The sequence below is a fragment of the Pelodiscus sinensis genome, chromosome 14 (genome assembly GCF_049634645.1).
Source record: "Pelodiscus sinensis isolate JC-2024 chromosome 14, ASM4963464v1, whole genome shotgun sequence".
Taxonomy (NCBI): domain Eukaryota; kingdom Metazoa; phylum Chordata; order Testudines; family Trionychidae; genus Pelodiscus; species Pelodiscus sinensis.
Window position 1 is genome coordinate 35,393,486 of NC_134724.1, and position 279,755 is coordinate 35,673,240.

Sequence of the window (279,755 nt, forward strand, 5' to 3'; positions counted from 1 at the left end):
GGTTGTTCAGCTCTGTCTTGTGTGAACAGAGGGTAAGTTTGGAAGACCTAAGCAGCACAGGGATGTGATAACCTTCATGGTTTAAATGTGTGCAAGCCCCTCCACACCCCCTCTTCTGCTGCCTCCTTGTCCCAGGGGCAGGTGGGAGCCGAAACATGCAAGGAACCTGCTTCTGAGCTACCTTCCCGCCCGCCTTGGATATGCGGCTGGCGAGAGGGAGTTAGTGCTCATAGTGAGACAGCAGTGTGGGGAGAGCCAGCCCCCCTGCAGTTACAGCTTTACCAAAAAACTGCGTTTTAACATCCTTAAGAAAAAAAATACAAAGTGCTTCTTAAGATAATTCCTGCTTTCCCCTTCTGATACAGCTGGGAGGGCCTCAAAGTGGTGTTTTTAAAAAATTTAAGTGGTCAGTGGTCCTGTTGCCATGGACACTGGATGCAGCAGAGGAAAGGATGGGATTTTAATTAAGTGCATAGGCCCTGACAGTCTAGCATAACACCTCAAGTGCAATAAGGTGCTTGGGTAACATGTTCATATGTTAATTCTCCCTTCTAGAGAACAGGGGTACGGGCACTTGCTTTTCTTCTGACAAGCAGAGTTGTATTCTTGCCAGAGGAATGAAATCACTGGCCTTCTAGACCAGCTGCAGCTGGCTGCACACCCATGTGATTCTTGCCTCTGTCACAGCTACTGTAGGCATGTATGCCTTATGCTGGGGGCAGCAGAAAGGAACACAGCCTCCCCTGCCCGATTTGTCAGAGTGCTTCATTAAGATGGGAACATTTCCCCCAGCATGCAAGGACTCTGTAGCAAATACACAGGAGCTGACTGTCTAGGCCCAGGAAAAGCAGATGCTCAACTTTCACTGCTCAGCAGTAATCTCACAAGCCTCATTCCCTCACAGTTTGGCCTAAGGAAACAGGCCCCTTCTTTTTCAGAGGCAGTGTAAAGACAACTGCACCACAACTGTGTCATCAAGTCACTGCTTCAATCACAGACACAGTGTTTGTAATGATTTTATGCAGCCGCTGGGGCAATTCCAGCCTGAAATAAAGTGCAACTCTTCATGTGCCTTAAGTGAGTTATGTATATGGGGCGTACATTGTACTAGTTACTCTCCTGGGTATAACAGGTATGGTGCGGCAGACTCCACCCAGGAACAATACATGCACCTTCGATTGTTCTGGAAAGGTATTTACATTTCCCTGGCAATTATTTAACCACACTAGCACACCACAAACACTATCAGCCCACAGCCAGACTTGAAGATTTACAGGGCAGTACCTCTCCCCTCCCAGCTGCTGCACACTAGCGAATGGGGAAGAGAAAGCAAAGTTAGTCCAGTCCATGCTTAGAAACAAAAGATTGCCTGAGCCAGAAAAGCTGTAACATCTCACTCAGAATGATGCAGTTTTGTGGAGAAATATAAAACCACTCTTTATTATTTAACAGAAAAATCTGGCAGGGTGGGAGGAAAAAAAGGAATAGCTGGACACATTTATACAAGTAAATTATCAAACAATAAGAAACACTTTATTTTAACTTTACAACATATAAATATGAGACATCTGTGCTTTCCATGTAGCTTTCTCCTCCCCCCGCCCCTCCTCCCATGCCCAGGGTCCATATCACATTGCACCAGTACCTCTGAACTCCATGCTACAGGAGGGCTGCTTGGAGCCGCTACAGCAGAGGTCAGACTGATCCAGGAGTATGTTCAAATGCAGCAGGCATCCCCACACCCACCCCTCTGTCATCTGCTCAGGTCACGGTTCGAGACTCTACTACACAGCAGCCTTTCCTCAGGAGACAGGCCACTAAAGAATGGATGCAGCAGAGCGTCGGAGAATGTGATCCTCCTGGCAGGGTCAAAATCTAACATCCTTCTCATCAGGTCGAACAGCTGCATGTGCTCTGGTGAATCGTACAGCATGTAGCTCTGAAACAGACCGGTACAGAGGCAGTTTTAGAATAATGCAGGCAAATGTCTGGGGAAAGCTAGATACGCCCCTCCTCACCCAATAGTGTGGGCTGTTTAAAAAAAAAGTTTCCACAGTTGCCCCTTTTCTTCCTCAAAGCAAACCTAGATCTCCTCCCCTGGCTACAGCAACAGCTCAGGGAATATTGAGGGAAGTCTCTAACGGTTCCACGATTTTTTTTTTTAAAAGGAGGGATGGAAAGGTAAGCACCCCCCTTCCCGGTTAACAAGGGCCCAGCTAGACTCGAACAGCCTCCCTGCCTGGCTCACTGTGCCACAGGCGGGGTGTTGCTCCAGCAGCCCCTGGCCCGCACCACAACAGAAGGTATTTAAACACGTAGTGTAACCGGTTTAACATTTTAAATGAGATTTTACATGGTCCCCTAAAGGGACCAGAGACTCATGATTGTGTTGGCCAAACTTCAGGCCCTTAGTGAGAGCCACATCGAGCTTGATGTTTCTAATCCTGAAGCCTCTGCCACATCCTCGTCTATCAGACCAATTCGTACCCAGTGGAGCACCAGACTAATCTGACTGCCTCCCCGGGGTGAGAAGTCACACAACGCTCACTACTTGCCAGGGAGAATCCCTTGGGAGTGGTGGCTCTCTGGAAGGGATGCGCAAGACTTATCACCAGAGCATCTCAGTCTGTACTGTATTCATCACCCCACCCCCTGGAAGGAAGGGCAGAGCAGTAATAGGGGCACAGTGAGGCTAAGTGACTTGCCTAAGGCCATGGGAAGTAGGTAACTGTGCAGGGAAAAGAATCCAGGGATCCTGTGTTCCCAGTCTCTCTCCCTGACGACAGGACCAATTTTTGTCTCTAACACAGGGCTTCTCTGCCCAAGCTGGACCCCAACCTTCCAGCAGAGAAAGCCAAGGCTGCCAGGCCCAGAAGGGTTTGGAGGATCAGATTCCCTGTAAACCGGTGGCGCTCTCCCTGTCCTTTCAGTCCTCAGCAGCACAGAAAGGTTCCCTCTCCTGCCTCAGAAGGGTAAAGCTACAGACACAAGCCCTCAGCTTCCTTTAGGATTAAAGGTGGAGGAAGAGTAACCAGTGCATCTTTCCACAGACGAGCTGGGAACCCTTTTTCTGTCAGGGCTACTGGCCCACAGAAAAATCAGTGAGGACCCCACACAAGCAAAGAGAAGAAAAAATCCTCAACTCCCCTGAAGTCAGGGTCTCAATAACTGTTCTGGGAGGTCCAGGGCTATTTGATTTTGTGGGGCCCACTAAGCTCCAGGGTGGGGCCAAAAAGAGGGGTTCAGAGTGTGGGAGGGATTGACGGCTCTGACTGGGGGTGTGGGTTTTGGGGTGCAGGAGGGGACGTGCGGGTTCTGGGTGGGAGTCAATGCTGGAGTGGGCTCAGGCCTGTCGTGCGGGCTGTAGGAGAGAGAGACTTAGGATGCAGGAGGGGGCTCAGGACTAGGACAAAGCTGGGGTGTTGTGCGCTTACCTGGGGCCCCTCCCCTTTGGTAGTGGGGTGTGGGGGAAGCAGATGGATAAGTGAGCTGCAGCTGCACAGCCCTACACTCATCTGCAGGCTCCTGCATACGTGGAACCAAGCTACCACGCTACCAATCCCCCATGTCATTTAGAAACTGACAGCAGCACCCGCATTTCCAGCCAGTGCCATCTGCGTCTGTCACTCCACGAGCGTGCCAGGGGACGCTGGATCGGAGCGAGGGTAGGAATCCCAGCGCTGCGGCAGAGCTGCCCCAGAGCTCCACGTAAATCCGATACCTGCAGCGGCTTGCAGTTCTCCTGGACGTATCTTCCATCTGACGTGTTCTCATCCCACACCAGGCCCCCCTTGTGGAAGTACTTCTGTTTCCTGTACAACACAAGGGAGTGGTCAAGAGTCTCATCTGGAATTTGGAGGCGCACACCGATGGGGTGTGCGTAGCCTCACTGCAAGACAAGGCACCGGCACCAAGACTCAAAGCCAGCCCGAGCGATCAGACAACACCCCAGAAAACGACATGCTGGGAATTCAACCAGCCCAACCCACAATCAAGGTGCTATTTAGAAGCTGAGCCTTGGTAAAGCCCAGAGAGATGATTTCTAGCAGCTAATAACGGGCTTGGACAAACCTCACACACAGCACTTGTCCCCCATGGATTTCAAAGCATTTTACAAAGACAGGGAAGTCTCATTTGCATCTCCGATGGGAAACACGGGTACAAAGAAGGGAAGTGGCTTGCATTAGGGTCAATGGCAGAAGGAGGAACAGAACCCAGGTCACCTGACTGGCCCGCCAGCTCGTTAGCTGCTGGACCATGCTGCCAGAAAACAATACGTTTCAGATGTTGATGCTGTTTGCTTTGTATTCAACATCCTTTCATTTCAAGTCTTCTCCTGACCCTACGGGCAACAGCCCGAGTGTTAGGGCTCTGAGGTGTGGCCCTCTACATAAGAGAGGGCACCCTGCTGCTACTACCGTCCCCAGAACAATGCAACAGCCGCTCGGCGCTCAGAAGCTGGTTCTCACCGGGTTTTGTGGATCATGTGAGATGGAATCGGCCCAAGGATTTTTTCCATCATTACAAGGTGCTCACGATTCTCATGAGTCTGCAGAGGAAAAGCCACTGGGTTATTCTCTTCGCCTTGAAACTCACACAGCGAACGGGGGGGGGGGGGGGGGGGGGGGGACAACAGCCTCATGAGAACGGCCACACTGGGTTACACCAAACGTCCATCCAGCCCAGCGTTCTGTCTGCCCACCGTGGCCAATGCCAGATGCCCCAGAGGAAGGGATCACAACAGGGAATCCTCACATGATCCCTCCCATCACCCACCTCCAGAGAAACAGAGGCTAGGGACACCATTCCTACCCATCCTGGCTAACAGCCATTGATGGACTTAACTTCCATGAATCTATCTAGCTCTTTTTTGAACCCTGTTAAAGTCCTGGTCTTCACAACATCCTCTGGCAAGGAGTTCCACAGGTTGACTGCGTGCTGAGTGAAGAAAAACTTCCGTTTGTTTGTTTTAAATCCGCAGCCTATTAATTTTTTTTTGGTGACCCCTAGTTCTTATATTGTGGGAATAAGTAAATAACTCCTCATGGTACCCAGGAAAATATAGGCCCAAATCCACAATGGTACTTGGGCTCCTAATCTCTACTGGATGGAAATGAGGAGCAAAAATACCATTGTTGACTTGGGCATCACAGTGTGACAGGAAAGGATAAAGCTTAGAGCGCTCAGGCAAAGTCACAAAGGCCTTATGAAAGTATACCTGAAAGAGTGTGAAGCCACGGTAATACTCAAACAGAATGCAGCCGATACTCCAGACATCACAGGGCTGTGCCCAGCCCAGCTCTGCAACGAAGAGGGAGAGAAATGACAGCTTCCAGGGACAAACGCCAAGCTCGAACACACACCTTAGCAGCGGCTTCTACTTTCCTTTTGAAACTACAGACCTAAAAGTCAGGTACACGCCCAGTGGATTTCTCTGGCGAGAGGACTGTACAGTCCTCTAGGGGTCAACAGTCCCCAAACGGAAAGAAGCCCCCTTTCCAGTCTGTGTGCTCAAGTGCATATTCGGTGATGAACTCAACTGGGGGGCCTCCCAGGAGCTTCTGCGTATTTACAGACAATATTTTGCATCTACGGAAGCATCATTTGTGTTTTGCACGGGATGCAGACCAGGTACGCTGGCTGAGCAGTGCCAATGCCCGTCTGGGGCCACGCCCAAACCTCTGTTCCCAAGAAACCCGGGACAACTGCAAGTTACACAGTTATTCTCAACCTTTTTTCATAAAGTACCCCCTTTCAAAAAAATTAAGTACCCCCCGTACCTAGTTTTCAGACACAAAAATTGTTTCTACCATTGCAACACATTTGTTTAAACAACTTAATCGTGGTCTGGAGGGCAATGAAATTTTTGGGTGTAAAAAGAACAAAAATAAAGCGCTGTAAAACTGAACACAAAAAATTCAGTTCTCCCCAAATGTCAGTTGTGCTGACGTACCCCCCAGACTTCTCTCAAGTACCCCTAAGAGTACTGGTACCACTGGTTGAGAAACTCTAGTCTGAATGACAGTGTGGAGACTGTTCCCTTTCTCCACTCCAGAATCAGGGAGTTTCCAGTCAGTTCTCTCGCAAAGCCTAACCCGTACCCTAATAAAGCCCTTGACCCAATTGTTTTGTTCCCCGCACCCCAGAAAAGTCACTCCACTCACCCAGAATCACCTCCGGTGGGCGGTAATGCCGAGTAGCAACAATAGTAGTGTGATGCTCATGGTCAAAAGTGGCACTTCCAAAGTCTGCCACGCGGATGTGTGTGTTCCTAATAGATTTCTCCTCACAGCTCTGCAACAGAAGGAATAGCCGTCAGGAGCCTGGGAGAGGCGGTTTCAGAGCAGGAATGAACTCCAGTATGACGCCTCTAGCCCAACAAAGTTCCGCACCCATGTCACCCGCAGTAAAAAGGGCTATCCAATACAGAAACGTCGCCTTCCTTCAGAGATCCTGAAACTAACTCAGGTAGCCATGTATACTGCCTTTTACAGACTAGACTGTCAGGAACAGACTGTCTCCCATGTCCAAGCCATCTGCGATATTGGCCCCCGTGCTCAACCAGGGGATGGAGAAAAGAAAACACTTGGCTTGCCGAAAGGGGGGCCAGATTTTCAATCATTTCACCCTCTTGCCCAGAGACCCAACCTACCTTGGTCTCATTGTATAAGGTGTCGAAATCGGAATTCACAAACAGGATGTTTTCGGGTTTGAGGTCAGTGTGAGTCAGCTGGTTGTCGTGTAAAACTGCAAAGAGGGATGGGGACAGAAGGAAGGAGAGTTTAAGATTCAAGCACTAAAGCTTCCACACAGCTAGGTCTGTTACACAGGCCTCAGGAACACAAGACCCTCTGCCCAAGAGCAGTACTTTGAATCAGAATGCCGTGCGATGCATCGGGGCCCATGTCAGCTGTGTACCAAACAGCTTCATTGAGCGACACCAAATTCTCTTATTGCTCACTGTTTCACAACATGGTAACTGTTAAATACACATTTCAGGTATCCCATCATGTCTGCCCCATCCAGGCTACTGCAAGTCAGCTCTGTGTGAAGCTTCCAAGGTTTCAGGTGGGAATGGAGATGAATCCAGAAGCCATGTCCTCAAATCCACCTCCCCCTCTCTCCTGCAAAAACTTCTGACTCGCTCACCTGATTTTAAATTCCTCAGCGCGCGGAAAGTGAGACTAGCCAAAACGTTCAGCACTCTTAACAGGCATGTAAAAACAAACAGACACTTCGAAAAGCATACACTAGCTGGCGAGTACAACTCACCTCATGGCTGCAGACAACCGTGGCAAAGGAACCTGGGTAACTTACATCTCAAGGCATGGCAGAGCTGATACGCCATGTGCCGGATCTGGGGGAGGGGATATGGCTGAAAGTTATTCTCCTTCAGGAATTCAAAAGTGTTCTTGCCCAGAAGCTCAAAGGCGATGCACATGTGGCCATGGAAGTTGAACCAGTCGGACATCAGGACACACAAGCTGGGCCGAACGGAGAAGAACGTTAAGGATTCCCGTCCCTCCCGCTCGCCAAGGGACGAGCACACAAGCATTCAGTTAGCAGCACAGCCGTGTTTCTCCCTAAGCACCCTGGGATTCACCTTCTCAATCACCAGACACAGCAAGGACGTAGGTATCCCATTGTAAGCAGCACAATTCGTAGGGGATGAAGGTGGAAGCGGGCTAATATTTCACTATATAGAACATAAGAAAGGCCACATTGGGTCAGGCCAGCGGTGTGCCCAGTCTTCTGACCGTGGCCAATGCCAGGTGCCCCAAAGGGAGTGAACAGAACAGGGAAACATCCAGCAATTCCCTCCCCTCCCCGGCCCATTCCCAGCTTCTGCCAAACAGAGGCCAGGTTGCTCGGGACGCCAGCCCTGCCCATTCAGGCAAACAGCCACTGATGAACTTATCCTCCACGAATGGATCTAGCTCTTTAAAGAACTGGGTTTCGTTAACATGGAAGGATAAATCAACCCAATTCCCAGATATTTAAATGGTCGATAATTACATAATCAGGGACCTAGGAATAAGAGTCACAATTCACCCTAAAAAGCCCCAAACCCCAAGGCTGGGCAAGGGGGAACACGACACCATTTTCTAGGTAGACAGACAATAGGTAAAGTTTCCATGCTCTTATCTCACGGTGTCCCCCCCACGACTCTGCACAGATCCTCCCCCCAAGTTGTGCTCAAGAGACGAGATGGGGAATCCCAGCGTATCTAAGCAGCAGCAAGTTCTGTGCAAGAGACCAAACTTACTATTTGTTGTCCTTGTCTCTCTCTCGGATTTTCTTTAGGACGTTAATTTCCAGTCTGGCTGCTTCGCGGTATTTCCCCACATTTCTAATAATTTTCAGCGCCACCTGGGCTTTGCCTCTGCAGAGGGGAAGAGGACACAGGACTGGGTCAGAGGTGGAGTGGCTCCGACCACCTCGGCAAAGAACTGTCAGTATTGGGTCTAGAGAAAAACCAGTTGCCAGTTTCTCGGAGTGTCTTAGTCAGTTCTTTCTGGGATAGGGAACAAGAAAATGTCTCTCCAATAAATCCTGGGGTGAGGGAGGAGATGGCAGCCCCTTTTCATTCCCTCCCCAAATCGGTTCTCACTCAGGACCACTCAGTGGGGCAAACCGCAGCTGCCCATCACTGTACTAGTAAGTTATGCCCTGCAATTGACTGCTGCCTGTCACTGGGAAATGCAGCTTGGGAAAAATCAGGGTCCAGGAGAATCCACCACCACTGGTTCACCTGCATTTCCTTCCACCAGAGGCAACTAAAACCCGGTTCCCAGTCACCGGCCCAAGACTCGCACTGTCCAAGTGACGCCTTATTCCACAGGCATGGGGAGCCCCTCAAATATCCACCAGACAGGAGAGGGGGAAAATGATCCCCTGGGACTGCTGGCCTCACCCCTTTGCCTTCCTCATCCTCCTCCCTGGCATATATGGGACTCTCTGCGGTGCAGCTCCAAAGGACTGAGTAGTGGGATTTCACAGGGCGCGAGAGAGGGACTCCACTCGTGCGAGCTCAGGAAGGGGAAGGGTGCTTTCCTCCCAGTCCTGTTCGTGACTAAGTTCTTTGGGACAGGGACTGTCCTTTCTGGTGTGTGCAAACAGTCCCTAGACAATGAGGTCCTGGGCCGAGCGCACTTCAGGAACATACAGATCAGTGGCCCAGTAAAGGGAGGGTGAAGCTTGCACATTTTGCAATAAGCTGCATACAAATCACCCCCAAAGCCTTAACTCTGCCCCAAGAGGAAAAAGCCAGAAGTCCATACTTTGGGGGAAGGGATGATCAGATATTTCATTACACTAAATGGTCGTCCGGAAGTGGTTGTACATAAAACTCCATTGGTCCGGCACTCCTGATGGTCCGGCACCATCAGGAACCCGGAAGTGCTCCGGGCAGCCGGACAATTTGAGCTGCTCTGCGCACGGCTTCTGCGATTCAGCGCTGTTGAAACTGACCAGCAGCTGAATCGGGGAAGCCGGGGGCAGAGCAACTGGGGTTCTGATTCCAGGAAAACTGGGGCAGAGCAGTTCTGCCCCGGGCTTCCTGGAGTCAGCCGCTGATCAGTTTCAGTAGCGGCTGACTTGGGGACGCCTGGGGCAGAGCAGCTGGGGTGCTGCCAGGTTGGTCCCGTAGCACCGCCCCTCAGCGCTGCGGAACCAACCTGGCAGCACCCCAGCTGCTCTGCCCCAGGTGTCCCCAAGAGTAGCTGGGGTGCTGCCGGGTTGGTCTCACAGCGCCGAGGGGAGGCGCTACCTGACCAACCCGGCAGCACCCCAGCTGCTCTGCCGCAGGCATCCCCGATTCAGCCGCTGCTGAAACTGACCAGCAGCGGCTGAATCGGGGATGCCTGAGGTAGAGCCGGACTATCAGAAGGGGGGGCTATGAGGGGTCTGGGGTGGCATAATCTGGCACCCCCTGGATCCTAAAGGTGCCGGATTATCGGAAGTTTACTGTAATTCTGCAGTCGTAACTGGGCTGTAACAACCCTCCCCAGCTGGGATATATACACAGCTTGTTTCCACTGGTCAAGCCACACCCTGCTACATGTGCAGTGGACAGCAGGGAGGTTAGAGTTCAGTATCAGCTAACTGGTTAAACTGACAGCTCCTGGGGTAGGGGGTTCGCTGGGGCAGCAAAGGCTCCCCAGCAGTGGGGCCGACGGCGTCGCTGGGGGCTCTGCAGTATAAAGCTCACATACGGTTACGCTTTACCCTGCGGAGCCCACAGTCCGTGTGACTGCTAAGATTTTCAGTGGTTACCGTTTTAACCGACTTTTCCCATCCCTAGCTCAGAGTGGTTTCGAAGTAAAGAGGTGGCAGTCACATTGGGAGGAAGGACGGTAGCCCGTTGGCAAACCAGGGAGGGGCACCTAATGGAGCAGAAAGGAAAATCAACCAAACAACAGCTAAAGGGGAATTTGCTGATCTGCCCAGTCTGCAAGAGAGGGTGAGGAGTGGAATCCCACGGGAGGTAAACTAATGCTGAACAACCACTTCTGATGGAGCTGCAGAAAGCCACAGACCAAGATGTTCTCCTGTTGTAATCAATCAAGTCCCTCAAGTGACTCCCTCCCCACCCACTTTGCTAGGGACTTCTTTTTGAAGGGACAGGAGGAGCTTGTGGCATCTACCCTACACAGACCCCCAGGTTCAGTGCCGCCAAATGCTGAATGTGGAGGAGCTAGGGAGAGAAAAGGAAGATCACTTAAGGACAGGAGAAATCCACCCCCCTCGGCGAGGTCTGACTGGTACGTGATCGAGAAGGGACTTGGGGATAGCATACCTGGCATGGTCCACGCACTCCACAACTTTGCCAAAAGTGCCTTCGCCTAAGCTGCCGACAATCTCATCTAGGAGAGAAAACAAGAGCGGATGTGAGCTTCAAGAACCACACTGGCACGAGGTCCTGCAACTTCACAGCATTCACATCTCAACAATGCATCTCACTGCTACACTCTTTAAAACAGAAGTGTCTATTGTCTGCCTCAGGCAATTACTGGTCAGCCCATTTATAAGCAATAAACACTAGAGACCCCTCCAGGACAATAAGAGAGATCTTGTCTAACATGGGGATAGAAAGTAGAGAGGTAAAGTTTTACGAAAGGTGGCTGTACATCGCTCTTGGAGCCAATCGCCGATTCTGCACACCAGGTGACCTTCCTTGTCATCTTCCACGCTCCTGCTGCGTTTACTGCTCTGTTGGCTTCTCTGCACACACCGCCCCCCGAAACGGCATCCGACCAATCGCACACAGCGGGCAGTTCCGATTGGCAGATTGAGTTGTCATTCAAAGATGGAGATGACGAAGCGTCGGTGGTTGGATTTTCCAGATCCCCGCATTTCATAAGGCACACAGCATATATAACGATAGGGATATTGCAAGGGACACGTCAAGACACAAACTGACTTCAAAACAGAAAAGTAAAAAACAGCTACAGGTATGTAAAGAACTGTCTCATTAGCTACAGTGTCTGATGCAGTTGCGTCTTAGCGGGAAGTGCCACCCTCTTCTCTGGAAGGGAGCAGCAGCTGGGTTGCTCCAGTCACTGGATTCATACAAGCATTCCCCCGTTTGGCCACAGAGGAGCAGCTTCCTCTATGGAAATAGAGGACACTGCCAGCGGCGCAAGAAGAGCGAGTGCTTGCCAGTCACGTCAGTTTCTCCAGTGGCAGGCTGCCGATGGGTAGAGTACACAAGTCAGGTTGGTCAGGCTGTCCAGAAGAAGCCAGACTAGCACTCCCTTTGTGAAGTTGGTCCTGCTTTCTTTTGTAGGTCTATTAACATCTCCAGCTAGCCCAGGGATTTGCCTCACCCCTGACCTGATCCTATCCAGCCCTTCCCATCCCGATGGAAGCAACTACAGAAATGATCCTACAGCTGCATGCCTGAATGGACCCATATAGGCCAGCGTCATCTTCCTTCCTCTGCAAGAGATTTAAAGCTTGGAAGAATTCTAGCAGCAGGGTAGCTAAGTCCCTGGAGAGCCTTAGAGCTCATAGTTCCTAGCCTGCTACAGATAAGAGCTCACAATCAAGCCCATCGCTACTAGCTTCTACTGGAAAACCAGCCGAACATTTCCGGAGGTTCCTTCCCACTAGCAGAAACATCCCCACCAAAGCCAACAACTCTTCTCTCGAGTCACTGAACTTTTCTATTGAGTCCCTCAAAAAAGAGTGTAAAATTAGTTACATTCTATATAGCGAGATACGGTAACAGGGCTCTAAACGTCCACATCTAAACTTCCTAATATGTGCTTTGCCATACTCCTTCCCCCCACAAGTCAAGAAGAATGAACTATAGACAAAGTTTAAGAGATCATCTGAAATGGAGAAAAAGTTTCAGAGAGTACGTGAGATAGCTGAGAGACTTCACAACAGAGAGCAGAGATCCGGAACCTGCACACTCCCGCCACAAACACGCAGTTGTTATCGGAGCATATCAATTGTTTAACCTGGGCATTAAAACTCAATCAAATCAGCTGGAAAAAAGGAGGAAAGTGATGGGCCTTTAAGCGTTCCACACCATGCAAGTATCCAGTTTAGCACAGGGGTTAGAAATCACTTTGTTTAAACTATATAAAAGAAACACACCTGAGTACTGTAAATAGTAACGTGGTGCTTACTAGAGTATGATAGAGGCGGTAAAGTTAAAACATTTGGATGAGTACCTCCCAACACTTGCAAGTCACTCCATTGTCTTGGGATAACCCGCCCCCCCCCCTTGCCACAAGTTGATTGTTAACCATCACGTAACTAGGAGAGGGAGGTTGTAGTTCTTTTCAGTCAGAGAAAGACATTAACAGTGATACTCTCAAATACAACTCCAGTCCAAGGGAACTTGTGACAACAGTCAAACAGGGTTGCCCTCTCAGGCAGGGGATTTTCTCCCCAATATTGTTGGGAAGAGGTTGATAACCGGAGTGCTAACAGTGCTGAAGAAAGGGTTCGACACAGCTGACTCGTCCTAAGGGGCACGAGATTCTGTCACAATTAAATAAACACATCTGCACTGGAGCACCTTCTGCTGTCAAAATGTATCGAGATCGACTCCGGCAGACATTTCAGTGTGCAGCAGAAGTGGAACCTTCAAGCGAATACAAGAGGACGACACACAACCATGGTGGATGCTGCAACAGTGCAGGCCTGCATCCACGAATTCCCCTTGTAACTGTGCAGGCAAGCGCTCCATCTGGTTTTGCTGCACTTCCCCCGCCCACCCGCACCTTGGGAATCTAGGCTTTAGTCCAGATGCTAGGAATGGCCTGTCAAAATGAACAGCTATTAATGCTTCCAGTTTAAAGACACAGTGAAGTGGAACATAATCAAGAACAAACCCGAAGAGGGATTAGAGGTACTCACCCAGTGTATTCAGAGCTACAGAAGGGAAAAAAGTTAAAACCTGAACAATCCTGAACTCATCTGGATGCTACTCACCGAGGAGGCACTGCTACAAGACCTGGTCCTGCGCTTCCGGCAGCGATGCTGGTGCTTCCTTGTTCGGTGGTGCTCTCTGTCCCGTGATCTCCGGCAGTGGTGCGAGCGGGTAGAGTAATAATCCTCTCGGAAAGAAGGGCTTCGGTCTTCAAACCTGTAGTTCTCGCTCTCCCGTCTGTCTCTGTACCTCCTTTGGTAAGGCATCCTCTCATGGCTGCATTACAAACAAGAGCCCACTTACAAACCTGGGAAGGCAGACCACACCGCACAAAAGGCTAGGCCTGCTCTTGTTCCTCACTACCCCGCAGAAAGCACAAGGGTAGCAGACAGGGATGTAAAAGCCCATTCAAATAGTTAACTGATTAAAATTATATTGTTGCATCCATGGCAGCAAATCTAGTTCTGAACTGAATCTTGATCTGGGAGTTTGCACCAAATCGCGGGACTTTTTGGTCATCAAGCCAGTCAGATGGAAGGGATGTCAGACGCCAACTGGCGTTCTCTCCTTTATTGGAAAGAAGGCACAATATGCCCATTTAGAATATAGTCCTTACCAGTTCTATCTGCATAGTCCTATGCGCCTCATCACCAGAGCGAGAAAAAAATCCTCAACATCTCCGCAGAGGGAAGAGGTTTTTTGTTCTGTTTTTAAACAGATGGGGAATCCCAAAAAGACTAACTGATTTGCACAGGCGGTTAGATAATCCCAGTGTAGCACAATGGGAATTTAACCCCACGATTGCCGCCACCTTCATACCATCCTTCCTTTCACTGACAGTTTGAGAGACTAGGGGCCTTCGTTCAGTGATAAAGCAGGTGCTGCGTGCTCAGCACAAGCACTTCCCATAACCCTGCACATCGTGACCAGAAAGGGATTACCGCTGTGGGCCAACAGGACTTTTCAGTCTCTAGAGTCTAGTCAGTCCCTGGTCTCTGATGACTGACCAATAATGCTAGTTATACCTAAAGATTTCAATGTGGCTCAAAAGCTTGTCCCTTTCCAACAGAAGTTGGTCCAACAAGAGAAATACTTCACCTACCTTGTCTCTCCAGTATGCTGGGACTGGCACAGCGACAACACGGCATAAAGATGCAGCATGTTTAGAGTAAACTTTAGGCTAATTTAGTAACATAAGTAGACATTTATACTAATTGCAAAAGGATGCTAGATCTTCCACCTTTATTAGCTACAAACTTCTTCTCTTCCACAATTTATAAACTGAAGCCTCAACCTCAGTACAAAGTGTTTCCATTTTTAAACAGAACAATAAAATAACGTTACTATGTTTTTAAAAAGGGGTTGCACAAACCTGGTTGAGCATCTCCTGCTAGACCAGACTGCTGTGATCCAAACAGTGAACCCCACTGTGACACATGGGCAGAAATGATAAAGCAATGTGCAGGCTAACTGACTCAGATTTAACCTTTAGAGACACACTCAGAGATAACATTCGTATTTGTGTGTTTGCATATATATTGCTCGAATATAATCAAACAGCTCCTGTCACTGTAGTCTGTTAATTCAGTGACATCGCTATATTTCCTGTTCAATTAAATATTCGTATCGCTGTCTTGATTTCTCTTTGAAGTACACAGCAAGTCACCTGCAAATAGTGGGAGCTCGGTAATAGCTACATGATTAACGTAAGGCGATTGCCTGTGAGAAAATAGGTTACCTCAAAAGTCTATTGTTCAACCAAGAACTGATGCTGTCAAGAGGCTGCAAAATAGCTCTATAAAAACTCTTGGGACCTGAGCTTTTCATCTCAGATCTGCATAAGCTTCATTCAGAAAAGTTTGAGATGCAAGACTGAGGCCTCCAGTCCCACCTGGACTGCCCTGATGTTGAATACTTGGCACCGAACTATAACCTGATGAACTGATTCTGGAAAAGACCCTTTGCAGCTCTGAAGCTCACCATCGCTACTATAAAACTGACCTAAAAACTCTATTCATACCAGTATAGATTAACCACTACTCTCTCTAATACATTTACATTTAGTTAATAAGAACTGGTTGTAAGCAATCTGAAATATACAGTAAACTGGGAGGTAATAGGGCTAATCCTTTGGGACTGGCAGACCTTTTATATGAAGATGATTTTCAGTAATCCCCATCATAATTTTACTTGGCTGTCTGGGTAGGAGCCCAAGGCTGGGTTGCTTTAAGGGAACTGTGTTTGGCTTCTGGGTAACCAATAAGATATCAGGGAAAGTTATTTTGTTGCTGACTTGCTAAATCTAAGCATTAGAATAACCAACAGTTTTGGGAATTGCCCCATTTTTTACAGTTTGAGCACTCTCAATGTGCACACTCCCCCCCCTCTCCCCGAGACAGTGGTGACATCCATCTTCCCTTAGCTTGCCAGGGCTGGGCAAAATTTAGGCACTGTCTCAGGCTCTAGGCATATACTCCAGATGGGGGACCTCTGTGTCTCTTGGCACAGGAAATGCCATGGTTCAATGCCTGCTGCCCCCTACGGCCACTACACAAGCAAGCCCATCTCTTCCCCTTTCCAGTCCTGGTGTCTGAGTCCTGAGTGAATGTTCCCTCCCAACACCAGGAGTCTTTGTTCTGCTGGTGATGGTTTTGCACCCTCCACTTTATCAGCCCCGAAAGAGAATTTTGGCCAAACTGCTGAGGCAACCTCCCTCGCGCACCCAGTGTCGGATTAGAGCACCGTCATGAACGTTTAACAACTCTACTGATCAGGTCTCAGAAAAAGACATGCTATAGTCCTGTCAACAAATGTTTGCTTCCATAGGCACACAGAGGCATTTCAGGGTAGAACCATTTCATATCAACCAGAATTCAGAAGTCGCACATACAGATTCCCCAGAAGGTCATGGTGTATGTTACCGGGTGAGAATTCAGTGGTTAGGTAGGAAAGCTTGAAGTCCATAAAGACAAAGGTCAGTTTATTGCCCTTTCACATCCACATTCAGCGTGTCTCATATTTTTAAAGATTGTTCACGGCATTTTTGATGTGTAGTCAACCACAATTTGTTGCCATTGAATACGTCCATAAAAGCATCATAATTTGGGTGGCCAACAATATTCTAGTTTGTCAAATCTCAGTTTTCTTCATTTTTCCCCCTTTGCCAACAAAGGGGCCAATTGTTGCCAAGTAGGATGGTGATTTCACTTAATTCATTAGAAGCTGGACCAAGACCAACTCATTTAACACAGGCTGCCAAATACATGGCAGCAACTGTAAATCACTACTGACCCTGCTTGAAACTGAACTAAATCTCAGGCTCCTGGAATTGAATGCAAGAAGGGACCCTCACACTCATCTAGTCTGCCCTCCTGTACATTGCAGGCCACAGAAACTCATCCACCCCCTCCTCTAGGAGGACCTCTGGGACATCCTCAAATCTTGGTATCAAGACTTCAAGAACAACAAAAAATAAAACTCAAAGGAAAGGTTAAAGAATTTAAGGATCAGCTTCTGAGTAGCCTTTGCACTAGCAAACTGTAGTTTGGGGCCAGGCAGACTGCACCTGTGCAGGCCACTATGTTTATTATGCTAGCTATCTTATTTCAGATGCATATTGTATACCTAGCACATCAGCACACAGCATTATCTGCATAGGTCAGTTCCAAGTCCCACAGTTCCCTGAACAGATGCTTAGCGGCTATGGTACATATATTTACATCTATGCATTATATTTGGTTTGTTCCAATGAATGCTTTGAACAAGGCTGGAGTTGAAGCAGGGCCAGATTAGGAAGTCACATTTGTAGCTGAATTAAAACAGCTCTATTTTTAAAATCCCTGTGATGGACATTTTAAGGTAACACTTTCACTCTACTTCAATAATTACATCTGGACAATTGCAGAATACAGCATGGTTTGACAGACGTAATTCACTCCTTGATATCAATACCGAGAAACACTGATTTCAGGGCAGAGAATTCTCCTTCATCGGTACTTAAAGAATCTCAGGCTACATCTACGCTACCACAATAAGCCGACCTAACATAGCTAGAGTCTATGTACCACGTAGGGTTGATAGGAAACTCTCTCCCATGATTTCTCTTACTTTTCTCATCCAGGGTAGAGTATCAGGGCTGACCAGAGAGTGGACTGTGATCCATTTGATAGATCTTCATTAAACCCACCAAACTGGCTGCAGATACATCACTCTCTGTTCCATTGATCCTGACTGTAGTGTAGATGTAGCCTCTGTATTTTAACAAGGTCTCTTAGAGTCAAAGATTTAACAAGAGGCTCAGACTCAAGTAAACCCATTTACTGCTATATCAAGAATGGACAATTTTGAACTATTAGCAGTGATCAGGAAATGAATGTTGTATCACCACCCAATTCTATTTCTGAAATCTGATTAGAATCTAAGAAACACATTAGAGAATATACTTAAAACAACAACAAATGGTCTGGTAGCACTTTACAGACTAACAAAACATGTAGATGGTATCATGAGCTTTCGTGGGCACAGCCCACTTCTTTAGATGACCGGATCACGAAAGTTGTTGTTCTAATCAGATTTCAGAAATAGAATTGGGTGGTGAAACAATATTCATTTCCTGATTTGTTGTTTTTCAAGTTTATCCTGTACAGACTAACTCAGCTACCGCCTGAAGCATTAGAGAATATGTCACCCACCCCTATATACCCACCCATTTTGGAGCAATGGCTCAGAGGAGAATCCCAGCCTCCGATTAAGCCAGTTCTCACCTTCTAGACCGCGATCTCCTTGGAAGATCCCTTTGAGGCTGATATCGCAGTCTTCCTTCATATTCTCTGCTGGGAGACCTTCTCCTTTTCCATTTGTGACTCATGTAAGTCTCTTGCTCAGGAGACTGATATCTATTACAGTGATGCATCTAGGAACATAAGAAAGGCACTTTACATAAAAAAAAATCATGTCCTCTGTCTATGGGCAAACATGTCTAGCTTCCTACACCCCGGTCTCCACCAACTTCCACACAGAGTTCAGGAGCTCCAGCCTTCCCTAGAACTAACTGTTCGCATTTTACCCTCATACAGTTTACTGCATACTAAGCGAGAAGTGTGAAAACAGAAACCATGCCCGAAGTGTTGGAGGACAGTGTTATAAAAAGTCATCACCAGCAATATTTAGAATTATAAGTTATAACTAAACAAAAAAGCTTCACAACACAAGCAGTGCAGGTAACCAAACACAAAACACATTACGGTAGCACCATCAACATAAAAATCACATTTTTCTAAAAACTTGTATACACTCTTTTGTTGAAATACTTCAAATGACTATAATGGAAAGAGGTTAGGAAAAACTTTTCCTTGTATTTTTTCCAGTTTGTTTGTTTTACAAGAAACTCTGTAATTTGTTTCATTATTTCCCCTGGATACCAGTTAGTTTACCCAGTTTCATGTGGTCTTTCACAAAAGCAAAAGGGCTGAGAATAAACAGGAAATGTGATTGTAAAATTACAGAAATTGGCAGGAAGACTCAGGAGTAGCTGAGGACCTGATGTTATTTTAAACTTTTTAAAACCCGACTAACTTAAAGTGTCCCTTTAATACAAGAGCACTGCTGCTCTGCTCAGAAAGGATAAATGATACCTAAATAATCAGACAAAGAAGGAACTTGGATGGCTTAGAGCATCTGTGACTAGATAAAGAACCTTTCACTTCTTGATCATAGTTAGAATCCTGTCTCTGTTAATATGGTGTGAAAAAAATCACTCCCTAAGAGCTCTTCACTGACATGCAAAACGTTGCACTTAGCCCAGTGTCTAGTGAACTGGGATTTCTACTTAGGGAATCTTCAACATATGTATTAGAAAGACAAAGTGAGATTTAAGATGTAGTGGCCAGAACAGAGGGATTGTCCAGTGTCTTCTCTCTGTCTCAGTGACACAAAGAGCAGCCATAAATCCTGGTTTACATATCATTATCTCATAGACACTAACCTGCCCCACTCTGTTCTGTAATCTAATTTGTCAGTTTTATGTGTGTTCACTTTTTTTGATTGTATCCCTTTGGTATATATGGTCATGTCAATTTTCTTCCACAATTTGATCTGAGGAAGTGGGTCTGGCCCACAAAAGCTCATCACCTAATAAACCATCCTGTTAGTCTTTATAAAGTGCTGCATAGTCCTGTCTTTTGTCACTAGCATAAGGAAATCCTCTAGTGGCATAAAGCAGTCATAGCAGCTCTTACATCCCTTGTTCAGATAGATGTCAGAGGAACCTGCACAATGACACCCACGTGCTCAAAAATATTAGTTGGCATTTCATAGTTTGGATAACTCTGGGTGCCTGCCAGCCCCAGGATCTAGGAATAGTGAGGGCAGCTTGGCTAGTTTACAGAAAATGGACCCAATCTTCTTTTAAGTGAACAATGAAATTAACTATCACTGTTACATTGGGAACTGAAACAAACTACAAACCTCTTAAGAGGCCACCATCAGATCAATTTAGGGCCAAAGTTTTATGATCAAACATTTAAATTTTGTATTTTATTTTTTTAAGAAAAATTCCAGTGAAACAATTCATTTGGATTTAAACCCTACAAGTAGATTGATTTAACCAAAGTGATTTAAGTCATCACAATTAATCTTGTTTTGCATTTTTTAGTTACTTTCCTTTAAAAAAAAAAAAAAGAGGTTTATTTATATCAACTGGTATAATTGTGAAAACAAGATGATTTGCAACCACATATGAAATTTAGTGTAAAGGCAATACTACTTTTTGCTAACCAGAGGGGATATGCTATACCTATTCACATTTATTTAGGCAATTATATAGCTTAACATATCATATTCTCAATTAATATGCTTTCCCCTAGAGTCTGTATATAATTAAAAATAGCGCCATTTAATTAACATGCGCGCTCGTGGCAACATTTTGGGTTAATTTACATGATTTTAATGAATAAAAAAATTAAGCTTTACCATGGGTAATAATGTCTTAATTAATTTTAAACATTTTTAAAAGAAAATGTATTTTAAATAAAATCTGATTTAATTATAAACAATTTTTAAAAAATTAAAAATAATTGATTTTTTTCTATCCTGTAGCTCTGTAACCATAACTCAAACACTGTAGAATTGGACTAATTCAATTAGAGCTGGAAAAGAAAATTAAATCTACTTTCTTTGGTAGAGAACTGCAGAAGGTATATAGTATAAATGTGGAAAGATGCCAGATTTTAAAAGCCCTCTAGTCTAGTTAAATAAATCAAGTTTTTATAAAAACTTATCTTCAGGGTGGACTGAACAAATCAAAGCAATTTAAATAATTTATTTAAATCACACTCAAAAATTGATTTAAATCAAGTTTCCCACTGATAGTACTTCATGTATTTATTCAAAAAATGGTGCAACACCTGATCACTAAAAACATGCAGTATGTTAATTTACAGCTCACCACAGCATTTAACTATATCTAAGAGGATATACTTTGTGTAGTATTTTTAGATACCTTGATTTTTATTAATTTAAGAAATAGTACATAATACTTATTACCTGTGTCAAGCTGCAGATGCAGCAGCAGTATATTAGGCATGGTAAGAGCTAAATCACACACACACCAACATGCACTTATTTTATTAAACTAAATCTTAAATGTTTGCAACTGCAGCAGTCTTCTGAGTTGCCAGCTGACGGCTGTCCTTAAAACTTTTTTATTTCAAAATGTATTAACTCTAACAGACAAGTCCTCAGAACTTCAACTACACAGTGTCCTTAAAACTTCTACAACTAGATCTCGTCTTCCCCACTGCCACCCTCATTTTGACGCAAATCTGATTCCAAGTTACCAAAAGGTTAAGACTGGCTGTGTTTAGAGTGCACTTAATTTTGGAATGAGTAGTCCTGCAGTACCTTAGAGACTAACAAGAATATATAGAATCATGAGTTTTCGTGGTAAAACCCACTTCACCAGAGACAGACTAACATGGCTGCCCCTCTGAGACTTAATTTTGGCATGAGCCCAACTGAAAACAAGTATAGGATAGAGTTTCTTTAGGAAAGCTGAGTTATGCTGAAGTAAAATAGGGAACAACTTATGGCATCGCCATTATGGTCTGTGACCATGACGTTCCAAAATAAGAGACATGCATTATGTAATATAAAATAAGAAAATGACACTCAGTGGCAATTGGCAACTCTAGATTTCTCTTGCTGCATTTTTCTGTACTTTAACTAAATAAACAAGCCACACGGATTAGCTAAGCTAAACCTTTTTCTTTCTAGCAATATCTAACATAGCAAACAACTTGGGAAATAACTTGTCAAATCACACTTATACTAAAAGGCATCGAGAGAGTCTCTTGGGGAATGATGCATTGCAAAGTTGATCCACATTGTTCTTCAGACATATCCACATCATTTTCTACCAATAAGCAGTTTTCCTTATGTTTCATTCTTGCAGCTAGGCCGTGCATCATCTAGCACTACATACACTTGACACGATTTCCTTGTTTACCCAGGAAACAAATTTCTTTAAAACATTTCCCGATAGGGTCTCTAGACACTCAGAAGTCATGACTGTTTTTCTGTAGCAAAAGTGTAGGGAAATATAGGAAGCTGTGTGTGCGTGCTGAATAATGTCTTCCCTTTTCCCTTCTGTACTGCCTCTGTCCTTTCCTATATATTGTGTGTCTGTCTTTAGACAATGTCTTCACTAACTCTGCATGCTTGGCCCAGGTCCACCACAGGGATGAAAGCGAGTAGTAGGTTAATCGGGTAGTCGAGAACTCAATCTGCCACACCCCCCTGATGCCTCAATGAGAGGCAGTTGGGGTGGAGGAGGGAGGGAGAACAGGAGCCGGTGCTGGGGGGAGCCAGCTTAAAAGCCAGTTCCCCACAGCACCATCTTCCCAGAGATGCCAGCTCCTCCCCTTCCCGCACTGCTGCTTCTATCAAAGGCAGCAGCTGGGAGGGAGGGTGTATGGGAGGTTGCCACAAAGCAGTGTCTGCTTGTGGTGGGCCAAGACTTGCTGCAGGCAGAGGCTGCTCCGGCAGCAGCCTGGGCCGCCATGAAAAAGGGCTGCTGGACCCGCTGCAAGCCAGGACTGAAGTCCTGGCTCATGCCAGTCCAGGACTGCTGCACCTCTGCATTTTAAATGTAGTAAGAGCCAAGTGGCAGCCCAGGCTCAGGCTCCTACTACATTTAAAATGTAGAGCTGCAGCAGTCCCTGCTCTGTCTCAGTTTGTGCCAATCCGGGACCTACCCCCGCTGTGTCTATGCAGTTTAAATGTAGTAGGAACCGGGCTACCTGCGCACCTGGCTCCTACTACATTTAAACTGCAGAGCTGCAGCGGGGGTAGATCCTTGACCTGCACGAGCCAGGACAGAGCGCCTTCTCTTATCAACTACATGGTTAGTTAGTTACCCATCTCAACATCCACATAAGCACAGAACAAAAACAATCCTATCCAGTCTGTGTCTGTCTTTGCACATAGCTGAGAAACAGAAATTGAAAGCCCAGAACTTTTCAAGAAGAGCTGGTTGCTAGGCTGGACAGACTAAAGTCATTAATTCATGTTTATGAGTCTATAAGTGTAGCATCTTTACAATAAGATTTAATTGTAACTTATTTTTAAATGAAAACATTAGTAGTGTTAATTTTTTACAATAATCAAAAATCCAAATTATTTGATGTGTTTAAAAAATAATTGATTTTTATCCACCCTGCTTATCTTTAACTAATGTCCCTGTAAAGAACAAAGCAGTCATATCTGGTTTCTTCCTCCCCTTGTACAGCTTTTCTAGATCTATTCTGCTGCATTATTTCTGCCTTATTTCGATCTTACGATTGAGGCACCATAAATCCCACTCTTTTGAGGTGAAAAGCCTTAACCAGGGATAGCAGTGTCTTCTACCATCTTATCATGGTGACCTCACATCTACCAGAAGAGATCTAGATAAACTTTCACTGGATCCATTAGCTCTGTTCTTTCTGATAGTAAAAATGGTGGCTAGAGAACAACACAACTTCGCAGAGGTTGAGTGTCAACCTTGTGATTGAGTGACTGAAGTAAAGACAAAAAACTGTTCAGCCTCCAAGACCACAGATGAACATTTTCCCTCCTTTCATCCACTAAATTCCCCATCCCCATCTCCAGTCTGCCAATCCTGCTAGACACAGAAACATCTCCCAAACAAGGAATATTCCATATTTCAGGAAACAGAGTGTTCCTCATTGCAATATGTTACAAAAAGGTGCAGTTGGTCATGATTTGAAAGCTGCAAAAAAGGATTTTGGTCTGTTTGCATCCCTCACAGGACTACAGCAATGAAGAGTTTTAGAGACACATAACTGACCATCCAAAATCAAAAGGAAAAACTATGTAGCACTTTAAAGACTAACAAGATGATTTAATAGGCGGTGAGTTTTCGTGGGCCAGACCCACGAAAGAAAGCTCATCACGTATTAAACCATCTTGCTGGACTTTAAAGTGCTACAAAGTTTTTCCTTTTGGTTTAGCAAGATTGGACTAACACGGTTACAGCTCTATTACCATCCAAAATCAAAGCCTTCCTGTCCCTCTCACCACAGTTATATTATTTCTACATATTCATCAGCAGACTGCCCCAAACCAGGGCACAGCTGTGAAACACAATGTAAATATCAAACCCTTTCACATCTCAAAGGAGCCAGCAGAGGAACTGGCGTCACCCTACAACGTACACAAAGCCTGGGGAGCGCCCCAGAGGCGGGGAGAGGCTAGGGGGCGCCCCAGAAGTGGGGGCCCAGCGCCAGAGGCGGGGAGAGGCAAGGGGGCGCCCCAGAAGTGGGGGCCCAGCGCCAGAGGCGGGGAGAGGCAAGGGGGCGCCCCAGAAGTGGGGGCCCAGCGCCAGAGGCGGGGAGAGGCAAGGGGGCGCCCCAGAAGTGGGGGCCCAGCGCCAGAGGCGGGGAGAGGCAAGGGGGCGCCCCAGAAGTGGGGGCCCAGCGCCAGAGGCGGGGAGAGGCAAGGGGCCGCCCCAGAAGTGGGGGCCCAGCGCCAAAGGCGGGGAGAGGCAAGGGGGCGCCCCAGAAGTGGCCCCTCGGAGCTGCTGGGGGGACACTCCAGAGGCGGGCTAAGGGGCGCCAGGGCCCCTCGCGGCGGTGGAGGCGGCGGAGGGACGCGCTCAGACCTGGGGCGGGAGAAGCGCGACTCGGCCCCCAGGCCCGTCCCGTGCCCCATCCGGGTCTCTCCCCTCCCCCACTCCGAGTTCCCGGATGTTGTGGGCCCCGCTCGCCCTTGCCGCCCCAGGGGGCGGCCGCGGCCGGACGCCCCGCACTCACCGTCCCTCGCCCCCTCAGAGCTGCGCTCGGCGGGGCCGCTCAGGCCCTGCGCCGCCGCCGCTGCTTCCGCTTCCGGCTAGAACCGCAGCGCGAGCGGGCACTCCGCAGCCGACTCCGCCAACCACGACAGAAGTTGCGCGCGCAGCGCCTCCCTGCTGACAACCCGTCACACCGGAAAGAGCGGCTCTTCCAGCCGCTACCTATGGCCCCGTTGCTCTAGCCACCCGCTCTATGCCCTTGGAGGACTCCTGTGCTGTCCCACCTTGTCCCTTGGGCACGTGGCCGCAGGCTGGGGCCTGGCTGCAGCAGGGCGGGTCTGCAGCGTGCCCACGTGGAGAGCCAGCCCTGGGGTGCTGCATTTGGGTGCGTGGGCTCACAGGTGCCACTAGTGACTTGCAGTATTACGTGCAGGCTGCCGGGGCACAGATTGCTTGCCATGCTGCCCTCCTTCTGGAGCTCTACCCTGGCCTGGAGCGAGCCACAGCCCAGCAGGCCTCCACTGCACCCTCTGGCCCTGCCTGTCCCGGGAGTGGCACCTCTGCGGGAGAAACCCGCTGCACTTCGGCCCTTTGGTCTCACCTGCAGGGAGCCGGGAACAGGAGCTGGCTCAGCTCTCTGTGGTATTTTTCAGACACCCAGAAGTGTGCAACAGGGCAGAATTTTCTTTTAAACGCCGTATTGTGTTTTAAAATTCCATGTAAATGCTCTAATCTATACAAACGGGTTTCTTTTAGGCCCCGATTTGGCCTATATTGGACAAAATACAAGAAATGTCAGTTGCTACACTAGATCTTGAGTACCCTTGCCAATATTTAGCCTAGAATTCTACTCCCAAGGGATTCAAAGAGAAGGATTTACTCGCCTTGTACTGTCAAGTGGGGTGGGGGTATCATCCCCCTCCTATGTAGGCAAGGATGGTGGGACCCTCAGGCTTCCATGCATCTGCAGGAAGCGTTGACAACTGCTATACCCCCCGCCTCGGCTCTCACCAAGATCACCTCCTAGCAATTGTCCCCCTGAACGCCCCCGTCCAGCAAAGCCCTGCACAAATACAAAGTTTGTATCCTCATTAGCAGCTGTATCTGCAAAAATGAGCTGCGGCTATCCACATTGACATCCATGGATTCCAATACCTGAGGATATAAAGCAAATATCCACAGATTTGCAAGGTTCTAGATATCCACATCCATATCCTCAAAAATTAGCTGTATCTGGATGCAGATACCTACAGATATAAAGCAGATATCTGTGGATTTCCAGTACTCTACTGATTTGGGTATGTCCGCCATTGGGGTTTTAACCACCCACCATTTAATACCATCTGATTATGCATTCCAGGAAGAGCAATGTCATTTTGAGTCTGTACATTGCTATTTGCACACTTGTGCACATGTTCATAACAATTCACTCATGTTAACCATTTAAAATGGTTTCAAAAGTAGGTTTAGTTCAAACTGTGTTAATTTATCTAGATCCTATTTCTTAAGGGCTCTTCTAGAGAAACAGAGCCAGAATTTGAGTGTGCGGCTAGAAAAGAGACAAGAACTCTTTCGTTAATTTGGATTCCAATTCGGCCCCAACTCATTGTGTGACTTTGGGCAAGTCACTTAAGCTCAGTGTCTGAATTGGTAATATAGAGCTCATAGACCAAACTAATCCCTGGTGTAATTCTGCTGAAAGTTAGTGGCTCTCAACCAATGTTCCCTCTATTTTTTCCATCATGTGCAGATTAAATGTTGTTATGTGCACCAAGGCATGTGTGGATGTGCACCATCAGTAGAAACACATGCTGCCAGCTGTGGGCACTGTGGCTGCTCTGCTAATCAGCGGGGTGGCATTTGAATCTCCTGGGTGGCTGCCTAAGCACTCAGCTTACAGGACATGTATTCTGAATCTTTCCAGACTCCTGTGTCCCTTTCAGGAGTGTGATTTGTCTTGTGTACCCCCCAACTTTCACCTCACTTAAAAAATGACTTGCTTACAAAATTAGACATAAAAATGCAAAAAGTCCCAAGCAAACTGTAACCAAAAAGTTGCTTCCTTTCTCTTTTTTACCATAGAATCATAAATAAATCAGTTGGAATATAAATATTGTACTCACATTTCAGGGTATAGCACACAGAGCAGTAAATCATTGCATTGCGTTTTAGTGTCTATTGACTTTGTTAGTGCATTTTACGCAGCCTATTGTAAAATTAGGCAAATATCTAGATGAACTGATGAAGCCCCTGAAGGACCTGTCAGTACCCCCTGCATACCCCTGGTTGAGAACCACCGAGTTTAATTACATTAGGGATGAATTTGGCCCTCTAATACTCACCTCACAGGGCTGTTGCATGAATTAATGTTTGCAAAATGCTTTGAAAAAAAAATGTAGATGTTATATAAGGGACAAGTGGGGGCGGTCGGATTTGAAACAAAATAGGAAGGGGAAGATCCCCATGGACTCTAGTCAAAAGAGGAAGAGTCAACAACAGCAAACAAGAGCCACCAGTTTCACGGCCATGGATGTGTGTATGTGTGCGCGCGTGCAGCACACACACGTACACGTGTGAGTGGCCACTGAGCTAGATTCATCCCTGGTCCAGGAAAGAGAAGGGGATAGTGTATCCTCTATTCAAGACCTACTGAGGGCAGGTTTGGCTTCTGGTGCAGACTGAATTAGCTCTAAGCAGCTCTCACTTGTCTGCTGCTCGGTTACAGAATCATTGGGGTGCAGCATTCCCTCCCACCTGCCCTGAAATGCTTCAGCACACTCCCCTCCCCAGCCTCCAGTGCCCCCTTTGCTGGGACCCGCTGCTGTGTGTGTAGCAAACCACCCGCTTCCCCTGCTCTGAAATGCCCCCAGCCATCACTGCCCTTAAAATGCATCCTACGCTGGGGCTTCCTTCAGTGTGCGGGGAAGAGGGGGCGAAGGAGCCAGCCTGCGGCTCTGCCAGAGAGCCCCCTGTGCCATGGATATGCCATGGTGGGGGCTGACAGCATCTGGCTTGCTTACCTCGTTTAAGGGATCATGCCAACCCTCGTGATCTGATCATGAGTCTCACTGTATTTGTTGTTTTTCTTAAAGTCCCAGCTCCTGGAGTCATGTGAGCCTGAGACACACCTGCCTTTCATTTTTATTTAAAAGAAGCTTCTCACGCTCAAGGTTGTGAGAAAAGCTTGAAAAGTCTCAAAGAACAGAAGAAAAATGAAAAGAACCCAACATGGATATTTTAAAAAAAGTCTCATAATTTTGCAGCCTGCCTCAATGTTCCCTCTAATCTTGTCCATCCATGTGCAGATTTTTTCCATTCATGTGTGGAACAACTGTATGTGCACCGAGGCAGGTGTAAATGTGCACCACCAACAGAAACACAGAATCTAGCTGTGGGCGCTCTGTTAATCAGCTGTGTGGCATTGGAATCTCTCCTGAACTGCCGCACAAGCACCCAGTTTACCAGGAACTTTGGCCTGCCTCTTTGATTTTTGAACGTGGAGAGGTGGTAGCTTTTATTCCTGCATCTGGCAATCCCTGACATGGCTAGTTTGCCAGCATTCAGAGCAGGGCTGGATTTCCAGCCTTCTTTCTCCCTTTTGAGTGCAAACATGAGTGTCAAGGAAAAGCTAATGAAAGGATCGGTAGTTGCCGCTATTAATAGCCAGTGAGTCACGAATAGCATGTAAAAGAGCCTTGATGGAAGTGTTGGAAGCTAATTGTTATCAGAAGACTCGTGCGGGTGGTGGGGAATGTGGAGCGCGAAGTAAATGGTGTCTGTGAAGGGATGTATAGCGTAAGCAGCGGGTGGAAAGGCATCATACGTGTGGCTGCAAATAAAACGAGGTGATTGAAAGAAAACGGCCATGCCCCCAACATGATTTTCTACCGGTCGCATCTCATCCTAGAAAAGAGTCAGTTACTCCAGGGAGATTGTAAGCCACTTACATAGAATCTTTCAGAGAATTATAAATCAAAGAAGAAGTTGCCGTCTTTCCCTCCGCCACTGTCCTGTCGTGTGACCTTGGGCAAGTCACTTTCTGTGTCTGTGCCTCTGTTTGCCCTCTGGATCGCTAGTTAGAGTGGAAGCTCTTTGGGGCAGTATCTTACCTATCTCATCTTTGCCAGTCAAGCGTTCGAGGTTACGTCCGTGTCTTTCTGTCTTCCCCCCCGAAGGTGGCTGGATTTCTGTGTTTTAACAAGACAGTTACTGCAGGAAGGCTGACCTAGAGGCATAAGATTTCGCTGTGAAGGAGGGGGTTGGCTGGGAGAGCTGGCTAGCTGCAAATTCCCTGGTTCTGACGACCCTCCTCTCCTGCTGCTGCTGTGGATGGAGGACCCGAATAGCCCAGTTCCCTCATGTAGGCTCAACTGTGCCACCCCGAGTCCATGCTCCTGGGGGCCCAGGAAATGGTGGGGCAGGATTGGGGTAGTTTTCCTTGCCTTGCCAGGGAGGTGCTGAGCATAGGAGTGGCAGGCGAGGGGCCCCAGGAGAGGGGGCGTAGGGCCTGCTGTGGCGGGTGAGTATCTCTGCTGGGCGCCCTTGCCGCTCTCCCAGCTGACAGCCGCCTACGCTTCACAATCAGAGCCGGTTTATCGGGAGAGGGGGAACAGGCACTTGGAAGCTTGTTGCCATCGCCGTTGCCGTGGCAGCAGCAGTCCTGTGTTTCCTGACACGGGGAGAGGTGGGGAGTACAGCAGCTGAGCCGAACGAGGAGGCACCCAGGAGAGTCGATCCAGCGGGGTCCCCGGGGCCTGCAGGGAGGCTCGCGGACGGGTAAGTGGCTTCCCCGCGCTCGGCGCGCACCCTCGCCGGCGCCCGCCTTTCTCCTGGCCAGAGCTGGGAGCAGAGGGCGCAGCCGCTTCATGGCTGGCTCTTTTCCCGGTGCCCACGCTGCGCTGGGGGAGCCAGGGCCTTGGGAATAGCGACGGGGTCCCCTTTGGAGCTGGAGGGCCAGGGGCAAAGGTTCCTCCTTCTGCCTCTCCCCATGCTGACGTTGCCAAGGAACCACCACCGGGCTTCATCTGCCCGCTCCTGTTCCACTTGCAGGTCTGTGGACAGAGCTTCCCTCCGTGGCGTTGGCGCCTGGGTCGCTCCCCCTCCCCTGGGGGACTGCCGGGGGGGGCGCTCGAGCTGCGTGGCTGGTAGGGTAGAGGGGCCTTCAGCCTCGCGAGGTGGGACACGGGCGTTCCTCCGCCAGCCATCTGTCTGTGGGCTGCTGTGCTCATCGCCGTGACGTCTGAGAGGAGCCTCTACGCTCCGGCCTCTCAGGGCTCTTCAGCTCCACGGGGGCCCCGGCCAGGGACGATGCTGCCGCAAGCCCCTTCCTCTCCCCTCTCTCCGGTGTCCTGCCCCATAGCTCAGTGCCTGGCAAAGGCAGCCGAGGGTCCTGGGATGTGCCTGGAGGTGGCCCAAGAGGGTGAGGGATCCCGTTCAAATTCCCCCCTTGGGTAGCCCGATTCTTCCTTTTGCTGCCCTTGGCAACAGGCCTCTGGCGCTCCACGCCACGGCGGGATCGTGCCTCCCCCGGGGGCCCAGATCTGCACCTGAGAGAGGCCGCAGGGCAAGTGCCATATGTGAAGCAAACGTCCGTACCTGAGACTCAGCTGCCCTGCTGACCCTTCATGGGAGGGCGTCCCCCTCCCTCGTACCGTAAATGGCCCACCAGAAGCGGAGCAGCTTTCCTGGGCTGCCGTCCCGGTACAGCGGGGATGGTTGCTTCCAGCATAGCCCGGGGGCCTCAGGCTGGGCTGGCCAGGATCCTGAGAGCTATAGAAGTTGTCCCCGGGCAGCTCGGCCCTGTTCCATGTCGGAGCTGGAGAGGAGCGACACAAACAGCTTGTCAGGAGAGGTAACAGGGCCAGTGATCTGACCAGACACCTCCCTCTGGGGCTTCACAGGATCCCTGCTACAGGGTCATGTTCCACCCCGGCCTTCTGCTTAGCATGCCGTATAGCCCTCCGATAAAGCAGGGGAATGTGCTGCTGACGGTGTGTCTGGGACCGGGTTCCTTGGCACACTCCAGTTGCTCCGAGGGCAATATGACAGCACCGCTGTGATCCCACTGCTACCACCAAAGCCACCTCTGCCATGCCCCAGATTCTCTCCTCCTCACACAGCTGCTTTGCCCTTGTCCTGCATTGCCACGACTGTGGGGAGGCTGGGGCTTGTTAGTGGCTGCTCTCACAAGTCACTGTCTTTGTTCAAGCAACATGCCTGACATTGCCAGGGAGCGATTCCAGTGTGGGACGGGTGGGGAGAAAAAGGGAGTGTGAGTGTGTGAATCAACGTGAAGTGGTACACCCCTCTTCTCAGCCTCAGTCTTCTCTTCCTCGCCTCATTCAGAACCCTCTGAACGGGACATCAGGACCCTGGGAGCCTAGCCACCCAAACAGCGCATGGAGAGAGTGCAGCAGGGGCCCCAGGCACATGGAAAGAGCCAGGTCCATGAGCCCTTTGCGAGGGATCCACTCCGTAGATAGTGGGATGTAAGTTCAGTTTTGAAAAGAGCTTCGGATGGGAGGGATCTCGTGGGAATTGAGTGGACATGTCTGTGGTTGAGGGGTGGGGAAAAATGCTGGTTGGGAAGATTTGCAAGGAATTTTTCTTGTATAAAGCTTAGATGGATGGATGGCAGGAAAGAAAGAAACACAGAGCAGGTCAGATCCTTTTCTTGAGCAGTAAGTACAACTGGAACTCCCTGCTGCTGTGTTATTGGATCAAGTTGCTTCATACATTTCAAACTGGATCGGACACGGGACAAATAGCCCCTGCAGTCACACTAGGTGAGATAAAACAAGAGTCATTCAGCCTCATGCTTCAGATCAGAAGCTGATCACCACATACAGCCAGGTAGAAATTTCCCTGCCGGGTCTAGCCCTGCATAGCTAGGGGCCTGAAGAGTTTTTGTCCTTCCTCGAAAGCATCTGGCATGCAGGGGACTGGGTTAGTTTCATCACTGGTGCATTTCAGGCAGGCAATTTATATGTTCTTGCATCACACCTCGGGGTTACTGGGCAGTGGTACTTTGTGTGCGGTGAGTTGTTCCAATGACACGAGTTGAAATTGCACCAGCTGGGGGATATTGCAGCATAAGTCATACTCTGGAGTGACTGGCTTTGGTTAATTTCTTTTTAAAATAGGAAATGTGTCCTTCCCCTGAGAACTTTCTCAGGAAAAATGTCCAAGATTGACTGCTTGATCTGTTTATCCCCCTACATACCCATCTATCCAGTCATCCCAACTGGGAGGATGGGTTAACGAGCATTCCTATGACTCCGGTTTTCTCAAACAAAGCCCGGAGCAAAAAGCAGAGGTGACGGACAGTCCAGGCATTTCCATTTCCACTTGCCCTACGTAAGGGGTGGGAGGTTTTATTAGCAGGATCTCAGTGTAATTCAATGGACAAGACAAGGTCAGGTGTCAGGACTGCAAGTGGCTCTATGGTAGCCAGGAGTGGCCCTAGACGAGCTGCCAGCAACTGGCACCCTAGGCGAAACGCATGATCGGCGCCCCCGCCTCCAAACCCCTCAACGGCCATTTATCTTGGCACCCTAGGCGACCGCCTAGTTTGCCTGCATTGACGGGCCGCCACTGATGATAGTGGTTTCCAACCAGCAGTCTGCAGCCCACTGCCGGGCCGCTGCGGCTCTGGGGGCCGGGGCTGGGGTACCCCACTCCCGCTGCGGCTGTTGGGAGAGGCAAGTCCTGCCCCGCCTCTCAGCCAACAAGTGCTGGGCAGGGGCGGGGTCTCTCCCCAGCCACAGAAGAGCGCTTTGCTGCGCTGATCACCATATTTGGGGTCGGGAAGAAATTTTCCTCCTGGGTTGATTGGCAGAGGCCAGGAGGTTTTTCGCCTTCCTCTGTAGCATGGGGCATGGGTCACTAGCAGGATTCTCTGCATCTTGGGGTCTTTGAACCATCATTTCAAGGACTTCAATATCTGAGGTATAGGTGAGAGGTTTATTCTAGGAGGAGGTGGGTGAGATTCTGTGGCCTGCATTGTGCAGGGGGTCAGACTAGATGATCAAAATGGTCCCTTCTGACCTTAAAGTCTATGGCTGCATCTAGACTGGCATGATTTTCCGCAAATGCTTTTAATGGAAAAGTTTTTCCGTTAAAAGCATTTGTGGAAAAGAGCGTCTAGATTGGCATGGACGCTTTTGTGGAAAAGCACCTTTTGCGGAAAAGCGTCCATGCCAATCTAGACGCGGTTTTGCGCAAGAAAGCCCCGATCGCCATTTTCGCCATCGGGGCTTTTTTACGCAAAACAGTTTTTACCTGTCTACACTGGCCCTCTTGCGCAAAAGCATTTGCACAAGAGGGCTTTTCCCGAGTGGGAGCATCATAGTATTTGCGCAAGAACACTGACAATCTTACATGAGATCGTCAGTGTTCTTGCGCAAATTCAAACTGCCAGTGTAAACCGCTGGCATGTTTTTCCGCAAAAGTGGCTGCTTTTGCGGAAAAACTTGCCAGTCTAGATGCAGCCCTCAAGTCTATGAGTCCATCACAGCTGTCTTAGAGGAGCCATGACCAGGCAACAGTGTTCAGCTGGAGACTGGGAGGCAGCGCAGGGCTAGATGAGGGGGGCGAGGCAGACACTGGAGGCTCTGAAAGCGGGGCTAGTGCTGTGGGGCTCTGGGAGTGGAGGGCTCTAAGAGGCAGGGGGCTGACACTAAGGGGCACTGGGGCATCTGGAGTGGGGGGCTGGCAGTGGGGCTGAGACTAGTAGTGCCGGGGGGCTATGGGAGCAGGGCTAGCACTGGGGGGCTATGGGGACTGGGAGCTGGCATGGGGAAGGGCTCAGAGCAGTTGGGTGCAATGGGGCTCTAAGGGGTAGGGGTCTGGCACTGAGGCATTTGGGATGGGGGCTGGCACTGGGGGGCTCGGAGGGCAGGAGGCTGGCACTGGGGGGATTGGGTGCTGGGGACTTTGGGGTCTGCGGTTGGCACTGAGGGTAGTGGAGGGGTGCGAGGCTCTGGGGGTTAGGGCTGGCACTGGGGGGCATCTGGGGATGGGGAGCTAGCACGGGGAAGGGCTCGGAGAGGTTGGGTGCAGTGGGGCTCTAAGGGGTAGGGGGGCTGGCACTGGAGGGATTGGGTGCTGGGGACTTTGGGGTCAGTGGTTGGCACTGAGGGGTAGTGGAGGGGTGCAGGGCTCGGGGGGTTAGGGTTGGCCCTGGGGGGATCTGGAGGCCAGGGCTTTTGGCAGACGGTACCATTTTATTTGCATGTTGCATATTCATTATTTGCATAATGAACATGCAAATAACGTCACCAGCCTGCCAAAAGTTTGGGAGTGGGTTTGCCGGGCCGCGGTGTAAAACAGCTTGGGACCCGCTGGCCCGCGGCACCGCATCTCTGGAGTCACTGGACTAGCACAAGGGCCGTAACGATCGCTCAGCGACACTTTTGTCTCCTGCTGCTCCCCCCTGGGGGGCCGGATCCGGAAATGTGCTAAGCACCAGCAATTCCCACTCACATCAAAGGGAAGGGAAGGGAAGGTGCTCGGGCCCGCTCAGAAGCAGTGTGAGCTGCGAGGTGTGTGCCTGAGCTAGCCCTGCTCACTCCCAGCAGAAAGGGAGGCTGTGGTTTTGCTCAGCTACGTGTAGTGGTGGCCTTTGGCTCTCAGATTCCCCCCCCGGCCGGCCATGTCTCCTTTAAAGCAATGCTGCATCTAGCACAGTAGTTTTTAGGACACACTTGGGAACAAAAATCTGGTCCTCTCTGCATTTGCTGGAGGTCTCCCAGGAGGTATCAAATGTTCACTGTGAGCTCTCTCAGCCATCCACTGAAGGATTGGGGAGGGGAGGTGCTGACTAACAAAAAGAGGTTTTCTTGCAACTGTTTTTAGGGCATTTGAGTTAAATAGGAGTTTTTAAAAACAAACAGAAACCAAAGGATTTTACGATGTGAATAAAAAGTCCTTCCCCCTTTCAGCCAATTGGGTTCCATTAACCTTTGACCTGAGCTGACGTCATCCTACCAGCTCTCCCGTTGTCCATAGAGTCTCCTAGGAAAAAGGGGTTGGATAGATATTTTTCCTAAATGTGCCCCATAATCCATTGCACCAGATGACCTTTAAGGGAGAGAGGTATGATAAGTCTGAACAATGGTTCAGGGATCATCTTTGTCACTGTTGGGGGTCGCTTGTTGACTCTGCCTTCCCCAGCCTTCCAGACAGTCGTTAAAATAAAAAGGGCGGATCTCTTTCTTGGCAGAGTTTTAACCAATGGCACGGACCATGCCAGGAAGCACGCCAGCCCACCAATCAGGAGGAGACATTCTTTGTCTCGTCTCCCCGACGGGGGCGCAGAAGAATATGGTCCCATGTGGCCACTGGCTCGAAGGGTGTGGAGTGGATCGGTGCTGGACCTGCGGGCATCCTTTCTGGAGAATGGGAAGAGGGGAGCAGAGCCGGGGGCCTTTCTGCAGGACCCGCCTGGGGTGGCGGAGGGGCAGACAGAAGAGCTGGAGCTCAACAGGGTGAAGTTTGAGCTGTTTTCCCTTAAGCAGAAGGTAAACTGGAGTCTCTCCAAAGCCTGGGGGAGTCGAGGAGGACCTGTCCGATTGGGGCAAGGAGCAGCTGCGGATTCTATGTCCTCCGGACTTGGGGCTGGCCCAGAGAGGTGCTAAGCACCTGCATCCTTCACTGGTTTCAATAGGAGCTACAGGGGCTCGGGATCGGGTCGGACCAGTGAGTCAAAGCGACTCCAAGCTGCTCCAGTGCAGCGCCGTGGTCTGGGCAGGCGGCTCCATCGGGATGTCGGGAGCATGGGTGGGCCCATCCTTCCGCAGGGGGATGCGGACCGGAGGAATGGAGTGGGCGCTGGGCATGCCGGGGTGCTCAGTGCTCGCGGAGGCTAACGGAAGGCCTCTCGCTGACGTAGACGGGCTTTGCACTAGCGATGCTGAGTCCCGTGGCAAGCGCTCTCCTGTAGGGAGCTAGGATGATCCTGGAGGTGAGGGGTACACGCCAGAGGGGGCTGCCGCAGCATCTGACTTATCTCCGTTGGGAACGGTCCGGCCTCTGTCACAGAGAGGGTGGCCTTCCCTTGGCACTGTCCTCTCCAAGAGCAGGTATAAAACCACGCTGTGTGTCTTTGAGTTCTCTCCTGACCTCGCCTTGCCCACAGCAGATGGAGAGCTCCCTCGCCAACCTTGAGAGGGAAAAGAGCTGGCTGCAGCTGTCCCGCTACGAAGACCAGAAACAGAGAGGCGACCTGCAAGAGAAGTAAGCGTGTGGCTGGGGTGCCAGGAATGGGGAGGCGTTGGGCTGAGAAGTCAGCAAGGAGAACGTCGACTGTAGGCAGCTGGGATCAGGGCCAGAGGTGACGTACACAGAGAGATGAGGACGCAGAAACAACCAGGAGCCCTGGGGCACCGTAAAGACTCTCAGATTTATTCGGGCACAAGCAGGAGCTCCCCAATAACTCTCCCACAGAAACACTAACCCAGGAACCAGTCCCTGCAACAAGCCTCATTGCCAACTCGGTCCATATATCAACCCACATGGCGCCATCATAGGACCTAATCACATCAGCCAGGCCATCAGGGGCTCGTTCACCTGCACACTTGCTAATGCAGTGTTTCTTAAACTGTGTTCTGTGACACACCAGTGTGCCGCGGAGAACAACAGAATTCAAAATGGCCACCCTTAAAGGGACAAGCGACTTTTTTTTTTCTCAATAACTTCCCCCCAACCTTTTTTTTTTTCTGAAAAAAAAATTCTTGGTGTTCCTTGGTCTTAAAAAGTTTAAGAAACACTGTGCTAACGTGATCGATGCCAGTGTGTGCCGGCAGTGCCCCTCAGCCATGGGCATTGGACAGACCCAACAATCCATGCCCCAAAGAATAAATGGACGCAAATCAGACAGCGAGAGCAGGAACACACAAACACCAGTCAGAGAGCACGTCCACCTCCCTGGCCACCCAGGGGCAGATTTCAAAGCAGCCGCCCCCCAACAACCGCCACCACAAAGAGTGAAAACCAGACGGCAGAGAGGAGCCACAGAGCAGCAATTCATTTGCAGACGTGACATTATTCATCTGGATTTGAGAAGCCACTAGGAATGGCTGACTCACTAGCCAAGCCGTTTTCCCCCTCGCTCTCTCCACCTCCTCATCAACTGTTGGGCGTGGGAGCCTCATTAGCACTGGGCCCCCACTTGATGAGAGAACTCCCTTCTTTTCATGTGCTAGTGTAGCGAGGCCTGCCCCTGCAATTTCCACTCCATGCATCAGATGAAGGGGGGGTTGTCCGTGCTAGCTGTGCCCAAATAAATCTGTTAGTTTTAAGGTGCCCCGGGACTCCTTGTTGTTTTTGCGGGTGCAGACTAACACGACCTCCCCCTGGATAGGATGCAGCGCAGGTCCTTGAAGAGGGCAGCTTAAGGAGCATGTTTAGCATGGGAAATCATTGCGCTAGAGTGGGGGGTTCAGAGGAACCTTGAGGAGTTAGGCTGCCAGAAGTTGTGTTATGATCATAAGAAGCACACGGGATCTTCACACACACACACCCCGCAGATGATCTTATAGTTACACACGCATGCACACAGACACACACCCACACACCACACCCCCTGCAGACGATCTTATAGTTACTAGTCTGTCATGATGCATGTACACACACGCACGCACACCCCCTGCAGACACGCATACACACATGCATGCACACAGACACACACACACACACACACACACTCTCCCCGCAGACGATCTTATCGTTACTAGTCTGTCATGGTGCACGCATGCACACAGACACAGACACACACCCCCTGCAGACGACCTTATAGTTACTAGTCTGCCGTGGCTCAGGGCGATCTAGTGGCCAGTTAGATCGAACGGGAGCAAGGAGCTGGGCTCTGTCAGTCATGATCCGATGCTCTGCCAGACTGAACCCCGTTTTTACAGTTGGACGTTCTCATTGGGGTCTGTAGGTTTTGCAGTGGCACGTCGCAACCCTTGATCCTTCAGGGTGTTAATCTCTGAGTTTTCCTTTGATGGTGACTCTCAGGGTCACCACCTGTCCTTATCACGTTTGTCCTCTCACTCTTGTGGGCATCTGCCGGTCTCCAAAGCTCGTCAGTTCTGCTCATTTGTTTCTAGCATCCAGCACGATGGATGCTTCCTGGTTGTCTTCAAGGCTCTCACTCGTGCGTGACCGTCTGGGCACTGGTGGTGGCTTAGTGCACGTTTAGTGCACATCCTCCACTCCCGCCAAACCTTTTCCAGAGAATTTCCCGCCAAAGGGTCTTCCAGGGAGTGCCTTGGGGATTTCACTTTCGAAAGGGTTGTATAGTTACTACAGAAATAACACGTCATGTATAAACAACGAAGAGTCCTGTGGCACCTTATAGACGAACAGATTTATTGGAGTGTAATCTTTCGTGGGCAAAAACCCACTTCCTCACATGCATCTGACAAAGTGGGTCTTTGCCCACGAAAGCTTATGCTCCAATAAATCTGTTCGTCTATACGGTGCCACAGGCCTTCTCTTTGTTTATGCAGATTCAGACTAACACGGCTCCCCCTCTGATACTTGTCACGTCATGTAGTTTGCAGTGCAGACGAGAGGCACAGCTTAATTTGTAACGCTAACAAGAAGCCAGGGCGGCTGTCCAGAGAAGTACACAGGACTTGTACCAAATCATTTTATAGGACGTACTGCCATTGTTATACTTCTGTTCTTATACCAATGCTAAGATACCACATTTTGGACACAACCTCCTTAGGCACCCCGGAAATCTCAGCCTAAATTTGTAGGGGGGCACCATGCTGCCCTCCCTCCGTGGCCTGCATTCTCCGTGGGGCAGACGTTCCCACCTGGAGGCTGGGTGGCTCAGACCTGGAGGGGGAAACACCCCTAGGCATCCACGTCAGCTGCAGCCCGGGCCGGTGGGGAGTGAAGGAAAGTTCTTCTCGCCTGCGGGGCATTTATTGGCTTGTGTGGGATGGGTTGCTCTGTGTAAGGTCTCAGCCCAGTTCCTGCTGGACCAGCATCCACACCACAAGCACAGCTCCTGGGTTTGGCAGCAGCTGTCTCCCTGGCTGGCGTGCTCAGCAGCAAGGCCAGGGTTTGAATGAACTCCCCTCAGGTCAGGCTTGGCGAGGTCCCTGCTCTATCCCTCGTACCTGCCAGCAAAGGGCCAGTCCATGAGTCAGCCTGGCACATTTTGCCAGCCCTGAGCTCACCTGCTCTTCCCCTCCAGGTGCGGGGTACGGTGCAGATGGGGGACAGCGGCTGGCTGAGAGGCGGGGAGTGAACATGGGGGTTGGGAAAACCAGGTAGTTCAGGTTGGGGCTGTGACAGACCAGGCCGGGTCTGGGCTCTGCTGAGGGCGTCTGCTCAGGGCGAATTGCTCAAAATCAGGGCTCCTTACAGCCTCTGACTGGCGACCGTTCCCAAACAGGCCACAAACCAGTCACCGAGCGCTTCAGCTGCCTGTCCGGCCAGCAGGAAGCCTCACAAACAAAACCCCTCTGACACTCCAGCTCTCCTTGTGCCACAATCAGCCCTGGGCCTAACGCAGGTGAGGGGTTATTGAACCTACCCCGAATGGGTTCTCCCGGTCGCAAAAGACCAGCCACAGTTCCCAGTCAATTTACACTCTGGATCTTACTCACAAGACCACGCTGGGCCAATCCTTTAGAATCTACAATCTGAAGGTTTATTAATAAAAGAAAGAAAAGATGGAGAGGGAGGCCGTTACATGCACCAATCACTCAGTTCTTGATGCAGGCTCTCAGCAGAGATGTTACAAACTGCCAGCTTAGAAGTATCTGGTGTACGTCCTATGTCAGGACGGGTCAGCGGTCCTTCCCGGCTCGCTGTCCCTTGCGAGGCTGCATCTGGGATCAGTGGCAGAATTGAAGACTAGATGGATCTCCCTCATGGCACTTTCTATCCATTCCTGGTACCTTCCAAGCTGGAGCGGGTCACATGGCCAAGTGACCTCTCTCTGTGCCCCATGCCAGCAGCTAGTAGATGCTGACTGGTTTGCAGGTTCCCAGACGCATTCCTCAGGTGTGTATTGGGCACCGTGTGAGCCATTGTCCTTGGAGCTCTGCTAGTTAGCATAGTCTTTCATTGGACATTCCTTCTTCAGGCCAGGCTCATCTCTGTCTCAGGCAGAGAACATTTCAACACCAGCACAGAGCCCATATTCAGAACTCCACATACAGACATCAGACAGTTATATGAGTAGAACACATGGAATCAGTAGAACACAAGCTTTCATGTGACACCTCACATGGCCCCCTTTGTACAGACTTTGGGGCAACTACACCCCCCAGGGGTGCAGCAGTGATCAGGCTGCTCCCCTTAAAATCCAGTAACGCAACAGGGGCATCTCTCCAAGGGGCACGGGGAGCAGCTGTCAGGTGGTGCCCAACTAAGGGACATGGTGGCTGGGGGGGGGGATCTGTTGGGAAAGGGACAGATTGGGATGTGTGGAAGGGAAGGGGGTGGAGCTGCTGTCTCTGTCTTTTAGGATCCTTAATTTGGAGATGGAAGTGGTCAAAGCCAAATCCTGCTTGAGCAGAATGAACCACCGCCCGGTCTCCCCAAGCCCCAGCCAGAGGCTATCTGCGGTAAGGAAGGGTGGGCAAACCCTCCTGGTGGTTGTCACAGAGACCCCCTTTGGGACGGTCACCTGGCGTGCTGATCATGCCATCGAGCCTGCCCACCTGCCAGCCTGTCCCATGGGGCCAGAAGCAGCAGCGCGGGGTGGCAGCAGCCCCTGTCTGGGAGGGGGTCCGAGCTCCACATGGACAGAGGCTGCTGTGGGGGGGAAGGGGCAAGGGAGGCTGCCACAAAGCAGCCTCTGTCCACGGCGGCCTAGGCTAGCCATGGACAAAGGGTGGTCCGGCAGCAGCCCTTGTCCGTGGGGGAGGTCCAAGCAGCAGAAGTGGGGGGAGGCATATCTGGTGCTCCTGGAGAGCCTGCTTAAAGCCAGCTCCTCACAGGCTCTGGCTCCGGGGGGGCGTGCGTGGAGTCGATAAGATTAATCGATAAGCCAAGGCTGATCAGTTAATCGTGTAGCAGGCTACACGCTGGCATCCTTAAATCCAGCACCAGGGTGCATGGTCACATGGCTTTGTCAGACCAACCGCAGTTTGAACGTACAGGAAAAACAACCCCTTTAAAGGTCATTGAGACCTGGGCCGTTACTTTTCTGCAAGTACCGTGAACGGCTTCCACTCGAAGACTTGGATCGTTCTAAGAGGTTGACACGTCTCTTTCTAACTGCGCGCACGAGGACGAGACAGGCACACAAACAGGATTGGCACACCCTGCCGATCGCAGCTTTAAAATAGGCCACGTGCCGCATTTTGCACTCCAGTTATGCGTATTCACAAGGCAATTTTCAGAAGCACGGGGGGACCGCGGGGGCTGTCACCTGGCGTTGGGCCAGACACTTCCGAGGCAGCACTGCATGCAGCAGGAAGCAGAGCCCCGGGCAGGGGCATATTCAACGGCCCACAGTAACGAGCGCTGTGCTGGAACACCGGCGATCGCATGCGCTGGGATGCGGCCTGGGAGCAGGGCGGCAGTTCTTGGGGTTGCACAGCAGCGGTGACATCATTTTGGGGCGGTGGGAAGGTCACAGGGTTACTATTACGTGTCTGATTCCTAGAATCTCTGCAGGCTTTTTCAGGCCTGGAGCTTCATTCTCCCCCGTCCCCCGGGGTAAATGTTTGGGGTGCTCGGTGTTGGGGCCTGGGCGTTGCTACGTGACTCTCCCAGCTTATGCCAGAAACGGTCAATTCCCAAGCAGCAACCCCCCCAAGGTCAGAAATCATTAGCAGAAGCAGGCACTAAATATAGCACAGGGCGGGGCAGGGGGAGCTGTGACCTCCGGGCTCTCTGCTGTTGGTGGCTGGGGATCTGGGCAGACTTTGGAAAGCCACAAGGTGAGGGACCAGCACGGCGATCAGAGCCTCGAGCTTAGGCCAGGCCGATCGTGGGTCTCCCACAGGCAGGCCGACAGATCTGTTTGCCCTTTGCTTCCCTGCCAGGCCCGCTCTGCACACAGGCTAGGTCCAGTCCTAGTCTCTGAGCTCAGGGCAGAGCGGGGACTAGGGAGCAATCGCCTTGAAAGGGGCTGAGGGGACGGCCCCCTGCTATCTGTCTGGGCTGGCTCCTGCAAGGGACACACTTTGCAGAGGTGGCGCTGAGTCATGTGAACCCCCCTCCTGGATATAGCCCAAGGCTTGTGCTCCTCCCGCCCCTCCCCTCCGCAAGCCGAGCGCAGCTCCGCTCCATTCCAGGGCCAGGCAGGGAGTACTTGGCAGTCTGTCTCTTAAAGTGGCAGGCGTACAAGTCGTATTTCCAGCAGACAGACACACTCGCTCTTTCGGACTCGGGCACAGTAGCCATTCGAGGCAGGAGTTGTTAGGCACAGAGCCCCAGTTTGGTGAGCAGATCTCCGCAGGGCCAACGCCCCGGGATCCAAAATCACGAGACCGACTTCACATTCACGAGCTTTTCAAAGCGAACCCACCACCACCTGGGTTCTTTACCTTCTGGTGTCAGCGTCTGTGAGTGACACCCGGGTCAGATATTCCAGCCTTGCCCTGCAACCAGGAGTGGCAGGAACGGGTTTGTACAGAAGGTCAGACGAGATTATCATAATGGTCAAAAATCTCTGTCTACGTGGCCGCAGCGACCCAAACCAGGCAGCTTTTAGCCCCTAAATCTCCACGGATCCCGCAGTTACTGTTCCCCCAGCTCTGAGCAGGCCGCAGGGTTCTCCGGTGGTGCCTCCCCGGAGCTGACGGGTGTAGCCGTTGTGTTGATTGTAGGGGAAGGAGGAACTGAACCGAGAAATGACAGCGCTTCAGGAAACCCTGAGCGATTACAAGGAACACATGAAGGCTTTGGAGGCAGAACGGGATGAAATGGCCCAGCAGCTGAACTCAGCCAAAGAGGTTAGTCTGTGGGTCCATGGTGCTTGGTTCCCCCATCGCTATCTGCACCGCAAGAAAAACCCACAGGTGCAACACCGGGCCACAGAGTCAGCTGATTCACAAGGCTCAGATGTAGACATTTGGGCCCGTGCCGGAACCTGGACACTGAGACGCTCCCCCCTTGTGGGTTTCAGGGCCCGGGTTTCAACCCAAGCCCAAAGGACTACAAGCCCCACACACCCGGATCACCAGCCCTGAGCCAGCCATGGCTGGGCAGCAGAATCATAGAGCTGGAAGAGACCTCAGGAGCCATCAAGTCCAGCCCCCTGCCCAAAGCAGGACCAATCCCAAGCAGGTCTCTTGTTGAGGGGTAGATGTACCTGAGAGCTGGAAGAGAATTCATTGCACTATTAGGCACCCATCTGTACTGAATCCATAAACTACAAAAACCAGACACAGTTAGCAATAGAGTGGGGCAGGACCTCGCACTCCGGCTCCAAAAACACATGAAGGCTTGAGTCCTGCTACTGCCTGGACTCGAAGCGATCACCTTTCAGTTGTGCCCGGCCCGGGTGTCCCTTCTTCCAGCTGCTCTCCGGAGGAGAGAGGAGCTTCGCTACCCCAGACGCTCAGCGGTTTGGGTTCAGGCCACATTCCTACTTCAGAGGTTTCCTCCTCCTTTTGCCTGCCAGGGGCAACTGCTGGCTTTCAGCCAGACCACCAAGGCCAACGAGAGAGTGACAGATTCACTCCAGGCGACAAAAGCACTGCACGAGGAACTGGGCAGACTCCAGGCGGCTTACAGCAGCACGAGCCAGGTACGGATGGGCAGGAAATGAGAGGGTCTGTGCAGTGAAACAAGGTCTCCCCTTGACGTAATGGCTGATGCAGCACAAGTACCAGAAGGACAAACTGTTCTGTGTGTGCGTGCACCTGTCCTGGTGCACACTGGAGTGCGAGGACGGGCAGAATGGGTAGCTGTGTCCGATGGGGCTGTGGTGAGAGGAAGTGACTCAGGTTATGTCTACACTCCACGGCTATTTCGGTATACCTCTGCGTCCAAGGAACGCGCCTGGCATTTCGGAATAATTTTCGAAATAACGGACGTGCTATTTTGCCATCCCAGTAAATCTCGTTGCACGAGGGAGAAGGGATGGCTTGAAATAGCGCTTTATTTGGAAATTTGGTACTGTGTAGACGTGCCGAATTTCGAAAGAACCTATTTCAAACTAAAACCAAAAGACGAGATGCGATTTGCGTAGCGCAATTGGCGTATCTTATTTCGAGTTTAGAGTGCAGTGTAGACGCATCCTTAGTGTGCACCTGCACTGGGGATCCTTATTGGCTGGGAAGTCCGACAGGGTTAAATACGTGGGGGCTTTCTTGTGGCTGACCCAAGAAGAGCTAATCTGTCTAGTGCTCCAGGAGTACACGTGTGGGGGTGAAGGCCCGGATCTGTTCTACGCAGGTTTGTATCCAGTGCTCATCACAGTTGTGTCTGATCACCTCCCAGTAATACAATGTTACTACCTCTCAGGCACATACTGTTTACTCAGTCTCCTCCCCAGAGGGTGGAATGGAGGGCCCTGTTTTGGTAGGGTTTTTATTTGTTTGTGGGTCTCTGGGGATTATATTAGAGAAGATAAAGAAATGCGCCCCACGCCTGGAGTGGGAAGCGGTGAAGTTTGGGATGGTCCGTAGTTCTTGGGGGAGCTCATTGCTCCATCTTGAATCACCCCCAATAACAAGGCCATCCCAAGGCCTACGTGGCTGCAGACGCCTCAAAATTCTCTCTTCTGCCCCCCAACCTCACTTTGGTTTGTCTGGCTCAGCATCAGCCAGCTGTTCCTCATCCGCGAGAGGATCTCGCCGAGCACTGGGCCCTCTTGGTGGTCATGTGTAGTGAAGGACGGATAGACCTAGGTGTCATCTGCATACGGCTAGCCCTGAAGTCCATGTCATCGGGTCTGTTCGCCTACCGGCTGCTGTAGATATGGACAAGGACCAGGAGAGAATCGATCCTTGTGGAGGCGGATGCAGTTTTCTATCACTGCTCTGTGGGTGCCTCTCTCCAGGAACGGCTCAAATCATGTTAGTGCATTGCCCTGGACTCGTGCCGACTGTCAGGGTAGCCAGCAGCAGCTCATGGTCAGCAGGGTCAGGCACGGCGCAGGTCTGGGAGAATGAGAATGTATGTCCAGCCATTCACTGGATCCTGCCACTAAGCAATTTCAGTTCTGTGTCCTGGCCTAAATCCAGATTGTGCCCGGGCTAGAACATTAGCTTCATAAGAACCTAAGAACGGCCAGAGCAAAGGTCCATCCAGCCCGGTATCCTGTCTGCCCACAGTGGCCAATGGAGGTGCCCCAGAGGGAGGGATCACAACAGAGAATCATCATGTGACACCTCTCCTGTCACCCATTTCCTGACAAATGCTGGCCAATCGCCATTGATGGACCTAACCTAACCAAACAGTAAAAAGATCTCCTAGCATTAGAAAAGGTTCAGAAAAGGGCAACTAAAATGATGAGGGGTTTGGAACGGGTCCCATTGGAGGAGAGATTAAAGAGACTGGAAAAGAGGAGACTTGGAAAAGAGGAGACTGAGGTTTCAGCTTGGAAAAGAGGAGACTGAGGGGGATGTGATCGAGGTCTATAAAATCATGAGTGATGTGGAAAAAATGAATAAGGAAAAGTTATGTACTTGTTCCCATAATATAAGAACTAGGGGTCGCCAAATGAAATTAATGGGCAGCAGGTTTAAAACTAATAAAAGGAAGTTATTCTTCACACAGCACATAGTCAACCTGTGGAACTCCTTGCCTGAGGAAGTTGTGAAGGCTAGGAATATAACAGGGTTTAAAAGAGAACTAGATAAATTCATGGAGGTTAAGTCCATAAATGGCTATTAGCCAGGATGGGAAAGGAACAGTGTCTCCAGCCTCTGTTTGTCAGAGGGTGGAGATGGATGGCAGGAGAGAGATCGCTTGACTATTACCTGTTCAATTTACTCCCCCTGGGGCACCTGGTGCTGGCCACTGTCGGTAGACAGGATACTGGGCTGGATGGACCTTTGATCTGACCCAGTATGGCCGTTCTTATGTTCTTAACCTCCATGAATCTATGTAGCTCTTTTTTGAACCCTGCTGAAGTCCTGATCTTCACAGTATCCTCTGGCAAGGTGTTCCATAGATTGACTGTGCGCTGCATGAAGAAAAACTTCCTTTTGTTTGTTTTAAACTGCTCCCCATTCAGTTAGATGAGCTTGCAGCTGGGCTTTGCTAGCTTCTCTATGCGCATCCTCAGGAAAGGGGAATGCGACGTGGGAGTGGTTGGGTAGAGGTGAAGGATCTCGAGTAGGCAGATTAGACTAGTGAGTGGTAGACCAAAAGATTCCTTCCCTGAACGAGGCCGTGGCTCTGTGGCTCAGGCTATTTCCCTGGTTGTTCGTGACTTTCTCTCTCATGCCCAGAAGGGCTCCCAGATCCGCGACTGTCTCTGATTGGTGTTTTCTCACCCCGATGTGCCATGTTCCTGGACAGGAGAAGGAACTGCTGACTTCCAAGGTGGCCAAGCTGGAGGAGAAAGTATCTGAGCTGACCCTGAAGCTGAAGCCTGCCCTGTCTGACAGGGAGAGGTTCCTGAAGGTACTGAGTGGGCGTAGGCACATGAGAGGGGGCAGGGCCGGCAGTGATGGGGAGGATGGGGAGTGACTGGCAGAAGAGGAGGAAGTGGGGGGGAAGGAGAGGAGGGAACTTAGATACCCGGGTGATAAGCTCAGCCCGGACAGCGCAGAGAGGGAGGAGGAACGGAGCGAGCTCCCTCTCTCTGGCTAGGCAGGGAATTCCAGGCCGGGGAGCTCAGGGAAAGGTGCAACAGGGAAAGGTGACGGCCCTGCTTGGTCCGCAGGAGAAGGAGGTGCTGCATCAGCAGGTGCAGGATCTCACCCTGCAGCTGGAGCGGGCGCAGCGGAGCCGCGAGGGAGTCAGCAGCCAAGTGTCCGACCTTCACGTGGAACTGGCGAATGCCAAGGCCCAGGCCAACCGCCAGGACCAGGAGACAGTCCTGATGAAGGAGGAGCTGGTGACCCTCAGACAGGTGACTCCTTGGGTGACAAGGGGGCCCTGCAGGAGTGTCACCCGCCAGCCCCACTCTGTGAGCTCTGCTTCCAAACCCCAACCTCCTCGGTGACATGAGACCCCAGAGCCACAGTCCCATATGAGCCAGGAATAAGCTCAGGGACGGTGTTGGCTTGTGTGGGTGTCCCCTACCACTACCTGTTGGAGGACCAGAGAGTGTTTCTCCAACAGTCCCCTCTGCAACTGAGGCAGCAGTGACAGTGCCTGGAACCAGATGCCCTCAGCGTCTGCCTCGTTGTCTTGTCATTCACCCATGGCCGCGTGGTGCCCAGGCGGGGTTTCCCAGGGAGCTGGTGTGAAGCCCAGTGAGCTCCTAGAAAAGATCCAGCACGTGTAACCCGAACAGAGCCTCTGCCTGACCTCCTCACATCTAGGAGCTGAGCTGTAGGTCGTTGGGTGTCAGCCGAATCTCATGGACTAGACTCCGAGACCCTTGCCAGCTCATCATACACAGCTTCTAGATGTCCTGGGCACGGACATCCAGGGGGTGAATGAGGCCAGGTCTCAGCGATACCCATGGGTTCCCCCTGCAGGTGAATGAGAAGCTGTCCTCTGAGCTGGGTCAGAGTCATCAGAGCCTGGAGACAGCCCTGGGGCAGCTCGACCACCTGGAGGTGGAGAAGAAGATCCTGACCAGCGGGCTCCAGGCCCTGGAGGCGGAGCGCGTGCAGCTGCTGGGAGAGCAGGAGGCGCTGACGTTGGAGCTGCAGAGAGAGGCGGGAGGCCCGGGGCATGAGGTGGCCGCTCTTCAGACGGCCTGTGAAGGGCTCAGGTATCCAATTATGGGGAGCAGGGATCGTGGGAGACAGGGACAGAGAGGCCCCAGCCCTTCACGCGGCTTCTCTGCTCCCGTCCCTGGAGCGGGACCATCTGGGGGACGGCGTCCCAGGTGCTGTACGGCTCATCCTGGCTGTTAAATAATCCACGATCCAATGAACGGGCTTCCCTTGGCTGCGGCTGGGGGCTGCCGGGCGCCTTTCCCGCAGCCTGAATCCCAAAGGGCGATTCCTGGCGACAGCACGTGGTACTTCTGGGGAGAGGAGTTGGGCCAGGGCACGGAGGGAGGGGTAGTGGAGAGGTGAGGGGAGTTCCTGCTGGGATTCGGTGAGGGAGGCGGCTCCAGGCGGCAGCGGCTGCAGAGGAGAAGGCTCTCTCGCCAGCCGGGCTGAGCTGCCACGGAGGGTCAAGGCTGCTGAGGCGGGTGGAGTGAGGAGAACGGGGAGTGGGCAGAAGGCTGGGCAGCAGCGTCCCAGGGGGCCGGCGAGCCAGGCCTGGCGCTGTGCAGCACTCGCCCTGTTTTGCAGAGCTTCGCAGTTCCAGCTGCAGGTGGAGAAGGGGGCCCTGCAGGCTCGCTGCCTGGAGCTGGAGGCTGCCCTGCGGCACAAGCAGGAGGAGCTGTGGGGCCAACTCACTGAGCAGCAGCAGGTCTCCCAGCACTGGAAGGAGAGGTGGCACCAGGCGGCCATGGCCCTGAAAACCAAGGAGGAGGAGCTGGACCGAGCCCACGCCGCACACAGGAGCCTGTCTGCCAAGGTGGGACATGGCCAGCAAGCCCCCCGCCAGCTGCTGCCTCCCAGCCCCCCCCCCCCCCCCCCCGGCAGCTTGGCGACTGCACCGTGCGGTCCCTGCCTCGGCAGTGCCGTCAGCCACTCGCGACTCTCTTCATGTTCTCTCCTCCCTGCCGCAGCGCGAGAGTCACTGACCTGCGGAGCTGGGAGCCGCGAGATCCTTGGTTCTAATCTCACGGCTGCCCCCAAGTCAGTGTGAGACTGTGGGCAAGTCGCTGCGCGCTGCCTCAGTTTCCCCATCGGCCCCGGACACCCTCAGAGGGGTGTGGGCGGGTTCTCTATAGATCCAGGTCCCCGTTACACCAGTGTGTCTGTTCTGATTTGAGTCTGACCTAGCTAAATCGCCGTGGGCTGGCTAGTCTAGGCAAGACCCTCGAGGCAAGAGGCTCAGAACCCCATGATCAATACCCCACCCAGCTCAGCATGGAGACACATTGCTCTGTATGTCAGCTTCCTCCCGAGAGGCCCTGCAATGGAGCTAGCAAGGTGGCCACCTCCTGGATCCCCAGGCGAGACGCCCCTAGAACCGGCTGGAAACGGAACCCCAAAATCACTGGGCTTTCTTTTTCTGGTTGCCAAAATGTTCTGACCAGCTCTAGCGATCCCGGGATGGGCAGAGGAAGGGGTGGTGATGTGCGAACGCTGTGTCTGCGGCAGTGGATTTCAAGGCTTGCTCCTTCCCGGGGGATCCAGGCCTCCTGTGGCAGGCGTGGCCAACCCGCAGCTCTTCCCCCTATCCCCATCAGTGCGGCTCGGAAAGCCACCCCCGCACCCCTGAACACGGCCCACACCTTCTGGCTCCCCTGTGCCCACTGGGACAGGGGGAGCTGTCCGGATCAAAATGGCAGATCCCATATGGCGGCTGCTGACAGGCGGCTGCTGAGGCCAAAAAGCCTCAAAAAGCCTTCTTAAAGGGACAGTCTCCCCCCCCCCCCAACTTTTTGCCCCAGCTCTTCGTGCTGGATGCAGCTGGATCTTGGCTCTTCGTCTGGAATGGGTTGGCCACCCCTGTCCCATGGCATCGCCAGCCACTGCATAGCCAGACCTAACGGTACTTCCGGTGTGTTTTTCAGCACGCCGAGCTCCTGGAGGACTGCGAGTTGCTCCAGGTGGATGTGGAGGAGCTGGCTGAGCTTAGAGGTGCCCTGCGCAGGTGAGGGGTGACCGCTCTTGCTCCCCGGCTGAAATGCTTTCTGCCTTGCCACATTGATCCCTGCATGTATCTCCTTTGCTCTGCCGACAGGCGGCCTTTCGGTGTGGTTTCCTCTCTCTCAGCAGCAGAAAGCTGGTTTTCCATTGTCCCCTTTGGTGTTTTTCAGACGCACCGTTCCTGGGTGCTTGGGCATGGGGCAGCTGTCTTAAAAATGAACCGGCGGCTGAGTTGCATGCTTCCCTCGCCTGCGAGCTGCAGCTTCCTCTGGGCTCCAAGGGCAGGCACAGAGAGCTGCAGGCGGTGGGCAGAGAACTGCTGGGCTCCCTGGGGCCAAGGCAGAGCAAGCGGGCACCGGTGGCCGGCGTAAATGGAGTTGGGCCTCTTCTGTGACATGGCATCTGCATGTGGTCCATCGAGTTCTCTCCCTGACGGGGCAACAGTACAGACCTGGGGCAGGATTGTGCTCCCGTGGGCTTCAACAGCAGGAGACCCGTAACCGGGGGGGTCCTCCCCGGCCTGCGCTAGTCTGCCGGGTGAATGGCAGAGTCTTCTGCCCGCACGACTCTCCCTGCGGAGGGAAGCAGAGAAGCAGTCACGCCAGTCCAGGGATGGAGCCGCGGACGCCGGGCAGGCTGGCTCACTGTCCCCACACTCCTCCCCAGGGTTCTGCCTCGGACGTGGGTGCCCAGGTCTGGGAGGAGGGGCTCAGAAAATGGGCAGGGGTGTCTGTGCCAGCCAGAGTCCCCAGAGGGCAACTTATGGGTGGAGGGGAGATTGGAAAAGCAGTGCAGAGCTCGCTGGGTACCAGCTCAGCTGCCCACGCTGCCCAGGGCTCCTCCTGTTCCAGTCGGGGGGGGGGGAGGAAGCAGGGTCCCTACCCCCGGGGCCGCAGTGGGGGTGTGCAGCCCCATTCCGACCGGGCCGGGTTTGACCCGGTTAGCGCTCCCTTTGCACAGGTGTGAACGACTCTCCCAGGCTCGGGACCGTGGAGATTTGGGCCCCTGCCAGCTAGTCCAGGCTCCAAGGGCAGATCCCCTCGGTGGGGCTTTCCAAAGTGACTTAGGAGCGCACCTCTCAGGGAAAGTCGGTGGAATCTGGGCTCCTGAGTCACAACCGTGTTTTGAAAATCTCACCCTGGTGTAAATTGACACCCCCTCTTATCCCCCAGCCTGAGGGAAGAAAACGGAGACTTAACGAGACAGCTGAGGGAGCAGCAACAAGCCACCCAGCTGCTGCAGCTCCAGCGAGAAGCGGCCACAAACGCAGTAAGCTCCGTGTGCACCTGTCCCGCCTCCGGGCAGGGCTCGATGCAGCCATTCAAAGGCTACAACGGCTCATTCTGATCATCCAGTCCGACGCGCTGGCACGACTCTGCTCTGCTCCTCGCTCCTTCCCCGAACGCAGGATCGGGGGTAGATCTGGGGGCTGCGGAGGCGCCGAGCACGCCCCTGCCTCCCTTTCAGTTTCATCTCTGGGATGCGCTCTGCCCAGTGTCGTGTCTCACTGCTTGATCCAGGGGCCGTGGTCGGAACAGGCTGCTTCGAGGGGGCGGCATTCTAGCTGTCCCATGTTCTCCCCCTTTCCCACCGCAAGCCAGGTTCACGGCTGCTCGGGGCAGCTCTGTAATGCAGGGCTCAGCCTGCGCCATGGCAGGAGATGAGCGAGGCCTTTGACTGGTTGATAACAGACACGGAACCAAGCAAAGGACGTGACTCCCTGTGTAGATCCTAGCTCTGCTCCTGCCAGCCTCCCCCAAGTCACGCACAAGGGCAACTGCTGTGGGGGTATACTCAAAAAACAACAAATGGTCTGGTAGCACTTTATAGACTAACAAAGCATGGAGATGGCATCATGAGCTTTCGTGGGCACAGCCCACTTCTGCAGATGTTCAGGGGAGCAAGGTGCCAGCTCGGGGCTAAGGGAAGCCAACACCTTGAGTTCCCTGCCAAACCAGTGATGCTTCTTCCTTCCAGTCTGTACAGGGATCCGGCTCGGAGACGGCGTCAGAACACGAGGCCCTTTACAAGGAGATCCAGGAAACCCAGTGAGTTCTTGCTTTTCCTGTGATGCTGTGATTGTTCAGCGGGGAAGCTGTTGGCAGGAGCTGGGAGGGAGATTTCTAGCGGGGTAGACTGGAGGGCACAGCAGTTCTTGTTCGCTGAGTGGTGCATCTGCTCCCATTGGAGGCGGTCACAACCCGGGCCTTCGCTGTGGTATAAAACCAGAACAATGAGAGAACTTGCAACCTTCCTCATTCAGTACTACCCACCCGCCCAGCGGTGCAGGGTGATGGACCCTAGCCAGCGCACCCCCCCCCCCCCGCCTCCCTCTCTAGAGTCCTGCAACCCTAGTTCATTCTCTCCGTAGCTGTTTTTCGGGGGGTTGGTGATTTCGGATCCTGATGCTCATGAAATTGACCAGGATTTCTTTTAAGGCTCCTGGGCCATGGTTTGAGGATGGCCATGGTTTGAAGAACTGTGCCCACAAGTAGCGATCAAGCCCCGGCTGGCTCTTGGGAGGGGCCTGATCCTGAGCCACTGAATTCAGTAGTAAAATTCCATCAGCCAAACCGGCTGGAGCTAAGACCCTGTCTGTGTCACTGAAGATTGACTGGTTTCCTTCTTGGTTCCGTCCACCCCTTTTTCAGACTGGTTTCCAGGGAGCCAGGCCCCGGGGTGGAGAGATCCAGCTTCTCTGGAAAGTAACTGGGTTTCCCTGCATTTGTGTCTCGCTAGCGACAGGATAAGGAAGCTGGAGGAGGAGAAAGCCGAGATGAAGTCTGAGATCAGGAAGCTGAAGGTAGGAATGGCTTTTTCTTAGCTTCATGTGCCCCGTTGGCGACAGAGGATGCCACGGGGCTGGGTGGTACACAAACCCAGAACCACACAATGGTCCTGCCCCAAAGAGCATATGACCTAAAGAATCAGGATTGAATTGTATTTGTAAACGCCTGGACATTAATTCTGCTCCTCAGCCCTCGGAGCGCATGGGCAGCGGGACATGCAGCAGCCACAAAAGGGTCAATTCCTCCGTGGGCTCCGGTCCCCCGCCTGTTCTTTCCCAGCCTTGAGATCTGCCTGGTGTGGTGTAACAAATGCCTGTTAGCCACGCCGCTGCGATCCGGGGCCCCACCGAGCCTGGCTTTCCAACACACCACGCTTGCTTCCCTCTCCGGCAGCGGGACGGGGCTTCCGTCCTACGGATCGAACTGGATGCCTGTAGGCAGGAGCTGGATCTGGAAAAAAGCCGCAGCCAGGCTCTGAATGGCAAAGTGCAGCTGCAGCAGTCCAGAAGCTGGGACAACGCTACTCCGCCCCACGAGGTCAGTGCCATTCTGCAGGGCGCTGGCCCGCGGCTGGGGTCCCCACCGAGCTGGTTTCTATTGCTTGGTTCTGCAAGCCCCCTCATGCTTGAGCTGCAGCAAGGGGGTTCCAAAGCCATTTCCTCGTCCATGTAAATACCCTGCCTGTTAATGGTGCTCCTCGGCCCTTAGAGCCCCCAGCCCGCATGGGGCTGGCCCGGCCGTGGCTCTGAACCGGCGTGGAACCTTGGTGTCTCGTGCTTTTCCACCTCTTCGATTCCCTGCTTGCCTGGGAGCAGTGCGGAGCGTGTGCACATCTGTGCTGTGAATCTCCACTGGACCCTGCAGAGCTCTTGGCTCAGCAACCCGCCAGTATCCGAGTTCAAACGCAGCCCTTCCTGCTCGAACTGCAGAAGCCTCTGTCTGTTGGGCTACAGCGACGCCACTGGTAGAAAGGACGGGCACAGACCTGCCAACCCGCCCTTCCCCGGGAAAGGGCATTGGTACATATGCTAGTATACTGACCCCAGTCCTGACATGAGTCCCCTAAGTCACACACCTCCATGCCCCTGCAGACGGCACAGCCCGTGGGAGCAGATCCTGGTGCAAGATCAGGGCTGTAACCACTTCCTGGGAGCAATCGGACTTGGAAATGTCATGGGAATTGGTCTTGTCAGTGCTCCTGTCCAGTCTGGCTCTGGGTGTAAACTGCAGAGACCTTCAGAATGAAGAATTAACAGACACTTAGGCTATGTCTACACAACGAGTTTTCGCCGCAAATATGCCAATGAGGGGATCATTTGCATGAGTCGCAATCTCATGTGCATATTTTCTGCCCATCCGTTTTTGCGCAAAAACAAGCAGTGTGGACGTTTTCTTTTTGCGCCATAACCCCTTTTTCTGTAAGATCAGTATAAGATCAGTAAACCTCCTTTTTTGGGGCATAAGGATCTTGCAGGAAAAGGGGTTTTTGCACAAAATGTCCACACTGCTTGTTTTTGCGCAAAAACCCCTAGCGCAAAAACGGAGTGGTGCATCATGAGATCACAACTCATGCAAACGAGTCCCTCATTTGTATATTTTTTTGCCGAGAAAACTCGTAGCGTAGACGTAGCCTTAGCGATAGCAGCAAAGACGCCTGGTCTTGTGGCTACACCCAGCCCAACAGTGAGGGCAGCTGGGTCCTGCTCCTGGCTCAGCTGCTGACTCGCTCTGTGACGAGGGGCAAATTGTGGCCCCTTTTGGTGCCTCAGTTTTCTTTTTGGTAAAGAGGGGTTTATGATGCTGACCTGTCCCACTGGGGGGAGGGCAGTGGGGCTTCGGGGTCACTGGCTGGGAGGGGATGTCACCGTGCTTCTGCTGCAGGGGGAGTCCAGATTCAGCTGCCTCTTTGCAGAGGAGCTGTGGGCCGGGGAGGAACAGGTGAGCGTCTGTTGCCTCGCTGACCTCTCTGGGTGTATTTTCCATCAGCTCAAGTTGCCAGCAACCTCCAATTCCAGAGCAACATCTGGCTCAGAGAGGGATTGTCCTGTGTCCTCTCCAGGAAGGTGGGAGCCACAGCATGGTTTGTGAGTCCGTCTGTCTCCTGAAAGTCCATCAGTCCCACCCTGCCTGCTGCCCTGACCCGCTTGTACCCACTGTGCCACGCATCCAGCAGCCTGCTTGATCATCTCTGTGCTACTCCCCCCATCTGCAGACTCTGTCCCCCCCATGGCCAGCCTGCAGCTTGAAAAGGGAGACCCTGGAGCAAGATTACCATGGATCAGACCTTCTCTGTCTGCGTGCGGGCTCTTCAGCCCCGGGGGAGTTGGAGGATACCCTAGACCGGGGAGGGTAATAATTTTCGACAGGGGGCCACTCCAAGAATTTGGAAAGTGGTCAAGGGCCGCGCTTTTCCATGATATTAATGGAGGAGGTGGGGGGTCTAGGATGGAGGTTGGGTGCAGAAGGGAGGAGTTTAGGTGAGGAGGCACTGTTGGATTGTGACCTAGGCCAGGGAATTGGGGTACAGGAGGGGGTGCAGGGATATGGGTTGTGAGCTAGGGCAAGAGGAGACTGTGATCTGGGGCAGGGGATTGGGGTGCCGGTTCTGGAGGGGATATGGGTACAGGAGGAGGGCAGAGGGTTTGGGTATGTGGAGGAGGGCGCAGAAGTGAAGGGCTGGGGTGCCAGAGGCAGGCTCTGGCCAGGAGACTTACCAGCCAGCAGCTGTTCCTGAATCAGCCTCCCTTGCACAGGCTGCAGCATGTGCTCTGGAGCCCCTTGTGCTTCATGGCTGCCTGTTATTGAAACAGGAAGCTCCCATTGGTCAGTTTCTGGCCAGAAACCGGCCAATGGGATTGTGCTGGGGATGGGAACAGCTCCTAAAGCTTTCCCTCCGGCCTCACAGTTTTTAAATAAGAACTGCCCTGTAGCCGCCTTTCTGAGCGGCGTGCGAGTGGGGCGAGGCAAGCAGGGAGTCTGCCTGGGGCTCTCTGCAGCGTCCGCAGGCCGGATCTGGTCTGCAGGCCGTATTTTGCCTAGGCCTGCCCTAGACTGTGCTGTAGAACAGAGTGAAGGTCCTTCCAGGGACTGTACTGAAACCAGGAGCATGCCCACGGATGGTGAACAGCATCTGCTTTGTATCTCAGCTCTCAGATTTCCAGTCCTCGTGGAGAGCCCCCGGCCGTGGAGAGCCCCCCGAGCTTGGTGCTCTCAAGGGGCCTGCCTGAAGCGGAGAGCCTGAAGCAGAGGCTCCAGAAGGAGATTGCGTCCCGGCAGGAACAGGAGGAGCTGATCTGGTCTCTGAGAGAGGTGCAGCCTGGACGTGTACTGTACAGATGCTGGGTGTAGACACACAGGAGGTGATGGAGGTGGGAGGGTCGGCATTCCAGGGTGCCCTGCAGATGACAGGATGGGTGTCATGGAGTGGGATGCCTTCTCTTTGGTCCCTTCTGACTGATGGGCGCCTCCTAGGGAAGAGTCTGTGGGCTAGATTCTACAGCCACATGGCGGGGAATCCCCCGGCAGTGGGGCTGCACTAGGCTGATCCTGGCTAGTGGCGAGCACACACTGTTCCCACGCGGCTAGCAAGCATCTCCTAGCTGCGGGGCGAAGAGGGTTCTGCAGAGCCCAACGACAGACACACAAAGGAAATACAGAGATCCCCACACGGTGGGGACCAGGCGCAGCAGGGTCGTCCTTCCCCAGACTCAGAGCACGCAGTAGCTCTGAAAATTTGGGGCACCGCTGGGTCTTAATGTCCACCCATCCCCCTCTTCCTAGCCCTGTTCTGCGGCTTCCAGGATCTAGTTCACTTAAAGGAACTTGGAACCTGTGACAGAGCCATTCAAGGGGTAATGAAGCCATTGAACAGGTATTTGCCAGTGCCAGGCACGTACAGTCAGTTTCTGAATTGGCTGTGGGAGTCGACCTTCGCTTAAAGTTTGCTTTACAAATATTGCAGTAGTGGAATATTGCAAACTCAGCTCTCTAGAAACCCCTCCCTTTCCCGGGGCTGCCATCAGGCAGAGGGCACCAGTTTAATAGCCCTGTGTAGGGCCCCATAAGTGTGAAGGACATCCCTGAGGATGAACAGGGGCGTTCCTGTGGGGCATGCCAAGAGAGGAGGCCACATGGACACCAGCCACCCGCCTGCCAGGAGAAGACAGTCCCCACAGGCAGGCCTGGGAACAGCGTGAGGAAGAGGGGAGAGACGCTCAAACCTCCTTTCTTTTACTGCTAGGAACTAGAGGAACTAAAACAGAAGCAGCCAGGAGACATCAAGGTGAGAGGATCCACTGGGGCGTCTTAGCCTGTGAGCATGACATGGTACAAGGTCCAGCTGCCGCTGGGGTCCAGTAACCCACCTGGGCAGGCCTGGCCTGTAGGCTCTCACAGCAGCCGGTTCTGGGGGCCTGAAGCCCCAGCTGAGCAACGCTGAAGCCAGTGGAGTGGGGATCTGGCCCTGGAGCCCTTTGTCCTTGGTCTGTTCTTTTCCTTGGCCAGAAATAAGTAAGTCCAGCGAGTCGGGCAGCAAGGGGGCGCCCCGCTTGCGAGTCTTGTCTGCTCCTCAGCACCATGGTCTCGGAGCACCTCACCATCTTTACCCCACTGCTCTTCCCAGCCCCCCACGTGCTCCGCCCTCGCCGTACCCTGGGGCAGAGAGGCCGAGTGATGTGGCCAGGGTCACGCCAGAAGTCCTATGCTAGAACAAGGACTTGAGCCTACCCCCTGGGCCACCCTTCCTCTGCAATGGAGAAGGACGGACGGTGTTGAAATAAATGGAAAACACTATTCAATGAATTTAGTCTTAACCCAAGAGCCTGGTGGCACTGGCCAGAATCGTACACCCGCCCCGACTGTCCCAAACAAGCCAGGAACCATGGCCTCGAAAGCAGGACGTGGTCCTGTAACAAGCTGTTCCCGCTCCCCTCTGTCAGGAATCGGCTGCACTTCAAGGCTCTGAGTGTTTCCCGCCTGGCGCACAGCTTCCTGCCCACACGCAACCCACATCTCAGCCACCGTTTGGCTAGGCTCTGACCTGCCACGAGGGCAGCAGGCAAGCCCAGATCTCCTGGGACCTTTGTGGTTCATTGGGGCAGGTCTCAGGCCCGGCCGTGGGAACTTGGAGAGAATTCTAGGCAGGCCAAAGGTTCTGCTTGGCCATGAGTTCCAGGGCCGGTCCACGCCCCATGCAGGGAGCACTGTTGAGAACTGGGGCAGCCTTGTCAAACTGGCGCGTGGCCGTGGGTTAGCCTCCGCAAGGCAGTGGGTTTGACGCTGCTCCTGAGGGGCATGCTGGATGTGGCTAGGCTATCCCCTCCAGTACGCTGTGTCTCTCAGCCGGGGCTGCTGACCTGCTGTGTGGACATGCAGGCTGCTTGCCCTGGGTAGAACAGCCTGTCTCCGGAGATCGGGCAATGTGGCTGGGTTCGCATCCCATCTGTCTGTACAGTGCCCCCCACAGTCACAGCTGAAAGTGCTTACGGGAACGTGTGTGAAAACAGAACCCCTCCCCCCATGGCCTCTGACTCGCTGCTCCTCCTGGGCAGCTTAAATTTGTCTCTCTCGTGCTTCAGGCCTCCCTGGAGGAAGTGGACACTGAGTTAGTCCTGGTCCGAGGAGAGCTGCAAAAGGTTTGGGACATGCTGAAAACGCGGGATATGGCGCTGGAAGAACAGTACCTGGCATTAGAATCGGCCAGGAGCCAGGTACCGACCTTGCCCTGAACATCCTGCCGGATTACTGTACGAGTGTGCGTGTCCCAGGAGCACCGAGGGGTCCCAGCTGAGCTCACGGCCCTGCCAAACGGCACAGCTACCCTGCAGTCAGGAGGAGTGAATGCAGCATTCCCGAGCTAGCTCGGACGGTGCCCCGGCACTACTATAGCAGCACAGCCGCGGCAGTCTGGGTGACGGCGCAGTCCGGCTTAACCACTAGGGGCTGTGCACAGCTGCAGTGACACCTTCCCGCTGCAGTGTAGACATAGGCCCGGGGGAGCCTTCCCCTGATCTAAAGAGCATCCGTCAAACTAGAGAAGCCAGACGATGGATGAGAAGGGAAGTGACTTTCACATGGTCACTGCCTCCACCAGCCAGGCCTCCCAAGGCCAGGGCTGGTGGGGAATGGGGGGGGGGGACTCAGGACAGAAAGGTAGGGGGGTCAGGAGCCAGGGCAAGGGGTTGGAAGTGGGGGGGTCCTCAGGGCAGGGGGTCAGAGGTGCAGGGGTCAGGGTAGGGGGTTGGGAACGGGGGGGGAGGCTTAGGGCAGGGGGTCAGAGGTGCAGGAGTCAGGGTAGGGGGTTGGGAACGGGGGGGGAGGCTTAGGGCAGAGGGTCAGAGGTGCAGGAGTCAGGGTAGGGGGTTGGGAACGGGGGGGAGGCTCAGGGCAGGGGGTCAGAGGTGCAGGAGTCAGTGTAGGGGGTTGGGAACGGGGGGGAGGCTCAGGGCAGGGGGTCAGAGGTGCAGGAGTCAGGGTAGGGTGTTGGGAATGGGGGGGAGGCTCAGGGCAGGGGGTCAGAGGTGCAGGAGCCAGGGCAGGTGGTTGGGTGTGTGGGGGTCTCAGGGCAGGGGATTAGGGTGCGGGGGGGACTCAGGGCTGGGAGTGTGGCCACCATGCTGCCCAGCTGTGGGTTCCCCGGGGCGGCCGGAATGGTTCTGTCTATGCTTTGGGGTGGAGCCTGGGGGGCCTGTGGGTGCTGGCTTGGGCCCACTGGGGCGGGGGCCTTGCCTTCCCCCCAGCTGTCTGGCGCTGGGGCCGAGCGCCGCAGGGGGTGCCCCGTGGCAGATGCTTATCTCGCTGCTGAGGCAACGTCCGTGTGTAACGCGAACCCACCTCTCTCCGTTCCCAGTATGCTGAATGCAGCTCAGAGAAGCTGAGACTGGAACAGCTCGTCGCCGCCCTGGAGCACCAGCTGGCAGACAGGTCTGGGACTAGCCGGGGTCCAGCCCTGGGGCAATACTGAGCCGGGGGTGCCCCGTACGCAGGCCTTGCCCAGGGGAGGCGGTGCTGTCTCCACAGCCTGGCCTACCTCCCCTTGTGGGTAACTAAAAGGTAGGGGCCAGATGCAGCCCCGGGGTAACTACACAGACTCCAGTGGGGTTGCTCCAGGGACGAGCCTGGCCCGCTGCGTCTGACTGGCCCGTCCATGGCAGGCTCCCAGCGAGACCTGCAAGGAGATGACGAGGAGCCTGCAAAGCCAGCCACCCTGTACCCTCAGACGTGGCTCTTGGTAGGCCGAAGCTCTGCTCCACTGGTGGGGGCACAGGGCTCACCCGCCTCCCCAGCCCTGCTGTCTGGGCCCAGGCGGAGCTACAGCGAGAACCACTGGAGCCCCACGTAGCTGGAGCCTCTCGGGACTGGCGGATGCCCAGGCTCCTGGTCGCAGCGGGCGGGTGGGGAGCGGAGGCTCCGGGAAACAGGCCGGTTCCCTAAGGCAGGAACTTGTGTCCACAGAGAACAGGCCTTGAGGCACCTCCGACAAGCCAGCGAGATGGAAAAAACCGAGCTGGAGATCAAAGCCTCCTCCTTAGAGCTGAAGGTAAGGCCTGAGGAAGGCCCGTGAGTCCCTCCATCCAGGGGCAGGCACGTGTGACCTGTGCGTGCCGGACACAAGGGTCCTCCCGGGAAAGGCTGACGCCATGGCCTGCGGGGCTGTCGCCACATTCCCATGCTGATGGTCACCTGCCAGAGCCGGATCTTCCTTCCCAGCGCCGGCTCCCCGACCCCGCGCTACACATGGGCGCTGACCGCGAAGCCAGGCGTGGAAAGGCCCTGTCCTTGCCATCTCTGTCCCCCAAGGGAATCCCTGCTGCTGAAGAGCGAGGGTCCGGGCATGGGATAGGACCTTTGGAGCTCACCTAGAGCCGTCCCTGCCCTCACGGCCGGATGGTGTGGGGTGTTATCGCGAGGGGCGGTGGCTCAGAAGACCAGCGGGTTGACCTGTCACATCCAGCCCATCTCCGTGGGCACTTAAAGCTGGTGGGGGGCTGGCAGCCCCCAGGAAAGGAGATTAGGGGACTGGCCTAGCTCCTAGGGGATGGAGGCAGCCGAGGGGGGATCCGAGCTGGCAGTCTCAGCCCTAGAGACTGAACTCCTCACTTCTCCTGGGGGCTCCCGCTAGCCAAGACAGCAGCCCATTCGCAGGCGGGATGAGGAAGCTGGCACGGGGTGTGGCAGGGGCGTGGCAGGGGGCGTTGCTCTCCCAATACGCTAAGCTATTCCTTAGGCCAGCGGCCCTGTCCCGCTGGGCATCCTGGCGGATCGTGGCAGTCCCGGCGATGGGCCCACGTGCAGGTCACCCCTCGAAAGGCCTGGCTGACCTCCCTTTGCATCCGGACTAGCTGGCAGAAGTGGAGGTCCTGAGAGACAGCTCCTCCCGACGCGACCCAGTGTCCAGCCCCCCGGAGGCACAGAGCTGGGGCCCGGGGCAGAGCCGCTCCCAGGGGAAGTGCTCCCGGTGCGATGCCTTTCTGGGCCAGCTGAACAAGATGATTCAAAGTAAGGGCTTCTTCCTGGCCGCAAAAGCTGCTCTGATCCCGGGGGTAGGAGGCTCAGTCGTCAGTGTGCGCGGAGGGCTTGGAGATCCCCGAGGGATAGGGTTGCTGGATGGTTTAACAAATAATATCGAGTCCGTCCCCCCCGTTCCTCCCCCCCCAAAAAAAACCACCATTGGGAAAAGATTCTGTTGAGAAAAAAAGGGGAGACCAAAGTTGTTAAGAAAAAAAAGGGCTCTGTGCCTTTAAATGGCCCCACACGCCTCACTCCCCTACCCCCGTCAGACGCAGCAGGGGAAAATTGTCCCTGCTGGGCTTCCATCCGAGGGAAACAGCTGGGTTTTTTTTTTGTTTTTTTTACAAGATGGGGAACCCATATAACAGACAGTCCAGGTGAAAACCGGACACCTGGCAACCCTACCAAGGGGGCAGGTGGTGGAGAATCCCTACCAAGCCTCTGTGTCCCTTCCTGTGGAAGTCTGGGGACCCTCACCTACCAGTCCAACCTTGCCGCCCCCCCCCCCAGTCACCCCGGGATGCTAACGTCCCCTGCTGGTGCCTGGCACGCCGAAATGGCTCTTGGCTGCTCTCGCCAAGGGCACTGGTGGCACCTTGGCCCAACAGTTTAGTTTCCAGGGGACGGAATCACTTTGAGGGGTGTCTTTGGGCAGCAGGCCAGATCAGATGGTCCGATGGCCCTTCCTGGCTGCTCGCTCGGCCAGCACCCTGGGTCCGTGCATGCTAGTTAACAGCAAGGCTCTTTTTGGGGGGACAAGGCGCTTGCTGGCTGGGGAAAGTCGGGTTGACTGTTTGCAGCAGTTACTTTAACCCTTTCTTCCCCCTCTCCTCGGCTGTGCGCGTTGGCTGCAGGCTGTACAGAGAAAGGGGCTGCCCGGCAGAAGGAACAGGCCCTGGCCTACCTGTGTGAGCTGCAGGGACTCCTCCAGGTGAGTGATCGCGGGAGCAGCACAGCTGGTGCGGGGGTCTGGGCACCCCGGAAAGGGCTGCAGCCTCTTTCTGTTCTGTTCTGCCAAGGGGCTGCCCCGGTCGTGCCATGTTCGCAGCAGGGATGGGCGTGTGGCGATGGGGACAGCAAGCTGGAGAGCTGCTGGGTGCCGGCCCAGTTGTGATTTGCAACTCGTGCCGTGTGGCTCCCTGAAGCAGCGTAATGGGGGGCAGCTGGGTGTCAGCAACCCCAGGGCCCACTAGTGGCACCCTCTGGCGCGGTGGCCTCAGACACAGCCCTGTATCCAGGCTCTTAGCTGCTGCAGTATGTTCTTCTGCGGTTCCTAGCACAGGCCCAGCCCGCCTCAAACACGCTCTCCAGCCTGTCATGCTGTCCCAAATTCATCCCCTCCGCATTCCTTCCACACGCACGCCGCTGTCTTGCCACCTCCCGGCTCTCCTCGGCGCAGTATTTTCTGCTACATGCATCGTCTTTGCTTCCATCTCTGTAAGACTCGCCACTTCCAGCTCAGAGCAGCCAGGGACACACGCAACGTCATGGGCTGTGGGAGTCGGAGGCAAGGCCGTCTGCCCTTCACCGCCAGTCTTCCTGCTGCTTCCTGCGCTGCGGGCGGCCGGCTCTTCGACCACTGGCCTCTCCACGCTCTGAAGGGCCGGGCCGTGCTGCCCAGCTGCCTGGCACCCCAGGGGGAGTACGAGCCTGGGGCAGGGACTAGTGGCCACAGATGGGGCAGAGCTGGGATAGCTAGCTCCCCCAAGCCAGCGTACACACTTCCGTCCAGTTAGTTCCTTCCTTGCGGGTCCCGCAGTTCTCCTGCCCCCGTGTCACGGCGGCCCGGGCACACGGCTCTAATTCTCCAGCCCCCGCCGACGCCGGTCCTGGAAGCGTGGGAATGGTTCCACTGTTGTGGGGCACTTTCCTGGCTTGCACACGACCCTGGTGACAGGCTGGCGAAAGGATCCGAGTCCCCGCTCGGGGGCTCCCCTTCCATGCTCCTGGGTGGCAGAAGCCTTGTGATCCCGACGAGGCTGGGCCAGGATTCCTGGGGAGGCTCAACCCCCAACCTTGTTGTGGGTAGGGATGTCAAATCCCATTTAATTGGTTAACCAATTAAAAGGGGGAGGGCTGGAGTGCCCCTCCCCCCCCACTGCCTGCCCCTGGGCTGGAGCACACACTCCTCCCCCACCGCAGGCAAGAGCTGTTCTGACCAGGCCACCCAGGCCTGCGGCTGCTCCCGCCCCCACTGGTTCACCTTATCCGGGCTTACCACGGAACCATTCACACCCCTAGGCATGGGCTGGGCAATCATTTGTGATGTGGGAGCCACTCCAAGATTTTGGTAAGTGCTCAAGGACCACACTCTCCTAAGGAGCGGTGCAGGGTCTGAGAGGGAGATTGGGTGCAGACGGAAGCGTGGAGTAGGGCCTGGGGTGCAGCGGAGGTGTGGGGTCTGAGAGGGTGTTCGGGTGAAGAAGGGGGTTGTGATCTGGGGAAAGGGCTTGGAGAGGGTCCAGGAGCGGGTGTGGGGGCAGGAGAGGATTCTGGCTTGGGAGAGGGTTGTGGAAGGGGGGCAGGATCTGGGAGGGAGTTGTGACCTGGGGGACAGGAAGTTTGGGGTGACCTGGAGCATGGAGTTGGGGGGAGGGAGGGGCTGGGGTGCCAGAGGCAGGCTCTGGCCAGACAGCACTTACCTAGGTGGCCCCCGGCCAGCAGCCCTGCAGATCCCTGAGGCAGGATCGCTGCCTGCCACAGCCCCAGACCACTCAGAATGGCTAGCTGCTCCCTGTGGCTTTTTGCTCCGGGCGCTGGGAGGTGGGGGAGGCTTCATGTTCTGTCCCCAGCCCCAGCAAAACCGCCCAGCTCCCATTGGCTGGTCTGGCCAAAGAGGGCTGAGAGATTTTGCTGGGGGGCAAGGGCAGTGTGTGAAACCTCCCTCTGCCCCCGCAGAGCAGAGCCGCAGGGAGCAGCCAGCCACTTAATGTGTCCTGGGGCTACTCTGAAGCGGCTGGCTGCTCTGTACCTGAGGATCCTTGTGGGGCAGCCCGCAGCCCAGATCAGGCAGCCCGTGGGCCGGATCCAGCTGGCTGGTGGGCCGGATGTGGCCCGCCCCTGGGCTAGGGTGTCCCCACTCCAGGGTGCTCCCTCCGCACTGGGTGTTTCCCTGACCCCCTGCTCACTACAGACACTTCAAAGCAAACACAATTGACTAGGCAACAATCTTAAATTGGAAAGCCAATAAGGAAAGAACGAGGCAGGCAAAAGCAACTTGTCGCTCCACCCTGTGCCACGGGGGCATCGCAACCAGCTGTCGCAGGAACGGGAGGGGCAGGTCGCAGCCTGCTGCTCCCGTGTCCCAGGCTGCTGCCCAGGCCCTGGCCATGCTGCTTGGATGCTGCAGGTCAGACTCTTGCTCTGTTGGGGGGGCGGGTGAGCCCTTTCCCCCAGCATCCCACCAGCTCAGACTTACAACCCCCTCCCCGTCTGGCCTGCAAGGCGACTTGGCCGGTGGCCGCTCCCTGCCCTGGGTCTTTGCCAGGTCCCTAGAGCCCTGCCTGGATACAGAATTTGCACCTGCATCTGCATCCACAGAAATGCTCTCACACTAGAAAGCGGGCAGCAGAGGACTTGCAGGGCTCTCCAGATCCCCCCACTGTTTCCCACTTTCTTACCGCACCCAGCTCCGAGCTGCTCTAGCTCCTGCCTTAGTTTTGCCTCTGGCGCAGCTCCCAGGTTCCTCTTCTGGCCCTTCAGGCTCCTCCCGTCTCCTTAGCTCAGTCCCTCTGAGGCAGCTCCAGCTCGCACGGAGAACGGGACCCCTGACCTCGTGCCACCCTCCTTGGCTGCGTGCCTTGTCAATCAGACTGACCGAAAGCATTGGGGTCATAAATAGGAGCTGCTAAGGAGAGTCTGACTTACCTGAAAGTGAGGAAAGGGATAAGCAACTGGAGATTGAGGGAGGGGGCTCGGGCATTCAGCCAATGAAATGCAGACAGGAATTTCAAACCCCGAGGGGTTTTCTTCTTCTCTTCTTTGTTTGAGATCAGAGCAGTTTCTTCCAGGTATGGAGGGAGATGGGCTTTCCCAGGAATGGACTTCTTGAAATGTGTAAGTAGGGAAAAGTTTAGATAGTCCGTCAGGTTTTATCATTTTTCTTGTTAGGGAGTTTGGAAATCATGTCTGAGCTGGTTGTTTTTCTCTTTGTAACCTAGGATTTGTGGGATTTCCCGAGTCTATTTCACTCAATGGCTTTTTAACACCCAGTCATTTACTCTGCTTGCAACAGTAGTTTGGATGATACAAGTGTTTTCCTTTTTGTTTTGATTGGTTAATTGTTCTGTCTTTAAGCCTACCTGCCTAAATCATCCAGGAGGAGCAGAGCTCATTGTTCTTTGTGGATTGCCTGTTTGTTTTCCCAACTCCAAGCAAAATGGAGGTTGGGGTAGGGGGGAGAGCTTTGCCTTAGGGAAGGGATTTCCAAATGATCTCTTCCCTGGAAAAGGGTTTATTTCATATTTTCTTTTAGTCACCTGGGTGATAGCAGCAAGCAAACCAGTCTTTGACTTTTTGGATCTCACGGTATTTTACAGAGTTTATTCTGCTAGCCGGGTCCCCATCTCTGCACTTGGTGTATCAGGTTGGGGAACTGAGCTGTGACATGGTGGTAGTGGTGGGATCATTTTGAGAACCCAGAATTTTAAAAAGCACACAGGTTTTTCTTTTGACTGGTTGCAAGCATAGTAAATGACTGGTTGTTAAAAAGCCATGGAGATGGGGCACCTGCTGCAAATTAGCCTCTACATCACCTTGAGTTGGTCCAAAACAAGCCAACATTTTACTGGCACTGGTCCGGAAACAAGAGAAGCAGGGAGCGAAGCAGAGGCTGGATCCTCTAGTGGTTAGAGCACCAGCCTGGGGCTTGGGACACATGGGTACAGTTCTGCCCTCTGCCTCAGTCACCCTGCGGGACCGTGGTCAAGTCATCTAGGGCCAGATTTCCAGAAGTTTCCAGAGGCCTGATGCCACCAAGTGCCTGTTGAGATAATCAGCATTGTTGTGCACCTAAATACCTCCCTTTTGTTTCTCTGGGCCAGCTCTCCAAAGGGAGTTAGGTGCCTAAATACCTTGGAGGGGCTGGGCCATTTGGCCTTGGCGCCCCATCCGCACTGTCCCAAGGGGTGTGAGGCTAACACAGGAACACGCAGGAGGCTTTGGGCATGTGCCTAAGACCGCCAGACAGAACAGAGAGACATCATGGGCTGCATCAGTCGGCCAGCCCTGCACGAGATAACAAAGCTGCGGTGCACATCCCCTTATCAGTGTTGTACAAATAGCAAAGCTGCACCTTCTTTGGGACACCTGCTCCCCAGCCCGGGGCAGCCCAGCCCAGGAGACGCTGAGACGTGGCGCAACCTGCCTTTCTGGGCCTCAGTTCCCCGTCGGGACAACGTAGCTAAGAAAACCGTCGGTTACATCTTTGGCCAGGGCCAGGCTCTAGCACCGTGCCCGCCCAGTGGGGCCCTGAATGCACCTGGGGCCTCTCGGCACAACCAGAATACAACAGTAGCTAAGCCAGTGCCCAGACCACCTTGCAGATCTAGAAAACCTTCCCTTTCTGGTGAGACACGGGACAGCCCCCAACGGGCTCAGAGCTCAGCTCTGACCAGTCAATGGTTTTGCTTCCTTGAAGAGTCCCCAAGATGTCTTGTGGGCCCCCTCCGTCCCCTGGGGCAAGGAGTCACGCACGAGAGGGAACCGAGAGAGCCAAGTCTATTCATCCGCTCTGCCCTGCCCCCTGGGGCTGTTTCTCCACAGGGGCTGAGTCAATGCGGGGCCGGCCAACTCCTGAGGAGCCCTCAGGGAAAGAGCCAAACCCTGGAAGAGCAGCATCAGCTGGTGACCGAGCAGGTAACAAACCAGACACATGGCTCTGTGTCTGACTTTCTGACTCATCGTAGCCTTTACGCTTCTCTGGAGAAGGCAGGTGGCCCAGGGCCATCACGGGCGGGCTCCTGCTATCAGCGCAGCTGCACGAACCTGCGGGCGTGGGGGAGGTCGCCGAAAGTCCTGACTGAAGTTGCATGGGGTGGAGCAAGGCACACGAAGGCAGGGTGGTTACATGCACCTTGGAGAGGCGGTATCCCCAGGACCCTGAAGGGCTGGAGATCAGCTGAGTTAGCCCAATGCCAGCGAGGGCGGGTAGAGCCCCTGAAATTCACTCTCTGCTGCTCCAACAGCTCAAGGGCTTGTTCAGACAGAGGCAGCAGCTGGAGTCAGGGCCCAGGAAGCTGCCAAGAGAGCAGAAGGACGAGTGCTCGGTGCAGCAGTGGGCGAAGAAATCGCCAGTGGTAAGAACTGCCTGCCTCAGCCCCGCGTTAGTCCAGCTGCATCTCCCCGCCCAGGAGGAAAGGCCGGGGGCGGTTTGGGGATGTGGGGCACAGGCAGCTGCGGGGTTGACTCCGAGGGTACAAGCCGCAAACCCAACAGGAGCTGGGTCCCGTTATCCGCCATGCGCCCACAACCATCTTCGGTCTCGTGTGCTTTCTGCAGAACGCCAGAGGAACTGCCGAGCCGCATGAGAAACCTCCGCCGGAGCCACGGGCAAAGCGGCCGCCTGTGCCGGGGGACCGGGGCTTCTCCACCAGCACCGAAGACGCCCGGAGCCTCAGGCTGCAACTGCAAGAGAAAACAGAAATGGTACGGCCCTGCGCAGCCTAGGGAACGAACCACCCCAAGCCCGTGGGGAGCTGTAAATCCAGCCCCCCCCCCCCCTCCCCGGGGCAGGATTCAGGTGGCCAGAGGCTGGGAATCAGTTTGAGCATCAGTACAAACTCCTCCCCTGCACCTGGATCCCCTTGCCTCGGATTCTCTGGCAGCCGCCGAAGGATTCTGCCGTTTTCGTGGCCTCCCGGTAAAGCCTGGCCACGTGCCAGAGGCCACCTGGGCAGAGTGCCGGCCGCGGGGTTTCTAATGGCCCCTCTGTGTTCTTCTCAGATCTCTGCCATGGCCGCTGAGATCCAGGGGCTGCAGCAAAAGAACGAGCACCTGATGAAAGGTAGGGTGGCGGTGTTGCCACGGTGCTGGCTGTTCTTACTGGCCCCTAGCTGCTGCTCCCAGCTGTACGGCTGGGCAGGGGGCACTGGGCTGGTGGAGACAGAACCAGGCTGCGCATTTCCAAATAGCCAGTGAAAAATGAAAGCCTGGGGCCTTTCTGCAGACTAGGGACTGATCCTGGGAGGTGCCAAGCGCTCTCGGTCTCCCCCTGCTTTAATGGGGATTGAGGACGCTCAGAACCAGCTCCTCAAGAGTTAGGAGCCTAAATAGCTTTGAGGATCTGAGCCCCAACACCCCCAAGAAGAGAGACTGTGTCTCTCTCAGGGTCTGACACCCCAGAAACTAGATGGAGAGGACATCGAGGCAGGGCCCTAGACACATAGGCACAACAGCCTCCAGGGTGCACCACATACACGCAATACCAGGCCATGACAGGATGACATTAGCTGGGGTGTTAATAACCTTTGATAGTCTCACCGTCACTTATACCGCTGCAATTTTATAGACTAGATTTCAACTGCCCCCAGCTCTTTGCTTTAGTCACATCCTGCAGCAGTGAGTTCCGCAGCAGAACACGTACGCTGCAATTGCAACCAGGGCCTGTTCGCTTTCTAGTTCCATCGGGTTCTCTGCTCCCTCTCCTGCTCTTGCGTTGGAGAAGGCAACGGGGGGGAGGGAGGCTCCGCTTGGCCATTCATGGGGTCCCACAGCGTGAGCTCCGTCCATCCTTGCAAGAACCCCAATAGCTGCAGGGGGGCTGCAGCTGGAGTTAGTCCCGTGGTCTAGCACCCTTGCCCAGCCTTGAAAGGAACTGCCACCTAGAGTGTTGCAGTGGAATTGATCTTCTGATGCCGGGTGACAATCTCCTTGCTCTTCTCCTCCCAGCGAAACTGCAGTTTCAGCAGCAAATCCAGGATATCCGCAGCCTCCAGCAGCAGCAACTGGAAAGGAGCGACTCAGACCGGGTGGTTTCTAGGCCCTCCAGCTGGCAGGAGTGGGATGGCTCTGCATATCCAGCTGGGGGCAACCCCTTTGCTTCCTCCTTCTGCCCCTTGCCCAGCAGAGAGGCCCCGTACCTCGCCAGGCAGGCAGGGCTGCCCATGGCAGGAGAGGAGCAACGTTGCTTCAGTTCTGAAAGCATCAGCAGCCTGTTCCGCAGGCCCCTGGCAGGGCCAGAACCCCCAGCTCCACTCAGCAAGCTCCCTGCCGCTCCCGTGACCGGGAAGCCGTCTCCCCCTTCCTCGCTGCCCCTCCCAGCTTCCTCCACAGCATCGGGGAAAGCCTCCCCCGAGGCCAGATCCTCCCCTGTGAGCCCCCGGAGTCAGCCGATCAGCCAGGCCCAGGAGTCCTCGTACACTCCCAAGGGGGCAGTGCTGCTCTCGCCGAGACCCTTCCGGGCGCAGCGATCCACCTCGCCCTTTAAATTCAGAGTGAGCCCGGAGCCCCCGGGGGAGAGCTGCGGCAGCTGAAGCGCCCTGCCCGGGGAGGTCAGACGAGATGATCGCAACGGCCCCCTGCTGGCCTTGGAACCCATGAATCCTGCATGGCTGGGTCCACGTGGCTTTGAATGCTCCGCTCCGTGCCCTCTCCTCGTCCTCTGAGCTGTTTGCCGCAGAGCCTGGCTGGCAGGAATTGGAGCGAACGTGGCGTGTGCGCTTGGAAAGGGCCATTCCCCCCCCGGCCGTGGATTCCTGGGGAGGGGCTGTTCTTGCACTCGCCAGGCCCAGCGTGAGTTCAGCAGTTCTCACCCGTGTGGTCTGTGAGCAGCAAATGATTCGACGGGCGCGCCCAGTTCTTGCCTCGCCCTCGCAGCTGAGCGCCTGCCGCTCGTGCAGCAAGGGATGCGACTTCCCTTCGCCCTGCCTGCCTCCTGCTTTCGCTCGTCTCCTCCCGGGGGTGGACCATGTTGGCAGACGTCCCCCCCCCCCGTGTTTCCGCTAGGGCTGATCGCAGGGGTGCGCCTGGCACCAGAGCACGAGGTAGAGGATGGTCCTGGGGGTCAGCCCGGTCTGGGGCTGGTCCCGACACAGCTCTGTCTCCTGCACAATGCAGCTGTTCCCAGAGGGTAGGAAGTACCTCAGTGTCGGAGGAGCAGAGCCCAACCAGGCCTCTTCTGTTCCCCTGGCGACGGGGACCTCGGGTCTCCTTCCCTGGGCAGCTTGGCCTCCTGGGGGAGAGGAGGCTGGCGACAGAGAACCCTCAACACCAGCTGAGCAAGCCTGCTTAGCTCCCTGCCCCCATTCCCTTGTCCCTAGCCGCCCTGGCCTGCAGAGCCATCCTGCAACCCCCGCTGGGGGGCGGCACCTTTTGAATGGTCAGCCAGATCTCCCTTACCGCTCACAGCTGTGCCCCCAGCCCTTCCAAAGAGCCAGAAGAGTCGGGGGGGGGGGGGGCGACTGGCCGTGATTGAGTCCCCCAGGGAAGGATTTTTGGCATCGCCACAGATGACTTTGACTTTTGGGAAGGCGTGGTGCCCCCTGGAGCGGTGCTTGCCCCTCTCCCCCAGCCCTCCACGCCGCCCTGCGCTTGCTGTGAAATCCCCGTGGCATCGGGCTCTGGTCGCTGTCCCTGCAACCGATTTCTGCGGGGAGCCACTCCTGGCGCTCGCTGTTCTGCTTCCTGTGTGGATACTGTGTCTGTCTTCCATAAAGGACTGGCATGTGCGCTGCTGCCTCGGACTCTTCTTCCGCTGCGGCCCGAGGGCCGAATAGCCAGGAGGCCTTTTCGTGCTCTGAGCGGGACCTGAGGTCGAGAGCCAGGGTGGCCCCACCAGCTTCTGGGCCAGCCCATTGCGGTGCTAAGGGGGAGGCAGGCTCCCCAGTGTTTGGCATATGGGGGGGGGGTCCTTTTTCAGACCAACATCACTCCGCACCCTGCGATTCGCTCGCTCTTAGGAGTTTCTCCTGCCACCGCCGCAGCGTGTAAAATCAACAGCCCCCGCCAAGGTCCTTGTGGCCTCGGTTGTGAAACACCCAGTGGCTCCCCAGCTCCACTCTCTCCCATATTCCACCTCTCTCATGCAGGCCAGAGCTGGAACAAGCTAAAGGAGGCTCGCCATATAGGGCCTATGACACACAGGTGAGCAGTCCTAAAGGTGAGAGCAGTGCTGCACTGACACAACAGCTACTGCTCCGTGTGTACATACACACAGAGAGCCCCTGCATGCGTCTGTCCCCCCAACACCACCAGCAGGCTGGATTCTTTGGCGCCACTTGGAAGTTCAAGCATAAAAGACCAAAGAAACCCGGTTACTATTGCTCTGACCTCAAAACATGGCAGGAAATGACATCACAGAGGCAGCAAACACGTTCTGAACAAATTCCTTTTATTTGTTTGGAGGGGACAAAGTAGAAGGGAAACACGAAGGTCTAAGCCAGCAGCCAGATGGGGGGCTGCAGGCCTGGGCCCTGCGCTACACTGACGTCTCCCCAAGGCCTTCCCAATGATGTCACTTCCTGTCTGGCATCTTGGGAGTGTGTCTCGCCTCCAGGGAAAGCTGCCGTGTTTTACACGTAACTCTCCAGGCTAATACCCATCTCCCGAGGGTGGGGGAGTGTTTTTCATTGACTGGGATCTGGGGGAAGCGCCTGATCACTAGGGTTGCAGCTTGCTTCGATAAGAGGACATGAAGGAAGAGATGTTGGCCTGATGGGCTGGCCTTTGACAACCTGCGGTGCTGGAGGAAGCATAAGACAACACAGCAATTGGTAGCAACAGCCCAGGCAGCTGGCAATGCCAGCGTTTCCCCGGGCTTGTGCCCGAATGGGGCCACGGCTTAAATTCCCTCTGAAGATTCAGTGACATCAGCACAATCGAAGGAAGCTGGCCTTGCCTGGACTCCGCCAGAGGTCATTCTGTGTGCTGCCGGGCCTCAGCTTACCCAGAGATCTAGGACTCACCGCTGACAAATCATGACTGATGTGGAGAAAGTGAATAAGGAAAAGTTAGTTACTTATTCCCACAATAGAAGACCTAGGGGTCACCAAATGAAATGAATAGGCAGCAGGTTTAAAACAAACCAAAGGAAGTTTTTCATCACTCAGCGCACAGTCAACCTGTGGAACTCCTTGCCAGAGGAGGTTGTGAAGGCTAGGACTATAACAGGGTTCAAAAAAGAGCTAGATAGGTTCATGGAGGTTAGATCCATCAATGGCTGTTAGCCAGGATGGGCGGGAACGGTGTCCCTAGCCTCTGTCTGGAAATGGGTGATGGGAGGGATCACATGAGGATTCCCTGTTGTGTTCCCTCCCTCTGGGGCATCTGACATTGGCTGCTGTTGGCAGACGGGATACTGGGCTGGATGGACCGTTGGTCTGACCCAGTGTGGCCGTTCCGATGTTCTTAGGACATTTCATGCCTGATGGGTCTGGCCGCCGTTCCCTACGGGTGGGCGGGAACACACGGGAGGCTGTTGCGATGGCCACGCTGATCGGACCTGCCACACGGAGCAGCAGTAACACAAGTGCAGCAGGGGCCACACCCAGCCGAAAGCAGGTAAAATGTTCCTGACGTCACCAGAGCAGCAGGCTTGGGGCACGTGGCCATAACTACAGCTGGGCCTGCTTCTCCCCGGGCTGGAAGCGTGTCTGGGCCCCCCCGGCTGTCTGGTATTTGATCCCTTGCTCTGGGGAGCGGGGACAACCCGCCTGGACTCCTTCTGAGCAAGCCTGGACCGTCAGCCTCAGCACGCGAGACACTTGAAGCTGGCTCCTTCCATCGATCTGGGCTCTTTCCTCTGCTCCTCACGCGCCAGCCCCCGTCTGCTCCTTTGCGCATCCATGCGCCTGTTTCCGTATCCTGCCCTCCTGCTGCCAGGGCGTCTCCACCCTGGCCAAGGCCCCAGGATGGGAGGGTGGGGCTCTCTCTCGTGAATTTCAGACACTTGCTCGCATGCTGTCCAAGTCACTTAGCCGGGCAGTCTCTGGCTTTGCTTCTCGTTCCTTGATGCTCCCTCTCCTGGGGGTCTCCGGGCAGCAGAGCGGATTGGCTGCGCCTCCGGGTCGAGACAGGACTTGGCACACGACTGCAGTTCCTCAACCCAACTGGGCTGACAGCCGAAGTCCCGGACGCAGGCAGGCAGCAGAGACATCTCCGGCCTCCCGCTCCCGCGGCTGAGCTCCAGTCGGTCCCCTGCCGCCTGGCCAGAGCGCATCAGGGGGAGGGACTGAGCGCGGTCGGCTGGATCACATGCCACCGCGCAGATTCCACGGGCCCTCGGCTGCACATCTCCTGCCAGTGCAGCAGCCCAGCCTGCGGGGCGTGGGGCCCAATCAGCACTCGGCCCAGGGCACAGCTGCGCAGATAGAGGCGCGCCTGTGGGGCGGGAGGAGAAGGGCAGCATGAGGCAGGGGTTGGCGTCGGCAGCGGGAAAGGAGCAGCCCCCAGGCCTGGCAAACAGCCCCCCCAGAAGTACCAGCCCATTCCGACAGCCCCCCACACAAGCCCCAGCGTCTCCTCTGCCAATCCCACCCATGTGCCACATCTCTCATGACCCCTTCTGAACGCCACCATGGCCAGCCCCCTGCTAGTGCCTGCTGGCCTCAACAAGCCCCTCAACAGCCCACTGAGCTGCCAACCCCCACGTGGCCCCGAGTGCCTATGGGCACCAGTGCCCTGAAAATGCCCCAAGCACGAACCCACCTTGACAGCCCCCCCAGCTCCAACAAACCTCCCTGCAAGCACCACCGCCCCTCTCGCCGCGCCCCTGCAAATGCCCCATGGTCACCTGCCTGCTCTGGGGCTGGTGCCTCCCAGATAAATCCCCCCCCCCCGCAAATGCCCTCCCACCACCATCTGATGCACATGGGCCCCCTTGCCCCCTGTTCTGCCCATCCCACCTGCATGACGGTGAACTCCAGGCACAGCTGCTGGTCCTGGATGTCTCCTGCCGGGATGCTGAAGAGGAAAGGCGCGTTCCACACGGGGCTGGAGCCAGCTATGGACTTGGTCTCCTTGCTGTCGATGACCCGCCCGTCACAGTACAGCTGGATGACAACGTAGTGGTCTGGGGAGGGAATTGGAGAATGGGGGGAGGGGAACTCAGCGAGCGGGTTCCCTTGTGATCAACCCCTAGGCAGACAGGTTTGCTGATCGGGGAGGAGGGACACAGCCCAGACGTAGAGATTCATTAGGAGCACGTTGGGGGTGGCTGACTACGTGTGCCTCTGTGCACTTTTGAGGCCAGGGCCTTTGAACGTCATAAAAAGACACCAGAAGTCCTCTGAGCCTAGCTACTCTCTTCACTAGCTGCCTGCAGCATTGGTCTGGCAGGGTTCACAGCCCTTCTCCCGCCTGGTCCCAGGAAGGCAGCAGGATCTGCCACTGCTGGGCTTGGGGCAGCGGGAGGCAAAGAAGGGTTAGAAAGAACAAGGAGGAACTTGAAAATCCCAGAGCTGTGATCCTTTAGCCACATCTCCCCTGTACTGAAAATACCTTCATTCTAACCCAGCTCCAAAGGGGGCAGCGACGGCCATGCTCATCACAGGCTCTAGTGCAGTGTTTCTTAAATTGTGTTCCACACAACGTCGCTATGCCGTGGAGAACAACGGAATTGAAAATGGCCGCCCTTAAAGGGACAGGTGACTCCCGCCCCTCTTCTCAATAACTTCCCCCCTGACCCTTTTTTTTTTTTTTGCTCAACAAAAATCCTTGGTGTTTCTCATAAAAAAAAATTGTTTGGCATTCCTCGGTCTTAAAAAGTTTAGGAAACACTGCTGTAGTGGGTGCCACACAGGACGGTGGGTGGCAGGCCGACGGGGCCTATTGCCGGGATGCCCAGACCCCATGCTCCAAGGGTTCTGTACCCGAGAGGGGCACCTCCCACAGCAGACCCTGTGACCTTTGAAGTGATACAACTGGATGTTCGATGACAGTTACCACCAGTGTTCCCTGTAAGCTGAGTGCTTGGGCAGCCGCCCAGGAGCAATTCAGATGCTGGCCAGCTGTTTAGCAGCACACCACCGCTTACACAGCTGGCAGCATGTTTCCACGGATGGTGCACATCCACACATGCTGGGGTGTACATACATTTTATTCTGCACATTGGTGGAAAAAATTTGAGGGAACATTGGTCACCACCCTGATACTACTACTGATCCTTCCCAAGCACTACTGCCAAGGCCTATTGAAACCTGGTCTGCTCATCAGCCTTGTTGGAGGAGTCCCGCGGCACCACCCTACCTGGTGCCCCTGGCACACGGGTGAGCCGTCCCAGGTTCTCTGCCTTGCGGACCAGCACCTTGATGCGATTGGCCAGAGCCTGGTACTGGAGGAGAAGGAAGAGCTGGCCCAGAGTGGTGGACTGGGAGCACGCCGCGCCGTAGCTCACGTCAAGGGAGCTGAGACACTGAAACAATACAGACAGCAGGAGACAATGAAAACACACGCCACGCCCCCCCCTCCCCCACCAACCGGCAGCCATAACGGGCAGGCCCGTCAGGAGAGGAAAGTCCTTCATATTCTTAACCCAGCCAAAGGATTCCCACCCACTTACTCCTCCCCCCCCCCCGATTCCCTCCTGCTCAGCTGCTCCCCGTCCAGCTAAGGTGGCCTTGGCTGCACCCGGAGCTAAAGGAGGATCTCTTTGGATCTGCGGCCCCGACAGGATGCAGGACCAGACGCGAGCTTGTCTGGTATCCCACCTAGCAGGCCGATGGGGCCTGGAGCAAAGCTGCCCAGACCCCATGGTTCTGTAAGAGAGGGGCACCTCCCACAGGGGTCCGGTGAGGGGGAAAGCCCTCCCCCTGCTTCCATATGGATGGACTTCCACATCTCTGGGGGCCTGGAGGCATCAGCCTGAATGACCCGCCCTCCCCGGGTGCTGTTCATTCAGCGGCACCGTCCTGACCTTTTTGAGTTTGGTTTTGGTGGTCGACAGCTCCCGGGTGTAGCTGGAGGCCGCCTCGGGGCACCATGTGGCCTGGGCGCAGGGGAACATCACTTCCCCGATGAAGGAGTCCCGGAGGCTGCGGAAGTCCTTCGCGTAGACGGCGAAGCGCAGGGTGAAGCCCCTCAGCTCCTCCAGGCGGTAGTGGCCAAACTGGAACTGCTCGCGGAACTCGGGGTGCAAGCTCTTCCTGCGCACGGCCGTGCGCTGGGGCTCGACGAACTTGGGGAGCAGGTACACCTTGACGTAGGAGTCCCGGCTGCTTCCCAAGCCCTTGGGCAGGTGGGACACGCCCAGCACCGTCACGGTGAGCGTGGCCTCGGGCTGGGAGTAGAACAGGATGAAGCGGAGCTGGGGCCGCGGTTTGGGGCTGGGGAGGCTCCTCGGCATGGTGGGCGACGGGGGCAGGCGGGCTCCCAGAACGGGCCGAGGCAGCAGGCTGCTCCTGTCAGACGCCCCGCAGAGGGTGGCCCGGCGCTGCCAGCTCTGCTGGCTCTGAGAGAACAGGCCACGCTTCTGGGAGCAAGGGATGCTGGGTAAAGAGGCCCTGCTGTGCAACATGTCCTGGGGCAGGCCGCCAGCCCCCGGAGCAGCCCGCGTGTCGCTCCCTGCGTCCGGCGTCTCCCCCTCCAGCTCCACACACTGTTGCTGGACGGGCACGGCGGTGGTCGAGGAAGGCAGAGCAGGCCCCAGCTCCACCCGAGTGCACGGCACCGCCGGCGGTTTCCTGTCGCTTTGGCGGCGCCTCTGGTGTCGACGCCAGCACACGGCGCAGCCCAGGAGAAGGCAGAAGCACAGGAGAGCCAGCCCCGCGGCGAGGAGCACCTGCGAATGCACTGAACGGAGCGGAGCGGCGTTACCAGCCGAGTCCGGGGAGGGGCTCCCGGCGGAAGAGCGGGGGGCATTTGGCCGACGGTGCCTGGCCAGGGGGTGGGACATGTAAGTGATCTGCACCTGGCAATTGCCACCGCTAGACTGATGGGCAGATACGTCCTTCTGGGCCTCCGAATCCAGCAGCTCCCACCACTACTCCAGGGGTGGGCCCTTGCCCTAGTATCACCTGGCCCTTCCCAAAGGAGGCCAGTAGTGTGATCCCCATTATACAGACTGGTAAACTGAGGCCCAGGGTGGTGACAAGCCCCACGTCAGCCAGCAGGCCGGTGTCAGAGCTGGGGCCCAATCCCATCTCTACGATCTTAGGATCTGTGAACCAACAGGCTGGCGGCGATGGACTCTTGGCAACCGCCAGACGCTGCACAGCAGAGCCGGGGCAGTGTGTGCAGTCGGTTCCCACACAGCCACGGGCTTTAGAACTGGCCCAGCTCCAGGTTAGAGGAGCCTGGCCCCAGCAACTCCCTGGCTGATGCGCCCGCAAGGCTGTTCCTCACCCGTGCCCGGCCCTGAACAGTGCTCCGCGCAGCCCCTCCCTGCCAATCCGGCCGGTGCCGAGCTGAGCCCATCGGGGCCAGTGGGATGGGCAGGGCGTGGCGAGCTGCCCAGCCCGCGGGGCTCTCTGTCCCCCGACACACAGAGCCTGGCATCCCAAGTGGGCTTCCGAGGGGGACAGCTGCTCGCAGCAGGCCTGGATCGCCCGGCAACTCGCTGGAAACGAGCCGGGCTGCCTGAACAGCCCCGGGGAGGGCCAGGCTGTAGCTGAACTGAACCTCGCTCCTGCCTGCTGGGGCACTGGGTGGGGGGGAGACGCTGCCCAGAGAGCGCAGAGCTCGCCTGGCAGCGCCTGGGCTCGCGTCCCCGCCGAGGCTCGGACAGCACTGTCCCCAGGCCAAAGGGGGTCCTGCAAATAGTCACGCCAGCCCAATCCAGGTCTCCTAATCCCCGCCCCCCCCCCAGCTTCGGGACAGAGCCAGTTGCCGGATTCCGTGCAGTTACTGAACCAAAGCTGTGGGCCCATCTCTCCGCTCAGCACGTGCCTGGAACGGTTCGTGGGGGTGGACGGAGCAAGGTCAGAGCGCCGAGCCGGGGCGTCCGCATCCGCAGCGCCCCCTTCCGCCCCAGCCCCATTCCCGAGCGGAGCTGGAATTCTCGCCCCAGAGCCGCACGTCTGTGGCACCGCTGAAAGGAACCCGGCCTCGCCCTGCGCGAGATAACGGCCATGGAAAAAATCTCTTATCAGCCCTGCAGCCGAGCTGACGCACGGTTCAGGCGAGACACGTGACTGACGCCCGGTCAAACACAGAACCCTCTGTTCAGCCTCCTTCCCAAGCCAGGCCCTCCGGGGCTTCACTGACAGCTGTGGGGTGCCCCCCATCGGTGCTAAAGGAAGGGCCAAGGGCCTGGACGTAAGGGTGCCCTGCCCCAGACAGCAGCTGGCTCGGGGGGGAGTAGCATGTGGCCCTGCTAACAGCGCATGGCAGGGTCATGGTGGTCGTCACAGCTTCTGACCCTCCCAGGACAGCCCCGGATCCTACCCCACCTCCCCCATGTCCGGCTGCCTAGGCTGGTCCAGTGCTCGGGTGGCCAGCCCTTCCCAAGGCTCGATCTCAGTGGCTACTGGAGCCCAAAGGGGAGATTTTAGGCCACTAAAAGTCCAGTGGCGCAGCAGGGCTGAGACAGGCTCCCTCCTGCCTTGCCCTGCCTCACTCCCAGACGGGGGTGGCACATCCCTGCTGGGGGTCTCCATGCTCTGTCCCCCCAGCACCGGCTGCATAGCTCCCAGGGAACAGCACCTGCGGCCCACGACAGCTGCTGGAGCACAGAGCCACCTCCCCACCCCCACGCACACCGTAGGGGCAAGAGGGATGGGCAGGGCCAGGGCAGGCAGGGAGCTGCCTTGGTCTTTCTATGCTGCCCACCAGGAACCACCCAAGCTAAGTGCCACCCAGCTGGAGCCTGCATCCCTCATCCTCTCCTGCACCCTAGCCCCTTGCCCCAGCCTGCACCCAAACTCCCTCGCCGAGCCCCCCAGCCCCATCCCAGCCTGCACCCAAACTTCCTCGCTGAGCCCCCCCAGCACCCCAACCCCGTCCCAGCCTGCACCCAAACTCCCTCGCCGAGCCCCCCCAGCACCCCAGCCCCGTCCCAGCCTGCACCCAAACTCCCTCGCCGAGCCCCCCCAGCACCCCAACCCCGTCCCAGCCTGCACCCAAACTCCCTCGCCGAGCCCCCCCAGCACCCCAGCCCTGTCCCAGCCTGCACCCAAACTCCCTCGCCGAGCCCCCCCAGCACCCCAGCCCCGTCCCAGCCTGCACCCAAACTCCCTCGCCGAGCCCCCCCAGCACCCCAACCCCGTCCCAGCCTGCACCCAAACTCCCTCACCAAGCCCCCAGCACCCCAGCCCTTGCCCCCAGCCTGCACCCAAACTCCCTCGCAGAGCCCCCCCCTCCAAACCCTGCACCCCAGCCCGGTGAAAGTGACTGAGTGTGTGTGTGTGTGGGGGGGGGGAAACAGGTACGGGTGGGGTGCAGTAATCAGGGTGTGGCCTTGGGAAGGGGCGGGGCAAGGTGCTTGGGTTTGATTGGTTGGCTGGCAGCCCTGCCATTCACACCTGTCACCACTGCAGGTCGGCGGGTGGAACTGCCACGTGAGAAACCTTCTCCCACCCCCCACCCGGAACTGAGCAGGATGGTCCCAGCCCCACCCACTGGCTGCAGCTTAGAGTGACGGGACACGCTAGCCCCTCATCCCGGCCTGGGAAGCAGGTTGTGGGGCCGCTTGAGTGCCAGAGCCGATCCACCTGAGCTGCCCTGGTGGATCTGGATCAGTAGGTTCAGTGGGTCCCGTCGGGGTCCAAACTCCAAGCTTTGGAGTGACCAGGGCAGGGGCCCATCGGCCTGAAATATTTCAGGTGGGTCCCATGCTACTGGCTTCCAGCCAGCTTCCGAACAGAGATGGAAACTTTTAGCTTTAGTGCTTCTACCTTTAGCCTCATGACATTAAACGATTCGGGGGGGAGCCAAGTGAGTCTGTAACAGGAAAAACTCAAACAACAAACAGTCTAGTAGCACCTTAAAGACTAACAAAACCTGTCGATGGGACTGTGAGCTTTCGTGGGCACAACCCACCTCTTCACGACATTAAACGAGCCTGGAATTTGGACGCTGAGAACGTAACCAACACCAGGCCGGATGTACTGAGCTGGAGGATCTCCTGGGCGCACAGCTGGAGCAATGGAAGATTCGGGAGAAAGCAGAAGGCAAAGCAAAAGGTGCCTGGCCCTCCCGGTCTGAAGAGGTGGGGTGTCCGTACAGGCCTTGGGAAGGAGATGGAGCTAGTCCAGCCAGCCAGAGGGAAGAGCTAGAGAGAGTCTGATTCTGGAGGGTGCACTGGTAGAGGTGAGGCCTGGTTGAAGAGCGATACAGGAGATGGAATGTCAGCAGGGGGGGAAGCAGCGGCCGACACTGTGGGACTGTGCTGCGGCGGGGTCTGAACATGCAGGTCTCGTCTGCCCTGAGTGATCTGTAGCTCCTTTGTTATTTGGGAGGCGGCCAAGCAGCTTTTACTGCCTGGCTGCACAGGGACAGGCCTGGGAGAAGGCGGCAGAGGTGGGGTGGGCGACATGCAAGGGATTACGTTGCAGTGCAGAGTGCAGAAGCTAATACTGGGGGCTTTGCCGCTCTGGGAAGGCGAGGCAGACAGGCCGGTCTGCCTGGCGCGGCTCCTCTTGCTGGTGCGTAGCAGTGCCGAGCCCTATGTTTGGGGAGCTAATGGGACAGGTAGGTGCATCAGTGGCAGAGGGCTTAGACTCTCTCCCATTCAAACAGCTTTCCAATTGGTAACCACTGACACCACCTCTCCATGTGCTGTGCGGCTAGTGGAGAGAGTCTCTAGGGGTTGAGTGCACTGAGGATAAGTAGGTGCAGTTCTTTCCAGGGCTGATTTTGGTCCTGGAAGATAGTATAACGGGGGGGACCTAAGACCTGGATGCAGCCCCCAGCTTCCCTGGATCCAGCCCCCAAGGCTCAGAGCTCCCCCCCAATATTGGGGAGCCTATGCCAACATTCCAGCCCCGACACTCCACTGTGGGCTCAAGCACCCAAAATCTACTAGCCTGGGTGTCCCTAGGCTCTGGTGTGTGAGGGGCCCGTGGGGAGTGTCTGTCTCCTTCTCAGGTCGGGGGCCACCTCAATGAGGGGTTGTTTGATATTTTTGCTTCTCACTTGTGTGCGGCCCCCGACTGATTTTTCTATGGGTCGGCGACCCAACCCACAGAAGGTTCCCCGGCCCTGTACTATAAGTGGCTGGCTCCCTGGGGAAATTGACCGGAATCACTTCTGCCATTCAGTTAACCCAACAGAGCTATTCGGGAATAGCAACCTGGCTAGACAAGCCCTCCAAGGGGCACTGCCCAAAGCCAACAAGATGAAGAGAAAGAGGAACTGAACACATCACACAACAGGGCAAACACAAGGTTGCCTAGATCACATCCACATCGCACACTGCAACCCCACAGGTGCATGGAGCAACGGGGCAGAAAGTGGCACCGCGCACCGAGAGCCATGGAATGGAGTGTCTGGGAGGCGCTAAAACTGGTCCCAACATCGAATCAAAGGCTGGGTTCCGCGTGAGAAACAAGCAGAGGAAACACCCAGCCGGGCTGCTGAGGGACGGGCCAGAGAGCCCAAATTCCAGGGCGAAGGGGTTTTTTTTTTAAAAGATGCAGACGAATGAGGGCAGAGAGCTTAGGAAAAAGGACTTTTTTGCACATCTACACCCTCGGGGATTGGGGAGGAGAGGAGGTTAAGAGGTGTGGTGCTACCCTGAGAAATGACTATACAAATGGGCCCTTATTACTTAGCAAATTGCTCTCTCTGGGTAATGGGAAAATAATCACCAACTCCTTATAGCCCTGCAGAGCCAGGAAGCCTATAAAGAAAGGAATTGGAGTCTATCCTGCCCTCTTATGCCACCAATAGATTTTCTAAGCAAGAGCCAGTTGCAGAACTGATGTGTGAGGCAGAAAGCAACCCAACTTAGATGCAGAGCTTTCTCTGAAGAGACCATTCTTATCATCCAGTCTGGCCCCCTGCCTGGCACAGGCCAGAGTCCAGTAGTCACTGGAACTTGGGTGCTTGTGTGGCCACTTAGGAGAGATTTTGATGCCGCCCCGCTGATTAGCAGAGCGCCCACAGCTAGGTTTTGTGTTTCTGTTGGTGATGCACATTCACACATGCCTCAGGGCACATAACATTTATTCCACACACAGATGGAAAAGCTCAGAGGGAACACTGCCAGAGTCGCTCACCCAGTCAAGAATGCACCAGGCACTCAATACTTAGAGCCCCCTTTGCTAGAAAATCTGTTTACTGACAAACCAAGCCCCGTTGAGCTGAAATTAACAAGACACTAAACACAGAGCCCATGATTAAATATTTAGTCCCCTCCCCCCCGAACAGAACCCCCCCTTCTAAAGAAGCCTGAACAAATGAATTTTCAAACACAGCAGCTGTTTCAAACCCCTGTGACAGGCCAGGTGGCACAAGGGTGACACTAGCCATTGTTATGCCCGCAGTGGTTTCTTCATTGTCCTTACTATGGACTCCAAGATAGGGTTTTGCTCAGCTAAGGAGGCCAGGGACCGGCAGAAGCAGGTCAGCCCCTCCTCTCCCTCATCCCCTCCCCCATGTTGATGTTTGGCCATGCTGCTGCAGGGACTAGACAGGAGGGCACCAGACCCATGTTCTAGTTTCAGCTCTGACACTGACTCGCTTTGGGCCCTCAGGCAAGTCACTTAGGATTTGGGATTTTCAAAGGCACCTAAGGGAGCTGGGCGTCTAATTCCCCTTTGAAATCTCAGCTCTATCCCCTTGCTGCCTCAATATCCTCATCTGTAAAGCAGGGAGAGCGACCCACAGCCCGGCTTGTACCAGGCATTGAGTTCTATGGCGGAAAAGCAGCTAAGCTCTGTTATTGATGGATTTGTTAAACAACACGGACTTTTGTTCCACCTCCAGCTCCCCATCCTAGCCCTGGCATCCTGAGTTCCTGTAACACTCCCTCCTTTCTCTCGTAACCTTGAAGGTGTTGATTTGGATTAAAGATCTGCCAGATCCGAGCTGGCACGCTGTCAGCACTTAGACAGGGCTAGATTGCCGTCCTGTTCCCTCTGCCACTTTGGCTCCGCAGAGGAGCTAAACCAAGCCGTCTCCTCCTTGGACTGCTTTGCTTTTCTAGGCATGTATCTTACACAGGAGGGGCCCCATCACAAAGCATTCCACAGGCAGCACCCTCGCACTGGACACCTCGCACACAAACCAGCGACCTCCCACGAGCATGCCTGCGACGGCAAAGCCAAGCGCTCCCAAGTCCATAAAAACAGAATTCAGGTTGCCTGTGACACCTTATTTTGCCCACTCTTTGTGCATTATAATCTTCACTACTCAAGGTCACATGCTAGTTTTTCCAGCCTTTTCCAGGACCCAGAAGGGACGAGGCTCACTGAATGAGCAGTTTCCCGATATTTTGTTTTATGCTGTGTCCTTACGGCACCAGGCCTTCGTTACGGCACACACAGTGTTGAACATTGCTCCGGAGGCAGAATTGCTCATCTCCTCGTGGGCTTTTCTATGGCACTCTCTGCTCTAGCAGGGTGCTCCACAAACATAGTTCACATCCCGGGAGTGAGGGGTGGTAGTTACGGGGAAGGAAGACCCAGGAGATTCAAGTCAGAACTTTCTACTAATTTTGGATGCTCGATTCAGGACCCCGGGGGCCCTGATTTTCAGAGTACTTGAGACGTTCCCCCACAGCTCACTGACTTCAGTTGTGGCCAGCTGTGCTCGGCACTTCTGCGAATCAGAGCCCAGGGTAGCAAGTCAGGCTGCCAGATGAGAACCACCCAAGGAGTGACCACCTGTGACGTCTCATTTAAATGACTTGGCCAAGAATCCCACAGGAACTCTGTGGCAGACGCAGAGACAGAATCCAGTTTCTAAAGGCAGCATTTGATTCGACTCCTCCCTCTCTCTTCCTGCGCCCCCCTGACGCCTTCCGAAACAAGCAAGACAGGTTCCTGTAGTCAACAGCCTCCTTTGTGACACAACCCTAGAACAGGTCCCCATTCTGTGCACAGAAAGAGGCCCGTGAAAAGAACAGTCTGTGGTCATGCAATTAAAGACTGTAGAATAATGCATGCACACAAGGGGGCTGAATTAGGACTGCACAGACAACCTTAATTTTGCCAGTTGCTAACTTGTCAGCGATGTACTTTGCAGCCTCAAGAGTATTTTTATAACATAGGAAATTACACCCTTGCAAAAACCCTACTGTTGCGGGGGGAGCGAAACAACTAATTTCCTCCCAAGCCTCGCCCTTGGAAGTGACTGATCCAATTTCTCTGAAATTTCCCAAAGAAAATCAGCCAGAAACCCAGCATGGAAAATGCCAGCCCAAGTGGTAAACCTTTAGCAACATCATAAGCAACTGAAAACGGGGGTTTATAATGGAAAATGTCAGGCATCCTTCATACCAGGCAGCAGCCCCATCTATCATCTTTGAAGACAACAGAACAGTACAAAATCCTAGTTCTTTAATCCTGTCGGCCTCCGATTTTGCTTTCGAGGCAGCTATCCACACCCCTTCTACCACTGTTTGCAACCAGGCCTCTTCTAAGATCCCAGGACGCCTCTACATGGGTCCCAATGGGCGCCCCTCTGAGCCCTGCAGCTGTGTCAACGCGCCGGCTCCTACTTCAGATTCAGCACAGGCGTTTGCCTCAGCGCGTGTGCGGAGGCTGCAGCCGGCCCCACATCAGCCCTGTGCGCGGGAGGGCAGTTGTTCATTGTGCTTCCCGAGTTCGCCTTACCTGCTTCATCGTTCTGGCTTCTGAGCTGCGCGGGGAGGACCGATGCGTCCCGAGGCGACCCCAGGGGGGCTGACATGGGGACGTCTGTGTGCAGTGTTGCCTTCACTTGTCGGCCCAGATACTGGAGAGAGGAGGGGGCGGAGGCGGCGTCAGCCAGGGAGCGAGACAAAGCTTGCAACGTTTGAAAGGAACGGAATGAAGCCACCAAAGGACACTCCTGTGCGGGGCAGGAAGGGGGGAGCCAGGAGGACTCTGCTCTCAGTGGCTCATTGCCTGGAGAGGCTGGGATGGCAGGGAACAGGCGAGGCTGGCAGCGGCACAGGACTCTGGCAATCGGTGCTTGTCGGCTATCCAGAGGCCAGGAACCGCTCCAGGCTTGCAGAGCTGAGCAAACAGATGGAAAATTCCACCTGTTTACTCCCCTGCGATCCCGGGGAGGACAGGCTGCCCGGGCCCAAGGGCAGAAGAGCTATGCAGGGATAGCCTCTGGCACAGGAGAGTGTGGCCAGAAACACTTTATTAACTTAAGTCTGAACTCTGCCAGGATCTTTGCTGCGAGGGGAGGGCGAAGCTGGCTGGGGCAAAGCCAGGAGAGCCATTCTGGGCTGGGGTAGAATAGAGCATCCACCAACATCTACAGCTCCTGCTAAAACAGGTCCTGGTAGAACCAAGAGCCCATCTCCCCAACAATCTCTATCCTGTTAGTAGTTACCATGCTGAAAATGCTTCCCCAGCCTCACCTAAGGGCAGGCCCAAGTCCTTCAGCCATCAGGTGGGCTCTACAGGTTTCCTGCATGACCTCCGGCAAGTCACTTAGTATCTCTGTGCCATAGTTCCCCGGGCATAAAATGTGGGCAAACACTACAGACTTTGACAGAGGCATTTGGGTTGGACAGTCACTACAATGGAATGGTCCTGGGGTAGAAACCTGCAGATCATTTTAGCTCAAGGATGCAAAGTTTGAGCTGCATGAACACCTGCCTTCCTGGCTCCTGAGACAGAGACAATGGTCTTGAGTATTATAAGGGGAACGTGGGGACAGAGGGACCAGCTCTCTCCGAGCTTGCGGAAGTTGGATCTGCTAGTCCAGTGTTTGTCAACCAGCGGTATGAGTACCCCTAGGGGTACTCGAAAGAAGTCTGGGGGATACGTCAACACAACTGAAATGTGGAGAAAACTGAATTTTGGTTTTAAGTTTTACAGCGCTTTATTATTTTTGTACTTTTTATACCCACAAATTTCATCACCTGCCCAGCTACGATTAAGTTGTTTGAACAAATGTGTTGCAAGGATAGATTTTTTTTAAAGGGCACTTTATAAAAAAAGGTTGAGTAACACTGCGCTAGTCTGAAGATGTTGGTAACTTGATGTAAGAAAACTGCTTAGGCAAAGACTGCAACTTGCTAACATGTTACTACAAAGCATGTTTTGTTCTGTCTGTAATCAGACCTGCCTCTTACTCTTGCTTATTATCCTTTCAGTCTCTGTTCTTTGTTCATAAAAAAATCCTTTTTTCTTAATTTTGCTACAAACCATCTCCCTACTGCTATACTGAAGTGAAGCCTACCTCTCCCCCTGGCATGTGCACTGTCTTTTTGGAGGCAGCGCTCGTCACAATTTCTGCAAGAGCCCACTCGGGAGCTTGGGGAGGTTCAGGCTGGAAGCTTTTGCAGGCTGACAGGTGTAGCCAGACAGACCAACCCCCCATATCATCCATCTTATTTGCCTCTCTGAAGCATACAGGGCAGAGAAGGAGCAGTAAAATCAGCATAGTCTATGCTGGCTCATCTGATCCTGAGAGAGCGATTAAGGCAATAAGCTGGCCTCGAGGCTGCGAGAACTGCCCCGGCTGGCACCCATGTTGATTCGAACACACACACAGTCCCTGGGAGAGGAATTTCCCACTGAGAAAAGAATCCCCAGTAATTCCAATTTAGTTATCTCTCTTACAAGTGTAAATTAAGTTCACAACTCCCTTGTACGAACTGGTCTCACAAAAAACAGACCAGCCCCATTTGGCATGACAGATAAGAAAGAGAAATACGTGACCCCATGAGTATAAAAGATGGGTCCAGCACACACTCACTTTGAGTGTCATTCTACCCTCTACCTGCTGGTCGGGTTAGGTGTTTGACCTCCCGAGGTTCTATGGGGATGTCCACCTCGTATTTTCGTCTTTCCTAGGAATTGAGGGACCGGCCCTGGCCTGACATGCTGGAGTCGAGAGGCACAGAAGGGGGTAAAAATTGTACCTGGATGTGGTCCTCTGTCTTAAGTGTACACAGAGAAAGAGTAAGCTGTTACTTGGTACCATTATTTCTATTTTTCTATCTTTATCTTCTTTGTAACCATTTTTAAGATCTATATTTTGCTAGCAGTTAAGAAATAGAACAATAGCCATTGCAACCATATGATTTATAAGCTTCCTCAATAAACCTGTAACTGTTTAAGCTTTAACCTGACTCCTTCAGTTGCTGTAACAGAACCAAGAACAATTTAAAAGAACTTCAGCCGGTCTTAAGGGACAGATATAGGGAGCCCTGACCGTCGGCTGACAGAACAGGCCAGAGAACTGACACCTACAAAGCGCTCTCTTTTGCTAAGGCAGAGGGGTCCACAATGGCTTGCAGCTGTGAGCATCCTACCCAAGATGTCTCACTCTCCTTATGTTCCATGATAACACTTGGCCAATTCAGAATCACAGGAAGGCCCATCTTTCAACATCAAGTTGCTGAGATTGCATCCATCTAGTGGTAACACTCGGGAACTGAAAGCAACTGGAACTTCTGCTCAGCCCAGAGGCATACAAGTCTGGAGGGAGAGCAAGGTGTCAGGAAGTGTTCTGGGGCATGCCCGCTCGGTATCTAAAGTTCCCAAGGAAGGGAAGCGAGCTGCAAAGTGGCTGAAGGGAGCCATAACTCTGAGTAATGAGAGAAAACCAAGTAAGGGCTTCGAAGGGAAACAGGAACGCAGCACTCAGATGTTTAAAAGTAGTCTAGAAAAAGCACGCAGGACAGGGCTTCCTCCAGCAGTGTTCTTTGTGCCCTAAACTCCCATGGGCTTAAAGGCAAACAGCTCTTCGCTTTGCAGGACTGGGCTGCTTGTGAAAGCAACAGGCCTGCATTGAGCCAGAGAGCGAGAATAGGACTGCTACAATAGCACCCAAGAGGTATTTTTCCTTCTCTGGTTTCTATTATGGAAGTTATGTATCTGCACCAAGTGCCAGAATGAGCCAACTTCAAGAGCAAGGCCTTCACCGGTGACAGGTAAACTCTGATGTGAAGGGATTGGAACCAGTTTCCATCCAACAGCCAAACGGGTTCAACAACTGGAAGAACAACTCCAAAGTCTCTGGTGTAACTAGAAAATAGTTGGAAGGATTCACAGGTCTTATAACCACTGAATGAGCAGCACAGCCGGAGGGATTTGGAAAGCAGTTCCTGCTGCCCACATCTAGTTCGATGTGTGTCACAAATTGACACTTTTCTGGTTCACTGCCACCCAGGAGACACAAAGGCTGAGGTAAGAACGCTTTGCAGATCATCCAAAGATGCTCAAACACATGACAAAGCTAAAGCACCCCATGCTGCCGTGAATCTCTGCCCAGAAATTGCAGAATTCTGCAGCCACACCCAACACCCAGTTGTGAAAGAGGTAACATCAAGTGCTGTGGTCCAGTAACATGCCATGTAAATTATCTTGTAAAATTCCGCTCAAAAATGAATGAGCAAAACACATGTAAAGTTACCGCAATAATGTAAGAAATAAAATACATTTTTGTTCATTACTATATTGGGATAATTGTGTGTTAATTTTTAACAAACTATGGTAGTTTAAAATATTGTTCCATTCATCTTAAAATGCCTTATCACCACATCGGCTGGGTTACGTCTCTTCTCAATCTGCATACTCCATCAACGGGGGGACCAAAACCAGACCCATCTTATCTGGTAAGACTGTGAGGTAGAGACACGAAGACCATCGCAAAGAGGGATTCCCAAAGGAATGTATATATGACAGGCTCCGGCCTTGAACTGGAACCAAATGTAAGAACCCAACAGAGAATCTAGGGAACATCACACAAAAGATGAAATAGAGCTTGGAAGATTTGTTCAGGGATCAGCCTAGTTACTGACAGATCCGTATGTGCAGTCAGGTATTGCTTGTAGTTTACTTCCATTTTAGAAGTGGGGGGCATTTCCCCCCCACGGTAACAGGTGCAGAGGAATATTATATTTTCCTCAGAGCAAAACTAAGACCTGGAATCCACACAGGATTAAAATCCTACCAATTTTGTGTCTCAACATTCCAAACTCATTTTAAGTTCTCTGACTAGTATTCTTTAAACTGGATAGAAAAAGGTATCTAAGAACCCAGGTATTTTAAACACCTTTGGCACATATGGCTGGAGGTAGTCAGAGGCGGGCGGGTGGGTGCCTATGTCTGCCTTTCTCTCTCAGAAGAAGCCAGCTCATACTGGGATGGAATGTGTCTGCTGGTAAACGCTGGGAAGCAAGTGGCAGGACTCAAACTTGGATTCCTGGCTTTACCCCTGATGTACGTGTGGCTTATGGCATGTCACCTTGTCTGCTCGTATCTGTTTAGCCTTCTTAAAAATGATACTCACCTGGTTGATCGGGCGGCTCCAAGGTTTAATGTCTGCCACGTGCTTGGCAATGATCTGATGAAAAGCATTACAGAAGTGCAAACGGTTCCTGGTGGTACTGAGACTATGTGATCACTCGACGATTGCCTGTTCTGTTCATTCCCTCTGAAGCACCTGGCACTGGCCACTATCAGGAGACAGGCTAGATGGACCATTGGTCTGAGCCAGCAAGGCCATTCTTATGTCTCTGGCCCCTTACCCTGTGCAGATCTGTAAGGGAAACGATCAGCCGCAATGCCATACACACGGCAGCCCTTAAAACGACTGCACCTTCCCTTTGTGTTTAAAGAGCCAGCTCGAGTCCAGAGCCCTGGGGTGGTACGTCTGTTTCCAGCCTAGGCAATGGAGCAAAACACACGGGCAGGGCCATCATATGAAGAGGTAGAAGTTTATTGGAATATAAACATTCAGATAACATGTAAGATAGAAAAACCCAACAACAACATATACAGACACTTGTTGGAAGCAGACGTCTGAGGTATTTATCCACTGCCTAGGCTATCACATTTTTTTTTAAATAGGTAACAAAACTAGTAGCAAGGCTGCTGCTATGCAGTTAAAATGTCTTCTGGTCTGAATCCATTTGGAGATCATACGCAGCAGCCCAAGGACCGTGTGACACATTCACATTTGCGAGGAGCTGACTGCTAACAGCTCCGCCCATGCAGTGTAAGAGGCTTGTTTCGGAGCTGGACTCCGTCCTGTCAAACCTCGCGCGTTACCGGAACGCTCCGGCATCGAATGTAAGAGGACAGGAGGCGGTGCTCGGTGCGAACCTGGCTTGGAAGCCAGACAGCACGTCTGCACCCACTTCGTTCGGAAAGCAGAGCGCTAGGCTGCTGCTGGTCCACTGGGCCTTTGCCTCCAGTTGAGAAACCCAAGTTGTTTTGGCGTTTCACGGTGGTCGGACACACTGCAAAATGGAACACGCCATGCCAGGAACAGTCCTCCCTGCAATATCAAAACCCCTGAGTGCCATACAATCGTCAACATTCTGAGTTCAATGGATTGGAGCGGAGGAGACACGGCTCCCCTCCCAGCCCTCCACCCTGTATCTGCTGCTGGTTTCGATACCCCTGTCCCTAAAACCTAGCAGCTCAGCAGGAATATCGGGATCTAAGGAAAATGTGCATCAAGCCAAGTGCTAGTATCAAGCTCAGGCTAGGGAAAGGGTTAGTTTTCACAGTCTGAGTGGCTGATCCTTGTAGCCAGCTAATGAAAGAGAAGTTTATTGTTGCAGCTTATTTTACTGAGGTATCCGTTTCACATCCAAACTTTAGTCTTTCCCTGAATTTGATAAAAACCAATCTGTTAGTCCCTGCCTATTTCCAGACTAGCTGTGTAAAGCTTATAAACATTAATACTCTAGTAGTGTCAAAGCGTTTTATCAGTTCAGTGATTCGAGTGGCTTTCTGTGCAAGAAAACACAACGGGAGCATGTGATATGCAAGCAAAACACCCATTCTTAACCTCTGCTCCCCAGGACGAGAGAAGAAAGCATACAGAAAAGCAGGAATCCCACAGCCCTATTCTTGGGGAATAATCCCCAACTCCACCCCCAAACAAGGAACAGGACAACTACAAAGATCCCCTGACTGTACAAAATCTCAAGCCTTTGAGACAATGAAATGCCCTGGAAGGCTGCAAGATTCATAATGCACTGGGGCCGAAGTCTTGTCCCCACAAGTGTGCGGGTGCGTACAGCTTCCACTGAAGGCAATAGGAGAGAGGAAGCCCCAAGGCAGAAACTGCCTCAGGGCAGGCGCATTCTAAATCATTTGACTGTTAAAAAGAAGTCACAGTGTCTGCTACTGAGACCAGCTAAGCCGTATAATATAACACCTGGGCAGGGGAGTGTCCTACAGCTGGGCCTCCCGAGGCCTGAAACACCACCCCTCTCGCTGGAGCGCCAGGCTGAGAAGAAAGGGCTTTCCGGCTGATGAACTCAACCACTAAGCGATTTCTGTTCGCCATCAGAGGCGATTCCAGCTCTGACTGAGCACGAGGGATGGGCCAACTCAGTTTCACACTGAAAGTGCTCACAGCACGTGTGTTAAATTTATGTATGCAAATCAGATCCGGTCCCTGGGCGTCTAACAGGTCTCCAGCCCTACCCCTGCTCTATGGTACATGCTCCTTCCATGAGAGGTAATGGATGAGATCACAAAGCAGCAGAGCATTCTGGGATCAAGGGGATGTGCCGGTGTCCACAGAGGAGCTGCTGCTGGTTCGGAGGGACAGCTATAATGTTACACAGCAGATGCAAGATGGAGCATTGTTGTTCTCTTTGAATATTGCAGGAGGGGAGACCTCCCCCCCCAGCCATTAGGAGGCGCCCACGGTGATTGTTGCAATGGGGTGATTTGTAGCCTCCCGATCAGTCGGGAAAATGCTCCTCAAATTCCCTGTTGGATCCAGTGGGCTTTGACTTAGGCTCAGGTGCACTCCCCACTGTGAGCTTGTGTGAACTTAGAAGGTGTTTTGTTCACAGCTCGGAGCTTGCGCCAGCAGCCTGGCCCCAGCTCCCAAAGCGGCACCTTATTTCAGTACAGAGAACCTCGGCCTTACGTAAAAGCACTTGAGGACTAAGGGAAGGAGTCCAAGACACTTGTGGGCTCGAGAAGGAGGAAATGTGCAATGACTTAATGCTCAGCTGTGCAGGCAAGCAGACTTGAGGCAAGTTACCCCACAGGATGGTCCATTAGACCTCTTCATGCACAGCTTGCTCTTGCCTCTGGTGCTGGGTTCTAACAACATCACTAAGCTGTCCAGTAGACCTTCGGCTGGATTCTCATCTCAAACTAGTTTTACAACTAGAACTGGCTTCAGTTGACTTAGCTCCTGATTTACACCCACATAAGAGAGAGGAGAGCCAGGTCCCTTGCCTCAGAGAGCTGGAATACCAACCGGAGAAGATGGTTCTGTCCACCTGCACGGGGAAGAGCCGAGTGAGGGGTAACACTGTTAGGTCATCCCCCAACCCTGACTGCTTTGCTGTGGAGAGCAGAGAAGCCCTTAGACTCTGCAGACACGGGGCAAAGAATTGGGCTAGCTGTGACCATGCGATGCGTGGCTGTTGCTAACCTTCGAACGATGCCTGAAAAGTGTCCAGCAGATTGCTGAGGGGGATCAGTCTCTAAACAACCACTGTGCCGGGACCCTGCGAGCAATAATCTTCCCAGCCATGGTGGGCGCTGCCCCAGGCATGGACAGATCTGAAGGGGCACGGGCACCCTGAGAGTTTCAGTGGGGAACGCCACAGACCATGCTAGAACTAGCTCATTTCTAGAGAGCTGATCTTGCCGTGGGGAGACTGACAATGTGGGTTAGACTCATGTTACTGAACTGTACAACCCTGAAGCATGGGGATGGGGGCAGAGTTTGGTAACGCAGGCCTTTCCAAAACGGGTGAAAGCAGAACCAACACCGGCCAGCATCTAGGTCCTGTCTGAGCCAAGAAAAGCTCCCACAATTAGTCCTGGAGGGAATTCTGCACCTGCTGCGTTTGGAGCCCTAGTAGATCTGCATATTCCTCCAGGACTGCACAATGCACCACTTGGTTGCAATAGGGCAGTACACAATGGTTTGAGCTCCTCACACAAACAGGAGAATCAGACCAGTCAAATCCAAAGCTGCGGCACACTTCAGGTGTTAGGTCCTGCCCACGCTAGAAGAGTGCACTGTACTTTAACCTGTCGGGAACTGCTGTGCTGCAAGAGGTCTAGCTAAATCTGTAGTGTAGACAGAATTAACGCCTTCAAGCTGCTCTAATCAATCTTGCTAAGGATAAGCCCAGTACTAGATCACAGAGTTCTGTAACACACATTGGGACCACTTGTCCCTCACTGGGGACACCCCACTGTCCACACTAAGGAGAAATCCTGAAACTCAAGCCAGCCTGAGAAATAAATCTGTCCTCTTACTCCTTCTTCCACCTGCATCTGTCCTCCTCTATCGCCCCATCCTGCATGCCCAGCTCCTGGGTCAATGCTGCTGGAACTGCCTCCAGGCTATGCTAAGGACAGGGAAGCCACCTGTTCCTTCACTCAGCTTTGTTCTCTTTGGTGCTACAATAAAAAATAAAAATTAAAAACAAAGTCAGCAAAACACATATAAAAACAAGCTTTAAGATATGCCAATACTTCCTGAAGAGGTAACACAATAACAAGTTCATATCTGAGGTATTTTATCTGCTCAATAGAACCTGACTCAGGCCTGCACGATGGAGGAGACATCACCAGGGCGGGAGCAGGAGAAGTTGGAGCCACAGGCTGAGAGAGACATGGCCAGGGCAGGAAGGGACCAGTCTTACGTGCTGCAGGAGGGGAGAAGACAGCGCGGGGAAAACAGCGGCAAGGAGCTAGATCTATGGAAGGGCACCAAGGGACTAGCTTGGCTGACACACAAGCAGTGATGGCCTAAAACAGCCGTCGCTTCCTGTATTGAGACTTTACTGGGCAATAGGGGAGATTTTCTTCAGCCTCTCTGCTACCAAAGGCCCGTGGCCTCATTCAACTGGGATGCACCATGTGGAGCGGTCCCCGCTCCGGCTCTCCTGTCCCTTTGACCCAGGTGAGCCTTGTGAATGCTGGCTGTGATTGGGGCTGTGCTGTAAGGTATCTGGTAGGAGCCCAACTGAGAGACATGAGCGTCACATGGACACACACACAGAGCTCGGCAGAGGGCAAGCATCACCTCTTGTCTCCTTTAGGCAACAGTGGCCTGTAGCCGGATGAGTCTGTGTGGGGACAGGTGGGAGAGGCTAATGAAACACACTGAAGAGGGAGCGTGGTGGGAAATTTCCATTGCAAAGCCCGTCCTGTCGAGGGCCACAGGAGCAAAGGGAGGACATGAAGCAAAAGTAAAGGAAGGGGGACCCTCAGGATAAAGGCTGCGTAGCCAGTCCAATGCTCCCCCAACAGAAACAGTGCAAGGGCCATTAATTGGGGCATTTAAAACTAGCCCTGGGAACACACAGTGGGTCCAGGCTTGCACTAGCCACGGGAGAGGAGTAGCTGGACTAAGAGACTGTCTCCGTCGCTATGTAGCAGACGCCGAGGTGGGAGAGTCCCCTGCGCGCTGCCAGGACCCAAGGGAGGTGGATGCCAAAGGGGAGAAAGGGGGAGGAAGAATCATGCAAGTCTTCTGTGAATCAGCGTTGTGCCCGCTTGCCCTTTGGCCCTCGGGAGCCAGTCCCAGGAGACTGAGTGGGCGAGCAGATGAGACATGCCTGCTGTCAGCCTGCAGTGACTGCAAGAGGGAACAAACATAAGGGGCAAAGCGACCGAAGTCCCTCTGGGTGTAGGATTGTCAATACACTGTGTTACACTAGGGAATTCCACCCAGCTGTTGACTGGAGAACAGGAACCCTTCCCCCACCCCAATGACTACCTCCCTGCTCCTTCCACCTGCCATGATGATGTCTCCCCCCTCTGCACACCCGCAGCCCCTAGAGACAATCCCTGATTGAAAAATGCTGCACATCCCTTTCCCCTCGCCCCCCGCCCCCCGCAGGAACAGTCACACCTGGAAAAACAACAAAAAAGGCTGGACAGACAGGCCTTGCCAACTCGCCAGCCAGAAGGTTTCATCATCTGGCCACTGACCAACCCCAAAGCAGGTTTCTTGAGATGAGGTAATCTGTGCGACTCCTTCCTGGCTTGCTCTCTGCCTTGGACGGAGAGGGCAGAGCTGCCGGAGGCCAATGAGAGAGAGAGCCCGCTCCCTCGTCCGTCAGAGAGACCAGCTGGTCGAAGGCTCGGCGCTGGGGGTGCCCCTGGACGAGGTCGGGCTGGGAGAGCAGTGGGAGCTGCTGCTGCTACTGCAGGTGCTTTGGGTGCTGGATCCTGCAATGAGATGGACGACGGGCTTCTGGGCAAACAGGACTCCTGCAGGACAGAGAGGGGTTTGGAACCAGGTTACTGGAACACCAGACCAACACAGTGCTCGGAGAAGGCCACCTGGCTAGCCCAGACCAAAGTATGCGGCAGGAGAAGAGAGGCCACCTGCCAAGGGACTCTACCAGGGAGAGTTAGCCCAACCCCGTTGAGCAGGGTCAGGAAGCTGCAGCCAGCATGGAACCGGCAGGAATAGAGCAGAACTTGCCCAAAACAAAGGCCGATCGAGTGAAACCCCTTGGCAGCTTCAGAGCCGTTTCCAATGCACTTTTGCTCTGCTGGAGCAGAGCGCCGCTGGGAACGCAGCCCTCTGCCCTCACCATGGGGATCACCAGCCAACTGCGCAGGGCTGGGGATGTAAATGGAACGGACACGCCTCGGCTGGGGGGAGGGGAAGAAAAGCTCGGCTTGTTAAAGCGGCTCCTCAACAGGAGAAGGCTATTTCCAAAGTTCCCTGCGCCCAGGTGCGGGGTATCTCCTATAGCAGCAAAGGATGAAAAGCAGCCCTGGTACCACACACCAGGCGAGGAGGGATCTCTTGCCAGACAGTCCTTTCTTCTCTGCTACAGGGAAATGCAGCTCGCACAGAAGCTCTGCATTCAACGCCGCCTCACTACAAGGGGAGTACACTGCAATCGGGAGAGGTGCTTGCAGGTTGCATAGCTCGGATCTAGCTCTCTCGAACAATGATATAGTGAAAGCTCGGCAACATGGGCTGCAGCCTGGGCTAGCAGCCCCTGCCCGAAGCCCACGTGTGCACTTGGCTATCACGGCTTCAGTGCCATCCTAACTGCAGCTCGTTTGACCTTGCTAGACCACAGCTAGCTCGGGTGCCCATGCGGAGCTCGCATCTCCGGATGGAAGTGCAGACGCAGCCTCTGCCAGAGATCCTCTCAGAAACCTGGGCGCAGCGATCAGCCCCTCTCTTTATACAACCACACAGATGGCAGTGCCAAGACACGGTGCTGAGAAGGGTCTTGGCTATTAAAAGGCTCATGGCAGAGGACGGGGCCACTTTGACGGAGTGGTGCAGTGCAGGCTTGTGGAAAAGCAGCGACTGTGTCGACTCCAAGGTCTCTCAAAGTAACGGAAGTTTCGTTTTCACGGTTGGCAAATGTATTTCTATTAAGAGTATCCTGCTTCCAAATAAGATGGGGCAGGGAACATCCGGCCCCCAACTCGCCTGGATCCAGTCCCCAAGGCTCAGAGCACCCCCCCCCAGCATTGGGGAGCCCGCACTGGCGCTCCAGCTCTCCACCCGCCCCATCAACCCCTGCCTGGGCCCCCTGGGCTTGGGCATGCGAGTGGAATGCAGGGAGCGTCGTTCTCCTCCTCCGTCAGGGGCCACGTCAGTGAGGGGCCTTATGGGGGGTTTTTTGGCTTCTCAATTGTGTGCGGCCCACGACTGATATTTTTGGGGGTCAGTGACCCAGAAAAGGTCCCCACCCCTGAAATAAGAGCTGCTTTCCCCGCTGCACCCTCAGCTTGGAGTTCTGCACCCTGCCGGGCAGCCATTGCTTCCTCACCAGCATAGATTGTGCCGTTAATCTCCACAGACATGTTAATGCTCCCAATGCCGCTGGGTGACAAATTCAGTGCTGCTGCCGTTGCCGTCATGTCTGGTTTCTCTTCTGTGGGGGAAAGGACAGCTGGGAGTTAGGTTGTGATCATCCTCTCCCTGCTAGGTCGCCACTGCACCACTCGGGGACAGACTAACGCCTAGAGGGTCCCACTTTTGTCCCCCCTTTGAAGTGAACACTCAGCCTAGCCCCCCGCCCCCCCACAGCAGTTTCATTGCTCACACTCCTGAGCTGGTGGCCTGATTGGGGAAGGGGAAGGACTCTGAAGTTGCAAAATACATGGTTCCTGTCTGCAGGCCATGACGCAAAGGTGCTGGCTTCCTCATTTCCCTGAGGCTGCTTGACCCCAGCTCTGCTCCATGCTCTGTCCCCACTCCACTCCTCCACCCCCTCCCCTGAATGCACCTGCCCTTGCTCTCCCCTCCCCTCACAGCACCTCCTGCATGCTGCCAAACAGCTAATCACTGCAGGTGGAGGTGCTGAGAGGGCGAAGCAGGAAACACCAGCAGGGGAGGGTGGGGAGAGGAGCTGAATGGCAGGGCCGCCAGTGGGTGCTCCAGCCTATGCCATGAAGTACACTGAACAGTTTACAATTGGCTTCTATTAAGTGCTGGAATTTCAGATTTACAGCCAAGAGGAAGGTGGGGAAGTGTTCTGTGCGGTTCCCCCAAGCAGCTCTGTTGGTGCACCTCCTCATTCCCCCAGCAGCAAGGCACACGGGGGCTGCCTGGAGAAAGGGGCGTCTGTAAATACGCAGAATTGTTGGACACGTGACAGCGCAGGCTTGTGACTACCACCAGGCTCAAACCCTGGTCCCTCAGAAGGAAAGAGTATGGGACCCAGCGAACATGCAATGCGTGGGCAGCACGTGGCTTTTGTCAGCTTCACTCCAAACCCTGCTCTGCTCTCCCGGCTCTAGCCTGGGTCCGAACAGCAGTTTTATGGCCCTGCAGCCCAACGCTGAGTCAGCTGCCCCAGGCCAGATGCGGGTGGGCGCTGGTGTTTTCGTGCGGGGTAGATATCTCCTCAGCTAGCAACGGCTAGGCTGCAATACTGCTGCCTGCCACCAGAGGGAGCAAAATCTTCTCAAATACCAGACTCTCCAGGCCGGAAACAGAAACTGGTCATCTTGACCAACATGTGAAACCTCCTGCTTCAATCTACATATCTGGGGTCTCCCTTTTAAGTGGCTGCCCTGGGAACTAGGTACACTACAATTTGGGGATTTTGGTGGGAAAAAACATGGGGTTGCTTCCCCTACCCAGGGTTTTGGGGATCACCCTGCTTTTGTGGGACTTTCTCTGGCTGCAATCCTGCTCAGAGGTTAGCAGTATCGGTGCTGGGTTGGGTGCAGTGTGCAAATGCCAAGCAGGGGCAGAAGAGGTTTTCCTGTGGCTGAAATGTACGAGAGTAACCGCTCTGGCTGAAACATCCTGTGTAAATCCTACCCTTTTTCTAATTCCCATTGGACGTTGCATTCCTTCTGGGCTATCATGGCTGCTGTTCCAGCGAGAAATGCTATGGACACAACTAACATTTAACCCAAGAGCAGTTAAGGCCTAATACTTTTTATCGGCAGATTGCAAATCACTTTACAAAGGAAGCAAGTCTGATTATTTCCATTTTACAGATGGGGAAACTGAGGCAATGAAAGGGAAAGTGACTTTTGCCCAAGGTTATCCAGCAGCAGAGCCGGGAAGAGAACCCAGGTGCCCCGAGTCCTGGGCAAAATCCTGGCTCACCTGAAGCCAGCAGCAATGCTTCTGTCAGCTCCAGCAGGACCAAGATCTGACCCTAGGCCACGTGTCCTCTCAACCAGAGCTACCCAGTGCAGAACTGCTGCTGCTGCTAATGAGCAACGGCGTCCAGACAGCCCTTTCCCTTTCCCCATGCAACGTTAAACCGCCGTGGCCTGGCGGCGTTTGCCTCCGAAGGTGCAATTAGATGGGGTTTGAGCTCTTTAATTTAAATGGATGAAAACGTTTGAAGAAGAAAAAACAGCTGTTGGACTGAAATCTTCTGAGACACTTCTGGCTTCTCGTTCCCTCTCACCACAGCCCTCAGGGCAGAGGGGTGGAAGTGCTGTGCTATTTAATCAGCTCTGGAAGTCACATTAGAATTACACCGATTCTGACAAGTGACCTTTAAGGATGGACTCTACATTCACTCAGTCTTTTCAGCGGCAGTTTCCCCCCACTGGGAGTGCTACTTGCACTCAAACCTCTAATGGAGCCTGCACATGTCTGGAGACTATGATGTGAGACAATCTCCTCCGGTAGCAGAATGCCAGGGGGGTTTCCTTGGATCTGGGAGCAAGGGCAGTGGCACATGGATCTAGAGAAGCTGGGTCATTTCTCCTCGGAAGCAGAGTCACCAGCAATACCATCACTAGAATCATAGGATCCTAGGCTGGGAGAGACCTCAGGAGTCTTCGAGTCCAGCCCCTTGCACAAGGCAGGACCAACCCCAACTAAATCAACCCAGTCAGGGCTTTGTCAATCCAAGATTTAAAAACCTCCAGGGATGGAGATTCCACCCTGTCCCCTAGGGAACCCATCCCAAGGCTTCCCCACCTACCTAGGGAAATAGTTTTTCTTAATGTCCAACCTAGACCTCCCCCCCTGTAATTTAAGATAATTGTTTCTTGCTCTGCCATCTGTTGCTACTGAGAACAGCCTTTCTCCATCCCCCCTGGAACCTCCCTTCAGGAAGTTGAAGGCTGCTCTCAAATCCTCCCTCACTCTTCTCTTCTGCAGACTAAACAAAACCAAGTCCCTCAGCCTCTCCTCGTAGGTCCAGCCCCCTCATCATTTTGGTTTCCTTTCCCTGGATCCTCTCCAATGTATCCACATCCTTTCTATCGTGGGGGGCCCAGAACTTGACGCAATACTCCAGATGTGGCCTCACCAGTGCTGAATAAAGGGAATAATCACTTCCCTAGATCTGCTGGCAATGCTCCTTCTAATGCAACCCAATATGCCATTTGTCTTCTTGGCTACAAGGGCACACTGTTCACTCATATCCAGCTTCTCATCCACTGTTTGTGGGATCAGGTAAGGGATGTCAGGAAATTCATGCCCGGCTGCAACACAGTGGCACCAGAATCTGCTATCCCTAGGCTATTCTAGGAACCAGGGATAGCCGGGGGCTGTGTGGGCGCACCCAGCGAGTGGGATAGGTTGCGTAAGTGCCAGAGTGCCATTGCCTAAAGTCCTGCTCTGGAGTGAAGACCCTATACCTGGGGCATAAAGAAAGGCTTCCCCGCTTTGGGGTGCTCAGTCCAGCACACAAAGAACCCCTCATCTAGCAAGGGCATCTCCTCACCCCTGCCATTGATTTTGATCTTCATGGGGATCTGCCGCGCCATGCTGAACAGGTTGCGCTGCAGTGCCTGCTGGACAAGACGCTGCTCCTCCTCTGTCATCCGCGAGAGTTTCTTCTCGGGCGGCTCTCCAGCCTCCAGCCTCTCCCTCAGCTGTTCCAGTGTGGCTGTCCTTCCCGCTGCACTCGCCTGCTGGTTAGCCAAGGTCACTGGCATGGCAATGCGATTTGGCATGGACACAGTCAGAGGGATGCCATCGCCTAGAAAAACAGTAAGTCAAGCTCTACAGAGCTCCCCAGGGAAAGCAGTCAGCTTCCAAAGCCCAGGATGGGAGGGGCTAATGGGACAACTAGGCTGCTCAGAGGAACCAAACTTGGCTGGTCCATTACATGGCAACCTGGTGGCTTATTCCCACTGTATGCTTGCTCCCAATCTACGCACACGTCCAGGGCTCTGAGATCCCCCCCGCCATTCTCAAATGGAACTGCTACTCCCCTGTGCCTCCTGCTACTCCTTCCTTTGCTGGAGCACTCAAGCTCCACTCTGGGATGGTTTGCGTGGCCTAGCGCCTCCAAGGAGTTTAGGCTCCTAATGTCCACTGAAATTGAGGAATCCTCTGAGGATCTGAGCTGATTTGACTCTCCTTGGGAGAGTGGTGCTAGAGTGAGCAGTGGAGACACACTCTCCCCTTCTTAATTCTTTTCTGAAACATACCAGGGTATTGCCAATGCTCCGCCAAGCACCCCAGCTACCTCTTATAGCACCATTCCTGCTCCCTAACAGAACGCAGCACTTCCATCACAGTTTTCACAGTCACACAACAAAAACTGGCTAATTCTATGCCACCCCACTGCTGGGAATTAGCCACTATTTCACAGACGGGGAAACAGAGATGCGCTAGGTTAAGTGACTTGCCTAAGATTGCAGAGGAAGTCAGACCTGGAGACAGGCCTAGAGCCTCAGTAATTCCTGGCTGATCCCAGTCCTGTCCTCATTCCTCTATCCTTCCCTCTCTCCCCCTGCCCTGCAGTCTTGGCTGATTAGTCAGTGTCAGTGCAAACTCTCTCACTACTGACTTAGCACATATTTAACAGGTTAGCCTGCAGTTTGAGGGCATCCTTGAGCCATCCAAGACCTCTCAGTGTCTCCAAACTTACTTTCTTTCACCCACTGCCTGCTTCCCCAACAAACATTCTCCATCATGCATAGATGTACACAGCAGACCTTTCCTGAGAGCTGCCGCAGGAGAGAGTCGGGAGTTGCTGGTTCCGCTCCCTGGGGCAAGGCCGATGATCGGGAAGCGGATCTTTGGAGGAGACAGGAGGGAAGGAGGCCCTGTGGTGGTGGGCGAGTAACTGAACAAGGAGGAGCTGTAGCTGGGCCGTCTGCCTTCCCGTCTGTTGCCGTCAATTGCAGCCTGCAGCTCGGCAGGAGAGCTTAGGGACTTCTTCTCACATTCGTAGGCATATAAGTACTTCATATACCTGGGAATAAAACACAGGGGGGAGGGAATTCAGGCAAGTGTACTCAGGAGCCCCTGTAAAAAAGGGGATTCTGGGAATGTTCATGGTACTACACATTGCCCAGGAGTGCATGCAGGACTGGGCCCTTTGGACCTAACTCTGCCAAACAATATTCATTATCGCTTTGTGTTCTTACGCTTGCTCTGCAGCCTGCTCTGTAGTTAGAGCGCCAAGTGTCATTTTCAGATGACGTTCGTGGACTCTGATAGTCCAGACTTTGCAGGGAAGATGCTACGTATGTAGATCTAAGGAAGCAGGAAGAAAGTTGGACAGAACATAGTCTTTAAGAAATTGCACGTGGTCCCAGAATGAAAGACCGTCATTTGCACGCTTATGGAGAAGAGGAAGGGTTAAGGGATCAACTCTAACTTTCAAATTGCTTGACTGGAGTGACAAGCTCTACAACTATAATGTTCTCTTGGGTTTACCCCACTCTCTTGGAATTTTTAGGTGAGTTTTGGGGGGAGATGTTTTCCTGACTGTCTTAGGGAGGTTTACAGGAGAAACTCTCCTTTCTCTGAGCCCAAAGAACTGCCAAGCTCCAAGAATGGCACCCACCTAGGCTCCCGATACAGTGCACATATGGGGTCCCTACCCCTTTTGCACTTTCAGGGTTCAGAAGGATGGGACCAAAGCACCCATGCAGCCATTTCCAGCATCCAGTTTATTATGGTATCACTCTGGGACTCTAGTCACTGACCTAGTTATAGATTCAAGGGCTGACTTGATGATAGTCTCTAAGTACCCTTCAGTTTAGCAGAGAAAGGTAGAACACAGTCTAATGGATGGAGGATAAAGCTGCCCAAAAATAAGATGTACATTTATAGCAGTGAGAGTAATTAATCATTACAACTTACTGAAGATTGAGTAGATTCTTCACTGCTGACAATTGTTGTCACAATCCAAAAGCTCTGCTCTAGGCATTATTTGGGGGCAATTCTCTGGCACGTTATGCTTGGGGGGGGACGGTATTAGACTAGATGACCGCATTGTGAATCAGGGCCCTGCTGTGCAAGACACGCCCCTCCAGTACATTATTCACTATGCCCTTAAATTAGCTGCACAGGTTCCAGCAGCTCCTTTGTTCTCTGTTTTCTTCAAGAATGTGGCAAAAATCCCTTATTAACTGTACTAGGCATATATGGCAAGTGATTTCTAAACCTGGGCACAACTAAACTTGACTGAGATCTCACAGGTATTTGTTCTCAGCCAGAGCTGTTTTCATGCCAATGTCGTATCCCCAGCTGTTTTGACTGTTTGAAAAAACCTAATACCTTACTCCTCAATTCTCCTGGTATTTACAAAAAAAAAAAAAAAAAAAGTAGTGACTTAAAAAAAAAAAGTGACTTTCTTTAAAAAAAAAAAAAAGGCACTTTGGGAAGAGGCTGTGCCTGGAAAAGCACAGTGAAAAAGCACATTCCAAACTCTCCCAGAGTACAGAGAACACATTCAGAATGAAAAGAGTTTCGCAATCTCTGGTTCGGCGGTCAGACCACCATATAGCTCCTATAGAGCACGTTGCATGAGTAGATCTCAAAGCACTTCCCCAAGGTGGTCAGGATCATTAGCCCCATTTTACAGATGGAGATTTCTTTTTTTACCCTTTTTATACCCTTGCAGGAGGAATAACAGGTATTTCAAATTAGGGCTTTAATTCAAACTACCGGCTCCCTGCTGCGTGTAGCCACGGGCAGTTAGTCCGGACTAGTGAAATTTCAAAATGGCGACCGGACGGGAAGATGCAAATAAAGCCCAGGATATTTAAATTCCGGGCTTTGTTTGCAACTTCGAATGCCTACATTAGCCTCCCTAGTTCGAACTAGGGGGCTAGTGTAGACATACCCTAAGAGACTCTCTGGTTTACAGAAGGAGAAACAAAGGGAGGGGCAGGTCACTCCAAAGTCACATAATTCGTCAGGGGCAGAGTTGAGACCAGAACCCCGAAGTCCTGATTCCCAGGGCCCTGCTCTAGTCACTAGACCTCACTGCCCCTCAACCTGGACAAAAATGTTAGCAGGGCGATTTCCACTGTTGCGTATTTTGTTGGTTCTATTCTGTGGTCCCTACATGTATTGCTATCCTACCTAATCTACATTAACTATTTGTGGGGTGGGGAGTATAGTATCTAGGTGCTGAACACAAATTGCCAACTCAGAAGACTGGATTATTATGATTACTAGTCACGTTTGCTACAGTTGTATCTAAAGCCAACCATGAACAGTCCCTCATCATGCTAGGTAAGGCACAAACACAAAGCAGCAGCTGCTCCCGGCCCCACAACTTACCATCTAGTCTACGGATGTGAATGACTAGTCGACAGACTAGTTGACTAGTCGCTTCCTCCCACCCCGCTTGCTGCCTCTATCAGAAAGAGGCAGCAAGCGAGAGGAGTGGAGGGGGGTACTTCAAAGTGGCAGCACAGCATAGAGCCTGGGGCCAGATCCCAGGCTTTATGCAGCACTGCCGCTTTGAAATGCCACATGCAGCCAGGGGCCAACTGGGATGTCCCAGGCTGCACACAGCTTTTCAAAACAGCAGTGCTGCGTGGAGCCCCGGGTTAGCTGGGGACGCCCCTGCTGACCCTGGGCTCTGTGCGGCGTTGCTGTTTGAAACGCCGCGGGGACCCTGACGCCGGGATCCCTGCTACGTTTCAAAGGGTGTGTCTAGACTACAGGGTTTTGTCAACAAAACTATACCTGCGTCAACACTACTGCCGAGTTCTGTCAACATAACATCGACAGAAATCGGCAGTTTTGTCGACAGTGGTAAACCTCATTCTACGAGAAATAAAGCCTTTTGTCAACAGAGTTCTGTTGACAGAAGGCGTTATTGCATCTACACTGTCCTTTGCATCTATATTGTCATGTCGACGAAGCGGCTTGCTTTGTTGACAGAACTGGATGTAGTCTAGACGCTCTTTGTCGACAGAAGCTTTGTCGACAAAGCCACTGTTGACAAAAGCCTGTAGTCTAGACGTACCTAAACTGGCAGCGCAGCGTGGAGCTCGGGTCAGCAGGGGAGTCCCCAGCTAACCTCGTGCTCCATGCGACGCTTTTGCCTTTGAAGTGTAGTAACAGCCGTAGTGCCGTTGCTACATTTCAAAGGTGGAAGCACCCTATCGACTATTCGATTAGTTAATTACTTGGTATTTAACACCCCTAATCTAGACACAGGATGGGGGGAGGGTTAATCATGTGATGGCACCAAAAGGCATGCTAGCTCCATGGCTGTTATTTTCTGAAGGGTGGGGACAGATTTAGTTGGGAGCAGATCAGCGAAACAGAAAGACAAGTGAAGGGAAAGGGATCCTTGAAGAGAAGGTGGCTCAGAGGACAGAACCAGGGGAAAGAAGGTAAGAGGGATAGGTGTGGAGTGAAGTTGAGGTGAAGAGACTATGGGGAACAAGGAGGAGAAAGCTCAAAGCAAACTGCTAAGGTCCGTTTTTGCCACTGCAGGAGTCAATTTGCTTATTTTTCCCCCCTCATCCCCTTTCTTCCTTTCTCCTCTCTATTCTTCCCCCTCCTCATTTCCACCAGCTGTGTGCTCCCAGCAGGAAGGCTCTGTACTTACTGGGTCCGAAGTGTAAACGCTGCACTGGTGATGGAGGTGGGCAGGTTAAGGCCTTTGGTGATCTCCCGCCATATCTTCTTGTTTATGATTTCCACCAGCCCCCCCTTCTCAGTCACCAGTTTGTAGAGCATGTAGAGATCCAGGATCTGCTTCGCCATGATGGGGATTCGATTGATGGGCGTTCCTGCAATATCACAACAGGACGGCAGGGAAGGGATCATGGAGACAGAAAATGAGGACAAGAAAAAGTCAGGCAGGTAGGAGCTATTGATCTTCCTGCTAGTGAGAAATGAAGGCAATCTTGTTTGTAACCTGACCAGAGCATACTCGGTAGGAAAGTAAATTAGAGAGACTTAGCTACACACCAAGTCTTGTTCATGGAAAATCCTTTCCTGCAGGCAAAAGCTATTACCAGACAAATAAAAACATGTGGATAGGCAGCAACTTGGGGAACAGGGAAATTCAGGGGAGGTGAAGAAGTTTTAAATGAAGAGGCTTTTAAATTCAGGACCGGAGATGTGAACTACAGCAGAGCAGCAGCAGAGTTTTGATCTATGGGAACTTCCCAGTGAACTACTAGACACAATTTGTTTCATTCCCGCTCTTGAGGAAGGTGAAGAACCCATGAAATAGCTCTTTGCAAAGAACGAGACCTGCTTATGCATCAGGATTCTCTGATGCGCTGTCAAAAATGTTCCCTTCCTCTCTATATTCTGTACTCGATGAGAGAGCAGAGATAGAAGGGAATGATGCTATTTCAGATCTAATCTCCCCTCTCCCCATCCACACACCCCTTTTTCAGTTGCTTCTGCTCATGCTCTTAGCACAGTACTTTTGATCTGACTCCTGTTTCCCCTCCCTCAAGTGACCCTAACCCCCTTCTCCCATTTTAACTTCTCTCTCACTCCTTATTTGGTGCTGACGCTCTCCCTGGCAGAGGGAAGCAGATTACAGCTGCCTCCAGACTCCATCAGAACTGTTCCTGCATAAGACAGAGGGTCAGCGGATGATCCCTCCCTCTAAGGGGGAGGATGGGGTTGCCACGTTGCTCCCAGTCCTTCCCACTGCAATCCTGGGGATGCTGAATTCTGACATTCTGTGTTACTGTGTCACTGCTGGCCCCACGTTTTTTCCTTTTTGGGGGAACAGAGGCGGGTGAGGGTGAAAGGAATTTGAACACTTACTCCAGCACCCTTTGTCTCCTTCAGCTCCAACCACAATTTAGCTTTTTATTAAGACCATATTTGCAAATGCTAAGTTCCTCCCACACCTTGTGTTTTATACTGGTGTTCAGCTGATTTAGAGTCAACATCTGCTCTTTCTGAAGACAGGTTTAACAGAAATCAAGATCAACTGAAATCTAATTTTTTTAAATCATTTTTAAGTGGGTTTTCTGGGTTGCTGATCTTTATAGTATTTGCAACCCAAACACAGTCACAATAAACAAGAGCCAGCATGTGAAACTAACTAGTCCATGTTTATTGTCCAAACTAAGCAGCAGTCGAGTGAAAGGTGCATTAGATTTCAGACACCGGCTATATCTTTCCTGCATCTGTTACTGAGCTGGGAAATCATGAGTCAATCAGCTTTCAAACACATTGCAGAACAACAGCAGTGCTACAGAGACACCTGCACATGGGAACTGGACCCAGTCAGGAGAGGCGCATAGATATCGGGGCAGGTATCCCAGAGGTCACAGCTCCACGGCTCACTGCTTCTCTAGGCTTCCTTTCCCAGTGTTGTGGGACAACCTACCTGTCCCTTCTGTTCAGTTTTAGGAATCTCACAGGTTATCACGGGCATAACATCTAATTTTTAACTGGCCAGTGTCCCTTTACCAGAACTCTAAAATAAGGAGATGGGGAGGGATTTTTAAGTTGCAACTAATGAAATCTAGCCAAGGAGAAAGAAAAATATAGGCATGGCAAATATTGAATTACACAGAAAGTGCCATGCTAGATCAAAGCAATCATCCATCTAACTTCCATCTAAATCACCTATCTATCTAGGGGCAGAAGTCCATACCAAAATCTTTACAGGAAGACATAAGCCAGTAATACACAGCTATGAAATAATTAGCCCATAAGGGAGATTTCTTCCAAACACTCACTAGTCAGTGGTTTGGCATATGCCCTAAAGCAAGAGAATTTATAGCCCTTATGAATGAATGGTTTTTATTCTGCTTTGTGGAAAGAGTCCATCTAAACTCCACTGACACTCCCCGTGCCCAAAGCGTGTAATCCTTTTTTAGAATCCTGTGATGCTTCTTCCCCTAGGAACCAGCTGGCATGGAGTTCCATGGGTTAATTTTCCACCAGTTAATTATATGCTATGTAAAATACGTCCTTTTGTTAGCTTTAAATATGCTACCTTGCAGTTTTATTGAGTGTCTCCTTGTTCTTCTATTATGGGTGAAGGTCAACTGGAACCCTGAACAGACAAGTCACCATTCTGCCTACAGCTATCTCCCTTTTTACCTGTCTTTGCTCTGAATAGTCCTCTCTTGCGCCACAGGGGAGACACCTGTCAAGCGGTAATGCCAGAGCTGTTATCTATTAGCAGTATCTCATCTGCCGCTTTCATTCTGCATCCTATAGTTTGCCTCTAGGACTAAGATTAGAATCATTCCCAAACAATTTAAATGTGTTTAGTTCCCATTCATCCTAACTAGCCATTCAGAGTTTAAACCCAGGGCTGGTCTGCACTGAAAGTTGAGGCTGTATGAATGTGTTGATTAGGGTGTGATTTTTTTACCAGTACATTTACACCAATACAGTTAGCGTTGATACAATTATACCAGTATAAAGATGCCCTATGCCAGGATAGCATATTCTCCTTCCATACGGCAAGCATCTTTATACGGATACATCTGCATGTAGCAGAGAAGAGTTATAATCACTGTAACCCTACCAGAATGGGTAAAGCAGTACAATTTTCTAGGGCAGACAAGGCCTAGATCAGTTTGAACCGTGTTAAGAGTTTCAAGGTAGGTCACTTGGAATGGGTAAAGGTTCCGTGTAGACAGAGACAGCATTTCTGTACAGAAAACGTTGCAGGATCAACCTGGCAATAGCATATGCTCCACCTTCTCACCACAGCTTTTGCTGAATATGTCGATGACTTATCTGCCTATTTTCCTCAGAGGGCTTTCAGAAGCTGAACTGGGAACATCCAACGCTGCTGCCAGGCACTGTGTGTGAATAAAAATCATATCGATCCTTTCTTCAGCCCACCCCAAAAATAGGAAGCGAGTCTGGTTTTAACTCCTTTAATGCTGGATACAGCTCTCTGACCAGGTGGGTATTTGCAAGGGCCTGCCAGAGAATGTTCCAGCAAAGCAGACAATTACAAAAGTTGCACTGATGAGGCTACAGACCAGATCAGAGTCCAGTTCTTGGGTCAGCAATGAGGCGGAGGGAGAAATCCTCCTCCCCCTTATCTCTCCTTTTCCCCTGAGGCCATCTTGTGCTGCTCAACCTCCCCCCCTTCCCCAATCCAATTGAGAGAATGGTATTAGCTTGCTCATAAGGGACTTTCATCCAGCTATGCTTGGACAGTGGCCAGATGGGGCAGCTGAAACATGAAAGGATGGGCCATTAATGAGGTTCCTCAGGAAAACGGCCTGGCATGGGGAAATACTGAGCTATTACAGTTCAAAAACCAAAACAACAAACCCTGAACTTTAGCCAAATCTATTAGTTCCCCCCCCCCCTTTCCAGTGTGTCTCAACCCAAGATCTTGAAATACTTTACATACATTAATCAATGAACTGCCCTTCCTCAGCATGGCTGTGAAAATATGATCCCCATTTTACAGATGGCAAAACTGGGGCAGAGTCAAAATGCAGCTGCAGGAACCCAGCTGTAGCCACCAGAAAACACCTTCCTATGGATAACTTTTTAAAACAGGACCCTTAATGGAAAAATCAGACAGAACTTCCTAAGAGTTTATGAAAATGACACCCAAAATCTCAGCATGGGATATTTTAATGGATTGTCTTTAACCATCCTGCCAAATTTTATAGGAGGGACACGCTTTGTTATGTTCCGTAGGAAAGCTAAAAACACAGCATAGAGGGAAGTGGTCACACTCTATGAAATGCTACAGGACTCTCCATAAAAGGAGAATGTTGAGTAACATTTTCTTAACTTGCATGAGCTGCTAGGGAATGCAACTGGGGTGGGGGGTTGGGTTCCCGTAAGCTCTGGGTGCTCTCCATGGCTTTAGTCCACCAGGGCTCAGCACATTTCACCCAAGCTGATTGAGAAATGCAGACGGTAAGTGAGGAAAGGCTGTTCTTTGAGCTCCCCTCCCCCCTCTGTCCTTTCAGAGGAAGGGAAAGGTGATAAAGTCTTTATTGGAAACCCCGAGCTCTGAACAGGAAAGGCTGAAAAACGAGCAGCATCACGGGACAGGAGGAGGCTGAAGCGGAGCGGATCCTTTCACAGTCGGCTGCAAGCCTTGTCAGGGCCCATGATGGATTACTGTCATCTGGCAGCATCAGGATTAATGATCCGGAGGTCAGAGGAGAGAATTCCAGAGGGAAAGGTCACTGACCTGGGGCACAGCATAAGACTTGTTGCTGTTTGATGGCAAACTCATTTTACTGTACTTTCCAGCATGTCTCCCTCCATTCAGCCAGCTCCCAGAATCGCCTTCTGCTGCCACTGCACTGACTGGGGGGTGGGGTGGGAGGAGCGGGGCCTCCTTCAGATCAGTGAAGGGGTGGCAGACTCCTCTCCATGCAGTAGGTAGGGGAATGACTACCCTTTCCTCCCTGGAAATCAGCTGCTATATAACACCCGGCCACCTCATGTCTGAAAGCTAGAGATCAGAATCAGACTGGGGCCTAGGCACTAAAATAAACAGCAGGGCGAGGCATTGGAGGAACAGTAATGTCTACAATCTGCAGTCATGGCCACAGGCCCCACGAAAAATGGAGGCTCAGCTCTGCTAATTGCTGTACAATCAATCAGGCCGATTGTCTCTAACACGACAAAGGATCAAGGGCACAACAATGGGATTCAAGGTTTTAAAAGAGCTCTATTCTGTATATTTTAAAAAGCGAGGTTACATGGCTTTTCCTTGACTAGCCCCAAACCCAGCCATTAGTTGTGGGCATCACCGCAGAGGCGGGTCTCACGAAATGATTGACACAGATACGATGGCTCTTCTGGACGGATTCAGTCAGGATGCTGCAGGTGTAAGCTCACAGAAAACATGAAGATGTGGGTGGCAGAAATTGAGGGAGCTGAGGGCTGAGTCTGGCAGCTCTGGAGGTGGATGGAGAAGTAGGGAGGGGCCAAGTTGTACTCACCTTCAAAACCCTCCAGGAGACATCTGACCTGGATGAGGCAAAAAAAAGGAGAAGCCACCAAACAGCCCGTAGGCAGGTGGATTTTATGAAGGGGAGCAAAGCTGTAATTATACTCCGGCTACATCTATACTGCGCTCTCTTGTGCAAGGAAATATTCAAATGAGGCAAAGCAGTGAATATCGCTGTGCCTCATTTGCATACTTAATGCACCACCATTTTTGTGCAAGGGGCTTTTGCACAAAAACTCCCTCTTGCACATGAGTTATTCTGCCCTTTTTTCCCCCAGGCAAAAGCCATTCTGCCACTTTTTTTTCAGGCAAAAGACCCTTGTGCAAAAATGGCAGCTCATTAAGTATGCAAATGAGACATGGCGATATTCACCGCTTCACCTCATTTGCATATTTTCTTGCGCAAGAGAGCGCAGTATAGACGTAGCCTCCGGGTTTTTTGAGGATATCATCACTAGTTATTAGTGAGCCATTCTTCCAGCCCCTTCTTCCCAGCCATACTTTCCCTGCTCTGAAGCCTTCCCTTTCCCTCCAGAGAATATACCTGAGTAAATACACAGAAGCTTCAAGTGTTTATTTTGATGGTTTTGAATTTCACCCTGGTTTGGGGCTGAGTTACTGGCCTGCTCTTTCATCAATTTTGGGAGATGGGATGGGAGGTTTGAGGAAGAAAGGACCTGGTAAGATTAGCTGTTAAAAGAATCCTTCCACCTGGTGACCAGGAGTCACCACACAGAAAGAGCACTGGTGAGGGACGCAGGAGATCTGGGTTCTTTGCTCTCCTCCCTTCTTCCTGTGTAACTATGGCCAATCGCTTTACTGATTTGTGCCTCAATCTCACCCATCTGTAAACCAGGGATAATGTGATTTATCCCCATGTTTCAAGACCTGCATTTTGGAGCAAAATATCCCCCCTTCTCCCAAGACACATGCCTCAAGATGGCTGGCCATTTGGGGATTTTAGCTTGGGACTTGATCAGAGCAGCGACCCACCCTTTTTCTCCTTTTCACCCTGGACCAACACTTCTCTGAGGGATGGTTTCTTGACAAGGCTTGAGAATTCTAACCTGATTTGATTTAAAAGATCATTACCCTTCCCCTTTGCAGCAGCTATTCCTCCAGCATTTCTTCACACCCTTCCTAGCGATTTACTCTTTAAGCCTCTCCCTCATACCTCTTTCAAGCAGGGCTTGCTCCGGCCCTCGAGTTTCCCCCAGCATTAGGGATCTGGCACTCCAGCCCCACACCTCCACTCTGCTCCTGCACCTTACCACTCTCAGAGACCCACCAGTCCCAACCCACTCCTGTACCCAAACCCACGCCCCAAGCCTACGTCCTGGCAGCCCCCTCACACACCAAACACCTCATTTTTGGCCCCATCCCAGAGTGTAGGTACCCCCATAAGATCTACTAGCCTGGGCCCCCCAAGCTCTGGTGTGTGAGGGGAATGTGAGTTTTTTCTTTTGCTGTGGGTCAGCAGCCCCGAGCCAAAATAAGGTTCCCCACCCCTACTTTAAAGTCTCCCTTTCTAGCAGACACACACACTAGATACGGATACAATATAATTTTGCAAAATGTCTTTGGTACAGATTATGAAAGTGCTTCAGCATATGAGAGAGAGAGAGAGAGAGAGAGAGAGAGAGAAATGAACAGGTAAAGAGAAGACAGTTTGCAACAACTTGCATACAGCTACACAAGGAGGGAAGAGACACTGTTCTAGACTTCAGAACGTGCAGGGGAGCAGACGAGGGATGCGAATAGTTAACCAGTAAGCCTCATGCTTACCAGGTGATGCTAACGAGTTATGGTTAAAAGGCGGGGGCTGAAGCAGCCCCCCACCCAAAACAAGCAAGGGCCTGCCCAGAGAGGGCTGCGGACACGGCTGTGCCTCAGCTCAGCCAGAACAGCCCCGTTGTCATCAAACAGCCCCTGCCCACCCCCATTTAAGTGGTTAAACAATTAAACATACATTTTAACAGGTTAACTGATTAAACGGGATTTTACATCCCTAGTGCAGACACCTCAACAGGGGCAGGACAGAAACACCAGGGCTATGTCTACACTCGCAGCTTCTTGCGCGAGTAATATGCAAATGAGGCTAACCGTGGAATATCGCCGAGCCTCACTGCCCCTTCTTGCGCAAGAAAAACCCTCTTGTGCAATGCCGTTCTTGAAAAGTAATAGGTGTAGCGGCATTGCACAAGAGGGTTTTTCTTGAAGGGGCAGTGTAGATGCTCTTTCTTGCGCAAGAGCCTCTTCTGAAAAAAAACGGCGGCTCATTAGGTATGCAAATGAGGCTTGGCGATATTCCACGCTTAGTCTCATTTGCATATTACTTGCGCAAGAAGCCGCGAGTGTAGACATAGCCCAGGTGACCAGAGAAGAAAGACTGAGACCTGAGACACAGACTGGAGCAAACCTGTGGAGGTTTTTAACAATGAGAGAAGCAGGTTTGAACTGAATCTTGAAATGCAATGAAAGCCAAGTTCGTTGGGGAGGGATCGTGAATGCGTTGGACTTTCTACATGTGCATTATGCCTCTGGTATTCCTCTCCTCTCTAAACGGAATCCATTAAATTAGTCAGCAATATGCAATTCACTCTGCTTGGAATGACCTCCCACCACAAAATCCAGAGTTGTAAGCCGGGCTGGTTGTGTTGAGCCAGCGACCCTACATGAAGCAGTCATTCAAACTGTTCCCAGTTCCTCCACATGAAAGGTTCTGTTGTCACCTTTGTTGTGTAAGCAGCCTGCAGTCTCACCGAATGTTAAAATGAGAAAAGCAGCAATGGGGAAATCAGAATAATAGACCCTTCTCTGCCAGCGCCATCACAGATCTAATCTCTCCCCAGATTTGCTGCATTTCCACAGTGGGCATTCTCACCTCCCAATGGGAATGTCACCACCTGATCTGCAAGCCTGCAGACCATCAGAAACTCCTATCAAAGCAGGAGCTGGGACTGAGGGTAATTAATCATGTGCTATTTGACAGGAGGCCCAGTTCTTATCTGGACCCCTAGAAATGCCATCGGTCTCTGCTTCCCTCCTCAATAAATGAGACTGACAGTTAGCGGCCCCTTATCAGATTTCAGCTGCTGAGCCGGAGGCAGCCTAACTGGCATGTGCATACGCTTTCACAGTGACCACAATCCTATTCTTTTGACCGAGCCCCAACCATTTTAACTTCCAGGAGAAGGAGGTTACTACATCCCAGTGCCAAGTGCACGCCCATCCCAACCAAAGTCCCATGGAAATTTGCTGCTCTTCAGATTAAGATCAAAAAGTCCAACTGCTACTGACACAGCTGGGAATTGCTATTCCCTATTTCTCTGCCAGATGCTGAACACCTTTGCAACTGGGAGGTGGGAGGAATTTCCACTCCTATGACCTTTGGACTAACAAGCAGAGGCAGGCAGTGAACTCCTCTTCCCCAGTCAAAGTGGACATGTGAAATAGGTTTGGAAGAAACATGAGGAATGACAGGAGTGGAGCAGACAGATAACCACAGCTAGGCTTAGTGGGGCAGCATAAGGCCAGCTGCTTATGGGTTGTGGCAGAGGGTGCAGAACACTTGCCAAATAGTTACACCTTTTTTTATTTGCCTATGTACCTGTAAGGTCCTCATCACCACAGTATCCAAGTGGCTAGGTTTTGAGTTGCTAGAGCACAACAAGAGTTATTAATCACTTGAGTAGAAACAGGCTGCCAAGTCAGCTGGGTGGCCAGGGAGTCCAGGGTATCCGCAATGACTAGGAAGTGGTGATATACGGAAGATCTTTGGGAGGAGATCATTTGGAACACTAAGGCTACGTCTAGACTACATGCCTCTGGCTACCAGGCATAGGAAAATGAAGTGACGATTTAAATAATCACCGCTTCATTTAAATTTACATGGCTGCCGTGCTGAGCCAATCCGCTGTTTGTCGGCTCAGCGCGGTAGTCTGGACGCGCGGGTGTCGACATCAAAGGTATTTGTCGACCACCCAGGTAAACCTCATCCCAGGAGGCATACCTGGGTGGTCGACAAATGCCTTTGATGTCGACACCCGCGCGTCCAGACTACCGTGCTGAGCTGACAAACAGCTGATCGGCTCAGCGCGGCAGCCATGTAAATTTAAATGAAGCAGCGATTATTCAAATCGCCACTTCATTTTCCTATGCCTGGTAGCCTCATCTACATGCCTCTGTCGCCAGAGGCATGTAGTCTAGACATAGCCTAATATCCAGGCTATGGGACAAAAGCTTAACCCTTTGCAAGCCAAAATCTAAATCCTCATGGGCAGGCAGGAGATGAACATTACATCCTTAATTCTGCATTCCAGGAAGAAGCTTAAAATAACCAGTTTGAGGAGTCCCTGTTAAGAGAATACTCATGTTACATTGCTTTGCATTTCTCCATACCAAACTCTGAGGAAAGACTGTCACACCCACACCAATTAAGAGAAGTTACTCTTCCAACTTCAGTCAGTAAAGATTTAAATTTCTTAACACAGTTAACTTAACTCTGGCTAAGTTCAAAACAAATCTACCGGAGTCCAGACTCAAAATAAACTTACAGTCCCGTGTCCTATTAATTGCAGGTAAGGCCCTATTTTCACTTGCTTATAACTCTGCCATTTTTTAACCAGTTGGCTGAAGTTTCCCAGGTGGGGTGTTTGCCTCAAGCTTTTTTTTTTTTTTTTTTTTTTTTAAAGTTTCAGGCTGTTCCAAGATTATAAAAAAATACATTTTTCCAAAATGTCAACACCTCCCCGCTTTGGAGCAGGGATTTAAAATTTAGCAGGGGGCCTCTCTTGTCACAGATGTGCCTTTTATTGACCCCAGGAAAATATGCCCAAATTTGGCCAAGTTATAAGCCTCTGAAAAAATCTCAGTTCACAATGTTCAGGAGAGTCATCTCTGAGTTTGGCAGCTAAATTCTTCAACGAGTGGGATTTGCCCAGCAAATGCTCCTCCCACTTGCCAGGGTCCTGTGATGCTGGGACAGAGAGGTGTATGAACACACACGCACAAGGGGGACGAATGAAGGTTGAATGGGTAATTTTCATTCTGGAATTTCCCAACCTGAGTGACTGACTCTGCAAGGATGGTAGTGGGCTAGGATGTTAGTTTAGGACGAGAAGGTTCAGGTTCCTGTTCTGCTACAAACTCTTTGTGTGATGTGTGGGATAAACTTGACTCTCGTAGTCCGTTCTAGCCCTAGGATTCTATTAATATCATGTACGTGACCCTTCGCTTTGTAATCACTCAGGGCCCCTACAAAAGAATGTGGTATAAATAAAAGCAAATACAACTCCTAAAACACAAACAGGTAATCAATAACAGGGAGACAATCAAGTAAATTATGTGTCCTGCTTCACACCAATCCATTATTTTACACAGGAACCCAGTTACTATAGTTCTCAGCTTCCTAAGTCAGATCAACAGGCCAAAAAAAGTAGCAGATTCGGTGAATGAAATAAAGGCCGATGTGAGCTTCAGTACAGTTCAGTAGGTAGCACAGAACAGAGGTTTGTTAAAGTGTTTTATTCTTTGTTTGCTCATGAATCACCTCTCCTGAGAGCAAGGATTGCTGGAGCATGCTATGGGCGAGTTCTCCGCTGTGGAACGTCTGCTTTGGTGCTAGGAGACACATCTGCACTAAGTCACTTACTCTGCCTACCACTGAAGACAGGATGGGAGTTTACACCCAATTTAGAGAAGTAAATTATTTTATTAAAAAACCGTGGAGGAGCAAATGAAACGTCAAGTTAAGAAAAGGGAGGCTGGGGGGGGGGGGGAGGGGGTAGATCCTGAACAGGAGTATGATAAGCACCACTGTTGCCTATAGATAAAAGGCTCCATCAGTAAATGCTTTTATCAATACCACATATTTACAAGGAGTATTTCCATATCTAAAATGTGCAGATAAAGCACATGACAGCAGGAAAAAATTAAAACCACATGCTCAGGCTTACAAAGTCCCTCCTATGTCTATGTACATCAAAACCAGAATTGCCAAGCCACCTGGGAATATCAAGGTCACTCAGTAACCTTGGCCAGAATTAGCGGAGTTATACAATCAGAGGTTTTATGAGAGTTTCACAAAGGCAGTACTTTAAATGAACAAAATGGCCTTCCTTCACAGGAGCCTTTTCTGATGTGCTAATACATGCAATCTCAGAGTGTTGCGCCACAATATTTGGTTGGTTCTCTTCCTCACAATCATTTCTCCAGAGTAACTGCTTGCAAAACTCTAAATGATAATCCCAATAGGACATTTCCATTATATCAGAACACCTCCAAGATGTTTTGGAGGCAATATGTTGAAACGTTGTGGGGAGTCAGAAGAGTGTCATTAGGAAGACTATTACTGTATACCTAACGCAAAGTGGGTGACTGCATCAATATGACCAATGAGGCTGCGTTCCAGAACACTTACCTACACCACACCTGGGGTGAGGCATGCAGTAGGAAGGGCCTGAAAAAGGTAAAAGACTCCAATAGCACTCAGAAGTGTATTTCATTGGTCAGTGAAACAAAACTAACAGCTCCAAGAGGAGCAGATAAAGAGATCACGCAGTAGAAAGGGACCCTGAAGATGCTAAAGATTTCACACAAGAGCATGTGCAGGAAGCACAGAACAAAGGCCATGGAAATAAACTATATTTCTTTTATTGGACCAACTGCTGTTGGAGAGCGAAAGACATGCTTCCGAGCCACAAAGATGCTTCTTCAGGACCCAAAGAACTCTGTATGCTCACCAGCTTGCTTTTCTCATCAACAGAAATTGGTCCAATAAAAGATATTACTTCTTCCACCCAGTCTCGCTAGTATTCTGGGACTGACAGTTCTAACTACTTACACTATATACATATATTTCTTTTCTCGGTCTCCATTTTCTCCCCTCGTCAGTAAAGGAGGAGTTGTTGTAGGCAATGCAGTGGATTAATGTTGCTGGAGAACTATTTTTCCAATTCATGTTAAGTTGCAAGTGTGTTTGGGAGGCTAAGTCTAAAACCTACCGCTTAGTGGATGTTGATCTTTGCCTCAATACTGCTACATGATTTGCTAGGATAATCATTCTCTGCTAGGGATGGAGACACACCAGCAAAACATGCCTAGCTGTATGGGAACTTTCATATCCTTAAAATTCTCTCCATTTTCAGCAGAGCTGCAAGTCATGCCCTTTCCAATCTTTCCCCCTCCCCCAGCAAAGGGAAGTAGATGGAGTCTAGAAGGGGAGAATGCAAGGGCGGTGCAGCAACTGAAAACAAGGTAAAGATAAGAGCTTGTCTGCCCGGGACACTCATGCACAGCAGGTCAGTGTCAGGCTCTCCAGTGCAAGCTTACCACAAGTAACGTCCCACGGGGAGCCTCTTTCACGTGCATGCACTGAAGGGCACTGTGGATCTTTCAGTGTGCAGTAGCAGCGTCCACACAGGATGTTACCGGGCAGTAAGTTAACACCCAGGCTTGCCGTGAGCTAACATCTCATTTGGACAAGCCCGAAGTCAGTAAACTTGTCACATTGTCGTGCCAGGTCACAACAGTCACCTGATTGTGCACAACAGTCACCCTGATTATCTGGACCACCCCTCCCACCAACCATGGGTCACAACTATGGAGGGGACAATTCACTTAAATGCAAACAAAAAAAACCAACAACAAAGGAAGAGTTACAGCTTTCCCCTCATTTCCCTCTTCCATCATTATTGCCACTGAAGGGCCATTTTATCACTTGCAGCTGGTGTGTTCTGCGATAACCCGCTGTGCTCTGAGGCTGATGAGACCTGCACATTTGATCTGCATTAAGCCCATTTCATGGCTTCACATTCTAGGTACATTCCAAGCAGCGGCACCAAGAGCCAAGCCTTTTCATGCTCAGAGCTCTTCAGTAGCTCCTGTGAAATCTGCTATTTGTTTTTCACATCAGGCCTCCCAGATCAACATTAGTTATCAGTCTGCTGGGATCCCCTCCCCATCAAACAAAGGCCAGCACCACCCAGTGTCTCTGTACTCCAGCAGGGAAATCCCCATCAGTCTACCCATGATACTGACAAAAAGAGCGGTGTTCATTCCCACTTGGATATGAGGCATAAATCAACTGGCTCTCCCCCTCCCCTCCCCTCCCCTCCCCTCCCCTCCCCTCCCCAACACACACACACACACACACACACACACACACACACACACACACACACACACACACACACACACACACACACACACACACACACACACACACACACACACACACACACACACACACACACACACACACACACACACACACACACCACTTTGTTCTCAGCCCCAAGACGCATTAAAGCTTCAGTGTATCATCTCTTTCTGTTGGACTCTTTCTGCTTATATTTAATGCGAAAGACGACAGTATCAGGTGAAAGCTCAGAGGGGGGAGAGACTGAAGCATTAATAAGTATCTGTGTGTGACCTCTGCTGCGAAAGTGACTAAATGTATACAAATACATGCGTGTTTACTTTGTAGGCACTGACCACTGACTGCCCTTACTGCTGCTGTTTGCAGTACCAACGGCATCACAGAAAAATACTAGGGTGACAACCCACTGTCAGCTGGATGCCAGTCTGAGGAACGAACCCCACCAAATCTCTCAATTGACTTTTTAAGAGGCTGTCAGAGGAGCAAAAGCTCCCAGGCAAACACCTCTCCAATCTAGCCTGTTCTGCATAGCAGTGATGAATGGGTGTCAGCTGTAGGAATTAGGAGACAGACTGGAAACAGAACTCTAGAATTTAACTCCCGTTGCGGGAGGTACTTGTATAGGTCCTCTTGAATATCCTTCTGTAAAACAAAAGCTGCAAGAAAACAAAACACTGGCAATACACAGCTGATTCTAAGCCGTATTCCTACAACAGCCACCTGGTGACCAGCTCAGCATCTGCACTGGGAACACGTTGCTTGTTAATAATTAACAGTAATGAGGAGGAGGCACGGAGGTAGTGAACTGATTTCTTTCCCAAGGTAACAAGAGGTTTTCTTTGCTGCCAACCACACCCTTCTAGAACTATATTCTTGTTTCTTCACTTCGAAACATGCTGCGCAAGATAATAATCATAAATACAAACTAATTAGGACTTAAACCTTTCCCCCTGGAGAACCCAGAATCGATGAAACAGGACTCAAGCTTTTAAAATGCCTTCAAGAGCAAATCCCCATATTGCTGGATGATATGAGAGCCCTAGCAGAGTCAGAAAAGGCATGGCATGTTATAGCCAGTCTGTGGAAGACAAGTAAGAGGTACAAATCATGCAGCAGATGTGCCCGCAATTAGCTGGAAGAAGTCAGACTGCAATGAGGGCTACTCTTTCCCCCTACACTCCCCACCCCGATCATGCTTCTACAAGCCTTTGAGATTTTCAAAAAAGGAACGTGCCCAGAAATATTATGGTAAAACATCAGACCAAACGAAGATGAGACCCCAACTCCAGTGCCAGGTTCTTAAAGCGCAAGCAGATGCTCTTCAGCTTCAGAAGACAGATGTTTCCCACCATTCCGTACCAGATTTCCTAGGAAATAACCTGGTTAAAGACCATACAGGAGCCTAGGGAAAGCAAGATGGTTTCCCAGGTCTCATGCACTGCCAGTTACAGAACACTGTATTTCCCTCTAGCATGTTAAACGCTCACTACACCTGCTCCTAGCACCCAGCAGCTTGAGACAGTGAAAGGATCACAGTGTGCTGCAGCATTCTTCATCTACCGAACTTCTTCACTGTCAGCCTATGAGCCTTTTGGTGCACCTAAGGAGGCCATTATCTTACTGTTCCACTGACAGATCTGCCTAAAACATCACAAATTGACACCGTATGTCACGTTACAGCTCCCTAGCAACGGAATGTTACTTCCACTTTCTTTGTGCTGCAAGAGAGACATTAAAAGAGGGCCAGACTGCCTTTTTTTTTTTTTTTAACCAAAACCCGTGCGAGAGGGAATAAAGCATTTGAAAGGAAAATTCATTTCAACCTCAGATTTGGAATGGTTTGCCACGTATGACTTGGAAATAAAATGGCCAGTGAAATTCAGTGTTGATAAGTGCAAAGAAGTGCACCCTGGCAAACATAATTCCAATTCTACAAACAAAATGAGTGGGTCTAAATTTGCTGTTATTACTGGATGAAAAATCTTGGAGTCACCGTGAATAGTTCTCTGAAAACATCAGCTTAGTGTGCAGCAGCAGTCAAAAAAGCAAACAGAATGTTAGGAATCATTAGGAAAGAGAGCAAGAGAAATGATAATGCCTCTATAGAAATCCGTAACACACCCACACCTTGAATACTGCATGCAGTTCTGCCTGCCCTATCTCAAAAAAAGAAGATATTTGAATTCCAAAAGGTACAAAGAAGGACAAATAAAATGTTTGGATTGTGGAAGAGTTTCCATCAGAGGAAAGCTTAAAAAGAGACTGTTCAGCTTGGACTGCTGGGAGAAGCTATGATAGCGCTCTATAAAAAGAGACAGTGAGGAGGAGACTAGGGAAGTGTTATTTGCCCCTTTACATAACACACAACCCAGGGGGTTGCCCAGTGAAGTTGACAGAGAGCAGGTTTAAGACAAACAGACAGAAGTTGTTTCTTCACACAACACAGTGTTAACCTGTGAAACTCATTGCAAGAGGGCCTGGTGGAGGTCAAAAATATAACTGGTTTAAAAAAAATAAAGGAATTAGATAAGTTTCTGGGGGATAAGTCCAACAAGGGCTATTAGCCAAGAGGGTCAGGATGAACAACCCAAAGCTCTGGGTATCACTAAACCTTGGACTGCCAGAAGCTGGGACTGCATGACAGAGGAGAAATCACTTGATAAAATCCTGTTCTGTAATTCCCACCGAAGTACCTGGCACCAGCCACTGTTGGAAGACAGGATATAGGGCTATAGAACCCAATGTTTGACCCAGGAAGGCCATTCTTACGCTCTTGTATCTGTAGGCATTTATTATTCCTCTACAACCAGCACAGCTATCGGTAGAACGATACTGATAAAATATTCTACCTGAGTAACTCCACCCCACTATTTCTGTCATAAGAAAAATCTCAAGACAAAAGTGGTTAATGACCAAAAAAGCTGCAGTTTCCTCTGAACTCTGTTCCTGGACTCAGCCAGGCCTGCTGACTGGGGATGGGTGTGCGCACGAAGGGGCAGTTTTCCCCAGGGCCTGGTGATTCAAAGGGCGCTGGCAGCCAGTGGAGAGGTGGACAGAGACACTGTGCTACGGACAGCATGGAGGACTAGCTACCCTGGCTCCACCCCTCCTGTGAACCCCACACTTTGACCAGGGGTTCATACAGGTTGTCTGCTCCCCTGGGTTCAGCTGAGCAGTATGATATGAAATAGAAATCCAGGTCTAAGGAATGCAGTGTGAAAACCAGTGCTCCGTACTTCTTTTCCACGCCCGCACAATGCAGAGTCTAGGCACGAGCATGAACACCTACTTTATATGCAGATCCTGCCTTACAGAGTGGGTGTTCACAATAGCTTCCATGATGCATAGCGTGAAAAAAAACACCAGAGGTTGTGGGTGATCAGTACAAACAGAACAGCTTAATCTGAGGGAGGGTGTAGATTCGTACTGAATGTTTCAAAAATGGGTTTGTTGCAGGCTATGAAGCAGAAATCAATCACTCCAAAATGAAACCTAGAGTCTGTTTTTGTCAAGTAGTTGAAAGTGAGGGTCAGGTCTGCAGACAGGCAGGGGACAGACGGACCGACGCAACAACTGCTCTGGTGAATGGCGATTCAAAAGGGCCTGGGGTTCCCAGCCACTGCCACTACTGCACCAGCAGCAGGGGCCAGAGCCCTGAGTCCTTTAAATTGCCATTGGAGCCCTATGCAGCATAGTCTGGGCAGCTCTAAGGGCTGGCTGGGGGGCACGGCCCAAGCAGCACTGAGGGCTGTCTTTCTCGGCCCCAGCCCTTCCACCAGAAGCCCTGCCCCTTCTGGAAGCATGGTACCTGTCCCACCCTCCTCCTTGCCCAGGGGCCTGGCAAATCTGTTGGTTCCCCTGGTGAGGGTAGAGGAACTGGTCATGTCCTTGTAATCCAGGATTCAAGGATAGGACAGGTCTTTGCATAGCTCTTAATTCCCAAAACAAGTATCCCAGGTCGCACCACTGTTCTCCCACCTGATCAGTGTGCTCAAGTAGCAGCCTCATTCTTGCATGTCAGCTCCCAAGGGCTGCAATTCCAGTATCCCATTTTAAATTATCCAAATAAAGCAAATGGCTCACTCACCTCTCTTTTGCATAAAGATGAAGAGGTCATCCAGGAACTCTTTCCGTTCAGGGTCACTATCCAATTCGTACAGCTGAGAAATAAAGAAAAATAATGATATAACCCATGCTAGGGCAGGCAGTGAACATGCATAACAGCCGCCATAATGGGTCAGACCAAAGGTCCATCTAGCCCAGTAGCCTGTCTGATACAGCCCAATGCCAGGTGCCCCAGAGGGAATGAACCCTTCCCTGTCACCTGGTTTCTCGAGTCACCATTCCTGCTCATCCTGACTAACCGTTATTGATGGACCTATCCTCCATGAACTTCTCTAGCTCTTTTTTGAACCCTGTTAAAAGACGAGGTCTTCACAACATCCTCTGGCAAGGAGTTCCACAAGATGACTGTGCATTGTGTGAAGAAATATTTCCTTTTGTTTGTTTTCAACTGATACCAATTAATTTGATTGGGTGCTCCCTAGTTCTTATGTTATGGCAACAAGCGAAAAACATTCCTTTATTTACTTGCTCCACACCAGTCATGATTTTATAGATCTATATCACATCTAGCATTGCCAGGTGTCTGGTATTGAACTGGACAGTCTGGTATTTGGATTTTGTGTCCAGTAAACAAACTGAGAAAATACCAGACACTTAATTAGAAAATACCGGGCATTTATATAAGTTTTTCTGCTTTTCCCAGTCCTGGCTCAGCACCCAATGGAAGCCCGCTTGGGACAGGCGGCAATTAAAGGGGCTGCAACCGTATTTTCGGCCCGACCTCCCGAATCTCTCCCCCTCCAGGTCACTCCCTGGCTTTTTTTTTTTTCCCCCCTCTCCTCGACAAATTTTTATCCAGTATTATTTTTGAAACCATCTGACAATCCTAATCACATCCTCCCTTAGTCTCCTCTTTTCTACGCTGAAAAGGACCAGTTTTATGAATCTCTCCTCTTATGGCAGCCTTTCCAAACCCCTAATCATTTTTGTTGCCCTTTTCTGAACTTTTTTGAATGCCAAGATATCTTTTTTGAGATGAGGTGATCACATCTGTATACAGTATCCAAGATGTGGGCATACCACAGATTTATATAGAGGTAACAAGATATTCTCTATCTCTTTTTTAATGAATACTAACATTGTTTGCATTTTTGACTGCTGCTACACATTGAATGGATGTTTTCAGAGAACTATCCACAATGACCCCAAGTTCTCTCTCTTGAGTGGCAGCAGCTAATTTAGTCCCCATCATTTTATACATATAATTGGGATGTTTTCCAATATGCATTACTTTCCATTTATCAACATTAAAATTCATCACTAAGTTTTGTGAGAGCTTTTTGAAGCTTTTCACAGTCTGCCTTGGACATAACTAACTTGAGCAGTTTAGTATCATCTGCAAATTATGCCACCTCACTGTTTACCCCATTCTCCAGATCATTTATGCTGAGTAGGACTGGTCCCAGTACAGATCTCTGTGGGACACCACTAGTTACCTCTCTCCATTCCGAAAACTGACCATTTATTCCTACCCTTTGTTTCCTGTCTTTTAACCAGTTATCAATCCATGAGAGGATCTTGCCTCTTATCCCATGACAGCTTACTTTTCTAAAGAGCCTTTAGTGAAGGACCTTGTCAAAGGACTTCTGGAAATCTAAGTTCACTACAGGCACTGTAGTCGGAACTGGCGGCCAGATTCAGCCGCTGCTGAAACTGATCAGTTTCAACAGCGGCTGAATCTGGACGCCAGTTCTGACTTACATACGGATTCAACTTAAGAAACCCAGGCGTCCCCAAGTCAGCTGCTGCTGAAACTGATCAGCGGCTGATTCCAGGAAGCCCAGGGCAGAGCAACTCTGCCTCGGGCTTCCTGTAGTCAGCCCCTGGTCAGTTTCAGCAGCGGCTGACTTGGGGACGCCTGGGGCAGAGCAGCTGGGGTGCTGCCGGGTTGGTACAGTAGCGCCGCTCCTCGGCGCTACTGGAGCAACCCAGCAGCACCCCAGCTGCTCTGCCCCAGGCGTCCTGATTCAGCCACTGCTGAAACTGACCAGCAGTGGCTGAATCAGGATGCCTGGGGCAGAGCAGCTGGGGTGCTGCCGGGTTGGTACAGTAGCGCCGAGGAGCGGCGCTGCGGGACCAACCCAGCAGCGCCCCAGCTGCTTTACCCCAGGCGTAGGCAAGAAAAGCCTGGTCTGCTGACCAGGGAGACGGGGAGCAAAGCCTTGGAGCACTCCCGCAGCGGGACAGCCCAGGCACGCCCGGGCTGTCCCACTGTGGGCGTGCTCCAAGGCTTTGCTCCCGGTCTCCCGGCAGACCAGAGAGACGGGGAGCAGCTTTTCTCACCCCGGAGGACAGGGGTGGTGGGACTGCAGCGCATCTGGGCGTCCCGCCGCTCCAGTCCTCCGGGTCAAGAAAAGCCCCGTTCGTAACTGCGGACATAAGTCGGATCCGCGTAACTCGGGGACTGCCTGTATATCCCCTGGACGACACCCCTCCCCCCCCCCCCCCGGGCACATGCCTGTTGACCCCCTCAAAGAATTCTAATGGAATGGTCAGGCATGATTTCCCTTTACAGACACCATATTGACTCTTCCCCAACAAATTATGTTCATTTATATGGCTGAGAATTCTGTTTTTTACTATAGTTTCAATCAATTTGCCCAGTACTGAAGTCAGACTTACTGGCCTGTTACTGCCAGGATCACCTCTCGAGCCCTCTTTGAAAATTGATGTCACATTAGCTATCTTCCAGTCATTTGGTACAGAAGATGATTTAAAGGATAGTTAATAGTTCCGCAATTTCCCATTTGAGTTCTTTCAAAACTCTTGGGTGAATGCCATCTGGTCCCGGTGATTTGTTACTGTTTAGTTTATCAATTTGTTCTAAAACCTCCTCTAATGACATCTCAATCTGGGACAATTCCTCAGATGCGTCACTTAGGGTGATATAACCATGTATTGTATCGGGCCTCATGTGATGGTGGGATGACATGCTACCACAGAGGTGGAGGCAAATCCATGGTTGAGTTCTGGACTGCTCCACTGACCAGGCTGAAGTGTAACAAGGTAAGTCCCTTCAGCACAAGCGGGAATGTGTATATTTTGCACTGATCTCCCGTAGACAGTTCAGGCATGGTGTGGATTGTGGATGGTTTGGGAGTCAGCAGGGCTGAACTCTGTCAGACAAGCATTGCTATAATGTAGGGCTAATGAGAGGAAAGCACAGAAGAGAAGGGATTCTGAGGATCCCAACTGGGGCAAAGGGGAGAGAGAAACTACTGAAAGAAACAGCAGAAAGGAAAGATGGGAAAGCAACAAGCAATGTAACACCTGGGCTATGTCTTCATTAGAAATGCTATAGACACACAGCTGTAGCACTGCAGCTGAGCCATTGCAGAATAGATACTACAGCAACCTGAGGATTTCTTCTGTTGCTTTAGTAAATCCACTTCTCCCAGAGGTCAATGGAAGACACCTAGCAGTGTCCACACCAGGGCTTAGTTCAGCTTAGCTACGTGGTATAAGGTGTGAAATTCTTCACAGCTCTGAGCGAGATTGCCAACCTAAGTCTACCATGTAGATCAGCCCTCAGAACACACTACTTCCTCCAATTCACACTGAAAAGCACTATGGAAGTGCAACGTCCAGCCTCTTTATTCCCTCCTTGGAGTTTTCCACTTGTGACAATCCCTGAAATGCCTTGCAGAGAGGTGAAAGAAAATATATTGATATCACGCTAACAAGGAGGTACTCCTCTGAAATCAGATGGAATGTACTCTCTCTCTCGCCTCAGCAATCTGCCTAGAAACAAAGTGGTGCACACATGTTTTGGCAAAATGCCAACAAGGGCTCATGTTTCTGATTAAATATTTCTCAACAATTTCATCAAAGGGTTATTCAGAAAACATATTCTACTTCTTAGCATCACCTTCTGATAACTCAGAAAAGGTGCAGGCAGGAGACTCATACAACTGTTCCACAGTAAATCCAATTTTCACCTATAGAGGACACTGGGGGAATATATGGGGACAGAGTGAAAGACACACAGTGCCAGTAGCACTAGCTGAAAAAACTCCAAGGGTGTTCAAACAGGATAAAAAACACCAGCATGTGGAGGAGAAATGAAGTTCATGTAGTTGTGGAAACCATTTCCTCCGCTAGCCATAGCTGCTCTCTTTGGGAAGGAGACCAATCAAAAAGCTAAGCCTCAATGGGATAAACATGTGTCTGCCTTTCTCTCAAGCCATGGAGTTAGCTACTGAAAGTCTGTCTATTCCATAAGAAAATGAGTTTATTGGGTCATTTCCTCTGTGGCCCACTTCTCACACATTAAGCCATAGGGAAGGAAATGCATCACTGGATTTGCACAGCAATTAGTTACACTCCTCCAAAAGGGCTAGTTTAAAGTCAATACATTGTTTGTCGGAGAGGACACACACTGAAGCCACAGTTCAAAACTGCTAAACCAGTTTTGAGAAGCTAAATTCTCTATTGCCAGCCAAAGAGGGGCGCTGACCCAAAGTGCTTAGTATAACAGACAGCCAAGAGGCTTTACTGAAAGCTGCTCTTCAACTATCAAAAGCAATAACGTGGCCTACCTCTACTGGTCTACAGAAGTTGCTAAGTGAGTTTCAGTGTACACGGTTCCGCCTTCACATTTCCACAAACCCACAGCGGTCGCCTCAATAGTACTATGGACAGGGCGGCCCGAAGGATGTGGCACAGGGCAGCCTGGCACAGGGTGGCAACAGGGGTTACTCCCCTTCCACACTCGCAGTGGAAGCTGAAAGGGTATGTCTCGACTATAGGGTTTTGCAAAAAAAGTAACCTTTTTTCCGAAAAACCTTCCCCTGCGTCTAGATTGCTGCCACATTCTTTCAAAAGTAAATTGAAAAAACTGCTGCGTTTTTTCGACCACGGAAAACCTCATTTTACGAGGAAAAACGCCTTTTTTCGAAAGTGCTCTTTCAAAAAAATGCGCTATGTATATGCAAACTGTGCTTTTTTGAAAGAGAGCATCCAGACTGCCTGGGTACTCTCTTTCGAAAAAGCAGCTTGCTTTTTCAAAAGTACTGATTGTAGTCTAGATGCTCTTTTTCAAAAGAGGCTTGCAGTCTAGACGTAGCCAAAGCGACATGGCAGCCGGCTCCACCCCTCTCTCAGCCTGCCACACACCACTTCACCGCAATGGCAAGAAGCAGAGTGCTCCAGCCCCAGGGTGCTCCACTTCCCATCGCCAAAGAAAAAGCGAAGCACAGCAGGTAGCAGATGGTGACGAAGGAGCAAAGCAGGCTGCTGGGTCACACTGGCTGCCAGGCGTGGGGGGAGGAGGCTGATTCATGATGCTGCCCCACAACAGGCCCCTTTCCAGTAATCCCTTGGCTTGTGTTGCCTGGGGTAAAGGACTTTGAGCAAGGGGGTGGAGACGGGGCAGAGCCTGAGGTGGGGGGTTGCCTGGTCCCCACGCCTGTTGCACTGGGGGTGGGGGTTGCCACAAACCTCAAACTCCCTAGGGACAGTCCTCGAAGAGGAGCATGCTGAAAGTTCTCCCTCAACCTCAGCTCCACACACAGTAAAAATCAGACACGCTTACCTTGGCAAAATCTCGGGAGATTTCTCTTCCTCGGCCTCCATCAGCTTCTTCGCTCCAAGTCAGACTTCCATTCTAAGGGAACAGAAATGACAGGATGAGTGGACTATAGGGAGAGGGACAGCAATTCCGGATAGCGAGTACATGTACAGGGGAGGGTATTTCTGATGTAGGGAGCACGAGGATGGAGAGCAGTATGTAAGTGGAGAATTGTGTCGTATTTTAATTAAGCTTCCAAGTAAATGTGGCCACAAAAGCTGTCTGGAAAATTAAAATCCCTTCCTACAAAAGTGTTCATATTTTGTTAATAAAATTTAGTCTTAAACAGGATGAAGAGTCAAAAATGCAATCTTTTTGTAAGCAGGAACTGCTAGAGAAATTCCATTTAAGGAGACCCAAGGCAGAATTTTTCAGCTTGCCAGCTCTTGTCAATTTTATTATCTGAATGCATGCCGGAAGCTAGGTACCCACCCCCCCGTCCAGCCCAGATGCTGGAAAATTCCTGACTAGCTCTAATAGGCCCATTTTATATCATTGATCTAATATTTGAAGTGTGGCATCTCTTCATTCAGTTTCACTGTAACCAGATTCAATTCACTGTTTAAAATCAGACAAGGAGCAAGCTCAAGAACCAAGTATCTTATTCTGTAACCATCCTTACACAGGGGCATTTTACTTATGGTCTCTAGAGACCATAATGACCATAATGAAAGCAACAGGTGCTAAGCACCCATTCTTGTCAACCGGATCATGCTAAGTCTCATCCCTTCCGTTACCCATCCGACTGGCACAAGCTCACTTCAGGCTGGGAAAACATACAGCCTGGCCTCCTAATGCACCTTCAGGTTGGGTGTCTGTACCAACTGTGGCATGCACGAGCCTAGGGACTGTTGTAATCTGATCTCCTACGTGGAGACAGAAAGCTCAACTCTGCAGGATTAAGGCTTGCACTTCTCATTATGCATTACAGGGACGCCACTTGGGTCGATCCTGTTTGGCAAATTGCTACAGAGAAACATATACCAGAATTGGAAAAAAGCAAAGGCAGCATCTGGCTATTTCACAGATGTGAAGTCTGAAGGGTGATACAGCACGGTGTGTAGCCACATTTAAGCCACAAGCACCCCATAATAATGATAGCCACTGGGACAGAAAGCCATCCAGCCAAGTGTTCTTGTAGATAAGAACACAGCGGTTCAGATTACCCGCCATTCCAATTACAAATGCACTGCATCTCATTCTATAGTATGAAAGACACTGAACATGTGAATAGATTTCAGAACAAAACTACACTTTAATTAGAGTTGCTTTAACATCTGAAATCTTGGAGCAGTCTGGTAGTGGCCTACATATTGAATTACAAAGACGAATAGCACTTGTCAAAGATAGGCAAAGCTACATTTTCCTTTTAAAAAAACAGCAGTGGCCTGCCCTAATGCCTGCTGATTTAGTTTGAGCCAGTAATTCCTGCTGGAAAGTCAATTATCCAGCGAGCCCCATCAGCTGAAAGATATTTAATTGGGGATTATTGCCACTTCTGTTATGTCAGCTGTTTACTCCAGCAAGTCAATTCCCATCCCACTCTAAGAAGAGGTCTGAAGACAGGTTTTGTTCACAGGAGGATTCATCTGAGTGTCCTTGGCTAACAGAGATTACACACATATTTTAGCTAATTATGGTAACATCCAGCTGCTTCTAACACCCTACTGATGAGAAGCCAGAAAACTAAGAGCAACAACAAACCTGGGTAAATAGTGAGAGTATAAAAACACATGCCAAGATCTTCAAAAGTGAATAGTGATTTTGAGTTCCCAAGGTGATATAATTTACCAGGAAAACTGCATGAGCATTAAAAACAAACAAACATTCTCCAGAGCTTATCTTGTTTAATTTAAAGAAAAATCAACTTCTCCTTAGTTTTAGAATGGTTAACATTTAAATTCTTCCAGAAACATGACCAACAGTACCAAAACACAACGTAGTAGTATGCACCCGTTAGTCGGCAGATCTCAAAGCACTTCAAAGGGGAGAAAGCATCACTACGGACATATCTTTAGTGAAAAGGAGACGAAGGCCAGCTGAACCCTGTCACAGCAACACTTAGTCCTGTGACTGAGTGGTTGGATGAGAGGGGCACTGTTTGGCTTAGCAAGCAGCAGCGATAATGAGACCTGAGAACATAGAAGTACAGTACATGGGACTCGGGGCACAAGGCATGTACCTTTTATGAGGAGCTAATTCAAATTCTTACAGCTCTCCCTTCCATGCAATAGGGCTGCTTCTGGATAGCAACACAACACCATCCAGTGCAGATGTGAGGGACCAGGAGACAATTCTTTTCTTAGTCACTGGGTAGAGAATTTCAGACTGGCAGTCAACTGCCCTCTTACCTTGACTGTCATCTGAAGGGACTACTTTCATGACCAATCATTCCCTGGCTTACCAACAACGATACCAAGCAGTGACAATTGCACTGCCAGTTTTATCAAGTCAGAAACCAGTTCACTGGGAAACAGATCAAGATCCTTCAATTGATTTCACATAGCCACCATCAGCCATTAGAATTTCAGTGTTACCCCACTCAGTCACAGGACTTGAGCTCACCTGAAACTTGCAAGACAGAAGAAAACAAACAGTTACAAATAAATGATCCTGTGTAGTATATTACACAAAGGCATCTTGGACATAGAATATTGCTCTGCATAAGCTTCAGTATCTCTAATTTTCACTCCTTCTTGGAAAAATAATCACCCTATGCTGGGAGACCCTTCTCTCCATTAACAACGGGAGCTTGAGAAATCAATATCACTTTCGCTAGACATCAAAAGGGGTTTTTATAGGTCAGTGGATGATGCTATCTGCTTCCTTCCAGCACTATTTAAAATTAATATAAAAGAAAACGCTACTGCTTCCTCCCACATCCTGTAACAAGGAAATTTACTTGATGTATGAGAAACAATCATTTCCATAGTTACCAGTTGGGATATCACAAACAAGAATTCACCTGAAGTTTCTGACACATCTGAAAACCCCTAAGAACACTCCTATGGCTTGGCTCAACTCTCAGACATTGTGTATCAGTCACAGAAAGGACAAGAACTCTGTAAATAGTTCCTGTCCTGAGAAAGAATTTTCAATCTGCAGGCTGTCCCCAGAACCTGCTTGCCCCATTCCCCTTGCCCCCAACCCCACATCTACCTCTGAAGCTTGTCAACTATCAAAATGTTCTGTTTCTTCCCCAGAAGAGGTAGGCCTGACTTTCAAAGCAATTAGAGCATAGGCTATTTTAGGATTACTTCCTAGCCACCTGGAATATCTTATTAAAGCAGAGCTCAGATGTCAAAAGCAGTTTCGGTTTCCACCTACGAAAGCCAGAGTTAACCCTTTCCTCAAAAACAAATTACTGGAATAGGTCACTGACAATTACAACTTGTTTTTCAAACCATCCTCTTCAAGCCCAAAATCTCCAAATTATTTATTCAAAATGTCTCATGATTGGGCTGTTTAGAACTCAAGTATTAGGGATGTTAGCTATCGAGTAACTGAATAGTCAACTGCATGAATTCTTAGCAGTTAGTCAACTAGTCTATAGCCCCCGGGGGCAGGGCCCATAGCCAGTGTGCTCCGGGCCCACTCCCAGGAAGCTCCCTGCCACCCGCGCTGCTGCCTCTACCAGAGGCAGCAGCATGGGGTGCCAAGCAGGAGCCAGTCCACAAGGGGAGCCAGTTTAAAACCAGCTCCCCCCAATGGACTGGCTGCCTACCGCCAGTCTGCCTATCACGCAGAGTGGCAGCAGCCCCTGTCCACGGTGGGGGGAGGAGGGAGGGTGTCTGAGCTCCCCAGGACAAAGGCTGCTGGGAGAGGAGGGCGAGTAGATGGCGGAGGCTGCTTTGTGGCAGTCTCCCCTGCACCCCTCCCCAGGCTGCTGCCTCACAGAGATAGCTGTGGGGGAGGGCAGGAGGCACCACAGAGTCGGTGCCGGGGAGGAACCAGCTTTTAAGCCAGCTCCCCTCAGCACTGGCCCCTGCTTCCTCCCACCCTTGCTGCCTCTGATACAGAGGCAGAAAGGGGAGGGGAATGTGAGTATTTGACTATATTAACTGATAAGCCTAGGCTTATTGGTTAATCAACTAGTCGACTACTCCTTGACATCCCTTCTCTGTGTAGTGTGGCCAGAGCATAATTTTCCCAAGAACCAAAAACCTGTGTCCAACAAAAAGGGCCCCGAACCCTAACGGTTCACCACAAAATCAAAACATATGCACCTCAGGCAGGAGACTCACCTCATGGAAAAACTCTCAAAGTTTGAATATAACTTTGTTATTTAAATATTTTAAATAGAGACTCAGTTGAGATCTGATAAAGTTTATCAGACTATGAAGCTGGAATTAAATCCCATTGTGTATTTATTCTGGGTACACCTGATGAAGTTTGCACTCACAAAAAGCGCAAAGCCAATTAGCACACTGACTTGGAGCCTCACGAAGTTTGACAAAGCTAGATCTGCTTCCTCCATTGCTACTATTTCACTCCTAGTGTTTCTAGAGAGATTTCAAACATCATGGTGGCTCCCAAAAACAAACATCTAGCTTGGCACTAAGCCAAATGTTGCTGTGAAAACTCCTTTTCTACCTTATCCAACTAGCTTGACGGCAAACACCGAGTTAATGGGAAATGTACAAAGGGGTGATTTCAGGATTATCAGAGAATCAGCAGAAATTCCTTTTGTGGGTGGGGCTGAGCCCTAGGAAGTGAAACAGATGCTAGTATAAAGAAAACTGTTGTACTACACAACATGGATAAGATCAGGATTACTGCCCTGAGCTGCAAACTTTCAGGCAAGGTAAGAACCAAGTTATAATTATCACATACACACCTTCCGTTGTCTGGCAAAACTTTGTAGGAGCAGAAAATTCCTGCCCACTCTTATTAGCAAGACAGCATGATTCAACATCTATGGCTTTACCAGAGCTTCTTGTTCTGGTAATCTCAAGATTAGGTGGAGGAAATAAGAAAAGAAAGGACTGAAATGCATGAATCTGGAATTAGTCAGTTACCCTTTTTTTATAAAGATTCCTTTGTAACCCTCTCCCAGTTATGCCACTGCTTCAGCTGCCTGACTCTCAGTGGCACAGCAACCCAATCCAAACACTAGAATGGAAGAGCAGAACTTGGATACTGCTGAATCAGGCCCGGGGCGGGGGGGGGGGGGGGCACCCACCGAAGTCTGGTGATTTAATTTCACAATATTGATGTTCAATTTTCAAAGAAATCTGTGCTTTGTTGGAGAAGAGAGTCACACTTACTAATGGGTTTGGATACCCATCCTGACACACCCTGATTTTTAATTAGTACTGAACACCAACCCTGTGAAATATCAGGCTCCTTCGTGTAAAATACCCACAAACTAAGGCACCCAAGATCTCTAAGCACTTTAAAATCTTAGCCTTATTATTTGTACCCCATGAAGGAATGCAAGTGTTAATGTATATGCTTTGATATCTCCAATAAAAGCTTTGTAGAGCACAATGTGGGGCCAAATACCCCAGGCCAAGTTTGAAGGGGAGCCAAGAGCTGAATTGGAAAGGCAGCAGCAGAACTGAATTGGCTGCAATCTGTTCAGCAGCGACACTCTCCCCAGTAACCAGAGCGACTGCCAAGATATGCTTCAAACTAGACAAGAACCCACTCCCAACTGTCTGCTAACAGCAACATTTTCACCCACAGAATTAAAGTCTCATTTCTCTTCAGATGATGATGGGCAGCCCCTAGCTTCCTTTCTACAGGAGCCGTGGGAGACCTCGGCTGTCGGAGAGGTGATGGATTTACACAGGATTTGAGCTCTGCTAGAAGAGATTGAACCTAACGCATCCCTCCGCCCTCCTTTTGGAACAGCAATCCCTTGACAAGCAGCAAACACTCCCTTGTTGTTTTGTGCTGACAGGATTCCCACCGCCCATGTCAGAAGCTGAGCCAGCTCTTTTGTCTGTTGGCTTGTACTACAATTATTTACTTGGCTGTCCAAAGCTGAATAGGTCTCTGAAAGTAGCCAGACATCAATGCTTGTATTCATCTTTCTACTGCTCTAGTACTAGGTCCCTTCCAGAGGATCTCAGCCTTGTGCTTTAAAGCAGACATTTTTCTGGAAGACACCATTTTAAAACGAAAATATCATTGTCAAAGGGACAAGATTTTCCATTCTATAATTGCAAAAGCCAGCTAAATATAACCTACAAATATTGTGTTTGTCACAACGTTTACCCGCTAAATATTATCTAGCCTAAAATGGTCATATTTTGCTAGTAAATGTCCTTGATGCTCAGTATCTGCAGAGCATTAAAACCAAAAGATAACATTTTCGAAAATGCACCTAAGTGACTTCTATGCTTTAAGTCCCATTGACAGGCAGTGGGAGTTGGGCACTTCTGAAAATTGAACTCCATATCTGCAATATTGTTAAATTTAAAAAACAACAAATGGTCTGGTAACATATGATGGTCTCATAATACCATCTACGTGTTTTGTTAGTCTATAAAGTGCTACCAGACCATTTGTTGTTTTTTAAGTTTATCCTGCACAGACTAACTTGGCTACCCCCGATGCTATTTTGTTGTTCAGTTAAAAATACCACTGCAAAAATGTGTATATAATTTAAAAACCATTTGGGCTCCACAACCTAAAAAATGTTTATTTTTGCTGACTGCGGTCACAGCAGCATTTCATCAGCCTCTCCTCTCTATGCTGGGCCAACGTCGCTGATGACACTGGTGCAAAAACAAGCAAGCAAACCAGAGCTTGAACTTACACCTCTTAAAAAAAAAGAGGGGAGAGAAACATTTGCAAAAGGTAGACTCTGATAAGGGTGATGCTTACTGGTTAGCTGATCATATCCCTAATGGAAATGCAAGCCTCTACCTCGATACACAATACCAGAACTAGAAGGGACATCAAGAGGTCATCAAGTCCAGTAGGACTTACAGTAGGACCAAGCACCATCTAGATCGGGGTGGCCAACCCATTCCTGATAAAGAGCCAAGATATTAATGGATCCAGCACGAAGAGCAGGGGCAAAGTTGTAGAGAGGAAAAAAAAGGCCTGCCCCTTTAAGAAGCGCGTTTCTATGCTTTTTGGCCTCAGCAGGCTCCCACTGGACATCGCCATATTGAAAACACCATGCACCCCAGTGAGAACAGGGGAGCCATTCTCAGGAGCACGGTAGCGGCTTTGCGAGCCACAGGGGCAGCTTCGCAACCCACACTGATGGAGAGGGAAGAGCTGCATGCGGCTCGCAAGCTGCAGGCTGGCCATGGCTGATCTAGATCATCACTGGCAGGTGTCTAACCTGCTCTCAGAAATCTCCAGTGATGAAGATTCCACAACCTCCTCAGCAATTTATTCCAGCATTTAACCACCCTGACAGTTATGAAGTTTTCCTGAAGTCCAACCTAAAATTCCCAGGCTGCAGTTTAAGCCCATTGCTTCTTATCCTAGCATCAGAGGTGAAAGAATGATTTCTCTCACTCCTCCTTGTAACCCCTTTTACGTACTCGAAAGCTGTTATGTCCCCTCCCAGTCTTCTCTTTTCCAGACTAAACAAATCCAGTTCTTTCAGTCTTCCCTCAGAGGTCATGTTTTCTAGACCAGGGGTGGGGAACCTCAGGCCCAGGTGTCAGATGTGGCCCCTAGCTTGCCTGGATCCGGTCCCCGAGACTCAGGGCCTCTCCCCCTGCCACTCCACTGCAGGGCTGGAGCACACAAAAATCTCACTAGTGTATGGCCCCCCACAACTGAGTTTCCTGAGAGTCAGCAGGCCTCAACCCAAAAAAGGTTCCCCACCCCTGTTCTAGACCTTTAATCTGGACCTTCTCCAATTTGTCCACATCTTTCCTAAAATGTGGCATCCAGAACGGGATACAATACTCTAGTGGAGGCCTAATCAGTACAGAGTAGAGCAGAATTTCTTCTCTTGTCTTGCTTACGACACTCCTGTTCATGCATCTCAGAAGGAGACTTGTGATCAGCAGCTACTACAAAAACCCCTCCAATTCCAGATTCTCATTTTATAAAGCCTGCTACAGCATTCCACTAAGGAGCCTTGCTGTGCTGTCAGCTCCTTGACTGCTATGTCAAATTAAGAGACTGCAAAAAAGGAAACGAGTCTTCCCTTCCGTCACTATGCTCTGGTTTAACATTGAACACCTAGCAAATTTTGAAGCGATTTCACCAAAGACTGTCACCTAAATGACACACCCACCTAGTTTCCTGAGAACAACAGTCTGAACAACTCCTCATTCAAAGTAGCCACTTTTCAAACACTTAAACAAGCCACAAGCACTTTGAAGTATCAGCTGGCAGGCTGCCAAATCCCTAGCAGCACAGTTGTTTAGTGTACTCCCCAGCATGGAGAGTCAGGAATCCTATTTACCATTGACTTGGCAACTTTCACAGAGTCCTGTCAAGTGCCTCAACATGGAAGCTAGCAAATCAGGGTATGAGCTTGGTGCAGACATGATCGGCTGATATTCCATGAGCATGCTGGTCAAATAAGAATCTTTCCTCACTGAAAAAACCCATGAGAGTGTAAAGCAAAGCCCTTTTGTCTCAGACCCACAGTATCCAAGGCAGTTGTTTGCAAACTATAGGTCCCAACCCAATAGTGGGTCGTGGAATGTCAGGCACTGGGTTGCCTTGTTGGAGGATGACCAGGTGACCAGTGGGGATGCTAAGGGAGGCTTCCTGCTGTCCCAGAAGCTGCCAGCAGCAGGTCTGGCTCCTAATGGGGTGGGGCGGGGGAGGGGGGTGGGCACCATGGGACTCCACATGCTGACTTGCCTCAAGTTCCGGCTTGCACATCCCAGGCAATGGGAACCCGAGGGGGGGGGGCCCTGCGGCCAAGAGTGATATGCAGAGACACTTGCATGCCTCCACCTAGGAGCCTGACCTGTTGCTGGTGACTTCCAGCCCCTGCCTCAGCCCCCCAAACCTGCAACTCCTTTGTGCACCCCAAATACCTCATGCTTAGCCTCACCCCAGATCTCATTATCCCAGACAGAGCCTGCACCTCAAACCCTTCATCTCTGGCCCCACTCCAGAACCTATACTCTAGTCAAAATATATAATTATGTTGGGTCATGGGCATGAACAATTTTCTTCAACTGGGGTTACGAGAAAAAAGTTTGAAAACCAGGGATCTAAGGGACAGGCTCTGAACTATGGATATGAAGGTTTAGCAGTTTAACCAAAGAAGGCTGAAGCAGCTGCCCCCTGCTGCGGGTAGGGAGCTGCTCCAGCCGCCCCTGCCCTGCCTTTGCGGCACCCTGGCTGGCCGGAGCAGCCTCTGTTTATTATGTTTAACCGGTTAGCCAATTAAACAGGACTTTATACCCCTACTTTGAACTGTCAGGGCTCATGGCAAACACTAACAAAGAAGCACCAATCTTTCTATTTACAGGATTTCCAAGGGTAAAACTCTCTGTGTATAGCTCAAGATATGTCCACAGCAGAGTTCATTCAACCCACGGAATCCTTACCCAAGCTCACCCACCCTCTAGCATGTAGCAAAGAGCAACTAATACCAACCTCTACACTCAACCCTTAGTACCAACCTCAACATGACAGGCTATTCCCACACCTAACTAAGCTAACGCTAGAGCGAATTAATTTTAAGCACCCTATAGAAGTGCACATTTAAGACGGACATAGTAAAGCAAAGAGCTCTTGGCCTTACTGGCATATAGCTTCAAACATTGGTAATTATACATTCAAACCCAGTATCATCATCCTTCTGTAACCATACAATAAGAAAGTCACAGAGGGTTAGTCTGTAACTAAAATAAACTTAACAACAATGCTCCTGTAGCACTTTGGAGACTAAACCATAGAACGTATAGATAGTATCGAGAGCTTATCAGAAGAAGTGGGCTGTATCCAAGAAGCTCCTGTTACTATCTATGTTTTTGGTTAATCTCTAAGGTGCTACAGGAGCATTGTTGTTTTTTACGTTTTAATAAGCAAGTCAGTCACTTTCCATCCATTCATGAAATACAAAATGGCTGTGCTGCTGACACATTCATTAATGGGATATGGACCTTTCATCTCACTAGGACACAGGTTCAAATTCTGCCCAAGTTCATAGCCCCTGAAAGTCTTTACTACCTGAGGGCTCATGACTGGTCTATGAAAAATAAGTTAAGCCAGTTACTAGAAGACAGGTGCTGACAGCAGAAGTCATCACAATAAGTGATGCTGACTAGACCAGGGGCAGGCAAGATCCCGCCCATCAACATTTGAATCTTGCCCACATCCCACTAGGAGCCTCAGGCAGGGAGCAGTTTGAACCAGCCAATTGGAGTTGAGAGATTGTGCTAGGGGTAGGGGCAGTGTGTGAAGCCTCCCCGCTCAACTCCTCCCCAGCACCCAGCACAGAGAAGCTCATGGAGCAGCCAGCTGCTTTGAGTGGTCTTGGGCTATGGCAGGTAGAGAACCTGCCTTAGGATCCCACTGGGCTGAGGGATGTGAACAGGTAATGGGCAGAGGGCTGCTCCAGCCTCTGTGAAGCTGCTGGCTCCCAGCCCACGTGGGCTGGGAGCACTGTTCCCTCTAATATTTTCTATCCATGTGTAGAATAAATTTGGTTACGTGCACTGAGGCATGTGCAGATGTGCACCACCAATGGAAGCACATGCTGCCGGCTGTGAGTGTCCTGGGCACACTGCTGATCAGCATCTTAATCTCTCCTCGGTGGCCACCCAAGCACTCAGTTTACAGGGAACAGTGGCTTTGAATCAACAGCCTCATTTAGGACCAGAAGCAACAGCCCAGGGCGGGCAGGGGGAGCTGCTGGCTCCCAGCCTCTGAACCCGTACAGCTGGGAGCCAGCAGCCCAATGTGGGGCTGGAAGCAGCCAGGCTGGAGTAACCCCAGCCTGTGGCACAGGGGCCACTCCAGAACCCCCGCTCACTCCCATTTAAGCTGTTAACAGGTTAAACTTAACGTCTAACCAGTTAACTAATTAAACAGGATTTTACATCCCTACTTGGGCTGCCAGCCTAGAGCCACCTATGTAAGCGCCCCCCAGCTAGGGCCTGCCTCTGGCACCCCAATTCCCTTCCCCAGGTCACCACTCAAATTCTCTACACCCCTCCACTCCAGGTCACAACTCCCTCCCTGACCCTGCACCAGAATCCTCTCCTGCACTCATACCCCCTCCCAGACTCTACACACCAATCCCCTATGCCAGGTTACAAATCCTGCTTTCATCCAAACTCCCTCTTAAACCTTACACTCTCTCCAGCACCCAAAGCTCCTACCCCAAGTTCCCTTCTGCACCCAAACTCCGTCCCAGATCCCACGCCTCGTCCATAGAAAAGTGCAGCCCTTGACGACTTACCAAAATCTTGGTGTGCCCCCCCCCCCCACAAAAATTGCTGCCCACCCCTGCACTAGCCCTTTGCTCAGAGGCTCTACAGAAGCCTGAAGAACAAAACGAGCACACCAAGACCAAGCTCCTTTTTCACCTCTAGCTGTGGCCCTTGTTGATCATGGCTGACACATGTAGCCAAACAGCTTCAATTGACATCTTCTGTGGACAGTTAGAGAGCGGCATGCACAGAGCTGTCCCCTCTCACAAGTACTAAATTCACTCTTGGCAGAAAGAGCCTTTGTTCAGAGAGAAGAGATTTCAGTACTGACCTGCTTGAGCTGCTCATCCACTCTCCAGGTCTGCCGCCCAGATGGGGAACCAGAGTATGATTGCTTAGTAGTGTCTTTACCCTGTTCTTCCTTTCCCTGCTGTCCCCGTGGAAGTCCTGGGGCTGGAAGTGGATTGGAGGTAGAAGCCACTCTTTGGTTGTGATGGGCAGCTTTTTGAGAATGAAAATACTTCAGAGTAGAACAGGCATCTTTCCCAGCCATTTCAGTGTCCTCATCAAGATCTCCATCTTCCAAACCCTCTTCCTCTTCATCCTCTTCCTCCTCCTCCTCCTCATCCTCCAGCTCTGAGGTCACACTGCTCTGATCAAAAGCTCGCGTGGCCCCAACGGCAGGTGGGACTTTGGCCAAAGGGCCAAGTGCTGGGCTGCTTGAAGGCCTGCCAGATGTGGCTGCTAGAACAGCCTGCTGTGCAGCCAACTGCTGAGTATAAAGCAGCTGGGCTTCTCTCATCTGCCTCTGCTGTCTCTCTCTGGAATCCATCTGCAGAGGACCTTGCTGCTGCTGCTGCTGCTGTTGCTGCTGCTGCTTCTGCAGCTGCTCAACAACAGCCTCTAGCTTCATCCCGCAGTTCGCATGGCTGTGAAAAGACAGCTTTTCTATCCAGCAGGGCTCAAGCCCTGACCTTCACAGATCAATCAATATCTGAAAGATAGATAAATATTTGTATGAATATAACACCATCTTCTTCCCTGTAGGAGGAGAAGCAGGCTACAAAGCCCGTTCCCTTTCCAGGCTAGGAGACTGGGAAATAGCCAACGTACAATTTCGCAGCCTCAGATTCAAGCTTGTATTCTATGTTTAATTGTATTTCAAACTGAACATGCTACAGCACAACCTCAGTTTCACAAGCTGCTTACACTGAAGTATTCCCCAGCACTAAGAGAACATTCTTCTCTGGCTCCTTTCCCACACATTTTACTAATTACTTTTAAAATATTTGATATTTAACTTCAAAATCTATCTTATTCCATACTCTCTCTGAAAGAATTGTATGTCATGAGTGGAGTAAGTGCATGCACTTTAAGAACATGTATTTATAATTATCTACCAAATACTATTTTCTTTGCAGGTTAGAGCTTGGCCTCCCCATTTTACAAAAGTTTCACATGCTTCAGGAAATCAGGGCCCTTTAAGCAGTTGTTACCCTTCTGAGTAATTTGGGTGCAATGACAGTAACAATCATCCTGAAATCATCCTAACCTAAGGGTGTTAAGGAGCAGGTATCTGGCTAATCGTGTAGTTGATACAATTTGGATCAATTACACAATTAGTCAATAAGGGGCCTCTGAAGAGCGTGGACATCTCCCAGAGCTGGTGCGAGCCGGGACTGAGCAGTCCCAGCTGGTGCCAGCTCCAGGACTGCAACTGGGCAGCTCTTACTACATTTAAAATGCAGAGCCACAGCGGTCCTGGACCAGTGCTGGCCAGGACTGCTCAGTCCTGGCTTGTGCCAGATCCAGCAGCCCGTTTGCAGCAGCCCAGGCTGGCCACGAATAGAGGCTGCTCCGGCAGCAACCCTTGTCCACGGTCAGTTCAGCTGCTGCCAACAGGAGCTGCTGTCAGGGCAGCCTCTCCTCTCCCCATTCTCCTCCTGCTGCCCAACTCCTACTACATTTAAACTGCAGAGCCGCCATGGGGGTAGGTCCCCAAACCGGAGCGAACTGGGTCTGAGCAAGCCCGGCTCAGTCCTGGCGTGCACCGGGTCTGTGACCGCAGAGGGCTCTGCGACCACAGCGGGGCTCTGCATTTTAAATATAGTAAGAGCTGGCCGCCGGGATCCCCCCTAACAGAGGCAGCAGCACAGGGGGAGAGGGGCAGGCAGCACCACGGAGACCGTGTGGGGCACCAGCTTCCTGTTTCTGTATAAGAGGCGGGGAGGAGGGGGAGAGTAATTGAGTACTCGACTACTTGCTTACATCCCTACCTTAACCCTAAAGGGCCATTCTTCCATCTTCACAACATAGAGCTTTGCTGAAGCACCCGACACCCCCAGTTATTTTAACTGGAAGATGCACTGGGCTTTGTTAGCACTCTATTTTGACCTACAACATCTCTTGCTTTAGGCACCTAGAGCCAGGTATACAGATGAGACATATTAGGCGGATATTGGAAAAATGATTGTGCTTCTAATTTCTAAAGGCCAAAATAGAATGCGCATTTCCAAGAATTATGAAAGAGAACACAGAAATTAAGTAGCTCTAACTTGAAAAGTAGCTGCCCTTCAAGACTTACCAATAAATCAGTACCCAGTCAATATGTATGAGAAACAAAGGAAAGGCAGCCAGCAAACAAACTAAGGAAATCCTCCTTCCAGCCACATAACCAGCATTGTTGTATGCAAGCTAAAACCAGGTCCTTAAAAAGGAGGATAGTTTGCTAATGCTCGATAGTCAAATGCAAGAAAACACATTTCTGTGGATAAGTCAAATACGTTAACAGACTTAATTTCCACAGTTCCAAAATAAAAGACTTAAATGTTCCTAGAGATTCTCCATAAAGAGATTAAAGAATATCTTCTGAAAACATAATACAATGGAATGGATTTTAAATTGTGCAAGTAAGCTATAATACCCAAGACATTTTTCCCTGAAAATCATTTCCCGTATTAAGCAACTATTGTACATCAAAATAAAATCATTCCAATGACAGGTATATCAGCATTCTTAACTGTCATTTAGCTTAAAAGTGAAGCAACACAGTTTCAATGTCAGGAACAATCATACCCTAATCACATGCCAATTGATGTATCAGGCACAATACACAGCCTGGCACGGGTGTTTTAATACATACTCATCTCTAGTACAGTAATAATGAACCGGAATGCAGACTCTAATACTAAACACAAACCAAACTGTGTATGACTGAACCTAAGGCATGTGTGTATACAACTCCCACAACAAATCTTACTGTGCAGTTCTGCACCTGAGACATGTTAGGATGTCATCTATCATGCCTCAGGTGTGGCAATACATAACAAAGTGACTGGCATGTGATTAATATGTCAGGTAAACACACCTCAGATGCAGAAACACAAGCCCTAGTATGAGGTTCCAGTGCATCTCCACACAGGTCTGATACAATAACACATGAAAGGTTACACCAAGTTTTTACACACTTCTTGGAATTGTGGTTAGACATGAATGAGAAACCCAACAGCTCCTGAATCAAATATACAGTAACCGCACCCTGATTAAGTATCAATGTGATTTCAAAAAGATGAAACATTTCTGAGTGTTTTAAGTACATAAAGATATTTACAACAAAGAGTATAAGACCAGGATACTTTTTTTAAAATTCTCCATCTGCTATTACTGCTTTAAATAACTAAAAATAGTTTTAACATCTGATTATCTTTTCAGCATTAGTATTTGCTTGACTTTTTGCATTACAACCAACTCTGGTCAGTGAAACGTCTCAGTTTAACTTTCAGGTTTTCAGATGAAACTCAAACATATGTGGATTTCAATCTCTGAAGAGCAATTAAAGGAAAAGTCTTCCCATCTGAATATTTAACTAATTATATTTTTAATCCAAATTGGCTTTTGTAAACCTTCCTTCTTTGTTTTAATAAAACTGAACTATTGGGATTAAACCACACTGGTAATGTTCTCCCAGCAGTATTGGGTAGGGCTATGAAAAGGACATTTTGAAACAGAAAAAAAAAACACAACAAAGAGAAAAATATACAATTAAAGCTTCTCTGAAAAGAAATGAGAGGCTTTAGAAGGGAATAGTAAGCAAAACTAGTAATATTCACTGTATTCTCAGACAAGTTCCGCTGCAGAATGTTCTTGTTTTCCCAAGCTTTTATTATCCCCTCTACATCTAGCTCTCACACAAGGCTGCTGTAACCTATGTCCCTAAACCAGCCCCCTAACTAACTCCTTTCACACATAACCTATCACCTAACCAACCTCTCACACCACAGTCACTCATTTCCCACAGCCAGTCACACATTTCCTTCAACCAAGCCAAATCCCCCTCCAGAGTAAGCAGCTCCAAACAAATCCCACTAACCCAGAGCAATCACTCCCACAGCCTGCCCCCAACCAACCAGCCTGCTCCACCTCAACGCCCATAACCCCCTTCTCACAGAGTCCTCTCACTAGTTCCCCCAGCCTCACATATCCTGCCCCCCAACCAACTCTGCCAATTAGGCCCCTATAATCATCCTCTCCTCTCCTAATCAGCATCCTCAAAACCTCCTTAAGAAGCCCTTCAGCAACCCCATCGTATGTTCCCACACCCAGCCCCCAGCCTTGACCCTTCCTCACACTCACCCTTATCCCGCACCCATCCCCCAACCCCGCCCACATAACCTGCACTCACACCCACCCCCCAGCCGTGACCCTTTCTGACACCCAGCCCCCCGACCTTCCCCACACCCAACCCGTAACCCCCTCCTCCGCAGCCTGCCCGACACCCGCCCCCCCCACCTTCCCTCACACCCAACTGTAACCCCCTCCCCCATAGCCTGCCCGGACACCCCCCCCACCTTCCCTCACACCCAACTGTAACCCCCTCCCCTACAGCCTGCCCCGACACCCAGCCCCCCCACCTTCCCTCACACCCAACTGTAACCCCCTCCCCCATAGCCTGCCCGGACACCCCCCCCACCTTCCCTCACACCCAACTGTAACCCCCTCCCCTACAGCCTGCCCCGACACCCAGCCCCCCCACCTTCCCTCACACCCAACTGTAACCCCCTCCCCCATAGCCTGCCCGGACACCCCCCCCCACCTTCCCTCACACCCAACTGTAACCCCCTCCCCCACAGCCTGCCCCGACACCCAGCCCCCCCGACCTTCCCTCACAAACAGCCCGGCTCTACTCCCCCCCCGCCCCGCCTCGCCTCGCCTCGCCTCGCCTCGCCTGTCCCCGGCGGGCGCACCGGGGCCGTTACCTCCTCCTGAACGACGGGACCGGGCCGCTGCAGGCCCGCGCGCAGCCACTCCACACTGGCCGTCACCCCTCCCCCGCCCCCTGAGCAGGACCGGAAACGGGGCCAGGAGGGGGCGGGGCGCACAGCGGAAGTACGCCACTACCACCCCACCCCCCGCAGCGAGGCGCGCTGACCGGAAGTCGCTGACAGGAGGTGGAGCCAGCTAGCGGAAAGGATTCGGAAAGGAACGGAACTGGGGGGAGGAGACAGCGACGGGTTTCCGGTTCCGGTGCTGATAAAGCGGTATTGGGCGCTGCCTTTCCTGAGTGCCGCAGGGAGAAGCTGAGTCGTGTGAGCTGCCACTGCAGGTACGTGAGGAGGCGGCTTTCGGGCTCGTAACCCCCTCCCCCCCCGGCGCTGGCGGGTGTCCGGGTCCTGGGGGCGGCGGGTGGCGAGCGGGGCCCGGCGCTGGGCCCATGTGCGCGCGCTCGCCCCACTTCCGCTGCGGCCCGGCGGGGCGGGGCGGGGGCGCGCGGCGGGGCTGCGGCCCGGCGGGGGCTCGTCGCCGGGGCCGGCGGCAGCGCGGCTGGAGCCCGCCGCCAGGGAGGGCCCCGCCCTGTTCCGGGCTCCGAGCCGCGCGCTGGTTTCCGATCCTCCATCTTGGTTCCGCCGCCCGCGCGGCCGCTTCCGTCGGGCTGGCGGGGGGAGCGGCCGGGCGCGGCCCTAACCCGCCTCTGTCCCTCGTTGTGTCTCCCGCAGACTGAATCAAGATGGCCGATGAGGAAATTGCCGCCCTCGTTGTCGACAACGGCTCCGGGATGTGCAAGGCCGGCTTTGCTGGGGACGATGCCCCCCGAGCCGTGTTCCCCTCCATCGTGGGGCGCCCCAGGCACCAGGGGGTCATGGTGGGCATGGGGCAGAAGGACAGCTACGTGGGCGACGAGGCCCAGAGCAAGAGAGGCATCCTCACCCTGAAGTATCCCATCGAGCACGGCATCGTCACCAACTGGGACGACATGGAGAAGATCTGGCACCACACCTTCTACAACGAGCTGCGGGTTGCCCCCGAGGAGCACCCCGTCCTGCTCACCGAAGCCCCCCTGAATCCCAAGGCCAACCGGGAGAAGATGACGCAGATCATGTTTGAGACCTTCAACACCCCGGCTATGTACGTGGCCATCCAGGCCGTGCTGTCCCTGTACGCCTCCGGACGAACCACCGGTATCGTCATGGATTCCGGGGACGGGGTCACCCACACGGTGCCGATCTACGAGGGCTACGCCCTGCCTCACGCCATCCTGCGTCTGGACTTGGCCGGCCGGGACCTGACCGACTACCTCATGAAGATCCTGACCGAGAGGGGCTACAGCTTCACCACCACGGCCGAAAGGGAAATTGTGCGCGACATCAAGGAGAAGCTCTGCTACGTCGCCCTGGACTTCGAGCAGGAGATGGCCACGGCCGCTTCCTCTTCCTCCCTGGAGAAGAGCTACGAGCTGCCTGACGGGCAGGTGATCACTATTGGCAACGAGAGGTTCCGGTGCCCCGAGGCCATCTTCCAGCCCTCCTTCCTGGGGATGGAGTCCTGTGGCATTCACGAGACCACTTTCAACTCCATCATGAAGTGTGACGTGGATATCCGAAAGGACCTCTATGCCAACACCGTGCTGTCCGGCGGGACCACCATGTATCCTGGCATCGCTGACCGAATGCAGAAGGAGATCACGGCCCTGGCACCCAGCACTATGAAAATCAAGATCATTGCCCCGCCAGAGCGTAAATACTCCGTCTGGATCGGTGGCTCCATCCTGGCTTCTCTCTCCACCTTCCAGCAGATGTGGATCAGCAAGCAGGAGTACGATGAGTCTGGCCCATCCATTGTCCATCGCAAGTGCTTCTAAAGAGGGTCCCGGCAGGTGCGCTCGGCCTCTGCCGATGGGGTTACTTCGGGTATCCTGGTTGGGGCCAATGTATTTACCAAATGGAGTAGTTCTTTGTAACCTTTGCCCTTAAAAAGCCTTTCATGTTGGACCAATATTGTTTGACTTACTCGCCTCCCCTTACGTTTAACTTGACTCTTCCTTTGATGTACTGTGTAGTAACTATACCCTGTGCATCTTAAGCTCTGTTACAGGTGGGGCACGTGTGACCAAGGTTACCGTGAACAGTATTAGCAGAGAGAGAGTTACCTGTTAGGCTTTAGTTCTCCTGTGGCTGGCTGTAGTGATCCTCTATTTTCCCCTCTTGAGCTATAAATTCCCTGGGGCTGGAGACTAGGCTAAGGGTTGTTGGCTTTACTCTGTAACTCTGATGTAATGGCATCTCACAAGTAGATTTGTAACTAACCCGACAGCTGATAACTGTAATACGATTGACAGCTCCTTGTTCAAGGCAAACTAATAAATTTCTGTGGTTTAAAAAGTTGTTATGCTTTCTTTTACATATGGTCTGTTCTCCAAGTTGAATAAACTGATCTTCACACTCCAATAAAAACCATCATAAGTTGGCTGTGTCAGAATTCTAACTGTCACCAACTTGGCATTCAGAGGGAGGGATGTTAAAAAGCCGTTATGTAATCATGTAACCCACCAGTGGGCAAAAGGGCCTCTGGGCTGCATGTGGCCTGCCAAGTGGGTTGATCCAGCCTGCAGAGCTCCTCTGTCCCCTGGCCAATCTGGGTTTAGGGTCTAGGGCAGGCATGTCCAAAGTCTGGCCCGCAGGCCAATTGTGGCCCGTGTTCCAATTTAATACGGCCCCCGCTTCCTCCCCCTCTCCTGACACCCCGGCGCTCTTTTGAACTGGCGTGCCCAGTGCGCCGCTTCCAGCCGCCGCCACCCATGGCCTCCGCTGTCCTAGAGCCTGCCCTGTAGGGCACGTCCGCAGCCCCGCTCAGCTGCGGGTTCACCCTGCCGCCGTGAGGCCGGCGTGCCCTGTGCTCTCTGCCCGCCTCCGACCCTGCAGGCCCTCTGCCTTGGGGCTGAGTATGCAGGGATGGCCCTCGCATGTTCACTTCTTCAAATCTGGCCCTCTTTGAAAAAAGTTTGGGCACCCCTGGTCTAGGGAGTGCATGGTGCTAGTCAACCCTGGCAGTTGACTCTGGGTGCATAAGGACAGGGAGCAAGAGACTTGGCATGCTCTGCCCCCTGCTAATCAGAGCATGGGGGTGGGGGAGCACAGTCTCCCACTGCCAGTGGTTAGGGCACCTAGAGGGACAGTCTGGGTGGCCCCCAGTCAAAATTAATATCCACCCTGATGTAACAACTTATAATCTTAGCGGCTATGTGTTGCAGGCACTGGAGCAAGGCTGGCAGCCAGTATTCACCTGGAGCAAACTCCCAGCTGTGTGATCCACTCACAGGGAGCAGGTTCTGCTCTGCTGTATAAGTTTTATACTGCAGAGCACCAGCGTGGGGTGGCAGCTGACCCACCTGCCAGCCCCTTCCTGATAGAGGCAGCTGTGGGGGGGCAGTAGCTGTCTTGATGGGAGCTGGGCTGGGAGTAGCATGTAATTGTTAAGGGTAAGTTCTTTCCTGTCAGTTAACCATTTAAACAGTTACCCTGATCTAAAGGGCTGATGCCTCAAGCACAGTTTCAGGATACATCTACTCCTAAGTAGAGAATAAATTCTTTAGATATTTATGGTGATGTGGCATCAGCTATAACCCTCATAATACTTCCTTTGTGAAAGACAACCAAGAGGAACCATTCACAAATAGTGAAAGACATGAGAGAGAGAGAAAGCACTTTTGTTTCCAGTCTTATTGCAAAGGAAGCTTAATGTTCCTCCTTCTGTTGTAAGGAAGGAGATCTAAAAGTAAAGTCAGTAACGTTTTAGATGTACAACTTTGCTGTTGTTCAGAGAATACTTTTAAGGTTGCCTATAGCTGAATGGCATGGGGGTGGAGTACCTTACTATTCCCCATGCTAGGTAGCTGAAGATGGCTTGGTACAAGTCTAACACTATGACCATGCAGAGGTAGGTATCCTGGGAAGGGTAATCCTTGCAATGAAGATAGAGATTTTTTTTCCTACATATAGTAAAATAAGTCCCATGGTCAAAATGGCAGTTTTTGGGCTTCGAGATGGGCAGATACTAGACCAGTGTTTCTTAAACTCTGTTCTGTGGCACACCAGTGTGCTGAGAGGCAGTAGGAGGTCTGACACAGAACAGAATTCAAAATGGCCATCCTTAAAGGGGCAGGCAAATTTTTTTCTAACTTTCCCCAACCCTTTTTTCCCCTCTAACTTTCCCCTGGCCTTTTTACATTTTTTTGCTTAACAAAAAAATACTTGGTGTTCCTCATTTTAAAAAAAAAACTTTGGTGTTCCTCGGTATTAAAGTTTAAGAAACATTGTATTAGACCTTAATATTTGCTGTTTCCTTCAAATGGTTTCGATAGCCTACCCTATCATGGTGAAGTGTGACTTCATAACCAGTTTAGCAGCTATCCCTGTACAAGAGATCCAGACTGATTATTCAGTTTCCCCTGATCCTGGATCATGCAAAGTCTTTTTAAAAGGTCTTGTTCCAGGGGTGGAGGGATAGTTATCTTTACAAGCTGCAAAAAGCTGAGATCAAACCAGCTGACTATCTCCCAGCTTCAGGCTGCCCCAAACAACCTCACCTCTTGTTACCAATTAATACCCCATTTACTTACTGCTTTAACTCCCCAGGTCCCTTCTAGCACATCCCCCAACTTTTTTGTGTCTGTGTGCCTTTTGGCTAGCTTTCCCTCCTTGCTGTCTAGTTTCTGCCTGTATTTCCCTTGGTCCCTCAGTCACTCCTAAGACCGTCCTTTCTCAGGGACTGCCTTGAGTGGGATCCCACTTCAGCTAGGATCAGCCTCCTAGAATGCAGGTACCCATCCTAAAATGCTGCCTTGGATCACGGTGTTGAGGCTCAAGTGGTGTCCTGTATGGCAGGAGCCCTATAGGTGAGGCAGGTTCGAGGCAATGCTCTAAGCAGGTTTTCTGGTTAGTTGTGCAAGTGTATAACCATAAAGATGTGGTCTATATTGCACTGCATGATGGCAAGATTCATTGTCTTTTCCAAGGCAGGGAGAGCTGTGCTTTGTTACATCCCTATCTCTTGAATTGCAGGCTCGGAATACTTCCCTAGCTGCCGCCCCCTCCATCTCGAGAGGAATGGGGATCCCACAGGCCTCTAGCTCTGGATTTGCTAACTTGCCCAGGTCACGCCCAGCTGTTGAGATAGGCCGGAGGATCAAGATTGTGTAGCCCTACATCTCCAACTGTAGTACTTGGAAACATGACAGTCTCGGAGGCAAAATTCCCTCACCCACCTATAGACCCTGCACTTGTTCCTGCTAATTTGTGGTTAATCTACAATGTTGCTACAAGAAGCCACTTCTTAGAACTGGTGAGTGCAGGCAAGAATGGCCCATGGGGAATGAGCTTTATCTGAAAGGGCTGAGGAGTGTCTCCAGTTCCTCTACAAACATGCATTTCTGAGGCCATGTGGGTAAGGGAATAATTGTCCATCCTCTAGATCAGGGGTTCCCAACCTTTTTCGGTCCCCATACCTCTTTGGCTCTTAGTAAACCCTCTATTCAAAAAGAAAGGAAATAAATTCTAGACTCTAGAATCCACAACTTTTTCACGGACACTACTACTTTTGGAGTCTTTCAATTAGGATAATCTAGTTATTTACCAAATATTCCCTGGATCCACTTGACAAGCTTTTCATACCCCCTGGGGGTACGCATACCCTGCTCTAGGGGTACATCTACCCTGTAGCCTTGTGCAAAAGCTTATGCAAATGAAGCTTGGCATGGAATATTGCCATGCTTCATTTGCATAATTAACAAGCAGCCATTTTTGCACAAAAAGATGTGTAGCTGGCTCCTTTTTGTGCAAAAACCCCCTCTTGCACAAGAGTCGTTCTTCCTGATTTTTTTTTGGAAGACAGTGGAAACCAGGCTTGTTACCAGCAGTTTCTCATGCATCTTTAATGAGGTGGGGGGGAGGGGATAAAATTTTCCCTTTTCAGTGTGGGACTCAATTGTTACCTGTTTTAATGACAATAAATTATACTCATTACCTCTAAACGAGTTTGGGGGAGGAGGTGAGGTTTGTTAACACAAGCAAACATGCATTTCAGGAAGTGACACTTTAGTGGTTTTGGAGGCTCTTAATGGGAGACTATTTTAAAAGAAACCACTAAAAGATTCAAACACACAACATGAACAGAAATATTATTTGTATTGCAATAGTACCTAGAGCAGTCTGAACTCGGGGATCCTATGGGCAAGATGTGCAAACACAGCAAAAACAAAATGGTCCCGTGCCCTCAAAGAGCCTGCAATCTAATCCAAACATGAACATAACTATCTTTTTTGACAAAGTCCTGCAAGATATTTTCATAAGCAAACTAGGGCAATGTGATCTCCATGAAGTTACTGAAAGGAAGATGCATATCTTCTTGAAAGACTGTTTAAAGAATAGTAATGGTTTTGAGGGGGATTCCACAGCATACAGTCCTCAGTCTGGTACTAGTCAATGAATGACTTGGCTAAGGCAATGGTGAGTATACATATAACACTTGCAGATGACTGCCAGCTGTGAAGGGTTCTAAGCAGTTTGAAGGACAGAATTAGAATTCAAAATGATGCTGACAAATTGGAGAATTGGTCTGAAATCAACAAAATGAAACGCAAAAAAGAAAAGTGCAAAGCACTTCATTTAGGAAGGAAAAATCAAATGCATAGCTGCAAAATGGAATTGCTGGCTCAGCAGTGGTACTGCTGAAAAGAACCTGCCGGTGATAGTGGATTTAAAACTAAATAATATAATGCAGCTGTGGGGGGAAGGAAGGGGTGTCTGTGAACAGGAATGTCATACATAAATCATAGGAGGTAATTGTGCTCTGCACATCACTGGTGAGGTCTCAACCAGATTACTGTGCCCAATTCTGGGCTCTACACTTTTGGGAAAGAGCTGAACAAATTGGAGAGAGTCCTGAGAAAAGCCAATAAAAATGTTAAAAGTTTAAACAAATCTGGCATAAGGGAAGGTTTAAAAACTGGGCAAGTTTAGCCTTGAGAAAAGGAGATTGAGGAGGGACGTTATAGTCTCCAAATATGTTAAGTCCAGTTTTCATGTTGGAAAACATCACAACTATACATATAAAATCAGGGGGACTAAATTAGCTGTTATCACTCGAGAGAGAGATCTTGGAATCATTGTGGACAGTTCTATGAAAAATCCACTCAAAGTGCAGCAGCAACGTAAAAAGAAAACAGAACATTAGGAATGATTTTAAAAGGGATAGAGGCAATGAAATATTCTGTCTTACTCTCTATATGAATTGATGGTACACTCTCATCTCAACTCAAAAGATCTCTTGGCAATGGAAAAAGTTCAGAAAAGGGCAACATCGGAAGCCTGCTAAACAACCAGTTGGGCCCCTGGATGATCGAGATGCTAAAAGAGCATACAAAGAGGACAAGGTAATTGTGGAGAAATTAACTGAATTCTTTGCTTCAGTCTTCATGGCTGAATATGTTAGGAAGATTCCCAAACTTGAGCCATTCTTTTTGGATGAAAAATCTGAGGCATTGTCCTAGACTGAAGTGTTATTAGAGGAAGTTTTGGAACAAAGTGGTAAACTTGCAGTAACAAGTCACCAGGACCGGATGGCATTCACCCAAGAGTTTTGAAAGAACTCAAATGTGAAATTGAGGAACTATTAACTGTGGTTTGTAACTGATCCTTTAAATCAGCTTCCGTACCTAATGACTAAAAGATAGCTAATGTGATCCTGGCAATTACAGACCGGTAAGTCTAATGTCAGTACCAGGCAAATTAGTTGAAACTATAGTAAAGAATAAAATTATCAGAAACATAGATGAACATAATTTGTTGGGGGAAAGTCAACATGGTTTTTGTAAAGGGAAATCATGCCTTAATCATCTACTAGAGTTCTTTGGAGGGGGGGGGGGGTTAATAAACGTGGAAAAGGAGGATCCAGTGGATATAATATACTTAGATTTCCAGAAAGCCTTTGACAAAATGGCTCTTTACTCAAGTTAGTTGTCATGAGATAAGAGAGAAGGTCCTCTCATAGATTGATAACTGGTTGAAAGGAAACAAAGGGTAGGAATAAATGATCAGTTTTCAGAATGGAGAGAGGTAACTAATGTGTCCCCCAAGGGTCTGTACTGGGACCAATCCTAATCAATATATTTCTAAATGATCTGGAGAAAGGGGTAAACAGTGAGGTGTCAAAATTTGCAGATGATACCAAACTGCTCAAGTTAGTTAAGACCAAAGCAGACTGTGAAGAGCTTCAGAAAGATCTCACAAAAATAAGTGATTGGGCAACAAAATGGCAAATGAAATTTAATGTTGATAAATGTAAAGTAATGGACATTAGAAAAAAATAATCCCAACTATAAATACAATATGATGGGGACTCATTTAGCTATTACTACTCAAGAGAGATCTTGGGAGTTGTTGTGGATAGTTCTCTGAAAACATCCACTCAGTGTGCAGCGGCAGTCAAAAAAGCAACCAGAATGTTAGGAACAATTTTAAAAGGGATAGAGAATATCTTATTGCCTCTATATAAAACCATGCTGCATCCACGTCTTGAATACTACATATAGGTGTGGTTGCCTCATCTCAAAAAAGATTTCTTGGCATTGGAAAAGGTTCAGAAAAGGGCAACAAAATAATTAGTGGTTTGGAATGGGTACCAAATGAAGATTAAAAAGACTGGGACTTTTCATCTTAGAAAATTGGAGACTAAGGGGTGGGGGGGATAGGCTAGAGGTCTATAAAATCATGACTGGTGTGGAAAAAGTGAATAAGGAAAAATTATTGACTTGTTACCATAACATAAGAACTAGGGATCACCAAATGAAATTAATAGGCAGCAGGTTTAAAACAGACAAAAGGAAGTTTTTCTTCACACAGCATATGGTCGGCCTGTGGAAATCCTTGCTAGAGGAGGTTGTGAAGACAACAGGGTTCAAGAAAGAGCTAAATAGATTCATGGAGGTTAGGTCCATCAACGGCTATCAGCCAGGACAGGTAGGAATGGTGTCCCTAGTGTCTGTTTGTCAGAGGCTGGAAATGGGTGACAGCGCAGCGATCACTTGATTCCCTGTTTGGTTCATTCCCTCTGGGACATCTGGCGTTGGCCACTGTCAGCGGACAGGACGCTGGGCGAGATGGGCCTTTGCTCCGACCCAGTCTGGCCATTCTTGTTCTGTTACAAATAGGGTGGGGATCAGTTGTTCTCGGTGTCCACTGAAGGCAGGAGAAAAAGTTAATGAGATTGACCTGCAACAAGGGTAATTGAGCAGAGATATTAGAAAAATCTACCTATGAGGAGAGTTAAGCCCTGGAAGAGGCTTGCAAGGAAGGGCTGTGGAATTCCCATCGCTGGAAGTTTTTAAAACCAGGTTGGATAAACCCGCCAGGGGTTTACTTGGTGACCCCCAAACTAGAACCGCTCGTTGAGCTACCTGGTGGGAAACCAGGGTCAGAATCTCAGGCCCAACCTCCCTCTACCCAGGCTGGCAGGGACTGCATGTGCCATTGCACTAGAAGCCAAATCAATCAAAGCCAGTGGTGTAGAGGGAAAGCAGCCCTGGGTCCTGGCCAGGGTTGGCTGTCAGCACGCCATGAGGAATGATCCGTGGCTGCAGGACTACAGATGTCGCAGGACTAGAGAGCTCCAGCAGCAGAGGTTGCCAGTGGCTCAGAGCAGTTTGGCAGCAGGGCCAGCAGAGCAGTGGAGGCTGCAGGGCACCAGAACCTGCAGCCGGTGGGGCAGGGAAGCTGGCAGCAGGGCTGGAGCTCATGGGGCAGCAGAGCCTGCAGCTGGCAGCGCCAGCAGGATGAAGGGGCTGCCAGGGAACTGCAGCAGAGCAGCCACAGCTTTTGTGGGGGGTGGGGGAGTAGCAGTTGAGAGCTCTGACATGGCTGCTGGGGAGAGGAGCCATGTGGGGAGGTTGGTACCCCCTCTCCCAAGGACCAGTCAGGCCTTGAGGGTGCTGGACCAGGTAGGTCCAACCTGTAGTGATGGAAAACTAAGGGAAGACTTATGCTTGTCTACACCATCATTCCTAGCCCCCTGGGGGTTCAGTTACCACATGGCCACCACCGACCAGAGATGAAATACAGCTCAGTCTTACCACGTAGGTGGGATATATTAACCCTCTATGCATCCTACAGGGATGTTTCCTAAAGGACTTCTGGAGTGTAGCACCACCAGCTCCTGTGTTTTCAGAGCCGGACATTTGGCCCTGACCCTGCAAGTGATCCCCTCACCCCCAAAAAGAACCCCTGACTCGAGTGCACATTGGGGATAAGGCTCCCAACTAGTGGATTGAGTTCTGGGATCACAGCCGTTAAGCTGTGGTTTTGTAATGCCTGGCAAGCAAGCTGGCCTCATGCTGCCTCCATTTCAACACCGTATTAGGAGAGGGAAGCAAGCTCCCATCTTCTGTAACCCTGCTGCAAAGCAAGTCTGTGTCATTCCACAGTAGGTACTGCAGTCAGCACCCCATCCACAGCAGAGTATAGACAATGAAGAGCCCCTCATAGGCTGCATTAGCCTCTGAATCAGGCTCAAAGTCCCCACTTTATTTATAGTCTAATGCTCCCAGGCATTTTCTTGGAGGGTTGAACAATTGCAAGCAGCCTCTTGGCTGCCTGTCAGCTGTCTGGCACTTAAGAACTCTCCCTGTATCAAGTGCCTACCAACCACTCCTGCTACAGTTGGGAACAGAACAGCAGCCTCCCCTTCATCTCCTCCCCCACCCCAATAGAGTTGTTCACCGAGGGTCTGTCTGCACAGCAAAATTTCAAAATAATTTTCCTAGCGTCTACACAGCCAAACCACTATTTCAAAATTAATTCGAAATAGTAGAGCGCTTATTTCAAATTTGGTAAACCTCATTCTGTGAGGAATAACACCAAATTCGAAATAGCTATTTCAAAATAAGTGCTGTGTAGACACTTATTTCAAAATAGGGGGCTTCCAGCCTTCCCAGGGTGCCCTGGTGGCCACTCCGGCCTCAACCAAGAACACTTCTCTTCCCCCCCCCCCCCCCCGCCCTTAAAGAGGTAGACTCTGGCCCCGACCCAGTGGTCCCAAAATATGAGCCAGCAAGCCACTGGCAGCCAGCCCTCCACCGCTCCTCACAAGCAGTCTGCCAGCTTTCAAGACCTGCCAGGACTCCGAGAAGACAGGTACCTTTCTGGTCCAGGGTGGAGATCATGGACCTTATTCCCAGGAGCAGGTTTGCATGACAATCAAGTTGGTCTGGCATGGCCACCTACCCTGAAAGCCCCCCCACCCTTCCCCCTTCCAGCTCTGCCTCCTTTCCCCAGTTTCATTCCCTCCTCCCCACTTGTTAAAGAGTTTGTGTTCATGAAAATGTGTATTTTGACATAAGGAAGGGAGGGGTAAGTGGAAGGATGAGGGAGGAATGAGGCACAAGCTCCCAGGCTGTGTCTATACTGCACCCCTTTTCTGGAAAAGGGGATGCAGATGAGACAAGTCAGAATTGCAAATGAAGTGGGGGATTTAAATATCCCCCGCTTCATTTGTATAAACATGGCTGCCACTTTTTTCTGGCTCAGGGCTTTGCCGGAGAAAAGCACCAGTCTAGACGGGATCTTTTGGAAAATAAAGCCTTTTCTGAAAGATCCCTTATTCTTCTTAAAATCAGGAATAAGGGACCTTTTGGAAAAGGCTTTATTTTGGTCCAATAAATAGACCAGCAGCTTGAGTCAAGACTGCCAGGTTCTGCTTGGCTCTACAGGGCAAGCTCAAGCAAGTCATTTTCCCCTCAGTCTCATCCCCATTTTTGCAGGGGTTAAGACACCAGGTGGATAGTCTCAACTGGTGCTCAGGCAGGTCCATAGTTACTTTGCTGTATCAGTTCCTAAATGACAGGGACATAGAAATGTGTTTAAGCATTGTAGACTTTAATACAAAGAGTCAAAGTTTGATAACCAGGAACCACCAGGCCAGCACTTTAAGTGTGGCCTTATTCCCAGGCCAGCTGGCATTTGCTTAGGTTGGCTAGTCATTCCTGTCTAGACTGCTTGTAGGCAATGAAATATGGCTGAGAAATTCCTCATGGAATGATTCAACCCAGGGCACACAATGAGTGAAAAACCAAGGATATATGCTACCATATAAAATGAATTACGAGATTCTGCATTAACATGAGCTTTTTGCTCCTTTTCTCCCCCCCCCCCCCAAGTATCTGGAGTGCTTTTAGTCTGAAAAGGAGAGCAAATAAGTTTTACCACCAACCATTCAGACCAGCTCAAGAAGTGCCCTCCACCCCCATCAACTACTCAATTAACCAAGAGTTAACACCCCTAATTAGGACATCCCAGTTTTCTTGAAAACGACATATAGCTATCTGAATGGATGTCTATTGCAGGTTCTCGTATCTTAGTTGAAGTAGCAGAATGGACCTTTAAGTCAAAAAAAGGAAATTTTCAAAAAGCTAAAAAATGTTTACAAAAGAGCAGCCTAAAAACCCATCCTAATTCCACTTATTAGCAAGTTTCCCAGTTTTGACTCAGCTCACAGAAACAGTACCACACATTTTAAACCACAGAAATTTATTAGTTTGCCTTGAACAAGGAGCTGTCAATCGTATTACAGTTATCAGCTGTCGGGTTAGTTACAAATCTACTTGTGAGATGCCATTACATCAGAGTTACAGAGTAAAGCCAACAACCCTTAGCCTAGTCTCCAGCCCCAGGGAATTTATAGCTCAAGAGGGGAAAATAGAGGATCACTACAGCCAGCCACAGGAGAACTAAAGCCTAACAGGTAACTCTCTCTCTCTCTGCTAATACTGTTCACGGTAACCTTGGTCACACGTGCCCCACCTGTAACAGAGCTTAAGATGCACAGGGTATAGTTACTACACAGTACATCAAAGGAAGAGTCAAGTTAAACGTAAGGGGAGGCGAGTAAGTCAAACAATATTGGTCCAACATGAAAGGCTTTTTAAGGGCAAAGGTTACAAAGAACTACTCCATTTGGTAAATACATTGGCCCCAACCAGGATACCCGAAGTAACCCCATCGGCAGAGGCCGAGCGCACCTGCCGGGACCCTCTTTAGAAGCACTTGCGATGGACAATGGATGGGCCAGACTCATCGTACTCCTGCTTGCTGATCCACATCTGCTGGAAGGTGGAGAGAGAAGCCAGGATGGAGCCACCGATCCAGACGGAGTATTTACGCTCTGGCGGGGCAATGATCTTGATTTTCATAGTGCTGGGTGCCAGGGCCGTGATCTCCTTCTGCATTCGGTCAGCGATGCCAGGATACATGGTGGTCCCGCCGGACAGCACGGTGTTGGCATAGAGGTCCTTTCGGATATCCACGTCACACTTCATGATGGAGTTGAAAGTGGTCTCGTGAATGCCACAGGACTCCATCCCCAGGAAGGAGGGCTGGAAGATGGCCTCGGGGCACCGGAACCTCTCGTTGCCAATAGTGATCACCTGCCCGTCAGGCAGCTCGTAGCTCTTCTCCAGGGAGGAAGAGGAAGCGGCCGTGGCCATCTCCTGCTCGAAGTCCAGGGCGACGTAGCAGAGCTTCTCCTTGATGTCGCGCACAATTTCCCTTTCGGCCGTGGTGGTGAAGCTGTAGCCCCTCTCGGTCAGGATCTTCATGAGGTAGTCGGTCAGGTCCCGGCCGGCCAAGTCCAGACGCAGGATGGCGTGAGGCAGGGCGTAGCCCTCGTAGATCGGCACCGTGTGGGTGACCCCGTCCCCGGAATCCATGACGATACCGGTGGTTCGTCCGGAGGCGTACAGGGACAGCACGGCCTGGATGGCCACGTACATAGCCGGGGTGTTGAAGGTCTCAAACATGATCTGCGTCATCTTCTCCCGGTTGGCCTTGGGATTCAGGGGGGCTTCGGTGAGCAGGACGGGGTGCTCCTCGGGGGCAACCCGCAGCTCGTTGTAGAAGGTGTGGTGCCAGATCTTCTCCATGTCGTCCCAGTTGGTGACGATGCCGTGCTCGATGGGATACTTCAGGGTGAGGATGCCTCTCTTGCTCTGGGCCTCGTCGCCCACGTAGCTGTCCTTCTGCCCCATGCCCACCATGACCCCCTGGTGCCTGGGGCGCCCCACGATGGAGGGGAACACGGCTCGGGGGGCATCGTCCCCAGCAAAGCCGGCCTTGCACATCCCGGAGCCGTTGTCGACAACGAGGGCGGCAATTTCCTCATCGGCCATCTTGATTCAGTCTGCGGGAGACACAACGAGGGACAGAGGCGGGTTAGGGCCGCGCCCGGCCGCTCCCCCCGCCAGCCCGACGGAAGCGGCCGCGCGGGCGGCGGAACCAAGATGGAGGATCGGAAACCAGCGCGCGGCTCGGAGCCCGGAACAGGGCGGGGCCCTCCCTGGCGGCGGGCTCCAGCCGCGCTGCCGCCGGCCCCAGCGACGAGCCCCCGCCGGGCCGCAGCGGAAGTGGGGCGAGCACGCGCACATGGGCCCAGCGCCGGGCCCCGCTCGCCACCCGCCGCCCCCAGGACCCGGACACCCGCCAGCGCCGGGGGGGGGGGGGGGGGTCACGAGCCCAAAAGCCGCGGGCGGCGGGACGGGCCGCAGCGGAAGTAGTTCTCCTTCCCTTGCGCCCCGCCCCCCGGGCACCCGACCAGCCCCGGCCCCGCCCTTGGGGCACAGAAACGCCAGCCCGGCCCGGTACCTGCGGCTGCTCACTCACGACCGGCACCAGCTACAACCGCCGTCTCCTCCCACAGCCACCACGCGCTCCGCTTTATGCCCAACGGAACCGGAAACCCGCCGCCGTCCCCGCGCGCCCATTGGCTGCCGTGTTCCCGCCCCGCCTCTTTCCTCCCTCCCAGTCAGAACTGCCGGGCGCGAGCTAGGCTCGTGCCCCGCAGGGGAAGCCGCGCTGCATGCCGGGAGCTGTGGGTGCGCCATGTGGTAAGCCCGGGTTGGGTCTCGGCCTGTAAACTGCAGTTCCCAGCATGCAGCGCGCGGAGCCTGCCGGCATTTCCTGTTTCCGGAGACGGCGGTCAGGTGAGTGTAAACATCAGTGTCGATCCTGCCCCGGGCCCCCCGCTCCTGGCGCCGCTGGGGGGCGGGGCTTGGGGTCCGACAGAGACCCCCGTTCTCGGATCCCATGGGCCGGGGCAGGAAAGGCCCCGCCTGGGCCGAGCTGGGCTCCGTGGTGGGGCCCCCGGGCGATTTGGGTTCACGACCCCCCGTGTTGGGGACTAGGGCAGAGGCCCCAGAGCGGGATTCAGGGCGCGGCTGGGTGCAGCCCTCCCAGTGATGTCACCCCGCTGACAGGGTCTCACCTTGGTTTGTTTCCTTCCCTTCGCAGCCTCTTCTAGGTGGTTTCCCCTCCGCGACAGGGAGACGATGTCTTTATCAGAGTGGCACATTGCAGTGAAGCTGGCAGACCAGCCGCTGGCCCCCAAATCCATCCTGCGGCTACCGGAGACCGAGCTGGGAGAGTGCCCTTTGGGTGGGTGCAGCATCTCCTACCTCAAGCAGCTCATCACCGGAAAGCTCCAGGAGTCAGTCCCAGACCCAGAACTCATTGGTGAGTTGCTGCTTGTCTGCAGCACTTGGCCTTCTTAGGCCTGGGAGCATGACCAAATTTCATACAACAGTTTCAACTGGCTAGAGTGTCTTTGCTTCCAGTGTTGCTGTATATAATTCTAGTTATTATAGACACTTTAACCATCTTTATTTTCCAGGTTGGCTTGTAACAAATCCTTCCAAACAGGCAGGATTGTAGCACCTGTCTGTGCTATGAGATGTACTTTGTACCTGACACCAGTAGAACTCTGAGAGGTTGGACAGTTCTTTTAAACCGTGTGATCCTGTGAGGATGCATAGCCAGGCTGGTGTCCTCAGTGTCACGGTCCCCTTGCATTGAAATGTGCACATGATTATGCCATTGACTATTGAAGAGTTGCTACATCATGTGGCAGGCCAATGGTCAGGGCTGGATTAAGTCTTCTGAGGGTCTGGGGCTATTAGATTTTGTGGGGCCCCTCTAAGTTCCAAGGTGGGGCCAAAAATGAGGCATTCAGAGTGTTGAGGGGATAGGGATAGGGCTTTGGTTGTGGGGGGGTAAGGACTTCAGCAGGGGAGTTCAGGCTCTGGAGTGGGGTGCAGGAGGGGGCTCCAGGCTGGGCCCAAGCGGTTTGGAGTGCAGGAGGGGCTCAGGGCAGGAGGTTGGGGTGAGAGTGCAGTGTTTGGGCAGGAATGGGTGCAGTAGGGGAATCAGGGCTGGAGCAGGGGGTTGGGACACAGGTCACTTACCTGGGTCAGCTCCCATTTGGCACAGATCCAAGGGAGAGGAGTGGGCAGGTGGGTCTGAACACTGCCCTGTGCTCACTTGCAGGCCCTGCCCATTGCAGGTCCCATTGACCATGATTGCTGGCCACTGGGGCTGTGGGGGTGGAGTCTGCAGGCGAGAGAAGCGGGTGGACAGAGCTTCCCTGCTCTTGCAGCTCCAGCTTGGCGGGGTGGGGGGGGCAGATGGCAACATGCTCCCCCCCCCCTTTTGCTAGACAGGGATGGAACCCAGGGGCTTTAATGGCTGCAGCCTAGGGCTAAGGAGGGTCTGGAAAAAAATCTGCCTTTTTGGTGGGTTGGCGATCGTTTTGCGGGGCCCCTCCTTAGCCCAGGGCCTGAGCTGCAGCTCCTAAAGCCCCTTAATCTAACCCTGGGGATGGCACACCTGGAACAGTACTTATCCCATACAGTCCAAGGTAGGGGGCTCTCTATAGGAGCAGCCTGTGTTCTAGATCTTTGCTTTCTCTTTCTCAGATCTCATCTACTGTGGCCGCAAGCTGAAGGATGACCAAACACTTGATTTTTATGGCATCCAGTCAGGCTCCACTGTTCATGTCCTGCGCAAGTCATGGCCTGAGCCAGATCAGAAACCAGGTGAGAGAGAGGATGCCTGGATGTGGACTCTTCACTGTGTAGATGTGTGGTGCTGATCCCTTAGGGTACGTCTAAACTACATGGCTCCGTTGACAGAGCCATGTAGATTTGTTTTTTTGGCAAAGGCAAATGAAGCCGCGATTTAAATGATCGCGGCTTCATTTAAATTTACATGGCTGCCGCGCTGAGCCGACAAACAGCTGATCAGCTGTTTGTTGGCTCAGCGTACTAGTCTGGACACTCCCCTGCCAACATCAAAGCCCTTTGTCAGCAGCCCCGGTAAACCTCATCCCACGAGGAATAACGGGGCTGCCGACAAAGGGCTTTGATGTCGGCACAGGAGCGTCCAGACTAGCACGCTGAGCCGACAAACAGCTGATCAGCTGTTTGTCGGCTCAGCGCGGCAGCCATGTAAATTTAAATGAAGCCGCGATCATTTAAATCGCGGCTTCATTTGCCTTTGCCTATAACCCTAATCTACATGGCTCCATCGATGGAGCCATGTAGTCTAGACACAGCCTTATAGTTGAGACAGGGGCACATACTCCTGCTTGCCTCTTGTAGGGTCCCAGGCGTAGTGGAAGGAGGAGAATTCCTTCGGATTGATCTGGTGTCTTCTGTGAAAACTCCAGCTTCAAAGGAAGGGGAGCTCCCTGTGTCTGCTTCATGCTGACATGGGAACTGTGAAAGCATCCCCACTGCGCGTGGAGACAGAACCCTTAAAAGAGTTACAGTCAATTACACTGGTTCTGTTGAGGACCAAAATCCGATCATTCCTTTTACTCTCTTTAATCTGCTTTGGGAGCCTTCAGTGGTCAGCATCGCACCAGGTAAATTAAAGCAGCGACACTGAGATTGCCGTAACAACGAGGAGTCCTGTAGCACCTTAGAGATAAACAGATTTATTAGTGTCTAAGGTGCCCCAGGACTCTCTGTTGTTTTTGCAGGTACAGACTTACACGACCACCCCTCTGAGATTGCAGGATTGGGAATGCTAGGGCAAAGGTCTTTAGATACTCCTCCCCTCCCCCCCCCACCGCACGCCCGTGGCTGTGTCAGGCTGTGTTTGGCTCTCTTGACTGTGAGGAAATAGGTGACAGAAGGGGCAGAGGTAATGAAACTGACCAATGAACACTCTTGATTCTTCCTCCCCGTCTGTTCTGAATGTCTCCCTCAGAGCCTGTGGATAAAGTCGCTGCAGTGAGAGAGTTCCGGCTCCTGCACACTGCCCTGCACAGCAGCCCTGGATACAGAGATGCTGTGAGTGTGGCATATTTCTCACCCCCAAAGCACCCCTCATTCACCATGTGAGACTGAATAAAGGAGAGAGATGGAGGTTAAATCAGGCTACCCCAGTTCCTCGCTGCTGATCTCTTTTGCTTCCTTTGGTAGGTCTTCAAGATGCTGGGGAACAAGGAATCGCTGGATCAGATCATTGTGGCTACCCCTGGCCTCAGCAGCGACCCTGTTGCTCTCGGTGAGTTCAGATGTGGCCAGGCGGTTTAAAGGACGTGGAAGTAGGGGTGCTCTGTGGAACCTGTTGGGAACTCTGGGCTCCAGGAAGAACAGGAAAAGGCAGTTTCTGCAGAGCGGTTTGAATCTGCTCAGGCGTCAGATTTTACGATTGTGCTAGCTATTGCTAACCACACTCGACAAGCTGCTTCTGCTGGAGCAGGCCTGGGCCATAAGGAAGCCAACCTCGCGGGGAGTGTGTACTGAATGTGTCTGCTTTGCATTTGTCCCTTTCAAATGCCACAGCGGATTAATTACCTCTAATCCAGGCCTGGCTAGCCAAGCCGAGTGATCTAGGAGCATCTCTGCATGGCCATATGCAGATTCTAGTAAGGACATGAGTTGCTGCTTTTCCTGGCCCTGAGCCAGAAGAGCAGCTAGTGCTGAGGCAGAGGACTGTTGTAAGCTGCTCCGCAGCAACCACTGTTGGCTCAAAACATGGTCCTTGTGCTTGGGAGCTGATGGGTCATGATGCAGAGTCTTGTAGGGAGGAGGTGGAAGCCTTATACCACCTGGAGAGGAGATGCCACCAGGAATACACGTCACTCCAGTGCCCATGGAGTGTCGTGTGCTTTGGGTCACATGACCGATGCCCCTTTTGTTTCCTGTCCCCGATTCAACCCATTTCCTGGTCTCTTTCAGGCGTCTTGCAGGACAAAGATCTTTTTTCTGTCTTCGCTGACCCAAACATGCTAGACACGTAAGTGCCGGATGGCCAGGGCTGGATCCAAACCACCAGCACCTGTTTGTACAAGTGCACAGGCTGGTTTTTCTTTAAGTCGGAGGCATGGTTATTCCAGCTCTCAACTGCTGGTGCGGACATGGCATTCCAGTGGCTTCAGCTGGGTCAGCGGCTCTCCCTTCCCTTCTTTCTACTTCCTCTTTCGTAGTGGTAGTAGTCTGGGAAAAGACTGAACCCCTGGGGGAAGCGACTAGTCAGCTAGAGTGTCGACTGTCCAGTAAGCATTTGCTTATCGGATAGTTGACTAGTCGTTCACATCCCTAGTGTCCATCGCTGAGCTCCCTGGCTGCACCTTTGGGAGGGCAGGATGAGATGGCTCAAGAGATTGGTACTTCAATGCAGTGGATTTCGCCTCTGCTTCCTGAGTTCAAATCCAGTCCTGGCTGGCCGTGGCTGAAAGTTGCTGCTTGTTGCACAGGGCTCTATGCATGCTGATTGGAGGAGTCTCGGTTCTGGTCCCAGTCTGCATCAGAAACCCATTGCCAAAAAGCGACCCCTCTTGTTGGCCAACTTAGCCGAGTGTAGGGTTGGGTGGGCCAACGGACGGAAATTCCTTTCACCTAGAAACTGGCCTTGTGTCTCTTGAGACACAGCAGCCGGGGGGTGCCAGGCTGTACCCTCTGGAGTGGCTAAAGACAGGACTCAGCCCAGGAATGTCAAACCTCAAATCTTTCACTAGCACCAAATCCACTTAAAATACTTGGAACTAGAAAACGGCCCATGTCTCTTGGGCGGGGGGGCTGGATTCTTACCAGACCAGCTAGGCTGGAGGGATGACATCATCAGGCTGCCAGAGCTGGGATTGGAGATGGTGGTGAAGTACAGCCCATTGGGAAACTGGAAATTGCTGCTCCAGGGACGGGGATGTGTGTGTCTGCCTTCCTGCCCTCAGGTGCCACCTCCGAGTGTCTTGTCTTGTCTCTGCCCAGGCTAATCCCGACTCACCCTGCTCTGGTGAATGCCATCATCCTGGTTCTGCACTCGGTGGCAGGCAGCACATCCCTCCCGGCTCCTGAGACCTCCTCCCGCAGCATGCCCTCCAGCTCCTACAGGGACATGCCTGGTGAGCTCGCCTGTGTGCACGCAGGGTAGAAGAACTGTAGGGTCTACTGATAAACCCAGGGAGTAACTGTTCTTAGCCATCCGGAGACAGGAGGAGCAGGAGGCCTGGCTTATTGACTCAGTAACATGCATCCGTTCGGGGCAGGGAGCAAAGGATTTTCCTTCTCCTCTGGCGCTTGCAGCCTTAAGAAGTAGACCTCACTGATTCCCATATTCTCCAGTTAGAGAGTGGTCAAATTGCTGGGCATGGCAGGCCTGCAGCCATGAAGTAGGGGGTCACCAAATGAAATGAATAGGTAGGAGGTTTAAAACAAACAAAAGGAAGTTTTTCTTCACACAGTGCAGTCAATCTGTGGAACTCCTTGCCAGAGGATGTTGTGAGGGTCAGGACTTTCATAGGGTTTAAAAAAGAGCTAGATAAATTCATGGAAGATAGATCCATCTGTATTTATTAGCCAGGAGGAGTAGGAATGGTGTCCCTAGCCTCTGTTTGTCAGAAATGGGCGATGGGCTGGATCACTTGATGGTTCCCTGTTTTGTTCACACCCTCTGGGGCACCTGGCATTGGCCACTGTGGGCAGACAGGACACTGAGCTGGGTGGACCTTTGGTCTGACCCAGTGTGGCCCTTCTGATGATCTTATGTACTACTCAGTGTCTGTAGGTCTTGTCAGAGCCTAAATGCAATGGAGCCTCTTCACCACATGGGTGTGATTGGGTGGCGGGCTTCCCTCAGAATCAGACCTAAATCAGTTGCGATCCTGGCCCCGTGCTCCTGAAGCCCTTGGTATTTTTTGCCTGAGTAAGGGTGTTAGCTCTGCTGTCCTGGTCTTCGTCTAATTCAGGCAACTTTGCTGCCTCCTAAATTCTCCCTGAGCTTTCACTCGGAGAAATTCTTTTCACAGCTCTATCGAGTGCTGTTGGCACATTGATGTTGTCTGCGCTCCACCCCAGAGGTGACTGCATTTTAGTGTGAGTGGGTGATCCTTCTAAAGTCCAGTCCTCATTTGACCTCTCTGAAGCCATGGGAGATGTAACCGCCTCTGCTGGGAAGGAAGATGGGAGCTGAGATTTTTGCATTATTTGTTTAAGGGCTTGTCTCCACTTGACTGTATTCTCTTCCCTGGGGCAGGTGGCTTTCTGTTTGAAGGTCTCTCTGATGATGAAGATGATTTTCATCAGGTAATGTTAGCAGGGCAGGGGAGGGATCTAGGTTTGGGGGGGAGGGGAGTTGCATTTATAGTCCTATCAGAGACTCTGAAGCTGTCCTTGGGCAGAGTGGTTACAGCACCGGGTTGAGGTTGGAGAGACCTGCATTCGGTCCTCAGCTCTGCCACGACCTTCTGTGCAACCTTGAGTGTGTCGCGTTGCCCTGTGCCTCAGTTTCCCCCTCTGCATTACCTGTCGCCCCTGCCTATGGCGAAGATCAAGGCATTAATGAGTGCGAAGTGCCCAGATCCTGCAGTGAGAGGAGCGGAAAAAGTGTCTAGTTGGGCCCACGTAGTAAGAAATCGGTAGGTCCAGCGGAAGGACGGGGGTCTCCCTGAATGCTGGCACCAAATCCCGTGAGCGCTGTGCAGCGCCTGGGTGGGTGAGACAAGTACGTCTGCTCCAGGCCTCTTTGCTGAGGGACGAGTCCCTGGCTGGGGCGATAGTTTGATTATTCAGCAGGGAGAGAGGAGGGAGACCCTGCTTGGCTGAGGCAGTGTCCCAGCTGCTGGTCAGTTGACAGAATTGCTGGAGAGGCTGCTAATGGCTGGTAGTACCAGTAATTCCCTCTATATTAGGGCTGTTAATAGAATCGTCAAATAACCGCATGAATTCTTATTGGTTACTTGACTATTGTATAGTCCCCGGGGATGGGGCCAATAGCCAGTGTGCTCTGGCCTCTCCTGGAGAGCCCCCTGCCCCTGTCTGCGGGGGGTCCGAGCCCCCCATGATCAGAGTTCTCGTGGGGGCGGGAGGCAGCTGCCATGAAGCGGCTGATGTCTGCGGCGGCCCGGGCTGGCTGCGGACAGAGGCTATTCCAGCAGCAGCCCCTGTCCACAGGGACCCCCCGCAGACCGGGACTGCTACCGCAAAACAGCCTCTGTTCGCCTTGGAGAGAAGCAGCTGCACAGGAGATGGCGGGGGCGGGATGGTGCTGGGGGAACTGGCTTGTAAGCCAGCTGTCCCTCCACACCAGCTCCTGCTTCCCCCTGCCCTTGCTGCCTCTGATACAGAGGCAGCAAGGGGAGGATTCGAGTAGTCGACTCGATTAACCGATAAGCCCAGGCTTTTGGTTAGTCGACTACTCTCTTATCTCCTAATGTATTGCTCTGTCTAATACATCCTGTCAATTCAGAGCTACTCTACATTTTCCTCTTTGTCCCCTTGCATCTGCCAGCCTTGAGCCATGACCGCGAGATGGCCCAGGCTGCAGGCAATCGAACCAGGCAAACCAAACTCTGGGGCTCTGTCGTTGTTTGGAGTTACTGATGCCTGCCCCGCCCCGTAGCATGATCTGCCATCTCTGCAGCCCTCCTGGTGTCTAACCGCAGAGCCCCTGGCTAGTCCTAGGGGTTCTCAGTTGTTGACTCCGTCAGTGACTGTCACAAGACGGGTGTTGGCGGGACGAGCTGAGCCGGGCTCGTTCCAAGGGTGCCGTCCTCGGAACCCTGAGCGCATCTTGAGGGTCTCAGTGAAGTAGATGGTAACTCACGGGCTCTCTCCCGTCCTGGCAGAGCACGAGGTCCACGCCTTCCAGCAGCACGTCTGGGTCCCGCCCAGCATCACTCGGCTACGCGGGCGCTGCTGGACCTCGGCCGATCACCCAGAGCGAGCTGGCAACGGCGCTGGCCCTGGCCAGCACGCCAGAGAGCAGCTCTCACACACCCACCCCCGGCACCCAGGTAGGGCCACAGCGCACATCAGGGAACCCCTCTCTCGGGGCACAAACCGCAGCCTGATGCTGACCACCAAGCACCAATCCCAGCCCAGGGACGTGGCTTTGGGCTAGCCCCTTATGGCAGGCCAGTTCACACCAGGGCTCGGTGTGGTCCCCGCTAGCATTGTCTCCTGTTTTCCAGGGTCACTCCTCGGGCACCTCCCCGATGTCCTCCAGCGTCCAGTCAGGAACTCCTATCACCAACGACCTCTTCAGCCAGGCCCTGCAGCACGCCCTGCAGGCATCCGGGCAACCCGCCATGCAGGCGAGTAACTCGGTCTCCTCCCTTGGGGACCCTGTGACCCACCTCGCCCTGCTCTGATTGCAGCCACTGTCACAGGCCACGCCACATCCAGAGGTGGCTCCGGGGCTGGCCAGAGCTCCCAGCATTAGGTGCTGTGGGGAATGATGCAGACACACCGGAGGAGGAGGGCGTGGGGCAGGACCACTGGACATGGGGCTGCTCCCAGCAGGAGACGCTTAGGCCCCAAGGTGATGGAGGAGTAGACATGCAGACATGGCACTGGTGGCCGTGGAGGGGGATGGGGAATTACTGGAACTTTTTGAGCATTCCCTTAGCTGTCTCTCCTCTCTCTGCAGAGCCAGTGGCAGCCCCAGCTTCAGCAGCTGCGGGATATGGGCATACACGATGACGACCTGAGCCTCCGAGCCCTGCAGGCCACAGGAGGGGACATTCAGGCTGCCCTGGAGCTGATATTTGCCGGCGGGGCACCCTGACCCCCAGCCCAGAGGGCAGAGTGACATGTTCCAGGGATGCTGCTAGGTCAGGATGATGGTGAAGTTCCCCACCTGTCCTGAAACGGAGCATCTCTCTTGCCCTGGGCCACAGGGGGGTGACACAGTTCATGGCAGAGCGGGGCTGGGACCCTGCCTCGGCACTCAGAGACATTCTTCCTGCAGTAACCCCCCAGGCTGTACCCACCCACAGCTAGCTCACTAGATCTCTGTCCAGGCACAGGGAAAGAGCAGCAGCCCCCTGACTCAGGGGATGTGGCAAAGCCCTGGCTGCTACCCTGAGGCGTTTGCCAGCTCCCTCTCCTGCCTGCACTTCCATTCCTGACTCCCAAGAAGCCTGGTCCTGTTGTAGTTCCCCAGTGTTTGAGGCTAATAAAGCCGAATCTCTCTGCTTGTGTCTGTGTGATTATGATCTAGCAGATTCCAGAGCGAGGCAGAGTGGTAGCTGAATGGGAGACCTCCCAGGATCATCCAGATAGCTGAATTACGGCTGATAATTCAGCCAGCAGTTCGCTTCCCCTGGAGCCCATCCCTGGGCGATGTCCCAGGTGCTATCGCTTGATTGAAAGGGTCCAAAATAGCCCTGATCATTTCTGTGCATGAGAGATCGTACCTCATCACAGCGGGTAACGCTCATCTGCAAAGCCCTTTGCAACCACTAACCCCTGGGAAGTGCATGAAAGCAGGGAAGGACAGGAACTGGCTAAAATGGAGGAGGAACGATTCCAAGCTGCCAATTCAGGGATATGCTCTTCCGCTTTGCTTTCTGAGGGAGCTTGTGGCCTCCTCAGCAGAGGAGAGGGAGTCAGTCCCCTATCGCCTGGGCTCCCCTCGTCAGCTGAGAGCTGTCGCAACAAGTTTTGAAATTTGAAAAATTCACAAAACTCTGTTGGATTCTTCCTGCTGGTGGTGCAGTAACACCCAGTCACCAGAGGGTGGCAGTAAAGGCGCAGCAGGAGAGGTGCGCTTTGGACAAGCCAGTAGCCAGAGGGACCTCAAGCCATCCCTGGAGGGGCCGTATATCTCTGCTCTCCTAGGCCGGAGTCTGGGTACAGAGAAGTCCCAGGCAGCGCTTTCAGGAGCGGCCCTCTGCTTTTGGTTGCCCAGTTTGGAGCTGACTTCCAAAGTCAATTCAGTGTAAGGGATGCCAATGGCTTAGGCCCATATCCTCAAAGGCCTTTGTGCTCCTGACCTCCAGTGGATTTCAGAGGATGTTAGGAGCTTAGATCACTTTGAGTCTGGGCCTTAGGACCTTTGAAAATCAGGCAGTAGGTGGCTCCTCCCAAATATGGGCTTCACTGAGGTACCCAGTGAGAGCCCCTGGGACAGCTCAAGTCTCCTGCCTCGTAGGCCTTGCGTTGACCTTTCTGTTAAACCCTCCTGCTTCTCTTTTTTAAAGCGCTTTGCAAATGTGACTTTCTCCATCACAGTCTTTCGCCCACTGGTTTAAATCCATCGGGAGATGGGGCTCACACTACATGGCTTGTAATGCCGCTGAGGAATTTTCACTGGCCGTTGCGTGGGGACATACAGATACTAGACTTACCTTGTCTGGTTACTGCCCTACCTGCGTGAAATCCTCTGGCCTCTGAGAGAGAGGAAGTCAGAGCGGATGCTCATAATGGCATTTCTAGCCGTAACATTTATGAATCTAATTCCTCTCTGTGGCTTTTCGCCCCTCATGTAGGGTGTATTAAAGCAGCTGTCTAGACCTATCTGCCTTAATCACCATGCACATAATCTCAATTTTGTTTCGAAAGAATGTTAGAACATAAAGAAGGGCCAGACTGCATCAGGCCAAAGATCCATCAAGCCCAAAGTGCTGGCTTCCAATGGTGGCCAATGCCAGGAGCAGTGGGAATAGATCAACGTTCCCAAGTCACCTTCCCTTCGGGGTTTGTGGTGCTTTTCTCAGAGCTCCCTCTGGTTTGCTGACATCATCTTGGGCCTGAGATTGGCAGAGGGTCGTTCCAAATCTGGTACCACCAGTGACACGGAGAGGGACTCGGACTTGGCACCCCGTTCCTTTCTCTACTCCAGCGATGGGCAACCTGAGGGCTGAAGGCCACATGTGGCCCAGCGGGGTTGTATGTGTGGCCCACAAGACGTTTATCGCTGCCCATGCACGGGGGGGCCAGATTCTGCTGGTTTCCATCCACTTTTTTTTTCCTACAATGACACATTTACCCAGGGCTCATGAAGTGAGGCGCATGCTGATCGCACACAACACCGAGAGAGTCACTCACTCCCTCGGCAGCCAATCCCAGTGTTGCTTTGCACACCCCCGCGAATTCTAGGCACGCCAGCACCCTTAGCAAAACTACCCTGTCCTGGGGACGACCATCGGCCAGCCCCATGGAAGCCTCACAGAATCCCAGGGGCTGCAAAAATCACAATCTAATTTGCTGTCTCCCAACCTTCCTCAGGCATTGATGGGTCGTGGCTCCTTTCCAGCTTGCTCCCTCCCTGGTAATACTAGGCCTGGTTGGTATTTTTTGGTTCTTATTAAAGGGGCAGGTGCCCAAATGAGACCTCACTGTGGTATTCCTTCCACTGTACTGTCATTCCTTGCTCTGCCTGGAGGATACAGCCAGGTGCTTTCCTCCCTGCTCCGTAGATCTGTGTTCAAAGGCATGGAACAGCATTTTTACATATGTTGCTACTTATCATTTCCTCCTAGGCTGAGGTTTTGCACACGATCCCCCTTGGCTTGGGTTATTTGCTAGTCAAATGTCCATCGAATTCTAACTGCCCCAGCATGGCTGGCTTGCTCCTAGGTGTGTTCATCTGCCCGGAGCATTTCAGCTGGTGCTGGCGGCCATTCAGTTAAATTGGAGGCCTGGGGCCTCCCCACCGTCTCTCACTGTGAGCACTAGGGACTTCCCGTTTTTGTTAATCTGCCTGGTTGAGTGCCTGATGGCCCCCCCTGCAGGGTGAAACTGAGAGGGCAGGGAGAGGGAAGTGGCCCTAGGGGGAAGGGGTGTTGTCAGTGTGTAGCAGCTGTTACCATGCCGATCTGCCCTGGTTATCTCGGGGTATCCTTTGCTTCACCCCTGCTGGAGCTGCTGATTTTCTCTCTCCTGTATAGGCCAGGTCCAGTGCCTGTCACTGACTTGGTCCCACCCACACAGGCAGGGCCTGTTCCAGGACAGCCTCCCAGGATCGTGTCCCAGCTGGTTTCCTGCTGGCTGAACCCATCCTGTGATGTCTGGCCAATCCCCCACCCCCTTCACCTTGCCAGTTGGGAACTACGCACGGCGAGGCTGGGGAAGGGAATGTGGAGAGGCTGAGGTTGCAGACAGGGAGCGGGATGGAGATGTGAGCATCACAGCAACTTCCTTCCATCACCGCCCCCGTCATTGTACGCACACACTGACCCCCGCCTGATCCGCTTTCAGCACGAGGCTGGGACCTCATCAGAGCAACACAGGCACCGGCTGCCGTTCCAGCTGCCCTGTCTCAAACAAGAGAGCTTGGATGGGCAAAGCAGAGAGAGGGGTGACCAAAATAACATAAGGCCATGGAGATCAAAGAGACCACGACTGTTTAGCTTGGAAAAGAGACAAGGGGGAGGTGGCAGAGTTCTGGGGCGGAGAAAGTGACAAGGACACATTATTTACCCTATCACGTAACCCCAAGGCTCACTGAAATTGATAGGTGGCAGCTTTGTAGCAAGCAGAAGGAAGAACTTCTTCCCAGAATACACAGCCAACCTGCGGAACTCCTTGCCAGGGGATGTTGTGGGCATAAACAAGAACGAGTTCCATTCATGGCAGAGAGATCCCTCCATGCCTGCTAGCCAGGGTGAGCAGGTATGTGGCCCCATGAGAGAGCTGAATGAGGCCACATGGACCCAATCAGCCAGTTAGAATGCAAATGAGAAGGAGTCGGAAGCTGGGGGAAGCTAATTAGAGGAAGGTTCACCTGGGAGGGAACAGACCAGGCTTCCACAAAGCCACAGTCTCCTCACCTGGGGATAAGGGAGTAGAGGGCAGGTGGGCAGGCAGGGGCCCAAGCCTGGAACCCTGAGTCCAGGCAGGTCTGGGTTCCCATGCCAGCTCCTGTGGAGTGGCTCTGTTTGGCAGTGAGCAGGAAGGCTACTGGGCCTGTTGGAGTGCCAGGCTCAGGGGCCATGAGGACAGCCTGGTGCCACATAGCCAGAGGAGACTTGGAAAGGGTGCCTAGAAGGGGAGCCATGTAGGGACCTGGCTGGAGGGCTGTGGAGATAGGCAGCAACTATGGGAAAGAGGGTTGACTATGAGCTGTTCTCCCAAGCAGCCAGCTGGTGAGTACAGCCCTGCAGCCCCATCGCCCCCCATGCCCTGTGTGTCCCTATGCTAGTGGTGCGCAACCTGCAGGCTGCATGCGGCCCACTGGGGCTCCACCTGCAGCCTGCTACCCCGCTGGCTGCCTCCCGCCCCCCACGTGTCTCTCACAGTGGGGCACCAGAACCCCACACTTCCTACTCCTCCCTCCCAGCACTTGGGGAGGGGCCACAAATTGCTTGATTCTGGCTCCATCCCTGCTGCTCTGCTCCCCCACCCCCAGCTGGAATGCCAAGAATCAGCTGCTCGCCGCATTCCAGCTTGGGGAGTGGGGACAGAGCGCAGATCAGGCGATCCGATCGGTGTGCTCCAAAGGTGCTGGGAGGGCGGGGGAGAAGCCGGAAGGCGCAGGGCTCTGGTGTCCCAGCGTACGAGAGGCGAGTGGGGAAGACAGGGGAGGATGGGAGGGAGAATCCAGGTGGAACCTCAGTGGGCCAGAGGCTACTGCGGCCCATCGAGGTGAAGGCGGGCCGCCCATGGGCTGGCCACTATTTATGGTTGCCTGTTGCTGCCCTAACCCTTTGAGTGGCTGGAGAATGGGCTGCATCCCTCCATAAATGGCCCGTTCCGGCCGAGTCCCCTGACGCATTGGGCAGTGGTTGCTGTGGGAACAGCCGGGATCCTAGGCTAGGCAGCCCATCGGCCTGATGCAGCCTGGTCACTCCAGTTCTCCTGACCAGTCACAAGCACAGGGCCTGTTTCCGGCAAAAACCACCCTGCTTCTGCTTTTTGTTCCCTGGGGTGACTGAAAGCCTCAGGCCTGATGTAAAACAAGAACGGCCCCTATTAGCAAGAGATTGCGACCGTCTCCCCACCCCCTCATCTGAGAGAGTCCTGGTTCCTCACCTTCCACGACGGCCGGCAGGCTGCCGAGGGGGGAGGGGAGAAGGCAGTTGCCCTGGAGGCCCAGAAATTCAGGGGGGCCTGGAGCTCCCGGCCATCACCACCACCACCGCCACGGTGGCGGACAGAGCCCTCTGCCCCATGGGGAGGGGGATGCACCAGGGTCTGGTCCCCAGCCCCGCCCCTTCTGCCCTTGGCCCCGCCCTTTCCAGGGATACAGAGCTAGCCCCCCCACACCCTGTCCCGGGGCCTGTGGTGGCTGGCGGCCCCACGGTCAGCCAGCAGTTCCCCCAGTCCTTGGCTTTGCTGCCCAGCCACTGGAGCCATGTGGAGTCCCCCCTCCCACACACACACACACCCCCGCTCTGCATCTTCCTACGGGCTCGCGACGTGAGTGCAGCCTCCGGCGTGTCCCAGGGAGCTCTGGCGTGCCCGTCAGCCGGCCCGCAGTGGGCTCGGGCGGGGCCCCAGGCAGGAGTGGGCCAGTGGCAGTGGCCTTTCGCAGGGCGGGGATCATGCCAGGTGCTGCAGGAAGCAGAGGGAGCTCGCTGAGCCTGGGGCTGCCGCGTGGCCCAGCCCTAGGGACTTGAGCTTGGCCCGGGCCTAAGGTGCTAGAGGCTCCACGGAGCCTGCAGCGCTGCTGAGAGCCGCTGACCCGAAGGTTCGTACAGTCCCCCGATGTCCCTACAAGGTGCTTTGGTGTGTTCCCGGCAGGCCAGCCAGGGACGGCACCCAGGCAAGGCTGCCCCCGGGGATGGGTTTGCTTCGGAGAGACCCCAGACGGGCAGGGGCAGGGGCAGGAGCCCAGGCACCGACAGTTTGGGACCTCAGGCGCTCGCAGGGCGTTCTCGGCTTGACTCAGCCATTCTGGGCACTTGGGGTTGGTGACAGGGCAGGTCAGGCCCCAGCTGCTTCCCAAAGGGAAGAGCAGGAGGCTCTTCCTGCATCCCCTCCTGCTTGGCGAGAGGGCGGAGGGGGAAAAAGGTGGCTGGGTTTGGTCCCAGCCCTCCAGCCAAGGGGCTGCAAAGTTGCCTTGAGAAGCCGCAGGGCGATTGTTGCTGGGTCCCGTTGCGTCCGGGGAATCGCGCACTCCAACCAGTGCTGGTCTGGCACCACACACCCCATCAACGTCACCCGCAATAGGGCCCGGGGACTTCTCCCTCCCTCCTGCCGGGCCACCGTAGCTATGTCTACACTCACGGCTTCTTGTGCAAGAAATATGCAAATGAGGCTAAGCGTGGCATAAGCCTCATTTGCATACCTAATGAGCCGCCATTTTTGCAGAAGAGGCTCTTGCACCAGAAGCAGCGGTCTACGCTGCCCCTTCTTGCACAAGAAAACCCCTCTTGTGCAATGCCGCTACACTGATTATTTTCAGGAATAACGGCATTGCACAAGAGGGGTTTTCTTGTGCAAGAAGGGGCAGCGTAGACCGCTCCTTCTGGCGCAAGAGCCTCTTCTGCAAAAATGGTGGCTCATTAGCTATGCAAATGAGGCTCGGCGATAGTCCATGCTTAGCCTTATTTGCATATTTCTCGTACAAGAAGCCGCGAGTGTAGACATAGCCCAGGTCTCTTGTTCCCGTGTGATCTCCAACGTCACCTGCTGTCCCATCCTGGAATCGGCTCTGCTGCTGGGGGGCGGGATTGCCTGGCTTACCCGGGGCCTTTTCTGCCAAGCTGCTTAGCTAGTCGGGCCCCAGCCTGTAACAATGCTTGGGATCCTTCCCTCCCAAGGGCAGGACTCGGCTCTTGTCCTTGTTGAACCTCATCAGATTTCTTTTGGCCCAATCCTCTAATCTGTCCAGGTCACTCTGGACCCTACCCCTGCCCTCCAGCGTATCTACCTCTTCCCCTAGCTTAGTGTCCTCTGCAGACTTGCTGAGGGTGCAACCCATCCCCTAATCCAGATCATTAATAAAGATGTTGATCAAAACCAGCCCCAGCACCGATCCTTGGGGCTCTCCGCGTAGACGGCTGCCAACTAGCCAGCAGGCCACTGCCCGTCGAGTCTGACGATCTGGCCAGCTTTCTATCCGCCTTATAGTCCGTTCATCCAGGCCACGCTTCGTTAACTGGTTGGCAAGACTCCTGTGGGAATCCATAGCAAAAGCTTTGCTAAAGTCAAAGGCTACGTCTACACTGGCATGATTTTCCAAAAATGCTTTTAACGGAAAAGTTTTCCGTTAAAAGCATTTTCGGAAAAGCACGTCTAGATCGGCAGGATGCTTTTCCGCAAAAGCACTTTTTGCGGAAAAGCATCCGTGGCCAATCTAGACACGGTTTTCCGCAAAAAAGCCCCGATCGCCATTTACGCGATTGGGGCTTTTTTGCAGAAAACAGTCCTGTGCTGTCTACACTGGCGCTTTTGTGCAAAAGTCTTTCGGAAAAAGACTTTTGCCCGAACGGGAGCAGCATAGTATTTCCGGAAAAGCACTGATAATTTTACATGAGATCGTCAGTGCTTTTGCGGAAATTCAAGCGGCCAGTGTAGACAGCTGGCAAGTTTTTCCACAAAATCAGATGATTTTGCAGAAAAACTTGCCAGTCTAGACACAGCCTATATGTATCAACGTCCATCACCTTCCCCGTGTCCACGGAGCCCGTTACCTCATCATGGGAGGCAATCAGGCTGGCCCGCCGTGACTTGCCCTTGGTGAATCCATGTTGACCGTTCCTGCTCACCTTCCTCTCTTCCAAGTGCTTCAGAATGGATTCCTTGAGGATCCCTTCCAGGATTTTCCCAGGGACTGAGGTGAGGCTGACCGGTGTGTAGGTCCCCCGATTCTCATCTTCCCTTTTTGAAAGATGGGCACGACACTGGCTTTTTTCCAATTGTCTGGGACCTCCCTTGATGGCTGGGATGGGGTCAATGCAGGAGCAGCTGGGGGAAGTTCTCTGGCCTGTTTTATGCAGGCGCCCAGACTACGTGGTCGATCAGCACTTTCTGGCCGGAAAAATTGAGGATTCTATGAAACTCAACTAACACTGATCTCAGCCAGGATGCTTCAAGATTCCATCAGTATGGCCCCCGCCCTGTCTCCCAGCACTGCCACTGAAAGGTTGGGGCCTCGTGTGGCCACCACTGTGTTGTCCGAGCATGGGACTGCTCCTTGTCCCACAGTGTGTCATGCCCAGCTGAGCAGCTCAGGGTTCTTTGCGACTAGCAAGCTCCACCTGACCCCTGTTAGGTAGCTAGAAGGGTCCACTGTTTCAGAAGCTTTCAGGAGTGCTGGGTTCAGCTCCTAGCTCCGGCCCTTTCATCTCTGTGAGCCTCCCCACAGAACATGGCCAGCGTTTCCTTATCTTCCGGGGATGGGGAGATCAAATCCATTGATCACAATGAAATGCTCAGATGTTACAATGGTGAGGGCCTCGTAAGAGCCTAAAGAGAGAAGAACATAACATAAGAACATAAGAATGGCTGTTCTGGGTCAGACCAAAGGTCCATCTAGCCCAGTAGCCTGTCTGCCGACACCAGGTGCTCCAGAGCGAGCGGACCAAAGACAGTGATCAAGCGATTTGTCTCTTGCCATTGTAGAAGCTGTAGAAACCATTTTCATATTTAGCTAGAAGCCATCTTGTATATCAGAAACCATTTCAGCTTTTCTCTCAAGCACATAGACCAGAGTGAACTTTCTGTCACCCCGTGAGAAGAGGCCTACAGGATGGGCTATTGGTATGTGTTAATTGGGCTGGCTGGGACAGGAGATGTACTCCCTCATACCTGTCCGCCATCTTGTTGATAAGGCTTTGTTTTTCCAAATTTAATTGAGGATTTCTGTAATTGGATGCCCTGACGTCAGACTGTTTGGCTAAGGGTATAAAGATACTAGGATTGATTGTGTCGGGGACTCAAACCCGGACGGCCTCTGTTCGTTGTCTGACCGCAAAGAGACAGGCAACACCAGCAAGATCCAATCACAAGCTCTTTATTGAATGGTGCACACAACAATAGAGAGCGGCCCGTCTCCAAAGTGAACCAGCCCCGATTTCATTTACAGGTAGGCTTATATAGACAGTTCCGTTGCATCATAGAATATTCGCCCAAGCAGCCAACCCCCCTTTATCAGTTAGAAACCTCTAATACCCATGCATACCTGGCCAACTATACATTATGGCCTTAAGCAATTCATAATGCATCAGCAATTTCTTATCAGCCCAAAAGACAGGTACTGGGCAATAAGTAGACAGTTTGTTATGGCCAAAGGAGAACATAAACAGGGAGTTTAGAACAAACGGGGAGAGCAGAAACAGGGAGTCTTCTTATCAGTTCTTAAAACAAACTGTTCCTCATCACAGCAGGTACAAAAATGCAGCTTTTTGCTTATTTCATTTTGCAACTTTGAGCAAACGTGTAGGGTGCATCTCTGCTTGAACCTATCTCCAGTTCTGTCCAGGGACTACCCAGAAACCTTTGTTACATTTGCTTTAGCATAACTGCACTAGGCCTATTTTTTCTAGGGCCTAACAATTGTATTAGCAGCTTTACTGGGCCCGACTTTGCTGGGACCACGTTTGGCTCATGCTGTGCTTTATTAATTAATAAAGCTGTTTGTTAGCTGCCTAAACACAGAGAAGCGTGTTTTTGCTTCGACATCATCCTTCTCCAACCTCTGACAGACAGAGGCCAGGGACACCATTTTATCCCCTGGCTAATAGCCTTTTATGGTCCTAACCTCCATGAAATTATCTAGCTTCTCTTTAAACTCTGTTATAGTCCTAGCCTTCACAGCCTCCTCTGGCAAGGAGTTCCACAGGTTGACTACACGCTGTGTGAATAAAAACTTTCTTTTATTAGTTTTAAACCTGCTACCCATTAATTTCATTTGGTGTCCTCTAGTTCTTCTGTTATGGGAACTAATAAATAACTTTTCTTTATCAGCCCTCTCCACACCACTCATGATTTTATAGACCTCTATCATATCCCCCCTCAGTCTCCTCTTTTCTAAACTGAAAAGTCCCATCGCTTTAACCTCTCCTCAGACGGGAAGCAAATTCTGTCATCACGTTGAGGCACCAGGCGTTGGCTGCTGTCAGGAGACAGGAACCTGGACTAGGTGGACCATTGGTCTGACCCAATATGGCCGTTCTTATGTGTTGAGGCAGCAGGAGGTTGAAGACCCCCGGGCCCGGGGCAGAGGTCAGAGTAAGAGTAGGACACTTTCAAGAATTCTAGGAGACCTCAGGAGTCCAGCCCCCTGCCCAAAGCAGGACCAATCCCACCTAAATCATCCCAGCCGGGGCTTTGTCAACCCAGGACTTCAAAACCTCTAGGGATGGAGATTCCACCCCCACCCCAGGTAACCCATCCCAGTACTTCCCCACCCTCCTAGGGAAAGAGTTTTTCCTCATATCCAGTGTAGACCTCCCCCACTGTAACTTGAGCCCATTGCTCCTTGTTCTGCCATCTGTCACTACTGAGAACAGCCTCTCTCCAGCCTCTTTGGAACCCCCCTTTAGGAAGTTGCAGGCTGCTATCGAATCCCCCCTCACTCTTCGCTTCTGCAGACTGAACAAACCCAGATCCCTCAGTCTCTCCTTGTAGGTGATGTGCTCCAGCCCCTTAATCACTTTGGTCGCCCTCCGCTAGATCCTCTCCAATGCGTCCACATCCTTTCTGTAGTGGGGGGCCCAGAACTGGACACAATACTCCAGATGTGACCTCACCACCTTCCCAATTCTGTGCTCCAGTGGCAACGCTACATTTCCTCCCTCGGCAGGCGAGGCAGTGCCCACCCCTGGAATGCCCTTGGCATTCGTCCGAGGAAGTTTGCTGTGCAAGATGCCAGAGATGAAGCCCAAACCACTCATTTGCTCCCACTTTAATTGTGTTTTGCTTAATTAGCATCTGAATCAAGGTGGGAGGTGGGTGCTTGTGATTGTGACTCCCTTGAGATTGTCCCCAGGGTATTGTCTTTTTGTGCGCTGCTCTGTTTGTTAATAGGAACCTCCATAACGAGTCAGTGTATTAACACTTTAGAGTCTAGTATGTGCCTTAGTCCTCATTCATCCGTTTGACCGTCCACCATTACTCATCTGCTGTCTCCTGCTGTCCATCATCTCTGTCATCATCTGTCTCTCAGACCTTTATCTCTCTGTCATCAGTCACTCTATCCGCCTGTCTGTCATCTCACTGTTGCATCCGTCTGTCTGTCCGCGGATCCACTTTTCTGGGGTCATCCCTCCATCCATCAGTCTGAGCTCGAGTACTTTTCACCGTATGGTGGACTGTGTCTGGAGGATCAATACCAGCTACATGAATAACACCAGAGATGTTCGAAGAAAGCTGCTCCGCCCATGGGAGCATCAACAGCAATTGACATGACAGGGGCATGAGAGACGGAGAAACGGGCGAAGAGAGAACAGCACCACAATTACTCACAAATGCCCTTTTATTCACATCATTCCTGGGGCCTCCAGTGACTTCCTGGAGCCACAGGCAGGAGGGTTTCTAATAAGAGTCGAGGCAAAATGTAAAACAGTTTGACTAGAAAAACCAGCTCGCACCCGGCCTAAGAAACAGAACAAACTGCAGGTTGCTTTTCCCAGATTTTTTTTCCCCGCCTCGGTTGATTGGGAGTTTTGTTTGGCTCAGGGAGGAATTTAGGTTGTTAACCCTGCTGAGCACGTCAGATCTGCCATCTTGGCTAAATATCCACGTGCGTGATCCGATTTTGGCCTACCTCGAATCCCTGCCATTGCTGTGGGCTGCGGCCCACCATGGGGCCTGACCTAAACTTCTGTGTGACTAGACAGCTGCCATCGCTCACTCCAGCAGTGGCTGCATTTCAATGGCAGGCAAAGTGATTCCTCGGCGTTAGCACATGCCAGTTGTATGGATGGAGGCTGCTCTAAGTTGTGCGAGGGGTGGACGATCGCTTCTGCTCCCCACCCGCGTGCAGAAGCCAGCACCTGCTCCAAGCACATCTTGAAACTGAATGTAACTTGTGACCCACGGCTCAGATTCTCAAAGGTATCAAGGCACCTAAGTCCTGTGCGAATCAATAGGAATTAGGCACCTCGGGAGTATCCCAGTGCATCTGGTAATGTGAAAATTGAGAACTAACAGTTGGATTCTGGTCTCCCCTCCACTGCTGGAAATCTGGATTAAAATCCCAGTTTATCACTGGCCCTATTTGCCCAAACACTAAGGGCCAGGTTCTGATCTCGGCGATGCCGGCGTAAATCCGCAGAAAACTGATTCTGTGGAATCATTGCTGCCGGTGTAATTGGCAACAGGGTGTGTCCCTAGCTGGCTAGACAAGGAGGCTGGAGGGAGGCTCAGCTAGACAAGGGAGGCTGGAAAAATGAAGGTTTTGACAGCCTTGCTCACCGTTGGAGCACCTCCATAGGTCCGGGCTGGCTGTGTTGCTGCTTGGCTCGGCTCTAGCGTCTCCTGCCAGCCACCTGCCCCTGCCCCAGGTCTTCTGCAGCTCAGCTCTCCGCCAAGTTGACTAAAGTCAGATTCCTTCTTGGATAGCAGGAATGACACTGGATCATTTTCTGCCCTCCTGGGCTACTGCAGTTTCTGCTTGTCTCAGAGCTCCCTCTCATGGGAGCCTGCTCAGTTCCCCAGGAGTCTTCCCCCCACGGGAGAGTCTCGCTTTCCCTGCAGTCTTTCCCTAGATCTTGCCCCCTCTTTCCCAGGGCCCACCACAGTCCTGATGCTGTGATCTGCCTGCCCCAGGCCTTTCCAAGTGAGGCCACGAACTTCCTCTCTCTGGTCTAGGGTCTTCCCTCCGCTCCCGAGCTCCTTCAGTCTAGACTCATAGGCAGGGCTCGCCGAATCACGGCAAGCCCTGCTCGCCAGCCGCGCTGTCCGGTGATCTGCGCATGTGCAGATCGTTTTGTGCATGTGCAGATCGCTGGAACCCAGCTCTTCCGGGTTGCAATCGACTCGCCGCGGATGAGTAGGTGGCATTATTTGCTGAGCCCTGCTCATAGGACTGGAAGGGACCTCGAGAGGTCCTCAAGTCCAGTCCCCTGCCCTCACGGCAGGACCATGCCCCGTCTAGATCATCCCTGACAGGTGTCTGCCTAACCTGCTCTTAAATATCTCCAGTGATGAAGATAACACAACCTCCTTAGGCAATTTATTCCCGTGTTTAACCACCTTGACAAGCAGGAAGTTTTTCCTAATGTGCAACCTAACCCTCCCTTGCTGCAGTTTAAGCCCATTGCTTCTTGTCCTATGATCAGAGGCCAAGGAAAACAATTTTTCTCCTTCTTCCTCGTAACACCCTTATAGATACTTGAAAGCTGCTCTCATGTCCCCTCAAGCCCAGAAGGCAATTAGTTAATCAGCCACCCTCTAGCTAGGGTGAGTGACTAATTGCGGTTCTATCCCTTCCTCGCAGGTGTCGGGACTAAGTCCCACCCCAGACCTTTTGGTGCTGCACTATGGGGTGTGGCCCGAAGATGTTCCTTCCTTCCTGTCTCCACACGCACTGGCTGACCTCCCGTGAGGCTGGAGGGAGGAAGGATTGCTGGGCTGGATTCTGGGTATAAACTCTGTCAACCTGACCCGTGACGTAAATCGCTGGGAGCCCAGGGCTGTTATTTCCTCTGCGGGGGACACATGGACGTGACCTGCTCCAAGAGGCGCCTGAGCATCACTTCCTGGAGGGGAGCCAGGTCACGGCTCAGAATCTCATTGCTTATGGAACCCTTGGCTTATCTCCCAGAGGAAAAGTTCCTTGGGGAAATGCACAGAGAAGGTCTCGGACGTGGGTCCTAGATCCAGCCTCCGTGAGGACAGGTCTGCCCCACGGCTGCAGTTTTGAAGACGCACGCTGCATGGGAGTCCAACCCTTTATACATTCCAGATACGCCTCTGGCCGTCTTTCGCTTGGGGTGGAGAATTGGAGCCTGGCCGCCTGTCTGGAAGGACAATATTGTGCTCTTGCTTTATATGGGCAAAGGACCCCCATGGACGGCGTGTGAAGGCCAGCTGGGAAGCCACGCCCCTTCCCCCCAAAGCCACGCCCCTTCCCCCAAGACCACGCACCTTCACAACCTTTCCTCCCAGCCAAGACCCACCCAACCACAGCAGAGTACCAGGGCTGCTGGGCAGTATAGGCAGTTTGGGGAAGGCAATGCCTTCTCTTGCCTACATTACCCACCACCCATGAGGACCACACAGCAAAGGGAAGAGCTACAGGTCGATCAACTTGTTGTCCATGTCAGAGAAGATGTTTGTGCATGTTCTACTGGTGCATTTGGAGCCACCAGTAGCAGCGCTCCCATCAGTCAGACTTGAGGAGGAACAGGCTCACATTAGAGCCCTCGGCTTGTTGTCTGAGACGCACGTGAGTTCAGGGAGCCCCGGCATGTAGCACTGTGTCCATCTTAAGGCCACGTTTGATTCAATTGATGGAGTCACACGCAACATTCCCTCTAATTTTTTTCCAACCATGTATGGAATAAATTTTGTTATGCGCACGGAGGCATCTGTGGATGTGCACCACCAGTAGAACCATAGTCTGCTGGTTGTGGGTGCTCTGCTAATCAGCTGGGCGGCACTAGAGTCTCTTCTGGGTGGCTTCTTAAGCGCTCAGCTTACAGGGAGCACTGGTCGAACTATGGAAGGCCTTAACAGGTGTACACGTCCCAACTGGACTTGATTAATGAGCTGCATAACAGAACCACGGTCTGTGGCCATCTGGGGACTCGGCGGTTGGCACCTGTTAAATTAGTGTTTGGTGTCGGGCAGGGCTGTCATGGCCCTGCCGCCTTCTGCCGGGCAACTGATTTCCTAACACAGCATTTCTTCTGGTCCCTAGCCACTCAGATTGCTGAGCACTTGGGTTCACACCTCAACCATGATGACTTTGTTCTCCTAGGGCAGAGCCCCAGCAGATTTCATAAGGCTCTCCAGCAAAGGGAGGAGGAGTTGGCCACGGTCAGCCTCCACGTTTCGTGATCAAAGGCAAAGCTGGAAAATCTAGGACCAGGCCCACCACGACGCCAACCTCTTTGGATAATGAAACCACGGAAGCAGTCTCCAACTTCTGCTGATTTGGATTCTACACTTGCCAGTTCCTCCAGCGCCCACGTAGAGGTTCCCTGTTGGGTTGGTATCGACCGCAACGTCTGCCAGGGTCATTTACAGCAAATATGGACTCGATGTCATCCCAGCGCTGCCACCAAGCTCAGGAGCTGTCTCCTTGCTGTCATGCAGTTTGGATGTGAAACACGGCCACTAGGCCGCTCAGACCGGGCAAAGCTGGAGGCTTTCCACATGAAATGCCAACCTCAGATGTTGGCCATAAAGCGGAACAACTTCACTGTAAAGTTTCCAGCAATGGAGGCAGCTCCTCTGTCATGTGGGTGCATCAAGTCTGTTCCCACGTTGGGCTCTTGGCCCGTCAAACCTTGCAGCCAAACAAGAACGGACCAAATGGAGGATGGAAGGAGGAAGAGGAGTGAAGGAGAAGAACCAGGGTGACCAACCATTTATACTTCCGGACATACACACACACACACACACACACACATACACACCCTCAATTACAGTGGTTCCCAAATTTTTCGGCATCATGCCCCCTTTTTGAGTTTTTTAGAAACCCTCACCACCACCACCCCTGAAAATAGCAGAACTTGTTGAGTAAAAAAAAAAAAAAAGGCCTTTTAAAAGCAGAGCAGGCATTGCCCTTTTAAGGCGGCCATTTTGAAGTCTGCCCCAGCCAGCCTGAGCAGACGGATGAACCAGGCTCTTTCTTGGGAGGGATTGATGGGGGGACTGGGTTGCCTCTCGCCCCCCCTGGAATTTCTTCATGCTCCCCAGTTTGGGAACCCATGCTCTATTAGAACTCTAGGAGGTGAACGATTTATAGTTCCCAGACTTGTGCACACACTCGATGGGAAGCCCTGGTGATAAAGCACATGCATACCTAGGTTTGGATGCACACGGGCACAGACAGTCAGAAACATGGGCGATCACGTCAGCCTTCCTGCTTCCGAAGCATGGGCTCCTAAAACCCGTTTATCTACGGGAGAATCTCCATTAGCAATGCGGAGCTTTGGCATACAGTTGAGCTGCGCTGACTCTGGCCACTAGAGACCAGTGAAACACATGCTTCTGTGCGTGCACACTCCACTTCATCACAATCCAACTACACGTGAGAGAGACCAAGGGCCACCAGTGCCTGCCACCTGCCAAGAGAGGGCCTCCATCTTGTGGAACACAGAATCACTGAACACTTCAACTGGAAGGGACCTTGAGAGGTCGTCAAGTCCAGTGCCCTGCCCCCATGGCAGGACCAAGCACCAGCTACATCATCCCTGGCAAGTGTCTATCCAACCTATGTTTAAACATCTCCAGTGATGGAGATTCCACCCCCACATGCCTCCTTCTCACAGATGTCCTCTCAGTGCATCGGATGAAGGCAACATCTACTCCCTCCCTCCGACTACCTTGGAGAAAAATTGACCGGGTGCTGCTCCCTTCCTGTATCTTGTGGGAACTCCTGAATCGGGCTGCCACGCATGGCTCTGCAGTGTGCTTTCTGTCCGGGATGGGGAAGATTTGTCCATGTTTCAATCACACACACTTCAAGCTGCATCTCTAGCCTCAGTTTACCGGTGTTGGCTGTAGGAGGACAGCTCTGAGGACTTCATCAGCTCAGATATAGACTCCAGAGTAGCCAGATACAGCAAGGGGTCAGTTGGAGCTCCACTTTTTGCGGTCAATTCAGAAACTAAAGAATTAATGTGCCTGTCTCTTGCACAAGGCTCAATTAAAACATCCAGGGTGTGACCTGCTCTGTTTCTGTCAGATAGATTTGTCTGGGTACAAATGACAACTCACTGTTGCAACTAATGTTCTAGCTCGAACCAGTTCTTCTTCGATTAGTCTGGGGAAAAGGCCAGACTGAGACTGCTAATGAGAAGAATGCTGGTTTTCTAATGGCGAGGCTGCGGTTTGGTTTTTGATCACAGCTAGTCCAACAACAACACCATCACACTGGGAGGGGATGACCTGGAAGATGTGGAGCAGTTCATCTGTTTGGGGAGTATTATGGGCAGAGACGGAGGAACAGACAAGGAACAGACAATGCTAGGATAGGGAAAGCAACAGCTGCCTTCAAGACTCTTCATCCCATATGGAGTTCACAAATAATATCTGTGAAGATGAAACGGCGGCTCTTTGACACAAATGTGAAGAGTGTGCTCTTGTATGGATGCGAGACCTGGCATGCTAAAAAGTCTTCAAATCACAAGCTACAGACATTCATAAACACATGCCGGAGGTCCATCCTTCACATCAAATGGCAGGACGTTGTCACAAATGAGGAGCTTTGGAACAGATCAGGACAAGAACCACTTGACGTTCAACTCAAGAGAAGAAAGTGGGGATGGCGAGGCCACACTCTCAGAAAACCGTCATCCAGCATAGTCCATCAAGCTCTCACGTGGAACCTGCCAGGAAAACGCAAAAGAGGAAGACCTCGGACAATGTGGAGAAGATCTACTGAGACTGAAGGGCAACTGGGGTACTCCTGGAGTCAGCTAGAAGTTTTGTCTCAAGACAGAGTGAAGTGGAAGAGACTTGTCGATGACCTATGCGCCACTCGGAGTACACGGGTTTAAGAAGAAGGAGAAGTTCCTCGGAACCCTTCTGCGATTCAGTAAAATACATTTTTATTAAGAACATAAGAACGACCATACAAGGTCAGACCAAAGGTTCATCTAGCCCAGTGTCCCGTCTGCCGACAGTGGTCAATACCAGATGCCCCAGAGGGAGTGATCACAACAGGTAATCCTCACGTGATCCCTCCCATCACCCACTTCCAGACAAACAGGCTAGGGACACCATTCCTACCCACCCTGGCTAATAGCCATTGATGGACCTAACCTCCATGAATCTTCAGGGAGTAGCTGAGGTAGTCTGTACAGGATAAACTTTCTAACTCTTTTTTGAACTCTGTTAAAGTCGTAGCTTTCACCACATCCTCTGGCAAGGTGTTCCACAGATTGATTGTGTGCTGAGTGAAGAAAAACTTCTTTTTGTTTGTTTTAAAACTGCTGCCTATTATTAAGGGAAATGTGATTCTTTAAAGTACCCCGGGGAGGTTCCAGTGCGGGTCTGCCTTGGCATCTGAATGTCACAATTCAGACGAAACTGCACCAAATCCACCACGGAGGTGTCTGATACCTGCCTCAAATTGACTTGCAAAGCTTCCAGGAAGGGCAGACAGCTGATCCATGAATAACGTTTTGAATATCTTTGGAATCTTCCTCATTTCTAGTTTCACTCCAGCCCTTGCTCAATAAAGCTAGAACCCAGACATCTGGCTCAGCTAGTTTTGGTCTGAGCATCTGATGAGCAATGACAGTACTTCAGACAGACGGTGTTGCTCTACTTTCTGTATTCAACTCCTTGCGTTTGTGTGTTCATAACAGCCGAACTCTGCCACTCACATCAGGCTGGAGTCCATCCTGGGTTCTCTGGGCTGACCAACCTGAGCCTGGCGCACAATCGGAGCGAGCCTGGGTAAAGGTATTTTAAGACAACTTTACATCCCCTGGCTCGCTCCGTGAGCTGGTTTGGTCCATGGTGCCAAACACATCACTGGTGCTACACATACTGGTTGGGGATTGCTGGAGTCCAGGATATCAAAATTCAGGATCCCCTCTTCCAGTGCATCTCAAATTGGGTAGAAAAATTCTACCTTATCCCCAGATTGAACCTGCCAGCTCAGAGACAACAATACTTTACAGGAAACTCTGGAGCAGGAAACAAAATTTGGCTTTGCATGGAAACTGGCTTTCTAGCTTTGTGTAAAGTGCTTTGGGGGTTTCTGGGTGAAAGGAACCATGTAGAACAGCGGTCACCAACCAGTCAATCAGGATCTACCAGAAGATCGTGGAGCCTCTGACAGGTGACCCTGACAGGTATGGCTGGGAGGCTGTCAAGTACCAGCACTTCAACTGCCCCTCCTCGCACTGCCCTGCTGTTCCTGCCCGGAGCCTCAGCGCTGCCCCGGGAGCCTCTTGCTTGTTGTGCAGGGTGGGGCAGACATAGGCAGGGGGTGCTGATGTCACTCTGTCCCCCTCCCCTGTACCCCATCTTCCCAGAGTGAGGAGTGCAGGGGCCTCAGCGAAGGGGTGGAGCAGGGATCTGAGAGAGATCCTGGACTGACTTGAATTTAAAAAGTGATCTTGTGCCTAAAAAGGTTGGAGACCCCTGATAGAAATATCAGACCCTGTGCTGGCAGTTCTGCACCAGGGACACTAGGAGGCACTCTAGTGCAGCAGCGCAGCAGCCAGACTCAAGTGTGCCCCAAAACAGACAAGCAGTAGCTGAACTCTTAAGGGCAGGTCCTGTCTAAATCCTGCCTTGGGGCCCAGCTCAGGGCTGCTGGTTCTAGTCTAGCCTGGGCACTGTCAAAATAGCAATATCGTCCTCCCCTGGTACTGCACTGTAGGATCTGAGCGCCCACACGTCTTTAGTCTTAAAAGACCAGTGCTGCGCCTGGCATGGCCTGTTGTAAAATGCCTCCTCGGTAGGGATCAGCATTAAACCCCAAATGGGCTTCACCTCCCAGCTCCGGGGCTGCCAGCGAAAAGCCTCCACCCCACACTGAAAGACAACAGCAGCCTGGGTGGCCTTGGTTTGCCATTGCTCCCTGCTTGGGACGCTCAGCCTGGCTCGCCTCCCTCTTCCGGACGCTTCTCACCTCCCTCTCCTTCCAGACCCGAGCCAGAACTCGCTGGCATCTTTGGAAAGTCTCCCGTTATCAGCAAGGGCTTTACAATCAGCTGCTCTCCTGGCTCCGGTGCTTTTTCTGGCCCTGAATCAACAAAGCACTTTGGCCCGGGCTGAGCGTGTGTTGAAAGTCCCCTGGAAGCACGTGCTCATGTGCTTGGCTGACTCGGGGCCTTGCTAGCCTGCTGGGGAGGAGACATCCGCATGGAATGCATTCCCCGCTTGCCTAGAGACCTGATCACCCAAAGCTTCTGCTGACCGTGTGGCGAAGTTTGCCTGCGTGAGGAGTGTAACGATACCCTAGCTCCTTGCGTCGAATATACGTCTGACGTTCGGGGCAGACCCACACAGAGAGACCCCCCGCTCCTCGTCAGAGAGCGTGAACTGTGCACAGGCGTGAGGACTATGGGACAGCTGTGTACACAGTTCCAGAACACCAACTGGGGATTTATCACCTTCTCTCTGAAATCCTTCAGCAAGTTAGATTTTCAGAGGCACAGAGGGGAGCGAGCCATTTGAGTCTATAAAACACACATACACACACACAGCATGCTTTTTTGCTGTAAGTTAAAGGTAAACCTTCGCAAATCGCCCAGCCTCGCTGCGCAAACAAATCCTAAAATCTGAACAACACTTTGATCCCCCCCCCCAATATAAAACTGAATGATGAAACCTGCAACGATCTTTTTTTTTTCCAGCGGGATTGACCTGTTTCCCATCTCCTCTCTGTGTTTGCAAGTTATTTTCATTGGGCTGCATGCTGCTTGGCCGTCCTTTGATGGCCAGCTCTGCAACAGACTGAACTTTGGGGGGACCATCTGTATGACCAGATGTGCCAATATTACCGGATCTTCTAGGGGCTTTGTCCTTTATAAACAGCTGTGACCCAGATCCTCTGGAAAAAAGAAGTCCTGATATTTCACACTTGTTAATAGGGGAAAATCATCTTTTATTCTATGGGAAAGTGGAGTAAGGGTAGCCCCTACTCTGTGCTTGATGATTTGGTTTGTATTATAACTCTTTTGTTTCCATCACTCTCTTGTTTCTAGTAGGAGCTCTATTTCCTACTTAAACCAACTATCTTTCAAGTGGAACAAAAGTCTTGCAAGGTGTTAGTCGGTGTGGATGTTTGTCTTGAGATGAGACTCTCTAAGTTTGAAATGTCATTCTTGAAGTTTTTCTGTTTCTTGTATAAAATACTTATCAGGTGGTTCCTTAATTTCTTGGATAGTGTGAGGCAGAGTCTTTCACTGTAGTCAGTAAAGTATGTTGATCTTAATGGATTGTTCACTTTCAGTCCTTTGGGTACGATGTCCATCTTCTTGCACTTGGATAGAAAGAAGATGTCTGTCTGCATCTGTGCAAGTTTTTTCATATGGTTTTCCATTCCAAACGGCTAAATGTAGTGCCGTGCATGTAGAATAGTGGTAGAAATGTAGCCGTGTTAGTCTGGTGTAGCTGCACCAGACTAACACGGCTACATTTCTACCACTATCTTTCAAGTGCTGTGTGTTATACAGGAGCAGTGGTTAAGGTAAAATTGATGAGGAGGGGGGTACATTGCTTCTCTGAGAGTAGAGGGTCTCAGGTTCCTGAGTTGTCTCTGGCCGGGGTGCTATCCCAGGGGAACCATAGGGCTGTAAGTCAAAGAAAGGGCTGCAGGAAAGTGTTTGAAAGGCCGAAAGGCTGCTAATGTTAGGACGACATTATCTCTCTCAAGACCCAAGGACCTGCCCATAGGGAGCTGCATGAAAACAGACATCTAGAAATAAAAGGAACTGTCTGGTAGAAACATTGACAGTGATTAGCTGGAGAGCTGGGCTGGAGTTCAAGCTATTTATAAAACCATTGTGTGTCTGGCATACGCTCCGGAATAAACCCAGAGATTAAAATGGATTTAGTGAAGAGGTTTTTTCCTCCGTGTCTCAGAGGGGCAGCTGTGTTAGCCTGTAACTTTAAAACCAGCGAGTCGACCTGTGGCACCGAAGGAGACGTCTGCACAGCAGCGTGATTTTGGAATAACCGACGTTCTTTTGAAATGACAGGGAGCGCGTCTACACAGCAAGCTGTGATTCCAAAATAACGGCGAGCTGGAGGACTTCTTACTCCGACTCCTATCGCCCCCATTTCACGAGGTGTAAGGGACGTTGGAAGAAGAGGGCTCTTCCTTCGACTTCCTGCTGTGCAGACAGCGCCATAAGCCGAATGAAGCTGTTTTGACTTCAGCGGCGCAATTGACGTTGCTGGAGTGGCGGAGCTTAATTCGACTTTTGCCCTGCAGTATAGACATGCCCTTAGTAGCTAACAAAAATATATATCAGATCATGAGCTTTTGTGGGCAAACCCCACTTCTTCGGATGTTCTTTTTTTCCTGTTCTATCTTTTAGCTCCCACCAATAAGGCTGGGTCTAGACTACATCCCTTCTTTCACAGGGATGCAAATTAGACAGTTGGAACTTGCAAATGGGGCGGGGATTTGAATTTCCCATCCTTCATTTGCATAATCGCATCATGGCGCTTTTTTGAAAAAGCGCCATTTCGAAAGTAAAACCGCAGTCTAGACGCGGTTCTTTCGAAAATGGCAGGCTAAGTGACTAGGGTAGGCCCTGAAACAAGACCCCTTGATGAGGACGCTCGCAAACTTTGGGTGAGTTAGAACTAAACACTGTGGCCCGGAGATGAGTTCTTCATGCCAGGCTAAAAGCACTTGGGCTATCCAATGTATGGATGCAGCTCATGCAAGACTCGATTGTGGTTTTTTATTACAATCAAAGTGAGACTCTTATCTCACCCTCGCCTGAAAATTGACCTGTCTGGAGTTGGTAAATGCCTCAGGAATGCTGATGACTGATGCAATCAATTCTTTTGGGTGCAGTTTCTTGCTCCATGTAGTGGTACTTAGTCATCTTAGGAAGAATGAGCGTGCTCCTTAGCTGAGAGCCAGCTGCATTTAGCTCCTGCTGTGTAGAGGCTCATGCACTCAGCACCAGAAGTCTCAGGTTTCGTTCTGCTTTTGGCATTCCACAAAGTCGACCAACTAGCCAGCGGTTCAGGGGACCATAATGGCATCTTCGGGACTGCCAACTCCACCTCCCTTTCAGACTATTAGTTGAAATGAAATACCATTTTCCGAGATCACTCTTTTCCATGTTAATTGAATTTGCCAGGATTTACCTATTTGGACAAAAAAAATCACAATGTGAACCAATAGCTTCATATTTGTTATTATGTGATCTACAATGCTGATCGCATTCAGATAGTCTTGACTTGGGTAATGTTGTAAAAATAGTACAGCTTGGACCGCTCTCTGGCACCCTCAGAATTTGCCGAACCAGAGAATTTCCGAAGCATAGGAGGTCGATATTGTCTAGCCGCATTACCAACACTTCCACTGCTTACTGGGTTCTTAGAAGACACTTAGGGGTAAATTAGAGCTAATTCACAGCACAGACCACTGAGCGCCAGGCCTGGTGGCTGTAAATAAACTTTATGGGACCAGGGGAAATTTGGCCACACCCATGATAAGTGAACATCTGGCTAACTAAAATCATACCAGACCATGGATGTTGCCGGACTAGAGAGGTTAAACATGGGGACTAATTGTATATAGGAGACCCTCACAATTCATGGGATCACTATTCCCGGTTCTGCGTATTGGCCAGAGTCTCCTGCCTGGACTGGGAGAGGGGACGATGGTGGGGGATGGGAGCTATGGGGAACTCGCCCCATTACTGGCACCTGCGGTGAGTTCCCGGTGGCTTCCCGGACCTGTGTTGAGTTCCCTGCCGCTGTCCGAAACCGTGGGGAACTCACTGCAGCTGCCCAGAGCTGCCCGGAATTCCCCACGGCCCCTGACCCCCGCAGCGAGCAGCTCCTGACCCCTGCGTTGAGTTCAGGAGCAGCAGGGAGGTCATTGTGGGGACTGGAAGCCGCGGCTCCGAGTATTCACAAATGTTGCCATTTGCAGTGGTGCCAGGAGTCCTCCACCACGACTGGCAAAGGGTTCCTGTAAATGCCCAGCACAAAAGCCGAGCTAAGATAACAATGCGCCCTTGAAAACCCTGTGTAATGTCGCTTTTGTGTAGACAGCCCAAACAGTGGGTGCAAAAAACCTCTTAGTCTCCTATTATCTTCAACAGCTGCTGGGGGCTAGGAATGGAGGCTTATTTCTATGTACTACGCTGCTGATTTCTAAATGATGGCCCAGTGGTTCATGTAGTGTAAAGGGGCATTGCTGTGGGCACGAATGACCCTTGCGCTCACTTTTCGGCTCTTGCCTGTTGCCAGCGTGGTACATTAAAATTGGACCCCATTACAAACGTGTCACCACTTCTGGAGTGGAACGTAACAGCTGTTTATAAGTGAAAAGCAAAAGGGCAGCACAACATAGGATGGAAGGGGAAGGAAGACATGTCAAACTGGAAGTACAGGAGGGAGATAATGACATCATCTCCTTTTTCCAATGTCAAGGGCTACAGGTTTCTTGGATGAGGTAAATTGCCTCAAGCCTAGACCTATTTTACAGATAGAGAAACTGAGCCATGGGAAGCAAAGTGACTCACCCAAGCTCACCCCGCAGGCCAGTGGCAGAGACAGAAACACAATCCAGTTCTGTGTCCTAGTCTAGTGCTCTACCTACTAAACTACGCTGCCTCTTCTGTGGCAGACCATTGCTGGCTTTGTGACTTTTACAGTGAGCCTCACAGGAGTGGGAGTGAACCACCAGAGTGAGGGGAATATGCCAGAATTTCAGCTTTCCTTGACAAAATAGTAAGTTTCTATCCTTTGTGGGTGCAGAGGAGGAGCTTGTAAACAGGAGCCCCAAAGGCTAGACAGGCAAGGGAAAAATCACCCCTGTATTCTATTCCAAAGCTCACCGTTTTTAAGACAATCTCATGATTTTGGGGGCCTGCTCTTATAACCCCTTTTCCCAGTGGGGTAACAGCTTGAGGATTGAAGCTAGTTTACCAACTAAACTCTTCCGATTGGCTAAGGGACCTATAGGCCCGCCTACTCGGTATATTTAACTGCTATGCTATCCTGGCAGAAGTATGCTGCCAAGCTGTGCCGGAGAGATTGCAGGAGAGATGGGTCTGAACTCGCACACTGCCTGTCTTTCTGTCCTATGGACCAGCCACCTGTTTCTCCTGACAGCTGGGTACTCCACGGTAAACCCTAGAATTATCCTCACAGCTCCACAAGGTAAGATTCAAACGGCAGCTGCCTGCCTGAGCCTTGCACTGCTTCACAGGAACCTTGAAATCTACAAAGTGTGTGTGTACTTGACAGACACAGGGAGACTATCCCTGTTGGTGTAACAGTCTCTCTCTTTTCTCTGTATCATGTCGCTTTGGGGGGCTTAGTCTTGATTCATTTTGGCCTCTCGCAGGGAGATTGAGGTTGTGCTATAGGAAAAGGACCTGGCCATTTTCTGATGTGTGTTAAGATCTTTCTCCCCCTTGATCAGTTTCTTCATTTTCATAGAGGTGCCTTCTTTTTCTTGACCTTTCCGTGGTTTTTTATTTCAACCCCTTTCTAAACGCCACAAATAGAATTTAAGGCGGCTGTTAATACCCAGTCCCTGTGGAGACGTTGTAGGAGATACTGTCCCTGCTGCAACACACACACTGAGCAGCTGAAAAGCCATGTCAAACAGTTATCTTTCTATGTGTTAGAGTGACTTGGCCGGCTGTCTCTGCGCTAGTTATGCGGAACATTTAGTCCTTCAGTCTCCTGGAGCAGGAACTGAGCTCTGAGGCAAGACAAATCCCTTAATACAAAGGATCCATGTTGCAGAGGAGGAAGTGTATGCAAAGTGCCCGAGGGACCCATATGAATGTATAGAGTAAAATAGCTTTTATGGATGTCTCTTCCCTCCATGCCCCAGCTGCCTGGTTAACGTCGCATAGGAAGGCATTAACAGAAGGCGCAGCGGTGTTTCTGACTGAGATGTTATTCCACGCTATTTGTCTGAATCACGCAGACAGCTGGGCTCGAATGCTCTTGTCAGCCGGTGTGACAAGTAGCTTGTCGGTACAGGATCCTTTGTCCCCTTTGTGGAGGGCACGTTCGCCCCCAGCTCTGGCCCAGCTTGGCTGCTGTTCTTCAGCCGTGCGGCTCGGAAGCAGCTGCTCAGGGCGTTGGGAGCAGGTGGGGAATATTGAGGCCTCAGAGTGAGACAAAGGTAATCCAGGGCAGAGCTGATGCTGTCATCTTCTCTTTGTGTGTCTGTAAATAATGCAGACCAATGATACAAGGAAATGAAGACATAGATCCCTGGCAGGGATTGTCTGAGGCAGTGAGTGTTGAAGGGATGAATAATTTCCATGGAATTCCCTCTTAGGAAAAAACCATCAGATCACCTGCTTTTGGCTACATGTGAGGGGGAAACACCCCTTTCCGAGGGAGCGTGCCCCAGTGGGAAGAGCAGCAATCTGGCTTCTCTGGCACCTGTTTCTCTCTGGCCGTGCCCCCTGCTGCTTGTCATGCTGTTGTTTATCCTCTCAGAGTCTTCCTCCGTGTGCCCCGAGATGGGCTCCCTGGCATGCGACGCAGGGCAACACGGCTTTGGAGCGCATTCGCGAGACGGGCGATTGTTAGCGCTTTTCCTTCAAGCCGCTGCTCCTGCAAGGTGCTGATTAGCTGCTTTGGTTCAACTTTCTAGCCCTCCCGGCCTTGGAAAAAATCCACAGCATTTGGCCTAAGACCCTGAAGGCTCAGATGTAGGAGGCAAAGGAAACGGACCCTGATGTTTCCTGTTGTTTCAAATCTCAGGATTTTTTTATGCCAATCTTAGGATTTTTTGGGGACTTGATTCCTGGTGGCAGTGGGGCGGGGGGGAACAAGACCCAATATGTTGAGCCGATCACTCTTGGGTGGAATCTTTGTCAGGGCTGGCCCACAACATTTTGGCACCTGAGGCGGGGAGCTCAAATGATGCTCCCATATCCCCTCGCTTGGGTCTCAATTCTGCCTTCTTCCTGTTCTACTCCTCTCATGGGACTGCTCTGCTACCTACACCAGCAGCCAACACAATTTTCTACACTCTGGGTCCTAGTGGCGCCCCCCCCACAGTCAGGCACCTGAGGTAGCCACCTCAGTTCGCCACATGGGAGGGCCAGCCCTGAGCTTTGTGCTACTAAAGCCAGCCCGGAGGAAAGCGCCTCAGGCAAAACCATAATCCAGGCTTTATTTTCCCTTCCCCGGCTGGTGTCACTGGCTCAGCGTCTCTCTTCCAGAGCGATGACCCCATGTCAGGCTGGAGACGGGGCCCCTTCCTCGCCAAAGGGGGCTTGGAGGTTCCCAAAGGCGGCGTAAGTTTGGGGGGTGAAGAAAACTGCTTTGCCCAATGTTGCTGCACATGAGGGGAGGCATGAACATGCCTGAAATGGAGCAGCAACATCCGGCTGCGCATGGGCCACCCGTGTGGGCACCACAGCGTGACTCTATTTCTCAGCCTTCAGAAAAACACAAGAACCCCAAAGCAGAGAGAGGAAAACAGGCAGCTCCCCAAGGCAGAGAGGCCCCGTTCAGCTGGCTTGCTCCAATACTGATCATGTCATTTCAGACAAAGGCCCTTAGCCGGCCAGGATGCTCAGACCTTCCCTTCCCCCAGCATTTCCAACGCATCCTCGATACAGCTCCGTTTCCAGGCATGGGCTGCGCGCTACGGATGTCGAGTATCAATTAATTGACTAATCGAATAGGCGATGCATTTTGCATCGCCTAGTCAATAGGGCGCCTCCACCTTTGAAGTTGCTAGGGCTGTTGCTACACTTCAAAGATGAAAGCGTGGAGCCCGGGATCAGCTGGGGATTCCTCTCCCCTCGCCCCTTGCTGCCTCTATCTGCAAAGCCACCCTCTGTGGGGTAGCGCTCCCCAGCCCGGTGCTGTAAAGAGAGATGGGACCTGTAGTATAGAAACTGGATAGGTAACCCTTTAAATAGCTCCAGGGCTGTCTAGCAGCCCTGCCTGTCTCTAGTGAAGACGAGCCGAGGGATCTGACAGAGGTGCCGCCTGGCACTGTGTAAACGCAGGGATTTGGGGACCCAGCCGGGTACTTGCTCCTCCTCAGTTGCAGCTTCGCATGGGGGACGGGCAAGTCCAGATCTGGACCCAAAGCTCGTTGGGCTCATTTCTACTTGCAAGGGTTTTCCAGCTCCCTCCAAAGCCCGTGCGGAAGCGAGGCCCAGGTGGTCCGTGGGCGACTGGCACGGCACATTTCTCGCGCAGATACGGGAAGTTGTGGAACTCTGGAGTGTCGCAAACCAGCCTCCCAATCAGAGTCGGAGGCCTGGTTACTCCCCCGCTTGGTGCAGAAGGAAGTGTCTGCAGGCTGGGACACTGTGGTCCCTGGCTTTGCTTGCAGAGCTAAAGGCCGCGGTGCCAGGCTATGCTTTAGGGTTAGGAGCATTTGGCTCCCACGCTGAGCCCCGGCGTGTCAGATCCGACACGGCTTAGAGGCCAGTGTGACTTCAGGCGCCACCCGCGGAGGAGGGAGATGCCTCATCTGCCAGGCATTCTGGCCTGCATGCTTCCGAGGCAGGCGCTGTCTGGAGAGAGAGCCAAGGGGAGAGGTGCAAAGGGTGCACAATGGGTTGTTGCTGCTTAGGGCAGGGGGCTGGACTCGATGACTCCTGAGGGCTCTGCCCGCCCTAGGCTCCTATGATTCGGAGGGCTGCTGGCCAGCGGTCCCCGAGGGCTGACCCAGGTGGGAGACGGGGGCTCGGGAGAGCAGAGCCGGCCACGCTAATGCATTATGGCAGCAGGTGTCAGGAAAGGCCCAACTGTATGCCACTGTTCAGCCACTACGTGGCGCTGCGTGTCAAATGCCCCTACGGAAGCTACCCCAGCCACGTGGGGCAGGACGGGCTGAGGGGCAGGTGTGTATCTCGCTGAGAGGGGATCTCCCTGGCACGACTGTTGGCAGCGCACTGGGGTCTGGCCCCCACGTCGCCAGGATCCCCCGACTCCCAGTTAGCAATAAGGGAAGGGTAGGTGGGTGTGGCTGCAGACACCTGTTTATGACCCCTATGTCTCCCCACGTCTCAACCTGGGCGTAGTTTGGGGGTGTTACTCCCCTCGCTGCAAGCCTCGGGCAGGTGCGGGGCAGCACTGCAGATCAGCTTCCCTATCGTGAAGCTCAGCCCCTGCCCGAGGCTTGCAGGGGGCAAGGCTGCCTCCGCCCCCAAACTCTGCCCCTGTTAAAAAGTGAGGGGATGGCCCCTTAGCCCCTCTAGTACCAGCCCAGAGGATGGTTAGTCTCTGCTTGGCTTCCCGATGGCGGGAGTGAAAGGCCGACACGTGCGTCTCTGCCTGAGGTTTGACAGGCAGCTGGTTCGAATGAGGATATGCTGAAAGGTTGCCCCGGGCAGGCGTCAGTCTGCTCTCAACAGTGGCCACGTTTTTCTCCTGTGCCATGCTGCCTAGCTCATCGGCGTCTGTAAGCCTCTGCACGTTGCTCTGTATGCGCGAGTCATCGGTGTACAGGTTGAAGTGGAGCAGTACTAGCACACTGCCTGGGGGGGGAGGGGGCGGCACGTCGGGGATGCCCCTGATCCTGCCCCCCCCCCACCGTAGCAGCAAGATGAGACTCCGCCAGCCCGTAGAACAGAGAGGGCTTATTGCTTCTCCAGGGTACAGCGCAGCCTAGACGTGTGTAAACGTAAGGAGTCGGGCTGGCAGCCCTAGATCCCTTGGGGTAGGGGTGCCTGGGCTGCTCAACCCCCAGAACTCTGCTTAGTTTCTTCCCTTCATGGTTTTCCTGCAAAAAACTGCCCGGCTCCCAGGCCCTGCCCCCTAGCCAGGTGGCCGTCTCCGCCTCCCCTCCTTTGTGTCTCCCCCTGGGAAGAGCCTTGTTATCTGCTCAGGCTGGGACTCGGTGTCTGGGTCATTCCACACGTGGGTGAGTCAGTGGGAACCGCACCTCACAGCACAGGGGAACCCCTGGCTACAGAGCAGACAGCCCCCCACTACGTCCCGGGGGCGGGGCATGTTGCTTGCACAGCTCTCCGTGAAGCCGCCTCTTGGCCAGGCGAGATCGGCTGAGCTGCGGGGTGGGTGGCCGTCCCCTCGGAGACTCTGGCGAGCTGGTTTTGGTGGCTCCCTGGATGATACGCTGCTGACAGGTCTCCAAACCCAGCGCGCTTGTCGCTTTCTGTGGGGCAGTGGCCCCCATCCCTCCAACCCATCTTCTACATCAGGGCGGGGAACCTTCTTCGGGTCAGGGGCCACTGCCCCACGGAAAAATCAGGCGGGGGCCACACTCAAAAACCCCTCGCTGACATGGCGCCCGACTAGGAAGCAGAAAGACCCTTCCCACATTCCCCTCCCACACCAGAGACCACGGGGGGCCAGCCTAGTAGATTTTGGGTGCTCTAGCCCCAGGAGCAGCGGGGGAGGGTATGGGGCACCAGCACAGGCTCCCCAATGCAGGGGGGGGGCGTGAGCCTCGGGGGCCGGATCCACCCCTGTTCTAGATGCTGGGTGCTATTTAGCGCTGGGCAGGTCTTTCCTGGTTGAGGTGCTTCTCAATGTGAGGTGGCAGAGGACGAGAATTAGGGGTCTGTGAAGTTTATCAAGTGTGGGGGTGGGGACCCCCGATTGAGGATCACCCCACTGAAGTCCTAGCTGAAGATGGAATGAGACAGCCCAGCTGTTCCTCTCACTAACCATGGTGTGTCACCAGTAGGTGCCCATCCCCAGCATCTGTGCTGTGCCAGCATCTGCTTCTCTAGGGGAACCTTTTTTGATCCTGGACCCAGTCCCTGGCCGGCCAGATCTAAGCGCCGCGACCCCCTGGGAAGACATCCGTCACCCCCTTGGGGGTCGCGACCCACAGGTTGCGCACCACTGCTCTAGGGAGTTACCGTCTTAGCCCATGGCTGTTGCTAGCCACCCTTCATGCAAGCGGGTTTCAAGTAACTAAAAGGGTGCTACAAGGAGCTGGGAGAAAAATTGTTCTCCTTGGCCTCTGAGGATTGGACAAGAAGCAAGGGGCTTAAACTGCAGCAAGGGAGGTTTAGGTTGGACATTCCTGTTGGGGGGTATTAAACACTGGAATAAATTGCCCAGAGAGGCTGTGGAATCTCCATCCCTGGAGATATTTACGAGCAGGTTAGACGGACACCTGTCAGGGATGAGCTAGATGGTGCTGGGTCCTGCCGCGAGGCCAGGGGACTGGATTCACGGCCTCTTGATGTCCCTTCCCGTCCTAGTGTTCCCTGGCTCTGTGAGTCCTTGGCTGCAGGGAGCTGGATCACCCAGAAGGGAGGGGTTGAGGAGCATGGAGCCTGGTAGAAACGTTCCCCCTGCGGCGGATGGGCTGTGTCAATTCAGCTGCTACCACATGCCGTGCAGGCGTAATGAGTGACTAGGGTCACTTCACGCTGATCGCCTCCTCTTGCCTGGAAGTCGTCAGCCTGGCCCACAGGCCGTGGGCTCCAGGGGTTTGTGGGGAACCTTTCCGTTCTCCCAGGCACTGAGGCTGGGACACAGAGGGGGAGGGAGAATCAAAGCAGGGAAGCCACATGGCGTTTCCGCAGCTGGGTTCCCATGACTGCAGCCCTGTTCCCCCGGGAGCACTGGGCACTTGGGGCGAAGTTAGCGGCTCGGATCTCGGTGTGTCAGCGTTTCCAGTGGAAAGCTCCTTTCCCGGCAGTCCCGATTTGCGCTGTGCTCATCTTTTCCCAGGGTGACTTTGGCACAGTGCTTTCAACAAACCCAGCAGGTGGCTTTCTCCCCTGCGGCCCCTCCTGTGACAGGAAGGGAAAGCAAACACATGGGCTGGGAATAAACGGTGGAAGGTTCAGGTTGCCTTGCTTGGCAGGTAGGACTCATAAATCGGCGTCAGTTTCCAGCTGAATCCCGTGCATTCAGCTAGCCCCGGCTCCTTCGCTGCCTTGCCCAAGGTGGCTCCTGTGAAGAGCCTGACTTCTGGGACTGGCCCCTGCTCAGTATTACAGCCTGGACACTATATAGCACAGTGGGACCAGAACTGAGGGTTGTCCTGCCCCCAAAGCATGAGGGAAATGCAAGAGTACCAAGGAACCAAGGTGGATAATCTGCCCCTGTAGAAGGATTCGCCCTTGGTGGTTAGGGATTGTCCGAAGCCCTGACGTTTAACACCCCTTCCAAAATTGTTCTCCTTAATTATAATGGGCTCTGGATACTTTTGATATCCATCCAGATCGCTCCTTTCCACTTTGGAATGTTAAGATCCTGAGAAGTCAGGGACTTCATGTGGCAGTGAGTTCCACAGTTCCGTCATGCCTGGTGGGAGCAAAAAGCATGATCCTCTCGAGCGGTCCCCTAGCCCTTTTCATCTGGAGATCCCAAAGCACTTTTTGGAGGATTTCAAGATGACTGTCCCCATGAAATATCCCAAGGGAATACCGTGTGACTCACAGGGTGAGAACAGGAAGTCACAAAGGCTTGCCAGCTGGCATGATGATAGTCTCATGTGGATCACTCACTCCCGGTGTAGGGTGCAGCTAATACTCCGTCCTGTGGTGATTGCACCATGACTTGGCCCAGACGGGGAAGGGAGGAATGTAAACAAGTGATCAGTGACTACCTGTGACTTAGAGAGGAAGGCGGGTCAATTTGGATGAGACACTGAATTCCTTAGAGTCAGAATTGCCTTCCCTCACCCAAGTGAGGGGCCGGGGCCCACGAGGGGCCTGACACCTGAAAGGACTCATTGATGCAGTGATGGGGACACAGGGAAGTACCTCGAATGGTTGGCAGGAAACCCGTAAAGAGGTGGGCGATGCCCCTTGCTCATCACGCGGAAGGTCCCTTCTCCTCCGTAAGGTCTGAACTTCTCCAAACTCTTCCTCCTCACCTCCAGGGTTGGTTTGCAGAACCGAGAGTCTCTTCCCCTCACTGCGTTTCTTCCTCATGCCAAACGTCCCAATTGCCTTGTCTTTGCAAGGTGCTAGGGGCCGGGTGAAAAGCCCTGAGAGGGGGCAAAAGGCTCTCTGTATCCCCGGATCAGGTTGATGTTTATCTCCCTATGCTCCACCCACATGCTGCCCAGGAGTGGGGGGGGGAAGCACATGGTCCCTTCAGGCCCAGGCCAACAAGAGGGACAACAGGTGGAGGAGGGATGGTTCCATTGCACAGACGGGGAAACTGAGGCACCGCATGGCAATGCAGTTTGCTCCCGCAGCAGGCTACAGAGAGAGCCAGGCATAGACCATGGGTCATGAGAGTCCTAGCCTATTGCTTTATCCACTATGCCAAGCTGCCTGTTTACATCCCATTCCCTCTCTTCCGGCTGGGCTTGCTGCCAGCTGTTCCCCACTGCCACAGAGCCCCTCCTCACTTGCTCCCCTGTCATTCAACCACTTTGTAATGTGCCTGACACATCTCCCCCTCCCTGGCGCTGCACTTCGCCTCCCCGCCCTGGCCACGCTGCAGAGGGGCTCAGAGACCAGTGGTCCAGGACGAGAATGAGTCTCCTTCACACTAGCTCTTCACAGGTGTGGGAGGCCACGGTCATCTTGGTTCTTCAGGTTTATTGGGGGTGGGGGTCTGGTGTGAGACCTTCCAAGAGGCCCGGTCTGGTCTGCACAGGTCCAATTCCCCTCCTCCAGCCCTTTTTGGGGGAGCAGGGATGATGGGGTGGACCAGCCAGTAAAACACTGCACGCTAATGAGAAACTCCCCCCACCATGTCCCCTTTCATCTCCCTTGTGCCTGGCTCGTCTGTTTAGACCCAGGATTCCCTCCCTGTCGGTCTTGGTGGCATGCTGGCTTCTGCCCTCCTCCCCAGAAGTGGCCGCATTTCAGGGCGGTGAGGCACACAGGCCGGCTCGCTAAATCTCACTGGCCCCTCTGGGGTTTGGGCAGCTCTAAACTTTTCAGCCCTAGCCGGTGATGTGCTTTGGGTGCTTTGGTGATGGTGGGGGGGTGCTGTGCGAATCTAGCATGATAGAGAGGCAGGGCCGAGTAAACCCAAACCAGGCCTGCCAAGCTGTTCTTAAACGTCGCCAACGGTGCGCCCCGGGCAGCCTGGTCCAGCGCTTAGCTCCCCTCAGAGTTAGCACAGATGTTAGGCTGTAGATTCACCCCGCTGCCCTACCTTGAGTAGTCACGGAGGACAATGGGGCATTGTCCAATTTACAACAGGCCCTACCCAGTCAGAGGCCTGGTATTGCCTCCTCCCTCAGTCTCTTTCCCCCGCCTTCACTGGCTTTCTACTCCGCCCCGCCTCGGCCAGGCTTGCGAGCCCTCTCGCCCGTCCTGTGGCCGCCCACTGGATCCTCCTCGACATGGCCTCATCCTCTTTCCTCAGCTCAAATGGCTGGTCGGTCCTCGCTAAGCCGCAGGTGCCACGGAGAGGCCCTGTCGTGGAAGGGCTGGGCTGGACCCCCTGCCTCTGCCGGGGTCCCCCACGCCTCTGGGCAGCGCTGAGCAGCCCTGCTAGCGAGGGTTCCCCCCTCGTGCCCACCCCTGCAGCACACTCCTGAGACGCGCGGCCGTGGGAGCCTCCCGTGACCACGCTGTGGCATTACGCGTGGCTCAGGCGGGGCTGTTTGTGGGGCAGGAGTTTCCCTGACTCCCTCCGGCCAATGGGCAGCCGGGGGGGATGGTTCTTGAGTGGACTAGGGGCTGGGGAGTGCAAGGTGAGGGCTTCAAGGACAACCCACTCTGGGAGCAGCAGCAGAATAGCCAACAGGGGCTTCCATAGAGATGGACCTGGCTCCTGCATTGGGAAGGCAGAAGAAGGGAGGTGGGGTGGGATCTTCGGTGAACTGTGGGACAGGGCATCAGCCTGTGGAGCACAAGGCAGTGGGCTCCATCCCCACCCACTCAGGCAGCAGCTGGGCAGCCAACGTGGACTGCCCCTAGGTACAGACCTGGTCCTGCATTGGTAAAGAGGGGGAAGGGACTCTCTGAAGGTGGGGCCCAGCCCTTCCCACACCTCGCCTGCCTGGCGAGCTTTCAAAACTGCAAGCAGCCACTGGCAGAAATAGATATTCCCACCCTTGGTCCCCACTCTGATTATATTTATCCTCCCAGGCCCGGACAGGGAGGATAAAGGCGGATGCCAGGGCAGGATTTCCGGATTCCAGCCAGGCCCTCTTGATAATTGATGGGGCAGCTGCAAAGAATCCGAGCCATGGAGACCGTAAGGGGCAATTGCAACCTGTGTGTGTCTGTCTGTGAACTCTTGCCTGCTCCCCTCGCTGCTAATTCCCCCCACCGCAACAAATGAGAAACACCGGTCTGGCCTCAAAGGCAGCAGCCACACCCAGAACGGCCTGGATCCATGTTCGTTCTGTGTCTGGGCTCTGCTGATCGGTATCCCCCATATGCTGTGCTGCGGCGGAGTCGGAATGAGCTCATGCTCAGAGCACGTACCCACGTTTAGGCCAGCTGGGATCTGTCCTCAGTTCTGCCGCTGAATCCCGGCTGGCTCTTGGACAAGTTGCCATCAACGCTCTGTGCCTCAGTTTCCCCCTCTGCAAATGAAGGGTGACAAACATTTTACTCGTGGCTTTGAGAGCGTCTCACGGCAGGTGTCCTCTGGAAACCTTTAAGCGATATTGATAAGAGCGCTGGGAGATCAGCGTTCCGACCCCATTGATATTTTTGCAAGCTCAGCCTTGATGGAATTAAATTGGAGATAAGACAAGCAGAGAGGTGCTCAGGAGAGGGGGGCTGTGCAGTGGTTCGAGCACTTGCCTGGGTTCAACACCCTGCCTCTGCGTGTGGCCTTCAGTGAGTCACTAAGCCACTCCGTGACTCAGTTTCCCCCTCTGTACCGTGGGGATAATAGCCGTGCCTGGCCACCCGGAGTGTTTGTGCCAATAAAGACATTCAAGATCAGGAAGTGCTTGACTCTGGCAGATAGATAGGAGTCAAAAAGAGTGCACGCAACGAGGAACAGATTTTCCAAATGAGATGCTGTGGAAGGGGAGAGCTCCACCCTCTTCAGTGGCAAAACTAGGGTGACCCAGGACTTCACCCCACGGCTCCATGCTTCTGGATAAGCATCCCAGGGAAAGAAGGCTCTAGAGCTTGCAGGAACCGGAGAGGTGGAGGGCGAATTGGTGGCGGGCTTTCCAGCTTGGACAGCTCATCTAGGCCTGGGGGATTTTTAAAAGTAACCCCCCTGGGAATGATTTTTAAAATCGTCATAAAAAATCCCGAGAAAACGAGGCAGATCGTGACCGAGCGGCGATATGGGAATTGGGCAGGAGTCCCTGCGGCCGGAGGAGCCCCGTAATTGTGCGTCTGTATATTGTCCCACTCTCTCGGATGTGCTGCGTGGGGGGGGAATAGGGAACCAACGTCGGAAAAGAACCTGCTTTGATGCTCCGTGAGTCATCGCCAGGCCCCCGCCGAGTGGCCGCGCTTCCTTATTTGAGCTTCCAAAATTTGAGGATGTCTAAAACGGGCTCGGGCTCGGGCTTGGGCGTTTCCTCTTCGAGTTCAAGGAGTGGGGCAGCAGCTGTGCTGTGCTGGCAAAGAACCAGACCGGGGCTGGCTGGATGAGGCTGCTTCCCCTGCCCGTATCTCAGCGGTACTGAGCGCTGCCAGTCGGTCGGGTCCAGAGGGCACAGCCCTCCCTGCGGCTCCGCTCTGTTTCTAGATCGTCAATAGGCTCCCAACGATGCTGACTCCAGGATGTACCTGGTACCTCGGGCCTCATTCCCTGGGCGGGGGCTTAGCCATGCAGGGCAGGGCTCTGACCCGTCTCGGCCTTGTTGTGTTGGGAGACACGGAATCACCAGCTGGCTGCATGGCTGCCGGATGTGATCGCCGGCATCTTCCGCCCTAGCTTGTCAGGAGTGCCTCCGATTTGTCCCGAAGTGCTTCCTTCCTTCCCGCCTCGGTCTCTCTTGCTGCAAGCAGGAAGGAATCAAACCAGGGGCTACAGGATGCAATAAACGTGCTTGCGAGTGAGCAGGGCAAAAAGGGATTGAGGCTTAGGTGGGACACTTGCTGTGGGGTCCAGAGCCCCAATGCACCCGTGAGGCTAGGTGGGTCACACCACGGTAAGGCTGCCACGTGCTGCAGCCAAGTCCTATCTCCCTGCCTAGGGTGGCTGTCTAGATGGATGCTGAAGATCCTGGTGCCTCTTCTAGAAGATCAGAAGTGTTTTACGTAACCCCAAGCCACTGGTCTCCTCTTCCCCTGAGCATCCGCAAGCATCTACGGCTGCACGTGAAATCGACAATCGATTCTCTAGGTCGGAAAACCGGGCCCTGATCTCCGCTGGGAGCTACTGGAATAGAAATATGGATGAATTCAAAACACAGTGCATGTGGCCTGGGCGTCAAAGGGGCCGAGCGGCTGATGCCTTGGCGAAACTCTCACTGCGCTCCACCGGAGTCGCCGTGCATCCCTTGAGCATGGGAGATCCAGTGCTACCAGGACTAGGGATGCTCATGCTTCTAAGTGGATCTCCCAGCTGGGGTCAGGAGGGATCATGTAGCATGGCACAATAAGGGGTATCATTAGGGCAGAGGTGGGCAAAGGGTCCTATGCGGGCTCAAGAAAGCCCAATTTTTTGCTCAAGAAAGCCCAATGGCTAAAATGGCCATCGGAGCTTTCTTGCGCAAAAGCGCGTCTATACTGGGCACGGATGCTTTTGCACAAAAGCATCCGTGCCAATCTAGACGCTCTTTTGCGGAAATATTTTTAACAGAAAATCTTTTCCGTTAAAAGTATTTCCACAAAATCTTGCCAGTCTCAATGCAGCAATGGAGATTAGGTGCATCAATGGCTACTAGCCAGGAGGAGTAGGAATGGTGTCCCTAGCCTTGGTTTGGAAATGGATGACAGACGGATCACGTGAGGATTCCCTGTTGTGATCCCTCCCTCTCGGAAATTAACACTCAAGTGTCTTCCTCTCCCTATGTAACCTCTTGGCCGTCTTAGCTGCTAAGCAGGGGAGGGCGGGTGCCCTGTCTCCCGCTAGGGCCCTGATCCTGCAGTCGGATCCACGCAGGCCCCGCCCGGCAGAACTCATTGATTGCCGTGGGGTTTCCCACAGGCCCTCGAGGGCAGGATCAAGGCCTGTGATTGCGCTGCACCTTGGGGCACTACTGACTAATAATCCTTGGGGCTTTTGCATGGGATGCATCAGAGCAGCTGGTTCTCCTCTCCGGCTGGGCTCTTCCCCCTCTTCCCGGCCTCCAGCCGAGCAGAGCTGGGGTATGACATGTGCTTCTTGGCCATTACTCTTATCTTCTCTGTGCCCACCACATGCTGTGTCTGGCTGGGTGTGGCCAGTTTATCATTCTGCCGGGAGCTCAGCCCAGCGTAGAGGCAGGCGCTGTTCCAGTGCTGTCCTGAGCCAGAGTAAACACAGTGCAAAGCCAAGAGGTCCAGATAAACAGTGACCTTGACATGCCAGCCTCGCCCCTGGGCAGGCCACAATCTCCGTCTGTTCTGGGAGCACACCAGCCCTGCAGCTTCTCCGCATGGGGTGTGGAGAATCCCACTTCTTTTGTAGCCTGGGCAGGGATGTTATAGTGTGCCCAGAGAGACTCCTGGCTCCCGTGGAAGGGAAGACGGTGCAGCCTAGCAGCTAGGGCACTGGGATGTGCTGGGCCTCAGTTTCTCAGCTACCCCGTCTGTGAAATGGGGATAATTCTGAGGTCGTTTAGCAGCGAACCAGAGGATGTGCCTATCTAGAGGGCCCTTCCTTGCTTGTGTTCCCTCGGCAACAGATCCTGAGCCACTCAGGCGGGTGAGGGGCCAGGAACTCTATGAATGCCACTCCGCCCCAGTCCTTTCACGGCCTTCATTGCAAGGCACAAGGAAAACAAACCTACAACGGCCACGGTGCCTTCTCCAGGCCACTGCTTGGCCACGTGGCTGTGCAGCACCCCCGGGGGAAGGGGTGCTGACTGTCTCAACAAGGGTATGCAGGGAGGTGTAGCTAGGGTTACCAGGTAGACCCCCCCCCAAAAAAAAAACTGGACACACTTGATCGTGGGCGGGGGGGTAAGGGACTGGCCGGGAGGGGGGCGGGGCTGGCCCGGAGGAAGGGGACGGAGCTGGCAGGGGTGGGGTCGGGGACTGCAGGGCTGGCCGGGAGGAAGGGGGGCCGGGAAGCAGAGTTGGAGGGGGGGTGCAGCCACTGGCCGCAGCTGGAGTCCAACAGGCTGCGCCCCCGGCAGGCACTCCTTCTAGTTGCTAGTAGAAGCCAGGCTAGTCCTGGCCCCCTGCCCCCAGCCTGCCCTGCCTGGCTTTTGCACGCGACCACAGGGCTCCCAGTGCCAATCACAGCGCTGCCTCCCAGTCGCTCCCCCGCCAGGCTTCCGTCCGGCGCCCAGCCGGGAAATTCCGAAAATACTGGACATTGCACATTGCACATGTCCGGTATTTTCTGAATTTTTCTACCGGACAGAGGGTGCAAATACCAGATTGGCCGGTAGAAAACCGGACACCTGGCAACCCTAGCCCCGGGCCGGGCTGTGACAGGTCCCCCGTGGCCAGCCCAGCGAGCGTTTGGCTCTTCGGCTCAAGAGGACTCCCTGACCGGAGAGATGGAGCCTCACCCAAGTCCTGCAGGGAGCAGGGGCCCTGTGAGAAGGGCCTAGAGGCGGCGTTGCTGAGAAGTGAAGCAAGAGGCAGACACGCAGTGGCCTTCCCCCGAGGAGGGACGGGATCGGGGAGGCCCAGACACAGGCAAGCCTTGGGTGCTTTCTGAAGTGAAGAAGCCGGTGACCACACCAACCGGTTTGCTCAACCCGGCCCGGGTGCTACGTCATCCGATGAGAATTGAGCCAGCTGCCACGGTGGGGTCGGGAAGGAATTCCCCCGCAGCTGGCTGGCAGAGACTCCGAGGGGGGTCACTTGCGGGATTAAGCTCTGGCGAGGGGTCAAGTCTGCCCCTAGCCATCTCTAGACGTCGATTTAAGGCCGTCCGTAGGTTGCGGGTCTCTTGCGGGAGTGGGGGGGGGGTCTATGAGAGATGTTAACCCTTCCCGCTGCCCTGGGCTACCAGGATATGGGGGGAGGGGACGATACACTGCCCCTGGGGTCCTGCGCACACAGGTCTGGCCTAGCAGCATGGGGCCGTGGTGGCTTGAATCTGTCCTGCCCCCTCCCTCTGCTGGTCCGTTCCAGGGGCCCATGCGGCTCCTGCTGTGCTTCACATCAGGAAAGGCCTAAGTTACAGCAGCGCCTCCCCAGCCTGGCCCCTCCCATCCCCTCTGCCCCCGCCTTGTGAGAGCCAGTGCCTGTGTTAGGAGAATTCGCCCCCCCCCCCACCAGATCTCTGCCTGTTCCAGTCCCAGCTGGGGAGGGTGGATCCTTCCAGGCCTGCTCCACGGGAAGATCGGGTTTACACTGCTGGGGTGCCCGGGTGTGTCTGATGGGGACTTAGCGCACAATTGGGTGGATACAGCAGCAAGTCCAGGTGTGCAGGGATCTGAGCCGCCCCCCCCCCCCCCTCCCGCCTGGGTCTGGGTGAGCTGCTTTGAGCCATGTCTGCAGGACAGCCTCCCTGCCCCAGGAAACCGCAGAGCGAGGGCTGATCCCGACCAGGCGATCAGTGGAAGGGCAGCTGGCTGAGACTGCGAGTCAGCTGCGGCACCCTTGGGCTTAGCCAGTCGATGGGAGCCGCTCGGCCTGCTTCTTGGGCCTCTTGCTGTGCAATTGACCATGGTGGCAATTCCTCGTAGGCATTTGGAGAAGCAGCATTTGCTCTGTGAATGGGCCGCTTCTAGTTAGTTAATTACTGGAGGCGTTTTCCTAGAACGCAACTTCTTTTTTCCTTATCGGCTTCTCTATTACTCCCAGCCGACTGATTGTTTTCCCCCTCTGTTCCCTATTTGGCTGTTGTGCTCGGGTCATGGTACCCACCAGCAATTCATTCGGCCTCTTTACCGACACAGCACAAAGCTCCTTTCTCTCCCCCGCTCGGGTCAGCATCTGAAAGGACAATCGCTCCGTTGATTTTCTGCTGGCCGGGGCTCACGTGTGGCCCAGCTGACTTGGCATGCAATAGCTCAGAGCAAGTTGACGGGAATTTGGAAGGCGGCTGGATGGGGGGGCCTCAGAGAACAACCCAGCACCTCTCATGCAGCAGGATCCCAGGATGCTTTACAAACTGCATAGCTCTGAAATGCAGCCACCTCTGGGGGGTGGAGCACGGTAGCCACGGCAGGCCAGGAAACGCTCACAGCAGGGCTGGGCAAGATGCGGCCCAGGAGCTGGATGTGGCCCAGGGGCCGGATCTGGCCCACCTAACACTTTGAGCTAGCCAACGCTTTGAGCATCTAGCTGCTTCTATTTATATCCGGCTGCCTGTACCATCCAATTTCCTGGTGGTGGCTCAGGCAGCAGGATCCTGTTGAAATGGCTCCCGGCTCCCGGTCACGGCCTGAGCTGCGAGCCTTTTAAATAGCCCCAGCAACCTGCGGCTGCCAGGCAACACAGTAGTGGCGGAGCCGGGAACCCTGTGTTTTTAATTCAGAGCCTCCAGCCCTGGACAATTCTGGGGGAAGGCTAGTCCCCAGCCCCGCCCCTTCAGCCCCAGCCTCCGCCCCTTCCAGGGGATGGAGCCGGACCATGACCATGTACCAAAATTCAGTAAGCAGGCTCCCCCTGCAAAAAATTAAGCCTCCTCCCCGCCCAAATGGAAGGGAGAATGCAGCTTATCAAGTCACCAGGATATCAGAGTAGCCCCCCCTTTCTGCCCCCAAGAGGGCAAGCCTTAGGCTTTACATCTAGTGTGTGTTGGCCTCTGATCACCTCCCAATCTTTACTGTAGGTATGCCCCTGTGAGGTCAGGACAGAACTATGCGCCCTGTTGTGCAGAGGGGCAAACTGAGGCACAGCACGGCAAATGCCCAAAGCCTTAAATGGACAGAGGCTGCTAATTTGCACCAAAGTCAATGCCCGAAGCCACCCAGAGTAACACTTCCAACACGCCCGGGTGCAGCAGGGTTAGTACCAACGTCTCCCGTCGAAGCCCCTGCCTGGTTCAGCTCTGCTTAGCAGCTGAGTTCCAACAACTCAGAATTATTAAGAAAGGGATAGAAAATAAGACCCAGAATATCTTACTGCCCCTGTATAAAACTATGGTACGTCCACATCTTGAATACTGTGTACAGATGTGGTCTCCTCACCTCAAAAAGATATTTTGGCCTTGGAAAGGGTTCAGAAAAGGGCAACTAAAATGATTAGGGGTTTGGAACGGGTCCCATATCAGGAGAGATTAAAGCGACTGGGACTTTTCAGTTTAGAAAAGAGGAGACTGAGGGGGGATATGATAGAGGTATATAGAATCATGAGTGGTGTGGAGAGGACGGATAAAGAAAAGTTATTTATTAGTTCCCATAATAGAAGAACTAGAGGACACCAAATGAAGTTAATGGGTAGCAGGTTTAAAACTAATAAAAGGAAGTTCTTCTTCACACAGCGTGTAGTCAACCTGTGGAACTCCTTGCCAGAGGAGGCTGTGAAGGCTAGGACTATAATAGAGTTTAAAGAGAAGCTAGATAATTTCATGGAGGTTAGGTCCATAAAAGGCTATTAGCCAGGGGATAAAATGGTGTCCTTGGCCTCTGTTTGTCAGAGGCTGGAGAGGGACGGCAGGAGACAAATCGCTTGATCATTGTCTTCGGTCCACCCTCTCTGGGGCACCTGGTGTTGGCCGCTGTCGGTAGACAGGATACTGGGCTAGATGGACCTTTGGTCTGACCCAGTACGGCCGTTCTTATGTTTTTATGTAACAAAGCTGCAAGTCAAGTGCCTCTGGCCCAGTTATTTTGAGTTCTGCCGTCCACGCCGCCCTCGAACAACAAGAAAACCAAGGGCAGCTCTGGCGCCAGCAAAATGCTTGTTTTCCCTGTGGCTGCTGAAAGGGAAACAAGTTGCTGGCTTCTGTGTAGTCTGGCTGTCCGAGCACGTCCCTGGTGCGTGGCTGAGCTCAGCTAAATCAGGCACCCGAAACACCCACACTGCAAAAAGCCAAGCTGAGGTCAGCAGGCAGCTCGCAGCTCCCGAGGTCAGCTGTTACGCGGGGGGTGAAGGCGAATGTGGCATAAGAGGGAGAAGGTTCCTGCCCCCCACGGGAGCGCACGCAGACTGCTGGCAGCATGAGATGAGTTGGATCCTTTTAATGGATCCAGGCATTGGGCTGGGTCGGCCCTGCAAGAAGGGGGGTGGATTTGACATGGCCGGGGGAATGGGGATGGAAAACCCTCCATGGCTATTGCCTGGCTAGAGCCGGTTGAGGCTGCTCTCATGGGCACCACGCTGTAAGAAATCGACCCGTCTTTGCCCAGCACTCCTGGGTTCTCGTCCTGGCCCTGGGGGACCGCCTGGGGGCAGGTCCCTCCACCTGTGAGGTGAGGAGGAGGCCGTTTTACTGGGGGCCAGCCCTGCCTTAGCAGCGAGTGTGGGCCTAGCCCTCCGCACATGCCCGAGCTATCGGAGCTGCAGGAAAGGGCCCGGCCCAGGAATGACTCGGCTGCTGGGCAGCCTGCTAGCCACCAGGACACAAGACAGGGGTCGGGCCGGGCACCGGGTGGGACTGCAAAGGGCAGGTCCCGGAGGAGGTCTGGACAGAGCCCTGTCCGCAAGCAGGCAGCGAGCGCGAAGCATGGCATGCAGCAGGGCGGCCGCAGAGGGCGGTGCCGGGGCTGAGTGGGAGGCCAATGCTGGAGCCCAGGCCGGCACTAATATGATTACCAGGGAGGTGCCCACGCTGCTCGAGGCCCGAGTGTCCTTGAGCAGGCACTACTGGGAGGAAGCTCACAACACTGGGCACCGCTGGGATGAAGCTCACAACACCGGGTCCCAGCTGGGCACCGTTGGGAGGAAGTTCATAACACTGAGCCCCAGCTGGGCACCGCTGGGAGGAAGCTCACAACACCGGGTCCCAGCTGGGCACTGCTGGGAGGAAGCTCACAACACCGGATCCCAGCTAGACCCCGCTAGCGTAAGCTGCTACTGCAGGGTCCCCAGGTGCTGCTGCTGGCGAGGAGGAAGCCCCGAGAAGAGCACGGCTGCCGTCACGCTCCAGGTGCTTTCTGCGTGGGGAGCACAGCAGCCATGTGGGGCAGATGCAGCCTGTGCAGCGGCGGCAGGCAGCTGGCAGGCAGCGGCGGGCGTGTGCAGCCTGCCTTATGCCCCGCCCTGCGCCTCGACACTGTCGTCCCGAAGCGTGTGTCAGTGACTGATTCCCTCGCCCTGTGGCCGTTTTCCGCTGGGCTCTCATGGCCTGCAGGCGCTCCCCCTCCCCCGCCACCTGTGCGCCAGCGTAGAGCTGGGCAGCCAGAGGTCCCGGGAAAGGGACCGCGGATACGACGATGGATCCCTGGATAGTTTGGACGCAGTAACGGCAGGGTGCTTGGCTCTTCCTAGAGACGGCGTCTGCCCCGAGGGGAGGAAAACTGCTCCTGTCAGCTGCTCGGGGCATGGCACTGCTCAGAGGAAGTGCGCAGCGGAAAGGGGCCGCTATTCTGCAATAGAGGAAGGAGAATTGCTGAGCGCGGGCAGATCGGCTCGCCCGCAAGCCGGAGTGGGAAGCTGGCCAGCCAAGGAAGCCTGTAGCAACACAGGGCCACAAGTTGTGTGGTGCAGCCACTGTTAACCCTTTGTGTGCTGGCTGGGAATACCGCTGCTGGGGGCAGGCCAGGGGCCCTACGGCCTTCCACAAGGTGGCTGGGCGCCAGCAGGGAGAGAAGGGAGGACGCACGAAGCCGGCTGTGACAGGAGAGGGCCCTGCCCTGGGGAGAGGAAGGAACCGGGCGCCTGGCCCGGTGGGGCTCCGGAGCAGAGCCTAACGAATCCCGGAGCGGGTGATCATCACATGGCGACGTGGCAATGAGGATTCCCCGTCCTGTAACCAGCGCCGTCACACTGCGCACTCCCCGGGGAAGGGATCTCCGCCACAGTTACACTAATGACTCTTGGCGCTGTGGTGCGTCAGCAAAGAATAAATAGCCGGGACCGGGCGTGATAAGTTCACTGCACTTGGTAAACACCATTCCCCATAGCACCTCCCCTCTGCTGGTCAGTTTTCTTGTCCCCATTTTACAGAAGGAGGAACTGAGGCACGGGGTGCAGGAGTGGCTCCCCTCAGGTCACAGAACAACGGTCTGATTTCAGAGGTGGCGTCAGCTGCGGCGGGATCTCTGCTCCCCCCTGCTGGATGGCCTGCGGGTGGCCACCGACTGCGCTTAGAGCTCAGAAGGGTCACAGCCTGCCCCAGCCCACGCAACCTCTGACCTACTAGGGGAAGAGCCATGTGAACGCTGCACCACAGGACAGTGTGGGCTAGTGGTTAGAGCACGGGGGCCTGCACGTCAGAAGAGCAGGGGCCGTTCCTGCCTCTGCCACTGACTCGCTGTGGGGAAAGTCCTCTCGCCGCTCGGGCTGCTGGTGTACGTGCCTCCGCAAAGCGGGGTGACCTAGTTCCCAGGTTTGTGAGACGTGGGCGACCTGTTTCCCTGGCCCTCTGAGGTCTGATTTTGAGCCACGGACGGGGAGGAGGCTGTTCCGCAGCTCTGGCAGGCAGATTCGAGGCTCTGCCTGGGATGGCTGCGGCGTTGCAGTCCTTCAAATGACTCGGAGGCGCACTGCACTTAGCAATTAGCCATGCCCGGGCAGACCAGCAGTAACCCAGCCGCTCTGATCCTTCAGCTGCATTCCCCACCCCTCCCTTGCACCAGGCGCCAGGGCTGGCCCGGATCCTCACTGTTTCCAAGGCCGAGACACCGGCCTGATCTCCTTGTTTAGGGCCAAGCCAGAAGCGGGAGGCCTCAGCTGGCGGGGGGTGGGAGAGAGGGCGGCTGTTGGGGTGGGAGGCAGAGGGACTCGATTTCATTTGGTTCCGGATTGTGGATCAGCTGGATCCGGGGATTGGTTTGGCCTGTGCATCCGGCTGCAGGGGCCAACTCCAATCCACCCTTGGGCAGGCCAGACTGAGCCAGGCCTGTGTGATCAGTGTCGGGAGACGGGCACTGCCCGCCCTGGGTAGACAGAAGGGGAGGTGTGTCTGCATCTCTAGCTCCCAGGGGGGAAAGCTGAGGTAAGATCAGCTGAGCTGTTGGGGGTGATCTGACCTGAATCCTCCCCACACACACATGAATTGCTCCACGGGACAGTGTCTATACCACACACAGGCCCTTAGCTCATGGCTGCATTCGTGCCCTTCTGGGCTCTGGTACATTCAGGGTAGGGCAGAGAGAGGTGGGACTAGAAGCCAGGAGCCCTGTGGTCCAGATGCCCCCACCTGGCCTGGCTCTCCTTGTCCTGGGGAAGGTGATTTATTGTTCTTCTCACGGGCCATGAGCTGTTACTTGTCTTGTCATTTTCTTGGTGGCGCCCTGGGAGGAGGCGTTTTCAGGCCAGGAAATGGGAAATGCCCAGGACAGTCGTGCGAGGCTGCTCTAACCACTGGCACACACGCCCTTCCAAAGCGTGTCAGCGTCTGCAGTGTCACTAGCTAGGAGCGAGCTGGCGAGAGCTCTCCAGCCTGGTGCGGGTGGGCAGAAGGCGCCGGGCGAGAAGTAACTGCACCCCGCAGTGCCATGTGGTGCAGGGGGGCGTGCCGTGGGCATTGGTGCCTCCTGAATCGAGCATGTGACTAGCTGGCCCGTTCACCAGAGGTGGCAGCACTGAGCTGGTGTGTCTGATCTGTCCTCTCTCTCTGTACTCCTGGCAAGAGGGCAAACAGCTGATCCATGTGCACACGCCTTGTTCCTGGTGGGGAGCGGGTGCAAATCTCCCAACGGCTCAGCTGGATTCATGGCCTGCTGAGTCTCTTTGCTGTGTCTCCTAGGGGAGAAGCGCTTTCATCTGGACAAGAACGAGAGTCTGACAACTCTCTACCTCCAGAAGCCCTCCTTGCTCTTGGTGGGAGCGGAGGGAACGCTCTACTCCTTCGACTTTGAGAGAGCCAGTCGCAACACGGTAAGGAGACCCCTTGGAGCTTCATGCCTTAGGCCCCCTCCACCCCACCGGGACGTCATTCTCCCCATTGCGCCAAGGGGGAACAGAGGCACAGGACAGGCGAGCGACTTGCCCGCCTTCTCCACCAAGTCAGGGGTGAAGCAGCGAAGAGATGGCAGGTATCTCAATCCCCCCCCACCCCTACCCAGCTGTGTCCAGGGAGCCAACCAGCTGGGCCACCGCATTAGTGATGCTGATGTCACAAAGGTGACATCACAGATAACAGAGGCCAATGAGCTTTAGGCTCTGAACTGACCCGACTACTAGAGCCCTGGTTCCTTCTGCCATGCCCTGTGCCCACCTGCCTCCCTACTTCCACCTCCATGTACCCACCCCGAGTTCCCAAACATGCCCCTGAACTGGCCCAGCCTCCCAAGTCCTCCGACAGGCACTTCCACATGGGAACCATATGGAAAGTGCTGATTATTGGAGCCGACCAGACTTACAGCCCCCATCTTCCTGGCCGGCTCAGCCCGTGGGTGGCATGTGGGCTCGCAGAGCTTTGTCACAGCTATTTAGAGAGGCCGGAACTAACCTACGCGTATTCCTTTTCTCCAGAAGCTCTTTCCTGCAAAGAATTCGGATGCCTGCCAAAAACCAGTAAGTCTGGAGATCTTGCCAGGTGGATTTAGTTCTTTGAGAAATATCGGGTGTTTCCCACCTAGCTCACCTCTGCTCTGTTAGCGCTTCTTTTTCATTCCGCTGGAGGGTGCCATGGAAAAAGAACGTGGATGGGCACTTAGGGCACCGCTACACAGCAGGGCTAACCTCAGAGTAAGCTACACAACTTGAGTGCTGCCAATTGCGCTGTCTACATAACAGTTATTTCCAGATAGAGCGCTCTTCCCCCGACTCCCCTTACCCCTCGTACAAGGAGGGTTACGGGAATCGGAGTAAGAAGTCCTCCAGCTCGACATTATTTCGCCATTGTGTTCAAATAGCCACTTGTGTATCGACGCGTCTATGTTAGTTCAGAGTAACGCTGGTGGGTAGACATAGCCGGAGAGGGCGTACGCCGGGGAACGTGGAGCAGAAGAATTGAGGGTGGCGGATCTGGTGGAGAACTGGAGTCAGCAAACTGGATGAATACGGGGAACGTGTAATTAGGAGATTAAGTTGGTTCTGTGCCAGGGGCATGTCTGAGAGCCCCTGACGGAGCTTAGAGGAGAGGGGGCTTGATTCTTCTCAGGTGAAATTCTCTGGCTTGTGCTATGCCAAGAGGTTGGTCTAGAATATCAGTTACCAAACCTTGGGGGGGCGTGAAGAAATTCCAAGGGGGGCACGAAGCTGAGAAATTTTCATAACCAAAAAATTTTTTTATCAGCGTAAAAAATTATGAATTGTTTTTTTTGTGAAAGGGGGGGGTGGCTGATGGTAAAGAAGACGTGGGGCGACATGAGGGTTTCGCACAAATCAAAAAGGGGACGTGATGCCAAAAAGTTTGGGAACTGCTGGTCTAGAACAATCTCAATGGATCTTCCTGGATTTCATCTCCAGGAGGATCCTAGGATCTCTTCCAGTCTGGTGGTGCTCTCAGGGCCCCTCCGCTTGGACCCGGAGCTGCTGGGATTCACCAGAGCACCGGCCGTCGCTCATGGGTGGTTTTGCTTTTCCAGGAGGAGAAGAAGAACTACCTGACGTTCATCGGCAAGTTCGAGGACAAGCTGTTGGTATGTGGGACCAACGCCTGCAGTCCCACCTGCTGGAACGGGGTAAGCCCGGGGGTTCGGTGCCACTCCCCCACTCGGCCTGCAGGTGTGCAGGGTCCAGACCCTCGATCAAGTCCAATGCCTTCTCCACCAGCCCGGGGTTCTGTGCCCATTCCCCTGCACTAGGAGCAGAGCAAATCGCTCGGCCTGGCTGTACCTCCGTTTGCCCCGCCTGTCAAATGTGGACGGGGATCGCGCTCCCTTCCCGGGTGGAGGGGGGAGTATACTGCAGACGCTGCGCTTTATAGTCCCTCTGCTCCTACCTGGGAAGTCTGGTCCGTGGCAGCGCCCAGCAACGCCCCCCGGGCTGGAACAGCAAAGGGGAAGGGCAGGAAACACCAGCCTGGTCAACACACTTGTCTGTAAACACCCTCCCGCCACGTTCGCTTTGATGTTCAAGTTCCTGGACCGTTTGCCCCGATTCCCCGCCTGCAGCCTTAACTGACAGGAAACACCTTCCCGGAGCTTCCTGGTGCACCAGCAGTCCTAGCTCCACATGGGGCACTCCGCAGCCAGAGCACCCGCCGGGCCCACGTGCTGGGGGGCAGGTAATGTGCCCTTGCCCCAGAGGGGTCTCCGGGCAGATGTTGCTTGCTGGGAGAATACAACGAGCCCGAACCTCTCTCACCGACTCCGACGCGTAACGGTTCCCTCTTTCCTCCGCAGCTCGACTGGAACGAATCCAGCCCTGCCCGCGGGCTGGCCCCGTTTGCCCCTAACCAGAACTCCCTGGTCCTCGTCGACAGTAAGTCCCACATGTTTGTGTCTCCCCTTCGGCCCATAGTGCTGCGGGGCCAGGCCCCAGCCAGCGGGACGCTGGCGCCGGCGGAGCTGTGCCGATTGACGCCAGCTGTGTCTGCCTTGTGTCTGCGCTCGGGCTCCTTGGCGGGGAACGGCGCCCTCTCCACGCTGCGCCGTCACTGGGCTGGACAGCTCTCCGAGCTGGGGGGACACTCGTGGTGAAGGGAGCCTGGAGGGGGCACTGCCCCCCGACCAGAGCAGGCTGATGTCCCTGGGTAGGGTCAGCCCCAGGAATTCTAGCGCCAGAGCAGCTGAGGAAGCCTAGTGGGAGAGGGAGCTTGAGCCTGTCCCCAGAGCCGTGTGAGAAGGCAGCCTGGGACCGCCCTGGAAGGGCCGGCCAGAGTCCATGGTGATGGGCAGTGACACCACAGCCCCTCCCCTGTCACGTCCGCCCAGTGCCCAAGCTGCTGGACTGGCAATGCCCACGCCTCATCCACTTGCCCAGAGAAGAGCGGCTGGTGGGTTCCCTCGCCCTTTGGCAGGGGGCCAGCCCACCCTCCTCACCCGGGCAGATGGACAGAGGCTCAGGCCTTGAGCTTGGCTTTCAGGCTCCAGGTTTCAGTCGGCCTCCTCTGGGGCCCTTGGCTTTCTCTCCTCCCCTCAATTGCCCCTCAGCACTGAGCCTTCTGCCGTTCTCCCTGGAAGCCCTCCCCGTCTGGTCTGTCCCTGGGGAACCAGAGCTGCTCCCATGCTGAATTGTCTCCGTCCTTAGCTGAGGGGTTGCGTCTGGTCCCCACTGCCGGCAGGGCCCTAGCATGAGGGGGCCTCGGCGAAGGAGCTTTTTGCTAGAGCAGGGCCGAGCTGGCACTACCATGCCCGGCCCATGCCCCCCCCCCCACCCGTGGCTCCTGAGGACCCTCTGCCTCCAGGGTCACTGACCCAACTCCTCGGGACCGGGCCGGGTCCCTGGAGAAAAGCCGTCCCCAGGCAAAGCTGAAAGCCTGTCCCCTCTTGCAGGCCCCGACATCTACTCCACCATCAACTTGCACCTGCACAACGGGAAGATCCCCCGCTTCCGCCAGGTCCGAGGGCCGAAGGGGCTCTACACCAGCGACACAGTCATGCAGAGTGAGTATGGCAGAGCCCCTGGCCTGGGCTCCCGGCCGAATCCCGGCAGTGCCGAAACCATGGGATGCAAACGTGCCTCCAGCAGCCAGGGGAGCCGACAGCCACCCTGGGAAAGGTGGGGGGCGGTCCCTTCAGGCGCAAGGGGTGGGGCCTCAAGCGGAAGGGCGGGGCTTCAGGCAGAAGAAGTGAGGTCTTGAGTGGAAGGGGTGGGGTCTCAAGCAGAAGGGTGGGGCTTCGGGCAGAAGAACCGGGGCCTCTGGCGGAAAGGGCGGGTCTCTGGCGAAAGGGGCGGTGCCTCTGGTGGAAGGGCGGGGCCTTGAGTGGAAGGGGCGGGGTCTCAAGCAGAAGGGCGGGGCTTCGGGCAGAAGAACCGGGGCCTCTGGCGGAAAAGGCAGGTCTCTGGCGAAAGGGGCGGGGCCTTGAGTGGAAGGGGTGGGGCCTCCCAGAGTGCACTGCGCCCCCTCCCCTCCAGCCCTTAGAGCCTCCCGGCCCCCTGCTCTGGTCCTCCCTGCCGCTCCCGGGTTGCACAGGGCGGCTTGGAGACTTGTCCTTGCGCTAGGGGTGGAACTGGGCCAGACGCGAGCGCAGAGGAAATCAAAGCAGGGCCCGGCCTGCCCTTTGCAGCACCGATCAATAACCAACTTCCTCCTGTTCTCTGGAGCGAGAAGCCCCTTCCCCTTCCCCGGGCCTTGGGCCCCTGCTATCACTAGGGGACAGGGAAACAGCAGCTCCCAAGACCTCTGCCTCAGCTAACTGGCCTTGCCCTGGAGCTAGCCCTGTGGGGAGGGGACCAATGGCCAATCAAGGGCCTCGAGCAGTGGCTGCAGAGGGGCGGTGCCCCCAGCGTGAGGCTGGGAGGTGGGGCGAGGCAGCAGGAAGGAGCTGGTGCTCCCAGCTGGAAGGAAACGCCGCTGTGGAACAGGCCCGCCAGCTGCAGTCACTGTCTGTGGGTGGCAAACGGAGCAGAGAGCGTCCGTTTCCCAGCTGGCCACACATGGGAACCTGGAGGAGCCCAAAGGTTGCTCCGCCTCCTACCCTTCCAGCCCGGGCCGGGTACCGAATCCAAACCTGGAACACATCTGCCTCCCCACTCCCCACTTCTCCACCCCGGCTGGTGGACTGGCAAAGGGAAGAACCCTTCAGCCCTGACTCCTCTGAGCAAGACCCGGAGCAAACCCAGTTTGGGGGCAACTGGATTTTCTCCCCCTCACCGCTGCGGGCCAAAACGTGGAGCAAGTCAAGTGCCAACTTGGAGCCAGGAGCAGGCCACAAAGCAGGCGCTCCCGGCGCATCACGGCGTCAGGCTGTTCCACGCCCCGGGGACGTGAAGTAATGAGCCTCCAAGCGCCATCCCGACCCGGTAGTCCCTGCAGCTGACGTCATGGAGCCAGCCACTTTAATAGGGCTCTCGCATCATTCCCTGCCTGACAGGCTTCCCCTGCTACACACAAACAACCGCAACACCCGCTCTCCCGCTAGGCCTCCCTTCCCTGCCGCAGCAGCTCCCCAACGCACATGCTCCTCTCCAGGGAAGGGGTTCCCCAATCAGCTGAGGCTCTAGACTGACCGGGCGCCTGGGCATGTCAAGGAAGCTGCACAAGGCAAGATCCAGAGCCTACAACCAGGGTGTTGGAGCTGGGAGGGGGAGAGTCACCCATGAAAGTGTGTTGGGGTGGTCTGCCTCTGTGACTGATCACTAGAGGACCCGGCTGGTTTCGGCTCCCTGGCGATGGCTGTCCCACACGTCCTTGGGTTAGGGCTTGTCAGGCCTTTTCTCACAGCTCTTCCTCCTGCCTTCCAGACCCGCAGTTTGTGAAAGCCACTGTCATCAAGCAGGATGAGAGCTACAATGAAAAGATCTACTATTTCTTTCGCGAAGATAACCCAGACAAGAGTCTCGAGGCTCCAGCGAATGTCTCCCGCGTGGCCCAGCTGTGCAAGGTACAGAGCGGGCAGGGTGGGACAGGCAGGGGGCGGTAGAGAGCGGTGGTGCTGGAAGGGAACAAGCTGAGAGGAAGGAGGGTCCGGTGGTCCAGGGTGCAGACCTACGACTAGGACGTGGCTCTGCCACAGACTTCCTGGGTGACCTTTGGCAAATCCCTTAGTTGCTTTGTTCCCCCTCTGCACAATGGGGATAACAGCTGTGCCCTACCCGTGGGATGCACTGCATTAAAGAGGGGGAGTGCTCAGATGCTGTGGAGAGGTGGGCCATGCAAGTACATGGATAGATAATGGGGAGCCGTTTAAGGGGTTGGGAACGTGCCAGAGGCCCCTTCCTTCATTCCCCTTCTCTGGGATGGGCTCTGAGGTGCTTCTGTGTCTTCCAGGGAGATAAAGGGGGCCAGGGCTCCCTCTCGGCTTCCAAGTGGACCACCTTCCTGAAGGCCATGCTGGTCTGCATCGACCCAGCCACCAAGGGCAACTTTGACTGGCTGCAGGACGTCTTCATTGTCCCGTCAGAGAAGAGCTGGAAGGAAACCAGAGCGTACGGGCTCTTCTCCAACTCCTGGTGAGGATCGTGGCCCACGTGGGCCACCGCCCCAGCGCTGGGGACGGGCGTGAAAAGGACGGGCCAGCTCATCCCACGAGGCATAACAGGGCAGTCGACAAAGGCTTTTGATGTCAACCGCCAGACTACTGCGCTGAGCCGACACACAGCTGATCGGCACAGTGCGGCGGCCATTTTGATGTAAATGAAGCGGCGATTATTTAAATTGCCGCTTCATTTTCCTATGTCTACTGAGCTCATCTACATAGCTCTGTCGACGGAGCCATGTAGTGTAGACATACCCAAAGACAGACAATCTTAGGGGGCCTCAGCGTCGCCACTAAGCACAGCCCTGGCGACCGGGCTGTTAATGCAGGGGGAGTTTTGCCCGAGTCACCGTTTCAGGTTTAGGATGGCGGCTGCCACTTCGAAGTCAGGCTGGTGTCCTGGCTCATACGTCCCCACCCTGCTACCTGTTCCTACATTATCACGTGGCTTGGACCTGCGGCCTCCTCCCGCCGGTCCCGTTAGCCGAGCCGTGGGTGGGGGACAGTTAGAAATGGCCCTAGCGGCGGTTAAGTGACACCCCCCGTCCTCACACAGCAGCTAAGAGTCTGAGCAGCGGCCGAGTGGCGCCTGGACCCTGACCCGTTGTTTGTTCCGTCCCGGGCAGGGGGTTCTCTGCCGTTTGTATCTACTCCTTCGGCGACATTGACGCCGTGTTCCGGACATCGAAACTCAAAGGCTACACGGCGAACATGCCCCACATCCGTCCAGGACAGGTGAGTGGCTGCTGGCCGTCTGACCCTCCGAGCACCAAGCGGCCGGCTGTCTGCCCCGAACTCTTCCACGAACCCGCACAGCGGCCGTGGGCCCGGGCCTGGGTCTCCCCCTGGAAAACGGGGGCTAGTGGTTACTGCTGTCCCCAGGAAGTCAGGTGCTGTACCAGCCATGCCCTCCTGTCATGGTGAGTGACAGGAGGAGGGGCAGAGAGGTGTGAGCAGGAGGCGGGACCTTGTGGGAGAATTGGCGGGTTGACAGCTTGGGGGGAGGGGCTAGGACATCTGTCTCCCCCCCCCCCCCCAACCACTGTTAGGGCACTTCTGCCAAGATAGTCCCTACCCCAGTGTGCTTACCCTGTGAGCTCTTGTGTAGGTAGGTGGCACATTTTGGTCCTGAATGTATGTAAGAGGGCTCTTAGCTCCTCAGATGGGCTGGGCCAGAGACAAGGGAACTTTTGGGGGGCTGATCCTGTGATGTCAGTGCTGTTAGGCGGTGGGCACCGCAGGGGCACAGGGCACGGGACTGGGGAGAGAGGGAGAAGAGTTTCTACGGCCCAGAACTTCAGGGGTGTAAATTCCTCCGACTCCCATCTCCTTTTGAGGATCTGGGCCAATGGCTTTACCCGTTTTCTGAAGACAAGGCCTTACCGGGCTTTAGCGAGCCAGCGGTGCTACCGATGCGGGGCTGGAGGGGGAGGGGGCCGTCAACGGCAAAGCAGCCACCTCCTGCCCAGCTGTAGCAGTCTCTGGTTCCTTGTGTATTGGGGCTGGATACACGCCAGGGCTGGGGAAGCGCACAACCACTGTGCGGTAAGAGAGGGGCAATCACAGGGCAGCAGTGGCAGCTTTCTGCCACACTGAGCTGGGGACATGCTCCCCAGGGGCTCGTCTGCTGCTCCAGCGGAGCACTGGTGCCCGGGCACACCCGTGGGCCAGCGTCCTCGCCCCTGAGCTCCTCTGGGGAATTAGCCGGGGCGAGAGCCCGCCCATGTCTTTCTGCCTCCAGCCCAGCACATCCCATGGAGCTGGGTGGGCCTGATGGCTGGATTTTTTTCTCTTGGCTCAGTGTCTTCCGCAAAATCACACCCCTGCCGAGACCTTCAAAATAGCTGACAGCTACCCGGAGGTGGAGGGAAGGGTGCGGCCCGTCGCCCCGCACCATAGCCCCCTCTTCCACAACAAGAATCGCTACCAGAAAATCGGGGTGCACCGCATCGAGGCGCGCGACGGAAACACCTACAACGTCCTCTATTTGGTGACAGGTACCGACCGTGTGTTTTGCCGCTTTGTACCCGCGCGGGCCATTTACCGGGCAGAGCGGCCCCTTGCAGAGCATTGAAACAGATCCCTGGCCACCGAGGGGCTCTGCATTTGTCCCTGTGCTGCACCCTATGGCCGCTGGGAAAGTCCCAGTGACTGCGGAGGTAGAACATATAGCCCTTTGCTCCCACAGCATTGGAAGAGAATCTCCACGAGCTGTTAGCAGTATAGGGCATATGGCACACAGCGGAACCGTTTCAGTTCCATCCTAGCTGGAAGTAGTCTGGGTGTCCACACATATACACCCCTCCCTCTTGTCAGGTCATGGCAGCACAGTGCTACAGACAGCCCTAGGCACTGGGGGCACCTTGTTTTCTAGTCCGTCCTGACTCAGAGCAGTGCCCTGGGTTGTACTTGTTGAAATGGGCCCCTTGGCTCCTTCCCTCACTGGGGACCTAGACTCATTTTATGGCAGCTAAGGGTCTGGCCCCTGCAGCAGGGACCCCTCCGTGCTTAGTGCTGGGTGGTGTGTGACGTTTCAGAGCTGTGCAGGGCATTTCAGACCCATTGCTCTGGCGCTTGGGGGGTAGCTGGGACATAGCTTGGTCATGGTGGAGATTTGTGAAATGGCAGCTCAGACCTGTGTGGGGGCTGAGCCCCAGAACCGCTGGGCCTGGCTGTCCAGAGCTCCGGCGCTGCTGGGCCTGGCTGTCCAGAGCTCCGGCGCCGCTGGGCCTGGCTGTCCTGAGCTCCGGCGCCGCTGGGCCTGGCTGTCCTGAGCTCCGGCGCCGCTGGGCCTGGCTGTCCAGAGCTCCGGCGCCGCTGGGCCTGGCTGTCCTGAGCTCCGGTGCCGCTGGGCCTGGCTGTCCTGAGCTCCGGCGCCGCTGGGCCTGGCTGTCCAGAGCTCCGGCGCCGCTGGGCCTGGCTGTCCAGAGCTCCGGCGCCGCTGGGCCTGGCTGTCCTGAGCTCCGGCGCCGCTGGGCCTGGCTGTCCTGAGCTCCGGCGCCGCTGGGCCTGGCTGTCCAGAGCTCCGGCGCCGCTGGGCCTGGCTGTCCTGAGCTCCGGTGCCGCTGGGCCTGGCTGTCCTGAGCTCCGGCGCCGCTGGGCCTGGCTGTCCAGAGCTCCGGCGCCGCTGGGCCTGGCTGTCCAGAGCTCCAGCGCCGCTGGGCCTGGCTGTCCAGAGCTCCGGCGCCGCTGGGCCTGGCTGTCCAGAGCTCCGGCGCCGCTGGGCCTGGCTGTCCAGAGCTCCGGCGCCGCTGGGCCTGGCTGTCCAGAGCTCCGGCGCCGCTGGGCCTGGCTGTCCTGAGCTCCGGCGCCGCTGGGCCTGGCTGTCCTGAGCTCCGGCGCTGCTGGGCCTGGCTGTCCAGAGTTCCGGCGCCGCTGGGCCTGGCTGTCCAGAGCTCCGGCGCCGCTGGGCCTGGCTGTCCTGAGCTCCGGCGCCGCTGGGCCTGGCTGTCCAGAGTTCCGGCGCCGCTGGGCCTGGCTGTCCTGAGCTCCGGCGCTGCTGGGCCTGGCTGTCCAGAGCTCCGGCGCCGCTGGGCCTGGCTGTCCTGAGCTCCGGCGCCACTGGGCCTGGCTGTCCAGAGTTCCGGCGCCGCTGGGCCTGGCTGTCCAGAGCTCTGGCGCCGCTGGGCTTGCCATGTCAGTTCTGGATGTTTAAAAGAGAGTTGCAGGGAAGGGGGCGGCTGGCTTAGGTGACATAAGAACTTTTGCCCCATGCAAAGCCCCAGACCCAAACACCCTCCCACCCCGGCCCCTGTGATCACTGGCGCTGGGCAGAACCAAACTCAGCACATGCCCCGAGCCTTTTCCAGGGGCTGGAAGCAGAGGCACCAAAACCCTTCCGTGGAGGCTTGCGCACCGGTGCCGAAGGGCCTGGCGACCCCCCCAGGGCCCAGCGATCGGCCACAGAGACCAACGTCTGGGTGCGGAGCTGAGTGCAGGATCCGGAGGGTCCGAGCGAGCTCACTTCCAAGGCCCTTAGCCGAGGGGTCTCCCCACCGGGGGCTGCGCAGCAGCTCCGAATGCTCCTCGGGGGTGCACATGGGCGTGCGTTCTTCTCCATTTCCTCCCCCGCCCAGTTTGCTAGTCACTAGTCTAGCCACTTCCAGAAACACCTGACGGGCCCCGTCCCCTTGCGGTGGGTGGCGAGTTCCCTGCTCCCCACCCTGCCCCCACATGCCGGCCTGCTCCCCACGGAGCCACTTCTGGGCTCCTGCCCTCTAGCTGCTGCCATTACTGCTGCCCTTAGCAGAGGATGACTCCTAGGAGGCAGAGCCTGGCTTAGGGGGCAGTTCCCGGGACAAGCGGGGGTCGAGGGAAGGACGAAGGGGGAAGACGGGGTACCCCTGTCTCCCCATCACACCGCTGCCCACAGCAGAGCCTCCTTCCACAAGCCTGCCTGGGAATTTTCCGAGGAACCTTTCATTTGTCCAAAAAAGGGCGCTGCTTCCAAACGGAAACTGTGCACCCGACGGGCTCCGCCGTGATGAGTCACCTGCCTTGACGCATCTCGGGAGCAAGAACTGAACCCACAGTGGTTTCAGTTTGACGCTTGGGCTGCCGGCGGCTCATTCCCAGAGCCGGGCTGTAGAAGTTCACGCCGAGCGAAAGCGAAAAAAGGCTTCAAGCAAAGGCTGCCCCCTTTGCTGGCCCCGCCACGAAACTTTTCGTTTGACACAGACTGATCCGGGGGGGGGGGGGGGGGGGGGGCTTGGTTAGCAAACGCTTTTGAGATTCCAGCGTTCGGTCCCCTCGCGGAGATGGGCCCCCCACACGGCTCAGTTAACTCGGGGCCCCTTTCCCCTCCAGATTCCTCCTCGTAGCAAGGGATCGAGGAAAGTCTCCGGACACACACAACGGAGCTCTCCAAGCAGGGCCGGCCTGAGCCCTTTTAGCACCTTGGGCTTGGGCGTGTGGTGCCATCCCAGGGTGCATGCGCAGGCCCGCCTGTGGAGTGCGGGCCCACCCCCCCAGGGTGCATGGGCTGGCCCCCGGGGCGCACGGTGCATGCGCTGCCCAGTCCGGCCTGGGCAGCGCTGCCGGCGCAAGCACAGGGCCGTGCAGGGCCCCGCAGCCGTGGGGGGAAGGGCTCTGTTGTCTGGCGCTGCGGGGCCAGCACGCCCCGTACAGCTGCCATCAGGCACCCCCCATCGGTTGGCGCCCTGGGCAGCTGCCCGGCTCACCCATGCCTCCGTCCGGCCCTGTCTCCAAGCCTGGAACAGACGCCATTGCTACGAATCCTCGTATCCCCAGATTTCCTGCAGGATTTCTCTAGACCCCGCCAGCCAACGCTCTCCCCTTCTCCCTCATTTCCTCATGTTGGCCTGCCATTTGAGCGGCTTGGGAACTCTCCAAGGATTGGTTTTGTTGTTGTGGGCTGGTGTTTTGTTTCACCACGTGTGCCCTGATCCCCGCCCTGGTGGCAGACATGGCTGGCTCCTTGCTCACCGCAGACCAGTCCTTTTGATCTAGCCAAACCCAGCGCCCTGTGTCTGACCCCCGAGTCCTCCCAGCTCCCCGCTAGAGCAGCTTGCTGCAAACTGTCGTACGCGTAGATCAGCGCCCGGCGGGGTAGGAAGCATAGCCCCTCGCTCCCTGTGAAATCGGGGCCTTAGTCTCTCTGGGCCTTGGCTCCCCGCCTGTCCACCAGCCAGAGGGGTGCCAGGAGGAGAGACTGCGAGGTGTTCAAATACCGTGGTATCAGGGACCGCACAAGGGCCTCAATTAGGTAGATATCTCTGTATCCTCCTGCATTCAGGATTAAGCCACCTCCAGCATCGCGGCCTCTCTTGGACCCTCTCCCCAGCCACTCTTGCCAGTCTCGCGATGCCCGGGGGTTTCTTTAAAGCCCCAGATCCTGGAGTCACGGGATTATTTTTTTAGAAAGCAAAGCTGAAATAAGAACATAAGAACGGCCAGACTGGGTCAGACCAATGGTCCATCCAGCCTAGGGTCCTGTCTGCCCACAGTGGCCAATGCCGGGTGCTACAGAGGGAATGAACAGAACAGGGAATCCTCACCTGATCCCTCTCCTGTCACCCATTTCCAGACAAACAGAGGCGAGGGACACCATTCCTACCCATCCTGGCTAACAGCCATTGATGGACCTAACCTCCATGAATCTATCTAGCTCTTTTTTTGAACCCTGTTAAAGTCCTGGTCTTCACAACATCCTCTGGCGAGGAGTTCCACAGGTTGATTGTACGCCGCGTGAATTTGCATGGAAAGTTTCTCGCCCTCCTGGTGGTGGAGAAGAGCCAGAAAGTGGGACCCCCAGTCATTTGTCTGTTTTAAATCTTGTGATTTGGGGGTTCCCCTGGCCCTTAACTTTTTAAATGTGGGGCTGGCTGTGCTGCCCTGGTGCTCTCCTCCCCACTCCCGACCCCTGCTTTGCTGCGGGCCTGCAGATCCAGGACTGGCCGATCAATAGCTTCGGAGGTGGCGCTCCCTTCCCAGCACCCCTCCCCCGTGGCCTGGCGAGCCCAGGGATCCTCCCTCAGGCAACATGCCCTTCTAGGCGGGCGGATTGCTGGCAGCGTCGGGGTGTTCTGGGATTGCCCAGTGCAGCATTGTCAGTTTCGGGAGGGGGGGGGGAGTCACTGCACTTTCCAGGGCTGTGCAGGGGCAGGATAGGAGGCTGCAGCACCTCGGCTCACCTGCAGTGCAGGCCGAGCAGGGTCTGCAGCCAATCAGAAAGGACCGGAAGGTGCGCGCTGTATCCCTCCCTTCCCCCAGCCTCCTCTGATTCACGGGGAGGAGGAAGAGAGACCAGACGTGTGGTCTAGGCAAATCACCGGAGGTGGGGAAAGATCAGGGGGTGGGGGTTGGGTTGCCTTTCCCTCGCGGCGTTAAAGGGACAGTCGTCCCGTAGCAGCTGGGCCTCGGCGCCCCGGCCGTGAGAGGAGGCCGTGGGAACCGGCGCCCGGATGGAGCTGAGCACGCTCAGTGACAGGACCAGCCTTTGCGGGCTGCGCTCTCTGCGGTGCTCTCGGCCCTGCCAAGCCCGGCACCTGTTTTATCCTCAGCCAGGGCCCTGGAAGCAGCCCTTTGCCAGGAGCCCATGGGCTGCTGCTTCCTGGGAGTGATCATGCCAAGCTTCACACACAGGGCATTGTCTTCCCATGCGGCCTCGATGCTGAGCAAGATGCAGGCCCTGGGATTAGACCAGGGGTGAGCAATCATTTTTGCAGGGGCGCCACTTCACAAACTTTGGTTCAGCTCCGGCCTCCCGGAAAGGGCGTGGCCTCAGGCAGAAGGGGCGTGGCCTCAGGCAGAAGGGGCGTGGCCTCACACAGAAGGGGCGGTTCCCTCTAGGCGCCACACCCCCTGGGAGGAGGAAGGGAGTTCGCGCCTCTCCTGCCCCAGGCCAGTCGAGACCTAGGGGCAGAGAAAAGCAGGATCAAAGCTCTCTCTAGGCGCCACGCGTCCCTGGCAGAGGGAGGCAGCCGCCAAACGCTTTGAACGGCGAATGACTTCGCGCGCTCCCCTGCCCCTCGGTCTCGATTGGCCTGGAGGCGGGGGAGTGGCAAGGGCGGGCCATAGGCCGGATCAAATGCTTGGCGGGCTGGATCTTGCCCATCCCTGTTTGAGACCAAAGGCCGCTGATTTTTTTATCCTGCTTTTCTCTCCCCTGGCAGCTCAGTGTGGGGCCTGGATGGGGCTCTCTCCCTGGCTCTGGGCGGAAAGGGGGCCCAGGAGTCAGCGTGTGGGGCCTGGATGGGGCTCTCTCCCTGGCTCTGGGCGGAAAGGAGGCCCAGGGGTCAGCGTGTGGGGGCTGGATGGGGCTCTCTCCCTGGCTCTGGGCGGAAAGGGGGTCCAGGGGTCAGAGTGTGGGGGCTGGATGGGGCTCTCTCCCTGGCTCTGGGCGGAAAGGGGGCCCAGGGGTCAGCGTGTGGGGGATGGATGGGGCTCTCTCCCTGGCTCTGGGCGGAAAGGGGGCCCAGGAGTCAGTGTGTGGGGGATGGATGGGGCTCTCTCCCTGGCTCTGGGCAGAAAGGAGGCCCAGGGGTCAGCGTGTGGGGGCTGGATGGGGCTCTCTCCCTGGCTCTGGGCGGAAAGGAGGCCCAGGGGTCAGCATGTGGGGGCTGGATGGGGTTCTCTCCCTGGCTCTGGGCGGAAAGGAGGCCCAGGGGTCAGCATATGGGGGCTGGATGGGGCTCTCTCCCTGGCTCTGGGCGGAAAGGAGGCCCAGGGGTCAGCGTGTGGGGCCCAGCCTCTTACTCTGCCACGACTGGCTGGTTCGTGGGCTGACCTGGGCTCTCCTGTCTCTTGCAGACAAAGGGCATATCCACAAAATGGTGGAGACGCCCCACGGCGTCTTGAACATCCTGGAGATCCAGCCCTTCGAAAAGCCGGCTCCCATCCTGGCCATGACCCTGGATCACGAAGAGGTGAGCGTCTTCCTCTGTCCCTCTGCACAGCCTCATGCTGGCCCTGGCAGCAGCAAGGTGGCTGGAGGGCTGCCACCCCCCACCCGCAGTGATGGGGGACGCCATGAGCAGCAGAACCGGGCCCGCAGCTTTAGGAACCGCCTGCTTTTCCTGTTGGCTCCAGGTGTCTGGGACTAGGGGCCGCCTCCAGCTTCCCGGAGGGTTGAAGGACATTTCTTTAACCGGGGATTCTCAACCTTTTGTTGCTGGGACCCCTTGAAAATAATTCAGGCTCTGACTTGCCCCCCTCCCCAAAGAGACAACTTCCCTGTGAGCTGAGCACTTGGGCAGCCACTCAGGAGAGGATCGGGTGCTGCCCAGCTGATTAGCAAAGCCCCCACAGCTGGCAGCGTGTGTGTCTATGGGTGGTCAGGAGCGGCCCGAGGGCGGCTGCGGCAGCTGGCGCCCCAGGCGGAAGGCGCGATCGGCGCCCCCGCCTGCACAGCCGTCCCATCATCACGGGGCACTGCCTAGTCTGCCTAGGCTCACGGGCCGCCCCTGTGGGTGGTGCACTTGGTGCATATCACACAATTTATTCTGCACGTGTAACATTTCGAGGGAACCCTGCGACACCCCCTCATCTCGTGCCCCCATTCCTTCCACACTGCGGCTGGCAGGGCGCTGCCTTCAGAGCTGGGTGCCTGGCCAACAGCCGCTGCTCTCTGGCCGCCCAGCTCTGAAGGCAGCACAGACGCAAGAGTGGCAACACCGTGACTCTCCTGCTATAGATTTGTGGCCCCCTTTGGGGTTGAGACCCCTGTGTGTGGCCCCCTGTTTGAGAGAGGCTCCCCTAAGTCCCACCTAGAGTCCTGATGCCACCTGCTCATTGTGGGTGAATCGCTCGCCCCGTGAAGGATCAGGTATAAAAGAAGGGGGAGCCCCCCAGACGGGAAGGCACCGGGTGTGACGGCTCTGCCTTGTTTGCCCCCCGCAGGCGAAGCTGTACGTCAGCTCGGCGAGCGAGGTGGTCCAGCTGCCCATGGACATGTGCGAGGTCTATCGCAACAGCTGTGAGAGCTGCGTCCTGGCGAAGGATCCCTACTGCGGCTGGGCCGACGGGGACTGTGTCTCGGTGAAAGCTAACCTGTACGTGTCCCTGTTGCGTGACTGCCTGTGCCGGGGGTCAGTGGGGTGACAGTGAAGCATCCCGGCCCTACCACCGCCTTACTTGGCCCAGCACAGGCACAGAGGCTGTGCAGGCTGCGAACGGGCAGCCCTTCTTGTGGCCCGGGGTAGCTCGCTCGGGTCCCACAGCGGGGGAGGGCAGGCGTGGAAAGCCCCCTTCCGCCACTGGAGCTTCTCTGCTCCAGGGTTAAGTGTCTGCTTGAGCTGCGATCACGCCCTCCTAGCTGTGCTCTGGGAACCCCTGCGCCCATAGGCCCCCATCCGGCTAACCCGGCACCCAGTTGGAGACGTCACTCCCTGCTCGAAATGCACCTGCTTCTGGGGAGGAACGCAGCAGTGCCCAGGGATGCGGGGGGGGGGGGGGAGGGAGGGATGGATCCCACCTCTGGGTCAGTGTGTGAGACCCTTAGTCCCATGGGTACAATATAACCGCCTCAAAGTTTAGGGAGCCACGCCACTTGGCCACAGTTTGTGCTCTGGTCCATTGATGGCAGAGGGCTCCTGGTGCATGGGGGATGGGGGGACACTTACCTGCCCAGGTGTTACTGGTTCTGGTTTCTCCCCTTCCATGGAGAAGTATCCTGGCCTGAGCAATTGAGATCTACAGATGCCAACGGCGCCTCACTGCTGCCTTTCCCTAGGCTGGCGCCTGCTCTCCAACGTGGCTCTAACCCGCTTTCCCTGGCCTCACAGACCAGAAGGGGGCTCGGCTGCCGGGTGGTGCCTGCAGCCGAGGCAGTCTGGCCTAGCAGCCACAGCGCTGCACTGGGACTTTGGAAGCCAGCCTGCTAAGCCTGGCTCCGTAGAGTGGCCCGGGGCAAGTCGCCTCCCCTCCTTGTCTCTGTTTCCCCATCTGCAACACGGGGACGATTCTGACCTCCTTTGAGAAGGCGCTTGGAGAGCTGCCGGCGAAACGCCCTCTATAAGCGCCAGGGACTGGTGTTACGTTTGTAACGCAGGCCGGTGCCGCGAGGGGCCAACAGAACATTTCCCTGCCCAAGTATTCCCAGGCATGGTCCAATGTTGCTCAGACACCTGATAGCCCGGGAAGGGACCAGGCCATCTCTGATCCCGGGGGGATAAATCGCCAAAGGCCTGGGAAGAAATCCAGTCTAAACAAGGCAGTGACTTGTTTCTCTGGTCATGATTGTTCTCATTTCCTGTCTGCTCAGGACGATGATACAGAACGTGACCCTGGATGTGTCACCGGAAATATGTGGCCCTGTGGGCTCCCGACAGACAGAAGGTATTTACAAGGATCAGCATCGTTCTGTGGCTTGGAGAGCCACTTGGGAAAAGTTGGGGTTCTGGTGCCATGGGGAGGGTAAGGGGTTTCTAATCCACCCTTTTCCTTTCCTGGGGGTTGCCCCAACCTCCCTCCTGTCCACAGACACACCCCTCCCCGGGTGGAGTGGTGCTCCCATCTGGGCTAGCTGGCTCGGCGGGGGGTACGGGTTAGCAATGCGGGGGGGGGGCTGCTTTCGCTGGGCTGGTTGCCTGCCCACGCAGCTGCAAGGACGTGGGCGAGTGGCAAAGTCCTCCATTGCCTTCCTCCCATCTACCTGGTGCCCTGTAGGACAGGCCCCTCCCCCACTGGAAAGAATCACAGAAGGGCTCAGCTCACCACAGTGCTGGGCCCCCATGCCGGTCCGTGGCGACCGATTCACACCCCCTGGCATTTCATGGCTGGGAGCAGCACCAACTGCTGCCGCTCGTGCCGTCCTCAGGACTAGAGCTTAGCCCCTCCTGTTCTGAAAGCATGGGCCTCTGCTACTTGCACAGGAGGAGAATCGCTGCCGGCAGTATAGAGTCTGTGATGTACAGTGACGGGGTTCTGATCCAATCCAGCCCAGGAAACAGATCACACTAGTCGCTATCAAATACCCAAAGCTAAAGGAAGCTGGAATCAGTTTATCCTGTGTACAGCCCCCACGATCCGTAGTAACCCTCCCACGATCCGTAGTAACCCTTCTTCCCGCTGTTCTCAGCAACGGTTCCTCAGAGCTGCCATAAACCCAGGTTCCACAGTCCCTTCCTGCGTACGTATCTCCTGAGCCGCTGATGGCAGTGGGGAGCTGCACTCAGCCAGCTGGCCCTGACTTATTGCAGGGAACTGCTAGGGCCTTTGAAGTCTGACTGGTGTGGTCTGGGGCCCTGTAAAGAGGTAGGAAGGAACCCCCGAATACCGGCCTTGATTCAAAGCCTGTTGAAGTCAACCCAAGTGTTCCCATCAGATCAGGCCTGTGTAGTCAGTCTGGGTGACCATGCAGAGCAGGCAGGTGGGTGGATTGAGACCCTCTCTTGCCCACCCTGCAAGCTAGGGGGTGATGCGTCAGTTTCACGTCCATGTGTGTCAGTTTCATGTCCATGTGTGTCAGTTTAACGTGCGCATGTGTCAGTTTCAATGCCAGTCCACATTTTGGGGCCAACCATCTCACTTCCCCTCTCTTGCCAGTGAACAGCCCCGACAGCTTCCGGAATGTCACCGTGGAGCCTTTCTCCCGCTACTACCTGGACTGCCCCACCAAATCCCATGCCGCCACCTACGAGTGGCGCCACAATGGCAGCCACAAACAGGTGTGCAGCTCCGCCCACCGGCCCTGCCTCCTGCTCCTGGAGAACGTGACCCACGAGCTCTACGGGCACTACACCTGCGTCTCGATGGAGAGCGGTTTCACCCACACCATCGTGAGGGAATGGCTGCTGAAGCGACCGGAGCCCTCTCACACTTTGATGCAGAAGAGCCAGGCTGAGGCCACCTCCCTGTCCTTCTGGCTGGGCTTCCTGCAGATGGTGGCTCTTGTCCTGCTGTTCCAGTGAACGGGCGGGCGGGGACTGTGCCCGTGGGCCAGGACGCACCTTTTGGACTATTGTTGAGCCTTGTAGCTTCTTACCAACGCCTGAGCACAGAAGGGAGAGCCTAGCGCGGAGGCTGCTCCCCACACATTCACCTTAGTGCATCTTGGCCCTCCCAGAAGGGCCCCCTCTTAGCAGACAGCCTCCGGCCCCGAGTCTGCACCCAACTCCAGCATGGCAGCGTGTCCGTTTCATGCCGGAAGGGGGCTGTGAGCAGAGGGGATGAAACCAGCCCAGATCTCTCCGGATTCCGTGCAGCACAGGGGCTGCAGATGGGACAAGCTAGCGCCACCAAAAAGAGTCACGTGGGGGCCTGATCCCGTGTCTAGAGAGGGAGGGACATGCACACACGGGAAGGGGGGACAGTTGAGAGGCGCAGGAGAGCAGAGCCATGGTTTGGGACAGGAAGGTGGATGTAGCCGGGGGGCGGGAACGGAGCAGGCTGTCAGGGAGGCAGGTGGAAGAGATGGAGAAGCCGATCTATTTTAGTAATTGTTCTGCCCTAATGGCTGGTCACAGGGACCATCCTCAGCTCGGCTGAGCGGCGGGGATAAGTCGGGAGAGGCACATAGGTTCGGAGGATGAGCTTTATTTATTCGGGTGGGCAGGCGGGCGTGTGGGCTCCTTGGTGCCCACCGGCTCTGGGGAATCTGCCACAACCACCCCCTTGATGGTTCGTCTGTCTCGTCTAAGGTGTGTTGCTACGTGTTTGGAACCTCTTATTTATTCCCCTCCCAACATGTCCAGGAAAGTCCTCTGGCTTGTCTCCTGCCCAGATTCCTCTGGAAGGGGCTGGCCACACAGACCTTTACCCGCCTGCTCCGGCTCGGGCTACGGGGCTGTTTATTGGGGTGTAGAGGCAGAGATCTGGGAGTGTTCCCCTTCACGGGAGCCCAAGTCTCTGCACCCCGGTTAGCACAGAGAGGAGACGCTGGTCTGTGCGGGAGAAATGCATGTCAGTCAAGTGTGTGTGTGTATATGTAGCCCCGAGTGGGAGAGCAGATCTAATGTGTGTGTGACCCCAGTCGCTGGGCGCCTGTTGCTAGCGGATCGGTGGGGTGTTTAAATGGCTGGTCCCCTGGATACTAGGGTCCCTTGTGACCAATGTGAGTGTGAACCAGGCACCTGCAATAGAACCAGGCCCAAGTGCTGTTAAGATCTGGAGCTGCATGTCTCACCAGGTCAGGGGGCAGACAGCTCTGGCATCTTGCTGAGCCACGCCTGGCAGGAGGAGCAAGCCACTAACTGAAAGCTGTCTCCAAACTGCCCCAGAGTAGGACATAGCCTCAGATCCAGGGTTTGTCTTGTGCCCGTCTCTATTCGGAGCAATGTCCCCGCTAACTTTTTCCATCCACGTGCGGAAGACTTTTTGTTATATGCGCCAAGACATGTGCTGGTGTGCACCACAAGGAGAAACACACACTACTAGTGGTGGACTAATCAGCCAGGCAGCATATGAATCTCTATGGGTGGCCTTTCAAGCACTCAGCTTACAGGGAACACTGATTCAGAAGGTTTGGTTCCAAAAATAATGCGCGATGATTTATACCTTTACATTGATTCCTGCTTCCCTACCCTTTATGCCTAAGTTTGTATACTGGAAAAAGGCATCAGGAACCGGCAGGAATGACCCTGGCTGTAGAGTAGACAGCAGGACCCGAAGGGAGCACTGACGTCCTGTGGATGGTGAAGAGCATGTGAGCAGGGGTACTTGGCTACCAGAGAGATGAGTGTGGTATGGATGGATAAGGAGACATCCCTGAAAATTGTCCAGTTCTGGTGTCAAATTCTTGCCGTGTCGACCTGTGCCCCAGTCCCGCTGATGTTCTTGGGAGCTGCTGGCATGTGTCTGAGGACACAGTGTAACCCCCAAGGCCCAAGTCTCAGCCCCCTTGTTCAAAGGAGACTTGCCTTCTCCCTCATGCTAGAAGGGAAACAAGGGGCCGGTCCTTAGCAGGCGTAACTCTGCCTTCCCATTTACGCCAGCAGAGGACCGGCTCCGGTGCCCTCCCCTCTCCCTGATGTGTGCATGATGGATGTATGAATGAATGGAGACCACCCTCTGAACGGAGCGGGAAGGCTGGGTGGGGATCCCTTTCCAGAGTTGATTGTCTTTGATCATTTCAGGTCAGCCAGTGTGATAAAGGTAAACTGTGAAATGAGCAGAAATCTCCTTTAGCTGTGGGCATCACGTGCTTCGTGAGTTTCCCGGGCCCCTGGGCACTGGCAACCCCGCTGTGGAGCTACTGTCTTGCTGCACTACATTTTCCAAATATGCTCAGGCCCTTTCTTGTGTCTTAAACACTGGTTCTGTTACCCTCTTTCTCAAAGCACTTTAGTACCAGAAGGATGTGATTATTAAAGGGCCTATTTATTATTTGTTTTCTATGTTCATTTTTATTGTGCTGTTGTAAAAAGCAATTTTTTAAACCTCCTGCCCCCGACAAGCCCTCTCAATAAAGCTGTGAAAGTTACGAGCGTGAGCGTAGTCATGAATAAAGCTAATCTCTTAGCTGGAGGGGTCCGGCCAAGTGGAAAAAGAGCCGCAGTGCAGGAAACAGGGCCCCCCGAATCAGCAGAGCAGTTAGCCACACGATTTGCTGGCCACAGGGGACCTTGGCTTCACATCACGGTGGAACAGGAAGCCTTAATCAGCCGTCCTCAGAGTGAGCTGAAATGGGGGGAGGCAGTGGGGAAGGGGGTGGAGCTGACAGGTAATTTGGGTACGTTCTAATTCGAAGCCATGTGACATTTCTTCCTGTCTGTTGGTTAGGGTGGCTGAGAAGCCGTAAAACCAAGAAATGAAACACCCACCTCTTTCTGCCGTTCAGCGCTGCCCTTCCTGGGTCTAAACCACAGCTACGAAGTCATAGAATCATAGGGTGTGTCTACACAGCAGCATTATTGCGTCGTGACTGGCGTCATTCCGAAATAACGTGGTGCGTGTCTACACTGCCAGCCGTTATTTCAAAATAATGTCGCGCTAGAGGACTTCTTACCCCGACTCACGGTAACCCCCATTTCACAAGGAGTAAGAGAAGTCGGAGGAAGAGGGTTCTTCCTGCGACTTCCTGCCTTGTGGACCACGCCCAAAGCCGAGTTACGCGACTTTGACTTCTGCTACGCAATGGACGTAGCTTACGTCGACTTTTGCCCAGCTGTGTAGACGTGCCCATAGAGTCCTAGGACTGGAAGAGACCTCAGGTCGAGTCCAACCTCCTGCCCAAAGCAGCCACAGGGAGGCTAAGATTGTACCACATTGCAAGAGGTGGTGATGGGAACGAGGAGGCCTGAATCGGAGTTGGTACAAGGTGCTAGCCCCAAAAAGAAAAATGTGCTGATTATCCACAGTGCATGATACCCCCATGGACATGTCCCCCCCCCCCCACACACACACACACACACTTGCTCCAGCCCCTGGGAGAGGTTGGCATCTCCTCTGATCTCCTCACCCCGTTGCTGCCACTGTCAATTGGGGTGAGTTAGGATGCTATGAATATACTTGGCAAAGTGGAGAGCTGTCCACTGGGGCAGTGCTGAGAATAGTACCTGGTCCTACAGGCCACCAAACAGCCATCCACTAGGCACCCATGGACCAGGCACCCTTGGGGCAAAGGAAGGATAAGGGGGGCCCAAAATGAAGGGCAGTTGGAGGGTAGGGGCTGGCCCAGTGGCTAAGGTACCCACCTTAGGAGCCACAGGTCAAGGGCTCAAGCCCTTGCCCCCCCCCCCCAGTACAAGGGTAGTCAAGGTGGTTGTGCAATAAATTGACAGTGCTAAGTCACCCTGACCAGATAGCATTCCCCCAAGTGTTTTGAAGGAACTCAGATGTGAAATTGCATAGCTGCTAACTGGGATTTACACCCTATCCTTTAAATCGTCGTCTGTACCCAATGACTGGAAGATAGCTAATGTGATGCCAATTTTCAAAAAGGACTCTAGAGGTGACCCTGGCAATTACAAGCCGGTAAGTCTAACAGTACTGGGCAAATTGGTTGAAACTCTAGTACAGAACATCTGTTAGTCTATACGGTGCCACAGGACTCCTTGTTGCTTTTATCTCTTTTAATCAGGAAAGAGATCTTGGAGTTATCGTGGACAGTTCTCTGAAAACTTCCACACAGAGTGCAGCGGTGGTCAAAAGGCAAATAGGATGCTAGAAATTATTAAAAAAGGGATAGAAAATAAGACCCAGAATATCTTACTACCCCTGTATAAAACTATAGCACGTCCACATCTTGAATACTGTGTACAGATGTGGTCTCCTCACCTCAAAAAAGATATTTTGGCCTTGGAAAGGGTTCAGAAAAGGGCAACTAAAATGATTAGGGGTTTGAAGCGGGTCCCATATGAGGAGAGGTTAAAGCGACTGGGACTTTTCAGTTTAGAAAAGAGGAGACTGAGAGGGGATATGATGGATGTATATCAAATCATGAGTGGTGTGGAGAGGGCAAGTAAAGAAAAGTTATTTATTAATTCCCATAATAGAGGAACTAGAGGACACCAAATGAAGTTAATGGGTAGCAGGTTTAAAACTAATAAAAGAAAGTTCTTCTTCACACAGCGTGTAGTCAACCTGTGGAACTCCTTGCCAGAGGAGGCTGTGAAGGCTAGGACTATAATAGAGTTTAAAGAGAAGCTAGATAATTTCATGGAGGTTAGGTCCATAAAAGGCTATTAGCCAGGGGATAAAATGGTGTCCCTGGCCTCTGTTTGGCAGAGGCTGGAGAGGGTCGGCAGGAGACAAATCGCTTGATCCTTGTCTTCGGTCCACCCTCTTTGGGGCACCTGGTGCTGGCCACTGTTGGCAAACAGGCTACTGGGCTAGATGCCCCTTGGTCTGACCCAGTACGGCCATTCTTATGTTATGTTCTTATGTTTATAGTACAGAACTGAATTGTCAGCCACATCGATGAACACAATTTTGGGGGGGAAAGTCAACATGGTGTCTGTAAAGGGAAATCCTGCCTCGCTAATCCGCATGTGGACAAGGCAGATCCAGGGGATATAGTGAACTTAGATTTCCAGAAAGCCTTTAACAAGGTCCCTCATTAAAGGCTCTTAAGCAAAAGAAGCTGTCATGGGATAAAAGGGAAGGTCCTCTCATGGATTGAGAACTGGTTAAAAGACAGGAAACAAAGGGTAGGAATAAATGGTAAATTTTCAGATTGGAGAGGGGTAACTAGTGGTGTCCCCCAAGGGTCAGTCCTGGGACCAGTCCTCTTCAACTTATTCATAAATGATCTGGAGAAAGGAGTAAATGGGGGAGGGGAGGTGGCAAAATTTGCAGATCATACTGAACTGCTCAAGATACTTACATCCAAAGCAGACTGTGACGAGCTCCTAAAGGGTCTCCCAAAACTAGGTGACAGGGCAACAAAATGGCAGAGGAATTTTAATGCTGATAAATGCAAAGTAATGCACATTGGAAAACATCATCCCAACTATATGCACAAAACGACAGGGACTAAATTAGCTGTTCCCACTCAAGAGAAAGATCTTGGAGTCATTGTGGCTAGTTCTCTGGAAAACATCCAGTCAGTGTGCAGAGGCAGTCAGAAAAGCAAATTGAATGGTAGGAATAATTTTAAAAGGGAGAGAGAATAAGAGAATACACCCCCGGGGTGAATACTGCATTCAGATGTGCTCGCCTCATCTCAAAAAAGATATCTTAGCATTGGGAAACATTCACAAAAGGGCATTAGGGGTATGGAATGGCTGCCATATAAGGAGAGATTAATAAGCCTGGGCCTTTTCTGCTTGGAAAAGAGATGACTAAGAGAGGATATGATTGATATCTATAAAATAATGACTGGAAAAAGTAAATAAAGAAGAGCTATTTAGTCCTCATCCCACGAGAACTATGGGTCCCCAATGAAATTAATAGGTAGCGGGTTTAAACCAAACAAAAGGAAGTATTTCTCCACACCATACACTGTCAACTTGTGGAACTCCTTGCTTGAGGATGTTGTGAAGTCTAGGAATATAATAGGCTAAAAAAGAGCTAGATAAATTCATGGAGGATAGGTCCCTCAATGGCTACTAGCCAGGATGGACAGTGGTAGTGGCCCTAACTTCTGGCAGAAGCTGGGAATGGCTGACATTTGAGGGCTCCCTGTTTCTGTACATCCCCTCTGAAGCATCTGGCATTGGCCACTGTTGGCAGACAGGATAGGGGGCTGGATGGAGACAGAGAATCAGCTGTTCGCAATGTTCCAGCTCTGGGAGGGTGGGGACGGAGCATGAATCGAAGGATTCATGGTGCACCGAAAGTGCTGGAAGGGAGGGGGAGGAGAAGGTCAGTGCAGGGCTCCCGTGTCCTGGTGCATGAGACGGGTGTGGGGGAGGGGGGCAGACAGGGGATCCGGGGGGCCACAGGGCTGCCGAGACCCACTGAAGGGGGGGGCAATCCTGAGGCCCACTCACAGTTCTTGGCAGGTCTTCTAGGATCCAATGGGTGGCGTTGAAGCTAGGCACAGTCAGGCCAGCATTTTTAGCAGTGAGCGTTAGGCACAGGACTGAGTCAGGGTGGGTTCTCCAGCGCCGCTGTGAATGGGCTTGGCTGGTTTGCCGCAGGATCGGCTCCCAAGGGGACGGTGGGGCAGGGCTCTGGCCCCTCTCAAGGATCTGGCCCCTCTTAGAACCCGCTCCAGGAGTTCGCTGCAGAACACCGGCGACGCATGAGGGGGCGATCGAGGGGCCATCCCCCCCAAATACCACAGCGGGAGGGGAAAGGGCCAGAGCCTCTGGTCAGCCCAGGGGACTAGTGGGGGGGGGCTGGCACCCACAGCAGGAGGCCCCCTCTACACACTAGCGGCCGTGGCGCGTGCAGCGCTCCAGTGGCAACTTAAAGGGCTCAGGCCTCCAACTGCTGTCGCAGTAGCAATGGTAGCAGCTGGGACCCCAGGACCCCTTCGCCTCGCCAGGCCCTGGGGCCACTGTCCCCGTGCCCCCCTCTCTGTCCGCAGGCCCGTATTGGTTAAGCCAAACTCCGATCCCCTGGCTGCCCCGCAGAAACTGGGACGGTGTCTCTTTAAATGAAACCCAAACGTGGCTGTTAATGAAAGAGCCTTTTTTGGGAAAAATAACCGCTTGCTAGTCACATGGGAACGAAAACCACCAAGGCTGGGGCGGGGCTGGGCTGTGGGAGTCAGATCCCGGCCCAAAGCAGCCCAATCGCTGACTGAAAGCTTGGCCTTGTCCCAAGGCTGGAGTTGGAGGAGGAGCCACTGGCAAAGGTCAGTTGTGGCCTTACAATCTGGACAAAGGGCTAGAGGGGAAACCGAGGCACAGAAGGACCAGACTCACCCCAGCACCACTCCAGTGCTCTACGCACCAAAGCACACGCCCTCCCCAAGAGCTCTCCCACAGCCCAGGACGTGGGTCGGTGACCTCTCCGGACTCCAATCCTGGGCAACCCACTTCACTGCCAGGTGCCTCAGTTTCCCTGCAACGAAAAGGGCCCGTCTTTCCGAAGCCTGGGGGCGTGACGGCAGGGAAACACTGGCTCTGTGCTACGTGCCCACGGCCTTTCGCCCTGCGGCTGTGAGCGAGGGCCCGCGCTGGGAGGTTTGACTTGGGACACGTGCAGGACGGGGGTGCCAGGTGTGGCCCCCAAACCTTCTCGCCTCTGGGAGGATCCAGAAACAGCCCTGGTCCAGAGTTCCGAGGTGGGACTAGGACACAGGGGGCCATGTCATTGTTCCCCCTGTGCCAGGGCAGCCCCCACAAGCTTGGGTGCTGGAGGGGGCCTGGCTGCACTAGCCACTCGAGGCCTGAGGCCGGTGTGGCCTGAGGCCGGTGTGGCGCTGGAGGCCCATGTCCCATGTCTGTGCTTGCTGTGATGGAGCCAGCGCGCACACATCAGCCCTGCTCCGGCAGCGGGTGGGCCGGCCGCCCACACACGCACCTGGTGTCTCAGACGGGCGCCTGCACCGAGCCCCCGGGCTGGCCCGTGAGTCAGCCGGACACTGTAGGGGCAGGAACACCACAGGAACCCCGCTGAGGGTCACTCACGCCGGACCAGGTGTGTCCAGCTGGTGTGTCCTTCTTGTGAGCCACCTGCCTGGACACAGCGTGAGTCACCATCCGTCTGGCCTGCCAACGGAAGCTGCTTCCTGCTCTCTCCATGGATGGCGTGAGGCATGAGCCTTTCCCTGCTGGCCTCTCTCCGCAGGCTTCAGGCGAGCGAACACAAACAGCTCCCCCAGCCCGTGGTAAGGGGCGGCACTTTGGACAGCTTGACTGGAGCAAGGGGCTGGTTCCGTCCTTGGAGAGAAAGATGTGGGGCTCCGGCCCAATGTTCCTGCTAAGCTTTTCCATGCATGTGCGGAATAATTTTTTATGCGCACCGAGGCATGTGCATATGACTGTCCTAGGGGGCGCAGAGCCTGGAACACCTCCCCCCCAGTTCCCCAAGGGTGGTGCCCAGGGCAACCCCCCTGCCACAGGCTCCGCCCCTGCTCCGCCCCCCCCCCTTGACTCCTCTCCTGAGCAACTTGGCCCAGTGGATTATGGAGGATATGGCATAATCCACGCAGGCGGCTTGCTCCACCTTGCCATGCTGCCCTCTCGGCCTGCTGCGTCCCCCTCCACAGGGAAGCCAAGGGCAGGGCAGCAGGGCAGAGTGGAGCCACTCCGGCTCTTGCCACCCTGCTGTCTGCGAACTTCTTGTCCTTGTACGAGAGTGGGTGGCACCAGCAAAAGACTTGGCCAAGCTTAGCGGGGGGGGGGGGGGTATCTCTGCTTTCAGCGCTCCAGTGCAACACACGAGGGTGCAGTGCGGCTGTGCGGGGGCACCCCCTCTGTAGAAATCCCCCCTCCCCATGGCGAGATCCAGGAAGCCCTGTGTTGCCAGGCCTACGGCGTGGTTAGGGGTCCACGTTTTACTGACTGGACACGTGAGCACCCCTCTAACGACGTCATTCCGGGTGGTGAAAACCATCATGCCCTGAGCGCCTTAGGTGGTCAGTCTAATTCTGGGAGTAGCTACAGCTTCCACCAACCACCTCGCGACTGTCTCGCCGAGAGATGGATTCGCTACAGAGCCCGTCCGGCAAGGTAAGACGTGTCATGCTGTAGCAATGGCTGTGACGCTGTAGTGGCTGGAGTGTAGCTTACTACACCTGTTCTGGGAACAGCCGGAAGGTGTCGGGCAGGCTCCTCAGCTGGGGTAAATGGGCTGAAATAGTCTCAGCAATGGGATCCCCTTACAGTCCCGTGGGGCCTTTCGGCTGACGGGACCCCACAGGCGCCTGTAACGGGCTCGCCTGTGTTTTACAAGTGCACAGGTCGGTCCTAGCAGCCCACTGGCTTTCCACCAGGTGGTAAGGACGTGCCCTTATTTGGCCATGCCCTTTGGACCGTCCACGCCTAGAAACATTTTCCAGTGGCTAGTTCCAGCTACGTGCTGGGGTCACATTTCCCAGAGCTGCTCTGTGGGGGAGGATTCACACCTTGTCAGGAGAGTGAGAGGTTGGGGGAGGCTGGAAATGGCACCTCTTTGAGAGTGGTTATGGAGGGGGACTTCACGCCTTTGCCGCAGCAGGAAGGAAGCGCCTTTGGCTGGACATGCAGCTCCACACCTCGCTAGTCACCCTCCGTTCTGGGAGGTGCAAACTGGTGAAGCGCTGGCTGTTAAGTCCTGGCTCTCAGGGCCCCTCCAGCATTATCCACATGGCTATTAAAGTCAGTGCATTTTACCCGGCGTCCACATTATTTTTTTCCACTGAGCCAACGAGTCACTGCATTTTAGCAGCTGCCATGGGGGGAAGGAGGTTTGGTCACCTCGTTAGGAGCTATTTGAGGGGGGCTTGGTCCCCTGGGGAAATGCAATTCAGGCCAGTGGGGTGAGCACGTTGGCTAAATGAGAACATGTCCTGCTATAAATCAGCTGGGGAATCACTGGCATGATTATTTTAATGAAGGGCAGTTTAGGGAAAGGATCATCATTAGGTTTCAGAGTGAACGCAGCCCTGTAGCGCGCTGAGGGACACACCCCACTGGATTTTCAGGCTGCCTGCAGACTCTGAAAGAAGACAACGTTATACACACACAATGTGTGTGTGTACGTGTGTGTGTGGCCCCAGACTGACTGGTTTCTACTCTCCTCTTTCTCGTTTAGCGACAGACAGTTTTCCGCAAGGCCGGGCTAGTGAGCAGCTGATTCACAGATGGACAGAAAATGGAGCCCAGCTTCTACCATGGGCCGAACCAGCTGTGGGTGAATGTGAGAACAGCCCTGGGCCCGCTGGAGGAAGCTTTCCCAGGGTGACCTGAGGGCTGTGCTAATCCGCTGCCCCACAAGTATCACCCCCATTCCCATTTTGCCTCCGCCACGCCCCCACCTGCCCCGCCACATCCCCTGGGGGAGGAGCCCAGCATGGGGCTGCCCCACAGCTCCTTGTGGTTCATTGAAGCTGCCCTCCCCACCTCCTGCCCTGCCCCTCCCCTCTCCCCACTGGCTTGCTGAGGCCCCAGCACACCAGCTCCTGGCCTCCCCAGTCCAGCTGAGCTGCGCATAGGGACCTGGACTCCCCTCAGCACACCGCAACACTCTGATCCTGGACTATCCATGCTCCTTCCAGACCATGGATGTTACCAGACCAGAGTTACAGTGTATACAGGTGCAACCTGCATTCATAGTGCGTGTCATTTCATTTACTACCCATGCAACTGGAGCCTGTTCTACCTGCAGGCACCGAGCGCTTGTCTTCAAACCGCTGCTGCACACGGTGTAGAACAGGCGTCTGTGCAGGCCCAGCCAAAGGGTTTGTGGGGCCCAAGGCAGGATACTGGGAGGGGACTCAGGGCCCGGCTGGAGGATGGTGGATGGTGAATACTCAGCAGCGCGGGGCCAGCGGCGTTTTCTTCACCAGCGAGGTGAAGTTTGCAGGTGGAGCGCGCCTGGAGCCCGGCAAGCGGGGACGTCGCCCCAGAGAAAGGGAACGGCAGGCCGGGGGCTTGTTCTGCAGCCCTGCGAAGGGAAGCTCCCCGCAGGTGGAAGGGCCGGATCAGAGCCGCCGGCAGGGCTGTGAGATCCCCGCCGGCAGGCTGTGCTTCTTCCCAGCAGCTGGTAGGACTTGAACTACTTCCCCTGCTGGACGGGCGCGGGTCCTAGGGGCTGCTCTGCTCCCTCCCAAACTGGGCTGGCAGCTGGGCAGACGCGGCTGACGCGGCTCGTGTGTGCTGCCAGCTCTGGGCCGGGGAATTCACCGCGACGTCCTGCGAAGCGCATGGCCCTCGTTAGCGGTCCAGCTCTGTGCACACTGCGGGGCCCTTAAGGCAACCGCCTTGCCCTAAGGCCGGGCCTGGGTCTGTGATTCAAGCTCCCGCTCGGTTCTTCGCAGGACTTTCCACGGCCCCACGTGGGTTTCCTAGGCCCGCCCTGGCCCAAAGAGCAGAGGCATTGTTCAAAAAGAACAAAGCCCAGGTCTGGGGGAGGGAGTGTTTTTGTCTTTGGAAAAGGCAAGGGCAGGTCATGGAAGAGGAAAGCGCTGGGTCTCCCCTCCGCGCAGACAATGACTCCATTGTTCCAGAGCAGCTATTCTGAGACTCGCTTTCAGTGCTAAATGCGTTTGCAGAGCTCGGCCCGGTGCAGCAATTCGTCCGGGTGTGAAAGCCAACGCTCCCCCCTTGTGGTCTCGCTGGCTTCCTCTTCCTGCTGGTTTTGCGCAGGGCCCTTGACACTCGGAAAGCGTGAGAGAGCCGAGGGACCTGTTAATTGTCATAGCACAAGTGGGCTTGTGGCTTAGCCTCCGGTTGGAATCAGGAGCTGGCGGGGCTATTTGCTGCTCCGCCGCTGACCTACTCCATGACCTCAGTCAAGACACTTTCCTTCTCGGTGCCCCTCGGTGCTGGTTGGATGGGAGGGATCGTGCAGTACCTGCATGGTGAGGAACTGGTCAGTGATATTTGCCAGCGGTGTGGAGTTCCTCCCTTGGAGGGCTCCGGAAACGTGGGGTGTTCCTACAGCTTTTTTGTGAGGGCTAATGGCCCAGTCCCCGTAGGGCTGAGCCTGCCTGCAAAATCCTGTAGCCCTGGCCCTGAACTCCAGCAGAGTCTCACCTTTCCTTTCCCCTCCTTCAGGACCACAGCCAGCCCGTGGGGCTCCCTCCACCTCCTGCCTAGGCCAGAATCAGCCCTCGCAGCACACAGGAGAATGCCTGGGCCCTGCGTGCCACAGTGCGGCTCAGCAGGGATGTGACACCAGCTCCAGCTGGGAACGGCCAATCACTCCCAGGGCTGTAAGTTCTTGGGGGGCCCTCAAGCGCCGACCTTCCAGGGAACTCAGTAGAAGTTGGGAGCTTCGCTGCCCTCGGGCCTCTGCGCCTCAGGCTCCTGAGACCTGGGTCCAGATCTCCTACAGACTCCCGGTGTGGCCAGGGACAAGTCCTGAGGCCTGCCTGTGCCTCAGTTTCCCCAGCTGTAAATCCTTCCCTGCCTCCCACGCTATGGTAAAGATAACTTCAGGAATTAAGCCGGGATGCTCAGGCAGAGGTGCTGAGCTCTTCTTTCCCTTGTGGCTGTGTCACAACTCATGGGTCGTGCCCACACTTGGCCTCTCGGTCCCCAGGTGGAGCCCCCCCCCCTTTCCAGTGCAGCGACCCTCTCTCGGGGTGCCCACTCCAGTCCAGCAGCAGTGAGCCAAGCCTTTCTCAAGGCCTTCCGCATGCCTGCCTCCACAGTGGGCCCCTCCGGTGGGTCCCCTCCCTCTGGACCCCCCGGGCTTCCACTCCCAGAGGGACTAGTGCAGCCCTGTTCTCCAGCCCAGAGCGACTCCCAGCCGGCACCAAACAGGAGGGTTTATTGAGTTTTGAAAGCAGCAAAGGATCCCTCAGGCCAATAGGCCTGGCCTCCCTCAGCCCCCCAGGTCTGAGGCTGTGTCTAGACTACATGCCTCTGTCGTCAGAGGCATGTAGATTAGACACATAGGCAAAGGCAAATGAAGCCGCGATTTAAATGATCGCGGCTTCATTTACATTTACATGGCTGCCGCGCTGAACCAACAAACAGCTGATCAGCTGTTTGTCGGCTCAGCGCGCTAGTCTGGACGCTCCCCTGCCGACATCAAAGCCCTTTGTCGGCAGCCCCATTATTCCTCGTGGGATGAGGTTTACCGGGGCTGCCGACAAAGGGCTTTGATGTCGGCAGGGGAGCGTCCAGACTAGCGTGCTGAGCGGATAAACAGCTGATCAGCTGTTTGTCGGCTCAGCGCGGCAGCCATGTAAATTTAAATGAAGCCGCGATCATTTAAATCGCGGCTTCATCTGCCTTTGCCATAACAACAAATCTACATGCCTCTGCCGACAGAGTTTAGACGTACCCGAGTCCCCCCTGCAGCCGGGTGAGCCCTGCCTGCTCCAACCCCTGTCCCGCTCAGAGCAGGTCTCCCCGCAGAGCCTCCAATAACCCACTGCAACAGCCCCTCCCACCATTGTCTTCTCTCCAAGTAGTCGGGGGGCCTGGGCCTCTCTCTTCTCCGCCGTCCATTGTTCTCCCCTCGCCGGGACCAGCTGGGTCAGTCGCCAGGGTCTCCCCTCTGCAGCCCGTGGTCTGTCTTCGGGCCGGACCCGGCTGTGTCCTCTGAGCGGGGCCAGCTGGTCACCAGGGCAGCCGACGCCGGGGCTCCAGTTCTGGGCTGTTCTCTGCAACAACAAACTCCCTCTCCCCTTGTCACATTTAACCAGTAGCATCCTGGGGCATGGACTGCCCCCTCTGCATGCAGCCCCCCTTTGAGCCCCCCAAACTCCCCACTTCCTCACAGGCTGCTCCACCCCCTTCCCCATGGTCCCACCACTCATGAGCTTCCCCCCCCCCCCAACCACCAACAGCTCTCAGGGACTCAGCGCCTGTGTTCTCAGGGGATGGGGACCAGATAAGACCTCCACGGAGCCCAGGTACCGCAGCAGTTGCTATGGATACCACAGGCCACAGAAGAGGCAGAGCAGCCCACGGCCTAGGAGGCTGGAGCTGGGAAATGCAAGAGGGTCTGACTGTGACTTGCACAATGGTTTCTGTGCCTGACGTCAGGCGGGCAGGAGGGAGGCAGGTGAGCTGGGGACGGAGCTCGCCATAGGCCTGAGCGGAGCTATGAACCCGCATGACTCCTTTCCTGGTGACGGAGGCTGAGTCGTGCAGGTAGGCCACCCCAGCCCTGTGGCTGATACCGCCGGTGACCCAGCCAGAACACCAGATGACGTCATCCCAGTGCCTCTGGGGATCGAAGCCAGGCCGAGTTTTACTGCTTCCTGGAAGTCACAGGATGACGGAGGGAGGGTGTGGAGCAGCAAACAGACTTCACACATCCGGTTTGGTCTCTGCTTCACCCAGACAGGTGTGGTCAGGGAGCCCTGATGTCTAACAGCAGCTGGGGCACACTGCGGCGCTTCAGCAAGGCAAGGCATTGCTTTGTGCCTCAGTTTCCCCATTTGAAAGCAGTGAAAATCGGGGCTTCCCTGGTGGCCAAGAACCGATTGTGAACTGCAGTCTGGTAATATCCGTAAAGGGCTTTGAACAGAAGTGCTTCATTAGGCACGTCGACAAAGGGACATTATTCTCGACAGCTGTTGGGAGGGGGAGGATGTTTGACGCACAATAGCTATTCAGTCTAGCTGGGATGGCGGGACAGTCCCTGCCCTCCGAAGGCCACAGTTACACCAGCATAGAAGTGCTTTTGCCGGTTGCAAAAGGGCTACCTGCCCCTTTTAGGAGCCAGTGGGGTCCTGTTTGGGCAGACACCTGCCAGGACTTGTGTGAACCAGCTGCCCCACATCAAGTGAACCGGGCTGACTAGTCCCAGGATATAAATGAGGACCCCAGCAAGCTGGGAGAGGTGGGGGGCTAAGAGGGGGCTGTAGCTGGGAAGAGAATGGGTGTTGTCTCTGCTTCAGGTTTCTCTGGGTTGGCTCAGGTACAGTCTCTAGGTGGAAGGGGAGCTGTGGCTGGAGGCTGGGTCTGCTGGCTTACAGTGATGCAGCATGTGCTTTGGGGGGCATAAAACAAGCTAGAGTGGGGGCTTTCCAGAAGAGGTTTGGGGGCTACCACTATCTATTCTGCTGCTCTGCAAGCCCCACTGCCTGCCCTGAAAAGCTACAGCCTGGGGGCTGGCAGGAGGTGTAAATGACCATGGCTTTGGTTCCCTTTAATAGACCTTGGCTCTCGTGGAGGGGTTGGATGTCCCACCCTGTATGTTGTGCTTGTTCTGATGTCACCTTCTGAGAGCAGGATGCTGAGGCCTGTGGGCTTGGCATGCTAACAGCTGTGTGTCTCTGGGAACTGGAGCCGCTTACTAGAAACAAGGTGACCTCTTGGGGCTGGGATGCTGCTTTGAAAGAAAAGAGAATATTTGTGTGTGAAGAACAATTGACTTCCTCCTTTCCCTTGCTATTGTTAGCGCTCCCCAGTTGGTGTGTGCTCTCCCTTCCCCCTAGGTCTCTGCCAGGCTGGGTGGAGTGGGGTAATATACTCCCCCTCCTGCCCTTACTCTATTCATGTTTTAACCATAGAAGCTTTGGGAAAGGGGATCTGACTCTTGCTCTGTGTGAATTGCATGGGTGGATCTGCATTCCCCCAATGTGATGTGTGCTGGTCAGATTTGAACCTGCGACCTCTGGAGTTTAGTGTAGGAGTTGCTGTGGCTTGCGCTAAAAGCCAGCTGGGTAGGACAGCAGAGTTGTGAGCTGGTTCTGCAAGGGTTAGACCTGTCTGTGTGTGCCAGAGGCACTCAGGCCATTGAGAAGGGAGTGGGAAGGCAGCTGTCACTGTAACTGAGAACCTGCTGGCTTTTGGCTAGAGGCATGTGGCTGTAGCCCTGAAGGTCACCGGTTCAATCCCCCCACAGATGACCAGGGCCTGTTGGCTTTGCAATTAGCTCAGACTAACAGTGCAAGCTGATATTCGTTGTGCTTTAAAGTCCTTTTCCTCCGTCGCTTCATTCCAACCACTACATAAGAGGCCTCTGCCCCCACAAAGGCCGTTCGCTATGGCTCAGCTTCTCGGCAGTATCTAGGCTCCTGTCTTCCCCTGAAATCAACATGAGTTGGCCGCCTGAATCATGGGCTAGCTCCCGGTTCACAGGGAGGAAACGCTCCTGCCTAAAACCCGGTTGAGCCTGCAGAGTGAAAAGATGCTGGTGGGGGAACTGGGCTCTTGTTTGGCGGGGGGAGGGACAGAGGCTGGGTGCCGAGAGCAGAGGAGCAGTAATCCAGTAATTAGTGGGTGTGTGCAGCTGGATGTGGGAAAACAGTTGCACGTCTAACTGGGCACGGATGTTTAGGGGCTTGCCCTGCACCAGTGCAGCTAATGGGAGCTGGGCCGTGCAAAAGGTCACCAGGACTGCAGTCACTGTCGCAGCTGGCCTGTGCAGCAATTGTACACGCAGCAACCGCAGGGACAAACTGGAGACTCAGTGGTACGTGTCCAGTAGAAACTGCAGCTATGCTGACAAAGGGGAAGAAGAGAGACTGGTGGGAAGTGATTTCTCCGGGGCAGCCGTGAGGTGGAGCGCCCGAGGAGCCCGTGTTCTGCGGCGTGCTAATTGCAGAATTAAACCCCTCTGCTCTACAGCACAACTTTCCACTGAGTGTAAGCGCTGGCGTTGCCTTGAGTCACCCGAACTGTTCCCAGGGTGGCTCCGTCTGCAACCCTCGCTCTGGTCCTCACGGTCAGCTCTCCGCCTGGAGATGGGCTGGGCCTCTCTGTTTGCAGTAAGCTGGGGGTGGTTGGGATGAGATGAGGAAAGTGATTGGGTAATGCAGAAGGCATTGCTCAGTGAGTCCACCCCGCCCGTCTGTCACATGCCAGGCACTCGGTGCAGGATGCTACATCGGAATGAACAAGCACAGGGGGCCTGTGAATGATTATCAGAGGCCAGGAATGCAATCCCTGTAGACTGTACTATGCTCTCCATGGTCCAGCATGGGGAGAAATTTGCCCCCTTGCAGAGAGATCGAATGTGCCCCATGCATCAGCCCTGCTCTGGCTTCAGTGCGATTTAATAGGGTTTCGAGGCCTAGTCATTGGTCACCTTCAAAGGCTTTCTGCCTCACGGCTCCCAGGTGGTAAAAATGATGTCTGTTAGGACAAGGGAGGCTTCCTAAAATTCTGGCTACGATCTGGAAGCTGCATCAATGATCAACCCTTGGCCCTGAGTCCGAGCCTGGCTTGGGCTCAGTCCATGTCTACACTAGGAAACTATTTTGAAATTAGTCAATTTGAATTAAGAAGGCCCGAATTAACAAAATTGAAATAACGTGGCCACGCTAAGGGGAAGCTTCAAAATTAGTCCGAGGAAGGCTCTCTTGATATGGGTGCGCTACCTTAGACTTGGAGCCCTAGGAAGCGCTGGGGAGTAATTAGTTTGAATTCCTCCGGGGAGTCATTATTTTGAAATATGGTAGTATAGGTGACCCCCGTGCTTACGACCTAATTGGTTCCTGGAAAACCGTTGTAAGTCAACCCTTATTTCCTATAGGCGCAATGTTATAAAGGGCGGTTCTGTTCCTGGAAAGCTATTTCATACCCTAAAAATACCAAAATTGTCTATGGAAATGGAGGAAAACTAAATAGTTTAAATAATGCACAAACATAACTAAAAAGTGAAGACTGATGCGGCGGAGACGTGTGCATTTCAAACAGCAGCTGCAGACTGGCGAGTCTGACTTTGTACGTTTCCTGTTTTGGAATGGTGCGTGGAGTCTGCATTGTACACTGTCAAAAATGTGAGCTGTGGACGTGAATGGGGGGGAGGTTAAGAGCTATCTCGCATGAAGAAATGGTGATAAATGGGGGGGGGGTTGTAAGTCGGGTCACCTGTATGCCAGTGCCACAATTTCGAAATAAACGACTCCCCCAAGTAACTCGAACTCTTTTGGAATTGGCGTTCCTCCCAATGCAAAGCAGGAGTACAGATTTGAATTCCGTGGCCTGTGAGTTTGAAATAACAGGTTTGGTAGTGTGGATGCTCCACTTATGAATTTGACCGGGGCTGGGGATATTTCTAATCAAGTCCTAGTGTAGAGCAGGGCAGAGAGTGAGCAGAGGGCACATATGCATTATGGGTGTTCCTACGCTGCAGTCCGAGCCTGCTCTGACACCTGCCCTCTCGCAGGGTCTCAGAGCCGGGCCAGCCCCAGCCCTGCTGTGGGTCTCAGTGCAGGGCAGCCAGGCCCTAAAGGTCTCCTAGGGGGTGTGGAGCGTGGCAGGCAGGCTCAGCTGGCTCTGCTGCTCATCTGTACATGGCATCCGAGCAAACCTCGCTGCGGCCGAAGCTGGGCTCTCCAGCTTCCCAAGCCCAAAAGGGGCTGGCTCCTCCGTCCACTTCCAGCACATGGGCTGTCCTCAGAGCCTGGCTTTGGCCTGTCCCCCAAAGGGTACGTCCATACGACAGTGGTGCTGCTGCAGCCTCAGAGTATAGACCAGCAGTTCGCAAACTTCTTGGCCCACCCTGCTCAATGCAGGCCTTCCCGCAGACCGCCAGCCATCCCCCCCCCCCCCTCCTGCTGACAATAAGGCCATGGGAGCCGGCTGAGGGTCTGGCCCGGATTCCAGCAGCAGGGAAAATCCTCCAGCCGAGCGGTTTCCTGCGCTGTTTCCGCAGCCTCTGCACTGAGGAAGGCTAGTCAAGTTGCGTGACAATACAACAACCCTGCAGCCCCTAACCATGTGAGTAAGCCCAGTGGAGCCAGTGAGGCTTTTTCATAAGAACCCAACACTTGCAAGCCATTATGCGGTCGCTTTTTGTTCAGTTTGTACAGCACCGAGCACCAAAAGGTGTTGGGCCTGACTACGGTCCAGACATGACAGTCATGTGGCTTGGTTGTTTTTGAAACCTCTAGAGTTTGTTAGTCTGACTCTGCAAGAACAACAAGAAGTCCTGTGGCACCTTATAGACTAAGGCTGCGTCTAGACTGCGCATGATTTTGCACAAATACTTTTAACAGAAAAGTTTTTCCATTAAAAGTATTTGCACAAGAGAGCATCTAGACTGGCATGTGCCTTTGCACAAAAGATTTACTTTTGCGCAAAAGCATCCATGCCCGTGTAGACCCTCTCTTGCGCAAGAAAACTCCAATGGCCATTTTAGCCATCGGACTTTCTTGCGCAAGAAATTAACGTGGCTGTCTACACTGGCCCTCTTGCACAAGAATACTTGTGCAAGAGGGCTTATCCTTGAGCGGGAGCGTCAGAGTATTTGCGGAAGAACCACTGATTTTGTACATTACAAAGTCAGGTTTCTTGCGCAAATACTCGCGGCCAATGTAGACAGGTGGCAAGATTTTGCACAAAAGCAGCTGCTTTTGTGCAAAATCATGCCAGTCTAGACGCAGCCCAACAGATTTATTGGAGCATAAGCTTTCGTGGGCAAAGACCCACTTCGTCAGATGCATGTAGTGGAAATTCCAGAGGCAGGTATAAATATACAGGCATAAGAAAAGAGTTCCAATCAAGAGTAAGGCTGGAGATAACGAGGTCAATTCAGTCAGGGAGGATGAGGCCCACTTCTAGTAGCTGATGTGGAGGTGTGAACACCAAGAGAGGAGAAACTGCTTTTGTAGTTGGCCATTCACAGTCTGTTTAATCCTAAACTGACAGTGTCAAATTTAGGGGGTAGTGAGGGGGGATCTGATAGCAGCCTTCAACTTCCCAAAGGGAGGTTCCAAAGAGGATGGAGAGAGGCTGTTCTCAGTGGTGGCAGATGGCAGAACAAGGAACAATGGTCTCAAGTTGTGGTGGGAGAGGTCCAGGTTGGATATTAGGAAAAACTATTTCACTAGGAGGGCGGGGAAGCACTGGGATGGGTTCCCTAGGGAAGTAGTGGAGTCTCCATCCCTAGAGGTTTTTAAGTCTCCGCTTGACAAAGCCCTGGGTGGGTTGATTTAGTTGGGATTGGTCCTGCCTTGGGCAGGGGGCTGGACTTGATGACCTGAGGTCTCTTCCAGCCCTATGATTCTATGAAATTTGCAGATGAATTGTAGCTCTGCAGTTTCTCTCTGTTTTTAAAAGTTTTTTCTGTTGCAGGATGGCTACTTTTTAATGAGAGCTTGTTGGGTTTCTCCCCCACTCTTTATTTGGGGGAGGGTCAATAATATCAGGGTTTCTATTTCAAAGTTTTGAAACTTGGAATTTCTCTAGAGGGTTTTTTACTTGCAATGTGACTTCTGAAAACTCCAAACTGCAGAGTCCCCTCCTTGCTGCCCCCAGGCAGGAGACCCGGCAGGAGTAAGTATTTTGATGTGCATGCTTAGACAAATGGAGAGTCTGGAAAACCCCATGTGAGGAGTGGGCAAACCCAACATTAGAATATGGAAATCCAAAAAAAGTTTTAGTGGGGGAGGGGGGGGGAACACACACCAATTCTCCCCCCACCATCACACCCCCCAGATTTTACTGACATTATCATGCAACTGAAACTTTTTTAACTAAAATTTTTTGCCAAAGATTTCAGTTTTGACTCTTTACACTATATATTTGGGGGGGGGGGGGGGGGAAGAGGGAGGGGAATCTACCAAATCTCTCTCCCTTTCCTCAACCCTGTGTCTAGCTCATCAGTTTACCCCGTAAACTCCATGGGGGCATGGACAGTGTGCTGCTTGGTGTTTATACAACATTGGGAATAAATGTCTTTCTGGGTTGACTCACTGATAAAAAGATACTTGAAATACGCCCCACCTAGTAACTTTACCACCAGGGAAAATATAAGGCTATGGCTGGCTGGCTGGGGAACTCCCTTTATGTTTATTACCCAGTTTTCTCTTTCTCTGGATATTTTTCGTCTTGCTCCTCCTCCCTCTTGCTCAGGATTTCTTCTGAAAGACTCGTTTCCTAAATGGGTTTGTGTCGGACACCTGCGGCCATAATCCCAGAGTGAATCCGGCTGTGATCTCTCCTCCCTGTGGGTTCTCAGCTGATGAAATAGCAGAGCCGTTGGCTGAACGCACTGGCTGCAGGCTGTGTGGTGTGATATGGTGCGTGCCCCGGTTCTTTCCAGCTCTCCAGTCCATGGTGACTCCTGCATTCTTCGGGGCACTGGTGAATCCAGGCCTGTTCCAGGCTGTGGAGCGGGTAGTAGTGAGCCGCAGTATCTGGACAGGTGTGGGAAGGAAACCCAGGTTGGATAAGGGTCACCACGAAGAACCTGACTTCAAAGGGATTTGCCAGCTCTGTCCGCAGAGCTTTCTACTCTGCTGCGAGTAGGGGTGGCTGATTGGAGCCTCAAAGCCATGGGTGCCGACTCCTGGCGTGCGCAGCTCCACGGATCCGCACCTCCTGCCACTGTGATCAGCTGTTGAGCAGTGCAAGGGAGCGGGTGGAAGAGGTGGGACAGGTCCTGGGGGGGGGAGGGGGGAAGATTCGAGCACCCCCTGGGAAGTCTGCACCTCTGCTCAAAGCATCTCCCAGGTTTGGCTGATCCTCCTCATTGGCTGCCTGCCCTCCCAGACCATGTCCTCCCCAGCAGCAGGGGAACCAAAGCAGGGTGACTCAGATCCCTGCCCCATCCAAGCCAGAGCTCACGGGGCAACGTGTCCCAGGTGGCCTGTCTCTGCCACAGGGGGGTCTGCTCCTCTGCGATGGCCAGATAGCCGCCTGTTCATACAGGCAGCCACCCTCCTCCCAGCCATGCGAACGGAGGCTGCATGGAGTCAGCCTAGTGGAGGCGCTTTGCATCCCCCGGCAGAGCTACGGGGACAGGGCGACCCCTGAGCAGCAGCTCCCAGGGATCAGGCGCTGGGCCGGGGCAGGTGGGGGCACGTGGTTCCTGTTTGGGTAACCACAGTGCTGGGGGCTCTGAGTCAGCCGGAGCTGGCGGGGAGGCGAAGCGTGAGGGTGTGAATCCCCGGTGGGCGCGCAGGGGGGCAGAGCTGAAACTGGAGTGCAGGGGGGGGGAGAAGTGAAAGCCGCCTCCACCCTCATGGAACGGCTCTGGAAATGCCTCTCGCGGCCCCTGCTTGGCTCGCAGCTGGGACCTGGGCCTGTCGGCTTGAAGGGGAAGCCCGGGGGGGCGTCTGAGCCGTTGGACCCCCCCAGGCTGCCTGACACAAGCAGGGGGCCGGCCTCCCCTGCACTCGCTGCAGGGGGGAAGCAGAGGGGGCTGGCCCCAGCTCGCTGCCTGTTCCAGCCCCAGTCAGGTCGTTCCAGCCCCTGAGGCCGGGCCCAACCCCTGCTCCTGGCATCAGGCTCCTGGCCAGGCCCCTGGGCCGCTCGGTGGGGCCTGAGACAGCCCCTGCTTTAGCTCTGTGGGGAGAGGTGGTGGCGGCCCCTCTCCACAGCTGCGCACAGGAGCAGGGCCTGGTGAAATCGTGGCTCTGAGCGAGGCCTGACAAAAGGCACATGCCCCCACACGTCTCCCCTGCGGCTTCTTCCTGGGGCACCTTGGGATTTCAGGCCTGCCAGGTGCACCTGCCGGGGAATGGGACCGAGGCCTGGAGCCCAGACAGGTGCCTCCCTCAGGGCTGAAGTACCAAGGCCATCCCCGCTTGGATAAAGCCCCGCGCCCCAGCTCGGGAACGTCCAAACACTGTGGTACGCCCGCCACCCGGACGCTCAGCCCCTGCGCTAGAGCCTCCGCTGGGCCACGGCTCTGCCTGACACGGCAGAGGTGGATTTAACTGGCTGTTGTGCTCCCCCAATCCCAGGCCAGCTGGAGTCTGCGTCTACCCTGGGTGTAACTGAGAGCAGCCCTTGCGCTGCTCTAAGATCTGCTGGCTTAGCGGGGCCAGGAAGGTACCATAGAGCTGCCCCCCCATGCTGCGAGATTTGCCAGGGGGTAGATTAGGGAAGAATTATGACCTGGCTGAACTGACAGAATGGCCTTCTCCAGCCGTCTCTGCGGGGCCTGAATTAAATAGGCCGGGTTCATAGAGTCCTAGATCACTGGAACGGGAAGGGACCTCGAGAGTCATCGGGGCCAGTCCCCTGCCCTCATGGCAGGACCAAGCACCGTCTAGACCATCCTTGCCAGGTGTCTGTCCAACCTGCTGGTAAATATCTCCAGTGGTGGAGATTCCACAACCTCCTCGGGCAACTTATTCTAGTCCTTAAACCACCCTGACAGTTCGGAAGTTTTTCCTAATGTCCAACCTAGACCTCCCTTGCTGCAGTTTAAGCCCCTTGCTTCTAGTCCTGTCCTCAGAGGCCAAGGGGAACAATTTTTCTCCCTCCTCGTCACACCCTTTTGGATAGTTGAAAACTGCTGTAATATCCCCTCCGTCTTCTCTTTTCCAAACGAAACAAGCCCAATTCCTTCAGCCTTCCCTCAGAGCTCATGTTTTCTAGACCTTTCATCATTTGTATTGCTCTTTTCTGGACCTTCTCCACATCTTTCCTGAAAAGTGGTGCTCAGAACTGGACACACTACTCCAATTGGGTCCTGAGCAGAGCGGAAGGACTTCTCGGGTCTTGCTCGCCACACTCCCGCTAACACATCCCAGAATCGTGTTTGCTTTTTTTGCAACAGTGTCACACTGACTCCTACATGCTTCTGACCAAGCGGGACTTTGCCCATGAAAGCTTATGCTCCAACACTTCGGTTAGTCTGTAAGGTGCCCCAGGACTCCTTGCTGCTTTTACTGACTCCTATTTAGCTTGTGGGCCACTCTGATGCCTAGATCCCTTTCTGCAGGACTCCCTCCTAGACAGTCGCTTCCCGTTCTGTGTGTGTGACACCGATTGTTCTTTCCTAAGTCGAGTGGTTCCGTTGCACTAACTTTTCTGGGCTGCAAATGCAGTTTAGGAGGCCAGTTAAGAGGGGTTTTTCCAGTTGCTTATTCTATTGCTCAGGGCTTAATTTCTGCTGGCATCGTCTGGTGCAGAGCTCTGATAGCTTCCAACCTGCGGAAGCCCTGGCACTCCCCTGATCAAGCCCAAGGGTGCCAGGCAGTACTGAGGGGAAATATAAGCCCTGGTCTCACTGCTGTTGTGCAAGCAGCCGGTGTTTGCTGCTCCTAGTTTTGATCTGCTCCCAGGTTCTATTTAGAGACTGCCTGGCCCCTTGCAGATGTATCAGCTGTGCTCTGCAGACGCAGTTGATCTAACCACACAACTGTGTTGTGCAACTTGCAATGCGCTGGAAGGAAGGCAGGAGGGGCCTGGTGTCATTAACCTGAATTCCTGTCACAGGGGGTCCCACCGGGGATGGCGGTAAGGAGGCCAAGCCGCAGCTCTTGCAGCGAAACCCAAGCGGCTTGTTCAATTCCTGGTGTGAACTTCAAGACCAGGATCTGCTATGAGCCAGGAAGTCCTGGGGTGGGTGTTTGGCCAACGGCTCACCGCTCCAGCCTGGCTGGATCCCTTTCCCCGGCGGGGCAGAGCAGAATTCCTGCCCTGTGCTGCCATTTTGGCTTGCAAAGCGGCTTCATCAGTTGGCCGCCAGCTGCAGCCGCCCACGCTGGCTGGACAGGTCGTCCCACGCTGTCAGCTCCCGTGCCTCGTGCCACGCCCCCAGCAGAGATGCGTTTGGCTCAGCAGGCGGAGGCCACAGTTTGGCTCACCCGGCAGAGTCCCTCAACCTGCCTACATTGTGAGCCCCCCTAATCCATCCTTTGTTCCAAGGGTGCCAGGTCTACGTTGGTTGAGGGTGGGGCTCGAACACGTGACCTCCGGAGCAGGCCCTGCATGTGCGTTAGGACTCTGCCCCGTGTGTCTCTATCAGGGAACAAGAAGCCATTTCCTCTCTTGCCTGGAGGGAAATAGCATCAGGCTTTGCCTTTGTCTGCTAAGAACAGCCACACTGGGTCAGATCGAGCCAAGGGGCCTGTCAGCCGACCGTGGCCAAGGCCAGGTGCCCCAGAGGGAGTGAGCAGAACAGGGAATCCCTCCTTCGTCACCCATTCCCAGCCTCTGGCAAACAGAGGCTCTGGACACCATCCCTGCCCAGCCCGGCTCATCTGTCCTTTCTCTAACAACGGGAGGGGAGGGTTTGGCTCAAGCCAGCAGCAGGGTACGTGCAGCTCCTACCGAATTCAGTAGCCGACTGTCCATTCGGTGGCTCAGGGAGGCTGTTCCAGGCCACTAGGGTTTGTGCCTGTAGGTGGTAGGGTTGCCAAATGGTTTAACCCAGGCATGTCCAAAGTCCGGCCCGCGGGCCAATTGTGGCCCGTGTTCCGGTTTAATACGGCCCCCCAGGTAATTTGGCAATATCTATCTTTTATGGCCCCCAACGAATCCATATGTATTGAGATGAATACATTGTAAAATCTCAGTTAATGTCAGTTGGTCTAAATCAGTTATAAATATATTTGGACACAACATGTGTACTTGGTGTTATGTTCCTGTTCATATTTTTTGAACTTAAAAGTTGACAGACAACCTTTATTACCAATAATATGTAATGTACTTTACAATGTTCCTGACATATAGTTCAGCTTCCTGGATTTTTTTTTCCATCTGTCCTTCAGATATGAAAGGCAGAGTGATTTAACACCTGTTTAGATTTGTCATCCATGTGATGAAATGAAAAGTATGCCGTTTGCAATAAACTTTGCATAAAATAGTTAATTTGCATTTAATTTTAATGGTTCAAAGAATGTCAGGCAAAATGGTCGGCCCTCACGCATGTTCACTTCATCCAAATCTGGCCCTCTTGGAAAAAAGTTTGGGCACCCCTGGTTTAACCAAAAATACCGAAAAAAACGCCCCCCCCCCAAAATGAGGAAAAAATGTTGTTGAAAAAAAGGGGGGGGACCAAAGTTGTTGAGCAAAAAAAAAAAAAGACCTCGAGAGTTATTAAGCAAGAACAGGAGGGGCTGGGCTCTGCCTCCCTCTCTGCTCCAGGTCAGACAGCTCCCTGCAGAACCAGGGAAGTGGCATTGGGGGGCCTGGCCCCGATTGCTGAGTGTGTCATAGGGTTGGCAGGTGTCCGGTATTGACCTGGTCAGTCTGGGATTTTTGCCCCCTGGCTGGGGAAAGAATCAGAAAATCCCAGACCTTTTAGGACATTTTAGGTGGCCGGTATTTTCTGAATGTTTTTACCGGACAGGAGCTGAAAAAACCAGACTGTCCGGGTCAATACCGGACACCTGGCAGCCCTAGTAGGTGGTGCGCATTCACACACGCCTCGGTGCACATTCATATTTATTCTGCACATGGCTGGAAAAGAGTAGAGGGAACACTGGGCCCAATGCCTGCTGCTGGCGCCAGCCCCCTGGTTGTGTCACTTTGGGGAGGGGGCGGAGCTGGGGCTGGAGCTTGGGGGAGGGGTAGAGTGGAGGTGGAGTCAGGGAGGGGTGTCCCAGGCTCCGCCCCCACAGCTGGTGCTGTCAACAGGGTTACACCGGGATAAGCCGGGTCAGGATCTTTCCTTTTGCCCTTTCCCTCCCCTGGTTCTTGTTGTGCAGCCAGAAAGCGGCAGGTCAGGTGTCCCGAAGGCTGGCAACGCCATGTTGGCACGGATTGAGCCCAGTAAACATGCCCACAGCCTGTCGGCTGCCGAGCCTTTTCCCTTCCCTCCCCTTGGCCGGCCCATGTGGCCGAGCAACGCCTGCCTCGTACCATTTATGGCCATTCTGTTTTGGGAGGGTTTGTGCATGGTGGTTTCCGTGCCACCTCGTTTGAATCCCCCGGGAGGGAGCGAGGGTCTGTCCCAGCTAGGGATCCCTTTTCTCTGGCTTGTTCATGTTTCAGCTGCCTTTTCTCTCCCCGCCTCCTTGCTTGACCTTGGCTTGAGCTAGGAGTCCAGGCAGCCTTCCAGTGCACGTACTCCACTCCCACCACACCCAGCACCTCTGTGCCTCTCTCATCTCTTTTCCCACACACCCTCATGCTCTCGTGGGCAGATGTGACACCCGGTGCCTTTGTTCTTTCATCACCCGTATTAGTAAGACTGTAACAATGGCAAAGGGGCAAATACACCCCAAGAGTCGGTCTCCGGCAAGTCTGCAGCGTGAATGCAACCGGCTCGTCACCAATGCTCCCAATCAGTGGGAACCGAATTTGGCTCAGTGGCTGCAGGTTGATGTGTCAGTGGTGGGTGGCCCATCAGGTTTGTGTCTGGCCCATGAGCCCCTTTGTTGGCTGTTGCCCAAGGGCAGGGCTGCCAGATGCTGCCGGTGTCTATCCAGGTCGGGTTTTTCCTAGCGGTGTTACCAAAGCGACCTGCACGTCAGGCCAGGGCAGGGGAAGGGAGGTGTGTGAGAGAGCCGGGCGCTCCCCCTGCCTCCATGCCCAGCGCTGCTCCGGCTCAGTCTGTGCCTGCACAAATTCTAGCTATGCAAGGACAGGGAGCAAAACGACCCTTCCCAGGAGAAAATCTTGCGGCCCATGGAGATGAAGGAAGGTCGCTCGTATGGCCCGGGCGCTAGCCCAGCTTGCCCCTCGCTGATCTACGTTAGTGAGAACCCGGTCAAGGCTGGACTAAGTGCGAGTGGTGGCTGTGGAGGAGGCTGGATTCTTCCGTCTCCTCTTAGAATCCTAGAACACTAGATCTGGAAGGGACTTTGAGGGGTCGAGTCCAGTCCCCTGCCCTCATGGCAGGACCCAGCACTAGCTCATCCCTGCCAGGTGTCTATCCAACCTGCTCGTAAATATCTCCAGAGATGGAGATTCCACAACCTCCCCAGGCAATTTATTCCCGTGTTTAACTGCCCTGACAGGAAGTTTTTCCTAATGTCCAACCTAAACCTCCCTTGCTGCAGTTTATGCCCATTGCTTCTTGTCCTATCCTCAGAGGCCAAGGAGAACAATTTTTCTCCCTCCTCCTTGTATCACCCTTTTAGATAGCGGTTTTCAGGTATCATGTCCCCTCTCAATCTTTTCTTTTCCAAACTAAACAAGCCCAATTCCTTCAGCCTTGCCTCAGAGCTCATGTTCTCTAGACTTTTAATCATTCTCATTGCTCTTCTCTGGACCTTCTCCAATTTCTCCACATCTTTCTTGAAATGTGGTGCCCAGAACTGGACATAATACTCCAACTGAGGCCTAATCAGCACAGAGTAGAGCAGGAGAATGACTTCTTAGATTTTGCGCACCACGCTTCTGTTAATGTAGCCCAGAATCAGGTTTGCGTCTAATGTGGTGAGTTATACCTGTGGAGTCGGGGTTAGGGGTGTCAGGATCAGGCAGTGGGTAGCAAATCATGCTCATCGCTTTGAAAGCCGGGGACTGGACTAGATGATCTCTTGAGTCTCCTACGAGTTCTCTGGCCATGGCAAAAGTTGGCCGTGTTTGGGTCACGCCTACCTCCTTCATCTCTGACCTTTGCTTGTTCTGTGTCTCAGCACTTCTCACACACGCATGCCCCGGCTGGGTTGTCAGACTGTGCCAGACACCCAAACAGACCCTCGTGCCCCTGGGGGCGAGACCAGAAGCCAGACAGAGCTAAAACTGCTGCACAAAAGACGAAGTGGTTAGGAAAGCAGAAGGGGTTTCTGTGTCGCACAGCTGAGCACATCTGCTGGGCTCCTGGCTCTGTAGTGGCTTTGCTGGTGTCATTAGCTCCCACCTCCTGGGGGCGCCGAGGGAAATCTTACCCCCCGCCCCAGCTGGGGTAAATCAGTATCGCTCCATTGACAGTATTGTTGCCATGCCACTGTGCACTGGCAAAGAATCTGGCCTAAAAAGCACCACAGCTGAACACTAGCGTTACACCATGGTGGTGAAGATGCCAGAGTCTAGTGTTTCCACCAGGGTTACTACCGCTGCTAGACGGATGGAGCAACTGACTCTCCCACACCAGCCTACCTTGTCTCTGCACGGAGACAAAGCCTCCCCCGACACCACTAAACCCTCCACACTGCACCCCAAGCAAGGGAGCCGGGCCAAGTTCCTGTGAGCTGTGTGCACTGTGGGTTCACCACCAGCTTCCCCTCCGAGCGCCAGGCAGGGGCAATCGTAGCGCAGAAAGCAGGGGCAGCTCACTTTCCTGTTTCCATTTCCCTCCCTTCGAGGAGCCAGCACCTGGGGAGGGGCGGTTGGGGCCCTAGAAGCAGAGAGATTTAGGGACTCCCCCAGTGAGGAGCAGGGCTTGCACGGTCAGCGTGCAACGGCAGCATGATGGTCTGGGAAGCGGGGCTGGAACAGTGGGAAGAAACCAATGAGGCAACAAAGAGGGGGGGACATGACCTTCCAGGAAAGGGGGAGGGATTTGGGCTTGTTTAGCCTGCAGAAGTGGGGGGAGCGGCAAGGATTTGGTAGCAGCCTGCAACTTCCTGAAGGGAGGTTCCAGAGAGGATGAAGAGGGGCTGTTCTCAGTGGTGACAGGTGCAGAACAAGGAGCAATGGGCTCAAGTTACAGTGGGGGAGGTCTAGGTTGGATATTAGGAAAAACTCTTTCCCTAGGAGAGTGGTGAAGCACTGGGACGGGTTCCCTAGGGAGGGGGTGGAATCTCCATCCCTAGAGGTTTATAAGTCTCGGCTTGGCTGGGCTGATTTAGGTGGGGTTGGTCCTGCCTTGGGCAGGGGGCTGGACTCGCTGACCTCCTAGGGTTGGAAGAGATCTTATGATTTGTAGATTGGACCAGATTCTCCAGACTGGCCACCTCATGCAGCTTGTAAAGGGGGTGACTGAGGCTGGGGCTCTAAGATGGTTGGATCTCAGGCCAGGCTGAAATCTTAGCCACCAGATGGCTGAAGCCCAAGGATCCTCCGGCCAGAGCCCCCTTTCCTTTCCTGTGCCCCCTCTGTGGGGGGTAACTTGAAGCGGAGGGAGAGACAGAGCTGGCCATGGCGACCAGCGCAGCATTGTGCAGCCTGTAGGCCAAGAAGGGAGAACGTGACTCTCCAGCAGCTGCTGCAGAGGGAATTTAGGGAGGTGGAACAAAGCTAGCCACGTTGGCGATGGGGAGTCCCTAGGGGCCAGGAACATCTTTGTTGGATATTTGTACAGCGCCTGACGCTACAGCTCCTGGCCCACCCGCAATACAAGTCATCGCCCGAGACTGACAGCCTGAGGCCTGCAGAAGGCACTGGGGGGGGAGGGGGTGCTGCTGCACGCCGCTAGTGGACAGCACTTCGTTTTTTTTCATGTAATCTGAGACGCAGGAGCCTGCGAACTCGGCCGCGGGGCGTTGGCTCCGAGGGAAAAGCTCTCCCTGTGGTGTTGCCCAGGGTTTCGGAGGCCTAGCCACGTGGGCGGTGGGTAATGTAAACAAGGGAAGGCACAGCCCTCCCTAAACTGCCTACGTGCCCAGCCAACAGGAAGGATGGGGCTGCGGTGCGGCAGCCTGGCTTGCCCCAGCTGCTGGGCAGAACCGGGCCAGGGCTGCAGCACACAGCCCCGGCCCTTCAGGTGGCCAGGAAGGATTGGGATAGGGTGGGTGGGGCTTGGCTCCTGGGGCAGCCCTCAGGTGGAAGGGGTCCTGTCTGCCAACAGTGGCCAATGCCAGGTGCTCCAGAGGGAGGGAATCCTCACCTGATCCCTCTCCTGTCACCCATTTCCAGACAAACAGAGGTGAGGGACACCATTCCTACCCATCCTGGCTAACAGCCATTGATGGACCTAACCTCCATGAATCTATCTAGCTCTTTTTTGTACCCTGTTAAAGTCCTGGTCTTCACAACATCCTCTGGCAAGGAGTTCCACAAGTTGACTGTGCGCTGCGTGAAGAAATACTTCCTTCCCCTCTTTTGCCTGTTGGATCATCCAGTGACAGGGTAACAGGTGTGGACTCTCACACCTGAGCAGGATGTTTTCTGAGTAGGCCCCATGAGGTCGATGCTAAGACAAGCTCTGGTCAGAAAGGAATGTTCCCCACCAATGGTGACTTTCCCTCCTGGTCCTGCCTTTCTCAGAGGTCCTGCAAAGGACCCTCTGCCAGCTTGGGGCTGGAACCACCCAGAAAGCAACAGCGCCATTCACAAGCCTTGCTCCTCTCTGAGCAACAAGCTTGGGGGTGTCCTGAACCACCGCAGAGAGGAGGTGCTGTTAGTGTTGTCCCAAAGCCATCTCTGGAGGTGGGACGTGTCCGCTGTTATCAGCCCCATTCCTTGCGGTGGGAAGCTGGGAGTGACCGCGCTCCCAGGGTGAGACAGGAATGCAGAAGGAGTTTCCCAGCATGCAGCCACCTTTCCCACGGCGCGCCCCCTCATCCAGGCCATCTGTCGGCCAGCTGTTTGCGCCAGGAGCACAAGCTGCAAGGGGAGTTTTCTCTTCTGCTCTCTGGAATGTGTTTCAGGGTGTGTCCCAGTTCAGAAGTGGTGGCTGGGCAGAGGGGCTAAAAGGGAATCAGCAGCTAGTGGAGGGAGGAAGGAGGGCCCTGCGGGCTCCCTCACATGGTGCTCCCTGTTTAAAAGGCCCCGGGTCTCTGGCCTGCCACCACTGTTACTGCAGCAACAACGGTGGCTGGACCCCTGGCCCTTTTAAATTGTCGCTGGAGCCCACTGGGGTGCTATCCAATAGCAATAGTCCCTCTAGGGTTTTTAACCCCCATGCAAGTGTGGAATAAATGTTATTATGTGCAGAGGTGCACCACCCATGAAACCCAAGCTGGAGGCTGTGGGTGCTCTGCTAATCAACTGGGCAGCATTGGAATCTCTCTTGCGTGGACTCTCAAGCGCACAGCTGACAGGGAACACTGTCCAGGAGATGCTGAGGCCTGGCTGGGGAAGGCATGGTCCCAGCAGCATTGAGGGTTGGCTGTCCCTAGCCCCACCCCTTCTGCCTGAGGCCCCACCCCTCAGGTGGGTCTGATTTCTATTGGCCCTCCTATTTCCCTGCTCTGGGCATGGAGCACCTGTTCTGATTTCTTTGGAGGAGAAACTTTAAAATGTGATTCCAGGAGTTAATTAGGCCCCTGAAAACTCCAGGGCTACGTCTAGACTGGCATGATTTTGCGGAAATACTTTTAACGGAAAAGTTTTTCCGTTAAAAGCATTTGCGGAAAAGAGCATCTAGACTGTCACGGACACTTTCCCGCAAAAGCATTTTTTGCGGAAAAGCGACCATGCCAATCTAGACGCGGTTTTGCGCAAGAAAGCCCCGATCGCCATTTTCACCATCGGGGCTTTTTCGCGCAAAACAGTTTTTAGCTGTCTACACTGGCCCTCTTGCACAAAAACATTTCCGGAAAAGGGCTTTCGCCCAAACGGGAACATCAAAGCATTTGCGCGAGAAGCACTGATTTCGGACAGTAGAACGTCAGTGCTTTTGTGCAAAATCAAGCGACCAGTGTAGACAGCTGGCAAGTTTTTGTGCAAAAGCAGCTGCTTTTGTGGAATAACTTGCCAGTCTAGACGCAGCCCAGGTGTTGTTGCAGATAATCCCTCAGAAATGAGCTGGCAGGAGCACTATATCTAACCCCTGTATAAAGAAAGACAGAATCTCTACAAACAACGCCACATTTTAAATTCACCTGGAACAACCAGGAGACCACACAGCACCATACTCCCAGGCCTCGAGGTAGCTGTTCTGGACCCTTACCACAGATCCCAGAAACACAAGTTTGACAGTTTCTGCACAATCTGCCCACCCCGGCAGCGGCTGCTTGTTAAAATGTTCCAAATTGGGACAGAGACAGTTCAATCCCCAGGCATAAAACCTGGAGATGAGCTAAAACGATGGATAATGTTGGGCTCTCATCTTGCCAAAATGAACAACGGCCTTGGTGACGGACAGGTGTTTTGAAGCTTCACCTTTGCCTGGCTAAAACTGCCAGGCCACTTACGCGCCCATCTCCCAGTAGCTCTTTACTCATTTGGGCACAGAGGGATGCCTCTCGTTTGCAGGACCGGCCCTAGGGGAGTACGGGGCCTGGCATAACTCCAACCCCGCCTCTTTCTGCCCCTGACCTGCCCTGCCGCCCATTCCACCCCTTCCCCAAGCAGTGCGACCGGGGAAATTAGCGGGGGCCTGGCACTGGCATCAGGGGTCAAGGGATGTGGCTGAGGGACCTGACCCCAGGCCGTTCCCTTCCCCTGGCTTCCAGCCATGTGGCTCTGCTTTCTGCACTGGTGAATGTGGGGGCAGGCCTGACCCTTGCTGTCAGGGCCCGGCTCCTGCTTGCCATCCTGGGCCCTGTGGTGCTCCCCAAAGCATGGGGCCTGGAGTGGTTGCCCCGAACTATCCTCTGGACGGAACAGCTCTGCTCGTTTGACGCTGTAGGAACTGGAAGACTCGACACGATCTACAACAGGCAGCAGAGGCGGGGAAACCCTCGGCACGTCGCTGAGAACATTGCAGGTGTCCGAAACGGAAGTCCCTGCGTTGGGTGGAAGTCGGAACGCGCTTCTTGGCCACTTTGACTTCTGCATTCAGGTGGGCTAAGGACCTCTTAGGACTTGGGCCTTGATGTTGCTGCCGTCTCAGTTCCCCATCTGGGCCATGCACTTCCTCCCTCCTAGGAACCTGGGGAGGGTAAATCCATGAGGAGCACCCTGAACTGCGGGGGCCTAAGGCTGCACCTTCGCTACCAGGGCTAACACGCCAATGGACCCACAGTTGCTCATTCTGTCTCCCATACCCAGCAGAAGCAATACCCAGTGTTTCTTCTGTAGCTGGAATAGAAGAACCACATTTGAAGGCCTCTGCCACCCCCTGCTGGATGCAGAGAATGATACAGCATTGCCACCAGGTGCACCTTACTTGGGTGGTGCCTGGTGCTTTTATTGTGTGATTGTTTGGGGGGGGGAGTTAGGAAGTGATAGTTATTTTATAGTCTCAGAGGGGTCGCCGTGTTAGTCTGTAACTGTAAAAACAAGTAGTCCTGTGGCACCTTAGAGACTAACAAATATACAGTAGCGGGAGCTTTTGGCTATGTCTACACTGCACGCTTACTTTGAAATAACAGTACTTAGATTTCTAGAAAGCCTTTGACAAGGTCCCTCACCCAAGGCTCTTAAGTAAAATAAGTTGTCATGGGATAAGAGGGAAGGTCCTTTTGTGGGTTGATAACTGATTAAAACATAGGAAACAAAGGGTAGGAATAAATGGTACGTTTTCTGAGTGGAGAGAGGTAACTAGTAGGGTCCCCCAAGGGTCTGTCCTGGGACCAATTCTATTCAACTTATTTATAAATGATCTGGAGAAAGGGGAAACAGTGAGGTGGAAAAATTTGCAGATGATACTAAACTGCTCAAGATCGTTAAGACCAAAGCAGACTGTGAAAAGCTTCAAAAAGATCTTACCAAACTAAGTGATTGGGTATCAAAATGGCAAATGAAATTTAATGTTGATAAATGTAAAGTAATGCACACTGGAAAAAAATAATCCCAACTATACATACAATATGATGGGGACTAATTTAGCTACAATTACTTGAGAGAGATCTTGGAGTCATTGTGGCTAGTTCTCTGAAAACATCCACTCCGTGTGCAGCGGCAGTCAGAAAAGCAAAAGGACGTTAGGAGTCATTAAAAAAGGGATAGAGAATAACACAGTGAATAGCTTATTGCCTCTATATAAATCCATGGTACACCCACATCTTGAATACTGCATACAGATGTGGTTGCCTCATCTCAAAAAAGATATATTGGCATTGGCAAAGGTTCAGAGAAGGGCAACAAAAATTATAGGGGTTTGGAACGGATCCCATATGAAGAGAGATTAAAAAGACTTGGACTTTTCAGCTTGGAAAAGAGGAGATTAAGAGGGGATATGATAGAGGGTCTATACAATCATGACTGGTATGGAAAAAGTGAATAAGGAAAAGTTATTTACTTATTCCCACAATAAAAGAATGTGGGGTCACTGAATGAAATTCATAGGCAGCAGGTTTAAACCAAACAAAAGGAAGTTTTTCTTCACTCAGCACACAGTCAACCTGTGGAACTCCTTGCCAGAGGATGCGGTGAAAGCTAGAACTTTAACAGGGTTAAAAAAAGAGCTAGATAGATTCATGGAGGTTAGGTTAATCAATGGCTATTAGCCAGGATGGGTAGGAATGGTGTCCCTAGCCTCTCTTTCTCTGGAGGTGGGTGACAGGGGAGGGATCACTTGATTACCTGTTGTGATCCCTCCCTCTGGGGCACCTGGTATTGGCTACTGTCAGTAGACAGGATACTGGGCTAGATGGACCTTTGGTCTGACCCAGACTGGCCGTTCTTATGTTCTTAACAGAGTGCACGTCTACACAGCAAGCCCAGTATTTTTAAATAATTTCAAAATCACATGCTTATTCCAACTTCTGTCACCCTCATTTCACGAAGCGTAAAGGAAGCCAGAGGAAGAGAGCTTTTCCTCTGACTTCCTGCTGCATAGACAGCACCAAAAGCAGAGTTAAGCTACTTTGACTTCAGCTGTGCAATTAACGTAGCTGACATTGCAAAGCTTAACTCGACTTTAGCCCACAGCATAGACTTGCCCTTAATGGGCAAAACCTACTTCTTCAGATGAGCTTGAGAGGAGAAAAAATGGGAACTATCAGAATTATACCAGAAAAAGGAGAGAGGAAAGGGAAAAAATTTACCTGTCAATAGCAGCGCCAGTGCTAATGAGGCTAATTGAGTGGGCTGGAAGTGTCCCATAATTAGCTTTAGATGTCAACAAGGTGTTAAATGCAAGGAAGACTGGCTTTATAACAGGCCAGCCAGTTGGTGTCTTTGTTAAGGCCGGGTGATTTTATAGTTTTGCTGCCATGACTCTTCTTAGCACCTGGAGCCAATGGTCTCTGCTCTGCTGGGAATGAAACAGGAGGGGAGCGGGGGAGAGGAAATTAATGAAGGGGAGAAGGAGCCAAAATAAGGAGAAAAGAATAGAAATGTGCCCTCCCTTTACACTTAATAAATCGCATATGACTTTCATTCTGCACCAGAATGAATAGTACAGGGATTGAGAAGCAGCAGGGGCCTGGGGCCAGAGCACTGGATCGAGCCTTGGACCATCTGGATTCTGCTCCCAATGGCTACTTGCCTGCAGTGTGAACCTGAGCATGGTTCCTTTCTCTCTTCTGCAGTTTCCCATCTCCAGCTAGCTCTGCATGCCTGGTTAGACTGTGAACTGCTCAGGGTTGGGGCTGTGTGTACGTGCAGCACCAGATACCACAGGCTCCCATCTCAGCTGGAGCCTCTAATTCTATTAGGGCTACGTCTACACTGGCAGCTTCTTGTGCAAAAACTCTTCCAGAAGAGAGCGTCTACACTGGCATGTGTTTTTGCACAAGAGATGTGCTTTTGCGCAAGAGCATCCATGCCAGTGTAGATGCTCTCTTGCACAAGAAATCTCTGATGGCCATTTTAACCATAGGGCTTTCTTGCGCAAGAAATTCATGTTGACTGTCTACACTGGCCTCTTGCACAAGAACAGTTGCACAAGAGGGCTTATTCCTGAGCGGGAGCATCATAGTTCCTGCGCAAGAAGCCCTGATTTTATACAGTAGAACGTGAGTTTACTTGCACAAGAACACACGGCCATATAGACAGGCAGATCTCGCGCTTTGGCGCAAGATCGCGCCAGTGTAGACACAGCCCTACACTATAAAAAAATAACAGGCATAGAGCTACACCGAAGATTGTGTGTAGGTCCTACATCAACACTGGCTTTTACCAAAGCCCTACAGTTGGATTGAGAAACAGAATGTAAAAGCAAGTGAGTTTTTGTACGCTCCTGTGCAACCCCTCGGTGTGATCTCACTTCAGCTGCCTGTCCCTCAGTTTCCCAATCTGCTGGGAAAGGACACGTGAGATGAGGATGGACACAAGGCCCCTGGCCTGCACGTTTCACAGCCTAAATACCCAGATGAAGGGCGCGGCAAAACAAGCAAGGGAGCAGCGACATGGTCAGGCCCCCGATTACTGTGTCAATATTTTATGGCCGTTTCGGTCACGGGCCAGGCACCCGCAGCCCCTGCCCCGCACGTGCCACAGAGGGAACCGTCTGTCCACGGACCTAGGTCCGGGCTGTGGGTGAACCCTTGGGCCAGGCAACCGCCTCGTGCGAACCCCCCAGCGGCGGCGGGACGGTCGGAACAGGCAGAGACCTGGAGCCTCCCGAGCCGGGCTAAGCCACCCACCCTTCCCGGCCCAAGCGGTCAGCTGACTGGAAAAGCACCTGATAGGCCGAGGGCAGGGACTCTGCGGTCAGCTGACTGGGCTGGGAAGCAGCTGATAGGCTGCGAGGCGAAAGCTCTACGGTCAGCTGACTGAGCCGGGGAGCAGCTGATAGGCTGCGAGGCGAGAACTCTGCGGTCAGCTGACTGAGCCGGGGAGCAGCTGATAGGCTGATAGGCTGCGAGGCGAGAACTCTGCGGTCAGCTGACTGGGCCGGGGAGCAGCTGATAGGCTGTGAGGCGAGAACTCTGCGGTCAGCTGACTGGGCTGGGGAGCTGCTGGCGGCCCGAGGGGAGCCATGGTGAGAGCCGCAGCCGGCGGGTGGGGGGCGCCGCCTGGGCCTCTCCGTTGCTGCGCCGGGCCGGGCCGGGCCGGGGGGCTGGTTGCACCCGCTCCCTGCCTGCAGCGGGCTGAGATCGGCGGGGGGCCGGCAGCTGGAGCCACTAGGCAGCGCTGCCCCCTTGCGCCGCGGGCATTGGCCTGGGCCCGCCCAGTGGCAGCTGGCGGAGGCCCCGCTGTGAGCGCTCTCCCGCCCCTGATGCGTGTGCTCGGGATAGTTGATTCCGCTGCTTCAGCGGGAAGCCCGGGAGCCTGTAGGGGCCAGACGGGAAATGCTGCCGTCTCCCCAAAGGGCCGCGCCGCATGGCGGGACAGGCGGGAATCCCTTGATTGTATCTTTCTTCTGAAGCACCCGGCACCAGCAAGGGCTGGGGTCAGGATGCCAGGTGTGTTGGGCCGTTGCTTTAGCAGCCCCGGGGTTTGCAAACCAGGGTGCAATAAAAGCTCCAGCTCTTCACGTGCAGGGGAATGGATGGGATCATAGAGCTGGCAGAGACCTCAGAAGGCCATCAAGTCCAACCCCTTACCCAAGGCAGGACCAGTCCCAAGTAAATCAACCCAGCCAGGGCTTTGTCTTAAAAACCTCTAGGGATGGAGATTCCACCCCCTCCCTAGGGAACCCATCCCAGTGCTTCACCACCCTCCTAGGGAAAGAGTTTTTCCTAATATCCAACCTGGACCTCTCCCACCACAACTTGAGCCCATTGCTCCTTGTTCTGCCATCTGTCACTACTGAGAACAGCCTCTCTCCATCCTCTTCGGAACCTCCCTTCAGGAAGTTGAAGGCTGCTATCAAATTCCCCCCCTCTCTCTTCTCTTCTTCAGACTAAACAAACCCAAATCCCTCAGTCTCTCCTCATAGGTCATGTGCTCCAGCCCCTGATCATTTTGTTTGCTCTCCGTTGGACCCTCCAATGTATCCACATCCTTTCTATAGTGTTGGGCCCAGAACTGGACACAATACTACAGATGTGACCTCATTAGAGCCGAATAAAGGGGAATAATCACTTATCTGGATCTGCTGGCAATGCTCCTCCTAATGCACCCTAATATGCCATTAGCCTTCTTGGCTACAAGGGCACACTGTTGACTCATATCCAGCTTCTCATCCACTGTAATCCCCAGGTCCTTTTCTGCAGAACTGCTACTTAGCCATTCGGTCCCCAGCCTGTAACAATGCTTGGGATTCTTCCGTCCCGAGTGCAGGACTCTACATGTGTCCTTGTTGAACCCCATCAGATTTCTTTTGGCACATCCTATAATCTGTCCAGGTCACTCTGGACCCTATCCCTGACCTCCAGCGTATCTACCTCTCCCCCTAGCTTAGTGCCATCTGCAAACTTGCTGAGGGTACAATCCATCCCCTCATCCAGGTCATTAATAAAGATGTTGAACAAAACTGGGAGCACTTGGGGCACTCTGCTAGAAATAGGATGGGAAAGGGTGGTTTCCGAGCCATGTTAACATTAACCATCAGGGGAGAGGAATTGACTGTCCTGTTCCCCTTGACCCTGATGTCTGCCCCCTGCTCTGAGCAGCTTCTGCTTGGTTCTGAAGCTTGTGAGTTTGTGTACGGGAGCTGCCAGGTACTTGCCCTCTTGTTCTGACCGTGTCATTGCATCTGCCCCAGGTGCAGGCCTCTGGTCTGTACCAGCGTTGGCTGGGTGAAACTCCTGAAGCTGCAGCCTAGCTGGTGGCTGTTGGGATTAGCAGAGATTTAGGAGCAGGAAGAAGCCATCTGCCCTGTCATAGCTTTGCCCCACCCCTTCATTCAGGTTGATCCCTCCAAACAGACCCCTCTCCTTTACATCCCTTTCCTTTCCCAGGGATGGGTCTGGCTCTTTCAGACTCTGGGCCCAATTTTGCCCTGGGGAAAGCCCATTGAATTCAGGGCAGTTGCATCCCCCGCTGCTTCCGGGCGCTCTGCCCAGCAGCTCCAAAGGCTGATGGCTTCTACGCACGGGGTTTGTGGGAGTGTATTTTACAGTGGGGCAAGGGGCCTGGTTATTTGTCCTGCTCGGGATTGACGTAGTTGCAGTGGGACTCTGCAGCAGGCGTAGACAGAGCAGAGGCTGATGAGGCAGTGAAGTACCCAGAGAGGAGAGAAAGCTGGGGACAGGCAGTTGGAGGTGGGAAATGAGGGTCCCCTGGCTCTGGCAAGAAGAGCTGAGCTGCCCTGCAAAAGACAGTGCCACTGGCGTCCCCTGGGTCCTAACTGCCCCCTGATCTTCTTCCAGAGGTTCCGGTTCTGCGGAGACTTGGACTGTCCCGACTGGGTCCTGGCTGAGATCAGCACCTTGGCCAAAATAGTTAAGTGGAAAGTTTTTTGCCCTCTGGTTTCTTCCGGTTCTTACTTGGTGGCCGGCACCTTAGGGCCTGAGCAATGTGCCCTGAGCCCCCACTCCCCGGAGATGGGACCCGATGGGCAGCAAGGAGCTTTTACCCATAGGAGGGCCAGGGCCATGGCTATGGCCTGGGGGAGCACCGGGAATATCTTAGTGATGCCTCTTCGTGCTCTGGGCCCTGGGGTGTGTGGTGAAGGGGGAGACTCCCGTCCCAGTGGCCAGCGTGAGCTCTGGCACCGGGCGCTGGCTGAATACGGTCAGAACAGGCTTTACCTGGGGGCTCGTTGCATCTGAAACTCAGGGAGCCTCTTTGAGGAACCCAAACCAGGATGTGCCCCAAGTAGCAGCGAATCGAGGGGCTTAAAACCGACCCCAATCAGAGGCTGCCTGGCTGGGGCAAGACAGGCCTGAAACGTGAGTGGTGAGGCTGGGGGGGGGGTGTTTTGCGGGGAGCTCAGACTCCTCCCAGGCAGCGCCCCTGGGGCCCAGCACAGCTGGGAAGCTTCATTTTCTTGCTCTCTCCTTTCCAGTCCTCGGTGAAGCTGAAGCTGATCTGTGGCCAGGTGCTGAAGGACTTGCAAGGCGAGGGGATTGATGTAAGTGACGGGCACCGTTCAGCCCTGCTGAGCAGGGAGCCCGTGGTCAGAGACTCGGGTCTCCCCTCCCGGCGGCTGAGTGACACAGGCTGAGTCGAGCTGGCTGGCCTCAGGGCAGGCAGCATGGTGGAGTGGGTAGAGATCGGTGTGGGAGTCCGGATACCTGCGATCTAGTCCCAGCTCTGCCACTGAGCTGTAAAAGCAGACCAGTGATGCTCCCCCACTGGGGAGACCTGCTGCTAGGAAGGGCCGTACGGCTGCTAAGTATCAATAGTGAGTATTAGCGTGTGCTGCTCTGGGGGTCCTGTGTGGTCTGCTTCCTCTCCTCGGGCCTGTCATCGCTAGGGAAATGGCCGGTGGTGACAACACGTCCCCCTGAGCTCTCCCAGTGAGGGAGTTGGGCTACTAGCGGACGTGGGACTGAGCTGTTTGGTAACGCCCATCCCAGACAGCAGCTGGGCCGCTGTTTGGATCATGTTGATTCCCAGTGAGGGGTGCCAGGAGCACCGATAGCAGGTGGAAAGGGCCCATCCTGCTCCCTCCACTGCAGGCAGCTTGGCCTAGTGGGAACCAAGAACCCAGCAGTTCTAGTCCCAGATCGGTGTCGTGTGGCCTCGAGCAAGTTATTTAAGCTCAATCCAGCAGCTTCTGGTCATTTGGGTCCCCCCTTGTCACCTGGGCCTGTTACTCAGAAGTGTCAAGCCCCCATCGCTCCTGTTGATTCCCCTGAAAGCAGAGGCCCCTTGTGGCGTGTTGGCCTTAGCCAGGCTTGGCCCACCCTGGGCCGCTCCTGGCGGGGGGGGGGGGGTCCCACGTCGGCATGGGGAGCGTTCTGCACTATCCCAGGGCTGATGGCACGTGGGTGCTGCTTTTCTCTTGCAGTATGAAAAGATCCTGAAGCTAACGTCGGATACCAAGTTCGGTGAGTGTGGTTCCGTCCCAGAACCGCTGGGGGCCCGTAGCCTCCCCACCCCCCGGTGCCATCCGTGAGGACTCACTGTGGATTCAGATCTTTGCCTTCTGACATCCAGGGGGACTGTGCACTTGACTCCCACTCTTCCCCCCCTCCCCCATACACCTTTGCCCCCCATGTCAGTCCCCTGGCCCATCGTGGCTTTTCACCCAGGTTGATGACACTGGACCCAGCTCTCGCTCCCTGTTTGCGGCCGCTCGTGGCCTGGTGGGAGGTGGCGTCTGTCCATGCCCCCTCTCTAGTCTCATGTCAAAGGCCGTTGGACTCTACGTCCCTGGAGACGGACCCTTGGCAGGCCTCCCTGCCGTGCTGCAGAGCCCCGAAGGTTTCTCCTCCTCCCACCAGAGTCCGGGGACGTGAAGGCCACCATCGCCGTGCTCAGCTTCATCCTGTCCAGCGCGGCCAAGCACGGCGTGGACAGCGACTCTCTGTCCAGCGAGCTGCAGCAGCTGGGGCTGCCCAAAGGTAGGGAGTCTCTCGGGGTGGGCAGCGGCCCGCTGGGCAGGAGCTGGTCCCTGCTGGGTTGGGGGTCCCTGCCCTCCCCAGCAGCAAGACGCTAGAACATGTGGTGCCAGCCAGTTGGAAAGACTTTGGAGCTGGGCCCTGCACTGATGGCAATGCCCTGCTGTACCTTTGTTCCCCTGTTCTCCCACGTGGGCCCAGCATAGCAGCCTGCCAGGGCCCTGTTAAGCAGGCAGCTCAGCTGTTTGCAGCCAGGGGCCCTCCTGAGACCATGGGACTGGCGTCTGATCGGAGGCTCTTTGGTGGGTAATTTCGTGGTCTCCTTGGTTTGCAGAACATGCCATGGGCTTGTGCCGGTCCTACGAGGAGAAACAGAGCCCCCTGCAGGACATCCTGAGGGCGCGCAGCCTGAGGTGTAAGTGTCTGGCTCCGGGCCTCTGTCCTACACACAGCCCTACAGCCGGGTACAAGCTGTCACCTGCTGCCCCACCCCTCAGCGTGCCCATGAATGGAATGGAATTGGGCCCTTTGCAGGCCTTCTTCTCGGGGACTTCTTGGGGAGAACTTGCTCCTGAGGGATGAGGAGCAGGGACGCCGCTTGCTGAGGGCTGAGTACGTGTCCCAGGCGGTGGGCGGCCAAGGGGATGGGCAGACCTGGTTCAGAGCTCATCAGCTGGGCAGGTTGGGGTCTGGCCAGGGTAGTTCACCACCGGGACAATCCAAGTGCGGCAGGGAGAGGGTGGCTCTACCCTTGAGCCGGTGTTGAAGCAGTGCCTGGCTGCGCATTGGAGGACACCGCGTTTCCTGTTTCGGCCAAAAGGAGAGATCTGAGGAGGTGGTCTTCCAGCCACACTCTGCTCCACGGACCCACACGCCCTTATTTCAGCTGGAGACATTTAATCAGTCTGATGCTGTTGCTGTGGGCTGGTAAAAGGGGTGTGGCGCCCACACCAGAGCTGGCTGCATTACAGGGCGGGGGAAGCAGCCGAAAGCTTTTGAAAAGGGCTTCCCCAGCTCTGGCATCGCGAGGGTGTTGTCTATCGACAGCGCAAACCTGAGCCTGGCTCTGCCTCTCCCCAGTGAGCCGTCTGGACTCGGTGTCCTGGAGGGTGGATCACACGCTCAGCTCCAGCGAGCTCCAGCAGGTGAACGAGCCGCTGGTGCACCTGAAGTTGGCCGTGCGAGACGAGGACAGGGGCGTGACAGAGCCCCTTGCCATGACCGTGTCGGCAGAGAAGTTCCGGGTCTTGCTGGCAGGTGAGTCGATGGCAGACGGGCAGCTTGGAATCGCTCGCCCATCCCTACCCTGCTGGCTGCTTCCTCCCGTGTCCCGTCTGCCAGGTCTTGGCTGGGGCCGGGGCGAGGGGCGACGGGAGAACTGGGAGCTGTCTGCAGCGCCCCCCCTCGGAGAGCCAGGTCACTGCCCACACTGGTGGATCGTGTCTCCTCTTCCCCTTTCAGAGCTGAGGCAGGCCCACGCCCTGATGAAATCTCTCAGCTGAGGAGCTGGGCGCACGGCGGTGAGCAGGAAGGAGCCGGCTGCTTGTGCTGCAGCCCCTCAGAGTCTGGTGGGTGCGGTTCCTCCGCTGGGGACGGCCCTTGTGACAGACGCCGCCTGCACTGGGCTCTCTCCTCCATCCCCAGACCCCTGATGCTGAAACTGATGCTGGCTCTTCCTGCGGCCGCTCCCCCTCTTCCTGGCTGCTCTCCCCCATCTGCCTCCTGCCAGCCCTTCTCCATCCCGCCCACAAGCCCTCACCCAGGATCCAACCCCAGAGCGCGGGGGGGTGGGGGCTTAGCGGCTTCTGTATCTGCTCACAAGATCCCCACCCAGAGCCCAGCTCCAGCTGGGGGCGATCAAAGGGATTTCCCGCAGCAAAGGCGCCTGAATCCTTCAGCTGTGCAGCCGGGTCCCGCACGTGCCTGGGGAACACCCAGGCCTGCCAGAGGCTGGTTTAACAATGAAAGACCCTGAAATCCCCTGCACAGCCCTTTGCTCTGTTCCCGACCAGCCCAGGCAGCTGATCTGCCAGAATTGTCTCCTGGGGTGAGTCCTGGGCACATGCGTGGGGCCCCCGTCTGTGGAGACAGCACACTGCAGCCTGCCAGGCTCCACGGCGGCTGGGCCCTGAGCGCCCTGTGGCGATCGAGGATGCCCAGTGCCAGCGGCTGGGGTGACCCTGCCAGTCCCATGGAAGAGGTTGGAAAGTCTCACCAGCCGCAGCAGGATGGAGCTTTCACTAGCCCGCTCCTCTCCCACCTGCTCTGTCGTCTTCTCCCCTGCCACCTCATCTACCACCTTTTCCAGGGCAGCTCCATGCCCGGATTGAGACCCAGCACGGACAGGCAGCCGGGAGCTCTTCCTGCATTTCCCAGGGGCCTGGCACATGAAGCCAGTGGTTTACAATGGGCCCTAATTTGCAAGAGAGATCCAATAAAGCCACAAAGGCGGCGACCTGCAGGAGCATTTTTATTTGCATTGCTGCCTCCCTGCTTCCCCCTGAGCCCTCATCTCTGCAACTCTGCTCAAGCAGGGGCCAGAGGGGCCTTCCAGTTTCTGGAGGGTCATCAGCTCTGCTCTTGACTTGCTCTTTTTTCACTCAGCCGCTTCCCTGAGAAGGCCAGGGTTGTCAGTTGCTAGGTAACAAACCACCAGGCTGTTTCTGGGCCCAGATCCTGGATCTTTGGATCCTTCTGCAAAGAAAACTCTTTTCCCCTCCCTTGAATCATGCAGTACATAAGGGAAACTGAGGCACACACCACCTACAGCCAAAATATTCTGACAAGAACCCCACAGTGGCCGTGCCATGGGGGCCTACGCCCACCTCACCGGAGGAATCGTTTCTCCCTGCAAATGCCTTGGGGTGTCCTGCAGCCTCTTCCAGAGACCCTGTCCCTCTGACAAGGCCTTTGGCAGGGCTCCACACTGGCATGGCGCTGCCATAGCGGGACGGCCCCTAGCAATGAGCCGCGGCTGGCTGCTCGATCACAGTGTGCAGCTGTTACCCTGGGAGTCCCCCATCCCCCCCCCCACACACACACATCACCGTGGGTGCCGCAGGGTGACAAAAGCTGTTCCTGGGGCAGAACAGGAGACTTAGGGTGTTGGTGTCACACGACTGTCTGCAGGGTGTTCAGAGCGGGCTAGAACCAGCCCAGCTCAGTGGAGCCTTTGGAAAGACGTGTGTGTGTGTGAATGTCTGTCTGTCTGTCAGACACGCAACGGAAACATGGAGCCCCAGCATAGCCTCTGCAAGGGGCGGACAAGGGGCCAGCAGGTGCCAGGAGCCTGGATAAGAACTAGCCTCGCACAGCACATCTACCCCTTGACAGTGCAGGTCTGAGCCCAGGGAGAAGCCACTGAGAGAGCAAATTTTCCATCCTCTTTCCCCCCGGAAGGGGGGGGGGGCAGACCCCTTGAGGGCTGCAGGCTGTGTGGGGTTCTGCTACTTGCCAGCAGTCCGGGGCAGTAACCCCTCCAACAAGGCTGCGGGAGGGATGGTGGCACATCAGAATGAAGGGGGCCCTGCACTAGAAGCAGCGCGGGACTGGCCCAGGGGGTGTTGTCCAAGATGCTCTTTGGAAAGGGTGACGGCCCGGCCCTGCCCTGTTCTGGTCCGAGGTCGGGGGCACTGCTTCATTTTCTTTCTGGGCCGGCATCCGTCAGCGCAGCTCCACGGGCCTCTAATTCTAAACACTGGTCTGGTCCGCATCAAGCCTCCACCCCGAAACGACGCTTGACCTGTTGCGCTAAGCGGCTGTCGCCTCGAATAGCCCTGCCGCGATCTGAGCCAACCTGGAGGCTGGCAGAGCCGAGCCGACGCGCACGCCAGAGGCAGGAGAGAAATGAATTCCCGCTTTCCGTGTGGCTCCAGACGCTGCTGAATCCTTTAGTCTCAGCCCCTGGTGCTGCCTGGCAGGTAGGGGATGAAAGAGCTGAAAGCAGAACGAAGAGCCCAAAGCAGGGCTTGGGGAAACGTGGGTCGGCCTTTGCATTCGGGCGGCTCGGCGTTCAGGGCAGGCCGGGTGGAGGCCTTCACTGGCAGGGCCAGCTTTAAGCATGTGTCTAATGCACAGACAAAAAACAGGACGAGGCAGCACTTTAAAGACTAACGAGATGGTTTATTAGGTGATGAGCTTTCGTGGGCCAGACCCACTTCCTCAGATTCC

The 279,755-nt window shown here is 53.5% G+C and overlaps 9 protein-coding genes across 17 annotated transcripts; 5 read left to right on the forward strand and 4 right to left on the reverse strand.

Moving 5' to 3' along the window:
- Nucleotides 1-328: 328 nt before the first annotated feature.
- CLK3 (CDC like kinase 3) lies at nt 329-24,857 on the reverse strand. Its single transcript, XM_075897435.1, has 13 exons — nt 24,697-24,857; nt 18,151-18,299; nt 13,450-13,663; nt 11,130-11,223; nt 10,799-10,865; nt 8,267-8,383; nt 7,318-7,484; nt 6,653-6,747; nt 6,165-6,294; nt 5,219-5,301; nt 4,470-4,549; nt 3,722-3,812; nt 329-1,939 (listed from the first exon to the last, which is right to left on the reverse strand). Exons 2-13 carry the CDS (start codon nt 18,297-18,299, stop codon nt 1,754-1,756), a joined length of 1,473 nt encoding a protein of 490 aa, XP_075753550.1. The 5' UTR covers nt 24,697-24,857; the 3' UTR covers nt 329-1,753.
- A 3,718-nt stretch (nt 24,858-28,575) lies between these two features.
- Nucleotides 28,576-70,404, forward strand: LOC102460040 (uncharacterized). 8 transcript variants are annotated; one of them, XM_075897437.1, is made up of 29 exons: nt 28,599-29,450; nt 31,020-31,162; nt 34,897-35,194; nt 35,812-35,909; nt 40,168-40,267; nt 42,482-42,607; nt 43,279-43,404; nt 46,128-46,232; nt 46,495-46,683; nt 47,258-47,496; nt 48,029-48,257; nt 49,366-49,445; nt 50,614-50,710; nt 51,419-51,489; nt 52,181-52,244; nt 52,624-52,767; nt 54,217-54,314; nt 55,377-55,539; nt 56,471-56,512; nt 57,780-57,938; nt 59,078-59,151; nt 59,683-59,767; nt 60,570-60,726; nt 61,593-61,669; nt 66,502-66,594; nt 66,924-67,034; nt 67,237-67,383; nt 67,681-67,741; nt 68,626-70,404. In XM_075897437.1, exons 2-29 carry the CDS (start codon nt 31,104-31,106, stop codon nt 69,207-69,209), a joined length of 3,876 nt encoding a protein of 1,291 aa, XP_075753552.1. In that variant the 5' UTR covers nt 28,599-29,450; nt 31,020-31,103; the 3' UTR covers nt 69,210-70,404. The 8 variants fall into 8 exon arrangements, 6 of the variants coding, with proteins under 6 accessions (XP_075753552.1, XP_075753553.1, XP_075753556.1 ...); XM_075897438.1 differs by having other exon boundaries at nt 35,815-35,909; XM_075897441.1 differs by having other exon boundaries at nt 34,897-35,161; nt 35,815-35,909.
- A 1,497-nt stretch (nt 70,405-71,901) lies between these two features.
- On the reverse strand, nt 71,902-91,377 carry LOC102460518 (synaptotagmin-5-like). Its single transcript, XM_075897445.1, has 5 exons — nt 84,387-91,377; nt 75,587-76,461; nt 74,920-75,085; nt 73,578-73,744; nt 71,902-73,053 (listed from the first exon to the last, which is right to left on the reverse strand). The coding sequence occupies exons 1-5, from the start codon at nt 84,460-84,462 to the stop codon at nt 72,892-72,894; spliced, it is 1,446 nt and encodes a 481-aa protein (XP_075753560.1). The 5' UTR covers nt 84,463-91,377; the 3' UTR covers nt 71,902-72,891.
- Nucleotides 91,378-93,159: 1,782 nt separating this feature from the next.
- On the reverse strand, nt 93,160-144,839 carry ARID3B (AT-rich interaction domain 3B). 2 transcript variants are annotated; one of them, XM_075897443.1, is made up of 9 exons: nt 144,701-144,839; nt 139,777-140,439; nt 128,089-128,160; nt 122,518-122,590; nt 104,945-105,128; nt 101,076-101,335; nt 99,854-100,111; nt 96,476-96,580; nt 93,160-94,940 (listed from the first exon to the last, which is right to left on the reverse strand). In XM_075897443.1, exons 2-9 carry the CDS (start codon nt 140,356-140,358, stop codon nt 94,786-94,788), a joined length of 1,689 nt encoding a protein of 562 aa, XP_075753558.1. In that variant the 5' UTR covers nt 140,359-140,439; nt 144,701-144,839; the 3' UTR covers nt 93,160-94,785. The 2 variants fall into 2 exon arrangements, with proteins under 2 accessions (XP_075753558.1, XP_075753559.1); XM_075897444.1 differs by having other exon boundaries at nt 144,689-144,791.
- Nucleotides 144,840-144,889: 50 nt separating this feature from the next.
- LOC102458464 (actin, cytoplasmic type 5) lies at nt 144,890-147,100 on the forward strand. The gene is made up of 2 exons (XM_075897448.1): nt 144,890-145,047; nt 145,439-147,100. Exon 2 carries the CDS (start codon nt 145,450-145,452, stop codon nt 146,578-146,580), a length of 1,131 nt encoding a protein of 376 aa, XP_075753563.1. The 5' UTR covers nt 144,890-145,047; nt 145,439-145,449; the 3' UTR covers nt 146,581-147,100.
- Nucleotides 147,101-157,277: 10,177 nt separating this feature from the next.
- On the reverse strand, nt 157,278-159,549 carry LOC102458214 (actin, cytoplasmic type 5). The gene is made up of 2 exons (XM_075897447.1): nt 159,404-159,549; nt 157,278-158,942 (listed from the first exon to the last, which is right to left on the reverse strand). Exon 2 carries the CDS (start codon nt 158,929-158,931, stop codon nt 157,801-157,803), a length of 1,131 nt encoding a protein of 376 aa, XP_075753562.1. The 5' UTR covers nt 158,932-158,942; nt 159,404-159,549; the 3' UTR covers nt 157,278-157,800.
- A 6-nt stretch (nt 159,550-159,555) lies between these two features.
- Nucleotides 159,556-169,016, forward strand: UBL7 (ubiquitin like 7). The gene is made up of 11 exons (XM_075897446.1): nt 159,556-159,741; nt 160,049-160,270; nt 161,509-161,628; nt 162,806-162,888; nt 163,021-163,105; nt 163,783-163,840; nt 164,812-164,945; nt 166,076-166,125; nt 167,667-167,834; nt 168,012-168,134; nt 168,470-169,016. Exons 1-11 carry the CDS (start codon nt 159,690-159,692, stop codon nt 168,605-168,607), a joined length of 1,233 nt encoding a protein of 410 aa, XP_075753561.1. The 5' UTR covers nt 159,556-159,689; the 3' UTR covers nt 168,608-169,016.
- A 24,529-nt stretch (nt 169,017-193,545) lies between these two features.
- Nucleotides 193,546-236,432, forward strand: SEMA7A (semaphorin 7A (JohnMiltonHagen blood group)). The gene is made up of 14 exons (XM_075897449.1): nt 193,546-193,707; nt 215,269-215,399; nt 215,997-216,038; nt 217,055-217,150; nt 217,814-217,892; nt 218,906-219,016; nt 220,818-220,957; nt 221,344-221,525; nt 222,178-222,286; nt 223,353-223,548; nt 229,823-229,938; nt 230,912-231,063; nt 232,275-232,348; nt 233,558-236,432. The coding sequence occupies exons 1-14, from the start codon at nt 193,557-193,559 to the stop codon at nt 233,920-233,922; spliced, it is 1,944 nt and encodes a 647-aa protein (XP_075753564.1). The 5' UTR covers nt 193,546-193,556; the 3' UTR covers nt 233,923-236,432.
- Nucleotides 236,433-271,062: 34,630 nt separating this feature from the next.
- Nucleotides 271,063-278,040, forward strand: COMMD4 (COMM domain containing 4). Its single transcript, XM_075897460.1, has 8 exons — nt 271,063-271,171; nt 273,447-273,518; nt 274,085-274,150; nt 275,033-275,072; nt 275,469-275,588; nt 275,920-276,000; nt 276,666-276,842; nt 277,047-278,040. Exons 1-8 carry the CDS (start codon nt 271,169-271,171, stop codon nt 277,085-277,087), a joined length of 600 nt encoding a protein of 199 aa, XP_075753575.1. The 5' UTR covers nt 271,063-271,168; the 3' UTR covers nt 277,088-278,040.
- Nucleotides 278,041-279,755: the final 1,715 nt, after the last annotated feature.

Excerpts from the sequence above, each read along its gene's own strand:
- CLK3 (XM_075897435.1), bottom strand. The coding sequence starts at position 18,299 with ATGCATCACTGTAATAGATATCAGTCTCCTGAGCAAGAGACTTACATG. Across the intron at positions 13,664-18,150 it reads AGGAGATCGCGGTCTAGAAG|CCATGAGAGGATGCCTTACC; the intron begins GTGAGAACTGGC and ends TTTGTAATGCAG. Across the intron at positions 6,748-7,317 it reads GCTCTGCCATGCCTTGAGAT|TTTTACACGACAACCAGCTG; the intron begins GTAAGTTACCCA and ends CCCTCTTTGCAG.
- LOC102460040 (XM_075897437.1), top strand. The coding sequence starts at position 31,104 with ATGGAAAGAGCCAGGTCCATGAGCCCTTTGCGAGGGATCCACTCCGTA. Across the intron at positions 57,939-59,077 it reads TAGAATCGGCCAGGAGCCAG|TATGCTGAATGCAGCTCAGA; the intron begins GTACCGACCTTG and ends CTCCGTTCCCAG. Across the intron at positions 67,384-67,680 it reads TGCAAGAGAAAACAGAAATG|ATCTCTGCCATGGCCGCTGA; the intron begins GTACGGCCCTGC and ends TGTTCTTCTCAG.
- LOC102460518 (XM_075897445.1), bottom strand. The coding sequence starts at position 84,462 with ATGTCAGCCCCCCTGGGGTCGCCTCGGGACGCATCGGTCCTCCCCGCG. Across the intron at positions 76,462-84,386 it reads AAGCCAGAACGATGAAGCAG|TGCATTCGCAGGTGCTCCTC; the intron begins GTAAGGCGAACT and ends CGCTCCGTTCAG. Across the intron at positions 75,086-75,586 it reads CCAAAACCAAACTCAAAAAG|TGTCTCAGCTCCCTTGACGT; the intron begins GTCAGGACGGTG and ends GTATTGTTTCAG.
- ARID3B (XM_075897443.1), bottom strand. The coding sequence starts at position 140,358 with ATGAAGCTAGAGGCTGTTGTTGAGCAGCTGCAGAAGCAGCAGCAGCAA. Across the intron at positions 96,581-99,853 it reads GATCAAAATCAATGGCAGGG|AAGAGAAACCAGACATGACG; the intron begins GTGAGGAGATGC and ends TTTCCCCCACAG. Across the intron at positions 94,941-96,475 it reads TAACGGCACAATCTATGCTG|GAGTCCTGTTTGCCCAGAAG; the intron begins GTGAGGAAGCAA and ends TCTGTCCTGCAG.
- LOC102458464 (XM_075897448.1), top strand. The coding sequence starts at position 145,450 with ATGGCCGATGAGGAAATTGCCGCCCTCGTTGTCGACAACGGCTCCGGG.
- LOC102458214 (XM_075897447.1), bottom strand. The coding sequence starts at position 158,931 with ATGGCCGATGAGGAAATTGCCGCCCTCGTTGTCGACAACGGCTCCGGG.
- UBL7 (XM_075897446.1), top strand. The coding sequence starts at position 159,690 with ATGCAGCGCGCGGAGCCTGCCGGCATTTCCTGTTTCCGGAGACGGCGG. Across the intron at positions 160,271-161,508 it reads CCCAGACCCAGAACTCATTG|ATCTCATCTACTGTGGCCGC; the intron begins GTGAGTTGCTGC and ends TCTCTTTCTCAG. Across the intron at positions 167,835-168,011 it reads CACCCACCCCCGGCACCCAG|GGTCACTCCTCGGGCACCTC; the intron begins GTAGGGCCACAG and ends CCTGTTTTCCAG.
- SEMA7A (XM_075897449.1), top strand. The coding sequence starts at position 193,557 with ATGCTGCCAAGCTGTGCCGGAGAGATTGCAGGAGAGATGGGTCTGAAC. Across the intron at positions 219,017-220,817 it reads CAGCGACACAGTCATGCAGA|ACCCGCAGTTTGTGAAAGCC; the intron begins GTGAGTATGGCA and ends CCTGCCTTCCAG. Across the intron at positions 221,526-222,177 it reads GGGCTCTTCTCCAACTCCTG|GGGGTTCTCTGCCGTTTGTA; the intron begins GTGAGGATCGTG and ends CGTCCCGGGCAG.
- COMMD4 (XM_075897460.1), top strand. Across the intron at positions 274,151-275,032 it reads TGCAAGGCGAGGGGATTGAT|TATGAAAAGATCCTGAAGCT; the intron begins GTAAGTGACGGG and ends TTTCTCTTGCAG. Across the intron at positions 275,073-275,468 it reads AACGTCGGATACCAAGTTCG|AGTCCGGGGACGTGAAGGCC; the intron begins GTGAGTGTGGTT and ends TCCTCCCACCAG.